A 288,358-nucleotide genomic window follows, 5' to 3' on the forward strand; every position below is an offset into this window, starting at 1 on the left:
CAAGGATACGCCACCAGGGGCAGGAAGAAATAACTTCACAATGAAGAAAAAGGCTTGTTTTCACTGTGGAACACCTGGACACATTGCCTGAAACTGTCCAAATCACGCATACGTTCCCTACTACGCACAAGGATGGCAGAACGCGTCAAGAGGGAGATACTCCAAAAGAAACCCCTCAAGGTCACGTTTAGACAATGGTGAATGGAATGCGCAGAAGGCCAAGAATCAATCTTCCAAGGCCAAGAATCTGAATCCCAAAGGCAAGAAGGGAGTGTCGGCCAAGAAGCCCAATCCAAGAGATGCTCTAGTGAAACAAAGACCGATTAGGTCAAAGTCATCTCAACGGCCGACATCAAGATCAAAAGGAAGTGCCGAGGCGCCCATCCGATCCAATAAGAAATTGGTTAAACCCGACTACAAATGGGTACCAAAGGTTCAATCTCCCAAATCAATTAATGATTCTAATATTTCTACATCTTATGTTTGTGATAAGCAGGACATGTCATGGGAGAAAGTATCGTGTGATGATGACAAAGGTCGACCCACTTTCAAAATGGACTGGGTTCCAAAGACCAACTGATGCCGCTCTGTGCTAGAGCAGCTATGGAGGAATATCATCAGACTTCAGTTTGTTGGTAGTGGCTGCTCCAGGCACATAATAGGGGACATCTCTCAACTGTGCAATATTTTGACCTTTGCTTGAGAGTATGTGTCCTTTTGCAGGAAGGAAAGAAAGGAAGGGTCACTCATGGGGTTAGTGCTTAACGATGTGAAGAATTTTTTGGATCTGTTCTGAGATTACGCGTGCTGTTCTCAGACCTTCTGGATGCAAATTCAATCAGTGACTTACGGTTTGAATTTTCTTCTCTATACTCCTGAGTTTTTCTTAAGTTGATTCGCTTTAAAGACTAATTTTTATTTTAGGATAGTTTAAATTTTCGCATTTACTTTCGTTTCTCTCCTATGCACAAATTTATGGGGAGAAATAAAAACAAAACAAATATTAGAAAATTTTAATTTAAAAAAATAAAAAAAATAATAAATCCAAAAACATTAGAAAATCAGAAAATCAAAAATATGGTGTTAATGGAATGTGCTTGCAGGAGATGTTTTGGGAAATGAAATTAGCAAGTGATAACGGGCAATCTGAATCGGCGTAACGTACCTAAGTTGAATCGTCTACGCTCTGTGTTTGATGCGCTGGTAGGCACGAAAGTTTTCAAAATAGACTTGACTAGGGAAAGTTGAACCTAATGAATTTAGGGACGTGACAAACTTTGACCTAGTTAGATCCGTTTAACCTGATTTCACGACGCTCAGATAGGTTGAGCAGGGAGATATACATGGGAATCTACCGGTCACATTAAATAACCCGTATCTAGAACTGTGGTTTCACTTTTCCTCGATGTGCGAATTCTGTCCTTAATTCCGGTTGGATGAGGCAACTGGTAAATTCCGATAAATTAGGTCTGTAGAAAATCGTTTTCTGTCTTTCTGTCTGTTAGTCATATGTTGTCTCCTTTGCGTGACTTCCAATCCGACCTGGTACACAACATATGAAATCTATTTCTCTTCAAACTATATATATGAAATTTCTCTCATCTGTTAGCCATATGCTGTCTCATTTGCATGACTTCTAATCCGACCTGGTACATAGCATATGCAACCTTCTACTTCTAATCCCCTCCTAAACAATAAGTGATAGAATTCTGAATCTATCCTCTCTCTGAATGATTGTCTGCTCATCCGGTGTAAGGAGTACTCTGGAAGTTCTTGATGGCTGGGGCATATCAGGAAGCGAGAAACACGTTCTAGTACACCTAAAATTGAACACATACAGATTGTTTGTAGATCTCGCTGCTCGATTTAGGTGGACAACAATATCCTTGGTTGTAGTCAGTTAAATGGTCATAAGAAAAAATCTATTTAAGAATTCGGGCCAATCATGATAATAAAGTTATAATTAGATATACGCATGCATCATGTCATTGGTAAATTGTCCAAATCTTGTCACAAATGTTTTGTGTTTAAGTGAACCACAATACTGGCGATCGACCAGACAAAGACGTGACGATAGAAGGTACCGACAAGCGGATAAAGGCTGTCTAAAAACTTTGATCCCAGATCATTCTTAAAGTTAACTATTATTTTTGTTCTTGTTAAGTTTGTTCATAGTGTTCTTCTAATTTAAATATAAGGGGGAGGATAAAAATAAAAAAATAATTAAAAAAAACAAACAAACAAACAAAAATCAGAAATTTCAAAATAAAAAATAGTGTTATTTCTGTTTTATATCTTGTTCAGAAAAGTATAAAAAAATCCAAAAATATTTTTGTTTCTGTTTTAATTTTTGTGCTAAGTTTTCTTTTAGTTTTGTTTTGTCCTGAAAAGTGAATTCAGGTGAAGATGAAACTCATGGAGTTTGTGTCGAAGATTTCTGAGCCAAGGCTTCGTCCGTGTGCATCGAAGAATTGTCATTCGAAGGAGCAAGAAATAAAGATTATTCTTTCAAATTCAATCTTTCAACCCCAGAAGCAAGGTGAAGCTGAAATTGAAGATTATGTGACGGATTGCATTGAAGCCTCCTCAATCAGTCTGCTGCTATCTTAAACCTGCTGAAGTGATCTAGAAGATTTGTTCTCTCTGATGTTCTCTCTGAAGATTCTCAAGCTGAAAGCGCTATCTTTCAAGAATCAGTATGTCAAGCCTCCTCACCCAATGTGCGTTAAGAGTCAAATCTTGAAGAAAGGTTCAAGTGCTAAAGATGAAGTCATTCATTGAAGATTCATCAAGTTCGTCTTGAAGTTGTGAAGAATTTGAAGATAAATGTTGAAGCCAATCTCCCAATGAAGATTAACAAGAAGAACCAGCTTCTTTTTAAGGGGAGCTTGTTGGGTCAATTAAGAAAAGAAAGCTATAAACCAAGGGGCAGATTGTTTGGTCAAAATATGGTTTATACTTTGCTTTTATGGGCAATTATATTCTTATGTAGTATTTTAGAAGCTTTCAATTTAGTTTACAGTGAAGTGGGGTTTACGGTTGAGTTTACGGCTGTAAACCCATTTACGGCCCTTTTCCACCAAGCCCATGTTCCCCTTGTATAAATATAGGTGTTAGGGTGTGAGGAACGGATTGATGAACAAAAGAGAGTGCACGGTCTAGAGAGAAGAGTGTGTGTAAGTGTGTGTGAATCTCTTGTATCCGGATCATAATTCATATCAATACATACAAGATTCATATTATTCTTCTTCTCCTTGTCTTCTATTTGATTTGACATCATCCATTTGATTGGGATTCTGCACCATCAAACGGATCTGATTGATACACAAGCAAATTAGGGACTTACAATTGGTATCAGAGCTTGGTTGCATCAGTCAATTTTTTCAGATTTGGAGCATAATTTGATCTTATTTTTGAAATATTCTTGTGTTTGTGGATAGATGTCTGAAAAATAAGGGGGGTTTGTTCTTCGCGTTTTTCATAAAAACAGGTTTTTGATCGAGTTTTGGAGCAAAAAGGGGCAAAAATTAGTGTGTTGGTTCAAACCTGCGAGGGTGTGGCGGAGTTTGCGGCCGGCGGCTAGGGTTTTGGAGTTCACGGCCCGGAGTTTGCGGCCCAAGGTTCACGGTCTGAGTTTGCGGCCTCGAAGTTTACGGCTCACGAGAGTTTGCGGCCCAACAACACATTAGCCAACAGAGTGTGGCCTATACTTATAAAAAGGGGGAGGAATTTTCGAGGCTCCAAGGATTCGAACTTGCGTCTCCTCCAAACACAGCCACACGCTTTACCAATTCCTCTAGCACCCCTGATGTTCTATTACTCCCGGATTCAATTCTTAAACACTCCCTGTCGCACCTTCTTTCGCATTTTTTACACTTTTAACCCAAAATTCAATTTCTTTTAGTTTTAAATTCTATTTTCATCCAAAATTTAAATATATATATATATATATATATATATATATATATATATATATATATATATATATATATATATATATATATATATATATATATAATCCAAAAACATTTTTTTTTGTCTTTTAATTTGTGTGCTAAGTTTTCTTTTAGTTTTGTTTTTTCTTGAAAAGTGAATTCAGGTGAAGATGAAACTCATGGAGTTTGTGTCGAAGATTTTTGAGCCAAGGCTTCGTCCGTGAGCATCGAAGAATTCTCATTCGAAGGAGCAAGAAATGAAGATTATTCTTTCAAATTCAATCTTTCAACCCCAGAAGCAAGGTGAAGCTGAAATTGAAGATTATGTGACGGATTGCATTGAAGCCTCCTCAATCAGTCTGCTGCTATCTTAAACCTGCTGAAGTGATCTAGAAGATTTGTTCTCTCTGATGTTCTCTCTGAAGATTCTCAAGCTGAAAGCGCTATCTTTCAAGAATCAGTATGTCAAGCCTCCTCACCCAATGTGCGTTAAGAGTCAAATCTTGAAGAAAGGTTCAAGTGCTCAAGATGAAGTCATTCATTGAAGATTCATCAAGTTCATCTTGAAGTTGTGAAGAAATTTGAAGATAAATGCTGAAGCCAATCTCCCAACGAAGATTAACAAGAAGAGCCAGCTACTTTTTAGGGGGAGCTTGTTGGGTCAATTAAGAAAAGAAAGCTATAAACCAAGGGGGAGATTGTTGGGTCAAAATATGGTTTATACTTTGCTTTTCTGGGCAATTATATTCTTATGTAATATTTTATGATCTTTCCATTTAGTTTACGGTCAAGTGGGGTTTATGGTTGAGTTTAGGGCCGTAAACAGGTTTACGGCCGTAAACCCATTTACCGCCCTTGTCCACCAAACCCATGTTCGCCTTGTATAAATATAGGTGTTAGGGTGTGAGGAGCGGATTAATGAACAAAAGAGAGTGCATGGTCTAGAGAGAAGAGTGTGTGTTAATGTGTGTGAATCTCTTGTATCCGGATCATAATTCATATCAATACATACAAGATTAAATTTATTCTTCTTCTCCTTCTCTTCTATTTAATCTGACATCATCCGTTTGATTGGGATTCCGCACCATCAAACGGGTCTGATTGATACACAGGCAAATTAGGGACTTACATTTGACTTCTTTAACCTACTAAATTCTTACATTTGTTCAAAAGCATCAATACATTTAAGAAAATTTATAGTAATCATTTTTATTGCATATCCTTGCGTACCTAATATCACACTCTTTGATAAGACATCTATTGAGCTAGAAATCCTTGTTATAAAGTGGCCTCTTATAATAAGATTTCTGTACCACACTTATCCTTTATGTATTCCTACAGAATATGCGATGTAAAAGGATGTCTTTACATCTCCTTCAAATTTTTTAAAGTTGGTGCAATAGATAGAGGTTACTAGTAGAAACAACTTGTTGAATAACTCTATACACAATACTTTTAATTCCTCTATATGGGATGTTTAAATCTAAATTTCCATACCCGATGAAATGTTTTAAACATACCAAGCTTTAAATTGATAACCCTACCCAATTTTACCACCTGTAATACAATAAGTAATGTACCTAGTCACATAATAGTATAATAGAGTAAGTAAGAGACCCATCACACGGAACAGTGATTTTTAAACAAGAAACAAAATGCTAATAGTTAAACTAAAGGAAATAACTTTAAATGGGGGGTTTTTATCTTATTTTTGAAGTTTAGAAAAACTTAAATTAAACACTTAACTAAGGATACTTTAATCAAAATCAAACAACTAGAAAACCAATTTTAACGGAGAATAATAGATACTTTTGTTTAGCTTCGAATTCCCCCCCCCCCCCCCCCCCTCCTCTCCCCCCACCCCTCCCCAATTTGTTATGGTTAATTGCAAGATAATAAATTTATTCCGTTTACCAGTTTATAATTTACTTGTTATCATGACCTGAATACCAAGAATATACAAATTTATGAACTTTAATTATAATGGTCAAGCAACTTAAGAACACCAAATTGATTTTAAGATATATATATATATATTGGATTATTAATGATAAGATCTAAGAATTACATATCTATGATCAAGACAAGTAAATCAAGCACATGTTATTTACAATAAAGCTCTCTGGTACAATTAAAGCAACTAACTTTTACCTCCTAACTCTAGGATTTTTCAATCACTATATTTAGCAATTCAATGTTCATAAACAAGTAGATAACAAGCTCATGCAATCAAATTGATCATCTAACTACACAAAAATCGAAGGAAAAACATAAACATTTGGAACTTTAATATACTAAGATGATGATCTATCAAGTAAAAACTAATTTCATAAATCCATATAATTTGAAATGAACACATATTATTAGGCTTCATCAAATCTAAACGAAAGTAAAGGGTTATTAGCCAAAGATCAAAGCAGAAAAACATAGAAACAGGAAGTAAACTAGATTAAACATAGTCAAAACTAGCAAACCAAATGATTGATGATGTTATTCACTCCAATATCTCTATTCCTTGTCCTTCATTTGAAATCTAGCCTCCCAAGGGTTCCTCATAAGTGTTTTGTCGCTCGTAATCATAGGTTTCTGAAGCACACATTTTAAATTCGACCTAATGATCATATAAATACTTTCCAGAATTAGGCGCCAAGCCATGTAAAGCAGACATTCATGCAATGGGAGACACTTTATACGCATGGGCCTCAAGTCTAAAAAGATTCAACGGAAAGCTTCTACGTCTCCACGTCGTGGACTAGAGCTAGCCATGCTGTGGAATCTTCTTTATGAATGCTTCAACCTCCAAGTTTCCATCTTTGTTCATTTTTTACTCATTTTCCTTGAGAATGTCCTTCTTTGGCTACAAAGTAGATATTATACTTATTAAGTATCAAATATCTTTATAATTAACCAAAATAAAGCTAAAATATACTTAAATAATGCATAAATATATGTATAAACATAACAATATCAAAATACGCACACTTGTCTTTTTCTTGTCCACAAGTAAACTTATTATTTTCAATACATCACATCAAAATTTTGCTCACCAATATCATAAAAAAGATCTAACTTGAACTCACCAATTACATTTCACCTCAATGCATATATTTGTGTCTAAAGAAACCATAAGTACTTCGTAAATCCCAAATACTAACGATCCTCATAAACGTTCCCCACTTATTTTGATGAACATTCATTTCTACATCCCTCCAAATACATCCTAAGAAATTTTTCTTGAACTCGAAGTATTTTTGTTAAGTTCCCAAGCATACATATGATCAAATTACCTAGAAAGACAAATTACAACTTGACTACTAATCTTTTGGCTTTTGCCTAATTCTTCACTTCTTCAAGATCTTCATACTATGATTGCTTTTATTCACTCAACAACTTTCGAAAAATTTCTTTTGTTTTCAATCTTTTTTTTCTTTTTGACAAATTTTTGTTTAACTTTTATCTTTTTTCATAACTCACTTTTTTTTTCTCTCAAACTAAAAACCTAAAAGAAAACATATTCTTAAGTTTAACACCAATTCAAATTAAGTCAAAGATAATCCCGTAAATATAAAAAAAACATATTATAATTAATGTACGTTAATATTTAATGAAATTGTCATTCAACACTACAAGTCTATACGATTCCAAAAATATATAGAACGTCTAAGTCTGACTTCGTATGAAGAAGTTATGATAAATTCTATCACTACATCCTTTGTAACAAGAGAAATTAAAAATAGACTTAGAATTAGCTATTGGAGTCTAAAAGAAAGTCGTATTATTCGAAAATACCTACGTGTGGCTATAAAGAACGTCAAACACGGAGCTTATGTGCAAAAGTTATGATCTTCCGAAGATGTAGTTGTCTTAGAGCATGACACGTGGCAGAAACCCTAGTTGCCTTAGTTCCTAATGTGAACATGTATGTTCACGATGTGAAAGTAGTCCAGGACTATAATCAAGGCTAGAAAACAACTGGTAAGGCTACGAGATGACTCATGAAACCTCATGACATGACCATATATGTGTTGACATGAATGGGGCTGAACAACCTATAAATAACAATTGAGGCTCATTCAATCGTTACACCTACTTTCATTCTCTCTCATTTTATGAAGGTTGTTTACCATCACGAGCCTGACAACAACGGGCCTCTTATTGTTTTTCAATTAGATTCTATAGATCATGCTACTAGGGTGAGTTTCACGGCCCAACTTTTTAGTGTTTTCAGGAGAAAAAGCATGTTAAATATTATATAAAAGATAATATTATGTTTATCTGATAGTATATTCGTATCAACATAAATAGTTATATTAACCGAGATATATTTATTTTTTATCATAGATACCTAAAATATATCTAATATTTTGAAATCATGCAACTATCTTAAACTTGTTAGCATGTTTTTATCATAGATTTTACTAATATCGATTCGAAGTTATACTTGGGACTTCAATATACTATGTGTATTATAGATCTGAAGATATAATCGGGAGTTCTATATACTATGTTGTGTTATAGCCCTAGAGTTATACTCGGGAGTCTATATATTATTTGTTAAGTATGTTATTAATATTGGTTTTATGTTAGTTAAAACCTTGTTTTACTTCAAGTTATAGCTGTTGTACTGCCTAAATATTATTTAGGAGTAATGTTTAAAGCACAGTCTAGTAACTTATGGTTTTAGACACGAATATGCATTCACTGTTAGAACTATAGGAACTCGACAAAGTGTACATGAGAAATTTTATTAATCAACTAAGATTGAGAATATTAGGGGAAATCCTGTGACCTATAAACACTAATCCTGTGTGAGCGATGAAGTTGTGTATGAAACTATACAGATTGACCACCCCACCCGTGGTTGTTAGCTACAACCCAACATTTGGCAAGTGAAGAACTATCCTTTTATTTGTTTTATTGTGATCCGAGTTCGATGAAGTGCATGGTGTATTTATATTAGTGGAATCCTTCGTGGTACCCCGAGCAAAATCTTTTATGACATCAATGGTAGAATCCTTCGTGGTGCCATTGGTGGGATCCTTTAGTCAGAGGTCGTATATGTCATGTAGAAGCGGTTATGGACTCATGGTACAAATTTTTTTAGAAACATGATACTTCCTCGATATACAAGTATTAATTTTAAGTATAAGTTTTTGAAACACTTATACTCTAGGTATAAGGAAATTGTAGGTATTCTACTTATTCATTAAGTAAACAAATTATACCTAGCATATATACTCGTATGGAATTGAAATTAGATTTATACGTATTAACCTTCCTTGATTTAAATATATGGAGATTTTAGATATATCACTTATTTAATAAGTAAACGACTATACCTATCATATACACTATATGTTGGAGACAAGTATGAGTCACAATGTCACTTTTAAACTATGTTTTATACTTTTTGAACTTGGAAAAAGCACTATTTTACTCGGAGTCAAAACATGTGGACTCACCAACTTTATGTTGATATATTTTCAAAACGCATGTGTTTCAGGAATTTGATAAGTTGGAATGTTTCTCAAATAGGAGAAGTTTTACTATTATCCTTTCTGTTCATATGGAACATATTATTGTTAAGACATTTGCGATAGTTTGGATACTGTGTAACAATTACTAGGAAACAAAAATAATGTATCTTTCCATCATCAATAAAGGTAAGTAGTTTATAATAAAAATTCCTTTGTACTATTCAATGTATTTTAAATAATTGTGACACAAGGATTGAAGTTACACTGTGCGGTACTTCCGCCGCCGGCCGGGGTGTGGCATTGAGCAAGGTAACTTAACCTCAACCTTTATTGGTTATAGAAATTAGTCCAAATTTTAATGACTACATAAACTTGTCTAGATATATTTCAATACACAATGCAAAACTTTTTATGTTCCTCAACCTTCACAAGTTCACATTTTTGTGTCATGATTTTACTAGAATTGGGAAGCCAAAAATATATTGTCACAAACTAGTTTACCTAATCTTAGAGTTCTCATCAAATCATCTCATATAATACTATGAAACTAGCTCTAATGCTTGTTATCCTTATTTTCTTCCCCATCCCCAAACATAAATTATACAATTCCCTCATTTTATATGTAAAAAAGAAATTAAAGAACATAAAATAAAAGAGGGAGTAAAAGAACAAACTCCCCATGATTTGCATCGCAATATTGCAGTGACAGATTGTAGTTGGTAATCGTCGACATATCGAATGTTGTTGGAAACTGGACTTTCTGCGTCTGAATGTACAGGAAAAATAAAATCATAGACACCGACTTTGAAAATGTGGTGCAAAAAATATGAATCTTCAATATGAACAGTAACCATGATGTAGGAAAATGTCGAGCACGTCTTGGCATCAAGTGTGAGGACTTACTAGGCGCGATCAATACTGGCTCTATGATGTGGGAATGAAAGTAATGTATCAAAATCACGAACAAGTGTTTATCCAAGGAGCAACAATAGTGCTTCCATTTTGTGGACACTAGCATGTCAGAACTGGAATATCTTCAAAATTTGATCATGTATACTTGATACTCCTCATATAATAATGTCATAAAGCTCATAATAAGCTCAATGAACTCTCCAAATACATAAAAGTCTCACACGAACTCGACACGCACCCCACACTTATCAAAATTTATGGCTCTCGATCAATATTTTAAAATTCTCTCTTCATAACTTTTTCTCTCTAACACACAAGTCATTTTAGGTTTATGAAATTATGCGATGACACGAATAAAATAATATACTAGAGTAATACTAAGGAAAAAAAATCATTCAGGTATAAATGTAAATTTAAATACACCAAAAAAAAATTAAAATAAAATAAAAAGGATAAACTTTCATTCAACCATGGGCTGCCTCTCAGAAACGCTTTTTTTAGGGATCCATGAGTCAGACTCCATCCCGCTCTATGTTGTTGCCGGTGGTAGCGGAATCTCCTTCTGATACTTCATATCCATTCTCTTTCTCTTGTAAGCATCCACACGCCTTTTATACGTCCTTTTCGAGTTTTCTTTCTTCTTTTTGTTGGTGTGTACTTCATGTTTGCGCTTGACTCCATTGCTTTTTCCCCCAACTGTGTTTACTTTCTTCACTTCTTTCTTGGGTTCCTTTATGTCATTATCCATTATCATGTGTAAGTTCCTTGCTTTCATGTACCTCTTCTTCATTGTCAATTTCTTTACACTCACTATTCCCCTTCACTAGCTTTTGAGGCATTGTATATGAAAACACTTCAAAAATCAATCAAATCGATGCTCTAGGTTTGGTACGTGTCACTGCTTCTTTTGGAAAAGGTTTTACCCATACTCGTAATTCATCTTCCATCATCCTTTCTAACTCATCTAGCTCCTTACCTTATTCCTCTTACACCATTTCATCCTTAAATGATACTTCATCCTTATTAACTCTTGAAAGCTTGGATTTTGGATGAAGCTCACAAGTAATATGTTCTGACCCCACTTGTAGTATAAGTTTGTACTAATGGATGTCTTCCAAATCATGAGAGGTACATAGTAAAGGTCTCCCTAATATAATTGACAAGTCTTCATCTTCTTTCATGTCTAGAACTACAAAATCAAACGTAAATGCAAACTTTCCGACCGTAACCAACAAATCTTCAACAACGCCACGAGGGTAGGTGATTGATTGATCCACCATGTGGATAGCCATCCTAGTAGTCTTCAACTTTGGTAGTTCGAGCATTTTGTAAAACGAAAAGGGCATTATATTTGTATTAGCCCCTAAATCCGCCAATGCATTTGTCTTTGCCGAATTCCCAGATTAACGAGGCAAGGTTAAATGCATGGATCTCTATTATTTATTGGAAGACCTTCCAGCACTACAAATGAACATTGTTCATTAAGCACAAATTTTGAGAGTTTCTCTCATTCTTCCCGATTGTTTATAAGATCTTTGAGAAACCGCGTGTATTTGGGTACTTTACCGATCAAATAAATGAACAATGTGTTAATAGAGAGTCCCTTCACTTGATCCTTCAATTTCGTATGCTCTTGTTCAAGTAGGTGCGGCTTGGCTCGAGATGGATATTTAAGAGGTGGTTGAAAGTTTTTAATAGGGTATTTTTAGAAATTTCCTATAGTTTCTACGACGTGCAAATGTGTCCTCTACGTCGTGGATGTTGAACATAATTGATTTTTCGTTTCTTTCCTTCTCCTTTGGTTTTTTGATTAGGATTCTCTTTAGTTGTTTCAAGGAGCACCAGAGGATGAAATTTTCCTTATTCCTCAGTTGATATAGCTAACACATGCACCTTTGGGTTTGTCTTGGCATTACATGGCAATGTCCCTATTAATATTTCTTATAAAAGCCTTGATAATTGATTGACTTGCATTTCGGTGTTCAATATGGATGCTTGCTGATTATGGAGAGTAGCTTGTTGTTCTCTAAGATTTAGATCAATTGTGTTGTGTATTCTCTCGCTAGATTCCATAAATCGAGCTAACACACCTTCGAGATCGGGTTTCTTCTCGGGTTGAGCTTGATCTTTTTGATAAAACCCCCTTCCTTATTGTCGATACTTCTCTTCTTTTTCCTTGTTTTACTCGTCATATGACTTCCATTCATTCTTTGGTTTTCTCAAATTAATCACCACTTGAATAACACACTTGATCTTTCTTATTTCCATTCTCATCCAAATCACAATCTTTGGTTAAATGGGCTCCGCTGCAATTGTTATATCGAACGTGTATAGCATGAATTGATTGCCCCGCCTTGGAAATCCTTCGATCCATAGTGTCTAGTTTAGTAATTATGGACGCAAAATTTCCTTGAGCTTCATCTGCATTTGACTTTCCTCTCTTGACATCCTCTCGTAGGTTGTGGTACTCTCTCGAATGTTTTGCAAACTCCTTGATCAATGATTTGTTAGTCGTTGGATCCTTCTTTATCATTGGCCCTAGAGAATCGAGTAGTTTTCAAGTGCACATATTGATTCCATTAAAGAATGTTGAGATCTATTGTTGAACATTTAAAAAATGTTGAGGTCAATTCCTAAGCATCCTTTTGTAGCGCTCCCAGACTTCCTATAGTGACTCCTCATCGAGTTGCTGGGAATTTTGTATATTCTTATTTAGTTTAGCAATCTTAGAGGGTGGGCTAAATTGTTTGATAAATTCTCTTTTCAAGTTGTCACAAGTTGTAATCGCCCCTGATTGTAGTAATTCTAGACAAGTCTTTTCTGCATCTTTGAGAGTAACTGGAAGAAGTAATCCGCATTGTCAAGAACCTCGTTGATATACTTTTCCATGTCCTTATGGTCCTTACTGAAGAATGGAATGTCTTTAAGCATATTTAGGATATGTCCCTTGAGCGCAAAGGTCTTCGTGGTTGGAATTTCGGGTCACACTAGACCAGGCCCATTTTCATCACACATTCGCCTATTGTACTCCTTCATCGTCATGGTAATAATGTCTGCCATTTAATAATTGGGTTCGCTTCCTTCTTCTTTGTCATTTTCACTTTCGGTTTCTAGTTCATACCCGCTTCCCTTCTTGTTTGCATTTCTCTCAAAAGATGATATTACCTCGGATTTGAAACATTTACTTGATCTGTCTCCTTCTACTTTCTTTTTATCTTTTAGCTTGTGGAATTTGGATTCTGGATCATCAAAACGTAGGATAATTTTCGAGGAATATCCCTTATTCATGAACTACTACAACAAAACAAGAAAACAAATATAAAATAAACAAAAATAATATAAATAAAGACGACACAACCAAATTTCGACGTTGTGGGTAATCGACGTTTATGTCGTGGAACTTGTTTAAACAGAAAAATAGAAAATCAACTAAAAGTAATATTTTGGAGATTTTATCCCACAAAAGGATTGATTAACTAATAGCCACAATTTTCTAATAAAAATAAAATGTTCCCTGACAACGACACCAAAAACCGGATGTGTTTTCAATTCACTAAGCTTAAAATTGATAACCCTAACCAATTTTACCAGCTAAAACACAATAGGCAGTGTACGTAGTTGTGTAGTAGTATAGTAGAGTAAGTAAGGGGTTGATCACGAGGAATGGGGATTTTTAAACAATAAACTAAATCCTTGTAATTAAACTAAAATAGATCAGTTTAAATGGGGTTTTTCATCTGATTTTTCAAGTTCAAAAAAACTTAAATTAATCACTTAAGAATACTTTAAACAAAAGCGAACAGCTAGAAAATAGTTTTTAATCATGAATAAAGATACTTACGTTTAGCTTCAACCCCCCCACCCCCACCCCCCTCATTTCCTATGGTTAATTTCAAGATAACAAATTTATTTCCTTGGTTGTGAATTTATAATTTGCTAGTTATAATGATTTGAATACGTAGCATATAGCATTTTATGAACTTTAATTACAATGTTCAGCCAACTCAAGAAGTCCAAATTGAGTTCAAGATATATAGTGGCCTTTGAAGGATAAGATCAAAGAATTACATATCTATGATCAAGACAAGTAAATGAAGCACATATTATATATCAATAAAGCTCTATAGCACAATTAAATCAACTAACTTTTACCACCTAGGTCTAAGATTTTTCAATCACTATATATAGCAATTCAATGCTCATAAAAAAAACTAGATAACAGGTTCATGCAATCAAAATGTTCATCTAACTATACAAAACTTGAAGGAAAAGCATAAAAATTTAGAACTTTAATATACTAGGATGATGATGTATAAAGCACAACTTAAAACCAAATTCATAAATCAATATAATAAGAAATAAACACATAGTAGTACGTTCATCTAATCTAAATGAAAGTAAATGGTTATTATCCCATGATCAATGCAAAAAAACACAAAAACACTAAGTAAACTAGATTAAACATAGTGAAAATAATGAAACCAAATGAATGATGTTCTTCACTCAAATCTTTCTATTCCTTATTCTTCAATTGAAATCTAGCCTCCCAAGGGTTCCTCAAAAGTGTTTTGTCGTTCAAACTCGTAGGTTTCTGAAGCACGCCTTTAAACTTCAACCTAATGATCATATAAATACTTTCCAAATATTAGGCGCCACGCCATGGAAAACAAACATCTGTGTCGTGGGAGACAATTTATACACATGGATTTAAATCTTCGAAGATTCAAAAGGAATCTTTTATGTTTCCACATCGTGGACTAGATTTATCCACGCTGTGAAATCTTCTTTATACTTGCTTTAACCTCGAAGTTTCCAGTTTTGTCCATTTTTAGTCATTTTCCATGAGAATGTCCTTATTTGGCTACAAAATAGATTTTATACTTATTAAGTACAAAATCTCTTTACTATTAACCAAAATAAAGCTAAAATCTACTTAAATAATGCATAAATATTGCAATATCACCCAACATGTTCCCAAGCAGTTTAATGATCAAAATCTTTTGGAATTTTTCTTGGTAACATGGATATGAACTTGTTGCATTCTTCACCTATAGCGTCTTCTGTTGGGTAAATTTCACACCTCAATGCTAATTCTAAAACTCTACACTCTCTAGTTTTTCGCCTAGTCGAAAACTTATAGCTCCTTTTTTATAATAGTTGGTGACTTCCAATTTGAAGTTGACCGTGCCATAGAATGCTAACATTACTTCCTTGTAAATCACCTACTTCCTTGTAAATCACCTTTTTTTAATAGTAAACATGTTGTTAGAGATATAAATAACAACTCTTGGCCATCCAATACCACCGATTTTGTATGATATAAAACTATATCTCGATCAATTCCTATTGAGGTTAGTGTTCCCCAATCAATCGACTTTGGAAAGGAGATTTCTCCTTATAATAGGTTTTCTAAGCGAGAGTTAAAGAAATTCCATTGGTTCAAAGGAACATCCTTGAACTTCAGAAAATTGTGCGTTGATGTTTGTAGATTAAATTAAATTACCAATGAAATCATATAGAAAAACAATTAAAATTTGTTTCTAATCAGGTTGTTTTTCTCGACACGATCCCTATTCGCATGCGATAATCCACTTAATCTTTTTTTCAAAAGTTTTCTGATTTTAAAAGTGCTAATCTTTTCAAAACAATAATCTTTTATGATCTAACAATTCTAGTAATAATAATAATCTTTTGCATTAAGAAAAATAAAAAATTTATCGTTCAAAGGTTTTATTTAAAACTAGTAGGGAGATATTCTTAGAACTATTCTTGTAGAGAAAAGTGGATTATATAAACATTCGTCAAGAACATATTTAGAAAATGAGCAATCATTCAAATCATTGTGCAATACGTTTTTCACGGCACGAGTCGGTTACAACTACATGTGACGAAAACCATATTTTTCTCTGGAATTTTCCTTCTTCAAGATTCCTTATTCAAGACCAATACTAACTGCTATCAAATGGTTACTAAAATACATTAACCAATCATAATGATTATGGTTCGATTTTGATCAATGGTTATGGTTCGATTTTGTGAGGAATGTGTTTATTTTAAATTGTTTTTTGTTTGTAAGACAATTGGAAAGAATTATCACTAAAATGTAGGCGTTAGCATTTGGATCGAATGGGATCGATTTGAGAGAAATTGGTGGATCTTGGACCGGACCTGTTGAGTCTGGTCTAGGTCCGGATTTTCTGGTTCTTTAACATGTTGGACCGATACGACTTTAGTTGTATATGGCATAAACTATCAAGATATATGTTGGGATTATAGTGTTGCATCATGGGCTCAGTCCTTAGCCGAGTTTTGTAGCCGGTTTGGGCCTATCAAACCGTGCATGTTTTTGTTCTAGGGTTTTAGTATTTAAGGTGCATGCATGCATCTTTTGTGATGACGCTTGATTTTATTTTTCTGATCTAGTTTTTTAAACCCTAGCTCGCCTCTACAGCAGAAGTTCTTCATCGAGCTCTGCTGAGGCGTGACTGCATTTGAATCATAAGCGTTACGTTGATTCCATATTGTTTTCTTAATCATATTTTGTTTGTTTTGTTTGTTTATCATCTTTTTACCTGTGAAAGATCTAATCGATCTGAGATTCATTCTCATCAATTAGTATCAGAGCAGGAGGCCGTGTAATTCATACACATCTCTTCTATTGAAGAAGTAATTAGGGGTTTTCCGCATTGATTGATATTAATTGAGCCGTCATTCCATATTGGCGATCTCATTAATTGTCGATCTTACTCTAACGATAAATTACAAGTCTGATCTTAAACAGCTAATCGATCAAACGTCATCACAATGTCCATGGATGATTCTCAAACCAATCCAATTAACATCTCCAACAGCATTGGTTCAACGACAAGGATTCCAATCTTGTATACTCAGGATTATGAAGTTTGGACGCATCACTTTGAAGATTTTGTGATCGACTTAGAAGATAATGGAAACTTGATCTGGGAAGCTATCACAGTTGGCCCGTTTTCTCACTCAAGCACCTCAAAGATTGTCAAAACTCAAAAAGAGTACAATCAGGTTGTGAATGATGTGAAAGACATTCCTCAAGACAAGAAGGAGAAGTTCCAATGCAACATCAAGGCCTTAAGAATGATTAGGTTTGCTTTGTAGTCAGATACGTTCCGTTTGGTGAGTTCTTGCGCTACAGCTAAAGAGATATAGGACAAGCTGAAAGAATTGTATTCCACTGATGAAGATCTGGAACATTCAATAAAAACTCTGTTGCTTTCTGAATTTGGTGATTTCAAATAGAAGCCCGAAGAAAAACTTGTTCAGGCTTTTGATCGCTTTAATCATCTTTTAAGTAAGATGATAATGCATGTGATCGAAAGGAAGGTTATTGAACAGAAGGTCACATTCATGAACGGTCTAAGATCTGAATGGGTGGCAGTTGTGTCCACAGTTAAGGCACATGAACAGTTTAAATCATATTCTCTGGCAAAACTGGTGGGAATTCTGAAGACCCATGAAAGTGCACTGTCTAAGGAAACGAACGTGGTTTCCAGTTTGGGTTCGTCAGCCCTTGTTTCTAAAGGGAAAAGTTCTGTTGAAGAAGAAGAAGAATTGGATCTTGGTGACTATGATCTAACCGGTGAAGAGTATGCCTTGATGGTATCCAACCCTAGAAAATTCATCAAAAGAAAGTTCCTAGCCAACAAGAACCGAAACAAGAACCAAAACTGGCAGGGAAGTTATAGTTCTGAAAAAGTGAAGGAGGAACCGAAGATAGGTTCGAAGTCAGAAGAATCCAAGACATAGGCAAAAATTGGTGGAGACTCAGGATTTGATTGCCATTATTGTGGAGGCAAGTATCACTTCGCCAAAGACTGTATGTTGAAGAAGAAGGAAAAAAAGATAGATAAGGATGATGAGGAAACGAGCCTCCTGAGACGACTGGAGGAGATCAAGAAAAGAAAATCAGCTTCTAACAATAAAAGCATGAATTCTTTGATCGTACAAGATACATGTAACAATGATGAATTCGGTGGAGTGGAAGTGTGGTCCATGGATTCAGAGGACGAAGAAGTAAGAAAACCCACTCATGGCAAGGCGATGCTGGTGAAAGAAGAACATGCAGCAGGAAAGTGTTTGATGGTGACCGAAGGAGTGTCTCAGATGAGAGGATATACCACTGATGGTGGGCTAGAAGATGAGAAGGAGCGAGAGGACAGGTGTTTTGCTGCGAAACCTGTCAGTGCACAGATGAACAAATGTGATGAGTTGATCAAGAAGGTACAAAATATTCTTGCTTCTCTAAAAATACTTCTTACTAACTATGAAAAGGAACTGAATAGCTTAAAATCTAAATTTTCTAGTATAAGTAGAAGTCTAACCCAAACCCGTGTCACAAACTCTAACCTGACTGATCAAATTAGCAAGATATCATCGAAGAGTGAGGAAAGGAGGATGTGGATTGAGCAGAAGGAGAAAGAGTTGATTAGATCTAAGGATGAATCAATTTATTTGCAACGAGACAATCTGAAGCTTTTAAAATAGCGAAATGTTTTTGTTTAATTGCTAAAAGACTTTATTTTAATATCACCCAGTTGCATCTCGATTGTGAAATAGGAAAGAAGATGCATCGCATGATTTTACAGTTCCTTGAGTTAAAGGAGGAGGAAGTCGATGCCGAAGCTTACAATTGTGAAAACGTTGTATCTTCTGATGAAGTCTCTCCTACATACAAAATTGTTCTTGACAAAATTGAGTCCTACATAAAGTACAGAGACCATAAGGACATGCTCAAAAATCTATTAGATGAAAATGATAGATTGAAATTAAGAACCAAAACTGTACAGAAATTTGACTCATTAAATGCCAAATTATGTTCGGAAAATAAAATTGATGTTGAAAATGCATCTGAACTTAATGAGGACGATGATCTGAGTGAAATCTCTATAGAGGATGTGGTGGACTGCTCAGAATTTGTCAAAAGCGAACCTGAAACTCACAAAAATCTCATTTTTGAAAATTCCGTTAAGCTCGCTCGCTCGTCGACAGACAAGACCAAAATTCTCAAGGAAAAGTCCATGGTGTATCAAAGAGTTCAGACCACTCCCAATCAGGTCTACACAGTTCAAGGAGTCACTCCTCAACAAACAACAGAACTGACTGCTATGGTAGAAGAAGATAATGCAGCTGGATGTGAAGAGTTCTTATGGTCAGCACCGATAGACAACGCTGATGAGACAGAAGGCCTATCTTAGAAAAGCTCATGGAGAGTGAAGGGTAGGTACGTGCCCGAACCACTTAATGAGCCTACAAGATATGATGTGCCAAGCATTAGTGGCACCAAAACATCTTTGGGCAAACCAGCACTCACTACCAGTGAAACATCTTCGTCTAAGAGCGAAAGCAATGCTCGTGTTTCGAAGAAAAAGGCTAACATCCACAAAAATCCAAAACAGGTGGCAAATCGAAAACACCAACGGAATCTGAGATACAAGAAGAATAAATGTCGCGAAGAATCAAGAAGCAACCGAAAGTATAGTTTCGGTCCCTCGAATACAAGGAACCGAAAGGATAGTTTCGTTCCATAGCAAGATAGCAACTGAAAGGATAGTTTCGGTCCCTCGAATACAAGGAACCAAAAGGATAGTCTCGGTCCCTCGAATACAAAGAACCAAAAGGACAGTTTTGGTCCGCAACAAGATAGCAACCGAAAGGAGCGCTTCGGTCCTCAGAACTTCAGCAACTGAAAGAGCGGTTTCGGTCCTCAGCACAATATAAACCGAACGAATGAGTTCGGTCCTAAGTTCAATTAGAAGAACAAAAAGGAAGAGTGTTCCCGTTCTCGACCAAGGAAGAGTAATAATCAACGATCCAAAATCTTCTCTAAACCCTAGTCTTCTCACTCCAATTCGTATCCTTCAAAAGATTTAAAGGGAAAATGAAAGCTCTTTCCTGAAGACAACACATGCCCAAAAGAGATTCAAAAGATTGCAGACGTCAAATTTTCAAACCCTACGTCTAGTGAAACTAAGCCAAACAAAATTAAAGTTTCCACAATAAAAAGAAAAGATGAAACTACTTTAGTTAAAAGAGCTTTTTTGGTTAATGTTTCTCTTACTATTCCCTATCCTGTAAAAGGCTCACGAGGACCCAAGAAACTTTGGGTTCCTTAATTTGCTTAATATTTTACAGGTTATACGTGACAAGCAGTTTGACGAAGAATGGTATATTGATAGTGGCTACTTGTGTCACATGACAGGAAGGAAGGAAGAACTTAGGGAGTTTAGGTCTCTCAAGGATGGTGGAATTGTGAAGTACGGCAACAACTCATATGGAACTATCAAAGGCTATGGAATGATTACGAATGGTGATTTCTTAATAAGAAAGGTTGGATACGTTGAAGGATTGCAGCACAACCTTATCAGTGTATCACAGCTGGTAGTTGGGACAGGATTGAAGGTATCGTTTGATAATGAACGCTCAAAGATAGTCCAGAAGAAGTCCAGTAACATTCTGTTGAAATCGAAGTGAAAGGGGGAAATGTACCCTTTAAACCTCAATCCAATTCGAGGGAAACCAGTAGTCTGCTTAATAACGAAGGCTCACTCAGATGAAAGCTGGTTATGGCATCGAAGACTCTCTCATCTTAATTTCAAGGATATCAACAAGCTGGTTTTAGGAGATCATGTTTGACTTCTTCCAGTTCTCAAATTTGACAAAGAACACAAATGTGCAGCTTGTGAAATGGGAAAGCAAAGTCGACAAAGTCATCCTTCTATTATCAACACAAAGATGAAAGAACTATTGGAGCTGTTACATATCGATCTATGTAGGCCCTCTTCCATTGAAAGTATTGGTGGGAACAAGTATATTTTGTTCATTGTCGATGACTTCTCTCGCTTTACATGGGTGTTTTCTTGAAGCATAAATCAGAGGCTACTCCTACGCTCAAGCTCTTCATAAATCAAGTAGAAGTTCAACTGAGGAAAGTAGTTCGTAATGTCAGGAGTGACAATGGCTTGGAATTCAAGAACAAGGATTTCGAAGATTTTTTGGCTGACAAGGGAACGACTCATAATTTCTCTTCCCCATATACTCCACAGCAAAATGGAATCGTTGAAAGGCGAAACAGATCTCTGTGCGAAGCAGCTCGTACCATGCTAAGCTTCGCTTCCTTGCCTCTATATTTCTGGTCTGATGCAGTTGCTGCTGTTTGTTACACTCAGAACAAGTCATATCTAAACAAGCGATTCTCCATTAATCCTTATGAAATCTTGAACAATTGCAAACCGAATGTGAAATTCTTTCATGTGTTGGGTTCAAGATGCTCCGTCTTCAACTCCAAAGAGAATGGAAACAAGTTTGAAGCTAAGGCTGATGAAGGAATATTTATGGGCTACTCCTTGCACTCAAAGACCTATAGAGTTCTGAACAAGAGCTCTAAGAAGATTGAAGAGACATACTATGTCACTTTTGATGATAGCTATGTCAAGAAAACGAAGACTACTCAAGATGCACTGCAGGAAATCTTTCCAAAGACCAGTCAAGTTACAGCTTCTATCTCAAATCTTTTTAAGCAATATATGCTTCTTTTTGATGAACCTGAAAAGGCTACCGATTCTGAATCCAAGGCGAAAGATAACAAAGTTGATAGTCTAAAGCAAGTCATTGACGATGCTGCACGAAAGATGGCGGACGATCAACCGAAAGCAACTGAAAAAACAGTCTTAAGAGAACCTTCTGGTGACCGTCCCTCTATCTAGGGGGAGGGTCCGTCTCTACAAAAAAGATCAAGATTCTTCATTCCAGGGGGAGAATTCATCGTCACAATCATCCAGATCTACCGAAAAACTAAACGAAGGGAACATTCTGATCCAGATATTGAACTCGTTTCATCATTCGAAGGGGAGAATTTTCATATCAATGATGATGATACACTATCTGAGTTGGAAGAAGAGATCAATGCAGAACTGGATCCCTCTTGTGATCCAAACTACCCACCACTTGTTAAATAGACCAAAGACCATCCTCAAAGTCAAATTATTGGGGAATCTTCAGAAAAGGTTTTTAACTCGATCACAAATCAAAGTGAAACAAGCTACACTATTTTCTCAAGTGGAATTTTGCATGTTCAATTCTTTTGTTTCCAAAGTTAAGCCGAAGACTGTTAATTCAGCTCTTGATCATTCTGACTGGGTCCAAGCCATGCAAGACGAGTTAAGTGAGCTTGAAAGAAACAAAGTATGATGTTTAATTCCAAATCCAAAAGATACTTCGGTTAACGGTCTCAAGTGGGTTTCCAGAAATAAGATGGATAAGGAAGGGAATATGATTCATAACAAAGCTCGGTTGGTTGTGAAAGGCAACTGCCAGGAGGAAGGTATTGATTACGAAGAGCCCTTCGCTCCATTTGCAAGATTAGAGTCAGTTCAAATCTTTCTTGCCTATGTTGCACACGAAAACTTTGAAGTCTATCAAATGGACGTCAAGTGTGCCTTTCTCAACGGAAAAATTGAAGAAACTGTGTACGTTGAGCGACCACCAGGTTTCATGAACAAAAAGCATCCAGATTACTGTTACATCCTAGACAAAGCGGTATATGGTCTGAAGTAGGCTTCCAGAGCATGGTATGAAACTCTCACTCGATTCTTAAAAATGTCTAAGTTCAAACAAGGTTCGGTTGAACCAACCTTCTTTCGTAAGAGAGAGGGTAACCACCTTATGATAGTCCAAATTTATGTTGATGACATCATATTCGGCTCCACGTATCCCATCTTAACAATTGAATTCAGGAAGTTGATGGAAACCAAATTTGAGATGAGCTCAATGGGTCCAATTAACTTTTTCCTTGGCTTAAACTTTAGACAGGGACCCAAAGGCATTTTTATCAATCTGGAGGCAAACATAAAGACATTACTTGCTAAGTTTGGCATGATGGGTGACTCCAAAGTTAAAGTTCCAATGGCTTTTGGGACAAAGCTTACACCTTTGTTAGAGAAGCCATCTGCTGACCTGACGCTTTATCACTAAATGATTGGGTCACTAATGTATCTAACAGCCAGCAGACCTGCCATCATGTTCTCTGTTTGCTATAATGCCAGATTCCAAGTGAACCCACACGAACCTCACATGCTTGCCGTGAAAAACATCTTTCGCTATTTAAAGCGAACCTCCTCTCTTAGTCTGTGGTATCCAGCTAACTCAAGATCGTAAAAGTACCACTGGAGGATGCCAATTTCTCGACGGTAAGTTGGTTAGCTGGCAATCAAAGAAACAAACCTGTGTTTCTCTATCCACTGCAGAAGCTGAATACATCGCTGCTGCATCATGCACATCTGAAGTTGTATGGATACAAAGTCAGCTTAGAGATTACGGGCTAAACATGAAGAAAATCCCAATATATTCTGACTCTGAAAGTGCAATTAGAATTTGTCACAATCAAGTGCAACACTCGAAGACTAAACACATAGCACTAAGGTATCACTTCATCAAAGATCACGTGGAAGATGGCAACGTGGAAATTCACTTCGTAAGGACAACTAATCAACTAACAGATATATTCACTAAGACCTTACCTGAAGCAAGTTTCCACAAAATTTTGCAAGGCGTAGGAATGATGGAAGCAAAATCTGTACCAAAATCGCCTTCGCTTCAATACAGGTAAAAATCGAAATAGAGCGAACCGAAATGAACCGAACGTTCGGTCTATTTCGGGTTTGGTTCGACTATGAACCGAAATGCACCGAACGCTCGGTCTATTTCAAGTTCGGTCGTCCTTAACTCGTTCGCTTCTTTTTCATCACAAGGCATTTTGGGTGTATTCTTTTGTACACTTTTTTAAATACTCATTTTTATGTTTCTTTTATTTTTTTTATTTTTTTTATTATTATTTTATTTTCATAAAATCCAAAAATAGTTTTCTTTTCCGTTTCATTAAAATTTTCACAAAATACAAAAATATTTTTTTTACTGTTTTTTTTATTTGTCTACGTCTTACTATCGATGGTGAAGCTCCAAAAGGTATACCATATTTTCTATTAAATAGTTAAGTGGCCCTAGAAGCATGCTGTTGCATGTTGTCTAAAGCCTCTACAGATTTTGAGTGAAGCCTTAATAACATGATATATACAAATCATGTTTTCCCAAACTAGGTTGTTACATTCACTCTAATCATGAGCTACCTTACCCTTCTCGTATTGAGCTTAGAGTTTTCTGCTTGGTTCTTCTTTTATAGCAGAGGTACATTCGCTTCTTATACCACCTATATCATTTTTCTTCATTACACTTCATCACACCAAAGTAACCCTTGAGACTCTCATCATTTACCACTGAGCTAGGTTTATGGTTATACAAAAATCTGTGTTAATGATCTCAGTTTCGTGTCACTATGTACTAAGTGAAACCCACTATTCAACACCATTAATGAATTGATGGTACAACATCACTATGTTAGAAGTCCTATATGAAATCTCTTTTTATTTTGAGTGATTCTTTTGAAAATTTCTATTACCAAGATTTTTTCTTCCCCAAGGATCCAGTTAAGTTTTTTTTTTGAGATTTCTCATTTGTCCACAAGTCAATAAATATTGTGACAACCCGGAATTTTCATTCGGTCAAACCCTAAAAGTCAACCACTTCTTATAATAAGTTAATATCATTATTTCTTATTTTTAACAAATTTAAAGTTTGTTTGATTATTTTAATATTATTTTTAAACGAACGGGTGAAAGAAAGTGCCGTCTCGGGTTTTGAATTTTAAAAACCGCTAACACGTCGTGTCTTAGAAGTTCGCGGCCAAACTTTTATGTTCGGGTCGAAAAATCACCCAAAAACCGTGAACTCATGCATATGCATGATCTTACTCCCCAAAAGCTAGTCATTTTGTGTTTACTCCCCAAACACCAAAAGAGTAAACTCCAAAATATCCTCTCAAGTATCATCCTAAAATTGATTCAAGAGTTTCAAGTTGGTATAACACTTTATCTAGTGTTTGTGCATCTATTCATCCATTCATTTTTGTGTTTTGATTAGATTTCCAAAAACACAAAGAACACCAAGAACACACACTAAGTGTTCTTGGAATTTTAGCTCAAATCAAGCTTCCTTATAGTAAGTACTTCCATCCCTGAGTCTTACTAAGCTAGTATTACATGTTAGCATCATGAAAATATGTCCAGAACACAAGGATCAAGGTGTTCACGGTCCAAGAATATTCTTGGGCCGTAAACACCAAGAAAGGCACCAAAGTGTGCCTAAGTCCTTATCTAAGCCCTAGTTTGATGTTTAAGCCTTACCTTGACATGTTTAAACCTTCCCTTTATATTTTCAAGCCTTGAAAAACACCAAAGACCAACATTTTTAGGTTTTTACGGTTTGGGGATCTCCCAAAACCGTAAACACACTAAAGTGTGTTTAAATGGGCCATATTCCTTCCTTAGGCCTAAAAACTAACCTAGACAATTACCTGGTTGTGTTAAGGACTTGAAAACATGGCAATACCCTTTTCCATAAGGGTTTATAGTAGTAATCCAAAAGGGAAATGACCATGAGGCCGTAAAGTCCTCCAAGGAGTGTTTTTGTTGCCCTAGTCCCTTCCAAAGGCCATACCACCAAGTAGAAGTGCTTCAAAAGACTTGTAAAACCTCAAAACAACAAATGGTTACAAGGAGTAGAGTTTATGACAGTAAACCCTAGAGTTTACTGCCGTAAACTCCTTGGGTAATGGTCAATAAACCCGTAAACTCCAAAAGAGTTTACCCTTGAACTCCATACACCCTAACTTTGCCCTACAAACACTTGGATGCAACCCTTGTCATCTTTAACACTTGAAACAAAGTGTTTTCATGTTCTAGAGTGTCCTAAATTAATTTATTAGTTATAAATTGGCTAATTAGTTAGTTATATATATATATATATATATATATATATATATATATATATATATATGTTCATTATATGATAACTAGGCTCGTGCGTGTGTACACGTCTTCATTTGTCACCTAGCACCGTATCCGACACTTCAATCCAATCCACTCACTACAAGTAAGTTCATACCCCCTTTAACTAACCTTTGAAATACTTTTAAATGTTTTAAATTCTTTTATGGGGGGGGGGAATACAAGTTGAATACTTATAGTTATTACATCAATCACATGTGATTAATAACTACAAAACCAATGATTTGATTACTGTTCAAACTGTTTATCAAACTATTTTACTTCAAACTGTTTTACAAATTCTTTTACTTATCAAATACTTTACTTAAACTCTTTTATACTTATAATAAATTGCATGCTCATATATGTATAGTTATATAAGCAATGTTTAAAAGGCTTAGGAAGGCCGTCCGCCCTATTTCCTTTTCGCGCTTGAGATGTCGTCTGGTGGGGTATCGTGTAGCCGTCCGTAGTTCGTTTCAATATTAATTATATATCACGTGTACATATATAGTCATAAAAGTTCTTCCATATTCATACGTACCAGTTTCATCATTAGTAAGTTACCATCGGGGTAGCACAGGATAATACTTATACTATTGGTAGAACAATGAGATATTCAATGAGTCAGTTCATTCATGAGTCAGTACTTATTACTATGAGAACATATACAACCATACTAGAAGAAGAACATATATAACTATACTAGAAGAAGAACATATACAACCATACTAGAAAAAGAACATATACAACTATACTAGAAAGAGAACATTTACAACTATACTAGAAAGAGAACATATACAACGATACTAGAACGAGTAAAAATACATTACATATACATGAATACGTTAACATAATTGTGATCCACTGTATCGGAGCATGCCTTCAGTGTCATGGCCCGAGTTGTAGCTAGAGTCTCTTGGAGGGAGAGCGTGAGTTTGCGTATAGATCTATACTAGATTGACTATCCTACACCTTGCTGCTAGCTATAGCTAGACCTGCAGGTCTGCGGGTGCCAAACGCCATACCTTATTAGGACCTACATTGTCATGTTACCTAGTCGATCGTATGGTACAATTAATCACATAATACCTTAATATAAATCCGGTTGAAGGTACTTAGTACAACAGTAGTTCTTATAATACAACACTACAACACGACATTAATTTACCCTTTAAATATATTTAGGGATCATTTCATATAAACATTAATGTACAAACTATATTTTTTCAATGATAGTTACACTTGGGAAAATTACACACTTTTACAATAACGAACGTACAAAACAGTTATGCCTTGGTAGAAGGCTACCTTTAATAGAAAATATAGGTTTTTCTGAGAGATTCAAAGTTTTACAAACACTTACAAACATTCGCATACTTTTATCACCAATGTTTACAAACTCATACTTAAAACCACATTCAAACATTTTGATACAAACACCGACACTAAATTACTTATGAACTCACCAGCTTAATCCTGATAAACTCTTTCAAAATAACTTGTATTCTTGGGTCATCAGTAGACAGCTACCGAGGCCAGCTTTTGAGAAGATGGAGCGCATTCAAGACTCATCTTATTATTTTGATTTACTTTTTGGTGTCTATAACTGTACGGAACACACTTGTATTAAAATTATATATTTATTGCAATGGATGATGTTGTTTGCTTGTTTACTGTTATACTGTGTTGTGATACTTTACATGACGTCCTGCGCCCCAGAACGTTTCCGCCGTTCTCAGTTTTGGGGTGTGACAGATTGGTATCAGAGCATTGTTTATAGTGAATTGAGTATAATAAACCATAAAGATAACTAACTATAAACCCATTTGGGATTAAAACACTCTGACCAAGAGTCTATACTTTAAATATTAAAATATTTAATTAAGTATACAAGTCTGCATTCATACTAAAATCAGTGTCACAATGACAAGAACAAAAGTATTACGATTGTTAAATATCACAAGTAAGCTCGGGGATGTATGGTTAGTCCTGGGAATGGCATAGCCTGATCAACTATGCTGGTCCGAGGAGTGATTAGTATATGCCCTAGAATAGTTGTGATATGTTAACAAGTCTAAAAACTTACCAACAATACCACATGGAGAACAGTAGAACCTAAACTTAAAATACTATAGGGTTATTTTGTGCTACTACAAGTTACTTATATACTAGATTCTTATACCTCTCTTCTCGCGTAGATTTAAATGGCTGGATTCCATCATGGCGACCCGTACTTCCCAAATGAAGGCAATGTTGGATGACTTGAAGAAGAGCCCGAAGATGAGCATCCAATCCCTTTGGATGATCACCTCGCACAAGGCTTTTCGATGGATCTGACTCTGAGCCTGAAGTCAACAACCTACCACCAGTAGATCAAGCCCCAAACATCAATCCCCGACCAGCTTTCCCAGGTCCCACACCCTTGTGGGCAACCAACTTGAATCACTGGAGTGACGAACATAGTCAACCCTTACCTTACTTTGGGGACCGAAGCTTTTACAATCTCAGTGAAGGTGGCTCTGCGGATCGAGATCTGCCCGTCATTGTCCGCAGAATAGCTCGTAATGTTGAACAAGGTCGAGCCGCCATCGACCGAGTCAAGGAAATTGATGCCAACTCTGGTGTCAACACAGTCCGCATCCGCCGTCTTGAAGAAGAAATGGAAAGGACTAGGAGAACCAATGAAACCCTGTAGCAATAGCTGACTTCCTCCCGAGCCGAAGTCATAGAACTTCGAGTTCGCAAGAGGGCTCAGGAATGACACCCTCAAGAGGTGGTTCGTCAAGTGGCAGACCTCAGGGTTCACCCGAGGAATTCCCATCGTCGTTAGAAGATGTCTAGTACATCTTTATCTTTTGGTTAAGGAATAGCCTTTAGTATCTGTGCTCTAAGTAGCACTTGTCTGTAAAATATTCCTAACTTTCAGTACTCTAATTAGGAATCTAGGAACTGTCAAACTTTTCCGTATGGTATGATGTAAGACCTACTGTTAGGTCTATTTTCCCTGAATTTATTACATCAGTAATACCAGTAAAATGGACAACTATCTAATCCGTGGGAAAAATCTTTACACTTGTGTTTTCCTACTAATCGTCTATGTTGTGATCTCAAACACTCATTCAACTGTTGGGCTATGGTTAGTTAGTCCATGTGTCACTCTCACCCCATTTATAATCGATTCTTACCATTGTGTTCATCTTTATAAACTTATAGCTGAAAGATGCCTCCTCGCAAATCTCCCAGGCATAATCCTCCACCTCTTCTTCCTCAGGTTATCGATACTGCAACCTTGAATGCTGCAGTAGCTGCGGCAGTGGCAACTGCCATGGCTCAGTATCACTCTACTGATGCCAGCAGAGGCAGAACCCCTGTTGACTCTATTCCTGCTGAAATCCTTGTGCGCTCGAGAGAGTGCTCCTACAAGGATATCACTAACTGCAAGCCGAAGCCCTTCAAGGGAACCGGCAGAGTCATTGCCCTCTCGCAATGGTTCGAGAAGACTGAATCCGTCTTCGAATTTTGTTCGTGCCCTGTTGCGAGCAAAGTCAAATATGTTGCGTGCACCTTTAAAGAAAAAGCCCTGACGTCGTGGAACGACCATGTTAAAGCACTAACTCTCGTAGTGTCCAATGACATGGGTTGGGAAACCATGAAGGACCTCATGATTGAGGAATACTGCCCGAGGGGCGAGATCTAGAAATTGGAGCAGCAGCTGTGGAGCCTAACCATGAAGGGCTCCAACGTAGTTGCATATACCGCCAGATTCAGCAAACTGGTGGCCCTCTGCCCCAGTATGGTTCCCACTGAAGGGAAAAAAGATCGAGAGGTACATATGGGGGCTAGTGCCTCCGTATCAGGGAAGTGTCCTATCATCAAAACCTGCTACCTTCGACAGTGCCACGCGACTGGCACAGCGACTCATTGACCATGGAGTCAAACCCCATCAGCAACAACAACCCTAGCCGTCTCAGAACCCTCCAAAGCCGCTGACACTAAGCGGAAGTTCTGGGATGGGAAGAAGAAATAGCGAGCTGCCAATAAGCAACAAATTGTGGCTGTGCATGCCGCAATAACCCCTGCTGCTGCTACTACTCTGGTGGGGCAGTATGCTGGAAGTTTGCCTAAATGCAACAAATGCAACTTCCACCACAATGACCCCTGCCGTGAAATGCAGTGCTCTAACTGCAACAAGAAAGGACACACAGTCCATTTCTATAAATCTCCGGCGAGGCCGATCACCCAAGTCCCCGATACTGGCGTGAGCCAGGCTTGCTATAGATGTGGCGATGTGGGCCACTATAAGAGGGACTGCCCCAAAGCAAAGAATGTTAGCGGAGCAGGGAGAGTACTAGCGATAGGCCATGGGGAAGCAGTTGCTGACCCGACGGTAGTGATTGGTACGTTCCTCCTCGATAACTCCTATGCATGAATTATGTTCAATAGTGGAGCGGAGCGAAGCTTCGTGAACTATAAATTTGCTCGGATGCTTAAACAACAACCACACACACTTAAAGAACAATTCACAGTAGAAATGGCTAATGGAAAAACAGAAAGCACAAATAGCACATACTTAGGATGTATCCTAACTCTAGATAACCATTCATTTCCAATCGACCTTATGCCGGTCTCGATTAAAAGTTTCGACGTTATCGTCGGCCTGGATTGGTTGAGTCTTCATCGCGCCGACATCATGTGCTATGAGAAAGCAGTCCGTCTAAACCTCCCATTTAACGAAACTCTTGTCGTCTACGGTGACAAACCCGGTGCGAGTCTTCGTATTATATCAAGTATTCAAGCACAGAAGTATCTACATAAAGAATACCATGTATTCCTTGCTCACGTTGTCGATATGAGCCTCGAAACGAAAGAACTAAACAACATTCTAGTAGTGAGTGGCTTTCCCGACATCTTCCCAGAAGAGCTACCAGGGTTACCTCCGCAATGATAGGTCGAGTTCAGAATCGACTTAGTCCCAGAAGCTACCCCAGTAGCCAAGCCGCCCTACCGATTAGCACCAACAGAGATGCAGGAAGTATCCGGTCAACTTAACGAACTGCTCAGCAAGGGCTTTATAAGACCAAGTTTCTCGCCTTGGGGAGCACCGGTCTTGTTCGTTAAGAAGAAAGACGGATCATTCCATATGTTTATCGACTACAGAGAAATCAACAAACTGACGGTCAAGAATCGTTACCCTCTGCCTCGCATAGACGATCTATTTGACCAACTGCAAGGGGCGAACTACTTTTCCAAAATTGATCTAAGATCCGGATATCACCAGTTACGAGTGCTAGAGGAGGATGTTCGAAGACAGCCTTCCGAACTCGTTACGGACACTACGAGTTCGTGGTGATGCCATTTGGATTGACCAATGCACCCACATTTTTCATGGATCTGATGAATAGAGTATGCTGACCTTACTTGGATCAATTCGTCATTGTCTTCATTGATGACATCCTGATCTACTCCCGAAGTAAGGAAGAGCATGGCGATCACCTGCGACATGTTCTAGGAACTTTACGAAAGGATAAGCTCTATGCGAAGTTCTCTAAATGTGAATTTTGGATCCAAAGACTCGAATTCTTAGGACACGTGGTAAGCGAAGAAGGAATCCACGTGGACCCATCCAAAATTAATGCCATTGAGAACTGGTCAGCACCGAAGACGCCTACAGAAATTCGTCAATTTCTAGGTCTCACTGGCTACTACCGCAGGTTCATACAGAACTTCTCCCGACTTGCGAAACCTCTTACATCACTGACCCAGAAAGGCGTGGCCTTTGACTGGGAAGAGAAACAGGAGAGAGCGTTTCAAACGCTCAAGCGAGACTTGTGCACCGCACCAATACTATCCTTCCCCGAAGGGATAGAAGACTTCATTGTCTATTGCGACGCATCAAATCAAGGGCTCGGTTGTGTTCTGATGCAACGGTGTAAGGTCATCGCCTACACCTCGAGATAGCTGAAGACACACGAAGTTAACTACACGAACCACGATCATGAACTAGGAGCAGTTGTGTTTGCTCTGAAGATCTGGAGACATTACTTGTACGGAACAAAAAGCACTATCTTTACCGACCACAAGAGTTTACAACACATATTCGATCAGAAGGAGCTCAACATGCGACAATGACGGTGGGTCGAACTACTCAATGACTACGAATGCGATATTCGTTATCATCCGGGTAAAGCCAATGTAGTAGCAGACGCCCTAAGTCGGAAGGAATATTATGGTGGAAGAGTCAAGTCGTTGACGACGACTATCCATTCACACTTGTCTAAGCAAATTCAGGCGGCCCAGCTTGAAGCCATGAAACCTGAAAACGTGACGAGTGAATCCCTTAGAGGAATGGATAAAAATTTAGAAGCCAAGGGTGGCGGAGCCTTATATTTCATGAACCGGATCTGGACACCAAAGCACGGTGGTTTCCGAGACTTGGTCATGACCGAGGCGCACAACACTCGGTATTCCTTCCACACAGGTTCAGATAAGATGTATCTGGATCTTAAAAAGTTATACTGGTGGCCTAATATGAAAGCAGAGATTGCTACCTTTGTAAGTAAATGTCTTACTTGCGCAAAGGTTAAGGTCGAGTACCAGAAGCCCTCCGGTTTACTACAACAACCAGATATTCAAGAATGGAAGTGGGAGCGGATCACTATGGATTTCATAACCAAGTTGGCCAAGACATTGGGTGGACTTGATACCATATGGGTCATCGTCGATAGATTGACCAAGTCTGCACACTTCCTGCTTATCAAAGAAACTGACAAGATGGAGAAGCTTATGAGAATGTACATTAGGGAAATCGTACAACTGTATGGTGTACCTATATCTATTATCTCCGATAGAGATAGTAGGTTCACCTCAAGATTCTGGCAATTGCTACAACATTCCCTGGGAACAAGGCTGGACATGAGCACAGCCTACCATACTCAGACCGACGGACAAAGTGAGAGGACCATCCAAACATTGGAAGATATGTTGAGAGCCTGTGTGATTGACTTTGGAAAGTCATGGGATACTCATTTACCTCTTGTCGAATTTTACTACAATAACAGTTATCACACAAGCTAGTATTACACGTTAGCATCCTTGAGTCTTATTAAGCTAGTATTACATGTTAGTATCAAGAGAATATGGAAAGAAGACAAGGATCAAGGTGTTCACGGTCCAAGAATGTTCTTGGGCTGTAAACACCAAGAAAGGCACCAAAGTGTGCCTAAGTCCTTATCTAAGCCCTAGTTTGATGTTTAATCCTTACTTTGACATGTTTAAACCTTCCCTTTATGTGTTTAAGCCTTGAAAAACACCAAAGACCAACATTTTTAGGTGTTTACGGTTTGGGGATCTCCCAAAACCGTAAACACCCTAAAGTGTGTTTAAATGGGCCATATTCCTTCCTTAGGCCTAAAAACTAACCTAGACAATTACCTTGTTGTGTTAAGGACTTGAAAACATGGAAATACCCTTTTCCATAAGGGTTTACGGTAGTAATCCCAAAGGGAAATGACCATGAGGCCGTAAACTCCTCCAAGGAGTGTTTTTGTTTCCCTAGTCCCTTCCAAAGGCCAAACCACCAAGTCGAAGTGCTTCAATAGACTTGTAAAACCTCAAAACAACACATGGTTACAAGGAGAAGAGTTTACCCTTGAACTCTAAACACCCTAACTTTGCCCTACAAACACTTGGATGCAATCCTTGTCATCTTTAACACTTGAAACACAGTGTTTTCATGTTCTAGAGTGTCCAACTTAATTTATTAGTTATAAACTGGCTAATTAGTTATATGTATGTTCATTATATGATAACTAGGCTCGTGCATGTGTACAAGTCTTCATTTGTCACCTAGCACCGTATCCGACACTTCAATCCAATCCACTCACTACAAGTGAGTTCATACCACTTTAACTAACCTTTCAAATACTTTTAAATGGTTTAAATGCTTTTATGGTGCGGAATACAAGTTGAATACTTATTGTTATTACATCAATCACATGTGATTAATAAGTACAAAACCAATGATTTGATTACTGTTCAAACTGTTTATCAAACTATTTTACTTCAAACTGTTTTACAAATTCTTTTACTTATCAAATTCTTTTACTTAAACTCTGTTATACTTATTATAAATTGCATGCCCATATATGTATAGTTATATAAGGAATGTTTAAAAGGCTTAGGAAGGGCGTCCGCCCTATTTCCTCTTCGCGCTTGAGATGTCGTCTGGTGGGGTATCGGGTAGCTATCCGAAGGTCGTTTCAATATTAATTATATATCATGTGTACATATATAGTCATAAAAGTTCTTCCATATTCATACGTACCGGTTACATCATTAGTAAGTTACCATCGGGGTAGCATAGGATAATACTTATACTATTGCTAGAACAATGAGATATTCAATGTGTCACTTCATTCATGAGTCAGTACTTATTACTATGAGTACATGTACAACCATACTAGAAGAAGAACATATACAACTATACTAGAAGAAGAACATATACAACCATACTAGAAGAAGAACATATACAACCATACTAGAAAGAGAACATATACAACTATACTAGAAAGAGAACATTTACAACTATACTAGAAAGAGAACATATACAACGATACTAGAACGAGTAACAATACATTACATATACATGAATACGTTAACATAATAGTGATCCACTGTATCGGAGCATGCCTTCAATGTCATGGCCCGAGTTGTAGCCAGAGTCTCTTGGAGGGAGAGCGTGAGTTTGCGTATAGATCTATACTGGATTGACTATCCTACACCTTGTTGCTAGCTACAGTCGCACCTGTAGGTCTGCGGGTGCCAAATGTCATACCTTATTACGACCTACATTGTCGTGTTACCTAGTCGATAGTATGGTACAATTAATCACATAAAACCTTAATATAAATACGGTTTAAGGTAGTTAGTACATCAGTGGTTCCTATAATACAAAACTACAGTACTACATTAATTTACCCTTTACATATATTTAGTGATCATTTCACTTAAACATTAATGTAAAAACTATATTTTGTCAATGATAGGCACAGTTGGGAAAATTACACACTTTTACAATAACGAACGTACAAAACAGTTACGCCTTGGTAGAAGGCTACCTTTAATAGAAAATATAGGTTTTTCTGAGAGATTCAAACTTTTACCAACACTTACATACATTCACATACTTTTATCACCAATGTTTACAAACTCGTACTTAAAACCACGTTCAAACGTTTTGATACAAACACTGACACTAAAATACTTATGAACTCACCAGCTTAATGCTGATAAACTCTTTCAAAATAACTTGTATTCTCAGGTCATCAGTAGACAGGTACCGAGGCCAGCTATTGAGTAGATGGAGCGCATTCAAGACTCATCTTATTATTTTGATTTACTTTTTGGTGTCTATAACTGTACGGAACACACTTGTATTAAAATTATATATTTAATGCAATGGATGATGTTGTTTTCTTGTTTACTGTTATACTGTGTTGTGATACGTTACACGACGTCCTCCGCCCCGGAACGTTTCCGCCATTCTCAGTTTTGGGGTGTGACAAATATCTTCCCTTCCTACTTGTTCAACAGATCACATTGATCTCACAAGTACTTCGTTCAGTTCCGGTCTTATATCAAGTATCGATATCATGAATTGAAGCGAAAGCCACCCTTTATAGCCTTAATTAAAAAGATGCCTTTCAATACTTCATAACAAGTACTTGATCGTTATTTAATGGGAATCCACACAAAAACTTTAAAGTCTCTCTTGACTTTGAAGGAAGAGATTCGTGCCCAGAATCAGTTGGTTTATGTCTCAACAAGACATCACTTAAACACTCAAAAAGTTTGTTTTATTTCTTTATCTTTCACACTCTATGCACAAAAATCCTTGATTTTCCAAATTTTGGTTCTATTAATGATGTCTTACTTGTTATAGCTTCATTTCTACAAGTACTCCAATGTCCGATCAAGTTAAACAGAGATGACAGTTCATGTAAAATATGTGGGTGGCGTTTGGGATAAAGTTAAGGTTGAGTCCGCAGTTATCCAATTGTATCGACGATTTGAAAAAGTGTTTTTTATGGAATGTCGTGTAAAAAGGAAACGTCCTTTCTCTTTCCTGCGTCATCATCAGGTATGAAAACTGTTCACTCCGTCCCATCAGGCACGGTTTCTAATTAATCCAAGATCTCAACCGGATATTTCTCTCTCATACTTACGTATAAAAGGATTTGGCACGCTCCTCTTTACCTTTTTATCACATACAAACTCTCTCAAAGCATAAGGGCGATTTCTCTCACTGTTCATCTTCTTCCTCTCAACCTTCATCAATGACAGACTCCTCTTCTGTTCACGATACCTCTATTCACTCCAACCTTCTCACAATAAAACCTCAAAAAAACCACATTATTAAACTAACACCCTTCATCTATGATCCTTATATGATGTACGTCGTCGAGTGTCTCAAATACTCACCTCTTGTCAACGCTCTTTCGAAGCTTGAAGTTGTTCCCATGACCTACCTTTCATAGATTTATTCAACAACTTACTATGACAAGGCTGATGAGCGGATTCACTTTGACATTCATAATGAGAAGCCCTCCATCTCCAAGTCTTGCTTCTGTGCCCTAATTGGTCTTTCTCAAGAACCAACTCTGGTAAACCCCGACTCGATCACCACTGGTCAACTGTTCTCCATGTTCTATCAAATGGGGTACTCTGAAACCCTAACCACAGTTACCAAGTTTAAGAAGTCTTGCCTTCCTCCTCAGTGGAATGGCCTTTTCACTCTTCTTTTCAAGGGTCTCTCAGAACGAAGCGCCGGTTCAGTTGGAGCAAGCAAGTCATTTATGACTGTGCTTTATGGGCTGTATCATGGGATTAATTTGGACTATGTGACCGTCATCTGGCAACAACTAGTTCAAAGCTTGTATTCATCATCAAGACATTCAGAGGTCTCATGTGTAAGGTACTGGTCCATCATTACAAAGTGGGCAATGGATCGTCTCCATGTTCCAATCATGGCAGACTATCTTCTCTCCTCCATCGCCACCTTTCATACCATAAAAATTATTTTCACAGCTCCAACCAACTATTACTTCATTGGATCGATCCCTGAAGCCATGCTTGCATGTGTGTCTGACGCCAAAAATGTTCTTCAAGAATACAAGAAGCATCCTTCTTCGGGTCCATGGGGACTCACACCGGCCATGTTTCGCTCCATTGAAGAGGCTGACAAGCCAGCCAAGAGAGGAAAGAAAACAGAGACATAGAAGGAGGTGAAAGTCACAAAACCAACCAAGGGTCAAACACCTCAGAAGCGAAAAGTCATACAAGGCTGCTCCCTCACAGCCTAAGCTGAAGAAACTGAAGAAGCCTGCTCGGAGACTCATACTTCAATCCTCCAGCGATTCGGACTCAGAGTATGTTCCTCCTAAACACAAATCTACCACTCCCTCAGAATGAAAAAGCGAAAGTTATGATGAGGAGCCTTCGTGTCGTGGTAATACCCCGTGTCGCTCGCCTACCCCAGAGATACCAGTTCGCTCCCAATCCTCATCTCCTCCACCCGTTTCTGTACCTGTCTCTATCCCTCCAATCACTACATCTCAACCATCAACTACTATTCCCATCCCTGATCCAATCTTCACTGCATCAACAACAACCACCAATACTGGCGTTCGAACCAACGTATCTGATATGGGGGCTCATTCTTTAGCAACCAAACCTCCTGTTACAACCGAACCCCCAGTCACAATCGAACCTCCGGTTACCACCAAACCACTATCTCCAACCCAATCCACCGAGACCAACACGGGTTCTGGGCGCAGAGGAGTTGGAAAGTGATGAAGACGAAGATGCTCTTGTATACCCTGTACAAAGTGATGAAGACGAAGATGCTCTTGTATACCAAGCGCCATATCAAAGCAGTCAATGACAAACTTGATCAACTGCTTTCCTCCTCCTCCACCGGTGCTTACTCTGATGCTGCTTTAAAAGCCTTGTTCTCTTCTGTTTTCAAAGAACATGATGCTTCCATATCTGCCGCAGCAAAGGCCATTGATGCCTCTACTTCCCAGTGCCAAAAGGCCTCTCTTGCTGTTGAGGTCTCCACGAAGGAATGCAAAGATGCGACTACAAAAGTCGATAAACTAATTTCTGAGGCTCGTCTCTTTTTAGATTCCTTGCAAACAGCTTCTCAGAAGAACTCTTAGACCGTGAACGCTTCAGTTGATAACCTTCAGCGCTCTCTTCAAGCTGAAAGGTCCATTCTTGAAGCTGCTCGTCAAGCCATTGAAGCTACCAATGCCACTCTACATGATAATGTCAATGACCGTTTGACTCAACTGGAAGCAGAGTTGGCTGTGGAAAATCGTATCATGGATGAGTTGGACAAACAAACCTCTCAACTAAAGATGCAGAACCTCAAGCTTCGCACTGCAAAAACTGAGCTTAATGATTTGAATTTTGAACAGGATGTTATTCGAAGCTTTGTTGGCGGTGTTCATTCCATTTTGCTTCACCTCCTTGACGCCCATGATCTAATCATGACCATTACCATCCAACGACATTTGGCTGAGAAACTTTGATCTGCACTGGCCATCCTTAGTCGTATTGAGGGTGTTTTGGTGACTAGTGTCCAACCGAAAAAAGGGGGAGAGAAGGTGAAAAGTCAACCTTCTCCTGAACTAAAGCCAACAGCTGAATCGAAGGTTAATGAAGCTTCGGTTAGTAAAAGGAAAAAGATGATTGGTGAAGATGACACTGATGATGAAGATGATCTTTTCGAAGAAAATCCCGCTAAGCCTTTTCAAAAAACAAAATCTTCTGATATAGAGCTTGAAGAAAATATCAAGAAACAAACGGACGAGCTGGAGAAGAGGCAAAAAGAAAAGGACCTCTTGGAAAAAAAGATGTCTATTTTTCCAGAAGGGACCCTTGATTCGCTCAGCCCAAATACTTGACCTGGAATTTGCAGAAGATCACAACTGTCAAGGTACTGAAGCCTTATTCAGCATGGAAGTTCATAAACGTGAAATTTAAAGTGACTCAAGGCTCTGAAGGCTTAGTTCACAATTTCTCCTTAGCTGATCTGCCGAACCTCAACCCCCATGACTGGATACTCCTCAACAATATCTTACTGTTAAATCCTTAGGAGTATCAGCCGATCATTGACCATATCAAGCGAATGCTTGTCTGCTACATTCACGAAGTAGCGAAGATGGATCAAGAAATCGCATCAGCAATTCACAAGCGAACAACGATCAAACCAATGGGAAGAGCTTGCGATATTAACTTAATGATCAAAGGGAAGATTGACACAGAGTACCAAACTATTACGTTTATCAGGGGCGAATGTTAGAAATGTCTGTTCGCTCTTGTTGACAAGCACCTCTTTTCAACCTCTTGCTTGGAGCATATTCTAGAAATTATCTAGAGGTGTAATCAGAACTCAGTGGCCGACAAGAAGATGTTTACTGATATGCTGAGATGGTACATTCAATTTCGACAGACTCTTCTTGCGATCATCCCTAGGCTGTTCAAGGTTGTGAAGACAGTGAAGCCAACTCAGAAGAAATAATCTCTCGCCTCATTTGACACAAAGGGGGAGATTTTTGGGCTTATATTGTTGCGTCATGGGCTCAGACCTTAGCGCAGTTTTGTAGCCGGTTTGGGCCTGTCCAACCATGCATGCTTTTTTTCTAGGGTTTTTGTATTTAAGGTGCATGCATGCATCTTTTGTGATCACGCTTGATTTTATTTTTCTGATCTAGTTCTTTTTAAACCCTAGCTGTCCTCTACAGCAGAAGTTCATCATCGAGCTCTGCTGAGGCGTGACTACATTTGAATCATAAGCATTACGTTTATTCCATAATGTTTTCTTAATCATATTGTATTTTTTTTGTTTGTTTATCATCGTTTTACCTGTGAAAGATCTAATCGATCTGAGATTCATTCTCACCGATATATAATAGATAGCATTTTATGTTATTATCAAATGAGAAGTATAGGATACAATGAAAGGAAAAGACAAAATATATAGATTAGCTAATTATAGTTTTCTAGCTAATGGGCCGACATAAGACCGAATACAAAATAAAGCGCAAAATCTTATTAGGCTAACATCCGACCTCAAACTCACAATGCAACAACAATAAGTATTGAGAGTTTTTTAGAGAGAAAATGAAGCCGAGGAGCAGTCAATGGCTTCATAAGAATATCAACAATCGGCGAAGTGGAAGGCATATAAAGAAAGGAGATAATACCCTTATGGAGATGATGTCATGTGAAACGATAATCAATCTCAATGTACTTTGTGCACTCATGAAACAATGAATTCTTGGCAATCATTATTGTACTCTCGTTTTTACAATTCAAAGAGGTGGGTTGAGAGATGTGAACAACCATATCGACAAGAACCCATCTCAACCAATCACTCTCACAAGTGGCTATTGCCATGGCTTGATAATTAGGTTCTGTAGAAGATCGAGAGACGACATATGGTTTCTTTCTTCTCCATGATATCAATGAATCACCAATAGAAACACAATTCCTAGTAGTGAACTTACGATCATAAATATCACTATCCCAATTTGCATCACTATAGGCACGCAACTCCACAGAGGAAGTTGATGGAAACACAAGGCACCTGAACTCGGTACCATGAAGATATCTCAAAATACGGAGAATAGCCTCCCGAATGAACAGTAGTAGGGCCGTGAAAAACTAGCTAACCACATGAACTACATGAGCAATATCCAGTCTAGTGACAGTCAGGTAAACCAAATCCCTACAATGGTACTAGAAAGGCTTGGATCTCATAAGGAGACACCATCAGTTCGAGGATAATTTGAATTCCTCTATATAAGCATTTCAACTGTCCAATTATCAAGAGTCATGTATCTTGAAACATATTTGAAATATACTTCGTTTGAGATAAAAAAATAACCCTTTGGAGACCGAGCAAGTTCAGTCCCCAAAAAACAATGTAGCAAACCCAAGTCTTTATTAGAATCATGGTGTGCCAAATCACGCTTTAAAGACTTTATATCATCATGATCATCACTAGCAATAAGCATGTCATCGAAAACTAAATAAAGAATAATCCGACCTACACTCATATATCGAAAAAATGGAGGGTTTTGTTGCTTATTCAAGAAGAAGGAGCTTCTTCAAGGAGTTTTGGATTGCTTGAAGCTTCTGGATCCCGACTTTATGCATCTTTATCTGTCTTCTGGAGGTATAAAGTCCTACTCTTGGTAGCTTATTTGTACAGATCTACTTTTAGATGGTACTTTATCGTGCTTTTAATGGGTTTTGAGCACTACAACATTCCTATGGTGCACATGCAACCCCAATGCTTTGGATATAGGTTTTTTCTCAAGGTATACATGCAATTTTAATTATCCAAAGCATAAACCCTAATCTAGCATACAATTTCGTTATTTATAACTGAAACAAAGTTAGATGAATACCTTTTCCTGGTAGCTTGTAGATCTTGACCTTCAAGACCTTACTGCCTCAATTGTTGCACCTTTAATGAGTCACAAACACCAAGCAGCAACTGGAAGATTATGAGAAAAAGGGCGAGTCTCTAAAATCAGCTAGGGTTCCTTCTTAAGTGCATTAGTCGATTTCAAGGAGCCAATGAGTGTATTTATAGCTGAGCTGCAAGGGTTTCAGGTAGAACCCTAATCTGGTTGCTTATGCCTTAAGCAATCCAGTAGATCCTTCCAGAAGGTCCCCTTTGGATAAAATCTATGTGGGCTACACATAGAATTTCGTCCATCCATTCCTAGGGATAATTGCATTATTGATCCTCGTAATTTAATCAATCTCTTTTGAACACCAAATTAGTTACAAAATAATTTCTGATCAATACTAATAAAATAATATGATTTCTCATTTAATATATTATTCTTATAATATAATTAATAAATCATAATTAACCTCTTTCTCCATAATTCATCCTATCAAACTACTATAGTGAAGGCAACCCAAAAGGACCATGCTACTATCAGGTCACGTATATACCAACTATAGTTATGGGTTTGGACACCTAATCCAACAGTCTTCCACTTGGATAAGTCTAATAACTATAACTACAAGTACGACTTCAAAATCTGATTAGCAATTGTAGCTATCAAAAGCCGCTGTCGAACACTGACCTAGTCAACACAAAATGATCGAGGTTCCCAAGATATCACTTCTACCCTCCTAGGATAAAAGGAATAGATAAACTTTGACTTATATGCATGTACTATTTACTCGTTAAAATCATGCCCAAAAATGTGTTTTGTGACGTCTAGTTACTGATGCGTTTATGCATTATCAATGCACAATCTACTCATAAAAAAACAACTCATATATCTTGGTTTATAGATTATACGATATTATCATCTCACAATCACTCGTGATAAATTCCATGAAGTGATTCACATGAGTGTGGGTTTAATCCAATACTCAAATCTTGTTTCCAGAGCACTCATGAACGTTGCAACAAACGTTTACTATGTCTAAACACTTAGAAAATCTAGAAACTAATCCGTGATTGTCTAACCTAATAACTTACTCCCAAAGTATGATGGACTGTGGATAATTTAAACATTGTAATTATTATGGAAGTAAAACATGCAAAAGTGAAACAATAGTAAACAATTGGCACAAGATAGTAAACTTTAATCATAAATAAAATTCCTTTATTTAATCATCAAATGGCAATTACATTTATCTATTACAAGTTTCTAAACACCTATCTAATCAATAAAACTAATATCGTCCTTCATACCAATGCTCATCGCATGCTATAAGTGCTTAAACCTGCTCAGACCCTTTGTGAGGGGATCTGTTGGGTTCTCCTATGATAATACCTTCTTAACTACGAGGAGTCTCACTTCTACATGATGTTTGACGAAGTGATATTTTTGTCGATGAGTCAAGATCTACCATGATCCCTCGGTTCCTTGGTTAAGGCAACCGCTCCTTCGTTATCACAGAAAATCTCCATAGGCCCCTTTATAGCTTGTACAAATCCAAGTTCTCCAATGAAGTTCTTCAACCATATTGCCTCTTTCGATGCTTCGCTCGCTGCTATGTTCTCTGATTCGCACGTTGAATCAGCCACATACTCTGATTAGCACCTTGTCACACGCAAGTCATCACTCCCATGAAGGGTAAGGACCCAGTCCTTATTCCTTCACATGTACATAATAATGTTCTACACCAAGGTCCAATGAGCTCTATTGGGGTTCCCTTGATATCGGCTAACCATGCTCAACGCAAAAGAAACATCAGGGCGAGTAGATGTCATAGTGTACATGATCGATCCAACTGTAGAAGCATATGGCAGTCGACTCATTTCTGCTATGTCGACATCGGTACTCGGGCTCTCAGACTTACTCAGCTTGGTATTGCTTTAGATTGGTAGCTCCCCTATCATGGAATTCTCCATGCTAAACATTTCAGCACCTTGTCTAAGTAAGTACTTTTACTAAGTCCTATTAGTCTCCTACTTTTATTTGTCAATATCCTTATCTCTAGAACATAAGTAGCTTCCCCTATATCCTTGATAGCAAAACATTTCCCAAGCTAGGACTTAACCACCTGCAACGTCGGGATGTTGTTGCCTATGAGTAGTATGTCATCAACATATAAAACTAGAAAGCTAACTATACTCCTACTAGCTTTGACATACAAACAAGACTCATCCTCGCTTCTCGAAACTCCAAACTCTTTGAATTTCTCATCGAAACAAAGATTCCATCTACGAGACACTTGTTTTAGTCCATAAATGGATTTCTCAACCTTGCATACTATATTGGGATATTTGGCATCCAAAAAACCTTTTGGCTGACACATGTAAACTATTGGATCAGATGTCTAAGCCCATAACTTTTATTGGTATGTACCTGACCCAAGAGTAGCATGGACCATTTGTGTTTCATAACACAAGAATAATTTGTTAGGATTGCCTCGTGAGAAAAGGTTATATTAATATGAAATTATATGTTTTAATTAGTATTGATCAAGAATTAATTTGGAATTAATTTAGTGATCAAAAGAGACTAATTAAATCTATGGGGACTAATTGTGGTAATTAGTTATATTTATATGTGTTGGGCTCATGATCCATGTTAGACCAAGTTTATGCATGGATACCTTAAGAGTTGGGCCACATGAACCATGAATCATAACACCCATGGGTATGGATTTGGGTTATACCATGACCCTTGAAATCGAACATATAAATACTTTCTCCATGACCTAAAAACACCTACATGAAGTTCTTAGAGAATTATGGAGGTTTTTGGGTGCATGAAATTCTCTCTCAAGAGTCACCTTTGTTCTAGCTGAGTTGAGATTCCATTTGAGGTGCAACACTTGGGGCACTAAGTTCTTAAAGGTCAAAGGCTATCTAGCAACATCAAATTCATCAAGATGTTAACCCACATAAAAGGTATGTTACCCTAACTAGTATCTTGTATTGTTTATGTTAAATTCATGCTAGTTATAGGCTCAAAGATTTGGAAACCATTTGCATGTATAATTAGTGAAAACATAGATCCTAATATTTTAGGGTTGCATGTGCACCATAGGATGTTGTAGTATATAAAACCCATCAGTGGTATCAGAGCCAGATTGTTTTCAAATTATACTTGATGCTACTAATTGATTGAAAAATCGAATTTTTTTACTGTCTGGACAGGGGACTCGACGATTCCATTGAGGGAATCGATGATTCCAAGTGTAAACTCATCCAACTCATCGATTTGGTTCATGCAGTCGGCGAGTTGGAGCCCCTGACAGCGTATATTCAAGTTTTTTTTTTGGCCTGTTTTGGTCTAGAATTATTACCATAAAGTGTTTTTGTTCATAAAATTTGATTTTGTTGTTATGGTAATGTTGATCATCTTCTAATTATGAGAGAATTGTAATAATTTCAAGTTTTGTGTTAGTTTATGTGAATATGCTAATTTCTTGAAGATTAATTATATGAATTATCTTGTTCTTATGAGTTTTTTTAGATTAATAGAAAAATTATCTAATAATTGTTTTCGATCCAAATTGATGTAAAAGTTGTTCATAATATGTGTTTTTGTAAGTTGCCCTCAAGTTATAAGAAAATTCTTATTTATGAATTTTAAAACTCATAAAATTTCCATAAGTTATGAAAATGAAGAGTCTCAGTTTTAAATGTTTTAAAGTCTTCCATAACTTGTCCTCAAGTTATTCAACTTGACGAGTTTTTCCATTAAACCACTTTCAACTCAAAAGTTATGGAAATCAAAAGTTTTATAACTATTTAGAACTTGCCCTAATGTTTTGGAATTTGTAATGTTACCGCCCCCCCCCCCTCCCCCATGTATACTTGAATTCCAATCCTAGAAATATAAAAGTTTAAAATTCAACTCTTATACAATTATAATATTATAGGTTTAATATATATATATATATATATATATATATATATATATATATATATATATATATATATATATGTATGTATAAGAGTAACTCAGTCTTACTGTTAGTACGCCTCATTCACGAAGCCGGTCTATAAGGGGGTATAAGGTTACTGCCTATAAAATGATAGTTTAATGGGTGTCCACTCTCACCCACCGCTTCCTTGACTGGTGGAGGGTCGTTGGCCAAACGGGTAGGACAGGACATTAATTCTCCCTTCATTTAAATTATAATGATAAATACTAAGTAACTAAACACTTATAAATTCCCAATCTTAGTTACTCAGGAAAATGTGAATTTGGTGCTAACCCATAAAATTACACTTTTTACCTTACCAAGTCGTTGGTGGAGCGTGTGTGGCTAACCGACACACTAACATGGACTAGTAAGAGTGGAAAATGGTAACTTAGTGTTTATAATAGGTTGGTGGAGCGTATGTGGGTAACCAAAACATCGATTAGGTTATAAAAATTAACGGTACCAAGTTAATTTGCATGGTTATTCACACCTTGTTTATGATCCTCGACATCCTAGTCACAAACTTGAGAGGGCACAATCGAGATTTAAACATGCCATTGAAAAGTTCAATGAATCTCAAAAGATCTAGGAGTTTCAATCCAATTAAAACCCTATTAGGTTTTCATGGTGGAAATTGGTGAATCGTCATTCGCCTACCTTCAAATATTTCATATTGGGTGTTATATTAAGGACTTAAATCAACTAACTTGAATTTCTCCCGTTATATATGTCTAGTTCACACAACTATGATCTTCCCAAATCCCTTGGAACAAGCTTTCCTAATGAAGATGATGTCCCATGATTGGATCATGGAAATCATACTTCTCTTCCTCCACCTCATCCAATAATTCTCCCTAACCCACAATTTTAAATACTTGAATAGTTCAAGGTCATTCAAGCCCTATTGTCAAGTCTATGTGCACTCATATTATGGAGATGAAGTCACATACTGACAGGCTGGGAGAGTTGGGTGTCAAAGTCTCAAGGAAGTTGGCTGTTGACTGAGTTCTTCAGTCACTTCCTATGTCACATAGTGAGTTCTTTAAGGACTACTATGTAACAGACTATGACATGAAACTTAAAGATCTTACATATTTGCTTGTTGCTGCTGAATCAATAATGATTTGTAGCACTAGTAAACCAAATTTGATTTGAAGATCTGCTTCCCAAACATACTTGGACATTGACAATTGTAACATTGGAAGTCTGGAAAAGCTTTCTTTTCCCAATGGAAAGGGATCGGCCATAGTTAACCTAGTTAATCAAATGGTAAAGAGAAAGGCTAAGTCTGAGATAATCCCATGTACCATTACAAAAGACTCTAGATGTTTCTATTGCCAAGAGAAGGGGCATTGGTTGCGAAACTGCCCTAATTACCTGAAAGATGATAAGGATGGTAAAGTCAAAAAGTTTGAATTTACTTCGGGTAAAGTCCACTATCTAACTCTATTAAGCTCCTGTTGGAGATTCTTATTACATGCTGTGACTAGGTCGCATTTTGATGTTTAGTAGAATCAAAGGAGGCTTAAAAGAAGAGTAAGTTGATTTTGATCGCGAAGATGGAATTCGATGCCATAATTCGAAGATCATAATTTTTAGTTGGTACTTAAGAGTTATGATATATTGCTTAGGAATAGATAACAACAAGTTTTTCATATGCATTTGCATTGTAAGGATAAGTTTTTCCGCATGTTTTAAATAAAAGAAAAGTTTTGATTTTATTTATTTTAAATTTCCCTACAATGGCGTTTCTAAAAACAAATTGTTGTTTATATGATTCCAATGATAGCAATATTGGAAAATGGATTTGATTCTTTCGTTTGTGGTTGTGTCATAATTTACCAAATAAGGAAAGATTCTCATCACCTAAGTTTCAGTTGGATTGAAACTTGGAATCATGCAACTTGTATTGTATGTTGAATAATAATTTTCATCTTTGTGAAATTTATACTAATTCATTGTTCACATGTATATGTGAGTCAGGTGAAGGACTTGGAGATCAGGTACACTTGGCTGTGCGTTGATCAGGTCCACCAAGAAGATATATAAGACTATTCGTCATGATTTACTAAAGTTTAGTAAGTATGGTTATACTTACAAGTTTAAGTATAATTTTGAAACATTGGAAAAGTTTCAATGTATGACAGAACGAATGAGAAGAATCAAATTAGGCATAAAGATAAAAGTTTCTCAAATCTGAAAATATGGGAGAGTACTTTTGTGTCATGTTTTATGATTATCTTTGTGATTAAGATACCATATCACAATTGATCCTCTAAGGACATCATAGTGCATTTGTTTGACTAAGAAGAGGAATCGTGAATTGTTGAAATGGTTGAATCAAAAGGTCAATCATACTTCATTCCAAAAAAAAGTCTTAGAGTCATACTCCAAGATTATAACTTGAGTGACATAATCCTTAGAAGGTTTATAACACTTGTCAAATGTAGAGTAAACTGTTTTCTTATTCTTGTACATTTGAAAATTTTAAGTTCTGATGTTTTGGATAAAAGAAGACCAACTAAGGCCAATTATGTGAAGTGTTTGTCTTGATAAGAATTCGCACTAATTCTTGAATATTTGCTTTGTAAAAGAATGGTTCTTGACAAGAGAGTCTTATATTTCAAGATGTCAATAGAAGTCTTAAAGATCTTGAAAAGTTTCAAGAACTAATAAAACCTGTTGTGTATCACTAGCACACGGCGTGAGGTTTATAGCCTATCATGTTGACATATTCTTTATTATGTGCTCATTCCAGTTAAATTTGACTATGCAGGTGAGTTATATGAGTTCTCAGTTGTTTGCAAAACTACTTGGAAGCAATGGTAGGCACTTGAGTTGCCAGGTGGTAAGAAGTTAAGATTAAACAAGTTCAGTCCATATGAGTTTGGATTTGTCACTAACCTCTTCTTGAGGTTATGACAAATTCACATGGATAGGAAGACACACACCATAAAATCTAAGTGCCATAAGGTTTCTCTCAGATTCATGAAAATGATGGTGAGGAAACGCTTTTGCAAAATAGACTTTAAGTAGATAGCAATTGTGACATTTGCATTCTCAAAGTCATTAGTGGAGCGTGTGTGGTTAACCTACACACTAACATGGACTTGTGAGAAATGGCAAAGGTTTAAACAATTGAGACTATGATTACGACATCCCTTTTCATAGTTCTAAAAATTGTTTAGACACACAAATGAGCTATCTAAGGAAATATGTGTGATTTTGATAAAGTCTTTTCAAAGCATCTCGTATCAAAAATCTGACCTTTGGTAGGAAAGCCAATAAATTATTGATTTCTAAATGTCCAACTGATATATATATATATATATATATATATATATATATATATATATATATATATATCTCCAAGCTAGTGGGAGCATCGTTGTTATGCTAATAATTATCATGTTAGTGGTAGCGTGATAATTATGATAAGTGTTGCAAGTTAGCAATGTTAATTATAGAAAACAAAAGTTTCAATTAGGAAAAGTTGTATTGCTATATTTAAGGGAGAGAAAACTATACTTCATTTCAATTCTAAAAGCATAGATGGAGATTTTAATCAACTTTAGTCAAGGAGATATATATATATATATATATATATATATATATATATATATATATATATATATATATATATGAATTTTATGTTGGAATGGTTCAACATAAGGAAATTCTATATATATTGGTTCAACATAAGGAAATTTTATGACATCCCTCTTCATAGTCGAGTTTTGAAAACATGGCAAAAAAAATATGGTAGCAAAAGACTAGTCTAGGATCATGTCTTTATGTAAGACATCATGAATCGTGTCCGATATGCTTCGGATATAGGATGGATTACATGTGCTATAATATTTATCCTTTTCTAAATTTTCCAATTGCCTAGGGCGTTAAAAGGGGGAAAGGCCTAGAATTGGATATGACTAAAATGATTAAGGAATTGTCGAGGACAATCTGAGGTTTACCAAAGATTGGTTGCTCATGGACAGTTGGAAGTATGGTCTATATATTTGGAAATGACCATATTGCCATATTTTGAAAGGAGGCAAGTCTTGTTAAGAAGTGCTAGTCAGAATGGGAGCGTGGAAATGTTTCCATAGGTGGAAGTTATCCATTAAATCTCTATAAGATTAGAAAACTTAATGTAAGAAGGATGTTCAAAGGAATGTACTTTGAATTTGAGACTTCATTTCCATGGAATTTCTCTCCATTGGAATACTTTGTAATGTCTGTTGACAAGTCTTTGTGATTTTTTGCATAGTCATTACAAGAGGATCAATGCATATAAGTTTAGAATCTAACAGATTTCGGTAAATGGCTGGAATTTGGAATTCTTATATTTATGATAAGGATGTGGAATTGTGAAATGAGCATCATTGAAATGTTGTCAATTGATCTATTCCAGAAAGAAACGACCATATGTATACATAGTGTGCATGCTTGGAGCATGGCATAAATATTGTTTTAATTCAATTATTAAGTTGATTATCCAAAACACTATACAATGAATAATGAGTGATCAATATGACTCAAAGGTGTTTGGGCCATATAGGATTAGTATTATTATTGTGTTTCACTTTGCATGTTTTGACTTCCCGAATAACTAGGTTATTCAAACCATCCACAGTTAATCATACTTTGGAAGTAGATATTGAGGCAAGACTATCATGAATGGGTCTGTAGTTTGTCTAGGTGGCCTAGACATAGCTGCCGTGTTGATGATTCCTCCTCGAATGAGATTCGAGATTGGATTAAACCCATGCTCATTTGACTCACTTCATGGATTTTAGCACTAGTGATCATGAGACGATAATATCTTATATTGTTCAAACCAAGAGATATGAGTTGCAGTCTACAAGTCGGTTACACAATGATTATGTGAAAACGCACCAGTAACTTGGTGTTATGAAATGAATTTTTGTGTGTGATTTGATAAGTATATAGAGCAAGCATATGAGTTGAATTTTATCCATTCCTTTTACCCTTAGAGGGATAAAAGCAATATTTGTGGGCCCCTTGATGATTTAGTGATGACAAATGTAAGTGCTCGGTCGGGCCTGGACTGATTTGATTTGTTCAGTTAGGCAGTCATCATAAATCGGAAATTGGGATACAACAGTTGGTCAGAGATAATGACTATAATTAATGTCTCAATCCATATAATATCTAGAATGGAGAAATATATGATCCCTTACCTAATGGACATGTCATTGACTATGTCATAGTTAGACATTGGCTTTTAAGAGCTACGATTGCTAGTCAGGATCTTGGAGTCATATTTGCAGTAATAGTTTTAGACTTATCCAAGTGGGAGAATGTTGGATTACATGTATAAGCCCATAACTATTATTAGTATGTACTCGACCCGAGAGTAGCATTTTCCATTTGGGTTGCATAACACCAGGACAATTTGTTAGGATGGACTCTTGAGAAAATGTTATATTAATATTAAATAAAATATTTTAATTATTATTGATCAATAATTAATTTGGAATTAATTTAGTGATCAAAAGAGACTAATTAAATCTATGGGGACTAATTGTGGTAATTTGTTATATTTATATGTGTAAGACTCATAATCCATGTTGGATCAAGTTTATGAATGGATACCTAAAGAGTTGGGCCACCAGAACCATAAATCATAACACCCATGGGTATGGGTTTGGGTTATACCCATGAACCTTGAAATCCAACATATAAATACATTCTCCATGACCTAAAAACGCCTACATGAAGTTCTTAGAGAATTATGGAGGTTTTTGGGTGCATGGAATTCTCTCTCAAGAGTCACCTTTGTTCTAGTTGAGTTGTGATTCCAATGAAGTACAACACTTGGGGCAGTAAGTTATTAAAGGCCAAAGTCTAGCAACATCAAATTCATCAAGACTTGAAGTCATATAAAAGGTATGTTACCCTAACAAGTATCTTGTATTGTTTAAGTTAATTACATGCTAGTTATAGGCTCAAAGCTTTGGAAACCATTTGCATGTATCATTAGTGAAAACATAGACCCAAAGCTTTTAGGTTTGTATGTGCACCATAGGATGTTGTAGTATACAATACCCATCAAAAACATCTTCGGCCAACTTCCCATTAAGGAAAACAGTTTTGTCATCCATCTGCCAAATTTCATAATCATGAAATCCAACACTAGTCAGCATAATCCTAATAGACTTGATCGTGGCCACTAGTAAGAAGGTCTCATCATAGTCAACCCTCGGGGTTTGAGTAAATCCCCTCAAAACCAAATGTGCCTTGAACGTATTTACTTTCCCATCCATGTCGGTCTTATTCTTGAAGATCCACTTGCACCCGACTATCTTACGACTCGACACATTGTCAACCAAATTCCAAAGTTGATTGTTATACATGGATTGAATCTCATTGTCCATAGCCTCCTTCCATTTTGCAGACTCTGGGTCTGCCATGGCTTCCATGTAGTTGTTAGGCTCACCCAAAATTATGAGTGTACTATTACTAATAAATGTATCACCTTCAGCTGTTATTTGAAACCATACAACACAGGCAGAACACAAACTCTACTGGAACGTCTTAGATGTAAGGACTCGTCAACTGGTTCAACAGGAACCTTTTCCTCAAGTTTAGCGCTAGTGTTACAGGTTCCTTCATTGCTTGACTCTTGAAGATCTTCAAGATCAATTTTCCTTCTATTGTCCTCTCTTCATATGAGTTCTCTCTCTCGGAAAACCCCTCTCCTCGCTACGAAGACCACGTTGTCACTTGGTCTGTTGAAAAGATATTGATGGGATTAAAATAACTTTTAATCTATGAAGATCGATTAGATCTTGAACAAGTATATGAATATGAAACAGTAAAAACGCAATAATAAGAACAAAACAGCTTGAATCAAACGTGTCGAATGATTAAATAAAATCCTTAGAAGAGCTCGATTAAGAACATCAACTGCAAAGGATTAGAAGATTACAAGAACGATTAAAGAAAAATATTGTACTCTTGATGAATCGCTATCTCGATAATCTCAGCAATCTTAACCTAATATGCATGCAAGCATTAAACTTATATACAATACATAAAGGCTCTCGGTTGGACAGGCCCAAACCGGAGAATACAAGGCTAAACTAACGAGCCCAAAAGACGTAACATCAAAACTATCTTCAGCCCAACAATCTCCCCCTTTGCGTCAATTTGGAGCGAGACCTTCACTTCTTACTTGGGCCGGCAGCTGAAGCTGGTACCTTCTTCTTCACGGTGCTAAACAGACACTTGGTTATGGAGAGGATGGTCTGTCTAAACCAGATGTACCAATTGATCATATCATTGAAGTACTTGATGTCATCAGCCGAATTCTCCTTACACCGCTTGATAATTGATAAGGTGTGCTCCAAGCAAGCTGTAGTGTAAAGGTGCTTGTCAGCTAAAGCGAACAGACATTTATGTCCTTCGGCTCTAGTGAACATGACTGAGTTACGCCTCGGATCTATCTTGCCCATTTGCATTTGATTTAGATCACTGGCCGATCCCACAGGTGCGACTTTCGGTTTCTTCTTAAAAGCTGTGGCGACCTCCTGATCCATTAGGGCAACCTCCATGATATAGCAGGCCAACATCCTTTTGACATGGTCTATGATGGGACCATATTCGGTTTCATTTGTCAGCAGGATATTGTACAAAACTATCCAGTCATGAGGATTCAGATTCGGCAGATCCGCCAGGGAGATGATGTGGGCAGTTCTTGCAGATCCTCGGATGAGCTTGAACTTAACGTTTGTGAATCTCCCCACGGCATAAGGCTTCAGCACCCGAACATTAAAAATCTTCTGGGCGCTCCATGTAAGGTATTGAGGGCGAGCGGCCTCCAGGTAGAAGTCAATGAGCTCCCTGTCAAGCTCATCGTTCGGATGCGGGACTTCAAAAATGTTAGAGAAGACGTGGAAGATGAACGCCTTTCGAGTCAGTGGCATATCAAACTGCGAATCGATAGAGTTGTTGCAGTCGAATGATATCACCGGCTCGAGCCATAGTATGCTTGGAGTCTCTATGGCCTCTTTTATCATACGATCCCTGGTCCAGGCAGGGAAGAGCAACTTTCGGCTCTCAAGGAGATCGTGGGCTTCTTTTTGCTTTCGTTCGGCTTGTTCAGCCTCACGCGCCACACGACTGGCATCGTCTTCAGCATTGCGACTGTTCTTTCTTTTTAACATGTCCGCAATGGTCTCCTTGTCTTCATCTTCATCTTCATCTCCTCCCTCAGCTATGTTTTTGCCCTTGTTCTTCACACCCGAACCCGAGGCATGACCAGTTGAGGGTGGTTCGGTTGTGTGAGTAGCTTTGGAGGAAGGAGGTGGTTTCGATCCTTTCTTCTCATCTCCCCCTTGTTTCGGAATGGACACGAAACTCGGTAGGCCTTCAATTTTGCTTAAAAGGTCCATGGCCGAAGAGAGTTTTTCAGCGAGGGTACGCCTCACTGAGTGATTAAGGATGGGGTCGTGTGCTTCCAGGATGTTTGAGAGAGCTGCGTGGACATCCGAAACACTCGTCTTTATGACCTCCCTCTCGGATCGAAGAGCTTCCAATTGTTTTTCGGAGTTGGAAAGCTGCGTGCTCTTGACCTTTAGGGCAGTAGTCTTGCTCGCCAAGACGTCCATCAGAGAATTTTCAGCTGCAAGATCCTCTTGTAGCTTTGCGAGGCAGGCATCGATGGAGGCACGAAGTGCCGAGTTGTCATCGCTAAGATGTTTTCTGAGAGTAGCGAACGAAGACAGCTCCGTCGAGACAAACTGGGCCAATTGTTGAACAACTGGTTCCAGAGTTGTCTTAGTGGCTTCGGCGCTCTCCTTCAAGGACTTCAGCAGGATGGAAGCGTCGTTAAATAGTTTATCGACTTTTTCGGTCGCTGCCTCACAGGCTCGGATGGAGGCGTCGATAGCAGCAGTTGCTGAGGCCACGGAATCATGTTGAGCCCTGGAGAAGGCATCAACGATCTTCTGAAGGGCAACTTCAGACAAAGATGACTGCTGGTTGGAAGAGGAGGCGAGAAGTTGATCAACCTTCTCGTTAAGCTCGCGAAGATGCTTCTGTGTTACTGGAGCATCATCCTCCTCATCACTCTGAACTTGAAACGGACTATAGTAGACCGAATCGAAGTTCATGTGATCACCACCAAGGTATTGATCACCGCCATCGGAGGCGTCTTCTGGAGATTGAGGTGGTGGTGAAGCTGGGGGTGTTATTGGTTTGGTAGGTTCAGGTTGAGTGGGTGGGGGGTTAGTGTCGGGTGGTGGTTGTGTATGGGTAGGGTCGGTTGTATGTGTTTGAGTTTGTGGTGGTTCGGTTACAGGAGGGGTTTCGGTAACTGGTGGTGTTTCGGTTGATGTGGTGAATATGGGTGGAGGTATAGGGATAGAGGTTGGGGGAATAGTGGGGTTTATGGTGGGAATGGAAATAGGAATTGTTGGTGGAGGTGAAGGAACTGGGGATTGATGAAGTTCCATCTCTGGGGTTGGGGATCGAGGTGGTGTGTTGCCTCGTTGAGGAGATTCGTCTCCTTGTAATCCTTCAGAGTCCGAACTCCCACCTTCGGATTCGCTTGAAGAGGAGGGAATAACGAGCTTTCACTTCGGTTGGGTCTTCCTCCTTTTCGGTTGTGGGGATGAAGCAGCCTTTGGTTGTTTTCGCTTCTTGGGAGAAGGTCCCTTTGGTGCTTTGGACACTTGCTTCCCCTTCTCTGCCTTTTTGCCCCTGGCCACCGGTTTATCGGCATCATGAATCGATCGCAGCATGTCCGGTGTCAGTTCCCTCGGACCAGTTGGCCTAAACTCCTTGATCGTCCTGATCAGTCTGCTATCGGCGGGCACATCGGCATACATCGACTCCGGGATAGAGCCAATGAATGAGAATTTTGATGCATCGGATACGATGATCTTCTTGGTATGAAACGTACCAATAGAAGACATCGATGCACCATCGGCTGTTGGAACATTGAACTTGTCCATGGCCCATCTTGTGATCAAGATCCAGAACCGAGCCAGCGACACCTCAGAGTGTCGGGATGAGGAAGAGAGGCTTTGAATCAGCTGTTGCCATAGGACAAACCCATAGTCTAGGTTTATCCTGTTGTACACCCCATACATTATCGAAAGGAATAGATGACTTGCACCGTCAGATCCTGAGCTCCTCTCAGACAGTCCCTTGAAGAGAACTGTAAATAACCCATTCCAATGGGGCGGTAGGCAGGACTTCTTAAACTTGGCGACGGAGGTGAGAACCTCTGTGTATCCCATGTTGTAAAACATGTTGTACAACATCCCAACCGGAATCGTCTCCGGGTGAACTCGCGATGGGTCAGCAACAAACCCTAACATAGTGCAGAAACGGGGGCGAGAAATTGAAGTCTTGTGTTCTCCCACTTCAAAGAATACCCGGTCGACGGCCTTGTCGTAGTAAGCCGTCGCATAGACCTGAGATAAGGCCACCATTGGCACCGTTTCAATTCTTGACAGTGCAGGAGCAAGCTGGGAATACTTGAGGCATTCTATGACCGGCGACATGTAGGAATCATACGCCAGTGGGTTCAGATCAATGACTAGGCATTGTTGGGGCCGGATGGGAAGAATCTGGGAAGTTGCATGAACAGAAGAGGATTCAGCCATTGTTGCAGGTTTGGAGAAGAAGATGAACGGGAGAGAGTTTGGGAGAATTTTTGCTTTGGAGATTATGGAGGCAGTAAAGAGGTAAAAGGTGGTGTTGATGGTTTTTTATAGTGGGTGATAGGAGAGAGAAAAATTGTTTCAAATCTCTTATGGAAATACGAAACGGGTTTTTGAGTGACTGATTGGTGACAGTTGGGGCGTGCGATGATCACGTAGGAGAGAGAGTGTCAGGTTCCTAGGATTACGCCGCCCAATAAACGCCGGTTCAGAGAGAGGAACCGTTTCCATTTCCACACGCGCCTCTAATGGCAGATTGATGACGCTTCAATATCGCACACGCGTCCTTTAAGTGTCAGAAAAAGCGCGACCGTTTCAAATTCACGCGCCCTTCTTTTTACCGCCGTTTGAATTTCTATCCTTTTAACTCCCGCCGAGTCAGCAACTTTTTGTCTTTTCCCCTTTTAAACGGCTGTTTTCAATTAATGACCCACGTGGCTAATTTTTGACCACCACTTCATTAGTAACCATCCAGTAATAATCCAGCCTGTAAAATAATTAGTAACGGAGTTTTTGAAAATCTAGGATTTTCGTGCAAAGAGTGTAAAAGAAAAAGAAATAAAGCAACTCTTTTTAGGATAATCTGTGATGTCCATAATGACATGAAACTGATGATCCCGGGCACGAATCTCTTCCTTCAAGGTCAAGAAAGACCTCAAAGTGTTAGTGTGGAATCCCGTTGAATTACGATCAAACATTTATAAATAAATGTTGAAAGGCTTCTTTTAATTAGGTTAATTAAGGGTGGTTTCGCTTTGATGCATCAATTCAATTCTTGATATAAGAACGAAAGTGAACAAAGTACTTGTGAGACCGGTGTAGTCTGTTGAACAAGTAGGTAGGAGTTGATTTTATAGTGGCTTGGATTAATATGAAATCTCAGATAAAAAATGTAAAACTGGATCCCTTGGGAAGAAATGTTATGGTGTGTAACAATTTCATTGGAATCACGCAAAAGAAAATTTGAGATTCCATGAAGGTACATTCGTCAATTCATTGGTGAAAACTTGATCAAATTAATTGGTCACCGTCAATTCGTTGGTGTTGAATTTTGGGTTTCACTCAGCTCGTAGTGACACGAAACTAAGATCATAAACACAGATGTTGTGTAACCATAAACCTCAGTGGTAGTTTCTGAGAGTCTCAAGGGTTACAGTGATGAAACGAATGTAATGGAGAAATGTAATGGGGAAGGTGTAAGAAAACATAGTACCTCTGCTGCGAAAACAAGGACCAAGCAGAAGACTCTTAACTCATGTGAGAAGAGAGTGAGGTAGCTCACGATTAGAATAAATGAGTTAGCCTTATTGGGAAGACAAGGTTTGTGTATACCAGGTCATGAAGGCTATTATTCAAAATCTTATGAGGCTTGGGACACATACAGCAGCATGCTTCTAGGGACACTTAAGTAAGTCATCAAATATATCCCCATAAACGAAGGAGCACACAAAGAAAAATAAATAAAATATTTTTGGAGTTTTTGAAATTTATAAAAAAAAAAAATAAATAAAAAATAGATAAAAAAATAAAAAAAAATAAGATTTAAAATAAAAATAAGACCTGAAAAAAAAAACTTTGGAAAAATAAAAAACCGAACCCGAACGTTCGGTTGGTTTCGGTTGGGAAAAAGTTGAAAAACCGTACCCGAGCGTTCGGTTGGTTTCGGTTCTAGAAAATTTTGAAAAACCGAACCCGAACCTTCGGTTGGTTTTGGTTCCACAAAATGTTGAAAAACCGAACCCGAACCTTCAATTGGTTTCGGTTCCACAAAATTTTGAAAAACCGAACCCGAACCTTCGGTTTTGGAAAATTTTGAGAAACTAAGGAATTTAGATATACAAGAAATATACAACACAGAAAAACTACCTTTGAAGTAATGAGCGAGTCAGATGGTTGAACCGAACCCGAACGTTCGGTTGGTTTCGCTTCTTACGTTTGAGGTTGAGAGGTAGTGAGAGGTACTGACTCTGATTCCATCATTCCTAGCCCTTGCAATATTTTATTGAATGATGCTTCTGGAAGAGCTTTGGTAAAGACGTCAGCCAGTTGATCAGTGGTTCTTACGAAGTGAACTTCGACATTTCCATCTTCCACATGATCTTTGATGAAGTGATACCTCAATGCTATGTGTTTGGTTTTAGAATGTTGCACTGGGTTATGACAGATCCTAATTGCACTTTCAGAGTCACAATATAGTGGGATCTTCTTCATATTGAGTCCATAGTCTCGAAGTTGACTCTGGATCCAAATCACTTGGGATGTACAGGATGCAGCGGCAATGTATTCCGCTTCGGCAGTAGACAGCGACACACATGTTTGTTTCTTGGATTGCCAGCTGACCAATTTCCCATCAAGAAATTGACAGCCACCAGTTGTGCTTTTACGGTCGAGTCCACATCCTCCAAGGTCAGCATCAGAATAGGCTTGAACGAAGAAGCCTGAATTGGATGGATACCATAGACCTAAGGAGGTGGTTCGCTTGAGATAGCGTAGGATGTTCTTTACTGCCAGCATGTGAGGTTCGCGTGGGTTAGCCTGAAATCGAGCACAATAACACACAGAAAACATGATATCAGGTCTGCTAGCAGTTAGATACATCAGTGAGCCTATCATTTGACGATAGAGCGTGATATCGACAGCCGGTTTATCTAGTGAAGGGGTAAGTTCGGTGCCAAATGCCATTGGGACTTTGACTTTTGAGTCGCCCATCATTCCAAATTTCGCTAGGAGAGTCTTCGTGTAAGCTTCCTAGTTGATAAAGATGCCTTCGGGTCCCTGTCTTATATTTAAACCAAGGAAAAATTAATAGGACCCATTAAGCTCATTTCAAACTTAGTCTCCATCAACTTTCTGAATTCAGCTGTTAAGCTGGGATTCGTGGAGCCAAAGATGATGTCATCGACATAAATTTGAACTATCATAAGGTGGTTACCTTCCTTTTTACAAAAGAAGGTTGGGTCAACCGAACCTTGTTTGAATTTAGACATCTTTAAAAATTTTGTAAGCGTTTCATACCAGGCTCTCGGAGCTTGTTTGAGGCCGTACACAGCTTTATCTAGAATATAGCAATGATTTGGATATTTTTCGTTCACGAACCCAGGAGGTTGCTCCACATACACAGTTTCTTCGAGTTCTCCATTGAGAAATGCACACTTGACATCCATTTGGAAAACCTCAAAGTTTTTGTGAGCAGCATAGGCCAGAAATATTCTAACAGATTCTAGCCTAGCTACTGGAGCGAACGTCTCTTCGTAATCTATTCCTTCCTCCTGACAGTATCCCTTGACCACCAGACGAGCCTTGTTCCTTATGACATTACCTTCCTTGTCCATTTTGTTTCTAAAAACCCATTTAAGACCAACAACCGAAGCATCTGGAGGAGTTGGAATGAGGCGCCAGACTTTGTTCCTTTCAAACTCGTTCAGTTCGTCTTGCATTGCTTGAACCCAATCAGAGTGATCGAGGGTAGTGTTCACTGTCTTCGGTTCAACTTTTGATACGAATGAGTTAAACATACAAAACTCAACCTTTGAAAATAAGGATGTCTGTTTTGCCTTCAGTTGAGATCGGGTCAGAACCTTTTCAGATACATCACCAACTACATGAGAGATAGGATGATCTCTGGTCCATTTGGTAAGAGGAGGGTAATTCGGATCAAAGGTTGGGTCCAGTTCGGCATTGATCATTTCTTCTGGCTCAGATTGGCTATTGTAATCAGGCGTCATATCATCGTGCTCCCCCTCAATTGATGAGTCTTGAGAAACATGAGGTTCAGGGGTTTCTTGTGGTGCTATACTTTCAGGCGTTGAAGTACCTTCGTTTGGAGGGGCATCTTTGGTTGGAGAGGCACCTTCGGTTGATGAAGGACCTTCGGTTGAAGTAGTAAAGCTTGGCTCCCCCTGGACTTGAGAGCTTGGCTCCCCCTCGACATGAGAACTAGGCTCCCCCTCGACAGAAGCATTGCTGGATGGAGATTAATCAGTGGGCGATTCTCTTTCATGCATTCTTCTTGCAGCATCTTCGACAATTTGCTTCATATGATCAACTTTGTTGTCAGCTGCACCCGCTTCTGAGAGAGAAGTTTTTTCCGGTTCGTCAAAGAGTTCCATAAACTTCTCGTATAAATTGGCGATTGAGACTGTGACTTGGCCAGTTTGAGGAAAGATTTCCCTGGCCGTGTCTTCTATGGTTTGTAGCTTCTTGACATAACTATCGTCGAAGGTCACATAGTATGTCTCTTCAATCCTTCTTGAACGTTTGTTTAGGACCCTGTACGCCTTAGATGTGAGTGAGTAACCCAGAAAGATTCCCTCGTCAGCTTTGACATCAAACTTGTTGCGGTGTTCTTTAGAGTTAAAGATGAAACACCTTGAGCCAAACACATGGAAAAATTTCACATTGGGTTTTATGTTATTTATTATCTCATATGGTGTGAGCGTGAATCGCTTGTTGAGATAGGACCTGTTCTGTGTATAACAAGCAGCAGAAATAGCGTCAGCCCAAAAATAAAGAGGTAAGGAAGCGAAACTTAGCATAGTTCGGGCAGCTTCACACAAGGATCGGTTTCGTCTTTCGACTATTCCATTCTGTTGTGGTGTGTAGGGAGCTGAGAAATTATGACTAATTCCCTTTTCTGCAAGAAACTCTTCAAACTCCCTGTTCTTGAATTCGAGACCATTGTCGCTCCTGATGTTTCGAACGACCTTCTTGAGCTGGACTTCAATTTGCTTGATAAACACTTTCAGCTTTTGAGTCGCTTCAGATTTGAGCTTTAGAAAGAACACCCATGTAAATCGTGAAAAGTCATCAACGATAACAAGAATATACTTGCTACCACCGATGCTTTCGATAGATGAAGGACCACACAAATCGATATGAAGCAATTCGAGTGGTTCAACAACTTTTGTGTTGATTACAGATGGGTGACTTTGACGACTCTGCTTTCCTATTTCGCATGCAGCACACAGATGCTCTCTGTCGAACTTGAGCAATGGAAGACCCCTGACATGACCTCCAGTGACAAGTCGGTTGATATCTTTGAAATTGAGATGAGAGAGTCTTCTGTGCCACAACCAGCTTTCGTCGGATTGAGCCTTTGATAACAGACATATGACTGGGTTTCCTTTGATGGGTTTCATGTTTAGAGGAAACATTTCACCCTTTCGTTCTGACTTCAGAATCACTTTCTTTGTCTTTTTCTCTATGATTTCAGAACCTTCATCATCGAATGAGACTTTGAGATCTGTACCTCCAACAAGCTGAGATACACTGATGAGGTTGTGTTGGAGTCCTTCCACATAAGCAACCTTCCTTATAGTGAAGTCTCCATTTGTTATCATTCCATATCCCTTTATGGTGCCGAAAGAGTTATTTCCAAACTTAACGTTGCCACCATTTGCAAGAGATCTGTATTCCCTGAGCTCCTCTTTCCTCCCTGTCATGTGACGCGAGCAGCCACTGTCGATATACCATTCTTCGTCAAACTGCTCGTCACTTATAACCTGCAAAAATTAAGCAGATTTAGGAACCCAAAGTTTCTTGGGTCCATGTGAGCTTTTCATGGAAACGGGAATAGTAAGAGAGATGTCAACTAGATATGTTCGTTTTATTAGAGTTGTTTCATCTTTCTTTTTAATGGTAAAGACTTTTGTTTTGTTAGGATTGGGTGTGTTCGCTTTGGACTCTGGTTTGGATTCATCGACCTTCTGCTTTCCTTTCTGTTCAGCTGATGAATGAGGCTTTTGAGAGCAAGCGGGATTAGCTTTAGAGCAAGATGGTGATGAATTGGTGGAAGTAGAAGAATTAGAAGAACGAGAAGAGTTAGAATGAGAGGTTTTAGATGGAGAGGATTTCCTGGCTGGTGACTTTAGGTGACTCTTTTGCTTTTGATCATTGGAGGAACTGACCTTAGAGTCTTGTTCTTCTTTGACTTCAGAACTGAACCTCTGCGTTTGGTTGGAGTTGTTCTTGGAACCGAACCTTTGGTTTCGGTTGAAGTCCTTTTCAGAACCGAACCTTTGCTTTCGGTTGGTATCTTCTTGTGAACCGAACCTTGGCTTTCGGTTGATGTTTTCTTGTGAACCGAACCATGGCCTTCGGTTGATGGAACTTTCAGGCTTTCTTATAGGATTGTTTTCATACTTCAGATTCTTGTCTTGGTGTGAGTAGTATGCATTCTGGGAGTGCCAGAATTGTTTCCTTTTAGAAAGGTATTTCCTGTATCTTTGGTTCCTTTCTATCTTCTTATCCCTCATCTGCTTAGGTTGATGATGAACGTTCGCTTTCGTTTTTGTTGTCACCTTGGCTGGTTCCTTTTGAACTTCAGGAGTTTTACTTTGAGCCAAGGGAGCAGAAGGAGTATCGGAAGAGGATTCAGTTTGCACTGAGGGAGTAGAAGGAATGTCCGAAGAGGTTTCACTTTGAGCTGAGGGATTGGAAGGAATGTCTTCTTTTGCTGATCTCCCATCCTCCTGACGAATATCTTTCATACCACTGGTGCTTGGCTCACTGAAATTATCGGGCTTATTCAATGGTTCAGGTATGTATCTCCCTTTTCTCATCCAGGAGGTTCTTTCAGATAGCCCAACGGTTTCGTTTCCATTATCTATTGGAGCTTCCCAGAAGTACTCATCACAGCCATCAGCATTGTCTTCGTTTACAATATCTGTGAGCTCAGCTGTTTGATGTTCGGTTACTCCTGTCACTTTATATACTTGATTCGGAGTGGTCCTGACTTTTTGATACACAACAGCTTTTTCTACCAATTTCGGGGACTTTTGTTTGGACAATCTAGCGAACTCCACAGAATTTTCAGAAATTAGATTTTTGTGGTTTTCAGTTTCACTTTTAACAAATTCTGAGCAGTCAACCGTATCCTCTACAGAAATTTCACTCATGTTTTCGTCTTCGTTAAGCTCAGATGCATTTTCAACATCGATTTTGTTTTCTGAGCTTACGTTGGCGTTCAGAGAGTCAAATTTTTGCATGGTTTCGGTTCTTAGTTTGAGTCTATCATTTTCGTCCAAAAGATTTTTGAGCATGTCCTTGTGGTCTTTGGATTTAATGAAGGACTCAATTTTGTCCAGTCCATACATGTAGGTCGGATTGACATCATCAGACGATATCACACTCTCACAGTTGTAGGCTTCAGCATCGATTTCATCCTCCTTAAATTCTAGGAAGGGCAAAATCATGCGATGAATCTTTTGGCCTATCTCACAATCCAAGTGAAGTTGAGTAATATTGGAATATAAACGTTTAGCTATTAAACAAAAAACATTTCGTTGTTTTAACAATTTCAAATTGTCTCTCTGTAAATAAATGTTTTCGTCTTTAACTTTAACTAATTCCGACTCTTTTAACTCAATCCACATTCGCCGCTCCTCACTCTTCGACGCCACCCTACTTAATTGATCAGTCAGGTTAGAATTGGTGACTCGAGTTTGAGTTAAGCTACTATCTAAATGAGAAATTCTTGTATTAACATTTTTTAGTTCTTTCTTATATGAGGATGATGGTACTTTAGATGAAATAAAAAAAGATTGTACCTTCTTTATCAGTTCATCGAGCTCATTGAACTGCTGTCTGAGTGGTTTGGCCATAAAGCACATATCCTCCTGCACCTTCGGTCCATCGCTTCCTCCATCGGTATTGTATCCCCTCATTTGAGATATGTCAGTCACCATGAAGCATTTTCCACCACTGCTTTCCTCCTTAGCCATATAAGCCTTTCCATGAGTAGGCTTCCTCACTTCTTCGTCTTCTGAGTCAGTAGACCAAACTTCGGTGCTACCGAACTCATCGTCATTGACCGAACCCTGCACAATAAGAGCATTAATAGAAGGGTTAGCGGTAGACTTCTTCTTTCTCAACTCATCCAATCTCTTCTGCAGCATGGCTTCCTCATCATTTCCATCGTCCTTTTCAGCCATCTTCATAAGAACACAGTCCTTAGCATAGTGGTTCTTGCCACCACAGTAGAAACAGCTTACTCCGGAATCGCCATCTGCCTTCAGTTCCTTCTTGGGCTCCTCAGCCTTCGGTTCATTGTTCGCTTTTTCAGAGCTGTAACTCCCCTGCCAGTTTCGGTTTTTGTTGCTGGGGAATCTCTTCTTTATGAATCTCTTAGGATTTGATACCATCATGGCATAATCCTCAGTTGTGAGGTCATATTCTTCCAAGTTGAGCTCTTCATCCTCCATCACAGCTTTACTTTTAGATAGGAGGGCCAACGAACCAAGACTAGAAACAACGTTCTTTTCTTGAACCACAATCTTCTCTTGGGACTTAAGAATACCCACCAGTTTCGCCAAAGACTATGATTTAAACTGTTCATGGGCTTTGACTGTGGAAACTACTGCTCTCCATTCAGATCTCAGTCCGTTCAAGAAAGTAACCTTTTGTTCGATGAGCTTCCTTTCAATGTCGTGTTTGATCATCTTGCTGAGAAGATGATTGAAGCGATCAAACGTCTGGGTCACCGTTTCTTCGGCCCCTTGCCTGAATTCTCCAAACTCAGATAGAAGCAAGGTTTGGATAGAATGTTCAAGATCTTCGTCTGTGGAATACAGTTCGCGAAGTCTATCCTATACTTCCTTTGCCGTAGTACATGAGCTGACCAGTCTGAATGTGTCTGACTGAAGGGCGAATCTGATCAACCTTAACGCCTTAATATTACACTGGAATTTGTCTTTCTCGTCTTGTGCAATATCCTTCACGTCCTTAAGCAGATCGTTGTACTCTTTTTGTGTCTTGATGATTCTGGATGTCGCAGAATGAGAAAACGGTCCATTGATGATGGCTTCCCATATGAGATAACCATTGTCCTCCATCCAATCACATAATCTTCAAAATGATGCGCCCATACTTCATAGTCATGGGTGTATAAGATTGGAATCTTTGTCGTCGAACCGACGCTGTTGGAAATATTAATAGGGTTTGATTGCGTTGCGTCCATTATGATCGTAAAAACCTGTTCAAAGATCAGACTTGTAATAAAGCAGATTAGGGCAAAATAATAAATATTAAGATACGTCAATTAAGATGACGGCTCAATAAATATCAATGATTGCGGAAAACCCTAATGGAAATCTTTTTCAAAGAAAAGATGTGTATCGATTACACAGCCTCCTGCTCTGATACCAATTGATGGGATTAAAATAACTTTTAATCTGTAACAGCCCGGAATTCCAAATATTGATATAATTATGATTTTGGGGGTGTTTTAAGAAGGGACTCGGCGAGTTGGAGCCAGACTCGCCGAGTAGGACCGCAGACTTGGTCACGGGTTCGCGACTGGACTCGACGAGTCCAGATATGGACTCGGCGAGTCGACGCTGTTCAGCAGAAACCCTAGCCGTTTGGTTTTGGATCGTATATAACGCCTCTTAGGCCGTCATTGTCCGTCTTTTGGCCGATTGAGAAGAACCCTAGTCGTTGTGGACGTCTAGAGCAGGAGAGAAAGCTATTGGAACTTGGAGGAACTTGTTAGGCAAGAAGAAGAAGAGTTTGGCCAAAGAAATATCAAGGAGGATCGAGTCCTGAGGTTTGGGGACACAGAGAGTGCGTTTCCAGGTAATACTCGGACCATTTCTGTTATTTTGATGTGTATACGAATCTAGGGTTTATGAAACCCATTTAGTGATTAGATGGGTTATTATGTTATTACCTAGACGATTATACCCCAGTAATAAGATGTTTAGAAGTCCAGAAAGTCCCATGATTGTATATCTCGGGACCATACGTATTTCAGGAAGCAGTTTGATCGACTGCATGGCATGGACTCGACGAGTCTGATGAACAGACTCGGCGAGTAGCTTGAAGAATAACTGGGACTCGTCGAGTTGTTCTTCAGACTCGGCGAGTTGAGTCGGGGTGGCCCCGCGATTCTTCCAGGAGGAACTCGTCGAGTAAAAAGGGGATACTCGACGTGTAGAAAAGGAATCTTAAGGAATCGGTGAGTCAAGGGCGAGTGGACTCAGAGTCGTTGGACTCGGCGAGTCTTGGGGTGACTCGGCGAGTTAGGTCGCGGGTTAAGTGAAGTTCTGAGTATGGGGACTCGGCGAGTCATAGGGTGGACTCGGCGAGTAGGGTCAGTCAGGGGATGACTTTGACCTTGTCTTTGATCAAGGGTTGACTAGTGGTTTCAGGGGTATTTTGGTAATTGTTGTTTATTGTTTGAGTTCAGTGCATTGGTGGCTATCCAGAGGTGGAGATCGTATCAGTGATCAGAGCAGCTTGAGCTATCCGTTCAGTTGGCAGTTTCGAGGTGAGTTATCCTCACTATATCGCTAGGGTTTATGGCACCAATGCCAACCCGTTTATCGGATGGAAATCCGGGTAGTTGTCAGTTGTTATATGTTATGGGCCGGAAGGCAATACATGTTATGGGCCGGAAGGCATTACTATGTGGACCGGAAGGTCATGGCCTGGAAAGGCGTATGTATGCAATTAGTATGTTGACTGATTCATAGGGTAATGTTATGCTAGTGACCGGCCAGATCGGTATCTTGTTTAGAGTAATGCTATGATATGTGATCTGTTGATCGATTGTTGTCTATGAACTACTATATGATTATTTTTTTATGTTATATATGCATTTTATGCTTATGGGCCGGAAGGCGATATGTTATGGGCCGGAAGGCAATATGTTGTGTGATGGACCGGAAGGTCGGCGTGGGTAGGACCGGAAGGTTTACCCAGCAGGGACGGAAGTCCCCTGAGACACATGGACCGGAAGGTCAGGGCCTGGAAAGGCGTATATGTGGTTGGTATTCTGGGGGTATCTCACTAAGCTTTCGGGCTTACAGTTGTGGTTTTATGTTTCAGGTTCTCAAGAGCCTGTGGCAAGGCAAAGGCGTGATCGTACCGTTCCTCGCGTTGGTGTTTTATGATATGAACCTGGGAAAATATTCTGTTAAATGATGTATTGAAAACCTTTTTGTAACAACGTTATTAAAATGAGTGGTTTTGAAAAGTTTTAATTGTTTTGAAATTTTGGATGTTACAAATTGGTATCACAGCCTTGGTTTGAGTGAATTGGGGAAACATTCGTGTGACCCCAGTCTCAAATCGAGGAGGATTTTAAAAAGAGAAATTAAAATGGTTTTCAAATTAAGTAAAAGGAGGACGCGGAGGTACGATCAGCCAGAGCCAGTAAGTGACCCCAAGATACCATACACGATATTTGTTTATTTGAGCTTGATAGAACAGCATGCTAGAGTTAGGCTAGGGATCTTCAGGAATTCATGATAATGTTGCCTGATATGTGATGCCTGTAGCCTAGGGTCCCTTATGGGATGTTCTCAGTGTTCCTCTAGTGGTGAGGGTTGATAGTTGTTATGCATGTTCCCTAGGGTATTGTGGTAGTACTTCATACAAATATGGGTAAGTGTGGAAGGTAGTATGGGCCCGTACTACTGAAAGCACAGGACCCATACGCGTATCAGGGAAACCATGGTCCCTAGGGTAGGGTTGCGAGAGTTGGATCCCAGAATTTTGGGAAGTGTCTGAGATTGGTAGGGTGTCTTCTTTATGGAGATCTCGGGGCATGACGATAGTGGATCCGGATCAGGATCGGGAGCTGGAGAGCGAGTTCCGGGTGGATCGGTGCCGTCGGAGGTTATCGATCGGACGAGCACGAGCGACCGGGATGCGAGGATTCGCGAGATCCTGCGTGATGAGGTTGCTGCATTGTTGCGGGCTGAGTTGCCAGAATTGTTTGGGTCGATCAGGACCGCTATGATTGAGTATTTCGACGAGCGATATGCGGCTCTCGCAGAGACGGTTGTCGCGACGGCTACAACGGCTGTAGCAGCGGCAAGGGGAGGAGCTAGTCGGGGTTTTCAGTATCGGGACTTCTATTATACGAAGCCCCCCACATGCGATAGGGTTCAGGACCCGATTGTTGCTAGGAGATGGTTATCAGACATGGAGGGGTATTTCTCCACGAGTTTACGCCCTGCTGATCAGAGGGCGAGGTGTGCTCTGGACCTATTGGTGGAGATTGACCATGGGGTCATATTCTGACGTGCAGAGGGCTGCGGTTTCAGGGAGATCAGTTAGAGAGATGTTCAGTACTCGCCATGTTTCGCGAGATGAGAAGGAGAGATTTGCTCGGGAGTTCCTTGAGCTGAAGCAGGATTCGGAGTCGGTGACTGAAATCACCAGGATGTTTGTTGAGAGGGAGATGTTTTGCCCTGCGTTCGCTTCGGAGCGGACTCAGATCTGAGCATGCTCAAGAGGGATATCAGACAGTTCATGTCTGCACAGAAGTGTGAGACCTTGTTGGAGTTGCAGGAGGCCGCCATGTGGCGTGAGTTAGAGGTTGAGTTGCAGTTGCGAGAGCTAAGGCATGCCCCGATGCAGTCGCAGTCGGCGCCCAAACGGTCTAGGACCGTAGACGTTAGAATGGGGGGATCGGAGCGGTCACACTTGTGGGAAGTGTGGGAGGGATGGCACCGGAGCTTGTTGGTCCGGTGGTGCATACCGCAAGTACGGAAAGGAGGGGCACGGTGCACGGAATTGTCGGCAGTCAGTGCCAATTCGGGATTTGAGGATTTGTTATCAGTGTCGACAGGTTGAACATTTGAGGGTCAACTGTCCACAGCTTTCTGCAGGACCGGTGCAGGCTCTAGCACCGGCCACCTCGAGGAGTTCAGGAGGAGGACAGGACGGAGCAGAGCCCCAAGGGCTTGCGGCAGAGGGAGACGGAGCAGTGCCGGAGGCAGCTGCGGGTATGAGGCTTTCTTGATGTGTTGATTTCCTTGCGTTGATTGTGGCGTATTGTTTGTTCTGGTATCTTGTGTGGATTTCGATGCGGTATTCGTTGTTTTGCGGGTTTGGCATGGTTATGGATTGGTGCTTCAGGTTTTCGCTTTGGCATTCGTTGTTCCCTGATGGTTTGGTATGGTTATAGTTTGGTGTTTTGGTGCCGGTAGCCTTGTGCGGTTTTCGATGCGGTATTCATCCTTTGGCAGGTTGTGGGTTTGGTTACGGGTTATTGTTGGGAATTCCGTTGGTTATCGTTCGTGAGGGTTGTTAGTGGAGATGCGGCACTAGGTTGAATGTCGGGTAACATCTACAGTCGTGGAGTGGATAATTGAAAGATCGGATTCTTTTGAGTGGACTGATCAGGGAAGAGATATGTTTTGTTGAGGGTTGCCTATGCTGGTGAGAAACAGTCAGTGTGTAAATGTTCTCTTTGTGCAGGATTGTTCTGAAAGGTCATTAATGACGATCGATGGCAGTTAGTCAGTGCTTTAGTGGGGGAGAATTGGAGAATTCTCCAGGAGACCGATGAGTATGTGAGGGTGCGTAGCTGTTGGGATTCAGCAGTGTTTGTCAGCTCAGAGTATAGGCCGACGAGAGCGGGTGTCGGGTATGCGGGGCGGGATACAGACCTAGGGCATTTGATTGTGGAGGCCTGAGAGGAGGCCGGGATCAAGCTTGAGTAAGTAATCGGAATTTTGCGATCAGAGTATTGGTACGTTTGAGGTACGTGATGGGTTGTACTGCATTAATCCCACGGGATTATGTTGTGCATGTTCTAGAGCTGGAACCGGAAGGTTCCCAGAGTTAGAACCTGAGGGTTCGCAGAGTTTGGGTGTACGGACCCACAGAGATATAGCCTCGAGTGGCTAGAATGTGTTATGAGAGTCGGTCCAGCCATGCTGGAGACTCTTTGGTATTGCTGGATCAGTTTGAGATTGCGGATCATGTATGTTGCAGTATGATTGCATTGGAAGGTCTGGCCCCGGGTTAGTGATCTTGTTTAGCTGAGGCAGTGATTTTGATGAATGGAGAGAGTGCATGGGATTGAGAGCCCCTGCAATGAGAACCAGAGTATGTGAATAGTGGTTACGCAAAAAGGGTGGTGTCGCTTAGGGCAAGCACCGTGGCACCGGTTGGAGTGGCATTATGGCCAAGAGGGTCCCTTGGAAGGAAAAGGGGAAAGGTGTGTAACTCCGAAGGGGAGTACAAGTTCACAAGAATGAAAGCTGCAAAGCAGAGTTATGATTAGAGTATTTCAAGTATGGCCTTGAGCATCGTGTTCGCGGCAACGAAGTAGGAACCCATCTGGGTTGGAGATGTTTGTTGAGGCTCAGAAGGGATGCAGGGGGATAGAGAATCTTAAATTCTCTGTGTGATTCTGATCAGAGTGTAGGATGGATGTAATGGTTCATCTTGGGAGATGTTCGAGAATATCATCAGTGTATTGGGTCTCCCAACCTGCGGGTGTTGGGACTAGTTCAGTAGGTGTATGTGATGGCAATAGAAGGACTTGTGAGAGTTGCTCTGAGAGTGAGAATGGATCTCTCAGTTGGTCCGGGATGGACAAAGTGGGCTTTGGATCGGGGATCCGGTGGTTCATGGTTTCCTAACCCTTATTGGTCGAGTGATTGTTGGGATTTAGAGCAGAGTTGCATTTTGGGTAATTCTTGGGTTACAGAGAGTGATGTGCAGTACAGAGATCGGGCTTCAGTCGACAGAGCAGATTCAGCAGATGAGACAGAGGTTATTGACTGCCCAGAGCCGACAGGAAAAGTTATGCAGACAGCCACCGATCCGAGCTTGATTTTCAGGTCGGCGACTTTGTACTCCCGAAGGCCTCTCTTTGGAGAGGAGTGATTCGATTCAAGAAAAAGGGCAAGTTGGGCCCCCGGTACATTGGGCCATTTCGGGTGATTGCAAGGATAGGCCGGGTAACCTATCGATTGGAGTTGCCAGCGGAGTGAGGACAGATCCACGACACCTTTCATATGTCGCAATTGAGGAAGTGCTTAGCTGACGAGTCGGCAGTAGTCCCATTAGAAGATATTCAGGTGGATGCGGGCCTGAATTATGCTGAGAGACCAGTGGTCATCAGAAATCAGAAGATCCAGACTATGAGGTATAAGGAGATACCTCTAGTATTAGTTCGGTGGCAGCACCAGATGGGCCGGAAATGACCGGTGAGCTGGAACGTGAGATGCGGGAGCAGCATCCGGAGCTATTTTCAGAGTGAGACTTCGAGGGCGAAGTCTAGTTCTAGTGGGGGAGAGTTGTAACAGCCCGGAATTCCAAATATTTATATAATTATGATTTTGGGGGTGTTTTAAGAAGGGACTCGGCGAGTTGGAGCCAGACTCGCCGAGTAGGACCGCAGACTTGGTCGCGGGTTCGCGACTGGACTCGACGAGTCCAGATATGGACTCGGCGAGTCGACGCTGTTCAGCAGAAACCCTAGCCGTTTGGTTTTGGATCGTATATAACGCCTCTTAGGCCGTCATTGTCCGTCTTTTGGCCGATTGAGAAGAACCCTAGTCGTTGTGGACGTCTAGAGCAGGAGAGAAAGCTATTGGAACTTGGAGGAACTTGTTAGGCAAGAAGAAGAAGAGTTTGGCCATAGAAATATCAAGGAGGATCGAGTCCTGAGGTTTGGGGACACAGAGAGTGCGTTTCCAGGTAATACTCGGACCATTTCTGTTATTTTGATGTGTATACGAATCTAGGGTTTATGAAACCCATTTAGTGATTAGATTGGTTATTATGTTATTACCCAGACGATTATACCCCAGTAATAAGATGTTTAGAAGTCCAGAAAGTCCCATGATTGTATATCTCGGGACCATACGTATTTCAAGAAGCAGTTTGATCGACTGCATGGCATGGACTCGACGAGTCTGATGAACAGACTCGGCGAGTAGCTTGAAGAATAACTGGGACTCGTCGAGTTGTTCTTCAGACTCGGCGAGTTGAGTCGGGGTGGCCCCGCGATTCTTCCAGGAGGAACTCGTCGAGTAAAAAGGGGATACTCGATGTGTAGAAAAGGAATCTTAAGGAATCGGTGAGTCAAGGGCGAGTGGACTCAGAGTCGTTGGACTCGGCGAGTCTTGGGGTGACTCGGCGAGTTAGGTCGCGGGTTAAGTGAAGTTCTGAGTATGGGGACTCGGCGAGTCATAGGGTGGACTCGGCGAGTAGGGTCAGTCAGGGGATGACTTTGACCTTGTCTTTGATCAAGGGTTGACCAGTGGTTTCAGGGGTATTTTGGTAATTGTTGTTTATTGTTTTAGTTCAGTGCATTGGTGGCTATCCAGAGGTGGAGATCGTATCAGTGATCGGAGCAGCTTGAGCTATCCGTTTAGTTGGCAGTTTCGAGGTGAGTTATCCTCACTATATCGCTAGGGTTTATGGCACCAATGCCAACCCGTTTATCGGATGGAAATCCGGGTAGTTGTCAGTTGTTATATGTTATGGGCCGGAAGGCAATACATGTTATGGGCCGGAAGGCATTACTATGTGGACCGGAAGGTCATGGCCTGGAAAGGCGTATGTATGCATTTAGTATGTTGACTGATTCATAGGGTAATGTTATGCTAGTGACCGGCCAGACCGGTATCTTGTTTAGAGTAATGCTATGATATGTGATCTGTTGATCGATTGTTGTCTATGAACTGCTATATGATTATTTTTTTATGTTATATATGCATTTTATGCTTATGGGCCGGAAGGCGATATGTTATGGGCCGGAAGGCAATATGTTGTGTGATGGACCGGAAGGTCGGCGTGGGTAGGACCGGAAGGTTTACCCAGCAGGGACGGAAGTCCCCTGAGACACATGGACCGGAAGGTCAGGGCCTGGAAAGGCGTATATGTGGTTGGTATTCTGGGGGTATCTCACTAAGCTTTCGGGCTTACAGTTGTGGTTTTATGTTTCAGGTTCTCAAGAGCCTGTGGCAAGGCAAAGGCGTGATCGTACCGTTCCTCGCGTTGGTGTTTTATGATATGAACCTGGGGAAAATATTCTGTTAAATGATGTATTGAAAACCTTTTTGTAACAACGTTATTAAAATGAGTGGTTTTGAAAAGTTTTAATTGTTTTGAAATTTTGGATGTTACATAATCTATGAAGATCGATTAGATCTTGAACAAGTATATGAATATGAAACAGTAAAAACGCAATAATAAGAACAAAACAGCTTGAATCAAACGTGTCGAATGATTAAATAAAATCCTTAGAAGAGCTCGATTAAGAACATCAACTACAAAGGATTAGAAGATTACAAGAACGATTAAAGAAAAATATTGTACTCTTGATGAATCGCTATCTCGATAATCTCAGCAATCTTAACCTAATATGCATGCAAGCATTAAACTTATATACAATACATAAAGGCTCTCGGTTGGACAAGCCCAAACCGGAGAATACAAGGCTAAACTAACGAGCCCAAAAGACGCAACATCAAAACTATCTTCAGCCCAACAGATATTCAAAAGATTTTTGTGGTAGCCGATGAAAATACACCGCTCACTACGAGGTTTGAGCTTGTCGTGAGTCTCTCTTCTTACGAAAGCTTCGCAACCCCAAACCTTGATATGTGCCAACGAGGGAACCTTTCATGTCCATATGTCGTGAGGTGTTTTGGCAACCTTCTTAGTTGGGACTAGATTAAGGATATGGGCGGCAGCCTATAAGTCATAACCCCAGAATGAGATAGATAATGAAGCTTGATTCATCATGGAATGAACCATGTCCAACAAGGTTCGCTTACGCCTTTTCGCTAAACCATTGAGCTGTGGTGTCCTAGGCGACATCAACTATGAAACAAATCAACATTCCTTAAGATAGTCATGCAACTCGATAATAAGATACTCACCACCCCTATCGGATGTGAGCATCTTTATCTTCCCGCCCAATTGATACTTTACTTCTTGTTTAAACTCTGTGAACTTTTCATAGGTTTCCGACTTGTGCCTGATTAAGTAGATATACCCATATCTGCTATAATCATCAGTAAACATAATACAGAAGCAGTTATCATCCCTTGTGTTGGATTTGAAGGGCCCACACACATCGTTGTGTATGAGATCCAACAATCCTTCACCTCTGTCACAAGTATGAGTGAAAGGTGATTTAGTCATCTTTCCAAGAAAACAAGATTCAAACGTGTCATCCGACTTTGGGTCAAATGAGTCCAACACTCCGTCATTTTAGAGTTGGGCTATGCGCTTCTTGTTGACATGTCCACGATGACAATCCCACAAGCATGCCTTGTCCAAACCATTGGACGAATCAATATGCAATACATTATTTCTTAAGTTGTCTACAACCATCACAGTTTCATATATACCATTACAAGGCAATGATTCAAAGTAATACACACCGTTATTTCTTAAGTTGTCTACAACCATCACTGATGTGTGTGGATTTGAAGGGCCCACACACATCGATGTGTATGAGATCCAACAATCCCTCACCTCTTTCACAAGTACGAGTGAAAGGTGATTTAGTCATCTTTCCAAGAAAGCAAGATTCAAACGTGTCATCCGACTTTGGGTCAAATGAGTCAAACACTCCATCCCTTTAGAGTTGGGCTATGCACTTCTTGTTGACATGTCCACGATGACAATGCCACAAGCATGCCTTGTCCAAACCATTGGACGAATAAATATGCAATACATTATTTCTTAAGTTGTCTACAACCATCACAATTTCATATATACCATTACAAGGCAATGATTCAATGTAAAAAATACCATTATAGAAAGCATTAATAGAACCAACTTCATTATTAAATGAAAATCTAAAACCTTGTCTATACAAACTATGAAAGGAAATAATATTCCTTGTCATTTCTGACGAGTAGCAACAATTGTTGAAATCTAATCCTAACCCACTACTAAGCACTAAAGAATAAACTCCACTCTTGGTGATAGGCGACAATCTCCTATTCCCCATGATCAAGTTAATCTTCCCATGCTCCACATCCCTACTTCTTCTTAGACCCTACAAATCAGAACAAATGTGAAAACCACATCCTGTATCAAGGACCCAAGAACTAGCATGTGATGAGTTATTAGATTGAATAGTGTAAATACCTACGAAGTTGGGCTTTATCTTCCCATCCTTGATGTCCTGAAGATACTTAGAGCAGTTTCATTTCCAATACCCTTTATTGTGATAGTAGAAGCACTCTACTTCTTTCAGATCAGATGAAGGAGCAACAGAACAACCTTTTCCTTTAGATTCATTTGAAGAAGATCCATCATGAGAGTTTCCCTTGTGATTCTTAGAGTTAGCTTTCCTCTTCTTTCCATTTCCTTGTCTAATAGCCAAGACTGGAGCAGCAGCAGTAGGTGTGGTTGCGACAGCTTTGCCTTTTAACCCACTTTCAACAGTTTTTAACAGACCTTGAAGTTTGCTCAAGGTGACCTCCTCCTTGTTCATATGATAAGTCATCTTGTACTGATCATAACAAGGAGCGAAAGAGTGGAGAATGATATCAATCGGCACCTCTTCTTCAAATTTGACATTCAACTTGAGCAAATGATCCACATACCTCTTTGCAAGTGGCACGTGATGAACTCTCCATCTTTCATCTTGGTTGTGATCAATGAGGCTAAAATGTTGTACCTTTCTTGATGCACACTTTAAGGGTACTTTTCCATCAAATCTTGGAACATCTCATAAGGCCAGTGGGCCTCGTAGAACCGCTGGAGCCGTGGAGTCATAGTGGCTACCATTATACATGACACCTTGTTGTGTCTTTTTCATGAGCCCTATACTCAGCTATCTCTTTAGCAGAAGCATTTGTTTCATCTATCTCTTTGAGCTTTTCGTTGAGGGCATATTCTTTCTCCTCATATCGGAGGTAAATGCGGATGTTGCAGATCCAATCATTAAAATTGGACCCATCGAAGGTGACCCTCGCATAATTTTCATAAGAGAAAAGGAGCTTGAGGGGTTCGAGCATGAAGCGTTGTTTGAGCCAGACATCTGAAAAAGAAAAGAGAAAAAGTTTAGATTGGATAAGAATCCTTAATATAGCACCTAAATGAAATATTAAAGCTAGGACCCAACACTATAATTCACATTTCGGAAGACGGATGTCGTAATCCAATTGCAAATTATATCTGGGTAGGTAAATGATGATTCACCAATTTCCCCATGAAAAACGAAATGAGGAATTAGGTTTTAAATGAAATGAAATTCCTATTTTGAGATTCATTGAACTTTTCAATGACATGTTTAATCTCGATTATGCCCTTCAAGTTTGTGACTTAGATACCAAGGATCACAAACAAGGTGTGAATAAGCATGTAAATGATCTCGGTACTCTCGAGTCATTTACCACCTAATCAATGTGCCGGTTAACCACACACGCTCCATCGATCTATGATGATTTTCGAGCTACCCTTTTCCACCCTTGTTAGTCCAAGTTAGTGTGCTGGTTAACGACACATGCTCCACTAATGACTTTGACAAGGTGCAAAGTGCAATTTAATGGAATAGCATCATTTTCACATTTTTCCTAAAGTAACAAAGATAAGGAATATATAAAAACATTTATTTACTTTATAACTTTTATTATAATTATTAATGAGGAATTAATGTTCTATCCTACCTATTCGGCTAACGACCATCCACTAGTAAACAGTGTGGTGGGTAAGAGTGGATACCTAATGGCGATCTTTTTATTGGCTGCTTCCTTAAAGGCCCCTTCTAGACCAACTTCATGAATAAGGCCTACTAACGGTAAGACTGACTCATCTTATACACATATAAAAGTATTAAGCTTTTAGTATGATAATAGTATAGGGGTTGTATTTTAAACTACCACACAAAACATAGCATAAAACATACCGTCGGACATTTCTGGGGTGCCCGACCTACCCTTCGGTCCTAATAACCGAACTTGGGGACTGTTCCCCTCCTACCACCACTATCAGATACTATGTATCATACTGGCACATAAAACTATCAGGTACTACCAAACCAGAAAATTATCACAAAGTCAATCATCTCACTATAATCAACTACTACTAGTGGGCCGATATTGGTGCCTTCGACCCACTTCTACTGGAAGGTAACTTACCTTGTAAAGCGAAGTATCTGAACTGTCCGTGCTGTCGATATCAACTTGTCTCAAACCCTACAGATAATCATCTTCCTTAGTTACCATTTCATGGTCAAATTAGGTCAAGGACAAAGTCAAAGTCAACATTATGGTGAAAGTCACTTTTGGTCAACTCGTCGAGTTGGTCCACCAACTCATCGAGTTCCATGATACAACGTCGGGACCCATTGCATGTGACTCAACAAGTTCATCCTTCACTTGCTGAGCCCATCTTCATGATAGCTGGGATGTTTGGTCGTTGACTCGTCGAGTTCCTCATGAACTCGTCGAGATCATCTTCATGCAAGGTGGTGCTCTTAGTACTGGACTCACTGAGTTGTTCCTTGACTCGCCAAGTCCATCTTCATATTCTTTGGACATAGCCTTGAACTTTTTGATTTAGTTCATACATTCGACAAGTCCTATGATTTCCACGTCCTCAATAAGTCCAACTGACTGTGTATTCTTCTAACTCAACTCATGGTCCATTATCAGAAGGGATTTGATAGGAAATTCGACCTGACTCGCCTAGTCGCATGAGTGACTCGTCGATTCCCTCTATGTCCAAAACTATACACTCGATTTTAGTGGGTCTTGATGCATTCAAATCGTATATCTGACCTCCTAGGGTCCATAATATACGTAAAGCTCCAAACTTGACGTCCATGCATGGGGTTTTTTTGGCTACAAAGACCCTAAAATGAAGTCTACATGATGCATGGATGCTTATGGCTATAAAGTAGGCACCTTTACACCATAAGAACCCTTAATGGTTCCAAATCTGAAGCCATACCTTCATTGAACCACAAAATCCCGAGTATGACTCTATAAAAGCTTAGAAAAGGTGGAAATGAACCCTAACTAGACATCTAAGAGATAGATGGTCAAGGTTGAAGCTTTTTACGTTGAATGAGCTGGAAATGAAGCAAAACCTCTGCATCCACTTGCTTCTTCTGGAACCCCCAAGTTCCTACTTCCTTCTTTAAGCTTAAAACAACCAAAAACACACAAACATGGCTTAAGAACACTCCAAATGCTTTAGAGTTTCGAGTTAGGGATTTTCTGGATAAAGAGGGACGATGGAGGCTGGGTTAGGACAATATAAGGCGTTTAAATAGGGTGCAAACCCTAAATATTAGGGTTTCATCCAGACAGGCCTACTCGTCGAGTCATGGCATCCGACTCGACGAGTAGGTTCTCCTTCCCGCATCCAAATTTAACCTCTACTCGACGTGTTGGCGCCTCTAACTCACTGAGTCCCAAAAGAAAAGTGCGGAATTTTATAATTAAGTTACATACCAGGAACCACGTGTTACAACTCTCCCCCACTTATTTTAGACTTCGTCCTCGAAGTCTGCTACTACACCCGGGAAAAGTTCGGGGTAGTGCTCTCTCATCTCATGCTCTGGCTTACAATTCCATTTTGAGACCTTACGGTGTTGCCATTGCACCTTCACCAGCTCGACCCTCTTGTTCCTCAGATTCTACGACTTCCTCTCGAGGATAGCCAGTGGTCCTTCAATGTAGTTCAGGTTGTCATCCACCTGAATGTCCTCTAGTGCTACTACCGCTGAGTCGTCTACCAGACACGTCTATAGCTGAGAGACGTGAAAAGTGCTATGAATCTTGCTAAGATTGACTTGCAGATCCAGCCTATACGCCACCTTGCCCACCCAAGCTGCAATCCTGAAAGGTCCAATATAGTTGGGGCCCAACTTGCCCCGCTTCCTAAATTGGATGACACCATTCCATGGTGACACCTTCAGGAGGCCCATATCCCCGACCTGGAACTCCAGGTCCGAACGACGCTTGTCGGCATAACTTTTCTGCCGACTATGAGAATTCTAAAGCCTACTTCGAACCTGTTGGATCCTCTCTGTCGTCTTGAGTACCACTTCGGTACTCCCCATGTGTTGGATCCTCTCTGTCTTCTTGATTACCATTTCAGTACTCCCCACGACCCTCTACCGAACCTCACCCTAGCATATCGGGGTCCTGCACTTCCTCCCATACAACATCTCAAAGGGTGGATGGTCAATACTCGTGTGATATCTATTATTATAGGAAATCTCTACCAAGAGAAGTTAGGTATCCGAACTACCACCGAAGTCTAATACACACGCCCACAACATATCCTCCAATGGCTGGATGGTTCGCTTTCTCTGACCATCCGTCCGCGGGTGGAAAGCAGTGCTAAAGTGCAAACGAGTACCCAATTTGTCATGAAATTTCTTCCAAAATCTAGAAGTAAACTACACGTCTCTGGCACTCCGTGTCAGGCTACAACCTCTCGAATATAGATATCCTCCAGTTTCTCGGCCGAAATTCTCTCCTGGATCAATATGAAATGGGTACTCTTGGTCAACCGATCCACGATGACCCATATGGAATCCACCCCCCGTGCTGTCCTGGGAAGCTTGGTGATGAAATCCATGGTAATATCTTCCCATTTCCACATGGGGATGTCCAAAGGTTGTATCTTGTCGTGAGGCTGCTGATGCTCCCCATTGACCTTCCTGCAGGTCAAGCACCTCTCAACATACCAGGCTACATCCCGCTTCATGCAGGGCCACCAGTAGTTAGGATGAAGATCTCTGTTCATCTTCATCGCTCAAGAATGGATAGTGAACCAGGATTTATGGGCCTCATCCATCAAAACATGTCATACTCCTCCCCAGTACGGAACCCAAACCTTCCTATGCAGGGTTAGCAACCCACGACTATCATAATCAAACTAGGCCACCTGGCCTATGATCCACTCGCATGTCCGACGCTCTTCCTTCAAACCATCAATCTGCGCCTCATGGATGTGCTCCAATAGTGGAGTCACTACCGTCATCCTTAATCAAATATCTCTGAATGGGGCTACCTTGTGACTGAGTGCGTCAGCCACAACGTTGGCCTTCCCCGGGTGATAAAGGATCTCACAAACGTAATCCTTTACAACATCTAGCCACTGACGCTTCCTCATGTTCAGATTCGGCTAATCCATGAGGTACCTCAAACTCTTGTGGTCCGTGTAAATAGTACACCAGACCCCATAGAGGTAGTGTCGCCAAATCTTATGGGCGAAGACAACCGCCCCCAACTCCAAATCTTGCATCGGGTAATTCTCCTCGTGAGTCTTCGGCTGCCCTGAGGTGTAGGCAATGACATGCCCTCTCTGCATCAATATTGCGCCCAAACCCAAAGTAGACACATCATAGTATACTACAAAATCCACAATGCCCTTTGGAAGTGCTAGAATCGGTGCCTAGCATAACCTCCGCCTCAAAGTCTCAAACATTGCCTGTTGCTCAGGCCCCCAGTGAAATACGACTTTCTTCGTCAGTCGGGTCAAGGCCACGACTATCTTGGAGAAGTCCTGAATAAACCTCTGGTAATAGCCTTCCAATCCCATGAAACACCGAATATCAGATGGAGACTTCGAAACCTCATATCTCATCAAGGCCTCTACCTTGGCCGGGTCAACCAAAATCTCATTCGGGTTGACAAGGTGCCTAAGAAACTGCACCTCGCGCAACCAGAACTCGAACTTAGAGAACTTGGTGTGACATCCCGAAATTTCCATTTGTACGAACAATATCTATTCAATAGAAGCCAGTTCAGTTTCAGTGATTTTCAAACTTTTCCGATCAAGTTTGTGTACACTAGGGTTATGTTTCAGGAGATATCAGGAGAGTGGATGCTCCTGGATTGGTGAAAATTGAACATTCCAAGTTTCATAATGTCATAGTCCAATCTCCGGAATAAAAATATTTTCTGCCAAAATATTTCAGGACTATAAATAGATTTCTGAATTAATTAATTCATTATTCACAATTCCAACTAGAGAAAAGCCATTTTCTCTCTGACGGATCTTCGGGTTTTCATCCCAGATTGTGAGTCTACTTTCCTAGATGTGTTTTATTACTTGTTATATGCTTTATAACATAGATTACATGTCTAAAATGCAAGATCCGGGAGTTTACCGCCCAAGAACGTTCTTGGGGAGTAAACTCCAAAATGGCGCTTTAAGGCTACCTAGTCCCGTTTCCTTGTTAGACAGCTAGTTAAGGACTTAATGAATAAACATTAGAGGCTTGAAATCATCCAAGAACACAAAGCAATTGGAGTTTACGGCCCAAGAGTTCTTGGACCGTAAACACCATTTCCAAGAGCCAAAAGTGAGCCCTAAATTCCCCTTAAGGCTTAGGACATTTACCCTCTAATGCTTGTAGCTAATTTGGACACCAAAACACTTCAAAATCATAAAGTTCTAGGAGTTTACGGCCAATATATGCTCTTGGGCCGTAAACCCCTTTTTCAAGGGCTAAGGATGCCCTAAACACCCCTAAGGCTTTGAGACTATTACCCTTTGATACTTGTAACTTGAATGGGGAGTAAATGACACAAAAATCATCCCTAAAAGGGAGTTTACGGCCAAGGAACATCTCTTGGGCCGTAAGCTCCAAGTAAAGGCTCGAATGTGTGCCTAATGTCCCTTTTAGCCTTAGACAAAAACATAGAAGCTATCCTACATGTGCAAGTGACCAAAAAGAATTAAAACCAACACCCCATAGGAGTTTACGGCCGTAAACTCTAGGGGATATGGTCTTTAGGCCGTAAACTCCTCTATGGAGCATTCTAGGGCCTTAAACTACTTCAAGGATTATTCCAACAAAGCTAGGCTTATTCTAGGATCAATATAGCACCTTAAAACACCCAAAACCACCAAGTGAGGAGTTCACGGCCGTAAACTCATGGGTTCACGGCCGTAAACTCCAAAGGTGCGGTTTGTGGGGTGTTTAGCTCATATACAAGGTCATTGGTGCATTAAACCCTTTTTGCCTTCTCCCGTATCGACTTAGATGCAACCCTTAGGACCTATAACATTTATACAAAGTGTTTTCATGTTCCTAAGTGTCCCAACTTATTTTATTAAGTTATTATTTGGCTAATTAGTTATATATATGTTTATTATATGATAACTAAGCTCGTGCGTGTAAACAAGTCTCCGTTTGCCACCTAGCACGGTATCCGACACTACAATTCAAACAGCTCACCACAAGTGAGTTCATTCCCCTTTAATCAACCTTTGAAATGATTTTAAATGTTTTAAATGCTTTATGGGGGGGGGGGGGTAATACAAGTCAAACACTTATAGTTATTGCTTCAATCACATGTGATTGCAATTAATCACATGTGATTAATAACTAGGAAACCATTGATTTTATCACTATTCAAACTGTTTATCAAACTGTTTTACTTCAAAATGTTTTACAAACTATTTTACTTTTCAAACTTATTTACAATTGTGATTCAAACAAATGTTCCTTATACTTAAACTATTTTATTAAACTTATGCCTTTAAACTGTTTTATAGATTGAGATCAAGTCGATCTTTTCTTGAAATAATATTTATGTTCCAAATGTCTTATAAAAACTTATTTATGCTTTTACTTCTTATAAATTGCATGCCCATATATGTATAGATGTATAAATAATGTTTCAAGGGCTTAGGAATGCCATCCGCCCTATTTCCTTTTTCTCGATTTGGATGTGGTCTGGTGGGATTTCGGGCGACCATCCGAAGGTCGTTTCAATATTAATTATATATCAAATATACATATATAGACATAAAAGTACTTCCATATTCATACGTACTAGACACATCATTAGTTAGTTACCATCGGGGTAACACAGGATCATACATATACAACTATACTACGAGAACATATACAACTATACTACAAGAACATATACAACTATACTACGAGAACATATACAACTATACTATGAGAACGTATACAACTATACTAGAACTAGAAACATTACTCTACATATACGAGAATACATTAACAATTGTGATCCACTGTATCGGAGCATGCCTTAAATGTCATGTTCCGAGTTGTAGCCAGAATTCTCTTGGAGGGAGAGCGTGAGTTTGCGTATAGATCTATACTGGATTGACTATCCTACACCTTGCTGCTAGCTACAGCCAGACCTGCAGGTCTGTGGGTGCCAAACGTCATTCTGTTACTACGACCATTCGTATGTCGTTGTTACCAGTCGATAGCGTGGTGCAATTATCACATTTTACCTTAATATAAATCCGGTTTAAGGTAGTTAGTACAACAGTAGTTCCTATAAAACAAAACTACAGTACTACATTGATTTACCCATTACATATTTTTAGTGAATACCTCACTTAAACATTAATGTACAAACTATATTTTGTTAAATGATAGTTACACTTGGTAAATTACACACTTTTACAACAAACGAGCGTACAAAACTGTTAAGCCTTGGTAGAAGGGTACTTTAATAGAAAATATAGGATTTTCTGAGAGATTCAAACTTTTACAAACATTTACATACATTTTACAACTTATACTTGTGACAGGTTCAAACGTTTTGGTAACAAACACTGACACTAAAATACTTATGAACTCACCAGCTTAAAGTTGATAAACTCTTTCAAAATAACTTGTATTCTCAGGTCATCAGTAGACAGGTACCGAGGCCAGCTTTTGAGAAGATGGAGCGCATTCAAGACTCATCATATTATTATTTTGATTTACCTTATATTTTTGGTGTCTAAAACTGTACCGAACACTCTTGTATTAAAATTATATATTTAATGCAATGGATGATGTTGTTTGCTTGTTTACATTTACTGTGTTGTGATGCTTTACATGACGTCCTCCGCCCCAGAACGTTTCCGCCGTTCTTGGTTTTGGGGTGTGACAGATTGGTATCAGAGCATTGTTTATAGTGAATCAAGTATATCAACCCATAAAAGATATACTAAAATATAAACCCATTAGGGATTAAAACACTCTGACCAAGAGTCTATAGTTTAAATATTAAAATATTTAATTAAGTATACTAGTCTGCATTCATACTAAAATCAGTGTCACAATGACAAGAACAAAAGTATTGCGATTGTTAAATATCACAAGTAAGCTCGGGGATGTATGGTCAGTCCTGGAAATGGCATAGCCTGATCAACTATGCTGGTCCTAGGAGTGATTAGCATATGCCCTAGAATGGTTGTGATATGTTAACAAGTCTAAAAACTTACCAACAATACCACAAGAAGATCAGTGGAACTTAAACTTAAAATACTATAGGTGTATTTGGTACTACTAGTTACACGTATACTATATTCTTATACCTCTCTTCTCGCGTAGATTTAAATGGCTGGATTCCATCACGGCGACCCGTACTTTCCAAATGAAGGCAATGTCGGGTGGATCGATGAAGAGGCTGAAGATGAGCATCCAATCCCTTTGGATGATCACCTCGCAGAAGGCTTTTCTGATGGATCCGACTCCGAGCCTGAAGTCAACAACCTACCACTTGTAGGTCAAGCCCCGAACAACAACCCCCGACCAGCTTTTCCAGGCCCTACTCCCATGTGGGCAAACAACTTGAATCGCTGGAGTGATGAACAGGGTCAACCCTTACCATACCTTAGGGACCGAAGCTTCTACAACGTCAACGATGGTGGTTCTGCTGACCGAGCCCTGCCTATCATTATCCGCAGGATAGCTCGAAATGTCGAGAAAGGTCCAGCAGCCATCGACCGGGTCATGGAGATTGATGCCAACTCAGGTGTCAACACAGTCCGCATCCGCCGTCTTGATGAAGACATGGAACGGACCCGGAGAACCAATGAAACCCTGCAGCAACAGCTGGCTGCCTCACGAGCTGAAATCTTGGAACTTCGAGCTCGTCAGAGGGCTCAGGATTGACACCTTCAAGAGGTGTTTCGTCAAGTTTCCGACCTCAGGGCTCACCCGGGGAATTCCCATCGCCGTTAGATGATGTCTAGTACCTCTCTGTCTTTTGGTTAAGGAATAGCCTTTAACATCTGTGTTCTAAGTAACACTTGTCTGTAAAATATTCCTAACTTTCAATACTCTAATTAGGAATCTAAGAACTATAAGTCTTATCTGTTTGGTATGATGTAAGACCTACTGTTAGGTCAATTTTTCCCTGAACTTGTTACATCAGTAATGCCAGTTGTGCTTTCCTACTAATATTCCTTGTTGTGATTTCAAACACTCATTCAACTGTTGGGCTATGGTTAGTTAGTCCATGTATCACTCTCACGTTGCTTACAAATTGATTCTTACCATCTTTCTTATCTTTATAAACTTATAGCTGAAAGATGCCTCCTCGCAAATCCACCAGGAATAACCCCGCACCACCACCTCCTCTACCTCCGGTCATCAATACTGTAGCCCTGAATGCTGCCGTAGCTGCAGCAGTGGCAACTGCCATGGCTCAGAATCATTCAACTGATGCCAGCAGAGGTGGAACCCCTGTGGAATCAACCCCGGTTGAAACCCTTGTGCGCTCGAGAGAGTGCTCATCCAAGGATTTCACAAATTGCAAACCGAAGCCTTTCTATGGCACCGGTGGAGTCATTGCCCTCTCGCAATGGTTCGAGAAGACTGAACCAGTCTTCGAAATATGTTCATGCCCTGCTGCGAGCAAAGTCAAATATGCCGCATGCACCTTTGATGGAAAGGCCCTAACGTGGTGGAACGGCCACGTTAAAGCTCTAACACTCGTCGTGGCTAACGACATGGGCTGGGAAACAATGAAAGACCTCATGATTGAGGAATACTGCCCGAGGGGCGAAGTCCAGAAATTGGAACACAAACTCTGGAACCTGACCATGAAGGGCACCAATGTGATCGCTTACACTGCCCGATTTAGCGAACTGGTGGCCCTCTGCCCCAATATGGTTCCCACTGAAGGGAAAAAGATCGAAGGGTACATATGGGGACTAGTGCCTCCGTATCAAGGGAATGTCTTTGCATCGAACCCCGCTACCTTCGACAGTGCCAAGCGATTGGCACAAAGACTCATTGACTATGGAGTCAAAACCCCTGCAACCACAACCACCCTAGCCATCCCGGAACCCTCCAAACCCGCTGATACTAAGCGGAAATTCTGGGGTGAAAAGAAGAAGCAACAGGCTGCCAAAAAGCAGCAAATTGTGGCAATGCATGCCGCAATAACCCCTGCTGCTGCTACTACTGCCCCGGTGAGTTGGTATGTTGGAAGTTTGCCCAAGTGCAACAAATGCAACTACCACCACAACGGCCCCTGCCGTGAAATGCAGTGCTCAAACTGCAACAGAAAAGGACACACCGTCCGTTTCTGTAAGTTTCCGGCACAACCTATCAACCAAGTCCCTGGCTCTGGCGCGAGCCCAACTTGCTATGGATGTGGCGAATCAGGCCACTATAAGAAGGACTGCCCCAAAGCGAGGAATGCGGGAGGAGCAGGGAGGGTACTAGCTATAGGCCACGGGGAAGCAGTTGCTGACCCGACCGTGGTGACTGGTACGTTCCTCCTCGATAACTCCTATGCATGCATTCTGTTCGATAGTGGAGCGGAGCGAAGCTTCGTATACCATATATTTACTCGCATGCTTAATCAACCACCGCACGCACTCAAAGAACTATTCACAGTAGAAATGGCTAATGGAAAAACTGAAAGTACGAGTAGCATATACTTAGGTTGTACCCTAACTCTAGATAACCATTCATTCCCAATCGACCTCATGCCAGTCTCAATAAAAAGTTTCGACATTATCATTGGCATGGACTGGTTAAGCCTTCATCGTGCCGACATCATGTGCTTCGAGAAAGCAGTCCATCTACACCTTCCGTCTAACGAAACTCTTATAGTCTACGACGACAAACCCGGCGCAAGTCTTCGTATTATATCAAGTATTCAAGCACAGAAGTATTTGCGTAAGGAATACAGTGCATTCCTTGCTCACGTCGTCGACACGAGCCTCGAAACGAAAGAACTAAAGAACATCCCAGTAGTGAGCAACTTCCCCTACATTTTCCCAGAAGAACTACCCGGGTTACCTCCGCAACGACAGGTCGAGTTCAGAATTGACTTAGTCCCGGGAGCTACCCCAGTAGCCAAGTCGCCCTACCGTTTAGCACCAGCTGAGATGCAGGAACTCTCTGGTCAACTTAACGAACTGCTCAGCAAGGGCTTTATAAGACCGAGTTTCTCACCTTGGGGAGCACCGGTCTTGTTCGTTAAGAAGAAAGACGGATCATTCCGTATGTGTATTGACTACAGAGAACTCAACAAACTGACGGTCAAAAATCGTTACCCTCTGCCTCGCATAGACGATTTATTTGACCAACTGCAAGGGGTGAACTATTTCTCTAAAATTGATCTGAGATCCGGATATCACCAGTTACGAGTGCTAGAGGAGGATGTGCCGAAGATAGCCTTCAAAACTCGTTACGGACATTACGAATTCATGGTGATGCCATTCGGATTGACCAATGCGCCTGCAGTCTTCATGGATCTGATGAATAGAGTATGCCGACCTTACTTGGATCAGTTCGTCATCGTTTTCATTGACGACATCCTGATCTACTCCCGAAGTAAGAAAGAGCACGGCGATCACCTGCGACAAGTTCTAGAGACATTACGAAAAGAGAAACTTTATGCGAAGTTCTCGAAATGTGAATTTTGGATCCGAAGAGTCGAATTCTTAGGACACGTGGTAAGCGAAGAGGGAATCCACATGGACCCATCCAAAATAAAAGCCATTGAGAACTGGTCAGCGCCAAAGACGCCTACTGAAATTCGCCAATTTCTAGGTCTCGATGGCTACTACTGCAGGTTCATTCAGAACTTCTCTCGAATAGCGAAACCTCTTACAACCCTAACCCAAAAAGGCGTGGCCTTTGACTGGGAAGAGAAACAAGAAAGAGCGTTCCAAACGCTCAAACTAGCCTTGTGCACCATGCTAATACTATCCCTTCCCGAAGGAATAGAAGACTTCGTAGTCTATTGCGATGCATCAAATCGAGGACTCGGATGTGTTCTGATGCAGCGAGGTAAGGTCATCGCCTATGCCTCGAGACAGTTGAAGACACACGAAGTTAACTACACGACCCACGATCTTGAACTAGGAGCAGTAGTGTTTGCTCTGAAGATCTGGAGGCATTACTTGTACGGAACGAAGAGCACTATCTTTACCGACCACAAAAGTTTACAACACATTTTCGATCAAAAGGAGCTCAACATGAGACAACGACGGTGGGTCGAGCTACTCAGTGACTATGAATGCGATATTCGTTATCATCCGGGTAAAGCCAACGTAGTAGCAGACGCCCTAAGTCGGAAGGAATATTCTGGTCGCAAAGTCAAGTCAATGTCAATAACCATCCATTCACACTTGTCTAAGCAAATTCAGGCGGCTCAACTTGAAGCCATGAAACTTGAAAATGTGACGAATGAATCCCTTAGAGGAATGGACAAGAATTTAGAAGCCAAGGGTGACGGGGCCTTATATTTCATGAACCGGATCTGGACACCGAAACACGGTGGTTTCCGAGACTTGGTCATGACCGAGGCGCACAACACTCGGTATTCCGTCCACCCAGGTTCAGATAAGATGTATCTGGATCTTAAAAAGCTATACCGGTGGCCTAACATGAAAGCAGAGATTGCTACCTTTGTAAGTAAATGCCTTACTTGCGCAAAGGTTAAGGTCGAGTACCAGAAGCCCTCTGGTTTATTCCAACAACCAGAGATCCCGGAATGGAAGTGGGAGTGGATCACTATGGATTTCATAACCAAGTTGCCCAAGACAACAAGTGGACTTGATACCATATGGGTCATCGTCGATAGATTGACCAAGTCTGCACACTTCCTGCCTATCAAAGAAACTGACAAGATGGAGAAACTTACGAGAACATACATTAGGGAAATCGTACGGCTTCATGGTGTACCTATGTCCATTATCTCCAATAGAGATAGTAGGTTCACCTCAAGATTTTGGCAATCACTACAACATTCCCTACGAACCAGGCTGGACATGAGTACAACCTACCATCCTCAAACCAACGGACAGAGTGAGAGGACCATCCAAACACTGGAAGATATGTTGCAAGCCTGCGTGATTGACTTTGGGAAGGCATGGGATACTCATTTACCCCTTGTCGAGTTTTCCTATAATAACAGTTATCACACGAGCATCAAGGCTGCTCCATTTGAAGCCCTCTACGGCCGAAAGTGCAGATCCCCTTTGTGTTGGGCTGAGGTGGGTGATACCCAATTAGCCAGGGGGCAAGCTTCCGACAGTACTCTCACCGGTCCGGAGATAATTCGGGAAACGACAGAGAAAATCGTTCAGATCTGTGAACGATTGAAAACCTCTAGAGACCGACAGAAGAGCTACGCTGATAAACGAAGAAAACCTTTAGAATTTCAGGTGGGAGACCGAGTCCTTCTCAAAGTCTCACCCTGGAAGGGCTTGATACGCTTCGGCAAGCGTGGGAAGCTTAATCCGAGGTACATAGGGCCATTCGAGATTCTTGCAAGAGCCGGCCCCGTAGCTTACAAACTCGACCTACCCGACACACTTCGTAAAGTACATTCTACATTCCACGTATCTAACTTGAAAAAGTGTCTGTCCGACGAGACTCTTGTAATCCCACTCGACAAGATTAAGATCAACGAGAGCCTCAACTTCGTGGAAGAACCTATAGAGATCATCGACCGTGAGGTCAAGCAGACAAAGCAAAGCCGTATCCCTGTCGTGAAGGTTCGCTGGAACGCCAAGCGAGGACCGGAATTCACTTGGGAACGCGAGGATCAGATGAAACAGAAATACCCTCATCTTTTCGCTTAATTTATTTGTAACCTCTTATTTGCTTAAATTCTAATTTCGGGACGAAATTCCTTCTAACGGGGGGATGATGTGACAACCCGAAATTTCCATTTGTACGAACAATATCTATTCAATAGAAGCCAGTTCAGTTTCAGTGATTTTCAGACTTTTCCGATCAAGTTTGTGTACACTAGGGTTATGTTTCAGGAGATATTAGGAGAGTGGATGCTCCTGGATTGGTGAAACTTGAACATTCCAAGTTTCATAATGTCATAGTCCAATCTCCGGAATAAAAATATTTTCTACCAAAATATTTTAGGACTATAAATAGATTTCTGAATTAATTAATTCATTATTCACAATTCCAACTAGAGAAAAGCCATTTTCTCTCTGATGGATCTTTGGGTTTTCATCCCAGATTGTGAGTCTACTTTCCTAGATGTGTTTTATTACTTGTTATATGCTTTATAACATAGATTACATGTCTAAAATGCATGATCCGAGAGTTTACCGCCCAAGAACATTCTTGGGGAGTAAACTCCAAAATGGCGCTTTAAGGCTACCTAGTCCCGTTTCCTTGTTAGACAGCTAGTTAAGGACTTAATGAATAAACAATAGAGGCTTGAAATCATCCAAGAACACAAAGCAATTGGAGTTTACGGCCCAAGAGTTCTTGGACCGTAAACACCATTTCCAAGAGCCAAAAGTGAGCCCTAAATCCCCCTTAAGGCTTAGAACATTTACCCTCTAATTATTGTAGCTAATTTGGACACCAAAACACTTCAAAATCATAAAGTTGTAGGAGTTTACGGCCAAGATATGCTCTTGGGCCGTAAACCCCTTTTCAAGGGCTAAGGATGCCCTAAACACCCCAAAGGCTTTGAAACTATTACCCTTTGATACTTGTAACTTGAATGGGGAGTAAATGACACAAAAATCATCCCTAAAAGGGAGTTTACGGCCAAGGAACATCTCTTGGGCCGTAAGCTCCAAGTAAAGGCTCGAATGTGTGCCTAATGTCCCTTTTAGCCTTAGACAAAAACATAGAAGCTATCCTACATGTGCAAGTGACCAAAAAGAATTAAAACCAACACCCCATAGGAGTTTACGGCCGTAAACTCTAGGGGATATGGTCTTTAGGCCGTAAACTCCTCTATGGAGCATTCTAGGGCCTTAAAATACTTCAAGGATCATTCCAACAAAGCTATGCTTATTCTAGGATCAGTATAACACCTTAAAACACCCAAAACCACCAAGTGAGGAGTTCACGGCCGTAAACTCATGGGTTCACGGCCGTAAACTCCAAAGGTGGGGTTTGTGGGGTGTTTAGCTCATATACAAGGTCATTGGTGCATTAAACCCTTTTTGCCTTGTCCCGTATCGACTTAGATGCAACCCTTAGGACCTATAACATTTATACAAAGTGTTTTCATGTTCCTAAGTGTCCCAGCTTAGTTTATTAAGTTATTATTTGGCTAATTAGTTATATATATGTTTATTATATGATAACTAGGCTCGTGCGTGTAAACAAGTCTCCGTTTGCCACCTAGCACGGTATCTGACACTACAATTCAAACAGCTCACGACAAGTGAGTTCATACCCCTTTAATCAACCTATGAAATGATTTTAAATTTTTTAAATACTTTATGTTGGGGAATACAAGTCAAACACTTATAGTTATTGCTTCAATCACATGTGATTGCAATTAATCACATGTGATTAATAACTAGGAAACCAATGATTTTATCACTGTTCAAACTGTTTATCAAACTGTTTTACTTCAAAATGTTTTACAAACTATTTTACTTTTCAAACTTATTTACAATTGTGATTCAAACAAATGTTCCTTATACTTAAACTGTTTTATTAAACTTATGCCGTTAAATTGTTTTATAGATTGACATGAAGTCGATCTTTTCTTGAAATAATATTTATGTTCCAAGTGTCTTATAAAAACTTATTTATGCTTTTACTTCTTATAAATTGCATGCCCATATATGTATAGATGTATAAATAATGTTTAAAGGGCTTAGGAATGCCATCCGCCCTATTTCCTTTTTCTCGATTTGGATGTGGTCTGGTGGGATTTCGGGTGACCATCCGAAGGTCGTTTCAATATTAATTATATATCAAATATACATATATAGACATAAAAGTACTTCCATATTCATATGTACTAGACACATCATTAGTTAGTTACCATCGGGGTAACACAGGATCATAAATATACAACTATACTACGAGAACATATACAACTATACTACGAGAACATATACAACTATACTACGAGAACATATAAAACTATACTACGAGAACGTATACAACTATACTAGAGCTAGAAACATTACTTTACATATACGAGAATACGTTAACAATTGTGATCCACTGTATCGGAGCATGCCTTAAATGTCATGTTCCGAGTTGTAGCCAGAATTCTCTTGGAGGGAGAGCGTGAGTTTGCGTATAGATCTATACTGGATTGACTATCCTACACCTTGCTGCTAGCTACAGCCGAACCTGCAGGTCTGCAGGTGCTAAACGTCATTCCGTTATTACGACCATTCGTATGTCGTTGTTACCAGTCGATAGCATGGTGCAATTATCACATTTTACCTTAATATAAATCCGGTTTAAGGTAGTTAGTACAACAGTAGTTCCTATATAACAAAACTACAATACTACATTGATTTACCCATTACATATTTTTAGTGAATACCTCACTTAAACATTAATGTACGAACTATATTTTGTTAAATGATAGTTACACTTGGTAAATTACACACTTTTACAACAAACGAGCGTAAAAAACTGTTAAGCCTTGGTAGAAGGCTACTTTAATAGAAAATATAGGATTTTCTGAGAGATTCAAACTTTTACAAACATTTACATACATTTTACAACTTATACTTGTGACAGGTTCAAACGTTTTGTTAACAAACACCGACACTAAAATACTTATGAACTCACCAGCTTAAAGCTGATAAACTCTTTCAAAATAACTTGTATTCTCAGGTCATTAGTAGACAGGTACCGAGGCCAACTTTTGAGAAGATGGAGCGCATTCAAGACTCATCATATTATTATTTTGATTTACCTTATATTTTTGGTGTCTAAAACTGTACCGAACACACTTGTATTAAAATTATATATTTAATGCAATGGATGATGTTGTTTGCTTGTTTACATTTACTGTGTTGTGATGCTTTACATGACATCCTCCGCCCCAAAACGTTTCCGCCGTTCTTGGTTTTGGGGTGTGACACTTGGCATATGAGCTCTCCCTCCACATGGTTTCCAACACCTCCCACAAGTGATCCTCATGCTGCTCCTACATCCTGGAGTAAACCAAGATATCATCAATGAAAACTATCATAGATCGATCCAGCATCGGTCTACATATGCGGTTCATGAGGTCCATGTACACGGCAGGACTATTGGTGAACTCGGAGAGTAGCACCACGAACTCGTAGTGGCCATACCGAGTCTAGAAAGCAGTCTTCTGCACATCCTCGTCTCTAACCCTTATCTGATAGTAGCCTGACCGTAAATCTGTCTTGGGAAAACAAGATGCCCCCCTGAAGCTGGTCGAAAAGATCATTAATCCTCGGGAGTGGGTAACGGTTCTTCACCGTTACATTGTTCGGCTCCTGGTATTCTATAGACATCCGATACGACCCATCCTACTTCTTCAAAAACAGCATCAGGTCTCCCCAGGGTGAACTGCTCGACATGATGAATCCTTTGTCTAACAGCTCCTGCAGCTGTGTAGACAACTCCTGCATCTCAGCAGGAGCCAACCGATATGGTGCCTTGGCTATCGGAGCCGCACTAGGGACCAAGTCGATCCTAAACTCTTCCTGTCTCTCTGGTGGTATCCCAGTTAGATCCTCTGGGAATACATCCGCATACTCACACACCATTGGCACATTACTCACAGTCTTCTTTCCCGTCTCCTAGGTATCCATCACGTAGGCGGCATACCCTACGCACCCCTGCTGTAGGTAGCATCTAGCCCTAGCTGTTGAGCAACTGACTGGTCCTCGCTGTGCTCTCTCACCCTGAATCGCCAGCTCTACCCCACTTGGGTCCTGACTCGGACCAACTGTTGTGCAGCCGATCACTTCCCCATTAGGATTCAACCAATCCATGTCTATAATGACCTTATTCCCACACAACGGAATGGGAACCCGGTTTACCAGGTAGCGCTCCTCATACAGCGTCAGAACACAATCTCTAAAAACCTCTAATGCTCGTACTTATCGGTCATCTGCAATCTAGACCTCTAGAGGGAAATCCAGCATGCCCGAAGACTTGGGGAACCTCTTGCTAAGGGAAAGAGAGACAAATGACCGCGCAGCCTCCGAATCAAACAACACTTGTACTGGGATACCGTTCAAATGGAACGATCCTAAACGACACATAAAACACATATATAAATATCGTAAGCAACATAAAATTAGAGCTACGGAGAAGAAATCATACCCGTTACTACATCGGGTATCATGAGTGCCTCATCGGTAGTCAATTGGAAGGCTCCGCTCCTTACCACTGGAGCCTTTGTCTTGCCTTGCCATCTATCAGTAATCCGCAGGGCCGGTGGGGCTAGTGTCGCCAGTGACGTTGCTGCTACTATCAATCTCGGGTAACCGGCCTTTTTATGGCCCTTCTGATTGCAATGGAAGAAAATCAAGTCTGATGTCTGGAATGTGGGGCTGGGGGCAGTACAATCCTTGCTAAGGTACCCAGCCTTGCCTCACTTATAGTAGCTCGATGACCCCAACCTAGAAGTCCCCTCATGTGGCCTGCCACATTTCCTATAGCAGATCCCTTGGGTTTCTTCCTCGTGTCGGATCTCTTGGGTTTCTTCCCCCAAACCCCAGTCACCTGCCCCTCTTCCGCCTTCCTCTTTCTGATGTGCTCCAAACCAATCTCCCTCTCCTTCTCCTTGGCAATCATAAAATCCAGAGTCGGGCATGCCGAGTAGCTGACATGCACCCGAATATCAGATATCAACATGTCGTGATAGTGGTTCCCCCACATCTCCTCATCTCTTGCATACTGAGGCACCAATAAGGCCCTTTCCCATAACATAGAGGTAATATCCGCCACCGTCTCTATCGTCTGCCTCATATCAAGAAACTCCCTGGCTAGCTGCTGAAGCTCCACAGCTGGTGCAAACTCAGCCCTAAACTAGGCCACAAAGTCTGACCAAGTCATAGCCTCAATGGCTGAGGCTCCCAAGGAATCACCAACTGACTCCCACCAATCTCTAGCCCTGTCCCTCAAACATCCAGCCATATATCGAACCTTCGACCCATCATAGTAGATGCTAGTCAACTGAGCAGACTCTATTTATGCAATCCATCTCCTGGCAATGATGGATTCCTTCTCCCTATGAAAATCCGGTGCACCACACCCCCTGAAGTCCTTGAAGGATAGTGCGTGCAATCCTAACAGGAAGCATGCCATGTCGCTCCTAAACGCCCTGAGTTGATCCTCCAACAGCTCTACAATCCCTTCCTTGATTGACCCAAAGATAACCAGAGTCGCCTCAAGGATACCTCTCGTGATCTCTGGCGTAATCAACTTGCGTAGTCTCTCATCCACTGGTTCAGAACCCAAACCCGAACCTGATCCTGATCTTGACCCTGATCCCGATCCTCTTGCTCCATGACGCGTAATCATCACCATTCTTAAAAAAATACATAGATGTCAAGGTCATACATAATCTCGAGAGATATTATACATTATACAAGTTCCCTGGTTCTGTCTTGGGCCTCCTTGACTCGAGTACGGATCCTCTGCTTTCAGTAGTACGGGCCCATACTACCTTCCACAACTATCCGTACTTTCCTTAAGGATTGCTCTGACTTCCCTAAGTCCCTTCTACTAATGATGAACCCTTTGCTAATCTTATCCTACGCTTACCCTAGGGTAACTTTCCAACCCACTATCCGCCATCAGCTGCATAAGAAGTTCCTACCAGCTTTATCTAACTTTCTTGCAAATACCATTACATATCACTAAGACCAAATAATTCTTCAAATGAGAGGTTCTTCCCTACAATGGTTGGACTCTAACAAGAGTTGCGAAATAGGGCTAAACCTTACCTTCTGAAATTATTCAGTCCTCGCAATATGTAATGTGATGTATTCGTTTATTAGTTTGCTAAAGATAGCTAGAACTCCTATTAGCATGAATCAAGCAGCATTTGGGATTTGAGCAACCCAAATCAAACATATCCTATTCAGGCTATCATATCACTGTTGAATCACCACTATCATGCAGCTCAATAAGCACATACAACAAGCATATCAGGCATCTTCATAGATCCTTAGCCCTATTATAGCATGCAGTTTTTCATATACATACAATAGGCATAAATGGCATCCTTCCTAGACCCTTAGCCCTAATCTCGCATGCAGTTCTCATAATCATATCATAACATAAAACGTATGGGTATCTTGGGGAAAACTTACTTGAGCTCGGTCGGTCGCACACATCACACACCTTGTTCTTTCGCAAAACTTTTTACTTTAACTTTAGAAAAACCATTTTATTGTGAAAAATATTTCAAACCCTCGATTTGAGTCCAGACTCCCCAGAAGGTGTCTCCGAATCCCTCAAACCAAGGCTTTGATACCAACTTGTAACACCCCAAAAATCATGGCTAAAAATTTGTTTTTAATTATATTTCTTATAAAATTGTTTACTGAAATACATCATCGATAGCATATAAGCTCGTAAACCCATAATCAAAAGTCATAAAAACGTGCCATGGAATAATAATATATCATAGTACAATCCTAGAACATCGTTGTGTGGAAATCGTGTGTGTGTGATATTCTGCTACCGTGTTGGCTTCTTCCCCTTCGACGAAGAGATACCTGAAAACAAAACTAGAAATTGTAAGCACAAGGCTTAGTGAATTCCTCCACCATACCACATACCATACAACAAATGTACTGCCGAGAAATTTTGGAGTGCCCGACCTATCGATGTCAAGCGTTCTGTGTTGCTGACCTGCCCTGCCAGTCGTTTCTAGGATGTCCGACCTACCCATGTCAAAGAGTTCTAGGGTGCTGACCTACACTTTGGTTTATTCCAACTGACTCCAGGGACTATTTCACCCCTACTACTACCACACAAAACATAGCATAAACATATCGTCAGGCTTATCTGGGGTGCCCGACCTACCCTTCGGTCCTAACAACCGAACTTGCGGATTATTCACCTCCTACCACCACTATCACATATTATGTATCATACTGGCACATAAACCTATCAGGTAGTAGCAAACCAGAAAACTATCACAAAGATAATCATCTCACTATAATCAACTACTACTAGTGGTCTGGAATTGGTGGCTTCGACTCACTTCTACTAGAAGGTAACTCACCTCATAAAGCGACGCGTCTAAACTGTCCTTGTTGTCGGGATCAACTCATGTTAAATCCTACACATAATCATCTTCCTTAGTGACCACTTCATGGTCAACTTAGGTCAAGGTCAAAGTTAATGTCAACATTATGGTTAAAGTCGCTTTTGGTCAACACGCCGAGTTGGTCCACCAACTCGTCAAGTTCCATGATACAATGTTGGGACCCTTTGGATGTGACTCAGCAAGTTCATCCTTGACTTGCTGATTCCATCTTCATGCTAGCTGGGATGTTCGGTCGTTGACTCATTGAGTTCCTCATGAACTCCTCGAGTTCATCTTCATGTAAGGTGGTGCTCTTAGTACTGGACTCGCCGAGCTCTTCCTTGACTCACCGAGTCCATCTTCATATTCTTGGGACATAGCCTTGAACTTGTAGATTTAGTTCATACAGTCGACAGGTACCATGATTTCCAGGTCCTCAATAAGTCCAACTGACTGCGTATTCTTCTAACTCAACTCATGGTCCATTATTAGAAGGGATTTGATGGGAAATTCGACCTAACTCACCGAGTCGCTTGAGTGACTCGTTGAGTCCCTCTATGTCCAAAACTATACACTTGATTTTAGTGGGTCTTGATGTATTAAAAACATAGATCTGGCCTCCTAGGGTCCATAATAAATGTAAAGTTCCAAACTAGACATCCATGCATGGGGTTTTTGTCTCAAAAGGCCCTAAAATAAAGTCTACATGATGCATGGGGTGCTTATGGCAATAACTTTGGCACCTTTACGCCATAAGAAACCTTAATGGTTCCATATCTGAAGCCATACCTTCATAGAACCAAAAAATCCTGAGTATGACTCTATAAAAGCTTAGAAAAGGTGGAAGTGAACCCTAACTAGACATCTAAGAGATATATGGTAAGGGTTGAAGCTTTTTACCTTGAATGAGCTGGAAATGAAGCAAAACCTCTGCATTTACTTGCTTCTTCTGGAACCCCCAAGTTTCTACTTCCTTCTTTAAGCTTAAAACAACCAAAAACACACAAACATGGCTCAAGAACACTCCAAATGCTTTAAGGTTTTGAGTTAGGGCTTTTCTGGACTTAGAGGGACAATGGATGTTGGGTTGGGACAAGATAAGGCATTTAAATAGGGTGAAAACCCTAAATATTATAGTTTCATCCAAACAGGCCTACTCATCGAGTGAGGGCATCCAACTCGATGAGTAGGTTCTCCTTCCGACGTCCAAAATTTACCTCTACTCGACGACATGGGGCCTCCAACTCGCCGAGTCCCAGAACAAAATTGCAAAATTTCATAAATAAATTACATACCGGGAACCGGCTGTTATAGATTATGAGAGAGGGGGTGAGGCTCTAAAATCGGCTAGGGTTCCTTCTTAAGTGCATTATCCGATTTCAAGGAGCCAATCGGTGTATTTATAGCTGAGTTGCTAGGGTTTCGGGTAAAACCCTATTCTGATTGCTTCAACCTTAAGCAGTCCAGTTGATCCTTCCAGAAGGCCCCCTTTGGACAAAATATATGTGGGCTATACATAGAATTTCGTCCATCCCTTCCTAGGGATCCGTAAGCCCAAGTTGCAACTATCGGATAGTTGCAATATCAGTCCCCGTAATTTAATAAGTCTCATTTTATCACCAAATTAATTCCAAATTCATTTCTGATCAATACTAATTAAATAATATGATTTATCTACTAATCTATTATTCTTATAATAGAATTAATAAATCATAATTAACCTCTTTCTCGATAATTCATCCTATCAAATTACTATTGTGAAGGAAACCCAAAAGGACCATGCTACTATTGTCGGGTTATGAGAAAACCATCAATCCTATGTGTAACATCCGAAATTCCAGGAATCTTATTTTAACTAATTATTTTGTTTCAAGGAGAGGAACTCGACGAGTTAGCGCTTAAACTCGTCGTGTAGGATCACGATTGCTGACTGGATTTAATGAATGGACTCGAAGTGTCGGCAGGCTGACTCGACGAGTCCGCGTTGTAAACAGAAACCCTAAATCCCTGAGCTTGTGCACTATTTAATGTACCTTATAGCCCTCATTTGCAGCCACCTTCACCCTTGAGAGATCCCTATGAACCAGAGAGCATAGAGAGTAAGAAAAGAGCCATCTTGAGCTTGATTGGTGTGATTTTTGCAAAGGAAAAGAAGGGTTTCAAGAAGAAGGACTAAAGGAGGTTGTCTTTCTTTGATTTTGAAGCAAGGCTCTTCAATTTGTGATACCTTAGCCTAAGAGATTACTGCTACTATGAGATGCCTTCAGAGTGAGTAGGTAGCAGTGAGGAGCTTATGAGAGGTCTACTGAAGATTAGCCTATGTATATCGAGATTAAAGTACTTGTGATCTGGGATCCTAGGAGTACTCGAGGTGAATACTAATGCGGTGTGGATGGTAGTATTTGGCCCGTACTAAGGAAGACACCGAATTAGTGCGAAGTCCAAGTAAGAATCCTTAGGGTACTAAGGAGCAAGTAGGGTTGAGTTATCGAGTGTGAGTACACTCGAGCGAGTCTTTGATATTTTTATGTTTTATTTCAGAGACATCATGGTTGTGAAACACTACATACCAGAGACCAGCGGCGTGAGTGACGAGGAGCTTCGTCAGAGGATCCACGATGAGGTGGCTGCTGCTATCCACGCATAGACACCGGAGATTTTTCGGTGTATCAAGACCATCCTAATTGAGACATTCGACGTGAGATACGTAGCAGTTACTGAGGCTGCGGCTGCTGCAGCTACTGTAGCTGTGGCTACTGCTAGACCTTAGGGGGTGACTCGTTGCTGTTCCGGGATTTCAGCAACACGAAGCCACTAGAGTTTGATGGGACACAAGACCTGATTTCTACGATGAGATGGATTTATGATATTGAGGGATGCTTCTACACCTGTTCTTCTCCGGAGCATCTGAGGGTTCGGTTTGCATTGAACCAGCTTCGCTTGGGAGCGAAGGACTGGTGGAAGTTGACAACGGATTTCACCACTGTTGAGATTTCGGCGGTGACCTGGGAGAGGTTCACCACCTTGTACAGGGATGCGTATGTTCCCCCAGTGGAGAGGGAACGGTTGGCACAGGAGTTCTTGTCCCTAAAGTAGGGGGCGTAGTCCATGACGGTGATCACATGAATGTTTCACGAGATGGCGTTGTTCTGCCCTGAGCATGTGTCGTCTGAGTAGGCACGCATGAGCCGATCCTTGAGCATAGAGAGAAGGGACATTCATGAGTTCATGGTGAACTCGTCATACCGGACGTTTGCTGAACTCCAGGAAAATGCCCGGAAGAGGGACATTCATGAGTTCATGGTGAACTCGTCAGGGAAGAGGCCGAGTCTTAGAGGAGGGACAGACGACTAGCACATGCTCAACCGTCCACCAAGCAGGCAAAGCCCACTGATTCGATATGTGGAGGTCCGAAGGGCCGCACTTGTGGGAAGTGCGGCAAGAGTCACGAAGGGGTGTGCGGAGCTGGGGTGTGTTACAAGTGTGGGAAGGAGGGGCATTATGCGAGGGATTGCTCCAAGGGATTCTCGGTTTGCATTCATTGCAACCAGACCGGCAATCGGAAGGCCGAGTGCCCACAGCTGCTGCTGGGATCGGCATAGGGATCTGCACCTGCTGCCCGAGCTACTGAGATCCGGCCAACGAAGGCCGAGGCACCAAAGGCTCGCAGGAGAGCCTTCCAGTTGACAGCAGAGGAGGTTCGCGTAGCGCCCGACATCATGGCTGGTATGCATCCTTTTATTTCTTATTGCTAAGTTTGAGATTTTGTGCTTATATTGTGGTATGCTTAGGTACTTTTCTTGTGAATTTTGTACCTACTTTGGTGTTATTTGACTCGGGTGCGAGCCCATCTTCCATATCATTAGCGTTTAGTCAGCACATCGGTATCCGACGAGAGGCGTTGAGTCGACCGCTATGAGTTTCTATAGCCGACGAGCGAGCGGTATATGCGTCTGATGTGATTCGAGGATGTGTACTCGACATCTTCAGTGTTGAGTTCCCGATAGATCTAGTCCCGATTGCGATGGGGGGTGTGTGTGTCATCGTGGGCATGGATTGGTTGAGACGATTTGGAGTTGTTATAGATTGTGAGTGCCAGCTGGTGACGATACGAGACCCTAGTGGGGGATTACTAACGGTATACGACCAGTGTACCAGATCCCGGTCAACATTTTGTTCCGCTGCCAGAGCGAGACAGAGTTTACAGCAGGGCTGTGAAGGGTTCATAGCCTATGTGATGGACACGCGAGTTGCCGCTGAGAGGCAGAGTTCTGTCCAGGAGGTCCCGATAGTATGCGATTTCCCAGATGTTTTCCCAAGGAGTTGCCAGGTGTGCCTCCGCAGAGGCAGGTGGAGTTTCACATTGATTTGATTTCGGGAGGAGCGCCTATCGCCAAGGTGCCTTATCACCTTGCACTGCCCGAGATGTAGGAGTTATCCTCGCAGCTTCAGGAGCTACTGGGGAACGGGTTCATCCAACCAAGTAGCTCACCGTGGGGAGCGCCGATCCTTTATGTTAAGAAAAAGGATGGTTCACACCGAATGTGCATTGATTACCAGGAGTTGAACAAATTGACGGTCAAGAACCGTTATCCACTATTGCAGATCGATGATCTGTTCGATCACTTGCAGGGTGCATCTTGGTTCTCCAAGATTGACTTGAGGTCGGGATATCATCAAATGTGGGTGAAGGATGAGGATATCCCAAAGATGGCGTTCAAGACTTGTTACGGGCATTATGAGTTTGTGGTGATGCCTTTTGGGCTCACCATCGCACCCTCTGCATTCATGGATCTCATGAACAGGGTGTGCAAGCCGATGTTGGATCGTTCGGTGATCGTGTTCAGTGACAATATTTTGGTATATTCGAAATCTAGAGGGCAGCATGAGGAGCATCTGAGAGAGATTCTTCGGGTATTGAGATCGGAGAGGCTATACGCCAAATTCTCCAAATGTGATTTCTGGTTACGAGAGGTCCAGTTCTTGGGGCACCTTGTTAAATAGAATGGGATATTGGTCGATCTGGCCAAGACTGGGGTCAGCTGGGGGTGCCGAGATCCCCCACCGAGATCAGGAGTTTCCTAGGGTTGGCCGGATATTACCAGAGGTTTATCAGGGATTTCTCCAAGATTGTTGTTCCTCTCACTAGGTTGACGCGGAAGGGCGTTGCTTTTAGTTGGGGTCCTGAGCAGCAGACCTCGTTCGAGACTCTTCGCCAGAGTATGTGCGAAGCCCCGGCGTTAAGCCCTTCCGGAGGGAATGGAGGATTTTCTGTTGTACTGTGACGCGTCTATATCAGGATTAGGTGCGATGCTTATGCAGAGAGGGCATGTGATAGCATATGCATCGAGGCAACTGAAGCCCCATCAGACGAGGTATCCCACCCACGAATTAGAGTTGGGGTAGTGGTGTTCGCCCTCAAGATATGTCGTCATTATTTGTATGGGGTTCGGTGTACCATATACATAGACCATAAGTGTTTGAAGTACTTGATGGTTCAACCCAACCTGAACATGCGCCAGAAGAGATGGTTGGATGTGGTAAAATATTATGACTATGAGATCCTGTACCACCCGGGCAAGGCTAACGTTATAGCCAATGCCCTAAGCCGCAGGACGAAGAGTGCCCCGATATGAGACATTTGTATGAGGATGACGGTGATGACTCAGGTGTTGGATACCACACGAGAGGCCCAGGCAGACTCTGTGAGATAGGAGAACCGCAAGAGAGAGCGGGTGATGGGGCAGGTATCTGAGTTCATTACCGATATCCGAGGGCTTTTGAGCCTTTAGGGTCGGATTTGGGTGACCTTTGCGGGCGTGGCATGGTGGTTGTCGAGGCCAACACAAATAATAACCCTAAATATTACACACTAAAATAGTGTATAGTGGTAAAGGGATCGAATCCACGGAGATTGGTTCAATTTATAACTCTATGAAAAATCTCTTTGTAAAAATACTTGTAAAATGACAATAAAAATAAAATGGGGGGTTTTGGTGTTTTGAAATACTTGAAACAAACTAGAATTAACTATGATTTAAATAGACAAATGCAACAAAAATAAGAGTTTGATGTAAAATCAATAAGGGAGAGATGGTTGACTAAAAGTTTCCTCACTTTGACTTTTGATGAACATATCATTAGAATCCAATGGTGCAATACTTTGATTTAAATCCTTAATTTGGCTATAGTAATCCAAGGAGCTTGAGATTACCTAGACTTTTCTTAATTGTTGAAATGGCTAGAGAAGCTCATAACAATTTCCTTAGTCAAAGTCACAAATTCCAAATAGCATGTAATTAGTGAAAGTCAACTAGCATTAAGAACCAAAAAGTCACCAAATCCAAGAGGGGTCAAATGCTTTCACCACCATGTTGGAGGAAATGTTTTTATGATTGTGTGAAGCAAAAACAACACAAAAATCATTTGTTGCTTGCTAATTTGAGGATCCTTTACTTAATCAAGAAATTAGATAACTAATCACCACAAACACATTTAAACTCATGAACTAAAACATACAAGTAGTGATAAGATGTTAAAACACAAAACATTCCCATAAAGATTTAAGAACATGTTCATGGATTCTTCAACATTCAACAAAAGTTCAAAGGATTAACCAAAAGTCAACCAAGATTAGTTTAGCCAAGCATGGCTAAACCCAAAGAAACAAAGTTAAAGAAAATTGTACCAAACATTAAGCAAGAATCAAGAGGTAAAAATATGATGTTCTTCAAATGTTCTTGGCCTTCAAAAGTCTTCAAAACTCTAGAGAGAATCTCCAAAAATCGGATGTCCAAGAGTCTCCAAAAGATGGGCACCAACCTTCCTCAAATAGCTCAAAAGAAGAATTTCCGAAACTGCCCCTGCAGAGCCTTGCGCGACCCGCGTGCTGTTGCGCGGGTGGGTTGCGCGGGTGGTCCCTGGATGTAACATCTTTGAGGTTTTGGGCCTCCATAGCTTAGCCCACTTAGCCCAGATCGAATCTAATCACCTCCTAGCCCATTTTCTTCAAGTTTTTCTTCATTTTAAGCCCAATTTGACCTCTCCAAATCCTCCAAAGGTCGTGCACTCTCCCGATTAACAATCTATGCAAGCTTGAATAAACTCCCGCATCTTGCAAATTTAAAGTCTATTTCTCTCCAAGCCTTCAAATAACCATCAAGCTCGCTCCATGCATCATCTCCACAATCACCAAGCCTAACATCATTTTTGTCTACCAAATCTCATCGCTTCCCATACGTCCCGAACACTCCAGCTTCGCTAGACCCGAAAACCTGCAATTATCCTCACAAGATTCGAAAGTACCTGAAATAGTCATAAAATAACAAAAGGGAAAATATGCATGGAAATTATCTAAATTATGAGTGAAATATGCTAAAATAAACTATAAAAAGAAGTAAACAAAACTAACTATCATGGCACGTGCCATACTGATGAAGGAGGCACATAGATATAGGTTCTCGATCCATCCCATGGCCACTAAGATGTATTCGGACCTGAAGATAAAGTATTGGTGGCCCTGTATGAAGAGGGATGTTGCATGGTTTGTAGAGAGGTGCTTGACCTGTCGTAGGGTTAAGGTCGGGCACCAGCGCCCGCATGGCTAGTTACAACCTATTGAGGTTCCCCAGTGGAAGTGGGAAAAGATTTCCATGGATTTCATCACCAAATTGCCAAGGACCGTGAGGGGTGTCAATGCAATTTGGGTGATTGTTGATCGGCTAACGAAGAGCATTCATTTCCTTGCTATCAGTGAGAGCTCTTCTGCGGAGAGTTTAGCAGATATATATGTGAGGGAGGTGGTATCGCGACATGAAGTACCGATCTAGATTGCGTCAGATCGAGATGTACGTTTCACTTCTAGATTCTAGAAGACATTCCATGAGGAGTTGTGTACGAGGTTGCATTTCAGCATTGCATACCACCCACAGTCGGAGGGGCAGAGTGAGCGGATAATTCAGATGCTGGAGGACATGCTTCGAGCATGTGTGTTGGACTTTGGAGGAAGTTGGGACACGTACCTACCATTGGTTGACTTTTCCTATAACAACAACCACCATTCGAGTATTGGTATGCCTCCCTTCGAGTTGTTGTATAGACGGAGGTGTCGAACTCCCATTTGCTGGGGAAACGAGAAACGGGAAGCACTGAGATAGTGCTTCAGAAGACTGAGAAGATACAACAGGTCAGGCAGAGGTTGCTGACAGCTTAGAGTCCCCAAAAGAGTTATGCGGATAGGAGACGATCCAAGCTTGTGTTTCAGGCTGGAGACTTCGTACTCTTGAAGGTATCTCCTCTTAAAGGAGTGATTCGATTCAGGAAGAGGGCAAAGTCGGGGCCCCGGTACATCGATCCTTTCAAAGTGACCGCGAGGGTGGGCAGGGTAGCATTTCATTTAGAGCTACCTTTGGTGTTGAGCCAGATACATGATACCTTCCACATGTCTCAGTTGAGGAAGTGTATAGCCGACGAGTCGGCGGTAGTGCCACTAGAGGATATTCAGGTGAATGCGAGGATCAATGTTTTGAGGAACAAGGAGGATCAATGTTCTGAGGAACAAGGAGGATCAATGTTCTGAGGAACAAGGAGGTGTCCCTTGTTCAGGTCCAATGGCAACATCGGAAAGGGTCCGAGCTGACTTGGGAGCTAGAGTTGGAGATGCAGGAGCAGCATCCAGATTTGTTTGCAGAGCAAGACTTCGAGGGTGAAGTCTGATTCTAGTCGGGGAGAATTGTAACATTCGGAATTCCAGGTATCCTATTTTAACTAATTATTTTATGACAAGGAGAGGAACTCGACGCGTTAGCGCTTAAAATCGTTGAGTAGGATCACAATTGCTGACTGGATTAAATGAATGGACTCGACGAGTCGGCATGCTGACACGACAAGTCCACGTTGTAGACAGAAACCCTAAATCCCCAAGCTTGTGCCCTATTTAAGGGACCTTATGGCCTTCATTTGCTGCCACTTTCACCCTTGAGAGATCCCTACGAACTAGAGAGCATAGAGAGTAAGAGAAGAGCCATCTTGAGCTTTATTGGTGTGATTTTTGCAAAGGAAAAGAAGGGTTTCAGCAAGAACGACTAAAGGAGGTTGTCATTCTGAGATTTTGGAGCAAGGAGCTTTAGTTTGAAGCAACAAATCGATCCCCTCTTTTTGTATGGTGTAGAATTCTTGAATCTAGGGTTTCTTGACCCTTGTCTTCAAAGGATTATGGAGTATATGAAGTCCCAATCTGGAATAAATATTAGATCTCGACCTTGAGCCGTCCAGAGAGTCCCAACCTTCTAGCTTTATGCATTCCCTTTGGAGTTTTGGACCTTTGTTGCCATTTTAGGAGCTTATTCATCAGATAAGGACATATGAGTGTTACATGAGCTTAAAGATCGAACCTTTACGTGATTTTTGGGTGTCAGGAGGCCAGATCTATAAGTTAGAGAAGCAGATTTGACCTCAGAAGATCATTTGAGTATTGCCATGGAGGGAACTTGCCGAGTTCATAAGGAGACTCGACGAGTCGAGTTGGGTTACCCCGCGATTCATGACCTGTGGTAACCCGTCGAGTGAAAGGATAACTCGACGAGTCGAGTGAGGATTTATGAGGATTAATAGGACACGCATGGACTCGCCGAGTCACAATAGTGCACTCGACGAGTTTGGTCAAAGTTTGACCATTGACTAGAGTTGACTTTAGTTGACCTTAGGGTTTTGGTCGAGCTGATTCAAGAGAGGTCAGGAGGGGTAGAATGGTCTCCTACCCATTATTCGAGATGAGAACATGAGAGGGTTTTGATTAGATATGTTATCCTATTGATAGGAGGAGGCTAGGTCGGTATATTCGAGCATGAGAGTTTATGTGGCTTCATACGATGTGAGTCTTCTCACTATACATTACCTAGAGTGATATCTATGTGCAGACCGGAGGGTCTTATGTGTTATGTGTATGTTTAAGATTATATGCCTTGTGATAAATGTATGCTATATGTTATATAGACTGGACTGGAAAGTCCGATGATATAGACCGGACCGAAGGGTCCGACGATTCAGGCCGGACCAAAGGGTTCAACGAGCTATGACCAGACCAGAGGGTCCAACGAGCTACGGGACTGGAGGGTCCCGCTGAGACACCTACACTGGAGGTCCGTACTATGTTATAGCCTTGATTGGCTTATGTGCTGTATGTGGTATTTTGGGAAACTCACTAAGCATTTATGCTTACAGTGTTATGTGTTATGTGTTTCAGGTACTAGCGAAGATCGCGGGAAGGCGCCAACATGACTCGTACACATTGACAGAGGATTGTATTTTGTGATCTTGGGATATGTTTTTTTATGGTGATATTTGACGAACATGAGATTTGGAAATATTGTATGGTTTTTATATTGTTTTGAAAAATGAAAAATTGCTGTAAATTTTCATGTCGTTTCACTATGGTGCACATGTATATCCTAAAGCTTTGGATCTAGCTTTTTCTAATTGTACATGCAATATTCATCCAAAGCTTGTAAACCCTAGATATAAGATACCAAAATCGAAATTAGATCTAATAAACAACTTACAGTGTTACCTTTGATAATAGTTTGAAGATCTTGAGCTTATGAGAACCTAGCAGCTGAAATGCGACTCCTCTAATGAATCACAAACACCAAAGCAATTGGAGAATCTTAGAGAGAGAGGGAGGAGACTCAAAATTCAGCTAACAATCCTCTAGCTAGGGTTCAAGTTGCCGAATTTTAGATGCCCAAGGGGTCTTTATATATGTGAGGAATTAAGGTTTCAGTCAAAGACCAAATCTGGTTGCTTAGGCTCTAAGCAGCCCATGAGAATGTTCCAGAACCTTAGCCCTTGGACAAAATCCTTATGGGCTCCCATAAGATTTTGTCTAATCCTTTCTAAAGGATTTCTCAACCCATTATGCAATTATCTTATAATTACAACTGCGGTCCCCTTAATTCAATTAACCTCTTTTGACCACAAAATTAATTCTAAATTAATTCTTGACCAATGTTAATTAAAACAATAGGATTTCTCTTTTAATATATTATTCATATAATATATTAATAAACCATAATAACCTCTTTCTCCATTATTCTTCCAATCAAGTTGGTTTGGTGAAGGCAACTCAAATAGAACATGCTACCATCTTGTCAAGTTCATACTAAATATAGGTATGGGCTTAGACACCTAATCCAACAGTCTCCCACTTGGATAAGTCTAATAACTATAAATGAAAGTACGACTTCAAAATCTGATTAGCAATCGTGGCTCTCAATAGATATTGTCGAACTCTGGCACGTCCTTTAGATAAGGGATCGTATAGTCCTCCGTTCTCAAGATATCGTGTGGAAATTTACATGGAACATAGTCATACTTATTGTCTAACAGTTTGTTTCTCGATTTCTAATCTGTCTGACATAGAACTTAATTGAACACATCAATTTAGTCCTAACCGGGCCCGACACATAAGTCAAACTAAATCATCGAGGGGCCAAAGATATCGATTTTAACCTTGTGGGATAAAAGTAATAGATAAACTTCGACTTAAATGCTTGTTCTATTTACTCATTAAATCGCACACAACAATGCGTTTTATGACACCAAGTTACTGATGCGTTTACACATTATCAATGCACAACCAACTCGTAAACAAAAACTCATATATCTAGGTTTAAAGACAATAGGATATTATCGTCTCACAATCACTCATGATTAAATTCCATGAATTGATTCATGTGAGCGCGGATTTAATCCAATAGTCAAATCTTATTTCATGAGTACTCATGAACGTTGCAGCGGACCTTTCCTATGTTTAAACATTTAGACAATCTACAACCCAATTCATGACTATCTTCTTTCATACCTACTTCCAACGTATGATCGACTGTGGATAGTTTATATAATCTTATTATTTAGGAAGTTAAAACATACAAAGTAAAACAATAGTAAATAATTAACACAAGACAATACCTTTACTCATAAATAATACTCCTTTGTTTAATCATCAAATGTTAATTACAATTTATCTATTATAAGTTTGCAAAAGTTATCTAATCACTAAAACTAATATCGTCCTTCATCCCAATGCTCCTAGCTACTGCAAATGCTTAACCCTACTCAGTCCCTTCGTAAGGGGATCTGCTGGGTTATCCTCTGACGATACCCAATTCACTACGAGGAGTCGCTCTTCTACCCGATGTCTAATGAAATGATATTTTCTATCGATATGCCTAGACCTACCATGATCTCTCAATTCCGTGGTCAAGACAACCGTACCTTCGTTACCACAGCAAATCTCCATAGGCTCCTTTATGACCGGTACAACTCCAAGGTCTCCGGTGATGTTATTTAACCATAATGCCTCCTTTGAATCTTTGCTTGCTGCTATGTACTCTAATTTGCATGTTGAATCAACTATGGTATCCTCCTTGGAACTTTTCCAAGTCACTGCTCATCCATTCAAGGTAAAAACCAAGCCCGACTGAGAGCGGAAATATCTCGGTGGGTCTGAAAATTGGCGTCACTATACCCTTGCACTCTCAAGTCCTCGCTCACACCGAGGATAAGGAACCATTCCTTAGTCCTTCGTAGGTACTTGAGAATATTCTTTACTGCAGTCCATGTGTTCAACCAGGGTTCCCTTGATATCTACTCATGTAAACATCTTCAGTGAACTTAAGATTAAGGAAAGCGGTTTTGACATCCATCTTGTTGGATTAATGTCTAAGTCCATAACTATAATTGGTAAGACTTGACCCGACCCGGCATGGTCCATTTGGGTTGCATACCATCATGCACTTGGATAGACTAAATGAGAGAAATAAGACACTTATGGTTATTAATATATTATAAGTTCTAGTATATTAATAATAAGAATAATGAGATTATTTAATTAGTATTGATCAAGAATTAATCTAGGATTAATTAAGTGATCAAAAGAAGACTAATTAAATATATGGGTTGATTGTGTAAATCATCCATACTTGTATAGTGGGCTAATGCTCCATGGATAATCAAGTTGGGCTAAAACCCATAGGATGGTCCATGGATGCTCCATGGTGTATTTGTACCCATGGATCCAAGGAAATGGAAAGCCATGACAATTAAGAGTTTACCCTAATTGTAACACTATATAAAGATATTATTCTTGGCAAAATCGGCCACTAGTATTATTCTAGAGAGGGCTAGCCGATTTCATGAAGTGTAGAATTCTCTCAAGCTATTCTAAGTGTTTTGATGATTGTGATTCCATTTGAGGTGTCACACTTGGGGCACTAGGCACTCAAGCTTCATGAAGACTTTCTACACCAAAGAGGTATGTATTCTATCTTGCTATAGTTATTGTTTTGTATGCTAGATTAGGATAATACCTTGGATATTCTTATTTGCATGTATAATAGAGAAAACATAGATCCAAGGTATTTAGGGTTGCATGTACACTTAGGAGTGTTAGAATGCTCAAAACCCAACAGTGGTATCAGAGCCTAGGCTTGTTTTCTTGTTATACCTGCAATAGAAGCTGAAAAAAAAATCTGGTGCTGTCTAGCCATCAGACTCGGCGAGTCCATCAGGAGACTCGGCGAGTCCATGCCTAAAAAGTGATGAATTCGATCCAACTCGACGAGTTTGTTCATGCACTCGACGAGTTGGACCCCCAGACAACATATTTTCGAGTTTTTTGGCTAGAAATGGACTAGGAACATTACCCTAAGTTGTTTTTGAACTTATAAACTTGTTTTTGATGTGGTAATGTTCATGCTAATCCATTTTCAAAGATAATTGTCAATAGATTCATGTTTTGTATTAGTTTAAGGTTTAGACTAATTACATGAAAAAGTTTGATTTGAATTATCTTGTTCTTATGAGTTGCTTAGATTAATAGAAATGTTGAGTGAAATAGTTGTTTTCAATCCATTTTAATCTAAGAGTTGAGTATAAAATGTGTTTGTGTAACTTGTCCTCAAGTTACATGAAGAGTCACATTAAAGACTCATAAAATTCATAAGAGTTGGCAATGGTTACAAAATGAAGAGTCTTGTGTCATTGAATAACTTTTTATGACTCCATAACTTGTCCTGAAGTTATGGAAGTTCAAGAGTCACTTCATTAAAGAAAAAATATGTAACCATAATTAAATCCATAAGTTATAAAATAAAGAAAAAGTTAGTTCTTTTATTAGTTTAAAGTCTTCCATAACTTGCCCTCAAGTTATGGAACTTGAAGAGTTTTTGGATTAAAACTACTTTAAACACATAAGTTATGGAATTAATTAGTTTTGAATAGTTTCAAAACTTGCCCTCAAGTTTTGGAATTTGAAAAGTTTTCAAGTATGAATACTTTAATTCCAAGTTAGCCCTTAGAATTTTAAAAGTTAAAATTCAACCCTTATACTTTATAATATTATAAGTTAATAATATATATATGTATAAGAGTAAAGTCAGTCTTACCGCTAGTACGCCTCATTCACGAAGCCGGTCTATAAGGTGGGTATAAGGTTGTCGCCTATAAAATGGCAACTTAATGGGTGTCCACTCTCACCCACCGCTTGCTTGACTGGTGGAGGGTCGTTAGCCGAACGGGTTTGACAGGACTAGAATTCTCCCTTCATTAAAAGTATTAATGAAAAATACTAAGTAACTAAACTCTTAATAATACCCAATCTTAGTTACTTAGGAAAAATGTGAATAAGGTGCTAATCCATGAAATTACACTTTACACTTTGTCTAAGTCGTTAGTGGAGCGTGTGTGGTTAACCGGCACACTAACTTGGACTTAACAAGGTAGGTAAAGGGTGACTTAATATTTATCATAGTATCGATGGAGCGTGTGTGGTTAACCGGCACATCGATTGAGGGGTAATTTATTAAGGGTACCAAGTGATTTGCATGGTTACTTCACACCTTGTTTTGTGATCCTCGGCATCCCAGTCACAAAACCTGAAGGGCACACTCGAGATTGAAACATGCCATTGAAAAGTTCAATGAATCTCAAAGATCTAGGAGTTTCAAAACCAATTAAAACCTAATAATACATTTCGTTTATCTTGGTGGAAATTGGTGAATCGTCATTCACCTACCTTCAAATATTTTATAGCTTGGATTACGGCATACCTCTTCTAAGTTATAAAATAGTTTGTTGGGTCCTAGCCTTAATATTTCATATTGGGTGTCATATTAAGGACTTAAAGTCAACTATCTTGAATATCTCCCAAAAGATGTCTGGTTTAGACATTTATGATCTTCCCAAATCTCTTGAAACAAGCTTTCCTAATGAAGATGATGTCCCAGGGATATCATACTTCTTTCTCCTCCTCCAATTATTCTCCCCAACCCACAAGTTCTTGAAAAGTTTAAGGTCACTCAGGCCCTATTGGCAAGGCAAGGTCTAGGTGTGGTCACATCTTGGAGATGTAGTCACATATTGACAAGCCGGGAGAGTTGGGTGTCAAAGTCTTGAGAAAGTTGGTGGTTCAATCACTTTCTAAGTCACATAGTGAGTTCCTATGGGACACCTATGAAACCGACTATGACAAGACCCTTAATGATCTTATCTATTTTCTAAGATCAACTTCCTAAAACTTTATGGACATTGACAATGATGACATTGGATATCCAGTAAAGCATTCTCTTCCCAATGGAAAGGGATCGGCCATAGTCAACTCGGTTGACCAAATGGTAAAGAGAAAAGCTAAGTCTGTGATAGTCTCGTGTACCACTATCAAAGGGTCCATATGTTTATATTGCCAAGGGAAGGGGCATTGGTTGCGAAGCTGCCAAATTTACCTAGGGATGTTAAAGTCAATAAGTTTGACTCTACTTCAGGTAAAGTCCACTATCTAACTCTGTTAAGTTTCTATTCTGAGATTCTTGATACATGATGTGACTGGGTCACATGGTAATGTTTTAAGAATCAAAGAAAAGTTAAGTTTCTATTCTGAGATTCTTGATACATGATCTGATGGCGTAGATGGATTTCTATCGCATAGTTTGAAGATCGGATTCTTGAGCTACTTCTTAGGAGTTATGAGATATTGCTTAGGAATAGGTAACAACAAGTTTTCATATGGATTGTAAGGATAAGTTTTTCTGCAAAGTTTTAAAATAAAAGAAAAAATTTTTGATTTTATTTATTTTAAAAATATCCTTACAATGGCATTTGAGGAAAAATTGTTGCTTATATAATTCCGTTAAGAGCAAGAGTGGAAATATGAAATTGATTCTTTCATTTGTGGTAATGTCTAGATTTACCAAATAAGGAAAGATTCTCATCACCCAAGTTTCAATTGGACCGGAACTTGGAATCATGCAAGTTGTATAGCATGATGAATGAGAACTTTCAAGTTTTGGAAAATTAAGACTAATTACTTGTTCACATGGATGTGTGAGTCAAGTAAAGGACTAAGGGATCGAGTACACATTCTTGTGCACTGGTCAAGTCCACCACAAAAAGATTGATAAAACTATTCGTCATAGTTTACTAAAGCACAGTAAATATGATTATACTTACAAGCTTAAGTGTAATTCTGAGACATTGGAAAAAGGTTCCAATGTATGGCAGAGCGAATAAGAAGAATCAATTTAGGCAGAAGGATAAAAGTTTCTCAAATCTGAAAAGATGGGAGAGTACTTTAGTATCAGCTTTTGTGATCATCTTAATGATTAAGAAACCATAGCACAATTAGTTCTCTAAGGAAATCTTAGTGCATTCTTATGACTAAGAAGAGGGATCTTGAATTGTTGAAATGGTTAAATCAAGAAGATGAGTCATACTTCGTTCCAATACAAGTCTTAGAGTCATACTCCAAGATTGTAACTTGAGTGACATGTCTCAAAAGAAGGTTTAAAACACTTGTCAAATGTAAGAGTAAAAGTTGTCTACTCTTGTACATTTGAAATTGGTAAGTTGTGATGTTTTGGATAAAACAAAGACCAACTAAGGCCAATTGTGTGAAGTGTTTGTCTTGATTAGAATCCACACTATCTCTTGGATATTTGACAAGGGAGACTTATAGGTCAAGAGGACAGTGGGAGTCTTAAAGGTCTTGAAAGTCTCAAGAACTAATCAAGAATAAAACCTGAAGTTCTTCACTAGCACACGACTTGAGGTTTATAACCTATCGTGTTGACTTATTCTGTGCCCATTCCAGTTGAAGTTGGCTTTGCATATGAGTTCTTAGAGTTCTCAATGTGTTGCATAACAACTTGGAAGCAATGGCAGGCCCTTGAGCTGCCAAGTGGCAAGAAATTAAGATTGAGTTCAGTCCATATGAGTTTGGATTTGTCATTATCCTTGTCTTGTGACTATGATTTTGACAATTCACATGGATAAGAACACATACACCAGTAAATCTAAGTGTCATAAGGTTTCTCTCCGATTCATGAAAATGATGGTTAGGAAACACTTTCACTAAGTAGATTTTAGCTAGATAGCAATTGTGATATTTGCATTCTCAAAGTCGTTAGTGGAGCGCGTGTGGTTAACCGGCACACTAACATGGACTTGTGAGAAGTGGCAAAAAGGTCTAAACATTATGATTACGGCATCCCTCTTCATAATTGTTTAGATACACAAGTGTGCTATCTAAGGGAAGGTGTATGATTTTGATAAAGTCTTATCAAAACAATCTAGTATTAGAAATCTGAACTTTGGTAAGAAAGTCAGCTGATTTCTGAGTACATGTCAAAGCTAGTGGGAGCATAAGTGTTATGCTAATAATCATCATGTTAGTGGGAGCATGATAACTATGTTAAGTATTGCAAGCTAGCAATGTTAATTATAGAAAAACAAAAGTTTCAATTGGGAAAAAGTTGTTTTGCTATAATTAAGGGAGAGGAAATTATGCTTCATCTCAAATCTATAAGCTTAGATCGTGAGGTTTTAATCATTTAGTCAAGCATATATATATGAATTTCATGTTGGAATGGCTCAACATAAGGAAATTCTGTATATGGGTCCATTATTTGCGTTCTAAAATTCGATTATGATTACGGCATCCCTTTTTATAATCTGAATTATGAGAACTTGGCAAATTGAAATGGAAATGTTATAGCAAAAGACTGGTTTAGTCTTTATGTGAGACATCATGAATCGTGTCCCATATGCTACGGATATAGGATCGATTACATGTGCTATAATCATCCGTTCTAAAATTTTCCAAATGCCTGGGGCATTAAGAAGGGAAAAGGTTTAGAACTGGATATGACTAAAAGGATTAAACAATTGTCGAGGACAATCTAAGGTTTACCAAAGATTGCTTGCTCAAGGACAGTTGGAAGTATAGTGATAATTCTGGAAGGACCATATTGACATAGTCTGTAAGGAGGCAACTCTTGTTCAGAAGTGATGGTCAAAATGGAATCTGGAAATGTTTCAAAGTTAGATTTTTTAAATCTGTGTAAGATTAAGGAAACTTAATGCAAGAAGGATGTTTCCAAGAAGTTGATCTCCTTTGGAATGCTCTGTAATGTTTGGTGTCAAGTCTTTATGACTTTGTGCATAATCATTACAAGAGGATCAATGCATATAAGTTTAGAATCTGACAGATTCCAGTAAATGGCATGAATTTGGAATTCTTGAAATTTGCAGTAAGGATTTGGGAGTGTGAAAAAGGAATCATTGAAGTTATGTTCAATTGATCTAGTTCACAAAGTAAAGATCATAGACAAACATAGTATGCATACTTGGTGTATGGCATGACTAGTGTTTGAGAAAAACATAGTGTACATGCTTGGAGCATGGGACAACTATTGTTTTAAATTCAAGATTAAAGTTGATAGCTGAAACAGTATACAATGAATAATGTGTAATCATATGGTGATAAATAAAAGGTGTATTATTTATATTCATAAGTTCTGAGACCATATTGGATTCAATTATTATTGTGTTTCACTTTGCATGTTTTGACTTCCCGAATAAACTGGGTTATTCTTCCGGAATGACTAAGTTATTCAAACCATCCACAGTCGGTCATATGTTGGAAGTAGATATGAATTAAGACTGTCATGATGGGTTGTAGAGGTCTAAGGTGTTGGACAAGGCTACAACAATCATGAGTGCTCATAAGTTCTGAGTATTGGATTCAACCCGTGCTCATTGGAATCACTTCATGGATTTTATCACGAGTGATCATGAGACGATAATATCTTATATTCTTCAAACCTAGATATATGAGTTGTTACTATGAGTTGATAGTACATTGATTGCACGAAACCGCATTTGGTAACTCTGTGCTATAAAACGTGCCTTTGTGTATGATTCAACAAGTAGTAGAACAAGCCATATGAGTCGAAGTTTATCCATTCCTTTTACCTTCGGGATAAAAGTGATATCTGTGGGCCCCTCGATGATTTGATGATGACAAATGGAAGTGCTTGGCCGGGCCAGGACTGATTTGATTTGTTCAATTAGTCAGTCGTCATAAATCGGAAATCGGGAAACAACAAATGGACAGAGAGAATGATTATAATCCATGTCTCAGTCCATATGATATCTAGAATGGAGGAATATATGATCCCTTATCTAATGGACAAGTCACTGACAAAGGTCAGAGTTCATCTACAAGGTCAGAGTTCGACAGAAGCTTTTGAGAGCTACGATTGCCGGTTGGTTCCTAAAGTCATACGCAATAATAGTTTTAGACTTATCCAAGTGGAGACTGTTGGATTAATGTCTAAGTCCATAACTATAATTGGTAAGACTTGATCCGACCCGGCATGGTCCATTTGGGTTGCATACCATCATGCACTTGGATAGACTAAATGAGAGAAATAAGACACTTATGGTTATTAATATATTATAAGTTCTAGTATATTAATAATAAGAATAATGAGATTATTTAATTAGTATTGATCAAGAATTAATCTAGGATTAATTAAGTGATCCAAAGAAGACTAATTAAATATATGGGTTGATTGTGTAAATCATCCATACTTGTATAGTGGGCTAATGCTCCATGGATAATCAAGTTGGGCTAAAACCCATAGGATGGTCCATGGATGCTCCATGGTGTATTTGTACCCATGGATCCAAGGAAATGGAAAGCCATGACAATTAAGAGTTTACCCTAATTGTAACACTATATAAAGATATTATTCTTGGCAAAATCGGCCACTAGTATTATTCTAGAGAGGGCTAGCCGATTTCATGAAGTGTAGAATTCTCTCAAGCTATTCTAACTGTTTTGATGATTGTGATTCCATTTGAGGTGTCACACTTGGGGCACTAGGCACTCAAGCTTCATGAAGACTTTCTACACCAAAGATGTATGTATTCTATCTTGCTATAGTTATTGTTTTGTATGCTAGATTAGGATAATACCTTGGATATTCTTATTTGCATGTATAATAGAGAAAACATAGATCCAAGGTATCTAGGGTTGCATGTACACTTAGGAGTGTTAGAATGCTCAAAACCCAACACATCTCACATATTTCATAATTATGAAATGCAGTTATGGCTAGCATAACCCTTATAGATTTAATCTTCGCTACTCGTGAGAAGGTTTCATCGTAGTCAACACCGGGAGTTTGAGTAAAGCTCTTTGCAACCAATCGCGCCTTATACATGTCTACTTTCCATCCATGTCGGTCTTCTTCTTGAAGACCCACTTGCACCAGACTGTCTTACGGCCTGGTACATTGTCAACCATGTTCCAAACTTGATTGTTATACATGGACTAAAGCTTGCTGTCCATAGCTTCTTTCCACTTTGAAGACTCCGAGCCTGCCATGGCTTCTGTGTAGTTGTTAGGTTCATCCAAATTTATTATTGTACTATCACTAATAAACGTATCACCTTCACTTGTTATATGAAAACCATACAACACAAGTAGAACACTAACTCTACTGCAACATCTAAGAGGTAATGACTCGTCAATCAGTTCAATAGGAGTTTCCTCTTCGGGTTGAGTGCCAGTGCTAGAGGTTCCTTCATCGCTTGATTCTTAAAGCTCTTCAAGATCATTTTGCCTCCCACTGTCCTCTTCACATATGATTTCTCGCTCTCGGAAAACCCATATCCTTGCAACAAGGAAAACATTGTTAGTCGGTTTATAGAAGAGATATCCAAAGGAATTATGTGGATAGCCGATGAAAAGACACCTCTCACTACGAGGTGTGATATTGTCTTAAGTCTCTCGTGTTACAAAAGCCTCGCAACCCCAAACCTTGATATTTGCCAATGAGGGAGCTTTCCATGTCCACATCTCGTGAGGTGTTTTGGCAACCTTCTTAGTTGGGACAATATTAAGGATATGACCGATAGTCTTTAAGGAATACCCCTTGAATGAGATAGGTAACGAAGCTCGGCTCATTATGGAACAAACCATGTCCAACAAGGTTTAATTGTGCCTCTCAGCCGCATCATTCAGCTGCAGTATCCTAGGTGGCGTCAATTGCAAAACAATTCTGCATTCCTTGAGGTAGTCGTGGAGCTCGATACTAAGATACTCACCACATCGATCTGATCAGAGCATCTTTATCTTCCTATCCAGCTGATTTTCAACTTCTTGCTTAAACTCTTTCAACTTTTCAAAGGTTTCTGACTTTTGCTTGATTAAGTAGATATACCCATATTTGCTATAATCATCGGTAAAAGTCACGTAGAATTGGTTCACATCCCTTGTGGTGGATCTAAAGAGCCCACAAACATCAGTATGTATGAGATCCAATATACCCTCACCCCTTTCACAAGTTCCAATAAAGGGTGACTTGGTCATCTTTCCAGGTAAGGAAGACTCACACGTGTCGTCGTCCCTAAGGTCGAATGACTCCAACACTTCATCCTTTTGGAGTTAGGTTATGCGCTTCTTGTTGACATGTCCAAGATGATAATGCCGCAAACATGATTTATCCAAACCATTGGAAGAATTGATACGCAACACATCATTTCCTAAGTTGTCTACAACCATCACAATTTCATATATACCATTATAAGGCAATGCTTCAAAATAGAAAGTACCATTTAAGTAAGCATTAATAGAAACGTTTCATGATCAAATGAAAATGTAAAACCTTGTTTATACAAACCATGAAAAGAAATAATGTTACTTGTCATTTCTGACGAATAGCAACAATTATTCAAATCTAAACCTAACCCACTACTAAGCACTAAAGAGTAAACACCAATCTTGGTGACAGGACGACGCTTTCCTATTCCACATGATCAAGTTTTAACTCCCATGCTCCACATCCCTACTTCTTATTTGACCCTACAAATTAGAACAAATATGAAAACCACATCCGGTATCAAGGACCCAAGACATAGCATGTGATGAGTTATTAGAATGAATAGTATAAATACCTGCGAAGGTGGGCTTTACCTTCCCATCCTTGATATCTTGCAGATACTTGGGGCAGCTTCATTTCTAATGCCCTTTGTCATGGCAGTAGAAGCACTCTGCATCCTTAGGGTTGGAAGAGGGAGCATCAGGACCAGCCTTGGTTCCGCTAGAAGAGGTACCATCATGGGACTTTCCCTTGTGGCTCTTAAAAGGAGCCTTCCTATTCTTTCCCTTTCCTTTCCTAATAGCCAAAACAGGGGTAGTGGAAGTAGGCGAAGACGCAACAGATTTGTCTTTTAGACTACTCTCAGCAATCCTTAGCAAGCCTTGAAGCATTCTTAGAGTGACCCCCTCCTTGTTCATGTGGTAGGTCATACGAGACTGGGCGTAGCAAGGATGGAAGGAGTGTAGAATGATATCTATATCCAACTCCTCATCAAATTTGATATTTAAATTTAGCGAGCGGTCAATGTACCTTTTCATTTTCTATAGGTGGGCCGTGATGGACTCTCCATCCTTCATTTTGGTAGTGTTCATCATAGCAATGATCTCGTACCTTTCCTGCCTAGCGCTTTGATGGTACCTATCCATCAAATCTTGGTGCATCTCGTACGGATAGTAGTCCTCGTAGGATTTTTTGGAGTTCAGCAGTCATTGTTGTGAGCATGATGCAATGAACCTTCATAGTATCTCGTTCATGAGCCTCGTAGGCATCAATCTCTTCGGGAGTAGCTGTGTTGGTGTCAATCTCCTTCAGCTCCTTGTGGAGAACATACTCTTTGTCCTCGTAACGAGTGACCATGCAAATGTTACAGATCCAATTGCTAAAGTTGGTCCCGTCAAAGATCACCTTCACACACAAGTTCATGAGTGAGAATGAGCCGGAAGGGGTTAAGCTAAAAGTTTTGTTGTTTAGAGTAGACATCTGAAAAAGAAAACAGACAAGGTTTAGGTTAGATAAGAATCCCCAATTAAACACCCAAATGAAAAAACTAGGGCTAGGACCCAATACAATTATTTACAATTCAGAAAAGAGATGCTGTAATCTAATAACAAATAATTTGAAGGTAGGTAAATGATGATTTACCAATTTTCACCATGAAAAATCAAAAGATAATTAAGTTCTAAATGAATTGAAATTCCTAGATTCTTTTGAGATTCATTAAACTTTTCAATGGCATGTTTAAATCTCGACATGCTCTTCAAGTTTGTGATTGGGATACCGAGGTGTTGGAATAGTGTCTAAGCCCGTAACTATATTTGGTATGTACTTGACCCGGTTATGCATGGTCCCTTTGGGTTGCCTTATCCAAAGCAACTTGACAAGGTAATTTAAGGAGAAAGAGAGAGTATTATGAGTTAATAATATATTATAAGAATAATATATTAAAGGAGAAATCATAATTATTTAATTTGTATTGATCATAAATTAATTAGGAATTAATTTGGTGGTCAAAAGAGACTAATTGAATAAAGGGGGTATAAACTGTCAAATGTATGATAGTTGAGTTTTAGGTTAAGGAAACTTAATGGGCTTAAGGGGGAACGAAATTATGATGGGTATCCATCATATTTTCGTCCAAGGTTCTTATTCCAGAAGGTTCCATGGGCTGCTTGGTGGCTAAGCTGTCCATTAGGGTTTAGTGTGAAACCCTAGTAACCTATAAGTATAAATATGACCCCTAGGGCATGAATTCGGCTACCACTTGATTCAAAGAGCACCCTAGGCCGATTTCTAGCCTTTCTCTCCCTCTCTCATATTGCCTTCTTGCTTGTGGGGTTTGTGAACCATTAGAGGAGTTGCATTTGTGACTCTAGGCTCAAAAGAAGAAGATATACAAGATCTAAGCCAACTATTGAAGAGGTAAACATCTAGATCTGATTCTATATGTTATTTTTGTTGTTAATATGCTAGATTAGGGTTTGTAAGTCTTGGAATCAAAGCATGTTCAATAGTGAAACCTAGATCCAAGCATTAGGGTTTGTATGAGCACATAGGAATGTTTCTTATGCATAAAACCCATCAGTGGTATCAGAGCTTTGATTGGCTTCAGTTGTATGTGATGCTTAACTGCTTTAATTGCTGAAAAAATGATTTTTGGTCCCTTCCCGACGCAACTCGGCGAGTCAGTACCTGGACTCGGCAAGTTGGCCCCTACTCGGCGAGTCCAGGCCTGACTCGGCGAGTCAGTTCGTCAGAATTAGGGTTTTTCGGGTTTTGGCTGCTGTTTTGACTTGGACTTCATGCTTAATTTGTTTTATGAAGTTAAATTCCGAATTTTATCTTAATTAAGTGTTTATCCTTGCCAAAAGAATAGATAATTTCAAATCCTTTTAAATATTAGTTGTTTATGTGATAAATATGGATTATTTAAAATTGTTTGGTAATTATCTAATGACTAAAATCAAGATTAGGTCAAATATCGATAATTATGAAATTAATTGGTCAATTTGAATTATTTGTTATTTGATCCCTTGTGTTTTGAAAAAGTTCAATTCTTACCCTCAAGTTTTGAAATTTGAATTCATGATTAAAAGTTTAATTTTGAATAATCTTAATTTCAAACCCTTAGAATTTTACAAGTTTAAAATTCAACCCTATACTATTATATATTATTACAAGCTTAATTAATATATATGTATAACTTAAAATGCTAGTCTTACCGTTAGTAGGCCTCATTCACGAAGCCGGTCTATAAGGTGGGTATACGGTTGTTGCCTATAAAATGGCGCTTAATGGTTGTACACTCACACCTACCGCTTGCTTGACTGGTGGAGGGTCGTTAGCCAAACGGGTAGGATAGGGCAACCCTCTCCTCATTAAAAGTATAATGTTGATCATAAAGTAACTACATGTTTTACAAATTCCCATTCCTAGTTACTTTAGGGTAAATTGTGAAAATGATGCTAATCCATGGAATTACACTTCGTACCCTTGTCAAACGTTGATGGAGCGTGTGTGGTTAACCGGCACATCAATTTGGGGATGACATTCGTGGCTAAGGGTGACTCGATGTTTGTCATAGATCAATGGAGCGTGTGTGGTTTACCGGCACATTGATTAGGTGATAGAGACATTGAGTGCACCACGTTGATTCGCATGGTTATTCACAAATTTGTTTGCGATCCTCGGCATCCCAGTCGCAAATTTGAAATGCATATCGAGATTTAAACATGCCATTGAAAAGTTCGATGAATCTCAAAGATCTAGGAGTTTTCAATACATTTAAAACCTAAATTGCCTTTTTCGTTTTTCATGGTGAGAATTAGTGAATCGTCATTCACTTACCTTCAAATTATTTACTTTTAGAGTACGGCATCCCTTTCTAAGTTGTAAATAATGTTGTTGGATCCTAGCCCTAATTTCTCATTTGGGTGTTTAATTAGGGATTCATTTCTAATCAAACTTTGTTCCCTTCTTTTTCAGATGTAAGCAAACAACAACAACAACCATGCTTCTGGGTCATTCTCGTTGATGAACTTGTGTCAGAAAGTGACATTTGATGGTTCAAACTTCAACGAGTGGATGAGGTATACCCGCATGATCACACGCTACGAGGACAAAGAGAATGTCCTCGATGAAAAGCATGATCACACGCTACGAGGACAAAGAAAATGCCCATGAGCGTGATGCCACGAAAGTTCACTGCATCATGCTGGCCACCATGAACCTCGAACTCCAAAAGTCCTATGAGGACATGTATCCATATGAAATGCATCAGGATTTGCTGGACAGGTATCACCAGAGCGCGAGGCAAGAGCGCTATGAGATCATTACTAACATGATCACCGCTAAGATGGGGAGTGGAGAATCCCTAACCTCTCATTTGCAAAGAATGCAGAGGTATGTTGATCGTCTTCTCAAACTTAATGTTAAGTTTGATGAGGATTTGGCCATCGACATAATCCTCCACTCCTTGCCCTCCTGCTACAATCAGTTCAAGATGACCTACCATATGAACAAAGAGGAGGTCTCCTTGAGCAAGCTCCAAGGGCTCTTGAGGACTGCTGAGAGCAACCTCAAAGACAATCTGTTGCACCGTCCCCTGCTGTGGCCGCTCCTGTGATGGCAATAGGTCAAGGAAAGGGCAAAAAGAGGAAGGCTCCATGTAAGAGCCACCATAAGGGGAAACCCCGTGATGGTTCATCCTCAAGTGGGACCAAAGCTGGCTCTGTTAAACCCTCTTCCGATCCTAAAGAAGCAGAGTGCTTCTATTGCCACCAAAAGGGCCACTGGAAGCGAAGCTGCCCTCAATATCTGCAGGACATAAGAGATAGGAAGATCAAGCCCACATTTGCAGGTATGTATTCTATTAAATCTAATAACTCATCATTTGCTACTTCATGCGTTCTTGATACAGGATGTGGTTACCACATTTGTTCTGATTTGCAGGGCGTAAAAAGAAGTAGGGAGATGGCGCATGGGAAGATGAACCTGATTATCGGAAACAGAAGATCGTCGCCTGTGACCAAAGTCGGTGTTTATTCTTTAGTGTTGAGTAATGGGTTAGGAATAGATTTAGAGAATTGCTGTTATTCGCCAGATATGGCAAGAAACATTATTTCTTTTCACGGGTTGTTTAGACAAGGTTTCAGATATTCTTTTGATAATAGTAATGGTTCTATTAATGTTTATTTGAATGGTGTCTTTTATTTCAGTGTATTACCTTGTAATGGGATTTATGAATCTGTGATGATTGTTGATAATTTTGGAAATAATGTTTTGAATATTGATTCGTCTGCTAGTCTAGACAAAGCATGCTTGTGGCATTGTCGCCTTGGCCATGTCAACAAGAAACGCATAGCCCAACTCCAAAAGGATGGAGTGTTGGAGTCATTCGACCTTAGGGACGATGACACGTGTGAGTCTTGTTTACTTGGGAAGATGACCAAGTCACCCTTTACTGGCACTTGTGAAAGGGGTGAGGGTTTATTGGATCTCATACACACCGATGTGTGTGGGCCCTTTAGATCCACCACAAGGGATGCTTGCCGCTTCTACGTGACTTTTACAGATGATTATAGCAGATATGGATATATCTACTTAATCAAGCAAAAGTCGGAAACCTTTGAAAAGTTCAAAGAGTTTAAGAATTAAGTGGAGAATCAGCTGGGCAGGAAAATCAAGATGCTTCGGTCAGACCGAGGAGGAGAGTACCTAATTCTTGAGTTTCACGACTATCTAAAAGAATGCGGAATCGTTTCACAATTGACGCCTCCGAGGACGCCACAATTGAATGGTGTGGCTGAGAGACGTAATCGGACCTTGTTGGACATGGTTCGTTCTATGATGAGTCGGACTTCGTTACCAATAGCTTTCTGGGGGTATGCCTTAGAGACTGCCGCCCACATACTTAACTTAGTTCCCACCAAGAAGGTTTCCAAGACTCCTCACAAGATGTGGACAGGGAAGGCTCTCTCGTTGGCACATATCTAGGTCTGGGGTTGCGAGGCTTTCGTAAGACGAGAGACTCACGACAAACTAGAACCTCGTAGTGAGAAGTGTTATTTCATCGGCTATCCGCAGAAGTCTTTTGGCTACCTTTTCTATAGACCGAGTGACAATGTTGTCTTCGTTGCTAGAAGAGGAGTTTTCCGAGAAATGGAATTGATAGGCGAAGAAGACAGTGGGAGGCAAATTGAACTTGAAGAAATTCAAGATCAAAGCGATGAAGGAACCTCTGACACTGGCACTCAACTTGAGGAGGAAACGCCTGTTGAACCTGTTGACGAGTGCCTACCTCTTCAACGTTCCACTAGGGCTAGTATTCCACCCCAGTTTTATGGTTTTCATATTACTACTGAAGGGGATACATTTATTAGTGATAGTACACTAGTAAATTTGGATGAACCTAGCAGCTATAAGGAAGCCATGGCAGGCCCGAAGTCTGCGAAATGGAAAGAGGCAATGGACAGCGAGATTCAGTCCATGTATGACAACCAAGTTTGGAATTTGGTTGATAATGTACCGGGTCGTAAGACAGTCGGATGCAAGTGGATCTTTAAGAAGAAGACGGACATGGATGGGAAAGTGCATACTTATAAAGCGCGATTGGTTGCGAAGGGCTTTACTCAAACTCCCGGAGTTGACTATGATGAGACCTTCTCACCAGTTGCGAAGATAAAGTCTATTAGGGTGATGCTTGCCATAGCTGCGTTTCATGATTATGAAATATGGCAAATGGACGTGAAAACCGCTTTCCTTAACGGAAAGTTGGCTGAGGATGTCTACATGAATCAGCCAGAGGGTTTTGTCGATGCGAAGCATCCAAATAGAGTATGCAAGCTTGAGAAATCCATTTATGGATTGAAACAAGCATCTCGCAGATGGAATCTTTGTTTTGACGAGAAGGTTAAAGAGTTTGGATTTCTACGAAGCGAAGATGAATTTTGTGTGTATTTCAAAGCCAGTGGGAGTATAGTAAGCTTCCTCATATTGTATGTCGACGACATACTACTCATAGGAAACGATGTCCTAACCTTGCAGGAGGTCAAGTCCTGGCTTGGGAAATGTTTCTCTATGAAGGACCTCGGAGAGGCTGCTTATATTGTGGGAATAAGAATAGTAAGGAACAGGGAAAAGAGACTGATAGGACTCAGTCAGGATACATACTTGGAAAACATACTAAAGCGTTTTAGTATGGAAAATTCCAAGAAAGGGGAGTTGCCAATCCAAAGCAATACCAAGCTGAGTAAGACTCAGAGCCCGAGTACAGAGGCAGAGATAGCCGATATGAGCCGAGTACCTTCCGCTTCCGCAGTAGGCTCGATCATGTACGCTATGACTTGTACTCGCCCTGATGTGGCCTTCGCTTTGAGCATGGTCAGTAGATATCAAGGGAATCCTGGTAGAGCTCATTGGTTTGCAGTTAAGAATATTCTTAAGTACCTTCGGAGGACAAAGGAATGGTTTCTAGTCCTCGGTGGGAGTGATGACTTAAGGGTATGAGGGTATAGTGTCGCTAGTTTTCAGACAGATCGGGATAACTTACGATCGAAGTTGGGCTGGGTCTTTACCCTAAATGGAGGAGCAGTGACTTGGAAAAGTTCCAAGCAAGAGACCGTAGCTGATTCAACGTGCGAATCAGAGTATCTTGCGGCGAGCGAAGCGTCAAAGGAGGCTATATGGTTGAAGAACTTCATTGGAGACCTTGGAGTTGTACCATCCATAAAGCAGCCGATGGAAATTTTCTGTGATAATGAAGGAGCGGTTGCCTTGACCAAGGAACCGAGAGATCATGGTAGATCTCGACATATTGACAGAAAATACCATTTCATAAGACATCGGGTAGAAGAGGGCCTCCTCGTTGTGAAGAGGGTATCATCAGAAGAGAACCCAACAGATCCCCTTACGAAGGGACTGAGTAGGGTTAAACACTTGCAGCACGCTAGGAGCATTGGGCTGAAGGATGATATAAGTTTGGATTAGATAGGAAACGTGTAATAGATAGTTTGTACTTGACATTCGATGAATAAATAAAATGTATTATTTATGAGTAAAGCTACTATCTTGTGTTGGTTATTTATCTATTGTTTCCATTTTGCATGTTTTGACTTCCTGAATGATATGATTATTCAAAAGGTCCACAGTCGGTCAAATTTTGGAAGTAGATATGAATGAAGACTGTCATGAATTGTTTGTAGACTGTCTGAAAGGTTTTAGACATAGCAAAGGTTTGCTACAAAGTTCATGAGTGCTTATGAATATGAATTGAGCATTGGATTAAACCCAAGGTTGCTTTATCACTTAGTGGTGTTTTATCTTAAGTGATCGCAAAACGATAACATCATATAGTCTTAAAAATTAGAGATATGGTTGTTGTTTGCTGGTTGGTTGTACATTGATAATGTGTAAACGCATCAGTAACTTGATGTTATAAAACACATTATTGTGTATGATCCATTAGTAAATAATAGATGCATATGAGTCGAAGTTGATATGTTCCTTTTATTCTATGAGAATAAAAGTGATACATTGGCCACTTGATGATTTGGTTTGACTTATGTGCCGGGCCCGGTCAGAATGAAGTTGATGTGTTCAACTAAATTCTATGTCAACAAATTGGAAATCAAAGAATTTTTTGCTGGACAATAAGCATTGTCAACATGATATCCAGAATAGAGGATTATACGATCCATTATCTAAAGGACAAGTTGATCAGAGTTGACAGCGAAGTATAAGAGCTACGATTGCTAATCGGATTCTGAAGTCATATGTGAGATATAGTTACTAGACTTATCCAAGTGGGAGACTGTTGGAATAGTGTCTAAGCCCGTAACTATATTTGGTATGTACTTGACCCGGTTATGCATGGTCCTTTTGGGTTTCCTTCTCCAAAGCAACTTGACAAGGTAATTTAAGGAGAAAGAGAGAGTATTATGATTTAATAATATATTATAAGAATAATATATTAAAGGAGAAATCATAATTATTTAATTAGTATTGATCATAAATTAATTAGGAATTAATTTGGTGGTCAAAAGAGACTAATTGAATAAAGGGGGTATAAACTGTCAAATGTATGATAGTTGAGTTTTAGGTTAAGGAAACTTAATGGGCTTAAGGGGGAACGAAATTATGATGGGTATCCATCATATTTTCGTCCAAGGGCCTTATTCCAGAAGGTTCCATGGGCTGCTTGGTGGCTAAGCTGTCCATTAGGGTTTAGAGTGAAACCCTAGTAACCTGTAAGTATAAATATGACCCCTGGGGCATGAATTCGGCTACCACTTGATTCTAAGAGCACCCTAGGCCGATTTCTAGCCTTTCTATCCCTCTCTCATATTGCCTTCGTGCTTGTGGGGTATTGTGAACCATTAGAGGAGTTGCATTTGTGACTCTAGGCTCAAAAGAAGAAGATATACAAGATCTAAGCCAACTATTGAAGAGGTAAACATCTAGATCTGATTCTATATGTTATTTTTGTTGTTTATATGCTAGATTAGGGTTTGTAAGTCTTGGAATCAAAGCATGTTCAATACTGAAACCTAGATCCAAGCATTAGGGTTTGTATGAGCACATAGGAATGTTTCTTATGCATAAAACCCATCACGAGGATCACAAATAAGATGTGAATAACCATGTAAATGTACTCGGTAATCTCAATATCATTTACCACTTAATTAATATGTCGGTTAACCTAACACGCTCCATTGATCTATGGTAAACATCAAGCTACCCTTTGCCACCTTTGCTAGTCCAAAATTAGTGTGCCAGTTAATGACACACGCAACAGTAGACTTGGCAGGGAGCATAGTGTAATTTCATGGAATAGCATCATTTTCACATTTTTCCTAAAGTAACTAAGTTTGGGAGTTTTATAAAAGCATTTTATTACTTTCATATATTATTAAACATATAATGAGTAATTAGTTGCCCTAACCTACCCGTTCGCCTAACCACCCTCCACTAGTGAACAGTGTGGTGGGTAAGAGTGGATACCCGATGGTGGTCATTTTATAGGCCGATTCCTTAAACACCCCTTATAGACTAGCTTCCTGAATGAGGCCTACTAAAGGTAAGACTAGCTTATCTCATACATATGTACAATTATTAATCTTATAATAGTATAATAGTATAAGGGTTGAATTCTAAACATGAAAAATTCTAGAGCTTGGAATTTAAATATTTTAAAATTAAAACTTTTTATTAAAAATTTAAAATCCCAAAACTCGAAGGCAAGTTTTGAAACTTTTCAAAACATATTTTAGATCAAATTTGAAAAATAATTATACAATCATATTATTAATCTTTATATTTGACCTAATATATTATCCTTACAAGATAATTCAAATCAAAATAAAAATAATTAATCTTTATCATATAAAACAAGTAATTATCTTATTTATGACAATTATCTTTCAGTTGTATTAGGATAATTAATACCATATTGAAAATATCGAATTTTATCAGTCAAAAACATTTTTGGTAATTATCCTAATTCAATTTCAGTCAAAATCCCGAAAAATCAGCCATTTGACCACCCGAATCGCTGAGTCACTAACTGGACTCGTCGAGTTCATCAGGTGACTCCAAGAGTTAATCAGTCAGATGCACAATATTTCGACTTTTCAGCTTTGAAAAAATTAGCAATGCATCAAATACAATAGAAAAATGACCTAGGCTTTGATACCACTGTTGGGTTATGAGCAGATCATCAATCCTATGGTGCACATGCAAACCCTAAAGCTTTGGATCTAGGTTTTTCTAATTGTACATGCACTATTCATCCAAATCTTGTAACCCTAGATCTAGCATACCAATATCGAAATTACATCTAATAAACAATTCAGAGTGTTACCTTTGATTGTAGCTTGATGATATTTAGTTTATGAGAACCTAGCACCTCAAATGCGATGCCTCTAATGAATCACAAACACCAAATCAATTGGAGAATCTTAGAGAGAGAGAGAGGGGGGGAGGAGTCTCAAAATTTGGCTAGCAATCCTTCTAAGTTTCAAGTGGCCGAAAATTAGATGTCCAAGGGGTCTTTATATATGTGAGGAATTAGAGTTTCAGTCAAACACCTAATCTGATTGCTTAAGCTCTAAGCAGCCCATGAGAATCTTCCAGAACCTTAGCCCTTGGAATAAATCCTTATGGGCTCCCATAAGATTTCGTCCAACCCTTTACAAAGGGTTCCTCAGCCAATTATGCAATTATCTTATAACTACAACTTCTATCCCCTTAATTCAATTAAACTCTTTTCACCACAAAATTAATTCTTGACCAATGTTAATTAAACAATATGATTTCCCTTTTAATATATTAGTCATATAATATATTAACAAACCATAATAACCTCTTTCTCCATTATTCTTCCAGTCAAGTTGTTTTGGTGAAGGCAACCCAAAAGGAACATGTTACCATCGGGTCAAGTACATACAAATATAGTTATGGGCTTAGACACCTAATCCAACAACTATTGGGTCAAGTACATACCTACTAAAGTCATGGGCTTAGATACCTAATCAAATAGTTTTGGTCCTAAGGTTATGGTTCTTGTGAATAGACGTTACTCCACAACCTTTGAGCCCCATATTTGGTCTTTTTTGAGGTTTATAGGTCATAAAAATGTCATATTAATGGTTTTTGTTGAAGAATGCTAGAGTTGGTGTTTTTTGTTTCGATAAAAACAAGTATTGGGTTCAATTAACGTATGCATAGGAGTAAAGTTGCCAAATTTATGTGTTAAGACTGTAATTAGGATCAGATCTGAGAGGTGGGCTTAGTGGGTTGACCATTTAAGCACTTAATAAGGAGAATGGGTTGTTTAGGAGTAAGTTGGGCATACCCATGTTGTACGTGATGCATTTTAAGCATAACTACATCTTATGTGATGATGAAACCCTAATTGCTTTGGATCTAAGTTTTTCACTATTTGAACATGCACCTGAATACCAAAGCAATTAACCCTAGTTCTAGCATACAATTTCGAAAATCATATAACAAAAGGGTTTTGATGATTACCTTACTTGTTATGTAGTAATAACAAGGAATCCTTGTAGATCCTTGACTCTTGAAAGCTTAGTGCCCCAATGTTGCACCTCTAATGGTTCACAAACACCAGTAGCAAAAGGATGAGACGAGAAAGGAGGGAATGCTTCATAATTTCGGCTAGGATTTTTAGCAAGAAAGTAGTGGCCGAAATCCCTGAGTAATGAGGTCGTTATATAGTTGTGGCTTGCTAGTGTTTGCTAGAGGAAACCCTAATTTCCTGCTTAAGGCTTAAGCAACCCATGGACCTCCCATCAATAGGCCTTGGACGAAATCGATAGGGCATCCCTATAGAATTTCATCCACTCCTAACTAACGAGTCCATCAGTACAGTTTCATAATTATCATTGATTTGCAAAACAATCCCTATTCCTTTAATCGGTTCCCTAAATCGCAAAATTAATTCCAAATTAAAATTTAATTTTATACTAATTGAATAATATGATTTCTAATTAATATATTGTTTTCATATTACATTAATAAATCAATTTGTTATTCCAAATAATAAATTCAACCTCTCTCTCTCTCTCCAAAAGTTATCCTCTCAGGTTGCTAAGGTGAACGCAACTCAAAAGGACCATGCTACTATGAAATCAAGTACACACCATTTATAGTTATGGGCATAGACACCTAATCTAATAGTACGCAATGCGTACTGTTCAATGGTGGCATACATTAGGCATACATTGAATATGCACGGTGTACTCGGCCTTTTGACGTTAGGGCATTATGTAACGCTCGTAGATCCAGGCTAGTCAATTTAGAAATAATAGGGGTCGAAAACGACTTTTCGACAAAAGATTATTTAGAATAAATAATCTTAACCAAGTTGTAGAATATGTCTCAAGGGTTCTGTACATATAAAGAGCGCCGAAATCCGAGTTATCACGAAGAAGTTATGACTCGTTGAAATTTAGCGACGGAACCAGCACGACACCGCGAAGGCATAAATAGTGAATTTATTATACAATGACTATTAGCCTTAGTAATCTAAATTAAAGTCGTAGAATATGTTAACCCGAGAATGTCCATAAAAAGAACGCCTAAATCAGACTTCGTATGAGGAAGTTATGATTTTTCGAAGTTTCGACTTAACGGTGTACAGCCCGAAGTTCGAGTATTAGATGGAGCATCGGACGAATAAGACAGACGAAAATGGACATCGGATGAAGAAGTTATTATTAGCGTTACGATAAAAAGACAGACGAAAATGGACATCGGATGAAAAAGTTATGAGATTTTAATGGACCAATCCTGTCCCAGTCTGTTAAAAATATAACTTTAAAAATAAATTCAAAATTAGCCGACGGAGTCTAAACGAAAGTTATAGATTACGTGTCCACCTACGTGTGGCTATAAATAACGTCAAAAACGGAGTTTGTATGAACGAGTTACAAATTATAATAGCATATTTACGTATTAAAATAAAGTATAAATCATATATACGTACACATATATATACATAGTATAAATCATATATACGTACACATATATATACATATGTATATATCATTAGAAAGGTATCGACGATGCAGTCATTATAAGACTAATGTTGAGTTCTTTCGACATTATTTTAGTACAAATATCATTAAATCAATTTAAAATATTATTATAGAGGGGTGTTTAGTTGTTTATATAACTAAAAGGACATTAAGTAATTATGGAGGGTAGTTTTTGAAAATTCAATTAGTACAAATAAGAGCCTTGGGCTCTCATATTTCTTGCACCATTCTCTTGATTCAAGAGTCTCTCTATCCTTATCCCCCGAGCATTTCGATCCCTCGTGATTCGACTTCTCTTTCTGTAGTTTTTAGTATAGTAAGGTGAGCACTGAAGCAATGCACGAATCTTTCTTGGAAATATTCAGCGACGAAGTTCTGCCCGGACAGAGCCCGACTCCTAGCTAAAATCCCCTTGTAAGTAAGTTATGCTTACCCTATTTTAATATAACTTATACTTAAAATTAATATTGTTATTATGAACTTATAATAAATATTTGAGCTATTATTATGACTTATATAAGTGTTGTTATAATATCTTTTTAACTACTCATGGTACGGGGAATCTGGTTTAAATGGTCGCATAGGGTTGTGGATTTCAGAAGTGTTATACGCCAAAATGGTCCTGCCCTCCAGTGTTTTATGTTTGGCCCCTGTCAGTACATAGTGGTTGGAAAGTATTGTTTAAACGCTTATATAATAATAATAATAATAAGACTAATAATTAGTCAAGGTAATATTAGACTAAAATCTATTGGTAATAATACTAGGTTTCGTCGAAGGAAATTATTTTAAAGTAAACGAAGCGTTGTCCGAGTACCGACTCACCACCTTCTCAGGTGAGTGCATAGTTACTTTCATCTTACACATAAATATGAAGTATTTTATATAAATTCATGCTATGTGTGCATATTATCTGAATACATGTTGTCTATGCGGGGTGAACGATTTTATACATGTTTTAAATGATTTAAACTGTATATGTATTTTATACCTATGATAATGTTGGGGTAAAACATGGGTAGATGTAATAGATGGAATATGAGTTTGATGATGAGTTAAGAGGTGTTATAAACCACGAGGTGAGGATGAGAGGTGGACGATGTGAGAAGCCTTTTCCCAAACGATGGTCGCGCCATTCAGCAGAGTATGGATGACAACTACGGACCATTCTAGACAGTCCAGTGGAACACTAGGAGGCTCGCAACCTATAGGTGTTGTGAACGATGTGTTCACCCGGTGTACTCTAAACCTTGGCGACCATGCAGACTTGGTGCCTAAACCTTGGCCACCATGCAGACTTGATGCCTAAACCCTAGCGACTATATAGACTTAGTGCCTGTTGTGTAAAACTTGGTGATCATGCAGACTTGATGCCTAACCCCTGGCGACTATGCAGACTTAGTGCCCCTTGTGTAAACCGTGGCAACGATGGACTTAGTGTCGATTCCTTAGCATGATCCTTAGCAATGAATGAACGAAGAATAGTTGATTCTTAGGGTAGATCCTTAAGACTAAAGAAGATAATGAGGAGGGGTAATTGGGTTGATTGTTTGATTGTTTAAACATAATAATTATATTATTGTGGGTTGAAAACCCTATGTACTCACCACGTTTCCCAACCTGACCCACTCAGTTTATTTATATCACAGGTGTCGATATGAACTGACATTATACTGAGAGATTAAGGAGACATAGATCACTAGTGTAAATGAATGTAAGTTCTATTTATGCTTATGTTTCAGTATTGACGATGACATCCCAAATGTTTTAAAATGAATAAAAATACTTTTCTTCATAAATGCTTTGATAACGTATTTATCATGTTTTACTGGGAAAAAATTCCGCAACATTTTTATTAATTGAGGTACTCTGATTTTCATAAAGCATAAACAAAATCGGTCATTTCTGGTCGTGAAAATGGGGATGTCATAGTTGGAATCAGAGCATTAGTTTAAGCGAACTAGGAATAAGGATTTATTTCTAGACTTAAACTTAGAATGCTAAGCGGTGATTGTGAGATGAGTGTCTGCTATAATTTAGACACGAGCATTAGTTTATTTTAGGAAAATGCCTAAAATGTTTTATGTGCTAAATGATTTACGTTATAGCTATAAAAATGTCTTATATGTTGTTATTTGTTCGGATCTATGCTCTATTGCCGACCGGATCTGGAAACCTTATGTGTTCAGGATTCTAAGCGTAGGATTACGATATTTGAACTAGCATGTAACGTTTCAGAGTAATAAGGAGATTTATACATCTATCGTAAATAAGATCTTTCCTATCTTAAATTCTCATCTTGGTACACCGAACGTCTGCTTGGGTGTACAGAACAAGAGGAAGATGACAACCTGAGCCTAAGAATGTGATGGGTTATGCATCGGTCGTTGTGACAACCGTCAATTTCCAGTCAAGTCAAAGTCAACAAGTCAAACCGGTCGACTCAATTAGCCCGTGGGTACTAGGGCTTAAGTTATGTAATTACTAAACAACTTGCTATTCTAATGAGAGATCATAAATCGAAAAGTACGTACATCTAGATCTCTATAACCTAAAATGGTAGTAAGTGACAAACCAAACCAATAAAACAATGTTGCATACTCATCGGGAGTGTGGAAGATCCTTAAACAACGCTTAACGGGGTTTTCGGACCTTGTTTTGCGAAGCCGGACACTCACATATGCCACACACGAAACCTCTATCAATCGTTACTCTATCTCACTTTAGTCGAGAATCTCTCCCAAATCTCTCTAAGTAGGTGAAATCTCTCCCAAATCTCTCTTTGTATGAGAAATCTCTCCAAGAATGTGAAATCTCTACTAAATCTCTCTAAGTATGTGAAATCTCTCCTAAATCTCTCTTTGTATGAGAAATCTCTCCAAGAATGTGAAATCTCTCCCAAATCTCTCTCCATATGAGAAATCTCTCCAAGATTGTGAAATCTCTCCCAAATCGCTCTCCATATGAGAAATCTCTCCAAGAATGTGAAATCTCTCCCAAAATCTCTCTCAAAACCCCTTTCGATTTATTTTTATCATTTGAAGGCATCCCGGTACTTAGTTTGATGAGAAACCACTCAAAGAGGGGAGATAGTTTGGAAAATAGTTCCTTTGGGCCGAAGCCTCTCTATAGGGGCCAAGTCCTCTTGGATCCGAGGCCACTTAAGCCAAGTCCGCGGTCACCTAGCCGCAGCCAGCAGCCACCGACCGCAGCCACATGGAGTAGCCCGCATCCGAGGTTCGCTTCTGTTCCCCTGGCTTCGGACCGCAGCGACTCTTCTTCATCCGCGGCTAAGCTTCCCGCCTCCTCGGACCGCACCCAGGCGACTAAGCCGCTTTGGTTCTTGACTGCTGAGCCGAGACCTCGCCCAGAACTTCGGATTTTCACACATTTCACCCGGTTTTCAATATTTTTAACATTTTTAGTCCGTTTTTAATCATTTTAACGTGGGATTTTCTACAGAAATCATATTTTAACATATAAGACCCTAAATAGTCATAATTTGGGCATATTTTCATGAAAATATTTATTTAAGAATAAAATCTTTTAAGAGAGATGTTGAGGTGGACTGTAAATCTTGCCATAATATTTGGCACAAACCACCACCCCATGCCCATTCCTTTGACCAATCTTTGTACTCCTCTCTACTCCTAGTCACCTCAAGGCCTTACCCCTCTCTTTTCCCAGCCACCCATGTCCAAAAAGAGCTGGAGAACACTCTTATCCCTCTTCATTTCCCTCACTTCACTCATATTTCCTCATTTTCACCAAGAAGATCAAACACATTTTCTCTCCAACTTCCTCCCACAATTTCGAGATTTCCAAGTCATCTTTCAAGCTTTACATCTTCATTTAGTAAGTATCATCACTCTCCTTATGATTATTACATTCCTTTATTTCAAATCATTGATTTCTCACACAAACTCCATCATTATTGTGTTAGATTCTTGAATCTTCAAAGCAATTCTTCAAGTGTTCTTGAGTTGAACACTTCACTTCTTCAACATTTACTCACTGAAATCACATAAGGTCAGTTCATACCCCTACATTTTCATGTTTTCTGAAGTTTTAAGGGGGGGAATACAAGTTAAAACGCCAAGAACATAACTAAACTTTTCTAACAGCCTTCATCAAAAAAGTTCTACTCCATTCACGGAATGTTTTGGGCAACATAAACATCTTATTTTTCAAAACTGTTTTAGGTGTAAGTCGTTCCAGTTCTTAGCTTTAAAATGACTACTTTCACATCTCCATACGATTTTTCTACAATTTATGGTGATTTTTACAAAACAGCCTATCTTTTCAAACACAAATCCGGACCAGTCTGTGAATATGAGCATTTTAATACAAGTTAAATACTTCCACAAATTATGATAAAAATTATGAGTAAACTAGACTCATTTTAGGAACTATCAGAATTTACGGATTTAGTTTTCAACTTCGTATGATTTTTCTATGATCTTTCTAAAACAGTGCAAAAAGGTTAAGAATTTGTTAACAGCTTATAACTTTCAAAACACTTTGTAACATGTTGAGCAAAGTGTTGAATCTTTGATGAATTCATATACTATATGTATTTCTTGTAGTGGTATAATTATATAATAGGAAAATACTTACTGAATTTATAAGAATCCTCCATCATAACCATTAGTACAAAACAAAGCAAGATAAACATAGCTATATTGTACTATACATTTGACTTACATAGAAAGGGTTCTTAAACACCACAAATAAACATACTAAACTATAATAAGTATATTTAGGTGGCATATACATTTCAAACATTTTGATAAACTATAATAGGTATAGTTTATGATCATTTACATTACAAAAGGTTTTCACACGAAAAGGGGTACATTACAAAGTACCGGGTTTTCATATAAGTGGGGTACATTACAAAGTATCGGGTTTTCATATAAGTGGGGTACATTACAAAGTACCGGGTTCTCATATTAATGGGGTACATTAGAAAGTACCGGGTTTTCATATAAATGGGGTACATTACAAAGTACCGGGTTTTCATATAAATAGGGTACGAATACAAAGTACCGGGTTTTTATACAAAAAAGTGTACAGATACAAAGTACCGGGTTTTTATACATAAAGGGGTATATATATAAAGTACCAGGTTCACATAAAATAGTTATTATGATATTAAAACTATATTTCATCTAGAATTGTTAGACTTCAACTATAATCGCTGAGCGTATATGCTAGAGTCGTATAAGAATTTAGTCTCAATCGGCTTAGAATTGGTGGGCCCGCCTCATCTCCTGTTCCTCGTTGCGTTGCGGACCTAGGGCAAACCCACTATATTCAACATTTTATCTAACTTAAATCTTATATAACTTATATACGCTGGACGATTATAGGAGAAATCTACGGGTCATTCTAGGGTTCATTAACACATCATATAGGAATATTCTGTTCACATTTAACTAAGAAAATTTTGGATTTTCTGGAAATCAAACTCTATCGATTTTACAAGGAAAACGATTTCTTCCTCAAACAAAACTCTTATGAACTCACCAACTTAATTGTTGACACTTTTTCAAAGCTACTTGTATTCTCAGTAAATCAGTGAAACAGGAAAACTCCAGCGCTTTGAGGATGGGACGTTAAGTCGTCAACAATTTATTTTGTCATCATAATGTAATTGATTTTGAAACATGTAAACATATACTTTTCTGTAACGTTTTCAATTATATTTATGATGGTTGTATTTACTTTGAGCACTATTATTCACGTTGTTGTGATACTGTACATGAAGTCCTCCACCCCCGGACATTTCCGCCATCCTTGGTTTGGGGGTGTGACAGATTGGTATCAGAGCATTGTTTATAGTGAACTAAGTATATGAACCACATAAGATTTACAAACTATAAATGCATTGGGACTAAAGTCTCTGATTTAAAGTTTTCAAAACAACTATACTTTTAGAAATAAATAGTTTCTTATTAAAAGTATTCATGCATGCATACATACTAAGGTTAGCATCATTCTAGAACAAAACAAAAGTAATGATTGTTGGATATCACAGGTAAGCTCGGGGATGTATCGTCAGTCTTGGGAGTGGCATAGCCTGATCAACTATTCAGGTCCGAGGAATGATTAGCACATGCCCAAGAATGGCTGTGATATGGCAACAAGTCTAAAAACTTACCAATACTACCACAATGAAATACCATAGGGGTATTTGGTGTTATTATAATTACTTATATGAGAACTAAATAGACTTTTATCAATAGGTCAATAATTGCTTAGTGGATACATTAAAATTATATGTATCCAGGACGTCATAGACTTAGAATCTGTGGATCTTTGCTTTACTTCCTGTTCTCGTTGGATTGGGGATTTAGAGTTAGGGTTGCTTATTCGAAGGTCTATCCTGTCCCAAATACATATGACTGGTATGCACTAAACAATGTATTGAAGTACCTGATAAAGATCATCTTATAATTATCTAATTAGTACGTCTACTTAGTTATTTCTTATATCCCCATTTCTCACAAAGATATCATGGCTGGATTCCATCCCCACGGCGACCCGTACTACCCTAACCACGACAATACTGAATGGCTCGGAGAGGAGCCAAAGCATGATTACCCAATCCCTGTGGATGGTCACCAAGCCGAAGGCTTTGCTGATGGTTCTGACTCCGACCCTGAAGTGGAGGACCTACCCCGATGGCTCTTGTTCCGAATCCTAAACCTCGTCCGGATTTTCAAGGACCGACGCCTCCTTGGGTAGAATGCTTGGAAACCTGGAGCAAAGAGCAAGACCAACCTAAGCCGTTTAGAGGAGACCGAAGTTTCTACAACATAAGCGAAGGAAGCTCAACAGATAGAATTCTTCCAATACTGGTCCGTAGACTTGCCCGAAACGAGATTCAGGGCAGAAAAACTCCACATCATATCGCAGAGGTCGATGCAAATGCAAGAATGCATACAATCCGCACCAAACGCCTTGAGCACACTCGTGAAAAATTTGAGAGAGACCATGAAACCCTGCTGCAAGCACTGGCTGAAACACGAAACAAAGTCATAGAACTCCAAGTACGCCAGAGGGTGTACGAAAGGCACATGCTTGATATGGAGCGGCAACTAGTTGAACTGAGGGATCACCAGAGGGATGACCGACGCCAGTAGTAGATGCCTTACTTTCTTTCCCTGTTAAAAAAAAGGAATCGTTTTTCCTATCTATGTCTTATGTGGCATTCTCTATGAAACTATCTTGTATTGTAGGTACTTTTGGTTAGGCCTTTAGGCGGCCAAAACTCTCCTGCTCCGGATGTGATATAAGACCCTCTACAAGGTCAATTTTCCCCAATTTGTTACATCTTAAACATCAATGATATTGTCAGTTGGCTAAATTTTGTGACACTCTTAGTTCAAATACTTCCATCATACTACCATAGGAGTCTATCTGAAACCCACTCTAGTCAAGTTGTTGGACTAGAGTAATTTAGCTTCGGGATCGTTCCCAATTCTCTTTCAAAGGTTGGATCAAATTTCAAGGTTTCACTTGGATACAAAACCTACTAAACTCATGAAATTCATTCATATGGAATTCCGTTATGAATTACATATAAGACATTCTTAAATCGGAGCATAATGCAGAAAAATCTAATTCAATAACAATTGACTTGTCTTTGCTAGTAGGAACTTACCATCTGATCATTCTTTTGCAAACTTATGACAGAACTATGCCACCAAGGAAAAAACCCAGACCTTCCGGCAGCACAACCCCACCATCTCCAACGCCACCTCCTCAATTTGATCCCGCAATGTTCCAAGCTGCAGTAACAGCAATCGTGGCAGCTGCAATGTCACAAATTGGTACAAATGGTGCTGGATATGGAGCCACAATCTCTAACCACGGGGACAGTACAGGACGCAAAAAGGAATGCACTTACAAGGACATCACAAATGGCAAACCCGATTCTTTTGATGGAAGTGGGGGCGTCATCGCACTAATTCAATGGTTTAAGAGAACCGAAGCAGTCTTTGAAATTTGTGCTTTCCCCGAAGCGAGCAAAGTCAAGTACGCGGCATTCACCTTCATCGGAAGAGCTCTCACTTGGTGGAACGGCAGAGTTAAGTCGCTTACGCTTGCAGTGGTTAACTCGTTAAGTTGGGAGGACTTAAAGAAGATGATGCTGAAAGAATATTGCTCAAGAGGCGAAGTGCAAAAGCTGGAGCAAGAACTGTGGAATCTCATAATGGCAGGCTCCGACCTTACAACTTACACCAACCGATTCTGTGATCTAGCACTCCTTTGTCCCGCTATGGTCACCCCGGAAGACAAAAAGTTGGAGTGATACCTCTGGGGATTGTCCCCCGAAATTCAAGATAGCGTGCTGGCCTCAAGACCAACTACCTTCGACAGCGCCAAGGAGTTGGCACAACAACTCATCGACCATCGTGCCAGCCATGACACTACGACAACCACGCCAATTTTTGTTGTTCATGCTGCCACAACCCTCACCATGCCAACCCCCATGAAACTATATGTCGGAACCCTTTCGAAATGCAACAAGTGTAACTTCCATCACACTGGGGCTTGCCGGAAGATGCATTGCAAAAATTGCAACAGAGAGGGGCACACTGTTCATTTCTGTAAGGCACCAGCACGACCCATCAACCAGGTCCCTGGCTTTGGAGTAAGCCCAGCCTATTACAAGTGTGGAGAAACGGGACACTTTAAAAGGGACTGCCCAAGAACAAGAGATGCCAGTGGTGGTGGAAGGGTGCTTGCGATCACCGAAGGAGAGACCACCCTGGAACTTCCCGCAAATATCAGTACATGTTTCTAACATCGTCGTTTAAATTCTAAATTTCTTTATATGCTAAATCTAGCATCGATTAAAGTATATCGACCATGAATCCCGAGAACACGGCAAAACTCAGGTAAGTCTTATCATATATATAAAAACACAGGGTTTTTACTAGTAAGTCTATGATGTCTAGTGTAAACATTATGTTCATATATCATTAAGATTCTATGGACTTAGAATGCGTGATTCCGCCTCATTCCCAGTTCCTTGTTTGGTTGTGGGCTTAAGGCGGGGTCACCCATCCGAATGCCCTTGCAATCTTAATGATATGCGACTAGTATACAACAGGCAGTTATAAAGGAACTGGTAGGATTCATAATACAAATTTCGTCACGATTTGTGAAACATTCGTAATGACTAAACTTGCTAACTACGTTATAAAGTATTCCAAGTAGTAATGCCAAGGGTTAAATAGAGGGCATAAACAATAAGAAATTCCAAGGTCGTCATGTGACATCCGACGGGTTGTTCCTCAATATAATCAATTTTTTGTACTACGAAAAGTTTCCCCCATCTTTCCTCCGAATTCTTGGATCCCCAATCAAAATGCAAATTTTGGGACGAAATTCCCTCTAACGGGGGGATGATGTGACAACCGTTAATTTCCGGTCAAGTCAAAGTCAACTAAAGTCAACAAGTCAAAGCGGTCGACTCAATTAGCCTGTGGGTACTAGGGCTTACGTTATGTAATTACTAAACAACTTGCTATTCTAATGAGAGATCATAAATCGAAAAGTACGTACATCTAGATCTCCATAACCTAAAACGGTAGTAAGTGACGAACCAAACCGATAAAACAATGTTGCATAGTCATCGGGAGTGTGTAAGATCCTTAAACAAGGCTTAACTGGGTTTACGGACCTTGTTTTGCGAAGCCAGACACTCACATATGCCACACACGAAACCTCTCTCAATCGTTTTCACTCTATCTCACTTTAATCGAGAATCTCTCCCAAATCTCTCTAAGTAGGTGAAATCTCTCCCAAATCTCTCTTTGTATGAGAAATCTCTCCAAGAATGTGAAATCTCTCCCAAATCTCTCCAAGTATGTGAAATCTCTCCCAAATCTCTCTTTGTATGAGAAATCTCTCCAAGAATGTGAAATCTCTCCCAAATCTCTCTCCATATGAGAAATCTCTCTAAGATTGTGAAATCTCTCCCAAATCTCTCTCCATATGATAAATCTCTCCAAGAATGTGAAATCTCTCCCAAAATCTCTCTCAAAACCCCTTTCGATTTCTTATTATCATTTGAGGGCATCCCGGTACATAGTTTGATGAGAAACCACTCAAAGAGGGGAGATAGTTTGGAAAATAGTTCCTTTGGGCCGAAGCCTCTCTATAGGGGCCAAGTCCCCTTGGATCCGAGGCCACTTAAGCCGAGTCCGCGGTCACCTAGCCCCAGCCGCAACCACCGACCGCAACCGCATGGAGCAGCCCGCATCCGAGGTTCGCTTTTGGTTCCCCTGGCATCGGACCGCAACAACTCTTCTTCATCCGCGGCTAAGCTTCCCGCTTCCTCGGACCGCACCCAGGCGACTAAGCCACTGCGGTTCTTGACTGCTGAGCCGAGACCTCACCTACAACTTTGGATTTTCACACATTTCACCCGGTTTTCAATATTTTTAACATTTTAAGTCCGTTTTTAATCATTTTAACATGGGATTTTCTCCAGAAATCATATTTTAACATATAAGACCCTAAATAATCATAATTTGGGCATATTTTCATGAAAATATTTATTTAAGAATAAAATCTTTTAAGAGAGATGTTGAGGTGGACTGTAAATCATGTCATAATATTTGGCACAAACCACCACCCCATGCCCATTCCTTTGACCAATCCTTGTACTCCTCTCTACTCCTAGTCACCTCAAGGCCTTACCCCTCTCTTTTCCCAGCCACCCACGTCCAAAAAGAGAGCTGGAGAACACTCTTATCCCTCTCCATTTCCCTCACTTCACTCATATTTCCTCATTTTCACCAAGAAGATCAAACACTTTTTCTCTCCAACTTCCTCTCACAATTTCGAGATTTCCAAGTCATCTTTCAAGCTTTCCATCTTCATTTAGTAAGTAACATCACTCTCCTTATGATTATTACATTCCATCATTATTGTGTTAGATTCTTGAATCTTCAAAGCAATTCTTCAAGTGTTCTTGAGTTGAACACTTCACTTCTTCAACATTCACTCACTGAAATCACATAAGGTGAGTTCATACCCCTACATTTTCATGTTTTCTCAAGTTTTTCGGGGGGGGGGGGGGGGGAGTACAATTTATGGTGATTTTTACAAAACAGCCTATCTTTTCAAAACAGCCTTCATCAGAAAAGTTCTACTCCATTCACGGACTGTTTTGGGCAACCTAAAAATTTTATTTTTCAAAACTGTTTTAGGTGTATGTAGTTACAGTTCTTAGCTTTAAAATGAATACTTGCACATCTCCATACGATTTTTCTACAATTTATGGTGATTTTTACAAAACAGCCTATCTTTTCAAACACAAATCCGGACCAGTCTGTGAATATGAGCATTTTAATACAAGTTAAAGACTTCCAAAAATTATGATACAAATTATGAGTGAACTAGACTCATTTTAGGAACTCCAAGAATTTACAGATTTAGTTTTCGACTTCGTATGATTTTTCTATGATCTTTCTAAAACAGTGCAGAAAGGTTAAGAATTTTTTAACATCTTATAACTTTCAAAACACTTTGTAACATGTTGAGCAAAGTGTTGAATCTTTGATGACTTCACATACTACATGTATTTCTTGTAGTTGTATAATTATATAATAGGAAAATACTTACTGAATTTATAAGAATCCTCCATCATAACCAATAGTACAAAACAAAGCAAGATAAACATAGCTATATTGTACTATACATTTGACTTACATAGAAAGGGTTCTTAAACACCACAAATAAACATACTAAACTATAATAAGTATAGTTAGGTGGCATACACATTTAAAACATTTTGATAAACTATAATAGGTATAGTTTATGATCATTTACATTACAAAAGGTTTTCACACGAAAAGGGGTACATTACAAAGTAGCGGGTTTTCATATAATTGGGGTACATTACAAAGTACTGAGTTTTCATATAAGTGGGGTACATTACAAAGTACCAGGTTCTTATATAAATGGGGTACATTAGAAAGTACCGGGTTTTTCATATAAATGTGCTACATTACAAAGTACCGGGTTTTCATATAAATAGGGTACGAATACCAAGTACCGGGTTTTTATACAAAAAGGGGTACAAATACAAAGTACCGGATTTTTATACATAAAGGGGTACATATATAAAGTACCAGGTTCACATAAAATAGTTATTATGATATTAAAACTATATTTCATCTAGATTTGTTAGACTTCAACTATAATCACTGAGCGTATATGCTAGAGTCGCATAAGAATTTAGTCTCGATCGGCTTAGAATTGGTGGGCCCGCCTCATCTCCTATTCCTCGTTGGGTTGTGGACCTAGGGCAAACCCACTATATTCAACGTTTTATCTAACTTCAATCTTATATAACTTATATACGCTGGACGATTATAGGAGAAATCTACGGGTCATTCTAGGGTTCATTAACACATCATATAGGAATATTTTGTTCACATTTAACTAAGAAAATATTGGATTTTCTGGAAATCAAACTCTATCGATTTTCCAAGGAAAACGATTTCTTCCTCAAACAAAACTCTTATGAACTCACCAACTTAATTGTTGACACCTTTTTAAAACTACTTGTTGATGAGATTAAAACTAACTTTAATCTATGAAGATCGATTAGATCTTGAACAAGTATATGAATATAAAACAGTAAGAACACAATAAAAAGAACAAGACAAGATTGAATCAAACGAGTCGAATGATTAAAACAAAATCCTCAGAAGAGCTCGATTAAGAACATCAACTGTAGAGGATTGGTAGGTTACAAGAACGATTAAAGAAACCTGAAATTACTATCGTTAAGCTCTCTGTGTTATTCTCTAAAATCGTTAACCTCTATCTCGTTAACCTAATATGCATGCAAGCATTAACTTATATACAATACATAAAAGGCTCTCGGTTGGACAGCCCCAAACCGGAGTGTAAATGGCTAAACTAACGAGCCCAAAAGACGCAACATCAAAACAATCTTCAGCCCAACAATCTCCCCCTTTGCGTCAATTTGGAGCGAGACCTTCACTTGTTACTTGGGCCGGCAGCTGAAGCTGGTACCTTCTTCTTCACAGTGCTAAACAGACACTTGGTTATGGAGAGGATGGTTTGTCTAAACCGAATGTACCAATTGATCATGTCGCTGAAGTACTTGACATCATCAGCCGAATTCTCTTTACACCGCTTGATAATTGATAAAACATGTTCCAAGCAAGCTGTGGTGTAAAGGTGTTTGTTAGCTAAAGCGAAGAGACATTTCTGTCATTCGGCTCTAGTGAACATCACCGAGTTTCGCCTCGGATCAACCTTGCCCATTTGCATTTTGTTAAGATCACTGGCCGATCCCACAGGAGCTATCTTCGGTTTCTTCTTGAAGACTGTGGCGACCTCCTGATCCATCAGGGCAACCTCCATGATGTAGCATTCTAACATCCTCTTGACATGGTCTATGATGGGACCATATTCGGATTCATTGGTCAAAAGGATATTGTACAGGACAATCCAGTCATGAGGATTTAGATTCGGCATATCCGCCAGTGAGATAATGTGAGCAGTTCTTGCAGATCCTCGAATGAGCTTGAACCTAACGTTTGTGAATCTCCCCACGGCATAAGGCTTCAGTACCCGAACGTTCACAATCTTCTGGGCGCTCCAGGTAAGGTATTGAGGGCGAGCGGCCTCCAGATAGAAGTCAATAAGCTCCCTGTCAAGCTCATCGTTCGGATGCGGGACTTCAAAAATGTTAGAGAAGGCGTGGAAGATGAACGCCTTTCGAGTCAGCGGCATATCAAATTGCGAATCGACAGTGTTGTTGCAGTCGAATGATATAACCGGCTCGAGCCATAATATGCTTGGAGTTTCTATGGCCTCTTTTATCATACGATCCCTGGTCCAGGCAGGGAAGAGCAACTTTCGGCTCTCAAGGAGATTGTGGGCTTCTTTTTCCTTGCGTTCGGCTTCTTCAGCCTCTCGCGCCACACGACTGGCATCATCATCAGCATTGCGACTGTTCTTTCGTTTCAACATGTCGGCAATGGTCTCCCTGTCTTCATCTTCATCTTCATCTTCCTCAGCTATGTTTTTACCCTTGTTCTTCACACCCGAACCCGAGACATGACCAGTCTGAGGTGGTTCGGTTGTGTGAGTAGCTTTGGAGGAAGGAGGTGGTTTCGATCCCTTCTTCTCATCTCCCCCTTGTTTCGGAATGGACACGAAAGTCGGTAGGCCTTCAATCTTGATTAAAAGGTCCATGGCCAGAGAGAGTTTTTCAGCGAGGGTACGCCTCACCGAATAGTTTAGGATGGGGTCGTGTGCTTCCAGGATGTTGGATAGTGCTGCGTGGACATCCGAAACACAAGATCTGATCACCTCCCTTTTGGATCGAAGAGCGTCCAATTGTTGTTGCGAGTTGGAAAGCTCCGTGCTCTTGACCTTGAGGGCAGTTGTTTTGCTCGCCAAAACGTCCATCAGAGAATTCTCAGCTGCAAGATCCTCTTGTAGCTTAGCCAGGTGGGCATCGATGGAGGCACGAAGTGCCGAGTTGTCGTCGCTTATATTCTGGCGTAGGGTGGCGAACGAAGTCAACTCCGTTGAGACAAACTTGGCCAATTGTTGAATGATTGGTTCCACAGTCGTCTTCATGGCGTTGGCGCTTTCCTGCAAAGACTTCAGCAGGACAGAAGCGTCGGAGAATAGTTTATCGACTTTTTCTGTCGCAGCCTCACAGGCTCGGGTGGAGGAATCGATAGCAGCAGTTGCTGAGGCCACCGAATCATGTTGAGCCCTTGAGACAGCGTCAACAATCTTTTGAAGGGCAGCTTCAGAAATAGATGACTACTGGTTGGAAGAGGAGGCGAGAAGTAGATCAACCTTCTCGTTAAGCTCTCGGAGATGCTTCTTTGTCACTGGAGCATCATCCTCCTCGTCACTCTGAACTTGAAACAGACTATAGTAGACCGAATCAAAGTTCATATGTTCCCCGCCAAGATAAGTATCGTCTCCATCAGAGGCATTTGCTGGAGATGGAGGGGGTGGTGAAGCTGGGGGTGTTGTGGTTGGTGTATGTTGAGTTTGAGTGTGGGGTGGGGTAGTTTCGGGTGGTGGTTGAGTTTGGGTTTCGGTTTGTGGTGGTTCGGTTACAGGAGGGGTTTCGGTAACTGGTGGTGTTTCGGTTGATGTGGTGAAAATGGGTGGTGGTATAGGGAAAGAGGTTGGGGGAATGGTGGGGTTTATGGTGGGAATGGAAATAGGAATAGTTGGTGGAGGTGAAGGAGCTGGGGATTGATGTAGTTCCATCTCTGGGGTTGGGGACCGAGGTGGTGTGTTGCCTCGTTGAGGAGATTCGTCTCCTTGAGATCCTTCAGAGTCCGAACTTCCACCCTCAGATTCGCTTGGAGAGGAGGGAATAACTAGCTTTCGCTTTGGTTGGGTCTTCCTCCTCTTTGGCTGTGGGGACTGTGCAGCCTTCGGTTGATTCCTCTTTTTGGGAGAAGGTCCCTTTGGAGCTTTGGACACTTGCTTCCCTTTCTCCGCCTTTTTGCCCCTGCCCACCGGTTTTTCGGCATCATGAATCGATCTTAGCATGTCCGGTGTCAGTTCCCTTGGACCAGTTGGCCTAAACTCCTTGATCGTTCTTATCAGTCTGCTGTCGGAGGGCACATCTGCATACATTGTCTCCGGGATGGATCCAATGAAGGAAAATTTTGATGCATCGGATACGATGATCTTCTTGGTATGGAACATACCAATACAAGACATCGATGCACCATCAGCAGTTGGAATGTTGAACTTGTCCATAGCCCATCTTGTTATCAAGATCCAGAACCGGGCCAACGACACCTCCGAGTGTCGGGATGAGGAAGAGAGGCTCTAAATGAGCTGTTGCCATAGGACAAACCCATAGTCCAGGTTTATCCCGTTGTATACCCCATACATTATCGATAGGAAGAGACGACTTGCACCGTCAGATCCTGAGCTCCTCTCTGACAGACCCTTGAAAAGGACTGTAAATAAGTCATTCCACTGTGGCGGCAGGCAAGACTTTTTAAACTTGGGGACGGAGGTGAGAACTTCTGTATATCCCATGTTGTAAAACATGCTAAACAGCATCCCAACCGGAATAGTCTCCGGATGAACTCGTGAAGGGTCAACGGCAAACCCTAGCATAGTGTAGAACCTTTGTCGTGAAACGGAGGTCTTGTGTTCTGCAAGCTCGAAAAATATCCGGTCGACAGCCTTGTCGTAGTAAGCAGTCGCGTAGACCTGCGATAGAGCCACCATTGGCACAGTTTCAATTCTGGAAAGTGCAGGTGCAAGCTGGGAGTATTTCAGGCATTCAATGACCGGCGACATGTAGGAATCGTACACCAGTGGGTTGAGATCAATGACCAGACATTATTGAGGACGGATGGGGAGGATCTGAGAAGTAGCATGGACGGAAGAAGATTCAGCCATTGTTGCAGGTTTGGAGAAGAAGATGAACAGTGAAGCGCTTTGGAGGTTTTTGCTCTTTAGAAAATCCGGAAGCAGTAAAAAGGTAAATGGTGTTGTAGACTGCCTTTTATAGTGAGGAATTGGAGAGAGAAAAATCGTTGCATATCTTTTATGCGATGATCACGTAGGAGAGAGAGTGTCAGATTCCTAGGATCACGCTACCCAACAAGCGCCGTTTCAGAGAGAGAAACCGTTTCCATTTCCACACGCGCCTTTAATGCCAGAGTGATGACGCTTGGTAATCGCACACGCGTCCATAAGTGTCAGTAAAAGCGCGACCGTTTCACATTCACACGCGCCCACTTTTTACTGTCGTTTGAAATTCAATCCTTTTAATCTTCCGCCGAGTCAGCAACCTTTCGTCTTATCCCTATTAAACGCCATTTATGAATTAAATTGCCACGTGGATTGTTTTTGACCACAGCTCCATAATTAACCACGAAAGTAGAATCCAGCCTGTAAATAATTAGCAACGGAATTTGGGAAAATCAAAGATTTTCGTGCAAAGAGTGTAAAAGAAAAAGAAATAAAGCAACTCTTTTAAGGATATTTTGTGATGCCAATAATGACACGAAACTGATGATCCCGGGCACGAATCTCTTCCTTCAAGGTCAAGAGAGACCTCAAAGTGTTAGTGTGGAATCCCGTTGAATTACGATCAGACACTTATTAATAAATGTTGAAAGGCTTCTTTTAATTAGGCTAAATAAGGGTGGTTTCGCTTTGAGTCATCAAGTCTATTCTTGATATAAGAAAGAAAGTGAACAAAGTACTTGTGAGACCGGTGTAGCCTGTTGAACAAGTAGGTAGGAATTTATTTAGTATTGGCTTGGATTAGTATAAAATCTCAGAAAAAGAATTCAAAAACTAAATCCCAAGGGAAGAAATGTTATGGTATTTAACGATTTCATAGGGTACATTCGTCAATCCTTTAGTGAATGCTTGAGCAATTTGATTGTTTACCGTCAATTCATTGGGTGTTGAATTTTGGGTTTCACTCAGTTCGTAGTGACACGAAACTAAGATCATAAACACAGATGTTGTGTAACCATAAACCTCAGTGGTAATTTCTGAGAGTCTCAAGGGTTACGTTGATGAAATGAATGTAGTGGAGAAGAGTTATGGAGATGGTTTAAGAAGTTATAGTACCTCTACTGCGAAAATAAGGACCAAGCAGAAAACGCTTAACTCATGTGAGAAAAGAGTGAGGTAGCTCACAATTAGAATAAATGGGTTAGCCTTATTGGGAAGACAAGGTTTGTGTATACCAGGTCATGAAGGCTATTATTCAAAATCTTATGAGGCTTGGGACACATACAACAGCTTGCTTCTAGGGACACTAAGTAGTTTAGCAAATATATTCCCACAAACGAACGAACACAGAAAAAAAAATATAAGAATAAATTAAAAAAAAATATTTTTGGAGTTTTGAGATTAAAAAAAATTACAAAATAAGTAAGAAGGAAAAAAAAAATTTTGGAAAGAATATGAAAAACCGAACCCCAACGTTCGGTTGGTTTCGGTTGGAACAAGTTGAAAAACCGAACCCGAGCGTTCGGTTGGTTTCGGTTCTAGAAAATTTTGGAAAACCAAACCCGAACCTTCGGTTGGTTTCGGTTCCACACAATTTTGAAAAACCGAACCCGAACCTTCGGTTGGTTTCGGTTCCACAGAATTTTGAAAAACCGAACCCGAACCTTCGGTAGGTTTCGGTTTTGTAAACTTTTGAGAAACCAAGGAATTTAGGCAAACAAGATAAAATACTTTTAACACAAAGAAAAACAAAATTGTACATGAAACATATAACATAGAAAAACTACCTTCGAAGAGATGAGCGAGACACATGGTTTCAACCGAACCCGAACGTTCGGTTGGTTTCGCTTCTTACGTTTGAGGTTGAGAGGTAGTATGAGGTACTGACTCTGATTCCATCATACCTAGCCCTTGTAATATTCTGTTGAATGATGCCTCAGGAAGAGCTTTGGTAAAGACATCAGCCAGTTGATCAGTGGTTCTTACGAAGTGAACTTCAACATTTCCATCTTCCACATGATCTTTGATGAAGTGATACTGCAGTGCTATGTGTTTGGTTTTAGAGTGTTGCACTGGGTTATGACAGATCCTAATTGCACTTTCAGAGTCACAATATAGTGGGATCTTCTTCATATTGAGTCCATAGTCTCGAAGTTGACTCTGGATCCAAATCACTTGTGATGTGCAGGATGCAGCGACAATGTATTCCGCTTCGGCAGTAGACAACGACACACACGTTTGTTTCTTGGATTGCCAGCTGACCAACTTCCCATCAAGAAATTGACAGCCACCAGTTGTGCTTTTACGGTCGAGTCCACATCCTCCAAGGTCAGCATCAGAATAGGCTTGAACGAAGAAGCCTGAGTTGGAAGGATACCATAGACCTAAGGAGGCAGTTCGCTTTAGATAGCGTAAGACGTTCTTCACTGCAAGCATGTGAGGTTCGTGTGGGTTTGCCTGAAATCGAGCACAATAACATACAGAAAACATGATGTCAGGTCTGCTAGCAGTTAGATACATCAGTGAGCCTATCATTTGACGATAAAGCGTGATATCGACAGCCGGTTTGTCTAGAGATGGGGTAAGCCTGGTGCCGAATGCCATTGGGACTTTGACTTTTGAGTCTCCCATCATGCCAAACTTCGCTAGGAGAGTCTTCGTGTAAGCTTCCTGATTAATAAAGATGCCTTCGGGTCCCTGTCTTATGTTTAAACCAAGGAAAAAGTTAATAGGACCCATTGAGCTCATTTCAAACTTAGTCTCCATCAGCTTTCTGAATTCAGCTGTTAAGATGGGATTCGTGGAGCCAAAGATGATGTCATCGACATAAATTTGAACTATCATAAGGTGGTTACCTTCCTTTTTGCGAAAGAAGGTTGGGTCAACCGAACCTTGTTTAAATTTAGACATCTTTAAAAATTTTGTAAGCGTTTCATACCAGGCTCTCGGAGCTTGTTTGAGGTCGTACACAGCTTTATCCAGAATATAACAATGATTTGGATACTTTTCGTTCACGAACCCAGGAGGTTGCTCCACATACACAGTTTCTTCGAGTTCTCCATTGAGAAATGCACACTTGACGTCCATTTGGAAAACCTCAAAGTTTTTGTGAGCGGCATAAGTCATAAATATTCTAACGGATTCTAGCCTAGCTACTGGAGCGAAAGTCTCTTCATAGTCTATCCCTTCCTCCTGACAGTATCCCTTTACCACCAGACGAGCCTTGTTCCTTATGACATTACCTTCCTTGTCCATTTTGTTCCTAAAAACCCATTTGAGACCAACAACCGAAGCATCTGGAGGAGTTGGAATGAGGCGCCAGACTTTGTTCCTTTCGAATTCGTTCAGTTCGTCTTGCATTGCCTGAACCCAATCAGAGTGATCGAGGGCAGTGTTAACTGTCTTCGGTTCAACTTTTGATACGAATGAGTTAAACATACAAAACTCAACCTTTGAAAATAAGGATGTCTGTTTTGCCTTCAGTTGAGATCGGGTCAGAACCTTTTCAGATACATCACCAACTACTTGAGAGATAGGATGATCTCTGGTCCATTTGGTAAGAGGAGAGTAATTCGGATCAAAGGTTGGGTCCAGTTCGGCATTGATCATTTCTTTTGGCTCAGATTGGCTATCGTAATCAGGCGTCATATCATCGTGCTCCCCATGGCGAGTAGCTAGGTCGGATAAATCCCTTGTCCAGAAGCTCACTGAGTTGGCTGGACAATTCCTGCATTTCAGCAGGAGCCAACCGATATGGCGATTTAGCGAGAGGAGTTGCTCCTGGAACGAGGTCGATTCGAAACTCAACCTGTCTCTCTGGGGGTACTCCTGGAAGATCTTCAGGAAACACGTCCGAAAATTCACACGCTACCGGAATATCTTGGATGTTAGTTTCTTCTTTGGTCTTGTCCACTATGTGAGCCAAGAACGCCAAATTGTTCTTTCGCAGATGTTTTTGTGCTTTGATGCACGAGATAAGACGAAGATTCGTGTTAGGTTTGTCTCCGTAAATTACTAGGGTTTCGTGATTCGGGAGACGAAGGCGAACGGCCTTCTCGTGGCACATAATCTCAGCATGGTGGGGGCTTAACCAATCCATGCCGATAATCACATCGAAACTCCTAATTGACACTGGCATTAGGTCTATTCGAAAAACGTGTTGGTTGAGGGTTAGGGTACATCCGATGTAGATCTCCCCAGTGGATTCGGTTTTCCCATTGGCCATTTCCACCGTATAGGTTTCATTTAGCTTCTGGGGTTGTTGTTTTAATAAATGTTTAAACTTCTCGCTTACGAAACTTCGCTCCGCTCCGGTATCAACTAAGATGCATGCATAAGTGTGGTTTAGGAGAAACGTACCGGTCACAACTGCGGGGTCCTGAACTGCATCACTCTGACCCATAGTCAGCATTCTTCCTGCTCCTCTGTTTCCTGAGTTGTGGTTAGGGCAATCTCGGCGGAGATGCCCCGTCCTTCCACACCCGAAACAGGTGTGGCTAGGCCCTGCGTTGTTGTCGCCGACGTTGGTGTTGTTGTTATTGCGGTGGTTGTTGTTGTTGTTGTGGTTGTTTCCCTGACTTGGGTTCTGAGGAGGGTAAGCCCTGCAGAACCTTGCAGTATGTCCCCTTCGGTTGCAACTGGTGCAATGGAATTCCCTGCATTCGCCAAGATGGTGGAAACCGCACTTATTGCATTTGGGAAGATTACCGGAATAGGGTCTTGAAGCATTTGAAGCAGCTGAGGCTGGAGCATGTGGTGTGGTTGGAACCGGTGCGGTGACAGCGTTAACTGCCACTGTCTGCTGCTTTTTAGAGGCCTCGGGGCCCTGACGCCCCTTTCACTTGTTGTTCCATCCTTTCTTACCATCACCCTCCTTTTTCTTCTCAGTCTCCACTGGCTTCTCGCCCTTCTTGTTGTTATGATCATATAGCCTCTTTGCCAATCTCTTCGCACTGTCAAACATTTCAGGGTTCGCAGCTATCACATTCCCCTGAATGGGAGGTGTCAGTCCCCAGATGAATCGTTCAACCTTCTTTCCTTCTGATGTGATCATACCCGGACACAACAGAGATAGTTCGCTAAATCTCGATATGTAGGCATCGATGTTCGCATTCTACACAGTGAGGTTCCATAGTTCCTGCTCCATCTTTTGTATTTCGCCTCGGGGGCAGTACTCAGCCATTAACATTTCTTTCATTTCTGCCCAGGGGATAGAGTTGGCGACAGGGAGCGTCATAGCTTCCACGTGTCCATTCCACTAAGTGAGTGCTTGGTCCACAAAAGTACAGGCCGCGAACTTCACCTTCATCTGCTCGGGGCAATCGCATATCTCGAACACCGACTCTACCTTCTCGATCCATCGCTTCAGGGTAATCACTCCTCCAGTGCCGTTGAAAGTTCGGGGTTTAGCGTCCGCAAAGTCCTTGTAGGTGCACGTTTTAGTGGGTCCTTGATTCGTCCCGTTGTTCGAACTTCCGGATCCTTGTCCGTTACCTCCTCCGTTGTTCCCTCGGTGAAGTTGTGCCATAGCTGTTGTGACCGCAGCAGACACGGCTGCCTGGAAAGCAGTGGTGTCAACTTCGGGCGGGGTTGGTTCGGGATTTGTGCGAGTAGCTCAGCGAGGCATCTTTCTGTCATGAAACGGAAAGATGTTGAGTGTACGTGGTTTCTGTGAAGTTGTGATCCTACTAACTAGGTATATGGTACGAACCTAAACATTCCTAATATCGGGCATACAATCATAACGTCTCAACACATAACAACTGGTAATATCATAGCAAAACGCAAAGAGCATACATAAGTGACACTAATCCGACAGCATAACGGCTCCATGAGTAGTGTAGTCACTTAAACATAGAGCCGGAGTACATAGCATAGTTCCTAATGACCTACTATGATAAGTCTATCCCTAACCGCGATGAGCTGCGTCAGGAGGTGGTGCCGAAGTCATATGCCGAAATGTTGCGCCAGTAGCTGTGCCATATCTGCCATGTCTCCAATAACCTCATCCCTCTCATGCTCTGCTCGCACTGCCCGGGCTTCCATAGCATACAGCTATTGTCGCAGTGCGGCGATCTCAGCTTCGAGGGAATGGTTCTCTCTTGGGGGTTCGCTGGTGGAGCGGGGTGATCTGGTTGTGCCTCGTTCTCGCGTGGCGAGACGGGGTCCTGGTCCCCGACCTGACCTTCCTCGTCGTCATCGTCGATCTCTCCAAATTCGTAGTCAGTGTCTACGTATTCGTCGGGTCCAACGTCGTGTGCTTCCCCTGGATTCTCTCCCGGCTCATCCACAAGCATCCCATGAGCTACTAGGACCTGATGAAACTGGATACCCTGCTGCTCCTTCTCAGGCTCCTCCTCCTCTAGCCACCCGTTGTTTCTCTGATTAGGGAAGTAGGGGTCTCCAGGGTGATGAAAACCAGCCATGCTGTCTGCACGAGTACGTAAATATGCTAACATTATTCCTAGGGTACTATGACTATTATACAGGCTAAGCGAACGTTCTCTTTTTGGTGATAAGGGTATAGTTTTAGGTTCCCTAGCTATCCCGATCTCATCAAGACGTGTGTTAGTTTTACTTTGGAGGGAATGTAGTTGATCAGGCTACATTCACTCCTTGGTATCACTAAGAACAGTCCCGAATTAACCGAGATACCAGCATTATTGTGTTTGATTCGGCGTTAGGTTCTTATCCCTAATGCAAGCAAGCGTGTTTTATTTACTTGTTTTGTTCAGAGTTCTGTTAGTCCCTCTTTTTGGTTTATAGTTGCATATCAATGTGTGGCTCGACATGCTAGTTCACTATAAACAAAGCTCTGATACCACCCTGTCACACCCCCGAACCAGACGGCGGAAACGTCCGGGGGCTGTAGTGACTCAATTGAATACCATAACATTGAATATATATGAAACATAACAACATTCGTCACCAAGCATTAATATAGTACAACCAGTAGCGTTTACATGAAATACATTGTTTAAACATTACATCCCCAAAAAAAAAGTTGTTCGGTTCGTACATCAATAAACTGCAAGCCACCACTGAATATTATTTCCTTTGTATCACTGGTTCCCTGAGAATACAAGTATTTTGAAAAACGTCAACATATGAAATGTTGGTGAGTTCATAAGTAGTGTTTTAAAATCCAATGTTTTGTATTGTTTGAAAAACCACCAGAAAATCCGATATTTTCTGAAAATAGTATAGTCAAAAAGACGTGAAGATCCATAGGTATGCTTGTTTGTTTCTATACTTATAAAAATTGTTCATTAAAATTTTATGCATTTCGAATCCGATATGTATTGAAAAACCTAGGAAAACCCGATGTTTTCCTAATCCTTTGAATTCCATGAAGTCACATTGAAACCACTGCATAGCGTATAGTGTCAGTCCCAGGCGACGTTGGATTATTTTTGAGCATGATTATTTGCTACAAACACGCATTACACAAACGACCAGTTTATAGCTATACTAACGATCCCGTAGGCGTCGTCCGTACTAATCACGTTATCCAATCGCCCTGACTATGTGTAGTCCCACATCCGAAGAGAAAGAGGGCACGAAGACCTCGATGACTCCATTAACCGGTTGGGGATAAAAAAAATGTACGAGGGGTCCCAGACCCGCCTCGCATGAAATGTAGACTTTACTAGCAATACTAAAGGACCCTTGGGGACCAGTAGTATACAAGCCATTGAAAGTCCCTCTACGTTGTGCCAAGTCGGTGAAACCCAACACTTCGTAGAATAAATGTCTTCGGGCCTTAAGATCAGGTCATTGGGCTAGCTAGGCCCAACAAACAAGATTTTACACTTTTGGGGCCCAAAGATGGTGCGTAGACGTCTGTGCACACTCGCGTGTATATTGAATTCCCAAACGTTACTTGTATGAATCGTAGTGTCGTAGTGTCATAGCGTCATAGTGTCGTAGTGTCATAGTGTCGTAGTGTTAGTAGTTTCGGATTTTATTGGTTCGAGACCGAACCAATTCGTTTAACAACGACTTTTGGTATTGTAGTGTATTGTATTTCGTCGATAGTCGTGGTGCCATTATTTGATCAAATTGCGTATATTGAATTAGCCTTGAAATTTTTCAGTTTTCAGCCCCTCATTGTTTGTAAAATTTACATTTTCAACCCTTTTATTGAATACTTCCCGGTTTGGTCCCTAAATTAATTTTCTTGACATTTTAACACCAAAAATTATTGAAATTAATATTTTTCAGCATATTTTTCATAGAAAACAGTTTAAGTCCCTGAAAATGCAGTTTTCTCGGTTATAACCCTTCTTTTTCGCAACTTTGACAATTATGGCCCAAATTGTAAAATTTTTGCAACTTTGATCCTTTTTAAATTTAAAAAGCATTTTAAACCTTTGGAAAGGACTTGGGACACTTATAGTCCACTGTTTTACAGAAAAATACAGTTTTGGCCCTCCAAAACAGAAAATCTCGCATAATGGGCCTCATTGGGCCGAAAATGTCATTTTTAGCCCATTAAGCTTGAAATTTATGTTTTTAATCCTCTAAATGAGTATATTTCCAGAAATTGTTTTATTGAAACTGTTTTGACACACTTCATCCATCAGAATTCGTGATATGTCAATTTGGGCCCTTAATTTTGTATTTTTCACATTTTAAGTCCAAAAATTTGTGTTTTTAGCCCAAAGAAATTGTTACTAAGCCATTTAGCCATTTTTCTAGAAACACTTTGTATGTAGAAATATATTCGATGCTAGAATCATTTAACATGAAGTATATCTCGGTTTTGAGGGGTTTTATGGCTAGATCCAACATTATAACACGCAAAAGCACACAAATAAGCATGGAAATCATACAAGCATATAAAACACATATGGATCTACACTTTCACTTGTATTCCCCCCCCCCCCACAAAACTCATAAAAACAGAAAATAGGGGGTATGAAGCTCACCTTGGGTGTGGTTTCGGTTTTGGAGAGAAGATGGAAGAAAAATGAAGTGATTTTTGGCCTTAGCACCCTTTGATGAAGATTTCGACCTCTAGGATGCAAGATCACAAGAGTGAATGAATTTAGAAGAGATTTTAATGAAGTAGAGGGAGTTAGAGCATAAGTTAAACATTAACTTACCTTAGATGGTGAATTTCTTTAGGATGATTCTTAGGCTTCAAGCCAAATTTTCGAGACTTTTGAATGGAGAGAGGGGATGATTTCTTGAGTAATTTAGAGAGAGTTTGTGAGGTGTGTGTGTGTGGGTTACTCTCGGCCGAAACAAGAAGGGAGAGGGAGAGAGAGAAGAAAAGACCTTGAGGTGATGTTTGCATGGAAGAATGAGAATGCATGGATGTTTGATGGGTAATGCTTAGATATCCTCCATACAAAGATGATGTGTCATGCAAGAAGTCAACTCCTCCCTTTTATTTGGGCTTGGGCCGAGAGTGGTGGGGGAAAAGAGAATGTTTGGGCCTTAAATGCTTAAGCCCAATTTTCATGGTTAAGTTGAGTGATTTTTGGTCCAAATAAATATGAAGGTGATTTTTATGGCTTGTTGGGGCCAATTTAGGTTACTTATGGTTCCTAGTTATTAATTTATTTCATTCTAAGTCCAACATGGCCCAAAGTGTTGAAATAAATTAGTGTGGGTCCAATTAGAGCCCAATTAGGGTTCTAAGCCCATGATAGTCTAATTGGAAGCTTATTGATCCATTTGGATCCAATAAGGGAGTCCTAGTCCAAGATGGACATTAAACAAGGACTTCTAGGGTTTCCAATTGTTTGATGACTATTTGTAGTACTTGTATAATGTATTTGATTGAAGTTTTTGAAGTCATAATCATAGGTGTCAATCATGTTCTTAAGTTTTTGATTCACATTAGCTTGAATGTATAGATTACATGACACAAAATTTCCCGTTTTGACATCATCCCCCCGTTAGAGGGAATTTCGTCCCGAAATTCTGTTTGAAAGCTAGATTTGAGAATGCTAGAATAGGTGAGGGTACTTTTGCTTCATTTGATCTTCACGTTCCCACGTGAATTCTGGCCCACGCTTTGCGTTCCACCGTACCTTCACGATCGGGATGCGACTCTGCTTAGTACTCTTCACCTCCCTGTCCATGATTTCGATTGGTTCTTCGACGAACAGGAGATTCTCATTGATTTCGATTTCGTCAAGAGGAATGACAAGGGTTTCATCTGATAGGCACTTCTTCAGATTAGAGACATGAAACACGGGGTGTACACCGTTTAGCTCCACGGGTAGTTGTAGTCTGTATGCTATTGGGCCTACTCGGGCGACGATTTCGAAAGGTCCAATGTATCGCGGGTTCAGCTTTCCCCGTTTTCCGAAACGTATAACCCCTTTCCAGGGTGAGACTTTCAACAGTACTCGATCACCGACCTGGAATTCTAAGGGCTTTCGCCGTTTATCGGCGTAGCTCTTTTGTCGGTCACGCGATGCTTGTAATCGGGCTCTGATCTGAACGATCTTTTCTGTGGTTTCGCGAATGATCTCCGGTCCTGTTAGTGCCCTGTTTGACGTATGCGTTCTTGCTAGCTGGGTGTCACCTACTTCAGCCCAACATAACGGTGACCTACATTTACGCCCGTACAGTGCTTCGAAAGGGGCCACCTTGATGCTCGAATGGTAACTATTGTTATATGAGAATTCGATCAACGGTAGGTGGGTATCCCAAGACTTTCCAAAGTCTATCACACAAGCACGAAGCATGTCTTCAAGCGTTTGAATGGTCCGTTCACTTTGACCGTCCGTTTGTGGGTGATATGCGGTACTCATATCGAGATGAGTTCCCATTGCCTTGTGGAGTGATTGCCAAAAGCGCGATGTGAACCTACTGTCTCTATCCGAGATGATAGATTTTGGCACTCCATGGAGTCTTACGATTTCTCGTAGGTACAACCGCGTCAGTCTCTCCATCTTGTAGGATTCTTTGATTGGCAGGAAATGGGCAGATTTCGTCAGTCGGTCGATTATTACCCATATGGTGTCCAATCCGTCCGACGTCTTGGGCAACTTGGTCACGAAATCCATAGAAATCCCCTCCCATTTCCATTCAGGGATTGCCGGTTGCTGTAACAATCCGGAAGGTTTCTGGTATTCCACCTTTACTTTGGCGCACGTAAGGCACTTACTAACATAGGTTGCGATTTCGCCTTCATGTTAGGCCACCAATAGTGTTGTTTAATGTCCAAATACATCTTGTCCGAACCGGGATGAATGGAGTATCGTGTCTTGTGGGCTTCCTTCATAACGGTCTCCCTAAATCCTCCGATTTTTGGGACCCAAATACGGTTCATGAAGTAGTATACTCCATTCTCTTTTGCTTCTAGGTTCTTCTCCATCCCGCGCAATGCCTCGCTAGTTCTATTTTCCGCTTTCATAGCCTCTGACTGGGCTAATGCAATTTGAGTGGCCAGATGAGATTGAATGGTTATCGAGTGTGTTTTCGTACGACGATTAGAGTACTCCTTCCGACTTAATGCATCAGCTACCACGTTGGCCTTGCCTGGATGGTACTTGATCTCGCATTCATAGTCGTTGAGCAATTCCACCCATCTTCGTTGTCTCATGTTCAGCTCTTTCTGATTCAAGATGTGCTGGAGGCTCTTGTGGTCCGTGAAGATGGTGCACTTTGTACCGTACAGGTAGTGCCTCCAAATTTTCAGAGCGAAGACCACGGCTCCCAGTTCTAGGTCATGGGTTGTGTAATTTACTTCGTGCGTCTTTAGTTGGCGGGACGCATATGCTATCACCCTTCCACGTTGCATGAGAACGCAACCTAAGCCCTGATTCGACGCGTCACAGTAGACCACAAAATCTTCCGTTCCTTCAGGTAGAGATAGCACAGGAGCGCTGCAGAGAGCTTGCTTCAAGGTTCGAAACGCAATCTCTTGTCGGTCTGTCCACTTGAATGGCACGCCCTTTTGTGTAAGCAAGGTAAGCGGCTTGGCGATCTTAGAGAAGTTTTGGATGAATCTCCTATAGTAGCCTGCTTGGCCTAAGAACTGACGAATTTCTGTGGGCGTAGTCGGAGTTGCCCATCCCTCCACAGCTTTGACCTTAGAGGGATCCACATGAATTCCGTCTTGGCTAACTACGTGGCCTAGGAAATTCACACTCCGGAGCCAGAACTCACACTTAGAGAGTTTGGCTTAAAGCTTTTCCGATCGCAGAGTGTCTAAGACTTGTCGGAGATGTTGGCCATGCTCCTCTTTGCTTCGAGAATAGACGAGGATGTCATCGATGAACACAATGACGAAATTGTCAAGGAACGGTCGACAGATTCGATTCATTAGGTCCATAAATGCGGCAGGTGCATTTGTTAGACCGAAGGGCATTACGACAAACTCATAATGTCCGTAGCGGGTTCGGAATGCGGTTTTAGGAATATCCTCTTCTCGGACTTTGAGTTGATGGTATCCGGACCGCAGATCTATTTTAGAAAAATAACTAGCTCCTTGGAGCTGGTCGAATAGATCATCGATTCGTGGGAGTGGGTAGCGGTTTTTAACAGTGAGTTTATTTAACTCTCTGTAATCAATGCACATTCTGAAAGATCCGTCCTTCTTTTTGACAAAGAGAACCGGAGCTCCCCATGGCGAGTAGCTAGGTCGGATAAATCCCTTGTCCAGAAGCTCACTGAGTTGGCTGGACAATTCCTGCATTTCAGCAGGAGCCAACCGATATGGCGATTTAGCGAGAGGAGTTGCTCCTGGAACGAGGTCGATTCGAAACTCAACCTGTCTCTCTGGGGGTACTCCTGGAAGATCTTCAGGAAACACGTCCGGAAATTCACACGCTACCGGAATATCTTGGATGTTAGTTTCTTCTTTGGTCTTGTCCACTATGTGAGCCAAGAACGCCAAATTGTTCTTTCGCAGATGTTTTTGTGCTTTGATGCACGAGATAAGACGAAGATTCGTGTTAGGTTTGTCTTTGTAAATTACTAGGGTTTCGTGATTCGGGAGACGAAGGAGAACGGCCTTCTCGTGGCACATAATCTCAGCATGGTGGGGGCTTAACCAATCCATGCCGATAATCACATCGAAACTCCTAATTGACACTGGCATTAGGTCTATTCGAAAAACGTGTTGGTTGAGGGTTAGGGTACATCCGATGTAGATCTCCCCAGTGGATTCGGTTTTCCCATTGGCCATTTCCACCGTATAGGTTTCATTTAGCTTCTGGGGTTGTTGTTTTAATAAATGTTTAAACTTCTCGCTTACGAAACTTCGCTCCGCTCCGGTATCAACTAAGATGCATGCATAAGTGTGGTTTAGGAGAAACGTACCGGTCACAACTGCGGGGTCCTGAACTGCATCACTCTGACCCATAGTCAGCATTCTTCCTGCTCCTCTGTTTCCTGAGTTGTGGTTAGGGCAATCTCGGCGGAGATGCCCCGTCCTTCCACACCCGAAACAGGTGTGGCTAGGCCCTGCGTTGTTGTCGCCGACGTTGGTGTTATTGTTATTGCGGTGGTTGTTGTTGTTGTTGTGGTTGTTTCCCTGACTTGGGTTCTGAGGAGGGTAAGCCCTGCAGAACCTTGCAGTATGTCCCCTTCGGTTGCAACTGGTGCAATGGAATTCCCTGCATTCGCCAAGATGGTGGAAACCGCACTTATTGCATTTGGGAAGATTACCGGAATAGGGTCTTGAAGCATTTGAAGCAGCTGAGGCTGGAGCATGTGGTGTGGTTGGAACCGGTGCGGTGACAGCGTTAACTGCCACTGTCTGCTGCTTTTTAGAGGCCTCGGGGCCCTGACGCCCCTTTCACTTGTTGTTCCATCCTTTCTTACCATCACCCTCCTTTTTCTTCTCAGTCTCCACTGGCTTCTCGCCCTTCTTGTTGTTATGATCATATAGCCTCTTTGCCAATCTCTTCGCACTGTCAAACGTTTCAGGGTTCGCAGCTATCACATTCCCCTGAATGGGAGGTGTCAGTCCCCAGATGAATCGTTCAACCTTCTTTCCTTCTGATGTGATCATACCTGGACACAACAGAGATAGTTCGCTAAATCTCGATATGTAGGCATCGATGTTCGCATTCTACACAGTGAGGTTCCATAGTTCCTGCTCCATCTTTTGTATTTCGCCTCGGGGGCAGTACTCAGCCATTAACATTTCTTTCATTTCTGCCCAGGGGATAGAGTTGGCGACAGGGAGCGTCATAGCTGCCACGTGTCCATTCCACTAAGTGAGTGCTTGGTCCACAAAAGTACAGGCCGCGAACTTCACCTTCATCTGCTCGGGGCAATCGCATATCTCGAACACCGACTCTACCTTCTCGATCCATCGCTTCAGGGTAATCACTCCTCCAGTGCCGTTGAAAGTTCGGGGTTTAGCGTTCGCAAAGTCCTTGTAGGTGCACGTTTTAGTGGGTCCTTGATTCGTCCCGTTGTTCGAACTTCCGGATCCTTGTCCGTTACCTCCTCCGTTGTTCCCTCGGTGAAGTTGTGCCATAGCTGTTGTGACCGCAGCAGACACGACTGCCTGGAAAGCAGTGGTGTCAACTTCGGGCGGGGTTGGTTCGGGATTTGTGCGAGTAGCTCGGCGAGGCATCTTTCTGTCATGAAACGGAAAGATGTTGAGTGTACGTGGTTTCTGTGAAGTTGTGATCCTACTAACTAGGTATATAGTACGAACCTAAACATTCCTAATATCGGGCATACAATCATAACGTCTCAACACATAACAACTGGTAATATCATAGCAAAACGCAAAGAGCATACATAAGTGACACTAATCCGACAGCATAACGGCTCCATGAGTAGTGTAGTCACTTAAACATAGAGCCGGAGTACATAGCATAGTTCCTAATGACCTACTATGATAAGTCTATCCCTAACCGCGATGAGCTGCGTCAGGAGGTGGTGCCGAAGTCATATGCCGAAATGTTGCGCCAGTAGCTGTGCCATATCTTCCTTGTCTCCAATAACCTCATCCCTCTCATGCTCTGCTCGCACTGCCCGGGCTTCCATAGCATACAGCTATTGTCGCAGTGCGGCGATCTCAGCTTCGAGGGAACGGTTCTCTCTTGGGGGGTTCGCTGGTGGAGCGGGGTGATCTGGTTGTGCCTCGTTCTCGCGTGGCGAGACGGGGTCCTGGTCCCCGACCTGACCTTCCTCGTCGTCATCGTCGATCTCTCCAAATTCGTAGTCAGTGTCTACGTATTCGTCGGGTCCAACGTCGTGTGCTTCCCCTGGATTCTCTCCCGGCTCATCCACAAGCATCCCATGAGCTACTAGGACCTGATGAAACTGGATACCCTGCTGCTCCTTCTCAGGCTCCTCCTCCTCTAGCCACCCGTTGTTTCTCTGATTAGGGAAGTAGGGGTCTCCAGGGTGATGAAAACCAGCCATGCTGTCTGCACGAGTACGTAAATATGCTAACATTATTCCTAGGGTACTATGACTATTATACAGGCTAAGCGAACGTTCTCTTTTTGGTGATAAGGGTATAGTTTTAGGTTCCCTAGCTATCCCGATCTCATCAAGACGTGTGTTAGTTTTACTTTGGAGGGAATGTAGTTGATCAGGCTACATTCACTCCTTGGTATCACTAAGAACAGTCCCGAATTAACCGAGATACCAGCATTATTGTGTTTGATTCGGCGTTAGGTTCTTATCCCTAATGCAAGCAAGCGTGTTTTATTTACTTGTTTTGTTCAGAGTTCTGTTAGTCCCTCTTTTTGGTTTATAGTTGCATATCAATGTGTGGCTCGACATGCTAGTTCACTATAAACAAAGCTCTGATACCACCCTGTCACACCCCCGAACCAGACGGCGGAAACGTCCGGGGGCTGTAGTGACTCAATTGAATACCATAACATTGAATATATATGAAACATAACAACATTCGTCACCAAGCATTAATATAGTACAACCAGTAGCGTTTACATGAAATACATTGTTTAAACATTACATCCCCAAAAAAAAAGTTGTTCGGTTCGTACATCAATAAACTGCAAGCCACCACTGAATATTATTTCCTTTGTATCACTGGTTCCCTGAGAATACAAGTATTTTGAAAAACGTCAACATATGAAATGTTGGTGAGTTCATAAGTAGTGTTTTAAAATCCAATGTTTTGTATTGTTTGAAAAACCACCAGAAAATCCGATATTTTCTGAAAATAGTATAGTCAAAAAGACGTGAAGATCCATAGGTATGCTTGTTTGTTTCTATACTTATAAAAATTGTTCATTAAAATTTTATGCATTTCGAATCCGATATGTATTGAAAAACCTAGGAAAACCCGATGTTTTCCTAATCCTTTGAATTCCATGAAGTCACATTGAAACCACTGCATAGCGTATAGTGTCAGTCCAAGGCGACGTTGGATTATTTTTGAGCATGATTATTTGCTACAAACACGCATTACACAAACGACCAGTTTATAGCTATACTAACGATCCCGTAGGCGTCGTCCGTACTAATCACGTTATCCAATCGCCCTGACTATGTGTAGTCCCACATCCGAAGAGAAAGAGGGCACGAAGACCTCGATGACTCCATTAACCGGTTGGGGATAAAAAAAATGTACGAGGGGTCCCAGACCCGCCTCGCATGAAATGTAGACTTTACTAGCAATACTAAAGGACCCTTGGGGACCAGTAGTATACAAGCCATTGAAAGTCCCTCTACGTTGTGCCAAGTCGGTGAAACCCAACACTTCGTAGAATAAATGTCTTCGGGCCTTAAGATCAGGTCATTGGGCTAGCTAGGCCCAACAAACAAGATTTTACACTTTTGGGGCCCAAAGATGGTGCGTAGACGTCTGTGCACACTCGCGTGTATATTGAATTCCCAAACGTTACTTGTATGAATCGTAGTGTCGTAGTGTCATAGCGTCATAGTGTCGTAGTGTCATAGTGTCGTAGTGTTAGTAGTTTCGGATTTTATTGGTTCGAGACCGAACCAATTCGTTTAACAACGACTTTTGGTATTGTAGTGTATTGTATTTCGTCGATAGTCGTGGTGCCATTATTTGATCAAATTGCGTATATTGAATTAGCCTTGAAATTTTTCAGTTTTCAGCCCCTCATTGTTTGTAAAATTTACATTTTCAACCCTTTTATTGAATACTTCCCGGTTTGGTCCCTAAATTAATTTTCTTGACATTTTAACACCAAAAATTATTGAAATTAATATTTTTCAGCATATTTTTCATAGAAAACAGTTTAAGTCCCTGAAAATGCAGTTTTCTCGGTTATAACCCTTCTTTTTCGCAACTTTGACAATTATGGCCCAAATTGTAAAATTTTTGCAACTTTGATCCTTTTTAAATTTAAAAAGCATTTTAAACCTTTGGAAAGGACTTGGGACACTTATAGTCCACTGTTTTACAGAAAAATACAGTTTTGGCCCTCCAAAACAGAAAATCTCGCATAATGGGCCTCATTGGGCCGAAAATGTCATTTTTAGCCCATTAAGCTTGAAATTTATGTTTTTAATCCTCTAAATGAGTATATTTCCAGAAATTGTTTTATTGAAACTGTTTTGACACACTTCATCCATCAGAATTCGTGATATGTCAATTTGGGCCCTTAATTTTGTATTTTTCACATTTTAAGTCCAAAAATTTGTGTTTTTAGCCCAAAGAAATTGTTACTAAGCCATTTAGCCATTTTTCTAGAAACACTTTGTATGTAGAAATATATTCGATGCTAGAATCATTTAACATGAAGTATATCTCGGTTTTGAGGGGTTTTATGGCTAGATCCAACATTATAACACGCAAAAGCACACAAATAAGCATGGAAATCATACAAGCATATAAAACACATATGGATCTACACTTTCACTTGTATTCCCCCCCCCCCCCCACAAAACTCATAAAAACAGAAAATAGGGGGTATGAAGCTCACCTTGGGTGTGGTTTCGGTTTTGGAGAGAAGATGGAAGAAAAATGAAGTGATTTTTGGCCTTAGCACCCTTTGATGAAGATTTCGACCTCTAGGATGCAAGATCACAAGAGTGAATGAATTTAGAAGAGATTTTAATGAAGTAGAGGGAGTTAGAGCATAAGTTAAACATTAACTTACCTTAGATGGTGAATTTCTTTAGGATGATTCTTAGGCTTCAAGCCAAATTTTCGAGACTTTTGAATGGAGAGAGGGGATGATTTCTTGAGTAATTTAGAGAGAGTTTGTGAGGTGTGTGTGTGTGGGTTACTCTCGGCCGAAACAAGAAGGGAGAGGGAGAGAGAGAAGAAAAGACCTTGAGGTGATGTTTGCATGGAAGAATGAGAATGCATGGATGTTTGATGGGTAATGCTTAGATATCCTCCATACAAAGATGATGTGTCATGCAAGAAGTCAACTCCTCCCTTTTATTTGAGCTTGGGCCGAGAGTGGTGGGGGAAAAGAGAATGTTTGGGCCTTAAATGCTTAAGCCCAATTTTCATGGTTAAGTTGAGTGATTTTTGGTCCAAATAAATATGAAGGTGATTTTTATGGCTTGTTGGGGCCAATTTAGGTTACTTATGGTTCCTAGTTATTAATTTATTTCATTCTAAGTCCAACATGGCCCAAAGTGTTGAAATAAATTAGTGTGGGTCCAATTAGAGCCCAATTAGGGTTCTAAGCCCATGATAGTCTAATTGGAAGCTTATTGATCCATTTGGATCCAATAAGGGAGTCCTAGTCCAAGATGGACATTAAACAAGGACTTCTAGGGTTTCCAATTGTTTGATGACTATTTGTAGTACTTGTATAATGTATTTGATTGAAGTTTTTGAAGTCATAATCATAGGTGTCAATCATGTTCTTAAGTTTTTGATTCACATTAGCTTGAATGTATAGATTACATGACACAAAATTTCCAGTTGTGACATCATCCCCCCGTTAGAGGGAATTTCGTCCCGAAATTCTGTTTGAAAGCTAGATTTGAGAATGCTAGAATAGGTGAGGGTACTTTTGCTTCATTTGATCTTCACGTTCCCACGTGAATTCTGGCCCACGCTTTGCGTTCCACCGTACCTTCACGATCGGGATGCGACTCTGCTTAGTACTCTTCACCTCCCTGTCCATGATTTCGATTGGTTCTTCGACGAACAGGAGATTCTCATTGATTTCGATTTCGTCAAGAGGAATGACAAGGGTTTCATCTGATAGGCACTTCTTCATATTAGAGACATGAAACACGGGGTGTACACCGTTTAGCTCCACGGGTAGTTGTAGTCTGTATGCTACTGGGCCTACTCGGGCATCGATTTCGAAAGGTCCAATGTATCGCGGGTTCAGCTTTCCCCGTTTTCCGAAACGTATAACCCCTTTCCAGGGTGAGACTTTCAACAGTACTCGATCACCGACCTGGAATTCTAAGGGCTTTCGCCGTTTATCGGCGTAGCTCTTTTGTCGGTCACGCGATGCTTGTAATCGGGCTCTGATCTGAACGATCTTTTCTGTGGTTTCGCGAATGATCTCCGGTCCTATTAGTGCCCTGTCTGACGTATGCGTTCTTGCTAGCTGGGTGTCACCTACTTCAGCCCAACATAACGGTGACCTACATTTACGCCCGTACAGTGCTTCGAAAGGGGCCACCTTGATGCTCGAATGGTAACTATTGTTATATGAGAATTCGATCAACGGTAGGTGGGTATCCCAAGACTTTCCAAAGTCTATCACACAAGCACGAAGCATGTCTTCAAGCGTTTGAATGGTCCGTTCACTTTGACCGTCCGTTTGTGGGTGATATGCGGTACTCATATCGAGATGAGTTCCCATTGCCTTGTGGAGTGATTGCCAAAAGCGCGATGTGAACCTACTGTCTCTATCCGAGATGATAGATTTTGGCACTCCATGGAGTCTTACGATTTCTCGTAGGTACAACCGCGTCAGTCTCTCCATCTTGTAGGATTCTTTGATTGGCAGGAAATGGGCAGATTTCGTCAGTCGGTCGATTATTAACCATATGGTGTCCAGTCCGTCCGACGTCTTGGGCAACTTGGTCACGAAATCCATAGAAATCCCCTCCCATTTCCATTCAGGGATTGCCGGTTGCTGTAACAATCCGGAAGGTTTCTGGTATTCCACCTTTACTTTGGCGCACGTAAGGCACTTACTAACATAGGTTGTGATTTCGCCTTCATGTTAGGCCACCAATAGTGTTGTTTAATGTCCAAATACATCTTGTCCGAACCGGGATGAATGGAGTATCGTGTCTTGTGGGCTTTTTTCATAACGGTCTCCCTAAATCCTCCGATTTTTGGGACCCAAATACGGTTCATGAAGTAGTATACTCCATTCTCTTTTGCTTCTAGGTTCTTCTCCATCCCGCGCAATGCCTCGCTAGTTCTATTTTCCGCTTTCATAGCCTCTGACTGGGCTAATGCAATTTGAGTGGCCAGATGAGATTGAATGGTTATCGAGTGTGTTTTCGTACGACGATTAGAGTACTCCTTCCGACTTAATGCATCAGCTACCACGTTGGCCTTGCTTGGATGGTACTTGATCTCGCATTCATAGTCGTTGAGCAATTCCACCCATCTTCGTTGTCTCATGTTCAGCTCTTTCTGATTCAAGATGTGCTGGAGGCTCTTGTGGTCCGTGAAGATGGTGCACTTTGTACCGTACAGGTAGTGCCTCCAAATTTTCAGAGCGAAGACCACGGCTCCCAGTTCTAGGTCATGGGTTGTGTAATTTACTTCGTGCGTCTTTAGTTGGCGGGACACATATGCTATCACCCTTCCACGTTGCATGAGAACGCAACCTAAGCCCTGATTCGACGCGTCACAGTAGACCACAAAATCTTCCGTTCCTTCAGGTAGAGATAGCACAGGAGCGCTGCAGAGAGCTTGCTTCAAGGTTCGAAACGCAATCTCTTGTCGGTCTGTCCACTTGAATGGCACGCCCTTTTGTGTAAGCAAGGTAAGCGGCTTGGCGATCTTAGAGAAGTTTTGGATGAATCTCCTATAGTAGCCTGCTTGGCCTAAGAACTGACGAATTTCTGTGGGCGTAGTCGGAGTTGCCCATCCCTCCACAGCTTTGACCTTAGAGGGATCCACATGAATTCCGTCTTGGCTAACTACGTGGCCTAGGAAATTCACACTCCGGAGCTAGAACTCACACTTAGAGAGTTTGGCTTAAAGCTTTTCCGATCGCAGAGTGTCTAAGACTTGTCGGAGATGTTGGCCATGCTCCTCTTTGCTTCGAGAATAGACGAGGATGTCATCGATGAACACAATGACGAAATTGTCAAGGAACGGTCGACAGATTCGATTCATTAGGTCCATAAATGCAGCAGGTGCATTTGTTAGACCGAAGGGCATTACGACAAACTCATAATGTCCGTAGCGGGTTCGGAATGCGGTTTTAGGAATATCCTCTTCTCGGACTTTGAGTTGATGGTATCCGGACCGCAGATCTATTTTAGAAAAATAACTAGCTCCTTGGAGCTGGTCGAATAGATCATCGATTCGTGGGAGTGGGTAGCGGTTTTTAACAGTGAGTTTATTTAACTCTCTGTAATCAATGCACATTCTGAAAGATCCGTCCTTCTTTTTGACAAAGAGAACCGGAGCTCCCCATGGCGAGTAGCTAGGTCGGATAAATCCCTTGTCCAGAAGCTCACTGAGTTGGCTGGACAATTCCTGCATTTCAGCAGGAGCCAACCGATATGGCGATTTAGCGAGAGGAGTTGCTCCTGGAACGAGGTCGATTCGAAACTCAACCTGTCTCTCTGGGGGTACTCCTGGAAGATCTTCAGGAAACACGTCCGGAAATTCACACGCTACCGGAATATCTTGGATGTTAGTTTCTTCTTTGGTCTTGTCCACTATGTGAGCCAAGAACGCCAAATTGTTCTTTCGCAGATGTTTTTGTGCTTTGATGCACGAGATAAGACGAAGATTCGTGTTAGGTTTTTCTCCGTAAATTACTAGGGTTTCGTGATTCGGGAGACGAAGGAGAACGGCCTTCTCGTGGCACATAATCTCAGCATGGTGGGGGCTTAACCAATCCATGCCGATAATCACATCGAAACTCCTAATTGACACTGGCATTAGGTCTATTCGAAAAACGTGTTGGTTGAGGGTTAGGGTACATCCGATGTAGATCTCCCCAGTGGATTCGGTTTTCCCATTGGCCATTTCCACCGTATAGGTTTCATTTAGCTTCTGGGGTTGTTGTTTTAATAAATGTTTAAACTTCTCGCTTACGAAACTTCGCTCCGCTCCGGTATCAACTAAGATGCATGCATAAGTGTGGTTTAGGAGAAACGTACCGGTCACAACTGCGGGGTCCTGAACTGCATCACTCTGACCCATAGTCAGCATTCTTCCTGCTCCTCTGTTTCCTGAGTTGTGGTTAGGGCAATCTCGGCGGAGATGCCCCGTCCTTCCACACCCGAAACAGGTGTGGCTAGGCCATGCGTTGTTGTCGCCGACGTTGGTGTTATTGTTATTGCGGTGGTTGTTGTTGTTGTTGTGGTTGTTTCCCTGACTTGGGTTCTGAGGAGGGTAAGCCCTGCAGAACCTTGCAGTATGTCCCCTTCGGTTGCAACTGGTGCAATGGAATTCCCTGCATTCGCCAAGATGGTGGAAACCGCACTTATTGCATTTGGGAAGATTACCGGAATAGGGTCTTGAAGCATTTGAAGCAGCTGAGGCTGGAGCATGTGGTGTGGTTGGAACCGGTGCGGTGACAGCGGTAACTGCCACTGTCTGCTGCTTTTTAGAGGCCTCGGGGCCCTGACGCGCCTTTCACTTGTTGTTCCATCCTTTCTTACCATCACCCTCCTTTTTCTTCTCAGTCTCCACTGGCTTCTCGCCCTTCTTGTTGTTATGATCATATAGCCTCTTTGCCAATCTCTTCGCACTGTCAAACGTTTCAGGGTTCGCAGCTATCACATTCCCCTGAATGGGAGGTGTCAGTCCCCAGATGAATCGTTCAACCTTCTTTCCTTCTGATGTGATCATACCTGGACACAACAGAGATAGTTCGCTAAATCTCGATATGTAGGCATCGATGTTCGCATTCTACACAGTGAGGTTCCATAGTTCCTGCTCCATCTTTTGTATTTCGCCTCGGGGGCAGTACTCAGCCATTAACATTTCTTTCATTTCTGCCCAGGGGATAGAGTTGGCGACAGGGAGCGTCATAGCTGCCACGTGTCCATTCCACTAAGTGAGTGCTTGGTCCACAAAAGTACAGGCCGCGAACTTCACCTTCATCTGCTCGGGGCAATCGCATATCTCGAACACCGACTCTACCTTCTCGATCCATCGCTTCAGGGTAATCACTCCTCCAGTGCCGTTGAAAGTTCGGGGTTTAGCGTTCGCAAAGTCCTTGTAGGTGCACGTTTTAGTGGGTCCTTGATTCGTCCCCTTGTTCGAACTTCCGGATCCTTGTCCGTTACCTCCTCCGTTGTTCCCTCGGTGAAGTTGTGCCATAGCTGTTGTGACCGCAGCAGACACGGCTGCCTGGAAAGCAGTGGTGTCAACTTCGGGCGGGGTTGGTTCGGGATTTGTGCGAGTAGCTCGGCGAGGCATCTTTCTGTCATGAAACGGAAAGATGTTGAGTGTACGTGGTTTCTGTGAAGTTGTGATCCTACTAACTAGGTATATGGTACGAACCTAAACATTCCTAATATCGGGCATACAATCATAACGTCTCAACACATAACAACTGGTAATATCATAGCAAAACGCAAAGAGCATACATAAGTGACACTAATCCGACAGCATAACGGCTCCATGAGTAGTGTAGTCACTTAAACATAGAGCCGGAGTACATAGCATAGTTCCTAATGACCTACTATGATAAGTCTATCCCTAACCGCGATGAGCTGCGTCAGGAGGTGGTGCCGAAGTCATATGTCGAAATGTTGCGCCAGTAGCTGTGCCATATCTGCCATGTCTCCAATAACCTCATCCCTCTCATGCTCTGCTCGCACTGCCCGGGCTTCCATAGCATACAGCTATTGTCGCAGTGCGGCGATCTCAGCTTCGAGGGAACGGTTCTCTCTTGGGGGTTCGCTGGTGGAGCGGGGTGATCTGGTTGTGCCTCGTACTCGCGTGGCGAGACGGGGTCCTGGTCCCCGACCTGACCTTCCTCGTCGTCATCGTCGATCTCTCCAAATTCGTAGTCAGTGTCTACGTATTCGTCGGGTCCAACGTCGTGTGCTTCCCCTGGATTCTCTCCCGGCTCATCCACAAGCATCCCATGAGCTACTAGGACCTGATGAAACTGGATACCCTGCTGCTCCTTCTCAGGCTCCTCCTCCTCTAGCCACCCGTTGTTTCTCTGATTAGGGAAGTAGGGGTCTCCAGGGTGATGAAAACCAGCCATGCTGTCTGCACGAGTACGTAAATATGCTAACATTATTCCTAGGGTACTATGACTATTATACAGGCTAAGCGAACGTTCTCTTTTTGGTGATAAGGGTATAGTTTTAGGTTCCCTAGCTATCCCGATCTCATCAAGACGTGTGTTAGTTTTACTTTGGAGGGAATGTAGTTGATCAGGCTACATTCACTCCTTGGTATCACTAAGAACAGTCCCGAATTAACCGAGATACCAGCATTATTGTGTTTGATTCGGCGTTAGGTTCTTATCCCTAATGCAAGCAAGCGTGTTTTATTTACTTGTTTTGTTCAGAGTTCTGTTAGTCCCTCTTTTTGGTTTATAGTTGCATATCAATGTGTGGCTCGACATGCTAGTTCACTATAAACAAAGCTCTGATACCACCCTGTCACACCCCCGAACCAGACGGCGGAAACGTCCGGGGGCTGTAGTGACTCAATTGAATACCATAACATTGAATATATATGAAACATAACAACATTCGTCACCAAGCATTAATATAGTACAACCAGTAGCGTTTACATGAAATACATTGTTTAAACATTACATCCCCAAAAAAAAAGTTGTTCGGTTCGTACATCAATAAACTGCAAGCCACCACTGAATATTATTTCCTTTGTATCACTGGTTCCCTGAGAATACAAGTATTTTGAAAAACGTCAACATATGAAATGTTGGTGAGTTCATAAGTAGTGTTTTAAAATCCAATGTTTTGTATTGTTTGAAAAACCACCAGAAAATCCGATATTTTCTGAAAATAGTATAGTCAAAAAGACGTGAAGATCCATAGGTATGCTTGTTTGTTTCTATACTTATAAAAATTGTTCATTAAAATTTTATGCATTTCGAATCCGATATGTATTGAAAAACCTAGGAAAACCCGATGTTTTCCTAATCCTTTGAATTCCATGAAGTCACATTGAAACCACTGCATAGCGTATAGTGTCAGTCCCAGGCGACGTTGGATTATTTTTGAGCATGATTATTTGCTACAAACACGCATTACACAAACGACCAGTTTATAGCTATACTAACGATCCCGTAGGCGTCGTCCGTACTAATCACATTATCCAATCGCCCTGACTATGTGTAGTCCCACATCCGAAGAGAAAGAGGGCACGAAGACCTCGATGACTCTATTAACCGGTTGGGGATAAAAAAAATGTACGAGGGGTCCCAGACCCGCCTCGCATGAAATGTAGACTTTACTAGCAATACTAAAGGACCCTTGGGGACCAGTAGTATACAAGCCATTGAAAGTCCCTCTACGTTGTGCCAAGTCGGTGAAACCCAACACTTCGTAGAATAAATGTCTTCGGGCCTTAAGATCAGGTCATTGGGCTAGCTAGGCCCAACAAACAAGATTTTACACTTTTGGGGCCCAAAGATGGTGCGTAGACGTCTGTGCACACTCGCATGTATATTGAATTCCCAAACGTTACTTGTATGAATCGTAGTGTCGTAGTGTCATAGCGTCATTGTGTCGTAGTGTCATAGTGTCGTAGTGTTAGTAGTTTCGGATTTTATTGGTTCGAGACCGAACCAATTCGTTTAACAACGACTTTTGGTATTGTAGTGTATTGTATTTCGTCGATAGTCGTGGTGCTATTATTTGATCAAATTGCGTATATTGAATTAGCCTTGAAATTTTTCTGTTTTCAGTCCCTCATTGTTTGTAAAATTTACATTTTCAACCCTTTTATTGAATACTTCCCGGTTTGGTCCCTAAATTAATTTTCTTGACATTTTAACACCAAAAATTATTGAAATTAATATTTTTCAGCATATTTTTCATAGAAAATAGTTTAAGTCCCTGAAAATGCAGTTTTCTCGGTTATAACCCTTCTTTTTCGCAACTTTGACAATTATGGCCCAAATTGTAAAATTTTTGCAACTTTGATCCTTTTTAAATTTAAAAAGCATTTTAAACCTTTGGAAAGGACTTGGGACACTTATAGTCCACTGTTTTACAGAAAAATACAGTTTTGGCCCTCCAAAACAGAAAATCTCGCATAATGGGCCTCATTGGGCCGAAAATGTCATTTTTAGCCCATTAAGCTTGAAATTTATGTTTTTAATCCTCTAAATGTGTATATTTCCAGAAATTGTTTTATTGAAACTGTTTTGACACACTTCATCCATCAGAATTCGTGATATGTCAATTTGGGCCCTTAATTTTGTATTTTTCACATTTTAAGTCCAAAAATTTGTGTTTTTAGCCCAAAGAAATTGTTACTAAGCCATTTAGCCATTTTTCTAGAAACACTTTGTATGTAGAAATATATTCGATGCTAGAATCATTTAACATGAAGTATATCTCGGTTTTGAGGGGTTTTATGGCTAGAATCATTTAACATGAGGGAATATCCGAAGAAGATTCAGTTTGCACTGAGGGATTAGAAGGAATGTCAGAAGAAGTTCCACTTAGAGCTGAGGGAGTAGAGAGTATGTCTTCTTTTGCCGAACGATTATTCTCCTGAGGAATGTCTTTCGTACCACTGGTGCTTGGCTCATTGAAATTATCCGGCTTATTCAAGGGTTCAGGTATGTATCTCCCTTTTCTCATCCAGGAGGTTCTTTCAGATAGGCCAACTGTTTCGTTTCCATTATCTATTGGAGCTTCCCAGAAGTACTCATCACAGCCATCAGCATTGTCTTTGTTTACAATATCTGTGAGCTCAGCTATTTGATGTTCGGTTACTCCAGTCACCTTGTATACTTGATTTGGAGTGGTCCTGACCTTTTGATACACAACTGCTTTTTCTACTAATTTCGGGGACTTTTGTTGGGACAATCGAGCGAACTCCACTGAATTTTCAGAAATAAGATTCTTGTGGTTTTCAGGTTCGCTTTTAACAAATTCTGAGCAGTCAACCGTGTCCTCTACAGAAATTTCACTCAAGTTATCGTCCTCGTTAAGCTCGGTTGCATTTTCAACATCAATTTTGTTTTCTGAGCTAACGTTGGCGTTTAAAGAGTCAAATTTTTGTATAGTTTCGGTTCTCAGTTTAAGTCTATCATTTTCATCCAAAAGATTTTTGAGCATGTCCTTGTGGTCTTTGGATTTAATGAAGGACTCAATTTTTTCCAGTCCATACATGTAGGTCGGATTGACATCATCAGACGATATCACACTCTCACAATTATAGGCTTCGGCATCGATTTCATCCTCCTTAAACTCTAGGAAGGGTAAAATCATGCGATGGATCTTTTGGCCTATTTCACAATCTAAGTGAAGCTGAGTAATATTGGAATATAAACGTTTATCAATTAAACAAAAAACATTTCATTGTTTTAACAATTTTAAACTGTCTCTCTGCAAATAAATGTTTTCGTCTTTAACTTTAACTAATTCCGACTCTTTTAACTCAATCCACATTCGCCGCTCCTCACTCTTCGACGCCACCCTGCTTAATTGATCAGTCAGGTTAGAATTGGTGACTCGAGTTTGAGTTAAGCTACTGTCTAAATGAGATATTCTTGTATTAACATTTTTTAGTTCTTTCTCATATGAGGATAGTGGTACTTTAGATGAGATAAAAACAGATTGTACCTTCTTTATCAGTTCATCGAGCTCATTGAACTGCTGGTTGAGTGGTTTGGCCGTAAAGCACATATCCTCCTGTACCTTCGGTCCATCGCTTCCTCCATCGGTATTGTATCCCCTCATTTGAGATACGTCAGTCACCATGAAGCATTTTCCACCACTGCTTTCCTCCTTAGCCACATAAGCCTTTCCATGGGTAGGCTTCCTCACTTCTTCGTCTTCTGAGTCAGTAGACCAAACTTCAGTGCTACCGAACTCATCGTCATTAACCGAACCCTGCACAATAAGAGTGTTAATAGAAGGGTTAGCGGTAGACTTCTTCTTTCTCAACTCATCCAGTCTCTTCTGCAGCACGGCTTCCTCATCATTTCCATCGTCCTTTTCAGCCATCTTCTTAAGAACACAGTCCTTAGCATAGTGGTTTTTGCCACCACAGTAGAAACAGATTACTCCGGAGTCACCATCTGCCTTCGGTTCCTTCTTGGGCTCCTCAGCCTTCGGTTCATTGCTCACCTTTTCAGAGTTGTAACTCCCCTGCCAGTTTCGGTTTTTGTTGCTGGGGAATCTCTTCATTATGAACCTTTTAGGATTGGATACCATCATGGCATAATCCTCAGACGTGAGGTCATATTCCTCCAAGTTGAGCTCTTCATCCTCCATCATAGCTTTACTTTTAGATAGGAGGGCCAACGAACCAAGACTAGAAACAACGTTCTTCTCTTGCACCACAATCTTCTCTTGGGACTTTAGAATACCCACCAGTTTCGCCAATGAATATGATTTAAACTGCTCATGGGCTTTGACTGTGGAAACCACTGCTCTCCATTCAGACCTCAATTCGTTCAGGAAAGTAACCTTTTGTTCGATAAGCTTCCTTTCAATATCGTGTTTGATCATCTTGCTGAGAAGATGATTGAAGCGATCAAATGTCTGGGTCACCGTTTCTTCGGCCCCTTGCCTGAATTCTCCAAACTTAGATAGAAGCAAGGTTTGGATAGAATGTTCAAGATCTTCGTCTGTGGAATATAGTTCGCGAAGTCTATCCCATACTTCCTTCGCCGTAGTGCATGAGCTGACCAGTCTGAATGTGTCGGACTGAAGGGCGAATCTGATCAACCTTAACGCCTTAATATTGCACTGGAATTTGTCTTTTTCATCTTGTGCAATATCCGTTACGTCCTTAAGCGGATCGTTGTACTCTTTTTGTGTCTTAATGATTCTGGATGCGGCAGAATGAGAAAACGGTCCATTGATGATGGCTTCCCATATGAGGTAACCATTATCCTCCGATCCAATCACGTAGTCTTCAAAATGATGCGCCCATACTTCATAGTCATGGGTGTATAAGATTGGAATCTTTGTCGTCGAACCGATACTGTTGGAAATATTAATAGGGTTTGATTGTGTCGCGTCCATTATGATCATAAAAACCTGTTCAAAGATCAGACTTGTAATAAAGCAGATTAGGGCAAAACAATAAATATCAAGATACGTCAATTAATATGACGGCTCAATAAATATCGATGAATGCGGAAAACCCTAATGGAAATCTTTTTCACAGAAAAGATGTGTATCGATTACACAGCCTCCTGCTCTGATACCAATTGATGAGATTAAAACTAACTTTAATCTATGAAGATCGATTAGATCTTGAACAAGTATATGAATATAAAACAGTAAGAACACAATAAAAAGAACAAGACAAGATTGAATCAAACGAGTCGAATGATTAAAACAAAATCCTCAGAAGAGCTCGATTAAGAACATCAACTGTAGAGGATTGGTAGGTTACAAGAACGATTAAAGAAACCTGAAATTACTATCGTTAAGCTCTCTGTGTTATTCTCTAAAATCGTTAACCTCTATCTCGTTAACCTAATATGCATGCAAGCATTAACTTATATACAATACATAAAAGGCTCTCGGTTGGACAGGCCCAAACTGGAGTGTAAATGGCTAAACTAACGAGCCCAAAAGACGCAACATCAAAACAATCTTCAGCCCAACACTTGTATTCAAAGGAAATCAGTGAAACATGACAACTTTAGTGCTTTGAGGATGGGACGTTAAGTCGTCAACAATTTATTTTGTCATCATACTGTAATTGATTTTGATACATGTAAACATATACTTTGGTGTAACTTTTTCAATTATATTTATGATGGTTGTATTTACTTTGAGCACTATTATACACGTTTTTGTGATACTGTACATGAAGTCCTCCTCCCCCGGACGTTTCCACCATCCTTGGTTTTGGGGTGTGACAGTCGTTGCGCCTGCACCCAAACCTATCACAATGGCAGAAGTTCAGGAAGTGATGCAAACCTTGATAAACTGAGAAAATAGAGGAAAAGAGACGGCTTACGATACTGAATAATACCTATCAGAATATGTAATAAGAGAGGTATATTGCCTTTAGAATACATTTGATAAAATAGCAGTACGTCTATAGAAGTAGGGTACATTTGAATGTACACTTTTGATTAGGGGATGATTGAACGATTGATGTAATTCCTAAAGTTTTCCTATCATCTGGAATGTCCATCACCAACCGAGTTAAAGCATAATTGATGATTGAAGATAAGCATGGAAGAAGTCCTAGTAGAGTCTAGGGAAATTTTTATGATTATTTGGACACACTCGTATGTGATAAATTGTTTCGTGATTTTAGGACTTGGGGACTGCGAGACAATACTTGGGACGAGTATGAGTAGGTGTGAAAGGTAGTAGATGCCTATACTACCGGAAGTACAGGACTCACACTTGGATCAGAGAAAGTCACAAGGTTACCAAATAGCTAGTAACTGATTTCGTTTTATTCAAGTATGTCATTACCATCGTTTCGGTAATGACTATGAAGATTATTGTTATTCCGACCCTAGTGGTCATATCAAATTGAGTCCGATTACGTTGAGTATGTTATGTGGTTTAGAGAATCAAGTTCGATGTAGCATCTGACTGAAGACGAAAGATTGAAATAAAAAGTGATCAGTAGAGGTATCACGAAAGGTTGCTTGTAGATAGAAATACTGCCTTTTAAGATGTTGTTAGAACATGAAGGAAGGTACAGTCTGTTCTGGAATTTTACTCTAAAAGACTTGAGTCCAACCGATGCATCATGCGATAGGAGGTCATTAGAACATGAGCCATCGGTCTATTATGATAATCGAAGGAAGAAACTTATCTCAAGTTTGTTAAAGAATGAGTCTCCAATAAAGATTGAGATCGCCCCATGAAGATAATGATTTGGAAGTCTAACATGAGATAGAGAGCGGGTCCAAGATTGGGCACCGCCTGCAGTCAGAAAGTCTTAGAGTTAGATACTTATTCGAAGAAACATCAAAGTTACGGTTATTACTTAGGATGAAGAGATAAAGTATGGAGTCATCATGTGAGTCCTGTTTCGTTGATGATTTCGGGACGTAATCATCCTAAATGGGAGATAATTGTAACGCCCATAGATCCGGGCTAGTCAAATTAGAGATAATAGGGGTCGAAAATGACTTTTCGACAAAATATTACTTAGAATAAATAATATTAAACAAGTTGTAGAATATGCCTCAAGGGTTTCGTACATATAAAGAGCGCCGAAATCCGAGTTATAATGAAGAAGTTATGACCTGTCAAAGTTTAGCGACGGAACCAGCACGGCACCGTGAAGACGTAAATAGTGAATTTATGATAGAGTGACTTTTAGCCTTAGTAATCTAAATGAAATTCGTAGAATATGTTAACCTAAGAACGTCCATAAAAAAACGCCCAAATTAGACTTCGTTTGAGGAAGTTATGATTTTTCGAAGTTTCGGCTTAGCGGTGTACAGCCCGAAGTTCGAGTATTAGATCGAACGGTTTTTATCCGACACAACCTAAACAAGAATTGTAGATCTTGTTATTAGTAGCATAATGATAAAAAGACAGAAGAAAATGGACATCGGATGAAGAAGTTATGAGATTTTAACACACCAATCCTGTCCCGGCCTGTTAAAAATATAACTTTAAAAATAACTTCTAAATTAGCCGACGGAGTCTAAACGAAAGTTGTAGATTACGTCTCCACCGACGCGTGGATATAAAGAACTTTAAAAACGGAATTCGTCTGAACGAGTTACTAATTATAATAGCATATTTACGTCTTAAAATAAAGTATAAATCATATATACGTACATATATATATATATATATATATATATATATATATATATATATATATATACATATGTATATGTCATTAGAAAGGTATCGACGATGCGGTCATTATAAGACTAATGTTGAGTTCTTTCGACATTAGTTTAGTACAAATATCATTAAATCCATTTAAAATAGTATTATAGAGGAGTGTTTAGTTATTTATATAACTAAAAGGTCATTAAGTAATTATGGAGGGTAGTTTTTGAAAATTCAATTAGTACAAATAAGAGCCTTGGGCTCTCATATTTCTTGCACCATTCTCTTGATTCAACAGTCTCTCTATCCTTATCCCCCGAGCATTTCGATCCCTCATGATTCGACTTCTCTTTCTGTAGTTTTAAGTATAGTAAGGTGAGCGCTGAAGCGATGCACGAATCTTTCTTGGAAAGATTCAGCGACGAAGTTCTGCCCCTACAGAGCCCGACTCATAGCTAAAATCCCCTTGTAAGTAAGTTATGCTTAACTTATTTTAATATAGCTTATACTTAAAATTAATATTGTTATTATGAACTTATAATAAATATTTGAGCTATTATTATGACTTATATAAGTGTTGTTATAATATCTTTTTAACTACTAACGGTACGGGGAATCTGGTTTAAAGGGCCGCATAGGGTTGTTGGATTTCAGAAGTGTTATACGCCAAAATGGTCCTGCCCTCCAGTGTTTTATGTCTGGCCCCTGTCAGTACATAGTGGTTGGATAGTATTTTTTAAACGCTTATATAATAATAATAATAAGACTAATAATTAGTCACGGTAAATATTAGATTAAAATCTTGTGGTAATAATATTATGTTTTGTCGAAGGAAATTATTTTAAAGTAAACGAAGCGCTGTCTGAGTACCGACTCACCGCCTTCTCAGGTGAGTGCATAGTTACTTTCATGTTACACATAGATATGAAGTATTTTATATAAATTACGTGCTATGTGTGCATATTATCTGAATACTTGTTGTCTATGCGAGATGAACGATTTTATACATGTTTTAAATGATTTAAACTGTATATGTATTTTATATCTACGATAATGTTGGGGTAAAACATGGGTAGATGTAATAGATGGAATATGATTTTGATGATAAGTTGAGAGGGGTTATAAACCACGAGGTGAGGATGAGAGGTGGACGATGTGAGAAGCCTTTTCCCAAACGATGGTCGCGTCATTCAGCAAAGTATGGATGACAGCCACGGACTATTCTAGACAGTCCAGTGGAACACTAGGAGGCTCGCAACCTGTAGGTGTTGTGAACGATGTGTTCACCAGATGTACTCTAAACCTTGGCGACCATGCAGACTTGGTGCCTAAACCTTGGCGACCATGCAGACTTGATGCCTAAAACCTGGCGAGTATGTAGACTTAGTGCCCGTTGTGTAAACCTTGGCGATCATGCAAACTTGATGCCTAACCCCTGGCGACTATGCAGACTTAGTGCCCCTTGTGTAAACCGTGGCAACGATGGACTTAGTGCTGATTCCTTAGGATGATCCTTAGGAATGAATGAACGAGGAATAGATGATTCTTAGGGTAGATCCTTAAGACTAAAGAAGATAATGAGGAGGGGTAATTGGGTTGATTGTTTGATTGTTTAAACATAATAATTATATTATTGTGGGTTGAAAACCCTATGTACTCACCAAGTTTCCCAACCTGACCCACTGAGTTTATTTATATCACAGGTGTCGATATGAACTGACATTACACTGAGAGATTAAGGAGATATAGATCACTAGTGTAAATGAATGTAAGTTATGTTTATGCTTATGTATGTTGGGCTAGGCCCTTAGGTCAGGAAGGGCTAGGTCTATTATATGTTATGTAGGATGCTAGCTATCTCTGTGACTCTTGCATTTGTATACTGGGTTGGGCCCATTGGTTTGGTAGGTCTAGGCCCATTATGGTGGGTTGGGCCCAATATGCGGACTAGGCTTAATGATATGTATAGTATGTGGCATTTTAGGGAACTCACTAAGCTTTGTGCTTACGGTTGTCAATTATGTTTCTGGTAGTTCTAGATCCAAGGGGAAGAGCTCGGGGTGGTCGCATCGCACACACCATATCATAACTCTGATGTATTTGGATGTTTGTATCATACTTTGATTTTATCAAGGTTTTATGAATATATTCTGAATGATGTCTTTATTATTATAAAAATTGAGATTTTTGGTCTTAATTTTTTGGATGTTTCAAGTTGGTAACAGAGCCTTAAATTGAGGGATTCGGCCACACTCTTGGGTTTTTCTAAACTCAAACTAAGGGTTTGGTAGAATTTTTCATAAACAAGATATTCTATTAAAGGGTTTTCTAATAAAAGGAAAGGGTGTGGTGCGTGCAATCGCCTAGCCCAAGTAAGTTATTCCCAAGATACCCATAGATGTTTATATTTTATATGGTGTGAATGTTTTCATCCTAGGATAAGGCTAGGGATACTTTCATGAATTGTATGATATGTTAGCCTAATATGTGATACCTTGTAGCTTAGGAAGCATTGGATGATATGATTAGGAATATATATTGATATAAATAATTTCTAAGTGTTTTCTTTAAAAATTGTATACGATAAGGAGCATATAGCCTTAGAAGGACTGATTTGGCCTTATTTCCTGTTCCTTGTTTGGTTATGGTCCTAGGGTAGAGTCTTTTATTGGATTGTCTATTTGATCTTATATTGTGTATAATTTGCATGTATATTGTGTATAATTTGAATTTATTTATGAAGTGGTTAGCTAACATTACGGGGAGTTCTTCAGCAGTTGATGACCGGATGAGATCAGGAACCTAGGAAAGCCTAGGAAGTGCTTCAATGGGTTTAGTTGCGTTACTCAGCGAGTACATGGAGTACCAGATTGAGAAGGTGACATGGAGAATTTGGGATAATTCTTGAGGAAATTATGGATAGGTGTGGAAGGTAGTATTGGGCCCGTACTACTGAAAGCAAAGGATCCATAATCGAATAAAGGAGATTCTTGGAGAATCTAGGAAGCCTGTGGGAAAAGGATTTTTGAGTATGTTCAGACCATTTGTATGGTTGTTTTTTAGAATGGTAATGACCACGTGTTTAGGAGGTTTGGGTTCTAGTTTAGGCTCATATGTACGTATTGAACCACTTTATGAGTGGATGCAAGAGTTCACCTCATTGGATATTACCTGCGGTATTTTGGAGCACACTCTGGTGATTTTCGGCACGGTTAAGGAGGGGTTATAAAGATTTTAGATGAGCGCCTGGGCGCATTCTGTACTGAGATTATGGCTATTGTTAGAGCTCTCACTCATTCCTGTTGTGCGTTTCGTGCTTGTGGAGCTGTCGAGTTCTTTGGGGACAAGGACCCCATTTTCAATAGGAGATTGTTAGCGGATATGGTGAACGCTTTTCGGATGAGTTTCAGCCCTGAGGGGTCTAAGGTCATATTTGCTTCCTGTCTTCTAAAAGACGGAGCTCGAGATTAGTGGGAGGAGGTAGACTTCGCTTCAGTAGGCAAGGATCTAGAGAAGATTACATGGGATGAGTTATTGACTCGATTTAGGGTGGAGTTTGCATCGGCTATTGAGGTGTAATAGTTGGCGATGGAGTTTCACGACCTTTTCTAGATGACTGCGACTATTGTAGAGATCACTACCAAATTTTGGTAGAGGGATTTGTTGGTTCCACAATAGGCAGCGGATGAGGAGATGAAGAAGGTAAGGTATCATAACATGTTGAGGGATGACATCAGGGAGTTTGTAAGCTTGTCAAGGTGTGAGACCATGAATGATATGATCACTAGAGCCTGAGAGTGAGAGATTGATTTGGAGAACCTTGGGAAGAAGATGTCAGAGTAGACTCAGATTGCAGTAGGCCAGGCGAAGAGGCCCAAGACTCAGGATTCACGTTTGGGAGGCCATCACGGTCAGGGAAATTGTGCAAAGTATGGGAGGACCCACGAGGAAGGATATTGGGAGACAGTACGAGCACGTATCAGTTGTGGTCAGATGGAACATTTTAGTAGGTATTACCCCCATGGATCAGTTCTGGTTTGTTTTCATTGCAACCAGGTGGGTCAGAAGAATGTCGATTTTCTAATATTGTGGAGTGGGGGCAGTGAGTGCACCTTCTCCAATTACTTTGAGGATCACTGACATTCATGAGGGCAAGGCAGAATCCCTAGCAACGAGGAATCAAGAAGTGCAGTGTAGGTCAGGAGAGGCTAGAGTTTCATCAAATGCTATCGTGGTATATTATATTTTGTTTTCTTCATGCCTTTTAGCCGTATATATATATATATATATATATATATATATATATATATATACATATATGTGTGTGTATGTGTGTGTGTTTTTGGAATCATGTGCTCATAAGTGTAAACACTACCTTTTGTTTACTTTTCTATTATTTTTTCTGGTTTATATTACCGAGGATTGTTATATTCCCTTTTTTCATGCCGAGAGTTATGAGTAAGGCATATCTTGTTGAGCTGGATTTAGTTTTTCCGATTGTTGTTTTTAGTCATTGGTCGAAACAATTCAGGGGTATCGCTTAGAAGATCAATAGATGGATTAGTATGATTGGTTCTTCAATAATGTCATGGTTCCTAAATGTTACGTCTTTCAGTGCGGATGGAGATTGTTTATAGAAGGACTCTTAGGTGGTTGGATTGGTGATTCGCCCGTTCCGGACTAGAGCTATAGTTCTTCGTCAAGAAGAAAGGACGTAGAAATTTGGTGTTGTATTTTGGAAAGTGCTTAGGTTTATCGGACTTGTAGTGATTTCTGGGAGTGTTCATTTGGATTTTGAATATTTGTGCGATAATTTAGATCGATTAATAGTGGAACACTGGTTGTTGTAAACTTAGGTTATCGACAGTTCAAATTGTAAGGATGTGAGATGGGATGGAAATCCATCAATTTTTTTTCATTGGAAGAACACATTCGAATCCAAGTGGGCAAGAATCATTCAGATTTCTGAGGATTGGATCAGGTGCAAACCAGGAAAAGTACCCCACCCAGTCGGGAGGAAGAACTACACAAGTAGAAGTCTATTTAGATGGTGTGTAAGGTTGGGAGTGCATGAAATCTCCAACATCAGGTTGACGCATTCATTGGAATGAATGGTATGCACGTGGATGGATTCAAGTTGAGGGCTTTGTTACTACCTCTCTACTTGTTCTTTCCTGATTAAGGATTTTGGGGGGTTCAAAGCATGACCTGAATACTTGATTGAGATATAGACAACATGGTTTGACTCGTGATTAATTGTAGGTTGGTTATGTAGATGGAGAGCAATACCAAGGCGATATGGAAGTGTTATAAGACTACGAGCAGCTATAGCATACAAAAGGATGACAAGTTATCATGGAAGTGTTGTAAGTCTGGGATGTAGTCGTAGCATTCACCATATTGAGGTAGGCCATTTTAGAAGTGGACGTCAGACTGAAATGAGATCAGTGCATGCATGGGCAAGGCGGACAATATTGTCGGAGGATTTCTCATTGTTGTGGTAAGAGGACCATTGGGTCCGAGGTGAGGTTAGGCATGTATAACACTCGATTAGAGACCCATGGGCATTACTTGTTCGATTGTGCAGATTGGATGCAACCCATGGGTGATTTTCTTATGGCGATGATATTACGACTGAGACTTGGTTTAGATTGTTTCAGGAAATGTTTTGGATTACGTTTTGAGTGGGATGACTTTGTGGTCAGTGATTGGCATTCGTGTGATGCATAGGATAGGGTAACCATTACCAGTTAGACTCCTAGCAGGACCCTGGTGGGTAGGCCAGGTGTGAGGTTGTCGGACTCTGTGGTGGATTAGGGATTTTATACCTTAACTTGGTGGAAGGTCGCATTGGAATCATAATATTTTGGGTGAAATGCAAGAATAAAACCTTGGATCTCGGGATATGGGTTATCTAACGAATTGGCAATCGGGTCGAGACTCGCTTTGGTAGTCATTATATATATATATATATATATATATATATATATATATATATATATATATATAACTAACTAACTTCCGTTGGCAAGTTATGGTTAAGGAATCAGTCTACCAAGGAAATTAGTTGGATGGTTCAAGATCAAGACGATGTTTCTGAGTTCAAATTGCGGAAGGAGGTCTTTGTGATTTTGCTTCAAAATGTTTCTACCTACATAGAGGTCGGGCAAGTTATGGGGCTTTTGAATTCTAGCGGTAAGTTTTGGGTTTGTTAGATACAGGATCAGTGATTTGCTCTTCATTAACATCCTATTCTGAATCGTTTCCAAATTCAGGATCGTGACCCGAAGATCGGTTAAGATAAGTCTTAGGGCCAATGGAAATGATAGTATTAGACCCTTTTGGGTGTGGAAACTGTATATATGATGACCCGGAAGTTCGGTTTGTGTTTCGGAGCCCAAGGGTATATCGGTAAATTAACAGTTCGGAGCTTTTTTAAATTTTGGGTTTATGTTCGGAAAGTTATAAGGCAAGGGGATTTGGTAGAAGTGTAAAGCTTCTCGTTACCTTTCCGGGGTGTACGAGGAAGAAGTTACATCCTTTAGATTCATGGTGGTTTAAGGCTAAGCCTAGTACGATGGGCGTACATAGAGTACGGGGTGTACGAGGCAAAAGGATCACGAATTCCCTCCTGAATACACTGGGTGTACCAGGAGTATGCAGGGTGTACTCTTGTTAGATCCAAACCCAAATTTAGGGTCCTAGACCCTATTTAACGGGCATAACTCAAGTCCAAACATCACTACCTTAAGCCTCCAACCTATTAAACCCTATATACGAAACCCAATCCCCCATTTGAGTGGTTCTTGAGTTCTTATGGTGATTTCTTGTGTTTTGTGCTTACTCAAGATAGGGGTCTTGATCGGTTAAAATTTCCGGGTTTCGGGTAGTTCGGGTTTTTCCTTAAAAAAATAATACCTGATACCCAACCTATATTTTAAGTCGGGTTCTCTGGTTTTGGGTATTCAGGTTTTAGGTCAGGTTAGGTATTTTTAGGTATATCTAAAAATTTCTTAAGTGTAACTTGATTCTTTTTACATGTTTGTTGGTTTAATAAAAAATTGGGTAAGAAAATACTCCATACAATTAACAAGTACATATATGATAACAATACAAGTCATTAAAATATATTATGTAATTTTTGAATTCCATTCCAATTTTTGATAATAAAAAAAGAGAAAAGAATAAGCCATGAATACGATTAGCATTGAATAATAAGTCTAAACATAACAAAAAAGTCTAAGTAATAAACCTAAACACAACAAAAAACGTCTAAACACAACCCAACTAAACAATCAAAGTCAAAACATAGCAAAAGTGTAAAATTCATAAGTCATAACCAATTCAAAACACAACCAAGTTTCAAATCACCTTCAAATGATTCTTAGTTTCACAAAAATATTCATCAATCTTGCATCTTCACATTGCCACATTCATTTTCATATCCAATCCGAGCTCTAATTAGACGTACCAACTTCTCCTAATTCTATTCAAATAGTATAAGAATTAAGAGGACAAAACATAAAATGTCAAAATATTAAACATAAACAACTGTCTTTATCAATTTCTTATAGGTTTTCCCAATCTTGCTCAAAATCGATGTTGTCACTTATACCACCCCGAAGCCAATCTTGGGTACAAATTATTCTTTCAACAATCTTAGGAGTCAATGAACTCCTATACGGATCCAAAACCCACCCTCTAGAGCTAAAAATAGATTTTGAAGCGACAGTCGACACAAGAATGGCAAACTATTCACTTTCTTTCAAAAACTTTTCTAACTAGTCAATTGATTCAACTATGTTTGTTTTCATCTTTTCTCTTAGTTTATTTCTCAATGGTGGTTTTGGTGTCGTAGCATCCATACTTTGGCGTTTCCCTAAAATCAACAATGAATTACTAGATTTTGGTGTTTCCCTAAAATCGACGATGAATTACTAGACTCGGTAGTACTAGAAGTAGTACATGGAAAATGAATTCTAATGTAATCATTATATAATTTATACACTGAATCCATAATATATTTCTTTTTCTCCTCCATCTTTTCTTTTCCATAACAATCTTCAAGTAGTATAACAAAATACTTTACTTTGTTCCTTTGATCAAGAATCAAACCAAAGTAGAGCAATAAATTCATTTTTCTACATCGCCAAAATAATTATCAAACTTTACTCTCATTGCCAATGCAATATCATAAAGGCTAGGATCGTAAATAGCATCATCCAAGAGCGTACGAATGGAATAAATATTCTCAATGCACGTGTTTCATGTCACGTATAGGGTCCCGGAAATCCTTTCAGTAACATCAAAAAATGGTTTTAAAAAATGACACAAATGTCAAACATTTTGCCAATCGCTCGGTGAAGGAATCGATAAACCCGCCTTTTCAATGTCAGAACGAACTCATATTCCTTTAGATCGTATCTCTCAAAAGTTTTTTCATAAGCTTGGGTAATATTCAACATACGATAGGTAGAGTTCCATCTTCTTAGAACATCTCTTACCAAGTGTTTCGTTGTACCCGGATTAACAAGTTTAGCAAACCTGGTGAATTTGTCAATTCTGAAAAGTGATTGTCTAATCCACTTTACCGCCCATCTAATTATCTTAAGTGGCCTATCAACCTTTTTAATACCATGTTGCACCATTAAGTTTAAAATGTGGGCAATACCATGTGTGTCCATTTCCCATTTAAGAGACACTTGTTGGAATTTTGAAATATTTTTCTAAAAAAACTCAATTACCACGTCATTAGCACTTTCGTTGTCAAAGGAAATTGTGAAAACATTTTTTATTCCCTAACCTATTAAACATTTCTAAACCACTAACCCAATATCAACCCCACGACGACTCTCTTGAGGACAGAAACTCAACACTTTTTTTTTCAATTTCCATTCATTGTCTTTGTAGAAGTCCACGTATCAATGGTCAAACAAATCCTACCAACATTTTTTTAATAAAACCTCGAATTTTTTCTTTTTCTTCATGAAAAAATTGGTTAGTATCGGTTGTTCTTGTACTTCTACATGGAATTTTAAACATTGGCTGAGTAACACTATTGTAATATTTAAAGCTCGCACCTTCCACAAAACTAAATGGAAGTTCATCAACTACTAACATGTGTTCCAAAGCCTTCCTACTCTCTTTTGGATTAAATTTCCAAGATGTTAATTTGTTTTCATCACCAAAAGCTATTTGTGTTTGACCGACATTTACTTTATCCAAGTAAGGCGCAAATTTGTTTAAATGAATTAAAAGACTTTTAGTACCATACCCTTTCCCTTCACACTTGTATCGCCCGACACCACAATGCGTACATTTTGATCTTTCAACGCCCTCTTTGTATGTAAACCTTTCAAATTTGTACCAAACTTTGGATGTTGGTTTGTACTTTTTTGGTTGTGTCTTATTTACTACCGGAACTGAATCATTGGTTGGGCTTTCAAGGTTAACCGTCTCATTTTCAATATACGCATTCGTTTTAGACATATAAAATTATATAAAAAAAATTTAAGAAAAAATAAACCAAAATCAATTAACAAAAAAACAGACAACAGAAAACAACAAAAAAATATAAAAAAAAAAACAAACATGTAATATGTCAAATTCTAAACCTTTTCATGGACAAGAAAACAATAAATAACACTTCTATCATTGTCAATATCTGAATTTTAAATCATTTGATTATAAAAAAGGAATTCAATTCCATTCCATTTCTTGTAACACAAAAAATAACAGATTCCAACTTCTCTCAAAGCATTCAACAAACTAGACACTCAAAAAACTTCACACTAAATTCCAAAACATATACTTCTCTGCAACAATTAAATGTTATGTTGCCCTTATACTTTTATGCAGAGTTATGTCCTTATTTATATGTGGTTTCTGCAACAAATCAGTTCCAGAACATATACATAATAGATTCCAACTTCTTTCAAGCACGTATTTTTCTTAGTAAAAGTGTAGCCAAAAAAACCAACATATTAGAATTTTTAACCTATCGTAAAGCGTGAATCAAAGCCAACATATTCTACATTTTCCATTATACATTAACAAAAGTGCAACAAAGAAATCGAAAAGGATGCATAATTTTTAACCTATGATTGTGATTGCATACTCGAACCATCAAACTTAGGGACTACAGATTCTGATCGTTATTTGAATCTAAGAATTTTCACTGTTTCAGCGTATAATGAAGATGGAGAAAATGGATGATGCGATTGTGAGGTTCTGGAATGGAGTCATTGAGGGCTTAACAAAAGCAAGGTGCTATGTGTGTGTGTGTGTGTTTGTGTCTTGTATCGATCATAAGAAGAAAGTGAAGGGTTTTTTTTAAGCGTTCCTACCTCCTGTTACCTTATAAAGTATAAATTTGGTATACTAATATTTTAATATATTAGGTATAATTTTAAAAAAATGAATTCGGGTATTTGGGTATACCTGGAAATTAATATTTATACCTTATACATGACCTATACTAAAATGAGGTTAACCTATTACCCGAATGCTCATGCCCGATACCCAATCTACCTGACCTATTCTACCCGAATTCGAAACGGGTCGGGTGCGTTGTTTGGTTTTCGGTTTTTTCGACAGGCCTGCTTCAAGAAGAAAGAGCCTCTTCAAGGAGTGTTGGATTTCTTGAAACTTTTGGATACTGACTTTGTGCATCATGATCTATCTTCAGGAGGTATAAAGTCTCAATCTTCGTAGCTTATTTGTATAGATCGAGTTTAGGTGGTTCTTTATCATATTTTGGTCCCAAGGTTGTGGTTCGTGTGAGTAGAAGTTATTCCAGAACGTTTGAGCCCCATATTTGGTCTTTTTTGAGGTTATTAAGTTATCAAAATTTCATCTTGAGGGTTTTTGTTGAAGCATGTTGGAGTTGGTGTTTGTAGTTTGGATAAAAACTAGTATTGGGTCCCATTAAGGCATCCAAAGGAGTAAAGTTGCCAACTTTACGTACTAAGACTTTGATTAGGATCAGATCTGAGAAGTGGACTTAGTGGCTTAACCATTTAAGCACTTAATAAGGAGAATAGCTTGCTGAGGAGTACATTGGAAATACCTAGCTTGTCCAAAGTGCATACTGGTCAAGGATGGCATGTATTGGGCTTAGATTAAGTATGCATGGTATAATCATTGACTTTTGTTGATTTTCGCGTATTGGTCCATATTTTGGACTTTTGGGGTTTGGCCCTTGTTGGGCCAAAAGTCTTTTGCAATTGGGGCATTATAAGGTTTTCGTCCATCTTGGATTAGGCCCATGATGGATTTTGGGGCCCAATTAGGAAGTTAGGCCTTATTAGGCTTTTTAGGGCTATTAGATTGGCCCTCGGATTTTGGTCAGAGTGAGGAGAGGGTAAAATGGATATTTTCCCTAAGGGTTGGACATCAGACCAGAATTTGAGTTTTGGGTTGTGGACCAATTATTAATTCGATATTGTATAACGGTGTTAACGCGGAATTTTTTTCAGGTCAACGGATCAAGATTATATCTGAGAGATTCAGCAGCTTGAGGTGAGTCTCCTCATTGTACCCGTGGGTCGAAAGCACCAATACCGGCCCAATAGGATATGTTACGCTCATTGTATTTATGACTCTTGCAGGGTATGTTAGGCTAGACCCATTTGTATGTGGGGCTAGGTCCACTATATGATGGGCTAGACCAATTTGTATATTGGGCTAGGCACTTGCGCTTCATAAAATAAACCCATTTATAACAAGTGTAATCATCAATAAATGAAACATAATAGTTAGATACGGACTTAGAGGTGATCATAAATGGACCCTACACATCATAATGCACAATATCAAAGGGAGCAAACATATGAGTAAAACTTTTATTAAACGGTTATGCCGAAATTTTTCCCAGTTTACTACCACAACAATATAAAATATCATAAGTTTTCAAAGAACCTAACACCCCAGTGATAACTAAAATTTGTAAACGAGATGCTGACACATGTCGCAAATGAGAATGTCAAAGATAAAAAATAGACGATGAATTGCTTAAAAGAAAAGACAACAAATCGACACTAGATGTAGCAACATGAGCACCATGTAGCTGCTCCAAAACATAAAGCTCCTCAAGTATATGGTCTATCCCAATCACCTTTCGAGATCAAATGTCTTGTACATAGCAAAACAAATCAGAAAAGAAGACCCAATGAAATGCACAAATTATACCTATCTAGCTTTGAAATTATATCCTAACTTGTTATCTACTATTGCACCTATAGGCAGTGTACCTAGTCATATTATAGTATGGTAAGTAAGTTGGGGTCGAACTCAGAGAATGGATTTAATTCACTAAAATAATTACTAAAAATTAACCTAAAAGTAGCAACAGTTTTAAATGGTTTTTTATCTTATTTTAGAAGTTCAGACAAACTTAATCACTCACGAATATGGTTGTTATAAATATATCAAAAATACTTTCATTTACTTCGTATCCACCTTTTTCCTATGGTTAGTTACTAATTATGGATTATTAAAGTTGGTTACCAATTATTTCGTAATTAGAAATTCAAGTACAAATTTACTAATATTTCACCAATTCATGAACTACTTTGTATGGTCATACACAAGCGAAACACAGACTGAGTTATTTATTGTGGATAGGCTATGCAAATTATATCCAAGCATACACAATTATGCTCACAATTTTGTTCTCCAGCATAGCTAAATTTGTTACTTTTATTACTTATCTAAGATTTGGTCAATCCTAGCTCTAGTAATTTAATGGTTACTATATCACTAGGTAATCTATATCATGTAATTTAACGATAACTAATTTACACTTAACTTGAATTTAAGCAACAAAATCACAACTTTAACATGCTACGTAATGATTATCAAATACATGCACAAATCCAACTTATAAAATCCATAAATTAATAAACTAAGCCAAAGAGTCAAAGTAGCATCTAACTAGATGAAAGCAAATAAGTTCAGCTACTCATGGATAAAAACGAAAACCTAAGCTCAATATAAATCAACATGGTTAAAGTAAATCAAACCAGTATGATGACTTATTCTTCATTTCTTTAATCTTTAAGAAATATCTCTTTCAAAGGATTGTTTTTTTCACTTCTCTAAACTCTAAAATCAGATATGTCATAATAGCTTTCCTTCCAAAAGCTCTCAAAAATCGTAAGAGTGAAGGAATATTTATAGTTTACCAAAAGACGTGGTTCACGGCGTGACATTAGGGTGTCACGTCGCGAATTGGGTGTTTATCCTCATCAGGTAAGGATTCTAACTTCCCGCGTAGTAATCTTCTCGAATACCCTCTTCACATCGTCTTCTTGACTTGCCATGTCGTGATCTTAGTTTTTTGCTAGAATTTTCTTCTTCTAAACTTCAATCCTCTAAAGTTCCAATCCTTGTCAATTCTGCTCCATATTCTTCAATAGTGTTCCATCTGGCTGCAAAATCAAATTTAATTCAATAAATATCATATATCTTTAAAAATAACCAAAATATTACTCAAAATGTATTAAAATATTGCCTTAAAATATGTATAAATATGGCAATATCAAAATACCCCACACTTATCTTTTGTTTCCCTCAAGCAAAACTAATTAATTTTAAGTTAAACTTTCATCACCAATATCACGTAAGACAATCAATTTTGAACTCGACCATTATACCAAGACCTCAATGCGTATATTTGTGCCTAAGTTTCCTAAAAGCTTCCCAATCCAAAATTACTAACAATCCTTATAAACCTTCACCCCCTTAGTTTATACGAAACTCATTTATGCAACCCTCCGGATCCATCCTCAGAAATCTAGAAAAATTACAACTTTGATACCACAATGGATCATTTTGGAATTCTTCACTTCTTTGATATTTACTCTTTGGTTACTTTGAATTCATCACCTTTTTGTATCATTTTTGGTATCTTCAACTTTTTGATTCTTTAGAATTTTGTTCTTCATACTATAATAGCTCCAAAATTCTTACAACTTTTTTTTTTGTAATTTCCTTCTTTTTTTATATAAGTCACTTTTTTCGCTCAATTCCTACATGATTAAGCAAGGGAGCTTAACATCAACCTTTATTAGTTAGAGGTATTAGTCTAAGTGTGATGACTACATAAGCTCTCCTAGATAGATTTCAAGTGACGGCTGCAAAACTTATTATACCATATAAACTACCAGATTACCTATCATATCTCATGACTTTTCACTAAAAATTAGGAAGTCACAAATATATTATAGCATATGTTGGCTCAAATAAACATTTGAGCTCGCGCTGGATCATCCCACGCAACACTAGCAACTTAAAGTTTTAATTATCACTAGATCTAATTTTTAGATTATTATTTCAAATCAGTTTTAAAATTCTAAATTTTCTAGCAATTTTAATTTTCCCTTTTCGACCCCCTACGCCACACTTATTTCATACAATGCCCTCATTGTATGTATAAAACTATAAAAACAATAAAAAGGGAGAAAAAGGAACAGACTCCCCTAGGGTAGTAGTGGCGAGATCAAATTTTGCACGCATATGGAAAACTTGAACATGTTGAGTATGTAATTGGAATTTGGACTTCATTTATATGTGTGAATGTTTCGGCAAGATGTGAATCAACAAATTTCATCTTTAAAAAGTGTGGTCCATAAGATCTTCAAAGCAAAGCATCTTCATTTGGGAAAGCATATGCCACATTGTAAGGTTGAAAGAGTAGAATTAAAAAAGCTATTTGTATGCGACCACAATGTGGTTAGAGAAGTCACAACGTTGTGTCGATGTAAATTGAATTCTGAATCGTGATGGCATCAAGGTCATGATGTGGTGAGTAAAAGTCACATCATGAAAACTGGGTGCACCAGAAAGCAGTTTTTCAAGAGTTCTTCCATGCAAGTTATGTGCAACTAACCTTCTGAATGGATTAAGACTCTTCTAAAAACTCTTATGTTCCTACGTTCTTTGTTTAATCTCTTTTGTCACACGAAATTCACCCCACGCTTATTAAAAATTATGGGCTTCGACCGGTAACTCCAAATCACATGGCTTTTCTCATACACTCTTGTCTCTTTATTTTTTTCATTTCTCTCAAGATATTCTAATAAATATGCAACAAAACAACCATTTATGGAGAAAGTAAAAAACAACAATCACACAATTCAGTTACAAGTTCATAAAAATAAAAACTCACAAACTAAAACACACCAAAAATAACGAAGAAAATAAAAATGACTAAAAATAAAATGGTAGATATTAATGATCATCTTCATCATCTCACTCTCCACTTGTCCCGGCTCCATCTCCCAGGCTCAGCCATAACTCCTCCCATGTTAGAATATAAGAATAATGAGGCTAAGTAGTAGGCGGTCGCTCAACGTTAAGGTGGGAAAATAAAACATCGATTGCTTGACTATGATAATTGACACCTCTATTGAGATTATCCAAATAAGTACCAACATGACTTTGAAATGGTTCGGTTGGTACCCCGCCCTTGAATTGTTGATGTGGTTGTTGTTGTTCACCCTGTTGGCAATTAGAGTTGCATCATTGTGTCTTGTTTAATTATTCATTTATCTACACGGGCTTGGGCTTGTCCACTTGTCGTTTATTAAAGTTTTAGTATTTAAGGTGCATGCATGAATCATGTTTTGAGAGCTATGGCAATATTCTTGTAACCCTAATCATGCCTCTACAGTATCAATTCTTAATTGAGTTCTTCTTAAGTTGTAGCTTATAATCATTAAGCATATTTTGAATCATTGTTTTGTTCTTGTTCTTGTTCTTGTTTCAATCTGTTTTGAATCTGGTTTAGCAGTCATCACAGTTTCCTTGAAGCTATTATGTGATCTCAATATTACCCTAAAACTACATCAGTTTACACATCTGATTCTTAATAGGTCTAAAAAACTATATCATCATGCAGCATGATGATTCTCACATCAAATCCATTAACCTTTCAAGCAATATCGGATCGACAACTAGGATCTCAATTCTTTTCCCTAATAAATATGAAGTATGGGCGCTTCATTTTGAAGATTATGTTCTTGGCCTTGAGGACAACGGATATTTGATATGGGAAGCCATCACTATTAGGGCATTTGTTCACACTGGAACCAAAAGAGTTATTAAAACTCAGTCTGACTACAACAGACTTCTTCTTGAAGTTAAAGATGTCCCTCAGGATGAGAAAGACAAACTGATTAGCAATGTTAAGGCAATGAGAATCATTCAATTTTCTTTGTTGGCCAACACTTTTCGTCTGGTTAGTTTGTGTGACACATCCAAAGCCATTTGGGATAGGCTTAAGGAACTCTACTCTACATATGCAAATCTTGAGCACTCTACACAAACACTCTTACAATCATCTTCTAAGTAGGATAATGAAACACGACATTAGACATGAAGTTATTGAACAAAAGGTCACGTTCATGAATGGGCTTAGATCAGAGTGGATGGCAGTGGTGTCAACAATCAAGGCACATGAGCAGTTCAATAATTATATTATGGCAAACCTAGTTGGAATACAAAAGTCACATGAGAATGAGGTGACAAAAGAAGAAAAAGTTGTATCTGGGATGGGATCTTTAGCTCTCGTTGCGAATGGCAAGAAAGTAGCAGAGGATGATTCAGAATCTGATCTTTCTGATTGTGAGCTTACAAATGAAGAGTTTGCATTGATGGTGTCAAATCTGAAGCGATTCGCAAAGAAAAAGTTTCCTTCCAACAAGAACAAAAAATGGTAGGGAAACTAAAACTCTGAGAAGGTAAAAGAAGAAAATGCGAACAACTCTCATAAAGAAGAGGAAAAGAAGGAAAAGAAGCCTACTGGTGACTTTGGCTATAAATGTAACTACTGTCATGGCAAAAAAACACTTGGCCAAAGAGTGCATACTGCGAAGTTTGAATGAAAAGAAGGAATGAGAATACGACGAGACTTACCCTCTTTGAAAGCTCGGGGAGATAAAGAAGAAAAAGAACTCTAATAATTCAGTGCCTGCTTTAATTGTGTAGGAAAAAGAAGTTGATGATGAATTTGGCAGGGTGGAAGTCTGGTCCATGGATTGGAAGATTAGGAGGTTCACAAGCCAACTTATGGGAGAAGTTTCGTTGCAAAAGAAGAGAATTCGCAAATTGGAGGAAGATGTTTGATGGTGACAAATGATGTGTCACAGATGCGAGGATATGCCACTAGTAGTGAACGTGGGAGTGATAGTTGTATCACTGCAAAACCTGTTTTTGAGCAAATCAGCGAATGCGATCAGATGATTAACAAGGTAAACTCTATTCTTGAATCGCTCAATATACCTGTGTCAAGATACAAGAATGAACTAAATGAATTAAAATTCACATTTTTCTATTATCAGTAACAGTTTGAAACAAACTCTCTTGACAAATTCTAACCTAACCAAACAAATCAACAGGTTTTCGTCAAAGAGTGAAGAGAGATGCATATGGATAGAGAAGATTGAGTCTGATTTAGCTAAGTCTAGGGATGAGTTAATTTACTTACAAATGTACAATTTAATGCTTTTGAAACAAAGTAATATTTTCCGTTTGATTATGAAAAGGCTTTATCTTAATATTACTCAATTGCATCGTGATTGTGAGATTGGTCAAAAACTCCATAAGATGATATTTCTATTCCTTGAATTAAAGGAAGATGAAACGACGTTAACTGTTACAAGTGTGAATCCAATGTCTCATCTGACAAAACTTCAGAAGCTTACAAGATTGGTGTGGACAAAATTGAATCATTTACTAAGTCCAAAGACCACAAGAACATGCTAAAACAACTCTTACAAGAGAATGACAAAAGGCAAATTAAATCTAACACCGTGCAGACTTAATGTTGATATCACATCTGAATTTCACGATGACAATGATATTAGTGAAATATATGTAGAGGATGAGGTTGATAGCTCATAGTTTGTTAAAAACAAATCTGATGTTGCGAAAGTCCCATTTCTGAAAATTCTGTTTTATTCACACATCTTTGTGAATATAATGCAAACATATTAAAAGAAATTGCGATTGTTTTTCCAAAAGTCCAAACTATCCCTAACCAGGTTTTCAAAATCAATGGGTTATATAACAATCAAACAGTGGAATTAACGTCCTTAGTTGAAGAAGACAATGCAGATCGATGTGATGAGTACTTTTAGTCAACTCCTATCAATAATGTTGATGAAATAGTTGGTCTCTTAGAAAGGACCTCATGGAGAGTAAAATGAAGATATGTAGCAGAACCTTTAATCAAGGTCAATTCCAGCTACGAGAAAAGGAGTCCAAGTGGAACTAAGAATGTTCCTAAAAACACATCTTCAGTACAAAACGAAACTCCAACAAGAAAGCCAAGAGGGAAGGTTAACATTCACAAATACTCGGAATAGTTCGCAGCCCAGAAACGTCAAAGGAACGTGAGATACAACAAAAATCTCAAGGAAAGAAAAAAATTTGGCAATCCAAAAATCCCAACTTCGTTCGCATTGAAAACCTCTTAATCAAAATGCGAAAGTAACATTGAATGCGAATCCAAAGAACTCTTTGCAAAGTCTGTTTTGCAGTCCACACGATATTAAACAAAAGGTTTTCCAAAGCCTATTCTTTCAAAGCCAAAACGCCCTATGGAGAATCCAAAACCTCACAACTCACAAACCAAGTATACTCCATATCCTTTCAAGACATCAACAGATGTTAACGGAAAAGGAAAACTGATTTCGGATCACCAAGCTCATTTCAAAAAGCCTGAAACTAACACAAAATATACTAACCTAAAAGATAAGAGGATCAAGGTTTTCAAAATTACAAGGAAAGATAACACCACCCACTATAAGAAAAACGACGTGCAAACCACGACACTCATTGATTTATGTTACGCAAAAGAGAGTGACATTAAAAAAAGTCTCTTCTCTTCAAAGAATTTAAGAATTTAGGTCACGCATTATTACATGCCCTTAAATTAGTGTCTCATGTAAATAAATTAAAAACACGGAGGGAACTTTATCTAAAATGTGCGTCCTCTGTGAATGTCGTTTTACATTTTTTTAAGAAACGTGTGTCTCCTTACAGGGAAGATGAAATCACCAAAATTTTTAAGCCCCCGCCTTCTTCTACCTCGTCTCCGCCCCTCTGTGAATGTCGATTGTGGTGCCCATCGACAACTATGACTCGTCAACCGCCAATTGAAGCTACCGGTTGAACAACCCCTAATCGACACCTCCACCTTCTCGTCTCTCCTTTTCCACCAGGTTTTCTCTCATCTCTATCCACCACCTTCTTGAATTTAGAGTCGTCGTTTTATAATTTTTTTACTAAATGCGCATCCACTATCCTCAATTACAGAAGGCGTCCAAAACTAGGGCTTTTTTTCCATAAAATCTCATTCCAACTCACCTCTACACAATTGACTTTCACCACCATTTGTAACATCCGTCGCCGCCTTACCATCTCTTCCATCACCACCACTTTCATATGGAAAAAACTTTCAAGAAGCCTCGTCGTCCATATGAAAAGGAACGACTAGATGCGGAGCTGAAATTGGTCGTAGAATACGGTCGGCGATGGAAGAGAGAGCTCTGGAGGGTGCAATATGCACTCGGGAGAATCTGTAATGCTGCGAGAATGCTTATAGCTCTTGAGGAGAAAGATCCACGAAGAATCTTCAAAGGTGAAGCTCTCATGAGGAAGATGAACATGTATGGTTTGCTAGATGAGAGCCAAAACAAGCTCGACTACGTTCTTGCTCTCACTGTTGAAAACTTCCTTGAATGTTGTCTTCAAACCTTTATCTTCAAAACTATTATGGCCAAAAGCATACATCTTGCTAGAGTCCTCATCAAACAAAGGCACATCAGGTAACAACTTTGACCTCATTCCTCTCTTCAATGGCTTCCAAACATCTTCTCTAAGTTCCTTCTCTTGATATCATCAGTACTCCTTTTTTCTTTTTCTTTATGTTTCCCTTTCCCTTTCCCTTTCCCTATTCCTTCAAAACAAGAGCAAAGAATATGCATAAAACTTGATAAACCTTTTGATTCAGTAGTAGTAACATCATTTATTTTCATCAGGTAGTAAGTGCAATAAACTTTGCAAGGAGAGGTAGGGTTAATGTAGATATGGACGTTATAGCCTGTGAATCCTATGACGTCTGTCTCTTTTTTTCTACTGCATCATCAAGGGCACAAAAACTGATGAATGAAAATAAACAACTGAAGTCTCTCCTCGAGGATCAAATGGTAGGTGTAAGTTTATACAATTTGTTAAACTAAGATTCTTTTTTGTAACTCTTATTTTCTTCACACTATTAAACAATTTTAAAACTATTTAACAGAGTAACTCAAATGAAGCTGAAATCTAGTCTCTAAAAGAAGAATGTCATCAAAAGGTCTCCACTCTTGAAAAAAAGGTAATCTGTTCTATTCATATATTTTAAATTGTACGTTTTTTTTTTCACAACATTGAAAGGAATATTTAAGGAGAAAGATGGAATATTTAAAATATCACTTGTTGATGGATAAAAACTCCTTATATCGGCAGGTTTATGCGCTCACAAGGGAAAGAGATACCCTACGTAGAGAGCAAAATAAAAAGAGTGATGATGCTGCTCTTCTCAAGGAAAAATATAAAATCATCACTCAAGTTATGGCAGAAGGTAATAATTAGCAGTTTTAGTACATAATCAATATGATAAAACATATATCTTTGTTCATTTAGGCGAAGAACTCTGAAAGAAACAAACAGCTCAAGAATCTCAAATCAGGAAACTACGTGCAAAGGTAAAAAATCAAATACGCCAAAACTGTCACTTCACAACAGTTTCTACATATTCTTATTTTAAAGGTTTTTTTATTATGTTTTTATGATCACTACTAGATCAGAGAATTTAAAGAAGTGAAAAAAGGGATTGACAAAAAAGCTACAGGTAATTACATTCTTTACCCCTATGAGTAATCTAAATAGTTCCCTCAAATTATTATTGATTATATAATTTTTTTGTAGGTTGAAGAGAACGAGGTGGAGAGTCTAAAAAGAGACAAGTTAGCAAGAGAGAATCTCCTCCAAGAAAAATAACGTTTTTCATGATTTCATCATACAATCATTGTTACTTTCAAGAACTATTACTAAAGCAGAAATTGAATTAAGGATATAGTTTTCTTTTATATGAAATGTAGTTAAGAATAAAGCTTCGGTTTTCAGCTTAAAGCTGAATAATGGACATAAATTACTCTATCCATGGGTTGACAATAGGGAATATGTATTGAGCCGATAATGGTTCTACAATTGGGGAAGAAGTTTTTCCTGTCTTGTACTATCAGGTATGATCACTTTATTATTCTTATAAGGGAATCTTTCATATGTGGAATTGGAGGAATGGAATTGTTCATTCCATTGGAAATGAAAAAAAAAGATGTATGTTTTGACTAATGGAATGGAATGACAAATTGCATTATAAGTTATACATCACAAGGACCCAAACAACTGTGGGTTCCTAAATCTGCTTAATTTTTGCATGTAATTCGTGACAAACAGTTTGACACTAAATGGTATATCGACAGTGGTTGTTCATGTCACATGATAGGAAGAAAGGAGGAACTGCGAGAGTATAGAGAACTGAAAAATGGTGGAATAGTGAATTTTGGGAATAACTCACTTGGAGAGATTAAAGGTTACGGGATGATAACAAATGGCGAATTCTCAATTCGTAAAGTTGTGTATGTTGAGGGTTTGCAACACAATCTTATAAGTGTTTCGTAGTTGGTCGTTGGCATAGGATTAAATATCTCATTTGACGACGAAGGTTCTGAGATCATTGAAAAGAAAACCAAAGTAGTCCTTCTAAAGTCTAAACGCAAAGGAGAGATATATCCATTGAACTTAAATTTGATACGAGGGAAGCCAACCATTTTCCTTCTAAAGAAAGCTCCTGCAGACAATAGTTTTCTATGGCATAGTAAACCTTCACATCTTAACTTCAAAGATATCAAGAAGCTTGTTCTTGGTGATCAGGTGCGAGGGATTCCTCTCTTAAAATATGACAAGGATCACCTTTGAGCGGCATGCGAAATGGGGAAGCAAAGAATGAAAAGTCATCCAACTATAGTGAATACGAAAGTCATTGAGCCACTCGAACTTTTGCACATCGATCTCTGTGGTCCTTCTGCAATCGAAAGTGTTGGTGGTAATAAGTATATTCTTGTTATTGTGGATGATTTTTCTTGTTTCACTTGGGTTTATTTTCTTAAGCAGCAATATGAAGCCATTCCCAAGAAATATGAAGCCACTCCCAAGCTCAAAGACTTCATAAAGCAGATTGAATTACAACTGTGAAAACTAGTTCACAATATTCGCAGTGACAATGGGTTGGAATTCAAAAACCAGGAGTTTGAAGAATTTCTAACAGCGAAAGGAGTTTCGCTTAACTTTTCGACTCCATACACTCCATAATAATACGGAGTCGTTGAAAGGCGAAATCGATCATTGTGTGAGGCTGAAAGAACCATGCTCTCATTTGCGAATCTGCCACTATATTTCTGGGCTGATGCGATTGCGACAGCTTGTTTCACCCAAAATCGTTCAATTCTCAATAAACAATTTTCTGTCACTCCCTATGAAATCATAAACAAATGAAAACCTAACGTAAAGTTTTTCAATGTTTTTGGTTCCAGGTGCTTCATCATTAATTCTAAAGAACAAAGGAACAAATTTGATGTGAAAGCTAATGAAGGTATCATTTTTGGGTATTCCCTGACCTCTACGGCATATAGGGTTCTCAACAAACGATCAAAACATATAGAAGAAACCTATTATGTCACGTTCGACGACAACTATTTAAAGAGGACGCAAGCGAATAACAGTCAATCAAAAGAGATCTTTCCTAAACCAAGCCAGCTACGATTCCACCATCCAATATCTACGAAGAATTCATGCTAGTATTCGATGAGCCATAGAAGGCTATCTCTTCCAAATCCCAAAGCTCCTAACAACAAGATCGATGAATTGAAGAAGATAATCAACGATGTTGTGAATGATATGCACAAAGAGCCACCATGTGCGATTGTCCCACATGACACGAACGCTACATTCGAGGGGGAGAGTTCTAAATCACCTTTCAATGCAACTTTTCAGGGGGGGCACTATACTCCACAAGAGACTCATGGAAGTCCACCCAGGGGGAGAATTCAACACTTGAAGAAGATGCATTCACATCATTCGAGGGGGAGAAAGATAATATGAATTATGATTCAGATGTATATAAAGATGATTCGGATATACAGTCAGAATTTAAGGACATAAACACAGAGTTGGATCCTTCTTATGATCCTAATTATCCTCCTCTGACTAAATGGACTAGAGATCATCAAAAAATGCAGGTTATAGGTGAATCCTCTTTAGGAGTTATTAGAAGAGCACAACAAAAGGCGAAACGAACTCCTTTATTCTCCAAAGTAGAATATTGCATGTTTAATTTGTTCATCTCCAAAGTTGAACCCAAAAATGTTCAGATTGCTGCGGATCATTCGGATTGGGTATAAGAGATGCAGGAGGAGCTCAATGAATTCGAACAAAACAAATTATGCATACTGATTCCTACTCCAAAGGACGCATCAGTTGTAGGGTTAAAGTGTGTGTTTCACAACAAGCTTGATAAAGAGGGAAACGTTATACGACACAAAACGCGACTGGTTGTAAAGGGGTATTTTCAAAAAGATGGTATTGACAATGAAGAGACCGTCGCACCTGTTGCTAGGCTAGAATCTATTTGTATCTTTTTGGCTTATGCAGCACATAAGAATTTTGAAGTATATCAAATGGACATCAAATGTGCATTCCTGAATGGGGAACTTGAAGAGACAGTATATGTGGAGCAACCATGTGGCTTCAAAAGCAAGAAGTATCCTAATCACTGTTACATTCTAGACAAAGCAGTTTATGGTCTGAAACAAGCTCCAAGGGCCTGGTATGAAACTCTCACTCGTTTCTTAAAACTGTCCAAATTTAATCAAGGTTCGATTGAACCAACCTTCTTTCGCAAGATAGAGGGTGGCCACTTAACGATTGTCAAAATTAACATTGATGACATTATCTTCGGATCAACTAACCCCATCTTAACAACTGAATTTCGAAAGCTAATGGAAACGAAATTTAAGATGAGTTCAATGGGTCCAATTAACTTTTCCATAGATTAAACATAAGACAAAGCCACGAAGGTATATTTATGAATCACGAGGTAGACACGAAGACCATGCACGCTAATTTTAGAATGGTGGGTAACTCAAAAACGAAGGTTCCAATGGCATTCGTAACGAATCTAACGCCGTCTCTGGAACAACCAACTGCTGATATGACCCTTTATCTTCAGATGAAAAGTAAATTGATATATTTAATAGGTAGTCGACCATACATTATGTTTTCCGTTTGTTATTGTGCTACGTTCCAAGCGAATCATCGAAAATGCCACAAGGTAGCTGTCAAGAACATTTTCAGGTACCTAAAACGAACCTCCTCACTTGGTTTATGGTATCCATCAAGCTCAAGTTTCTTCGTACAAGCATTTCCGTATGTTGACATGGGAGGGTGTGACCTAGATAGAAAGAGTACAACGGGAGGATGGCAACTCTTGGATGGCAATCTCGTAAGTTGGCAGTCGAAAAAGATAACTTGTGTATCCCTCTCAACTGCTGAAGCAGAGTACATAGTTGCAGCCTCATGCACTTCACAAGTAATTTGGATTTAAATCCAACTTCGTGACAATGGTCTGAATTAGAAACGAATCCCCTTATATTGTGACTCCGAAAGTGCCATTCTCATTTGTCACAATCAAGTGCAACACTAAAAAACGAAGCACATAGCATTGAGGTATCATTTTATCAATGATCATATGCATGAAGGTAATGTTGAAATACACTTCTTAAGATCTGTTGATCAGTTAGCTGATATATTCACAAAAGCCTTGCCTAAAACAACCTTCAATAGAATTCTTTAAGGCTTGGGAATGATAGAAGTTGAATCTGTTCGAAAACCACTTTCACTTTAATAATGACACTTTCACTTTTGGTTTTAATTTCACACTCGCAGTCTAGAGCATGTCATGCGAATTGGTGCGAACGCTCGTAATAATTTGCAGTCATCTTTTGTTCTGCGAATCGATGTGAACGCTCGCAATAATTCGCAACCCTTGTTTATTTTGTAACTTCATGCAAAAGCTCTACATATCTCATGATCAATTGTCTGTTCGTGGTTTGGAGCATTTTATATCCTTTTGTGCATTATGTATATTTATTATTATATATTTTTTAATTATTATTTTTTTTATTTTTTTTATTTATTTAGTGGTTTTGTTTTATTTTGATTTTATTATATATTTTCAAGAATATCAAATACAAAAACATTTTACTTATTTTTATTTTTATTTCTTGTTCAGCAAAACTCAAAATTCAAAAATATTTATTTTATATTTCTTTCGTTAAATATTTGTGTAGATTTGAAGGCAAAATCTTTACTTTTCAAACAAGAATGACAGGACAACTATAAAACTCTTTATGTATGTACTAGCTAAGTGTCCCTAGAAGTATGTTGTTGCATGTTGTCTGAAGCCTCGACGACTTTATGTTGAAGCCTTAATGAATCGATAATACCTATCGTTTCTTCCTAATTAGGCTACGAATTCACATAAGTCATGAGCTACCTTACTCTTCTCAAATTGAATAAAGAGTTAGTTGCTTGGTCATTTTTGCAAAGCAGTGGTACACTATCTTCTTTAGAACCACCTCATACTTTTCTCCATCACTTTCAGTTTCATAATCATAACCCTTGAGACTCTCAGAAATTACCACTGAGGTTAATGGTTACACAACATCTGTGCTAATGATCTTAGTTTCGTACAACCAAGAACTGAGTGAAACCCAAAATTCATCACCCATTTATGAATTGATAGTGTTTTGGAGTCTCTTCTCCTTCCAAAACAAGGGGGATCATCATCAAAAGAACCTCAGCAACCTTCGAAGACCAATACTAGTACATCTGGTAATGATGAGCAAAAACCGAAAGTCTCCAATGAACCGAAGGATAATGTAGCTTCGTGTTCCGAAGGTAAAGAAAAACTTTTAAGTGATGAGCCCATTGTCGATAACAGTGAAGAAGAAGATCCTGATGAAAATGAGGTCAAAAGAAGAAAGGCTCGAGAGGCTGAAATGGATTAACATCAAAGAATCATCTGGGAAGCTGAAGCGAAAGAGCGAGCAGAGCACGAAGCTCAGGTCACTTTGGAAAGTTGAAAGACTTTGTTTCCACCATGGACCTTGGAGCGCATGATTAATGAAGGCTGTTGAAAATCAAAGCATGAATTAGTTAGAAACTATAACTCTAAAGTCGAAAGACTTTGGAGAATTCGCAAGATTCTCAATTTGACATGCTTATCACTCCGCGAGCATTCCTCTTTCGCAGTTTTGACGTAATTGCAAATGCTCCCGCAACATATGAGAATGTTGATAATTCTTTAATGGAGTTTTACATATCCCATGCCAAGCCTTAGTACCTCACTTGGAGTGCACAAAAGATTACAGCCGTAAAGGTCATATGGCCAATTGAAACAGGGAGCTTCGCGAATATCAAATTCAAAACAACAAGAGGATCCGAAAGTGTTGTTCATCATGAGTTTTCCTTGGATGATCTGCCATGTATTAATCCCTATGATTGGATCATTTTATTGCATTTCCTTTTCATAGAAAAGAAATATGAACCCGTTTTGGAGCATATACAACGACATTTGATTTCGTACATTTATGAAGTGGCGAAGTTTGATATTGAGATTACCACCATTTTGAAGAGGAAACCCACTGCTCCCCTTACTAGAAAAATGAAAGAGATTAATCAGATGCAGATGTGTAAGATTGAAAAGGAAAACTAGAACGTAAAGTTTCATTGTGGTCCACTCGATAATGTACAAAATTGCCTCTTCGCATTGCTTAATAAGCATTTATTCTCTACAACATGCTTGGAGTTCATTTTGGAGATCATAGGTTAATGTCAAATGAATGACAAAGTTGCGAAGAACGTCTACTCTAATATGATAAGATGGTACATTACATTTCGCATGCACCTTCTCGTAGTCATTCCCAAGCTCTTCAAGACTACAAAGAAGACACAACAATGAAGAGCCTCTCGCCTCAATGGGCGCAAAAAGGGAAATTGCTGGGAATTAGAGTTGCGTCATTATGTCTTGTTTAATAGTTCATTTATGTAAACGGGCTTGGTCTTGTCTACCCATAAATTATTAGGGTTTTAGTATTTAAGGTGCATGCACACACCGAGTTTTGAGAACTTTGGCAATATTCATGTAACCCTAATCACGCCTCTATAATAGCAATTCTTAATCGAGTTCTTCTGAGGCTATGGCTTATAATCATTAAGAATATTTTGAATCATTGGCTTGTTCTTGTTCTTGTTCTTTTTTTCAATCTGTTTTGAATCTAATCGATCTTTCAATAATGAAGGTAATCAAGCGATGTAAGAACTGATAGATGGATGGCCGAATCTGTCCTTCACAAGCATTACACGAAATATACTCGTAATTGGAAATGGATGTCCAAAACTATACATCAAGGAATCCCATGTTGAAGTCTCGAACACAACGGTGCAAATATAAGATAAAATGTGGTGATTGTGTTTCCGCATCTATATATAACCCCATTTGCCAAGAAAACTCCCGCAAGCTACATTCTAGATAAACACCTCCCAATCTAAATGCAAGGCCCCAGTTTAAAGTCGGGTCGGTTGTCCGTTCTTCAAAACTTAATATGGCAAAAAAAACTCAATGGACAAATCTCGATAAACCGGTTCTTGAGTGAAAAATAAATTAAGCCACCCATTGCATTCGAAAGTGAAACCGTCTTCTACGAATAGCCTTGTCCAATATCTCTCCACTTCTGTTATCATGCCAACCCCACTCAGCCAAGACCAATCGATCATTGGTGCTAATGTGAACTCCCTATTACATAACCAACCCAATTTATTTGATTAATTATTGAGCATGGATTGTGAAATATCTTGTGGAAATCGATTTATCAGATGCACACCATGAGCATCAATATGCCCTTGTTACTTAGGAATTGCACGCCTTGGCCTCATGGGACCTGAAAGATTAACAGCGAGAAAACCAAACAAAATCACCAACCACTTAAGAAATTAAAACAAAATAGAAAAAATGACAGCCCAGTTTTTACGTCGTGGTCACGAAGACCACGTCGTGAAGTCGGTTTGAGATCAATTTATTCGTCGGTAATTTTTAGAGTCATTTGATGTAATGCCCCGATTCTCAGGTATGGTTAATATGAGTTTTTGGATTAGGCCCTACTCGACGAGTTGGTTTACCTACTCGTCGAGTAGGAGTGAGAAGGATCGCGGGTTAAGTGACCTACTCGGCGAGTCCATAATGGAACTCGACGAGTAGGAGCTGGCAAGTGAAACCCTAATTTCCAGGGTTTACACCCCTATTTAAAGGGACCTTAGCCTCCCTTGGACCTCCTTATAGTTCCAAAGAACCCTTGAGCGCCTTATTCGTGTGTGTGTGTGTGTCTTGTGTGTGTGTTTGAAGCTTGAAAGAGAGTTCTTGGAGGAAGAAGACTTGGAGGAGAAGGAGATTGAAGCAATTGGAATGTGGGAATCAACACTCATCTCAAATATCAACTTCAAAAGGTCCCCAAACTGTCATTCTCCTTGTAGATCCCCTTTATTGGGTGAGTTTTAGGGTTTTAATGGAATATCAAGTTGGTATGATGAGTTATTGGTTAGATCTGAAGTTGTAACTTCAGATCTGGACACTCTTTGGATTCTAGAAGCATAAATTTATAGCTTTAGTCGTGATTGAGGTCCCCTTTATGCATAAAGACCCATCAATAGCTTAGATTTGCCATTTTGAACTTTTAAAGTCATGCATGCACGTAAAGTTTACCACTTTACATGATAAGCAGGCCCTAGAAGCTTGGATCTGTGATTTGGAGCCGTTTCATGGCTCAAAAGGGATTGGTATGGAAAGAGGACTGAATGAACTCGGCGAGTTGCAAGGTCGACTCGGCGAGTCGCATGAAGATGGCCATTGAACTCGACGAGTTAGATGAACAACTCGGCGAGTCCGATGAAGATTGTCATGAGACTCGGCGAGTCGGAGGAGTTTTAACCGAGAATATGTTCGCGAGTATATCCGTCGAGTCGCAGGGAGGGAACTCGATGGGTGACCTTATGTCTGATCAGGAACTCAGCGAGTCACCTCGATGACTCGGCGTGTTGGATAGTACTTCAAGGGACTCAGCGAGTAGCTGGGTGTACTCGGCGAGTTGAGGTCAACATGGACTGTTGACCTCGACTAAGGACTTTGACCTTGATCAGGGGTTGGTTATTGGGTTATGGAGTACCTTAAAAGGTTAAAGACTTATGCGTATATTGAACTATGGTTGTAGGTTGTGGGGCCTGTGTCGAGTGATCGAGAGTTGGAGTTGCCTTTCGAGTCGACGTCTGCAAGGTGAGTTATCCTCACTATATCGATAGGGTCTACGGCACTAAGGTCAGACCTTTAGTTGTTATTGTTAAGGTATGCGATATGTGATTATGATCTGTTAGATCGAAATCAAGGTAGACTGTATGTTATGCTCTTATGATCCATAGGGATTGGTATGTAGTGCCCTGCTAGGTCGGCATTCTAGTTACAGGAGAATTCTATGATTTATGATCAGTGTGAAAGGTATGTTTGATATTTATATATGCCTGTATATGATAGTATGCGCACATGGTTATTTACATGTGGCTGGGTTGAGGCGGTCCTACTTTGTGCTGAAGGCAAATATACCCTGTGAGCGGTCCGAGGAAATTGTAGGCCCACATGGCAGACCAGTCATGCCGAAGGCTCGGGTTAGATTCAGACAGACTGTAGGCCCGGTAGGGCGGTACAGTCAGGCCGATGGCCCAGTATGCATGTTGATTGATTGATTATTACTGATATGGTATTGTTAGTGTGGTATTGGTATTTTGGAGGTAGCTCACTAAGCCCTCGGGCTTACAGTTTTCAGTTTATTGTTTCAGGTACTTCAGGAGATCATGGAAAGGCGAAGGTGTGACCGTACCGCTCCTCATCCATATGTTATGATTTTGGGACACTCTGATGCAAAATGATTTGAAAACATTTTGTAAACAATGATATCTAGTTTTTAATTCTGATTGGAAAAAGATTAAATTTGGTGTAAATTTGATGGTTGTTACATTTAAACTCAAATCCGAGTTTGAGGTTTCTTTAAATAGAGATTCTATGTACTTTCAAGTAACATGCAGCATCTAAAATGCATAACATTGAGTTAATTTCGTCATTTAGGCTTCAACACAAACCCTAACTCTAAATGCCTAAACATAGAAGAAATTAACACAATTAGAGGATGGAGATCTTACCAAAATAGGAGATTAAACACAAAATAATGAAATACTTGAAGAAACACGAGAAAAAACCAAAGTGTTGGGCTGAGTTCTTCCGTTCGTGCAAGGGTTGAAAAGGATAATCAAAAGTTGAAGTTAGCTAACTTTAACTAGTCCCCCCCCCCTCTCATGTGTTTTTATAGTCCACGCCTTGAGGACTAACCTTATGTCGTGGATTTTAAAACATGGTAAAAAAACAGGACAAATTATTTGACCACATCGTAGGCCTATTCCCACGTCGTTGTGTCGAGGTTTTTTCCCCAAAAATACCATTTTTCTAAAAACAATTCAACCACTCCTAAAATTTAACCCCTCACTTTATTTTTTTCATATTTCTAAAAATTAAGATGACTATGATGATGATTTACCCCTAAAACTCAAATACAAATGCAAAAATTAAATATGCAAAAACCAAAAGAAAAATGAAAAGAAACACGCAAATGGAGCTCGGGTTTCCTCCCGAGAAGCACTTTTTTTATGGAGTCATGATTCGACTCCGTGCAGCCCTACGGTGTATTGTTTGGATATTCAATCACCATTTTCACCTTTTGTTCCCTCCATCATTTCTTTTACATTTACACCCTTCTTAAATAAGCTTTTTTAGAATTCTCCTTTTTTTTGGAATTGCCTTCCTCGAGCTTTCGTTTCACCCCTTTATTCTTCACAAAAAGTCCAGGTCCTCCTTTTTCTTTTTGTATCTTCTTAGTTTCGATATCCTCCTTATCCAAAGTTGGCTTGCTCAAGTCTTGTGTAATTTCTTCGTCTTGATCACTTAACACCAAAATTTCTTCACTTTCCTCACTAATTAAAGACTTTGGAGTTTTATAAGAAAATACCTCAAAAACCATTGGAATTGAAGCTCTAGGATTAGTATGCTTGACTTGTTCAATTATTTGAATTTCTTCTTCCATCAATTTCTCTAACTCCTCAAGCTCGTTTTCTTCATCCATTTAAAATACTTCATTTTGAGCACAATCTGTCTTGAATCCGTCTTCCACTCCAAAAGTCATTTCATCATTCCCTTCTCATAAGGTAAGCTTTGACTTGCATCCACCAAGGCCCGTGCAGTATTAGGTAAAGGGCGTCCAAGGATAATTGGGACATCTTTATCCTCCATCATGTCTAGCACCACAAAATCTATTGGAAAGATAAAATTTTCCAATTTTTACCAAATGTCACCAACTATACCTCGAGGATGAATCGGTGAACGGTTGGCCATATGAATTGTCATTCTAATAACCTTCAATTCTAGAAGGTTGAGCTTTTTTTAAAATGAATAAGGCATTAAGTGTAGACTCGCTCCAGAATCGGCTAAAGCATATGTCTTCATGTTGTTTCCGAATTCATGTGGAAGTGTAAGGCGTCTAGGATATCCCATCTTCCTTGGTATCCCCTCCACAATAACCATATAACTTTTTTCACTAAGGACTTCCTTGGAGGTATTTTCCAGTTGTTGGCGAGTGCCAAGTAAGTCTTGAAGAAATTTGGCATATTCGGGAATTTTTGCCAAGGATTCGATAAAAGCAGTATTGATAGGATTACCCTTTACTTGCTTCCTAAATTTGATATGCTCTTGCTTCAGTGTGAGAACTTCAGCTCCAGAAGGAAATGGTAAAGGAGGTTGATAAAATTGAGCTCCAGAAAAAAAAAATTCTGCACAGAATGAGCCCACGTCATAAGGATTAAATCCACATGTTGTGAGGTCGGTAATTTAGCAACATTATTTTTTTCAAATTTCATTCGTTTGGGTTATGATTCGGGCTGCTTTGTCTCATCTTCCAACGCCTTTAAGAACTCAAAAATAGTGTCTTCTTTAGTAGTGATGGCCATGACATGTGGTTGTGGTTTGTTATCGGGTATTCGTGGAGGTAACCACTCGTTAACCAATGTAATTAATTGCCTGAGTTGGGCTTCAATATTCTGGACGAATGCTTGATGATTTCTCATGGTATCACCAGCTGCATTGTGATGTTTTTCAGAAGCCTCCATAAATATATGAAGCATTAACTCCATGTCCACTTTTTTTCTCAGGTTGTTCCTCTTGGAAAAAGTTCCGACCTATTTGCCTATACTTCTCTTATTTTTTGCTTTTTATATTCATTATAAGTCAACCATTCCTTTTTCCGACTTCCTCCAATCTTCATCGTAGCGGTCTCCACTTGAGTAGTAAACTTGAGCTTTCCTATTCCCATTTTCACCTAGATGGCAATCTTTCATCAAGTATGGACCATTACTATTTTCGCAACCCACACATAACGCCTGTATGGATTGGTCCATCTTTGTCATTCTTCTATCCATGCTACTTAATATTGCTAATATTGCTGCCATGCCTTCCGAGGCACTATTCCCGATCCCCCTAGCACCATAATTATGAGGGTTGTGATATATCCATGAACGCTTTGAAAACTCTGCAATTAATTCTTTAATTTTGGCAGGATTTTTCTTTGTTAAAGGCCCTTGAGAATCAAGGAGTTACCTTGTCGTGACATTCACCCCATCGTAGAAGATCGAGACCTCTTGTTGCTTGTATAGATCGTTTTGGGGGAAATTTTTATATTAACCCTTTGTATCGCTCACAAGCCTCGTATAATGATTCCCCCACTTGTTTCTCAAGGTTAGCTATGACCTTCTTGAGTTTAGAAACTTTTCATGGTAGGCAAAATTGTTATAGGAATTTGTAACACCGTAAATTTTCAAACAAATTTTTCATTTTAAAATCACATAAATCTCATTAACACAAACACAAAAATCCCATTATATCAAGTTATCAAAACACATGCTCAAAACTTATTTATAACACAATCCAGGATCCTCTAAAAACATATCTCCAACTCGTATATGTGTACAATCAAGCCAGTGCCTTCCCGTGATCCTAAGGGTACCTGAAACACATAACACATAACACGGTAAGAACTAAGCTTAGTGAGTTACCCAAAATACCACACATATCTTATTAGGCTCCCATGGATATGCTCGAAAAAGACCCTCCGGTCAATGTGTCTCAGTGGGACCCTCCATTCATACAACTCGGGTGGACACTCCGGTCCTAACTCAGTAACCTCAGTATAATACACAACATAAATCACAAAGACATAATGCAGGATATCACAATACTCAATATAAGCACACAAGACCCTCTGGTCACACAAAGATTACCACTCGAGGTAAAGTATAGTGATAAGACTCACCACGAATGACAAACAGCTCCTATGGATGTTGCTGCTACACAACGGTCTCTAACACTAAACCATAACCCGCAATTACCTAATTAAGATCTAAGACCAAACCTCACTCCTTAGGTATTACCCGGTCCACAATTAACTCAAGCCCATTGGGCCCACCAAGGCCTAATACTAAATGGGCTCTCCCAAGGCCCAACTCTTAAAATCAAGTCTAAATGGCAAGTCTAACACAAAGGCCCAATACATACAAAATATTCCTCTGATCAAAATCTCCAGCCCAATCGGCCCAAAAGTCCTATGTTCTTGGGAGGAATATTTTGTATGTTTTAGCCCAAAAAGCACACAGCAAGGTAACGCGGGGAATACCTCTCTTGGTACACTCAGCGTACGCACGAATCTAGATCGGGCAATCGGGGACACTTGACCAGTACACGGGGCGTACTAGATTTATTAAAGGAGATTTAGGCTTAAGAAGCTAAAGACTTGGATGAAGTGGGCTTGTGAAGATGGGTCATGGATTATTATTTTAGGCTTGGAGCATCCATATTTGAAGCTAAAAGATGGTTGGTTAATTTGAATCATCTGGGATATGGAGGGAACCAAGGGAATATTGGGTAGTGGAATGGTGTAGTGGAGGAAAAATTAGCAAATAGTATTCCAACACTATTTGTGCGGGTGGATTCTCACGTGCGCAGGTACCCGCGCAACTGCCCAGTTTTGGGCTTTTTGGTCATTTGATTTACCATTTACCTTGGGAGTTGGATCTTTTAGCTATCACTTCGATTTTCCACCATTAGAGACCAGAGGAGGCGATTTTTGGAGCTTGGATACACATTCTTCTTATCTTCCAAAGTAATTGTTAGTTTCTTGATGTAATTAGACTTTGTGATTGTTATTTTATTTCCATGAGTGGCTAATTTCTCTATTTTGGTTAGCTTTGGCTAAAACTTTTGAATGTTAGTGGGTTTTTGAAGGATTCATGCTTATATATCATTTATCTTATGTCTATGATTCTACTTCATATTTCCTATGCTTGTTTAATACTTTAATCATGAGCTTGGTACTTGAATAAGCAAATATTGGTTTATTTCTTTGGTTTAGCATTGATTCATTGAATTTACTTAGAACAAGGGCTTTATGATTGTAGAAATCATCTCTGGTTTATGAATCATAACTCCTTCATGGATGTGTAAGCATTGACATCCTCTAGGAATTGGGGATTCCTTCATTCTTCAGGCTAATCAACTTCTTGGGTTCAATTGCTTCAATTCGATCCTTGATTTTGATTAAGAAGGTGTGTTGTGGGCTTCCCCAACCTCCATACAACTTATGACGAATCTTGGAATATCATGCTTCATGATTGCTATAACCAATTTGGGATGAATGAAAAGCTTCATATTGAATCCCAATGATAAACACACAAATGTTCATTGTGTTCAATTGCCTTGGTTAACAAATTATTTCCAACATTTGAGCGTCTCACCATTTTGCTTAATTGCAAGCTTTTCAGTTATTCAAGTCGTTTAGTTTTCAATCAATCTCAACAACCCCCCCCCCCCCTTTTGTTTGATTGTAGTTAGTTAGTTATTTACACTAGTTCTATTAGATTGCATCGGTGATTGAATACAACCATTTCCCCGAGGATCGATACCCCTTTTTACCATTATATTACATTTTATTTGCAAACAAATGGTGTAATTTTCTTGGTGGACTTGACATCCCACCAACACACGTACGCCCATCGTACTCAACTGCCACCATTCTTAATTAAAGGACCTTTCTTGCCAAAACTTAAAACTATCATAAATCCCTTGTTATAAGTTTGTTTCCAATGAGCCTCATATCCATGTAAAGGTGACGAGAAGCCCTACGCTTGTAGCAACTCACAGCCCCGAGACTTTCTCATGCCCGGGTTGCATCCCATGAACCCTAAATCACGGACTATCCGAAACAGGATGTTACAGAATTCATCACACATCTGTGCCCATGTGGTTATTGAACATGATGAAAGTGCCTTCAACCAATCTTTTTTTTGCTCCTTTAAAAGTAACCAGAAGCATTCTTAACAAAACAATCTCTCAAGGTACATTAGAAATGTAGAAATAGTCAACTGTCATTAACCTCATCGAGGTGCTTGTATGCATCTTCATGGTCTTTTCTAGAAAATGGAATATCCTTTAGCGCGGTAAGGATATGTCCATTCAGCTCTAAGGTAGCAGTAGTGGGAATTACAGGTTGCACAAGTCGTCGACTGGTGTCCTCTTGTATTCTTTTCTTGTATGCCTCGATCATCATGTCAGCAATGTCCGTCGTGATGCTTTTTTGTTCGCTTTCAGGTTTACTACTTTTGTCGGTTTCTGATTTGGGCTCATAACCGGATTCCTTCTTGGTAGGACTTTTCTCAAAGCTTTCGAATGTGCTCTAGTTTTATGGAATTTTGCTTGATCTTCCTATGTTCTTGTCCTTTTTTTTATGAAAAGCTGACTTTGGATCTTCAAGTGGTGGTGTCAATGGTGTGTTTGATCCGCGGGTCATATAATACTGCAACAAAAACAAAAATTAAAATGTAATAACAAACAAAAACTAATTCAAATTTTCTATTGAACGATTACCATGACGTGGTGATGATTCCACCTTGTGGTATAGTAAACAGACGAAACTAAAAGCAAAAATGAAAGAAACTCTGAAATAACTAAGCTCACGTTGACAGTTCAATAATTCAGAAAAAAAATACTAATGCTAAAAATTAACTTTTTGCAAGTTTTTCCCCACTAAAAGGATCGATTAATCTAAAGTAATTAAATTGAAAACTAAAACAGTCATTCCTAGGCAATGGCGCCAAAAACTTGATGTGCACAAATTATACCTATCCGGTTTTAAATTTATATCCTAACTTCTTATCTACTATTGCACCTATAGACAGTTTACCTAGTCAGATTATAATATAGTAAGTAATTTGGGGTTGAACTTAGGGAACAGATTTAATTAACTAGAAAAATTACTAAAAATTAACCTAGAACAAGCAATAATTTTAAAGGATTTTCATCTGATTTTATAAGTTCAGACAAACTTAAACACTCAATAATATGGTTGTTGTCAATATATCAAAAACACTTTCATTTAGCTCGAATCCACGTTTTCCCGATGGTTAGTTACTAACTATGGATTATTAAAGTTGGTAACCGATTATTTCGTAATTAGCAATTCAATTACAAATTTACTAATATTTTCACCAATTCATGAACTACTTAGTATGGTCATACACAAGCAAAACACAAAATAAGTTATTTATTGTGGATAGGCTATGTAAGATTTATCTAAGCAAACACAATTATGGTCACAATTATGCTCTCCACCATAGATGAATTTGTTACTTTTATTACTTATCTAAGATTTGGTCCATCCTAACTCAAGTAATTTAATGGTCACTAAATCACTAGGTAATCTATATCATGTAATTTAACGATAACTAGTTTACACTTAACTTGAATTTAAGCAACAAAATCACAACTTTAACATGATACGTAATGATTATCAAATACATGCACAAATCCAACTTATAAAATCCATAAATTAATAAACTAAGCCAAAGAGTCAAAGTAGCATCTAACTAGATGAAAGCAAATAAGTTCAGCTACTCATGGATGAAAACGAAAACATAAGTTCAATATAAATCAACATGATTAAAGTAAATCAAACCAATGTGATGACTTATTCTTCAAATCCTTAATATTCAAGCAATTTCTCCTTCAAAGTATTGTTTTGTTCACTTCTCTAAACTCTAAAATCGGATATGTCATAATACCATTTCTCCCAAAAGCTCTCAAAACCGTAAGAGTGTAAGAATATTTATATTTTACGAAAAGATGTGGTTCACGACGTGAAAGTAGCGGTGTCACGTCGTGAATTGGGTGTTTATCCATATCATGCAAGGATTCTGACTTCCTGCATAGTAATCTTCCATAATACCCTCCTCTCATCGTGGCCTTGATTTGCCATGTCTTGATCTTAGTTTTTTCACTCGAATTTTCTTCTTCTAAACTTTAATCCTCCTAACTTCCAATCCTTGTCAACTCTGGTCCATAATCTTCAAGAGTGTTCCATTTGGCTAGAAAATACAATATTTAATTAAGTAAGTATCACATATCTTTGAAAATAATCAAAATATTACTAACAATGTATTAAAATATTGCCTAAAAATATGTATAAATATGGCAATATCACCCAACAATCAACTTACATAATTGACTTATCAATGCAAGAATTAAACCAAGTGTAGGAAGGTAATACACATTTATTAAAGATATATAAGGAGTGACAATAGAACCAACACACTCTACTAGGATTGGTGTTGCACTATCAGACAAAACAAAGACAGGTGTACGAGATGATAAGGAAGCAAAAGATGATAAATATGGTGTCATGTGATAAGATGCACTAGAATCCAACATCCACAAGGATGAAGGAATACATGAAGTGTTAGATGAAGACAAAACTGAATGAAACATGGAAGTTGACATGAGAGTTGCATATACAGAAATGATCTATCTGAACTGCTCAATAATTTAGGGATCCAAGGCTGATGATGGTGTAAAATCTGTTTTAGTCTAAACTGAAGGTGCAACAGCAACGTACAGTGGTGGCCTAAAAGATGGAAATTAGGGATGTGACTGAGACTGTCCAGAAGACATATTCTACTATGAAGGTTGAGACTGTGCAGGTGATCTTGTTTATTATTGTTGTTGATTTCCCTTGCTTGTCAAGAAAGGACAATTTGTCTTCCAATTGTTCTTTTTCGTAGAGAAATCACATTTTTCAAATACAACTTGGGGATGATGTAACACGTGTTTCAAGTATCACTTAATTTACTTAAGATCTAGGGATTTGGTGTGTGGACTCAACGAATTGGGAGTCCAACTCATCGAGTAGAGGGAATTTTAAGGACACGGGATCTACACCCTACTCAACGAGTTGGAAGGCCGACTCGACGAGTAGGCACTATAATGATAAAACTCTAATTTTAGGGTTTGCACCCTATATAACCTCCTTAAGAGCCTTGAGGCTGACCTCCCATCAGCCTCCAAACCCTAAGAACGTTTGTGCTAACCCTAATCCCCATTCTCTTCCATTTTGTGAGCTATAGTGACCTTTGAAGCTTAAGAAGAAGGAGATAGTGAGAAGATCAACAAACCAAGCACCCATCCTTGAGCTTAGTCATCTTGTGGACTGCTGTAAGTCTTCAAGACTTGATTTTTATCAAAGAATATGGCTAAATCTTGAGTTTACCCTTCATTTCCTACCCTTCTTGTTGAATTCATGCATGTGATTCATAAAGTTTGCAACTTTATGAATCTCCAGAGCAAAATGGTCCCAAGGTGGGCTAGATCTGGCCTTTGGTTGGGAAACGACAACATGCAAGGGTTTTAGGGCATATTTCCCTCTTTTTGGCCATTTTGACCTAGGGACATGCATTGGACATTCACGCCCATAAAGCCTCCATATTTGGAACACTTAAGGGACTAGGTACCTTTCGGGAAAGGGGGATTTTAGATCCCTGGAGTTTTGTATCATATGGAATTCACTAAGCATTAGCTTACAGGTTGTGGATTAGTTTCAGGTACATCGGATCCCAAGGGCAAGGGTAATGCGTGATGGCGTGGCGTGCACTTTCACATAGACGTTTTATGTACACTCTGATATTTTAAATAAAAGTTGTAATTGACATGAGTTTGAAAACAATTATATATGGGATTTTGTAACTCTTGGAAACGTGTTTTGCTTAATCAAAAATGAAAGTTTTCCTTTGAAAAATCGGGTCGTTACAAGTTGGTATCAGAGCCATGGTTTGAGGGATTCGGGCACATTCTTGGGTGTGTCAGGACTCAAACTAAGGAAATGGTAAAATTGTTTTTAAATAAAATTAAAAAGCTTTTAAAGAAAGGAAAAGATTAGAGTAAAACGCGCGTGATTAGCCGAGCCAAGTAAGTAGTTCGCCAATGTATTATCCATGTTATACTGATGTTTGAGCTTTGATAATCATATGGAACTTGCTATGTGTATGCCTTTAAAATTATATACGGTTAGGAGCTTATAGCCTCAGAATGATTAATTTGGCCTTATTTCCTGTTCCTTGTCTGGTTGTGTTCCAAGGGTTGAATCTCTTATTCGAAAGTCTATTTGATATGTTTCTGTGTATAATTTGCATGCATAAAGGCAATCGGTTATGATAGGTATAGGTAGAGCAAATCTTAGGACAACCTAGGATTTGAGAGCTGTGGTAGTCTGTGGAATGTGATTTATTTTGGGACGAATTGAACTTTTTAGGTAGTAATTTAAGAAACGTACAACTGTGTGTCGAAGGTAGAATTGGGCATGTACTACTGAAAGCACAGGACTTGTACCCAAACCAATGTTAGATTTGTCAACTCCAAGGAGTACCAATGTGGGAAGATCCCTTTTATGAGTATCTTGATCGTTATGATTTATGACATTTAAATTCATCATGGTGGTGGCACTATTTGGAGCAGGGGGATTAGGATCGGGATCTGGATCTATGGTTGGATCAAGCGACACTATCGATGTAATTGATGAGAGGTTTCATCAGCTTATTGCAGTCGAGGTTACGAGGGGCATCCTTGACGCTACCCCATTCATCTTTGTGACGGTCAAGGAGAGTATGATAGAGATTATGGATGAGAGGCTCATGTAATTCAGAGCCGAGATTGCTGCAGGCCAGGTTGGGGCCCAAACTCCCTCAATTCGGGAGTTCAAGGCGTGCGGAGCATCAGAGTTTTTTAGGGTCATGGACACCATTGTTAGCCGATGATGGGTGGCGGATATCGAGAACGGCCATCGCACGATTTCTTGCTCGGATGCGGCAAAGGTGGGATTTGCTTGTTGCATGTTGAGAGACAAGGCCCGAGATTGGTGGGCTGAGGTTCCAAGCCAGGTGGGAGCAGCCTGTGTGGCTAAGATGACATGGGTTGAGTTTATCTGATGGTTTGATTTGGAGTTTGCACCAGCCTTTGAGGTGCAGAGGATGGTGAGGAAGTTCCAGGAACTCCAGCAGACCACCGAGACTATGGCGGAGATCTCCGCCAAGTTTAGTGAGCGAGCATTGTTAATTCCACAGTATGCTACCAATGAGGATATGTGGAGGACGAGATATCATTATTCCATGCTGAGGGATGATATCCTAGAGTTTTTGAGTTTTACAGGGTTCAAAACCCTGAACGAGATGGTAGAGAAGGCCCAGGAAAGGGAGGTGGAGTTAGACTTCCGCACCAAGCGGAAGCCGGAGCAGGCACAGGCAGCGGCGGGTTAGGCTAAGAAGCCTAAGACCTCAGACACTTCCAACAGGGGCCAGCAGGGCTGGGGACAGTGTGCCAGGTGCTATAAATTGTACAGTGGTGCTTGTCGGACAACAGGGATATCAGGATGTTACTCTTGTGGTCAGCAGGGCCATTTGAGCAGGAATTGCCCCAAGAAGGGCTTGATATGTTTCCACTCCAACTAGACTGACCATAAAAAGGCCGACTGTCCGTGGTTGCAGGAAGGGGGAGGAGCAGTGGCGGTGCTTGCACCTGCCACACCGAGGATCATTGATGGCCGCGCTGCTAAAGTGGATGCCCCATCGGTGAAGAGCCGTACATTTCAGATGACTACCGAGGAGGATCGGGCAGCGTCAGACGTTGTGGATGATACGTGTCGATTATTCTCTATTCTAATTATTTGTATGACTTATGTGTACTTTATGCTTGTATAAGGACCTTTTTGTTCAATGGTATGTTTGCTCATATCTTGTTTGATTCGAGTGCTACCCGATCGTTCGTGTCCCTTACGCTTGGCAAGAAGTTCCGCTACGTGTCGGGAGCTTTGGATTCCCCACTCGAGGTAGAGATTGCAGACGACCACACTGTGAGTGATGCAAGGGTGAATATAGATTGCGTCCAGAATGTGTTTGGCGAGAGGTTTTGTGTGGATCTAGTCCTGATACCGTTGCGAGGGCTAAAGGTGATTGTCAAGATGGATGGTTGGTGCCAATGGGGCCATGATTGATTGCGATTGCCATTTGGTTAGGGTTTGAACCCCAAGTGAGGGACAACTACTTATATATACATGATGAGAGAGCCTCGTAGGGTCCAACTCTCTGCTTGGTAACGATGGCTAGGAGATTTCTATAGCATGGATGTATGGGATTTATGGCTTATATTTTAGATATAACGGTTGAGGCCACGACGGATGTGGGCAGTGTGTACATGAATTTTGGGATGTTTTCCCCGAAGAGTTACTAGGAGTGCCTCTGGAGAGACAGGTGGAGTTTCGAATTGATTTGGTGTTGGATGCCACTCCAATAGTGAAGGCACCATACCGGTTGGCACCGCTCGAGATGCAGGAGTTATCGACGCAGCTTCAAGACCTGCTAGACCGAGGATTCATACGTCCGAGCAGTTCCTAGTGGGGAGCACCAATCCTGTTCGTGAAAAAGAAGGATGGATCACATAGCATGTGCAGTGATTACAGAGAGCTGAACAAACTAAAAGTGAAGAACCGTTATCTGTTGCCAAGGATCGATGATTTGTTCGATCAGCTGCAGGGTGCGCCTTGGTTTTCCAAGATTGATCTTTGGTCAGGGTACCATCAGATGAGGATTCGGGATGAGGATATACCAAAGACGACTTTCATGGTATGGGCATTATGAGTTTGTGGTGATTCCATTTGGGCTCACCAATGCCCCAGCAGCGTTCATGGATCTCATGAACAGGGTGTAGACCAATGTTGGATCAGCCGGTGATCATTTTGTTGATGATATTGTGGTCAATTCTAAGACCAAGGAGCAGCATTTGAGGGAAGTACTGAAGACCCTGAGGGCAGAGAAGCTTTATGCAAAGTTCTCCTAGTGTGATGTATGGATGCGAGAGGTACAATTTTTGGGGTATATCATCAATCAGGAGGGAATTTTGGTTGATCCAGCCAAGGTTAAGGTTGTGATGCAGTGGGAAGTATCGAAGAACGCATCAGATATTCGTAGCTTCTTGGGTTTAGTGGGCTATTATCGGAGATTTATTCATGATTTATCCAAGATTGTTGTGCCATTGACCCGCTTGACCAAGAAGAATGTGACATTTCGGTGGGGTACGAATCAGCAGTTGGCTTTTGAGACCTTGAGACTGAGGTTATGCGAGGCTCCAATCCTAGTACTACCTGAGGGGTTAAACGATTTGGTGGTGTACTATGATGCATCGATTTCAGGGCTACACACGGTACTGATGCAGACGGTGCGTGTGATAGCTTACGCCTCGAGGTAGTTGAAGCCTCATGAGGCGAATTACCCTACTCACGATTTGGAATTGGGGGCAATGATGTTCTCCCTCAAGATCTAGAGACACTACTTGTATGGGGTATTGTGCACCATCTATACTGATCATAAGAGTTTGAAGTATTTGATGGATCAACAGAACCTCAATATATGATAGAGGAGGTGGATGGATGTTCTGAAGGATTATGATTGCAAGATCCTATACCATCCAAGGAAGGCCAATGTGGTGGCCGATGCTTTGAGCCGTGAGACGGTGGGGTCCCCAATTGGGAACATTTGTATGAGGATGAAGATAATCTCTGCATTGTCAGACATGATCAAGGAGGCCCAGGTTGAGGGTGTGAAAAGAGAGAATTGGAAGATAGAGCGGATTTGGGGACAATATCCTTTGTTCACTAAGGATAGCCTTGGTCTTTTGACATAGTGTGGCCGAGTTTGGGTACTAGTGTCTAGAGGAGTGAAACAGAGGATATTAGAGGAGGCACACAAGTCGAAGTTCTCTATATATCCAGGGGCTACAAAAATGTATAGAGACTTGAGACTGAGTTATTGGTGGCCATGCATGAAGCGGGAGATCGCCTGGTTTGTAGAGCTGTGCTTGACTTGCAGGAAGGTCAAAGCTGAGCATCAGTGGCCTCAAGGCAAGGTACAGCTATACCCATTACCATGTGGAAATGGGAAGAGATCACTATAGACTTCATCATGAAGTTACCAAGGACGGCAAGGGGCATGGACGCCATATTGGTGATCGTGGACGGACTGACGAAGAGTGCCCACTTCATTCTGATTTCTTAGAGTATATTTGCGGAGAAGTTGGCAGATATTTATGTACGAGAGGAGGTGGCTAGACACGGGGTGCCTGTGTCGGTAGTCTCTTACAGAGATGTTTGGTTTACATCTAGGTTCTGGAAGAAGTTCCACAAGGAATTGGGCACTCAACTACATTTTAGTATGGCGTACCACCCCAGACCGACGACCCGATCGAGAGGGTGATCCAGACATTGGAGGACATGCTTATAGCATGCATGTTGGATTTTGGAGGAATTTGGGACACTTTCCTCCCATTGGCAAAATTTTCATAAAACAACAGTTAGCATGCCAGTATCGACCGACTGCCATTCAAGATGTTGTATGGTCGAAAGTGCAGGAGCCCAGTTTGTTAGGGCAAGGTTGGGCACCTGGTCATCGGGAGCACTAAGGTAATGCTCAATACTACTGGGTTGATTAAGCAGGTGCACGACTGGTTGCGAGTCGCGCAGAGCCATCAGAAAAGTTATGCTGACTGGCGGAGATCGGATCTTGAGTTCCAGGTGGGGGACTTTGTGTTACCGAAAGTGTCGCCATGGAAGGGGGTTATCATGTTTCGAAAGAGGGGCAAGCTAGGACCGTGATATATCAGCCTATTCAGGATTTCAGCCCGGGTGGGAAAGGTAGCATATCAACTAGACTTTTAGGATGAGCTTAGCCAGATTCACAACACCTTCCATGTGTCACAGCTTCAGAAGTATGTCACTGATGAGTCCACATTCGTTTCGTTGGACAACATCCAGGTGGATGAGAGCCTGAACTACATCGAGAGGCATGTTGCCATCTTAGACAGGAAGACTAAGGTTCTTCAGAACATAAAAGTGAAGTTGGTAAAGGTATAATGATAGCACCGTAGGGACTCCGAATGGACGTGGAAGCCGGAGGACTAGATGCGGGATCACTACCCGAACTTGTTTGGACCAGCAGACTTTGAGGAAGAAGTCTAGTTCAAGTGGGGGAGACTTGTAACACTTGTTCTAGGTATTACTTAATTTAATTAAGATCTAGGGTTTTGGTGTGTGGACTCGGAGAGTTGGGAGTCCAACTCGTCGAGTAGACGGCATTTCAAGGACGCGAAATCTACACCCTACTTGACGAGTTGTAAGGCCGACTCGACAAGTAGGTGCTATAATGATAAAAACCTAATTTTAGGGTGTGCACCCTATATAATCTCCATAAGAGCTTTGAGGCTGTCCTCCCATCAGCCTCCAAACCCTAAGAACGTTTGTGCTAACCCTAATCCCCCTTCTCTTCCATTTTGTGAGCTAGAGTGACTTTTGAAGCTTAAAAAGAAGGAGATAGTGAGAAGATCCAACAAACCAAGAACCCATCCTTGAGCTTAGTTATCTTGTGGACTGTTGTAAGTCATCAAGACTCGATTTTCATCAAAGAATATGGCTAGATCTTTAGTTTACCCTTCATTTCCTACCCTTCTTGTTGAATGCATGCATGGGATTCATAAAGTTTGCAACTTTATGAATCTCCAGAGCAAAATGGTACCAAGGTGGGCTAGATCTGGCCTTTAGTTGGGCAAGGACACCATGCAATGGTTTAAGGCATATTTCCCTCTTTTGGACCATTTTGACCTAGGGACATGCATTGGGCATGCATGTCCATAAAGCCTCTATCTTTAGAACATTTTAAGGACTATGAAACTTTCTGGAAATAGGGGATGTCAGATCCCTAAACTTTTGCTTTGGAGCTTTCCAACCTTTGAAAAAGGCCTTAAAGCATTTGGAATGGTTCTAGAAGGTAGAGTTGGAAACTTTATCCTCATATACACCTTAGGGTTTTAGATCTAACCCCTTGAATCCCTAGATTTGGTGAATCATCACAAAAAGCACACAAGAAGGGGAACTCGGCGAGTTGCTCTAGGAACTCGACAAGACGGATAGGGTTTCCCCGCCTTCTAAACATCAAGTGAACTTGTCGATGTTGATGAAACAACCCGGCGAATTGGCTAAGGTTTGATCAAGCTGTCTGGACTCGGTAGGAACTCGATGTGTCGCTAGCTGCACTCGATGAGTTAAGGTCAACGTGGACTATTGACTTTGACTGTTGACTTTAACTTTGACCAAGGTTGACTAGGGTTGACCTTGAGGTTCATTTTGGGATTTTGACAAGTCTATCTTATGATGCTTATAGGCAGTTTAGTCGCAACAACATGTTGGACATATATGGTTCTAGCATTGTCAGTTTAAGAATTCTAGAGAGGTGAGTCTTCTCACCATACCAATGAGTCTAAGGCACAAAGGCCGGCCTGTTTTATGTTATGTGGTACACTAGCGTTTGTAGAGATATGTGGTACGATAGTTATCTTTGTGCTAAGTAGCATGCTAGTGATTGTATGTTATTTCATGGAAGACCCCGGGGGAGCCCGTGACAGTTGGATATAAGACCATGTGGGGTAGCCCATGGAATTCCTAGGTAAAGACCATGTGGGGTAGCCCATGGGACGATGGTATAAGAACATGGGGGAGCACACACCATTCTTACAGTTTTATGTATATGTATGTAGTATGTTAGACACTTCTGTGATATGATATGCTAGGTTGATTATATATGTTATTGCATGAAAGTCCCCATAGGGAGCTGTTGGATATAAGACCATGTGGGGTAGCCCATGGTATTCCCAGGTAAAGACCATGTGGGGTAGCCTATGACACGAAGGTGTAAGACCCTGGAGGGATCGAGCCCACAACATCCTTAAAGGTTTATGTATGCATGGCTAATGTGGTACGTGTAGCTTTATAGCTAATATGATATGTGTTATGTGGATTATGTGTGAGGTATGCTCTGGGGAACTCACTAAACATTATCTTATAGGTTGTGGATTTGTTTCAGGTACATCGGATCCCTAGGGCAAGGGTAAGGTGTGATGACGCGGTGTGCACTCTCACACAGGCGTTTTATGGACACTCTGATATTTTAAATAAAAGTTGTAATTGATATGATTTTGAAAACAATTATATATGGGATTGTGTAATTCATGGAAACGTGTTTTGGTTAATCAAAAATGAAAATTTCCCTTTGAAAAATCGGGTCGTTACAGATGATTCTATTTTGAAGACCGAGGTCGTTGTTGAACAACAAAGACAGCAGGAGTGGCTGTCTTGGGACTTTTGTTAGCACAAGACTTGATACGAGTTTCTTTAGCAATCAACTCGTCAACAACCGAATCAATAGTATTATGAGGTGTGCGATGCAAGATTATCCACGCAAGCCTTCAAAATCTAAATGTAATGCTATCAAGTACTGAACCAAACGTTGATCTTCCATTCTATCAATATAAGGTTTAAAAGCCTTCAACACATTAGGTTTTGTAAGAGCCAACCCTACAAATCCGACATAGTTGCATAAAATTCCTGAATAGTGAGATTGTTCTGTTGGAGCGCTCAACTATCTAACTCTAATTGATACTGCTTTGCAAAGTTAAAGTGAGTATACAGCCTAGCCAAGCGATCCTAAACCTCCTTTCTTGTGTCATACATCGCCAACTGAGTACCACTAGACTGTATAACATAATTATTAATCCAAGTAATGATCTTGGAGTTACCAGTCTCTCACAAATCTAGTAAGGTTGCATAATTAGCATCCTTTTGTTCTGTTGGTTTCTTCGTGTCACCTATAACAATCTCCCACATAGTCTTTCCTCGCAATAAATTTTCCATAACATAACTCCAATAGACATAATTCTTGCCACCGAGTTGGATACTAATGAACTGAAGAAACTCATCTCTCAAGGCCACATTTCCAATATCAGTCAAACGAGAATAACCAAAACAATAGTAAATACGAGTAGCAGCAGCAACAATCAAGATATCTAAATCAAGAAAACGAACAGATGAAACGAAACCTTTGAAATCGACAAAACGAATAAATCAAGTCAAATGGACTACATAAACAAGCAAGAAAATCATTCCCAAAATTGCGAAAATTTTCAAAAATCCGTGCAACGTCGTGTTTGTTATAACTCACCCCCAAAAACGAAAATACATATAATCAAACCGAGCTCTCATACAATGTAAAATATCAAGACATAAAACGGATAGTGTTTTATATTATTATCAAATTAGAAGTACAAGATACAATGAAAGGAAAAGAGATAATATATAGACTAGCTAATGGACCAACTTAAGACTCAATATTAGTAAAAGCCCAAAATCTTAATAATCTAACATATGGTAAGGCTCATTGAAGCCTACCGGAAGTTAGTTTATCTATTACGGTTGTAGGTTGGGCATTTGGACCGAATCGGATTGAAACTAGATTGGGCCGACTATTAGACTAAATCGGTTTTGTAGAAATTAGTGGACCTTTGACTAGACCAGTTGAGACTGGTCCAGTCTGATCCAAAAGTCCTACGATCTACCTTTTTGCTTAATATTTTGACACTTATTATATTTAATATATATAATATATTTTCACTTAATATTTTTACATTTATTATATTTAATATAAATAATAAATTTTTATTAAGATTGTTATCCTCTAAAAATGATAGAATAATATTTATAAAGAATAAATAAAACAATATTTAGTTTCTCAAATTTAAAATCTAAAATATAAATTATAATAGTTATTTAAAAACACGACACCGAAAAGACCATGATCCCGTCTAAAATATTTCACAAAACAAAAACATATTTATTAATTAAAAACTAAAGTTTAGAAGCGATCAATATTTAATTAATATTTACTACATTATTGATATTTAAAAAGAAATCGTTATTAAAAGTGGGAAAAATGACTTATCATGTTAATCGATTTTTTATTTTGTTCATATTTAGACAATTTTTTTTTTTTTACATATTTAACCATTTAATCTGTTAAATATATTCAAATATTATTATTGTCACCTATTACAGTCGGTGACAATAGCATTATGTGAACATATATAAAACGGAACACAACGATAACAGTGAACATATTCAAATTATATAATAAAAAAAATCAACAAAAATTAACCTCATAAATCGTTCTCCCTACAAAATTAGTGTAAACAGCATTAATATTCCACGGTTTCCAATTCTCTTTCGGAAAACTGCTCTGGCCGACGATGACGATGGCTACCGCTTATTACCCGGGAGAGCATACGTTGAGTATTTTGGAGTTTAGTGCATGTTTAGGAAACTAATGACTATCTAAATAACGTTTTTAAATTAATGACACGTGTAATTTGCAGTCTTATGGAGTTGACACGTAGCTTTGCACTCATACACATATTTCATCATCGTTTTGCTCCTTATCACCTTGTTTGTTACAACTAAATTTTGTCACCAAACAGAGTTTATCACGAATCAAGTACATATGTATTCTTATATATAGCAATTGGATTTTGATAAAATCAAGTTTTGATTGTTTATAAAATATTGGTTACTTTTTTATTGAATATACAAGAAAAGCTTTATAATAAGAAAAATATAGACAGTATATAAATATTTATTTTGGTGATATATATTTACGGTTAAATATAATTTAAAAATTAAGATTATAATTAAATTATTTACATCATCTATTAATTTTGCGTTTAGATATATAGATATGAAAATAGATTATTATCTTAGTGTAATAATAATAATAATAATAATAATAATAATAATAATAATAATAATCCATCCGTCCGTCCATATACTTTAATAAATTTGATCATTTTTATCGGATGGCATCTCCTTCGTCTATTTTTCTATGAGTATCTTAACTCTCATCCATATTAATTAAAATCCTATTCAATAAATCATATAAAATATATTCACCTAATTTTTGACATATTATTTCTGAAAACCAATTAAATGAATCAAGAACAAAATTAAACCGATTAAATGGAAGGATTACATTGACATCAAAATTTCGAATTTCAAACCATATTTATCTTCGTCTTAATCACGTAATTCCAGCAAATCATATTTATAACAAAGATATCTATATATAATAAACATTAATTACATACATAGATAATAACTTAAAAGGTTGAGTGTGATACATCAAGTGTCTACTCAATATCCATGTACGAGTCCACAATCACTACTACACGAGGGATAATATATTTTTTGATTTGTCATTTGGTCATTGATTTTTTTTTCGGTCATATTTATCCCTTTAACTTCTTAAACTGTACATAGTGAGTCATTATGACTGTTTACTCCAGATTAGTTGGGAAAAATGACTTAGGGTAATATATTTATCATTTTTTACACATTTAGTCTTTAATATTTTTATACACATTTAGTCCTTAATATTTTTTTTTGTTTCAAAATAAGTCATTTTTGTTTTTGTACTCATACAGTACTTATGAATGATTGCTTTAGGTTTTTCTCACGACATCTTACGTGAGACAATCATTGATGAAGTGTTTGGAGTTGTTCATGCTTATATCCATCGTGATCTTAACTGCTTGGTTATGTAAGTCTTGTGGTTTGGCTTAACTCTTGTATTCTAAACGTCGTAACTTTTTCATATGATATCAAATTTTAATGATTTTTATATCAACATGTTCCTTTTTTAAGTCTACTACAACTTTTGTTGAGATTACTTACATTGTAATATACATTTACTTACCATTTTATTAGAAAAAAAAATCATACATGCATTCATAAAAAACATATAGATATAAAGATCATAAGTAAAAATATTACTTTTTAATGAGAGTAATCTAAACGAAAGATGCAATAGACTAAAATACGAACGCATAGATATAAAGATCATTAAAATCCGAGATCGTATGATGAAGTTATGACGTTCAGAAGACATGACCTAAGCAACTAAATAGACAATATCACGATGGACATAAACATCAAAAGCCCCAAACACCTCATTAATGATTGCCCAATATAAGATGTCGTGAGAAAAAAATAAAGAAATCATTCATAAGTAATGCATGAGTATAAAAACAAAAATGACTTATTTTGCAACAATAAAAATATAAATGACTAAATGTATACAAAATAATTCAGGCCTAAATGTATACAAAGTGAGAAATATATTACCCTCTTAAGTCATTTTTAGTTGCTAATCTGGAGTAGCCGGTCATAAGGACTGAATGTGTACAGTTTAACAAGTTGAAGGGGTAAATGTGACAACCCAAAATTCCTATCTTGTACTTCCATTCGATTCAATCAAAGTCAGACTTGCTTTTGGCTATCTTTTAGTGCTGTTAGAGGTCTGTTTGAGTGTGTTAAGCCTAGTACCTTAAAGGATATAACATTAGGATGTATTGTACGAGTTCAAGGTGCAACTCACAAGCCGGAAACTCCAACATAAGGAGTTTACATCCGTAAACCCCTCCTTGGCTGTGAACTCATCCCTATAAGTATGAGATGCCTTCTTCCTTCACTTCTTTTTCCACATCTAACTCAAGAAATCAGATTTGCTCTCAGCCTTCATCAAGTTTTCACCTTGATCCTCCAAAATGTAAGCATTTCTTCCATTTTATTAAGTGTTATCCTTCTTAATCTTGTATCACCCATTGATTCCATCCATGAAAATCATGTTTTTGGGTAGATCTTCAAGTGTTCATCATTCTCACCAAGAACACTCACTAGTACTTGGGTCGTGAGCCCCCCCCCCCCCCCCCCAAAGCCTCCAAAGTGTAAGTATTTCATCCATCTCCTAGTTAGGCTTGGTAAACATCCAATTTCTGGCCCTAAAACATCATTTGGAGCATGAACACCAAGATTTTACGGCCGTAAGGATTTCGTACATATAAAAAACGCAGAAATCCGAGTTATAACGAAGAAGTTATGACCTGTCGAAGTTTCGCGACGGAACCGGCACGACACAGCGCGACATAAATAGTGAATTTACGTTAGAGTGTATTTGGCCTTAGCGATAGAATACGTTAAACTGAGAGTGTGCATAAAAAGAACGTCTAAATCTGACTTCGTATGAGGAAGTTATGATTTTTCGAAGTTTCAGCATTAGCAGTATGCAGCCCGAAACTTGAGATTGAGGTCGAGTGATATTTAGCCAAAACTTTCTAAATGAGAATTGAAGATCTCATCAATAGTAGTCCAACGATAAAAAGACAGACGAAAACGGAGTTCAGATGAAGGAGTTATGAATTTCGAACGGAGTTTTCCTGTTTCGGGCTACTAAAAATAATATATTAATAATATATTAAAATTAACATCATAATTAGCCGACGAAGTTTAAATGGAAGTCGTAGATCTTGTTTTTACCTACGTGTGGATATAAAGAACGTCGAAAACGGAGTTTGTATGCGAAAGTTATGAATTTCTAAAGTTCAGGCCACGAAACCCCAAAATTGTCAGAGTTCACGACGTGAATACAGTGTTCACGCCGTGAACTCAGTATTTATGACTTCTGGAGCCTGACAGATGCAACTTGCGATGACGCATGCAGTGACGACTGAATTCATGATGTAAATATTTGAGATTCACGACGTGAATCAATAAAATCAACCCTACACATAAAATTCAAGGGGCAGCTGAGTTTGGTTGCTCAATCTCTTCTCTCCCACTCCTGATACTCTCTCTAAGCCCTATTTTAACCCCTCGAAGCCCCGGTATCATCCCGAGACACGAAGCAAGTACCGAAGCCCGAAGATCCCGAGAAGAAAAGAGTTTCTGAGCCGAAGCTCTGCCTACGAGAAGCCCGGTGTGTGAAGATCTTCTAGTTTCACCGAAGAAGTACTACTCTTAGAGTCGTAGTGCTGTCCGATCATCTTCTGATCAAGTGAGTGTATAGTCCCTTTCATAAACACGATTTTAATACAAGTATTGTTTGAATGTATTAAGTATATGTTTGGTATGAGTGTATAGGTACTTACTTCTAACACATAAATATTAAGTATTTGCTATGAAATACGTGGTATGTGTTAATAAGTTGTTTGTTTATCTGAGATGAGTGTTGAATACAAAGTATTGACTATAAAATACGTGATATGTGTTAATAAGTTGTTTGTTTATTTGAGATTGGTGTTGAATGCAATGTTTGGTACAGGTTTTAAATAAGTTAAACTGTATATATGTTTTATATCTACTATTATGTTGGGGAAAACATGGGTAGATAAATGACGAGGTGCGAAAGATGATTAAGAATAATATTGGCAGATGCACCAATAGTGAATGTAATAATACTAGCAGATGCGCTTAGGAATAATTTTGGCAGATGCACCAAATAGAGAGTATCATAATACTAGCAGATGCGCTTAAGAATAATGTCAGCAGATACGCCTAATAGTGAATGTCGTAATCCTGGCAGATGCGCTTAAAGGATAATGTCGACAAATGTTCCTAAAATAGAATTTCATAATGTCGACAGATGCGCCTAATAGTGTATGTTGTAATCCGGGAAGAGGCGCTTAAAGGATAACCTTGGCAGATGCCCCTTATGTAGCGATGGATTTTGTGCCAATTCCTTGGGTCAATCCTTAGGAATGAATAATTGAAGGATAGTTGATTCTTAGGGCAAAACATTAAGAATTAAAGATGATAATGGGGATTGGTAATTGGGTTGATTGTTTGATGATTAAATATAATAATTATATTATTGTGGGTTGAAAACCCTATATGCTCACCAGGCTCCCAAGCCTGACCCACTCAGTTTTCTTTGCATTACAGGTAATGGCACAAGTGTATAAGTTGGTGGACTTGACGGGAGATTTTGGATTATAGATCAGTAGTTATAAATAATTGTTGTAAGGTCTATTTTATATTGTTTATGCTTTTGGTCTGTATCGGAACATGACATCCCGAGATTTTGTTATTTAATGAAAATACATTTCTTTAAGAAATGCTTTGATAAATTTTATTTTATCATATTTTATTTTGGGAACAAATTCTGTAACTGTTTTAATCAAAGGATTACTCTGATTTTATAAAACAAAGCGTAAACAAATTGGTCTTTTTATGGCCGTAAAGTTGGGGACGTCACATAAATGCTCTTAGGGGGGATACAAGTGAACACAATTGAAATTGTGTTATTATAAACATCTTGTTCAAACTCATTTTGAAACTACTTTATACATTGTTAGACTTCATTATAAAACTTTTTTTAAACTGCTTTTAAACTCTTGTAAAACTCTTTTACTTTCAAAACCATATTCATTTATGTATTAGTGTATAAGTATGCTTTAATGGACTTAGGACTATTGAGGATAACCTTGACTCCTGTTCCTTGTTTGGTTGTGGGCTTAGGGTAGGATACACTAATCCGACTATCGATTAATTCATAGTTGGTGAGTTAAAAACTCTTAGATCGATTAGATCTTCAACAGGTTAATCAGTAAAACAAACAAACAAACAAACATTGAGAACAATGGATAGAATCAAAATATAGCTTAATGATTCAAGAATAGTCACGCCTCAGAAGAGCTCAATGAATAATTTCCACTATATAGGCGAGCTAGGGTTTGTAGTACAATTCTGAGAACAATAAATGAAAACGATAATTACAAAGGATGCATGCATGCACGTTAAATACTAAAACCCTAATCAAAATAAACACGGTTGGACAGGCCCAAACGGGATAATCAAAACTATAACAATAATCCCATATGATGCAACTCCTCAATCCCAACAATCTCCCCTTTTGCGTCAATATAGGCGAGACCTTAGTTTGGCTAAGATGGAGCAGACTTCTTTACCATCTTAAACACCTTCGGTATGATGGCCAGAAGAGTTCGGCGAAAGTGTATGTACCACCGAAGCATGTCAGAAAAATTCTTTTTTTTTCTGAATCACTGTTGTGTTTGCATCGGTGAGTGATATCGAGAACATGCTCCAGGCAAGAAGTAGAGAATAGATGCTTGTCAGCAAGAGCGAAAAGGAATTTTTCAGCTTCGCCTCTGGTGAACATAATGGTGAGATGTTTTGGATCAATCTTTCCCATATTCATCTTGTTAGCTTTCCGATAGGCTTCACTATTGGCTTTTTTCTCAGAACAGCAGCCACTTCCTGATCCATCTTTGCAACTTCATGGATATAGGAAGCCAACATTCTCTTTATATGATCAAGGATCGGCTCATAATGTTCTTGGCTAGTGGGCAGAATGTTGAACAGCAAAATCCAGTCATGTGGATTTAGATTTGGAAGATCAGCCAAAGAAATCATATGCACTTAGTCATCAGATCCCCGGGTTACCCTGAACTTCACGTTTATGAATTTCCCAGCAACAGTTGGTTTAAAAATCTTGACAAATGTTATCTTTTGAGCACTCCATTTTAGATACTGAGGTTGAGCAAGTTCCAGATATTAATCAACCAAATCTTTATCTACCTTTAGGTGTGGAGAAGGGACTTGGGCTGTAGGATCAAAGCAGTGAAACACAAATGCCCGATAAGTAATTGGCATATCAAACTGATAGTCCCTTGTGTATCGCAATCAAACGAAGCTACCAGCTCCAACCAATGGAGATTAGGACACTCAATTGCTTCTTTTATCAGTCTCTCCCTAGTTCAGGTGGGAAAAAGAGCCTGTTTGCAGATCATAGCATCATGAGCTTCTTTTAATTTTCTCTCTTTTTCTTCTTCGGCTCTAGCTATCTTTAGGTTTTCATCAAGTTCAGTATCTCTTTTCTTTCGCTTTAACGCCTCAGCTATTGTCTCTCCCTCCTCCTCCTCCTCATCATCATTAACAATAATACCTTTCAAATTTTCATGCCCAGAACCCGAAGCTATATTAACCTTCAGTTCGGTTTGAGTAATAATTTTGGATAGAGTTAAAGTATATTCAGTTTCTCCCCCTTGTTTCGGAGCAACCATCGGTTCCAGAACACCCTGAATTTGACTTAACATTTGAATTGCAGGAAGCAGTTTGGTAGTTAAGTGATTCCTGATTGTAAGGGTAAGGGCAGGATCATTAGCATTCACAAGATTACTCAGAATGGATAGAACATCCCCAGCACAGCTTTTGAGAACCGCTCGCTCAGTTTTTAGTGATGTAATTTCCGTTTGAGCATGAGCAAGATTTGCAGTTTGAACTTCCAGTTATGCAGACTTTTGGGCAAGGTCCTCCTTAAGCTTGTTGTCGATGACAAGATCAGCCTTTAGATTTTTGAACTGAGAGTTGACTAAAGAGAGAAGAGAACTGTGATCATATTTAAGCGCAGAACGAACAACATCAAACTTGAGTTTCTCTTCTTGGAGTGATTTGGAGAGGTTATCGACAAAAGCATTAATTTTTGCTGCATTAGAATCGACATGACCTTTGAATGAATCTAGAAAGATTTTCGATTCTTGAACAACTTTAGTCACTTCTGATGTGGCTTTCTTGCAAGACAATGTGGATGCCTTGACTGCATTAGTAGATTTGCCAAATGAAGAAGTATATTGCTGCAAGGCTGTATCAAGAAAGGCCTTCAGCACCACTTCAGAATAAGAAGATGGAGAAGCGAGCAACTTATCAAGATTTTCATGAACACTCTGTAGTTGTTGCTTCATCACTCGAGCTTCATCTTCATCTTCGCTGGGAAGGCGATAGGGACTATAATATGTTGAGTCAAAGTCAAAGTTGGATCCTCCCAAAATAGGTTCTGATTCCGTCGAAGAAGATGGTGAAAATGGTTTGGTTGTGACAGGGGTTGAAACACCAATGGTATGTGCCCCCATATCAGATACATTGACATCTACCGAAGGTCCAATAGTAGTGGTTGTTGTTGTTGTTGCTTGAGAGAGAACTGGAGGTGAAAGTGGAGTAGTTGAAATTGGTTGAGAACAAATAGGTGGTTGAATGGGTGCAATAGAGATTGGTACAGTGGTTTCCTTTAGAGAAGGAGGAGGAGTAGGTATATGATCTTGTACCTGAGGAGTTGGAGACTGAGGAGGAGTATTTCCCCTTGGTGAGTCTTCTTGATGAACATCCCTATCTTCCTCAGCAGATTGTTCGTCGTTATTAGAATCTGCAGGCGAAGGTGCCTTCGGTCTTTTAGCCATTTTATTCACTTTTTTCCATTTGGGAGCCAAAGGGGCAGCTTTATCTGACTTTTCCTTTTTCGGTGAGGAGGGACCTTTGGTTTCAGGTTTCTTGGTTTCTTGCTTCTTCCCTCTGTTAACTGGTTTATTAGCTGCATCCAGAACACTATGCATCTATGGAGTTAGTTGGCGAGGACCTGGAAGAGTTAACTTTTTGTAGTCAGCCATCACTTTGCTTTCGCCGGAGACACAATGGCTCATCGACTCTGGAATAGAATCGACAAATAGAAACTTGGTGCGATCAGAAACAATAATATTTGTTTTGTGGAACGTTGCAATTGAAGACAGAAGAGCATCCGTCATAATTGTAATCTGAAACTTCTCAATGGCCCGACGGGTGATGATCGTCCAAAAACGACCACAAGATATCTCTGAATACTTGGAAGAAGAATTGAGGCTTTGCACCAGCTGCGACCAAATCAACGATCCATAATCCAGATGGATGCCGTTGCAGAGACCATAGAAAATGGTCATGAAACCCTTACTTGCCCCGTCTGACCCAGCAACCTGTTCATCCAACCCCTTGTAGATCAAAGTACGCAAACCATTCCACTATGGAGGCAAACACGACTTCTTAAATTTTGTTACAGTGGTAAGAACATCGGTGTACCCCATCTCATAAAACATTGAAAACAACTGAGATGTGGTTATAAAATATGGAGAGATTACAGATGCATCAGTAGCAAGCCCTAGAAGGGTACAAAACTGTGTCTTTGATACAGAGGTTTTATGACTGAAGATATCAAAGTAGATCCTCCCTTTTTGTTTCTCGTAGGATGCTATCGAATATACTTGAGAAAGAAGGGACATTGACACTGATTCGACCTGTGTAAGTGCAATCACCAATGGTGAATATTTGAGACATTCTACCATGTGAAGCATATATGAATCATAGACAAATGGATTTAGTTGAATGATGAGGTTCTGATTGGGTTTGATTGAAAGTAAAGTACATGAAGTAGTTTGTTCTTGAACAGACGAGGATTCCGCCATTCTTGCTATGAAGAAGAAGATGAATAGCTGTAATCGGGAGAGTGGTAGAAGAAAGTGAGAAGGTACAGTACGTGTGAGACCCCCTTTTTTACCATTGTTTGGAGCGAGAAAGAATCTTCTGTGATGATGATACGATCTCTGAAACGGCGCCTGAAAAAGCGTGATTTGACAGCTTGGAATTCCTAGATTTATGCCAGCAAGCGTGGGTATAGGAAACGTTTCAAATTCACGCGCCCAAATCCTATCCCATGTGGAATTCTTATCCGATTACCATCTCCTTAATTTCTAGTGTAGAGTCAGCTATAAACAAGATGCGGTCATTCGCTTTATAGTAAACAATCTTCGTTCCTTCATAATAAAATAAAGCTCTTGAGCCTTTAGAACCGAAAGTGCCAAACTGAAAATTGTCATTAGTACCACCAACAAGATTTTGGGAAATCATAAAGAACTTCATGCAAGAGTGTGCCAAAGAAAAGGAAATAAATCAAGATGTGTGTGGGATAAATGTGATGTCTGGAAGACATAAACTGAGCGATCCTGGGCACAAATCTCTTCCTTCAAAGTCAAGAGAGACTGAGAAGTGTCGGTGTGGTTTCCCTTAAAATACGATCAAATGTTTGTTAAGAAACATTGAAAGGCATCTTTTCAAGTATAGGCTTTAATGGGTGGTTTATCATCAACCGAACTTCGATACTTAAAATAAGACTGAAAGTAGAATTAAGTACATGTGAGAATGATTTGGCCTGTTAAACAAGTAGGTGGGATAATTTTAAAGTGACTAGGTGATTATTAGGAATCCCAAAAAATTGAAACTGGATCTTATAGGAAGAAACGTCTTTGTAGAAGACAATTTCATAAATCTCACTCAAAAATAAAAAGAGATTATGTCTGGGTAACAAGTAACAACTTGAACATTGTAGTGTTCACCATCAATTCATTCAACGTATTTGATTTTGGGTTTCACTCAGCACGTGGTAAACGTATCTAAGATCATGAACACAGAAGTTGTGCAACCATAAACCTCAGTGGTAATTGCTGAGAGTATCAAGGGTTACAATTGTGAGACGAAACGTGATGGAGAAAAATGAAGTTGTTAAAGAGTCGAAAGTTGTCACACCCCAAAAGCAAGAACGGCGGAAACGTTCTGGGGCGGAGGACGTGATGTACAGTATCACAACAATGAAAAGTAGTAAACAAGCAACAACATCATCCATTGCATTAATAATATAATTTTAATACAAGTGTTCTGTCAAATTATAATAGACACTAAAGTATAAACAAAACGAAAGATGAGTCTGAACGAGCTCCATCTTCTCTAAACCTTGCATCGGTACCTATCTACTGTTGACCTGAGAATACAAGTTATTTTGAAAAAGAGTATCAACTTTTAAAGCTGGTGAGATTATAAGTATTAATGTGTCTTAATTTGTATGTAAGTATTTGTATGACATGTAATGAAAGACTTGAAAATGCTTTGAAAGAAAGTTCGTGTAAGTATGAAAATTTTTGTAAAACAACTGTAAACGTTTGAAAAACCCTAGAAATCCCTATGATTCCTACTATTATAAAAGGGAGTCTTTTACCAAGACTTAACTGTTCTAAATGTATCCTTCTACCAAGGCATCTAGTGTCTGTGTGTGTGTCTCTTGTAAGAGTGTGTATTTTCCCAAATCTGACTATCATTAACCAAAAATATAGTTTCTACATTACCGTGCGTCGTGTGAATGTTCACGAAGTGAATGTGATGGGAAAAATGAAATAGTACTATGGTGTAGTGTCGAACTACAACCGTACAAAGTACCTTAAGTCTAGGGTAATTCTTATAAGTACTGTAGTATTTGTAATAAATGACTCCTTCTGTACTCCTATTGCCTTATTTGAGGGATAAGGCATAATATGATGGCTAGATCCCAGGCTAGACGCTCCCCTGTCAAAGGGATTTTGGTACGCTTACACGCCCCTGCATATTTGCATGCCGTGAACATCCACATTACTATGATCATGTATACCCAATATAACTATCACGTTGCGTTGCGATTCATTCGTATAGTTAGATCCTAAACTCGTTCCATGCTATAGCACCTAGTGATGTGTGTCCTATTATCGTATATGTAAGCGCACTCATGTAAACGTATCCATGTAAATGTACTCATGTAGATGTAATCATGTAAACGTAATCATGTAAACATATCTAAGTAATAGTATAGTAATGTACTGTGTGTACTAACTGTGACGTGTGTTCTCTCTCTATCTAGCAAGTATTGACTCATGAATGAACTTACTCATTGTATGATATCGCATTCTAGTAATGGATCTAATATCTTCCTAAACTACCCATGTGGTAGCTTACTAGCAATGTAACTGGTACGTATGAAGATGGATGTATACCCTTGCTACCCAAGGGTATTCAATGAACTGGAAGAACCTTTATGACTATATATGTACACATGATATATAACTAATATTTAAACGACCTTCGGATGGGTACCCGATATCCCACCAGACCACATCTCAAGCGCGAAAAGGAAATAGGGTGTATAGCCTTCCTAAGTCTTTTAAACATTTCTCATATAACTATACATATATAGGCATGCAATTGATAATGTAAAAGCATAAAATAAGTTTTGTAAAACCTTTGAACATAATTATTATCTAAGAAAAGATCGACTTGATGTCAATCTATAAAACGGGTTGAAAGCATGGGTTTGATAAAACAGTTTAAGTATAAGGAAACATTTGTTTGAAACACAATTGTAAATGAGTTTGAAATGAAATATACATAATAAAATGTACAGTTTAATAAGGAGTTTTAAACATATAAAGTGTTTCTGAAAAACATTTGAAGGAAACTGTTTGGTAAAACGGCTAATGAGTACTAAATCATTTGAATGCTGCTTATTAATCACATATGATTGATATACTAACTAGCATAATTCTACTTGTATCCCCCCATAAAGCGTTTAAAAAAATTTAAAACATTGATTAAGGGGTATGAACTCACTTGTTGCGAGTGGATCGGAAGGAAGTGTCAGATAAGTGCTTGGTGTCAAGTGAAGACTTAGACACGCACAAAGATCCTAATTACACAGAGGACATATGTATATAAACAATTAGTCTTTAAACAACTAATAAACAAGTAAAGACACTCTAGGACATGACAAACACTTTGTATAAGTGTTATAAGTGCTAAGGAGTGCATCTAAGTGTTGTAGGGAAAGGCTAGTGTGTTTGGGGTTCAAGGAACACTCCTAAAATGAGTTTACTCCCTAAAGACTAGCACCCCTTGAGTTTACGGTTGTAAAATCCTAACCTTTTGACCATTTGTTGTTTTGATGTCTTCTAAGCTATTCCAAACATTCCTACTTCATGTTTAAGCCTTAGGAAGTGTTGTGTGGCATCAAAACACACCTAAAATGGAGTTTGCGGTCTAAGGACCATTTCTCCATGAGTTTACTACCTTAAACTCATGAGTTTAATATCTTAAACTCATTATTTTACTACCTTAAACCCATAAGTTTGGTATTTGGGGGTTTTCAAGTCCTTAGCTCAATCATGGCAATAGTCTAGGTTAGATTTAGACATAAGGAACAACCATGGTACTTTTATACACCTTTTGGGGTGTTTATGTCACACCCCCAAACCTGAACGACGGAAATGTTCGGGGGCAGATGACTTCATGTGGTAACGTAACAAATGAATACATAGTAAAGAAAGCAATACAACCATCACATATATAATTGAAAGTTTACATTTGTCAAAAGTTATATGTTCAAAACCAATTACAATATGATGTCAAAATATGAGATTAAACTGGCGCCGCAGCATCCCTTCATCAAAAGCATAATGATACCTGAAATTACTGATTCCCTGGGACATACAAGTAATTTTGAAAGAGTAGATCAGCATTTAAGCTGGTGAGTTTCATAAGTATTTAAATGACAATGTTTGTATGAAATGAAATGTTTTGTCCTTGGTTGTGTTGTGTTTAGAAAATCCTATATTTTCTACTAGTATAAAAGTAGCCTTCTCTCAAGACCCATGTTTGTTTCTAAAATGTATGTAAGTGTAAAATAACCAATGTGTTTGAAAACCTTGTAAATCAATGCATTTTTAATACCCCATGTGAGTTTTATAACCATACTATTGACTCGGAATGCCTATACACAACGTTCTTCAGGCGTTGGAATGTTATGACGTTTGTTACCCCAAATGGTGGACTGTAGCTAACAGTCAGGGCGCGGGTTGTCAAGCCCGTATAGATCTATACACAAACACCATGCTCCCCCTCCAAGGGATTTTGGTATATAATACAGAACTTGAAATGTGTACTCGAACGTACGTGAAGTTTATGTCTCACAAAACCGTGGTATAAAAACAGATTTACGTGTTAAAATGTTCGTTTGTTCTTGTATATGAAAGTGACTTCTTGAAAATCATGTTTCTAGTATGTAAAAGTTAGCAATATCCTCGTAAAACTATACCTATTATAGTTTTCTAAAAGTGTGTCTCTTTTGTTTAGAAATACCTAGAAAAGGAATCACTTGTTATGAAAGTATAGATTTTTGTAGAGCCTAAGATAGACAAGTATACATAAAATCTAAGTAAATGTTTAGTTTATACATGCATTACAACAATTTATATTTCAAAAGATAGAATTCTATTGTAACATATTTTATATAGGAAAGTTTCCTATAAAGTTTATAAATCACATGTGATTTGGATATATAAAAGCATATAAAATAATTCTTTATGTAACACACGATAATACTCGTGTGTTTTACATGTATTCCCCCCCCCCCCCTTGAAAGCATATAAAAGCATTTAGAATATCTTAAAAAGGTTAATTAAGGGGTATGAACTCACTTGAAAGTTTGAAGATAGCGAGATGGAAAACCGGGCAGAGTTTCGTCTTGGGAAACGGATTTTTCTCGGGATTCTCGGGAATCTCGAGAGTAAAATCGACCCTCGGGACTTGAGCAAAAAGACCAGAGCTTCGGCTTTGAACGGGCATGGAAATCGAGGAAAGATTGTGAGAGAAAGGAAAGAAATGGGGTGAATTTCCGGGAACCCTCACATTTCTATTTATAGGGGGTCTGAGAAGCCTCGGTACGCGGGGCGTACGCTCGTACGCAGCGCGTACACGTATATCATGCATGACCGAGTCCTCGACTGCCTCGGCTTCGGATGGGACGGATCGGGTCGGATGGGACGGATCGGGTAGCTTCGCATAGGGGCGACGTGGACGGAACGAGACCAAGGCCCTCGGGTACGCGAGGCGTACGGGGTTACGCAGCGCGTAACTCGGATGAGGACGCTGACTCCTTCTTCGGATATTACCGGATTTTTGAATTAAATTTATATATAATTTATTTAATAAACTTCAAAAAATCATATCTTCTTCATACGAACTCCGTTTTTGATGGTCTTTATATCCACGCGTAGGTGACACTACGCTCTACAACTTTCGTTTAGATTCCTTTGGCAAATTCCGAAATTATTTTTATTATTTATTTATAAAATGACGTGATTAAGGAATTTCTTTAAAAATTCATAACTTCTTTATCTGACGTCGGTTTTTGCCAGACTTTTTACCGTTGAAATACCATTGTCGAGACCTTCGATTCTCGTTTAGGTCATTTCGGCCAAAAGTCGCTCGATCTCCGATTCGAGTTTTTAGTTGTCTGTTGCTAAGCCGAACTTGGAAAAATCTTAACTTCAATATACGAAGCCGGATTTGGGCATTCTTTTTACGTACGATCCCGATTTAATGATATTAAACATAGTAGGTAGTTAAATAGAAACTTTTTGGACATTTTATTATCAAAGTTAATTTCTTTAACTCAAAAGTGGTTACAATACTTGACTTTTTAGGTCATTACAAAGAGTTGAAATATCGGGTTGTCACATCATCCCCCCGTTAGAGGGAATTTCGTCCCGAAATTTAAAGTAGTAAAGATACTAGTGAACATGAAAGAGATGAGGGTACTTTTGTTTCATCTGATCTTCGCGTTCCCATGTGAATTCAAGTCCCCGCTTGGCGTTCCAGCGAACCTTCACGATGGGTATGCGACTTTGTTTTGTTTGTTTGACCTCTCGGTCCATGATTTCTACTGGTTCTTCCACAAAGTTGAGGCTCTCGTTGATCTCGATCTCGTTGAGTGGAATAACAAGAGTCTCATCGGACAGACACTTTTTCAAGTTTTAGACGTGGAATGTTGGATGTATGTTACTAAGTTCACGCGGTAGGTTAAGCTTGTAAGCCACAGGGCCGATTCTGGCAATAATCTCGAAAGGCCCTATGTATCTTGGATTTAGTTTCCCACACTTTCCAAAGCGTATTAAACCCTTCCACGGTGAGACCTTTAATAAAACGTGGTCTCCTACCTGGAATTCCAAAGGTTTCCTCCTTTGGTCAGCGTAGCTTTTCTGTCGGTCTCTAGAGGCTTTCAATCGCTCACGAATCTGAACGATCTTCTCTGTCGTTTCTCGTATGATTTCCGGACCGGTGAGAGTGCTTTCAGGAACTCTTCCTTTAGCTAACTGGGTATCGCCAACTTCAGTCCAGCACAGAGGGGATCTGCACTTTCGACCATAGAGGGCTTCGAACGGTGCAACCTTTATGCTTGTATGATAACTATTGTTGTATGAAAATTTGACAAGGGGTAAATGGATATCCCATGCCTTTCCAAAGTCAATCACACAGGCTCTTAGCATATCTTCTAAAGTTTGTATCGTTGTCTCACTTTGCCCGTCTATTTGTGGGTGGTAGGCTGTACTCATGTCTAGCCTAGTCCCCAGGGAACTTTTTAGTGACTACCAGAATCTTGAAGTGAATCTACTATCTCTATCGGAGATAATGGATATCGGAATACCATGCAGTCGCACTACTTCCCTTAAGTAAGTCTTTGTAAGCTTTTCCATTTTGTCAGTCTCCTTGATGGGTAGGAAATGTGCAGATTTGGTTAATCTGTCGACGATGACCGATATGGTGTCGAGTCCACTCGTCGTCTTGGGTAACTTGCTTATGAAGTCCATAGTAATCCGCTCCCATTTCCATTCTAGTATCTCCGGTTGTTGTAGTAATCCTGACGGTTTCTGATACTCGACCTTAACCTTAGCGCAAGTAATGCATTTACAAACGAAGTTAGCAATTTCTGCTTTCATGTTAGGCAACCAGTACAGTTTCTTAAGATCCAAATACATTTTATCTGAACCTGGGTGAACGGAATATCTGGAGTTGTGTGCTTCGGTCATGACTACGTTTCTGAAACCACCATGTTTCGGGGTCCAGATTCGGTCCATGAGATAGTAGGCTCCGCCACCCTTGACTTCTAGATTCTTTTCCATTCCTCGCAGGGATTCACCCGCCACATTTTCAGGTTGCAAAGCTTCCATTTATGCCGCCTTAATTTGTGTGGATAAGTGGGAATAGATAGTCATAGTCAGAGATTTGACCCTCCGACCAGTGTATTCCTTTCGACTGAGGGCGTCAGCTACCACGTTGGCCTTGCTAGGATGATAACGAATTTCGCATTCGTACTCATTTAGTAACTCAACCCATTGTCGTTGTCGCATGTTGAGTTCCTTCTGATCGAAAATGTGTTGAAGGCTCTTGTGATCGGTGAAAATAGTACTCTTTGTTCCGTATAAGTAGTGTCTCCAGATCTTCAAAGCAAATACCACTGCTCCTAACTCAAGATCGTGTGTTGTATAGTTCACTTCGTGTGTCTTAAGCTGTCGGGAGGCATAAGCAATAACCTTCCCTCTCTGCATAAGAACACAACCTAGTCCTTGATTTGACGCATCGCAATACACTACGAAGTCTTCTATCCCCTCGGGGAAGGATAGTATCGGTGCGTTGCACAAGGCCTGTTTTAGCGTCTGGAATGCCTTCTCTTGTTTCGCTTCCCAGCCAAAGGCCACGCCTTTCTGGGTTAATGTAGTAAGAGGTTTCACAATGCTAGAGAAGTTCTTTATGAATCTGCGATAGTAGCCAGCGAGACCTAGAAATTGACGAATTTCTGTAGGTGTCTTTGGTGCCGACCAGTTCTCAATGGCCTTAATTTTGGAGGGGTCCACGTGTATACCTTTCTCGCTAACAACGTGGCCTAAGAATTCGACTCTTCGAATCCAAAATTCGCATTTTGAGAACTTCGCATAGAGTTTCTCTGTTCGCAGTGTTTCTAGGACTTTTCGTAGGTGCTGACTATGCTCTTCCTCACTTCGGGAGTAGACAAGTATATCATCGATAAAGACGATGACGAACTGATCCAAGTAAGGACGACATACCCTATTCATTAGGTCCATAAATACTGCTGGTGCATTGGTTAATCCGAACGGCATCACTACAAATTCGTAGTGTCCATAACGAGTTCGGAAAGCTGTCTTTGGAATATCCCCCTCTAGAACTCGTAATTGGTGATATCCGGATCGTAGATCTATCTTTGAGAAGTAGTTTGCTCCTTGAAGTTGATCGAATAGGTCGTCAATACGGGGTAGAGGATAACGGTTCTTTACAGTAAGTTTGTTCAGCTCTCTGTAGTCGATGCACATACGGAACGATCCGTCTTTCTTCTTTACAAACAGGACCGGTGCTCCCCATGGTGAGAAACTTGGTCTTATGAATCCTTTTTGAAGGAGTTCATTAAGTTGACTGGAAAGTTCCTGCATCTCTGCTGGTGCGAGACGATAAGGTGACTTCGCTACTGGAGTAGCCCCTGGAACTAAGTCGATTCTGAATTCGACTTGGCGTTGTGGTGGTAATCTTGGTAGTTCTTCTGGAAAGATATCGGGAAAATCGCGTACTACTGAAATGTTCTTGATGTCCTTCAGTTCTTGACTTGTATCAACGATGTGTGCTAGGAATGCTCGACAATCCTTCCGCAAGCACTTTCGAGCTTGGATGCACGAAATGATGCGAAGGTTTGTACTTGATTTGTCGCCGTAGATAACTAATGTTTCGTTGTTAGGGAGATTAAGATGGACTGCTTTCTCAAAGCACATGATGTCGGCGCGAAGAAGACTCAACCAATCCATGCCGACTATGACATCGAAACTTTTAATTTGGACCGGCATGAGATTGATTGGAAAAGAGTGGCCGTCTAAAGTTAACGTACAGCCTATGTATATGCAGTTAGTGTTTTCGGTTTTTCCATTGGCCATCTCTACAGTGAATGATTTTTCTAACTTGCTAGGTTTAGGTTTAAGTAAAGGAATAAAGTTTTGACTCATGAAGCCTCTCTCCGCTCCACTATCAAATAATATGCATGCATATGAATTATCGAGAAGGAACGTACCAGCAACTACATTTGGGTCAGCTACAGCTTCGTCGTGGCCTATCGCCAAAACTCGTCCCACACCGCCGGTGCCTACTGCCTTAGGGCAGTTCCTCTTGTAGTGACCCACCTCGCCACAACCGTAGCAAGTCTGGCCTACACCCGCACTGGGAACTTGAGTGATTGGTTTTGCGGGGTCCTTGCAGAAACGGGCTGTGTGTCCCTTCCAGTTGCAGTTGGCGCACTGCATTTCCCGACGAGGTCCATGGTGGTGGTAAGTGCATTTGGTGCACTTTGGAAGGTTACCCACATAAGGCTTTGTGGGGGTAGGGATTTGTAGGGACTGTAGTAGGTACATTGGCAGCATTCACTGAAACTAGTTGTTTCTTTGCGGATTCTTGGGAAGACCCACCCTTCCCTTTATTCCATACTCTCTTCCTGTTGTTGTTGTTGTTGTTGTTGTTGTTGTTGTTTCCTTTCTGTGGTTCTGGTGCAGAAACGGTTGAGTTCTGATGACCTCCGTAGTCAATCAGATATTGTGACAGTTCCTTAGCACTTTCAAAGGTGTCAGGTTTGGAAGCTAACACGCTTGATCGTATTTGGGGAGTCAGTCCCCAGATGTACCTTTCTATTTTCTTGCTCTCGGGAGCAATCATATCTGGGCAAAGGATTACCAGATCGTAGAATCTGTTGGTATAAGTTGCGATGTCGGTACCAACCATTCCGAGAGTCCATAGTTCGTGTTCGAGCTTTTGAATCTCTCCCCGTGGGCAGTATTCTCTCATCATCATGGCTTTTAGGCTCTCCCAGCTTACGGAGTTTGCCACAATCAGAGTAAGTACTTTAACGTGGCCATTCCACCAAGTTAAAGCTCTATCAATATGGGTGAAAGTTGCAAATTTGACCTTTCTGTGCTCGGGACAGGAGCAGATTTCAAAGACTGACTCTGTCCTTTCAATCCACTGTCTCAGGGCTAACACACCACCAGATCCATAAAACATCCAGGGCTTGGCATTAGTAAAGTCCTTATAGGTGCATTCTCGGGGTGGTCCATGACTCTCGCCATGGTTGGATGGGTGTGTGCCAGATCCCGAGCCATTAGTACTCGAGTTATTGATCTGTGACATGGCAGCTGCTACCGCTGCGGTGACTGCTGCTTGGAACATAACAGCATCAAATTGAGGTGGTGGAGGTGGTGGTGGTACAGGTGCTTCCCCACCGTTGCTTCGCCTTGGATTCCTACGCGGAGGCATCCTTCAACTATAGGTTGAAAAGGTAAAGATAAGAATTCCATAGAATAGAGAATTAATGTGTCTCATGAACTAAACTGCTATAGTTCAAGGACAGATGCTAGTATGAGTCTTAAAATAGAAGAATGAAAGTTATTTGTAAGACTGAAAGTATGAAACAAGTATTTGGTTTCTCAAAGACTTTTCAAGGTTTGAACGAAATACTCAACGTAGTAATAATAGTGTCACTTATATTAATATAAAAGTTGATACAACGATCATGAAAATTTGACCCCTATCAGGGTCTCCGATTACAAAGTTCGAGAAATTTAAAGACTTTTAGCCGAGGTCCTAAGCTATAACAAAATTTGATTCTTTGACAAGCACTACTTGCGACGTAGGTTGCGCTTGGAGCTTCACTCTGCATCTGATTGCTTCGACTCCCTTAGACGCCTATCAAAAGCGGCTTGTTGTTCCCTCAGTTCAGCGAGGGTTGCAATCATTTGCGCTTGGAATGCCTCGGTTTGGAATTGAGCATTGTCTTGTATCTTGTCCAGCCTACGGATGTCAGAAGTGTGAACCTGCACTTCCACGTTGACATCCCGAAGTCAGCTAGCTTGAACTCCGGACTGATAGGACTGATTGGCTAGCTTACCCACCACTACCGGGAGTGCCCGATCAGCCGAACCTCCGCCGCGGACATCATAGAAGTCCCGGAACATGCCGTAGGGAGGGCATAAGTTCTGTTGTTGGCTCCAATGATGGAGGTGACTTCCCCAGACGGGAGTCGGTCCTTGAAAGTTCCTTACGAAGACGGGAGGTTGAACGGGTGGTGGATCGATCACTTCCGGTTCTGAGTCGGTACCGGAGTCATCATCCACTTCTATGGGTTCCTCGTCCTTTTCGGGATCATCTTCGACCCATCCTCCGTTGCCTTGGTTGGGAAAGTAGGGGTCGCCGGGGTGGTGAAATCCAGCCATTTGACTGTACGAGAAATAGGGTTATAGGATTTGAATAAAGTTGAAACTTGCAAAACATGTAAGTTAAACTAGTTTAGGTAGCAAATAAACCTATAGTATTTAAATTCGTGTGTTTGATTCTAGTAACGGTTTGGTAAGTTTTGACTTGTTGCTTACTACGATCATTCCTCGATACACGTTGGTCCAATCTTGGGCAAATATAGTTGATCACGCTATATTTGTCCAAAATCTGATTACATATATCGAGGCTTAATCGTAGTGTCAACTTGTCTAAATACTTGTTGTATAGTTAGATATCATGAAAATAATTTGTTGTATGCATGTAATTGTACTTAAATGAACTATCAATTTAAGTTAAACGTAACGCTGCTTAAGTGTAAAACGAAAAATGTTTTGTCAGAGAGTGTTAGTCCCTTAAGCATTTATAGTTTGTATATCTTATGTGGTTCGATATACTTAGTTCACTATAAACATTGCTCTGATACCAATCTGTCACACCCCCAAACCTGAACGGCGGAAACGTTTGGGGGCGGATGACTTCATGTGGTAACGTAACAAATGAATACATAGTAAAGAAAGCAATACAACCATCACATATATAATTGAAAGTTTACATTTGTCAAAAGTTATATGTTCAAAACCAATTACAATATGATGTCAAAATATGAGATTAAACTGGCGCCGCAGCATCCCTTCATCAAAAGCATAATGATACCTGAAATTACTGATTCCATGGGACATACAAGTAATTTTGAAAGAGTAGATCAGCATTTAAGCTGGTGAGTTTCATAAGTATTTAAATGACAATGTTTGTATGAAATGAAATGTTTTGTCCTTGGTTGTGTTGTGTTTAGAAAATCCTATATTTTCTACTAGTATAAAAGTAGCCTTCTCTCAAGACCCATGTTTGTTTCTAAAATGTATGTAAGTGTAAAATAACCAATGTGTTTGAAAACCTTGTAAATCAATGCATTTTTAATACCCCATGTGAGTTTTATAACCATACTATTGACTCGGAATGCCTATACACAACGTTCTTCAGGCGTTGGAATGTTATGACGTTTGTTACCCCAAATGGTGGACTGTAGCTAACAGTCAGGGCGCGGGTTGTCAAGCCCGTATAGATCTATACACAAACACCATGCTCCCCCTCCAAGGGATTTTGGTATATAATACAGAACTTGAAATGTGTACTCGAACGTACGTGAAGTTTATGTCTCACAAAACCGTGGTATAAAAACAGATTTACGTGTTAAAATGTTCGTTTGTTCTTGTATATGAAAGTGACTTCTTGAAAATCATGTTTCTAGTATGTAAAAGTTAGCAATATCCTCGTAAAACTATACCTATTATAGTTTTCTAAAAGTGTGTCTCTTTTGTTTAGAAATACCTAGAAAAGGAATCACTTGTTATGAAAGTATAGATTTTTGTAGAGCCTAAGATAGACAAGTATACATAAAATCTAAGTAAATGTTTAGTTTATACATGCATTACAACAATTTATATTTCAAAAGATAGAATTCTATTGTAACATATTTTATATAGGAAAGTTTCCTATAAAGTTTATAAATCACATGTGATTTGGATATATAAAAGCATATAAAATAATTCTTTATGTAACACACGATAATACTCGTGTGTTTTACATGTATTCCCCCCCCCCCCCCCCCCTTGAAAGCATATAAAAGCATTTAGAATATCTTAAAAAGGTTAATTAAGGGGTATGAACTCACTTGAAAGTTTGAAGATAGCGAGATGGAAAACCGGGCAGAGTTTCGTCTTGGGAAACGGATTTTTCTCGGGATTCTCGGGAATCTCGGGAGTAAAATCGACCCTCGGGACTTGAGCAAAAAGACCAGAGCTTCGGGATTGAACGGGCACGGAAATCGAGGCAAGATCGTGAGAGAAAGGAGAGAAATGGGGTGAATTTCCGGGAACCCTCGCATTTCTATTTATAGGGGGTCTGAGAAGCCTCGGTACGCGTGGCGTACGCTCGTACGCAGCGCGTACGCGTACGTCATGCATGACCGAGTCCTCGACTGCCTCGGCTTCGGATGGGACGGATCGGGTCGGATGGGACGGATCGGGTAGCTTCGCATAGGGGCGACGTGGACGGACCGAGACCAAGGCCCTCGGGTACGCGAGGCGTACGGGGTTACGCAGCGCGTAACTCGGATGAGGACGCTGACTCCTTCTTCGGATATTACCGGATTTTTGAATTAAATTTATATATAATTTATTTAATAAACTTCAAAAAATCATATCTTCTTCATACGAACTCCGTTTTTGATGGTCTTTATATCCACGCGTAGGTGAGACTACGCTCTACAACTTTCGTTTAGATTCCTTTGGCAAATTCCGAAATTATTTTTATTATTTATTTATAAAATGACGTGATTAAGGAATTTCTTTAAAAATTCATAACTTCTTTATCTGACGTCGGTTTTTGCCAGACTTTTTACCGTTGAAATACCATTGTCGAGACCTTCGATTCTCGTTTAGGTCATTTCGGCCAAAAGTCGCTCGATCTCCGATTCGAGTTTTTAGTTGTCTGTTGCTAAGCCGAACTTGGAAAAATCTTAACTTCAATATACGAAGCCGGATTTGGGCATTCTTTTTACGTACGATCCCGGTTTAATGATATTAAACATAGTAGGTAGTTAAATAGAAACTTTTTGGACATTTTATTATCAAAGTTAATTTCTTTAACTCAAAAGTGGTTACAATACTTGACTTTTTAGGTCATTACAAAGAGTTGAAATATCAGGTTGTCACATCATCCCCCCGTTAGAGGGAATTTCGTCCCGAAATTTAAAGTAGTAAAGATACTAATGAACATGAAAGAGATGAGGGTACTTTTGTTTCATCTGATCTTCGCGTTCCCATGTGAATTCAAGTCCCCGCTTGGCGTTCCAGCGAACCTTCACGATGGGTATGCGACTTTGTTTTGTTTGTTTGACCTCTCGGTCCATGATTTCTACTGGTTCTTCCACAAAGTTGAGGCTCTCGTTGATCTCGATCTCGTCGAGTGGAATAACAAGAGTCTCATCGGACAGACACTTTTTCAAGTTTGAGACGTGGAATGTTGGATGTATGTTACTAAGTTCACGCGGTAGGTTAAGCTTGTATGCCACAGGGCCGATTCTGGCAATAATCTCGAAAGGCCCTATGTATCTTGAATTTAGTTTCCCACGCTTTCCAAAGCGTATTAAACCCTTCCACGGTGAGACCTTTAATAAAACGTGGTCTCCTACCTGGAATTCCAAAGGTTTCCTCCTTTGGTCAGCGTAGCTTTTCTGTCGGTCTCTAGAGGCTTTCAATCGCTCACGAATCTGAACGATCTTCTCTGTCGTTTCTCGTATGATTTCCGGACCGGTGAGAGTGCTTTCAGGAACTCTTCCTTTAGCTAACTGGGTATCGCCAACTTCAGTCCAGCACAGAGGGGATCTGCACTTTCGACCATAGAGGGCTTCAAACGGTGCAGCCTTTATGCTTGTATGATAACTATTGTTGTATGAAAATTCGACAAGGGGTAAATGGATATCCCATGCCTTTCCAAAGTCAATCACACAGGCTCTTCGCATATCTTCTAAAGTTTGTATCGTTCTCTCACTTTGCCCGTCTGTTTGTGGGTGGTAGGCTGTACTCATGTCTAGCCTAGTCCCCAGGGAACTTTGTAGTAACTACCAGAATCTTGAAGTGAATCTACTATCTCTATCAGAGATAATGGATATCGGAACACCATGCAGTCGCACTACTTCCCTTAAGTAAGTCCTTGTAAGCATAAAATAAATTATGAGAAAAGAAAGAGAAATAAAAACAGAAATAAAAACAGAAAGAAAAATATTTTTGGATTTTATGAAAATAAAAGGAAAAACATAAAATAAATTATGAGAAAAGAGAGTGTACATACTATACAACTGAAAACCACCACTTGAAGATGAAAAGCAAACTGAGCGCAGTAAAATCGAACCCAAAATGGACTGAGCGGTGTGTTCATTTCGGTTCCCAAAAGAACCAAACCCGAAATGGGCCGAGCGTTCACTCTATTTCGCTTCCAACTTTTATTGAGGCGAAAGTGAGTTCGGTACAGATTCAGCTTCCATCATGCCTAAGCCTTGTAGGATTTTATTAAAACTTGCTTCAAGTAAGGCCTTAGTAAAGATGTTAGCTAATTGATCAGTGGTTCTTACGAAATGAATTTCTACATTGCCATCTTCCATATGATCCTTGATAAAGTGATACCTCAGTGCTATGTGTTTGGTCTTTGAGTGTTCCACTGGGTTATGATAAATCCTAATTGCACTCTCTGAGTCACAATATAGAGGGATTTTCTTCATATTCAGGCCATAGTCTTGAAGTTGACTTTGTATCCAAATGACCTGAGATGTGCACGATGTTGCGGCTATATATTCTGCTTCAGCAGTGGAGAGTGAGACACAAGTTTGTTTCTTTGACTGCCAGCTAACAAGTTTTCCATCCAGAAATTGGCATCCTCCAGTGGTACTCTTTCGGTCCGGTCCACATCCTCCGAGATCAGCATCTGAGAAAGCTTGGACAAAGAACCCTGACTTGACTGGGTACCACAGACCGAGAGAGGAGGTTCACTTTAGGTATCGAAAGATATTTTTCACAGCCAGCAAGTGAGGTTTGCATGGATTAGCTTGAAACCTAGCACAATTGTAAACAAAGAACATTATGTCTGGTCGACTTGCTGTTAGATACATTAGGGACCCTATCATCTGACGATAAATGGTCATTTCAACAGCCGGTTTGTCCAAAGTAGGTGTTAACTTCATGCCAAACGCCATAGGAACCTTTACTTTTGAATCTCCCATCATTCCAAACTTGGCAAGCAAGGTTTTTGTGTAGACCTTTTGATTAATGAAAATGCCTTCGGGTCCCAATCTAACATTCAAGCGAACGAAAAAGTTAATAGGACCCATTGAGCTCATTTCAGATTTATTTTCCATCAACTCCCTAAACTCGGCTGTTAAGCCAGGATTTATGGAACCGGAGATGATGTCATCAACGTAAATTTGAACGATCATAAGGTGGTCACCCTCTTTCTTACGAAAGAGGGTTGGGTCAACCGAATCTTGTTTAAACTTTGACATTTTGAGAAATCTAGTTAGAGTTTCATACCATGCCCTTGGTGCTTGCTTGAGACCATAGATAACCTTGTCCAAAATGTAGCAGTGATACGGATACTTCTCGTTCATGAAACCCGGTGGTTGCTCTACGTACACCGTCTCTTCCAGTTCTCCATTTAAGAAGGCGCACTTCACATCCATTTGGTATACTTCAAAGTTCTTGTGTGCAACATAGGCGAGAAAAATACAAACAGATTCTAGCCTTGCTACTAGAGCGAAGGTCTCTTCGTTGTCTAAGCCTTCTTCTTGACAGTAACCTTTCACAACCAATCTTGCCTTGTTGCAAATCACAGTTCCTTCCTTATCCATCTTGTTCCTGAAAACCCACTTTATTCCGACCACAGAAGCATTCTTTGGTGTTGGAATCAATCTCCAAACTTTGTTTCGCTTGAACTCATTGAGTTCGTCCTGCATCACCTATACCCAATCAGAATGATCGAGTGCAGTGTTGATCGTCTTTGGTTCAACCTTGGAGACGAACGGATTAAACATGCAAAATTCCACTTTAGAGAATAGTGCAGTTTGTTTCGCTTTCAGTTGTGACCGTGTGATAACTTTTTCTGTTGGTTTACCAATAATTTGTGTTTGTGCATGATCTTTGGTCCATTTGGATAGAGGAGGGTAATTAGGATCAAAATAAGGATCCAGTTCAGCAGTCACTTCCTCTTCGAATTCTAACTGAGTTTCATCATCATATGTATTTGTATTCTCCCCCTCGAATGATGATACTTCTTCAGTTTCAGGCTCAGAATTCTCAGTCTAGACTTGACTTTCGGCTGGTATTGATGCTGGAATCTCCCCTGGAATGGTGAATCTTGGTTATTTGGAGGTTCACTTGAGTCAGGCTATTTGGTTGCTGTCGGTTGTTCATCTTGCATTTTCTTTGCAGCATCATCTATTATCTTCTTCAGGTTGTCTACGTTGTTGTCTGTAGCTTTGGATTCAGAGTGAATAGCCTTTTCTGGTTCATCAAATAGCAACATGTATTGCTCAAAGATATTTGAAATTGGTATCGTAGCTTGACCAGATTTTGGAAATATTTCCTTTACAGAACCTTCGGTTGTCTTCAATTTCTTGACGTAGTTATCATCGAAGGTGACATAATAGGTCTCTTCAATTTTCTTTGAATGCTTGTTAAGAATCCTATATGCTTTGGAGTTTAAGGAATATCCTAGGAAAATCCCTTCGTCTTCTTTGACATCAAACTTGTTTCGATTCTCCTTTGAATTGAAGATAAAGCATCTTGAACCGAACACATGGAAAAACTTCACATTAGGCTTTCGGTTTTTCAAGATCTGATAAAGAGTAATGGAGAATCGTTTGTAGAGACAAGATCTATTATGCGTGTAGCAAGAAGCAGCAATGGCATCAGCCCAGAAATATAGAGGTAGAGAAGCGAAGCAAATCATAGTTCGGGCAGCTTCACATAAAGATCGATTTCGCCTTTCGACAATTCTGTTTTGTTGTGGAGTATATGGATCCGAGAAGTTGTGAGTTGTCCCCTTCTCTGCAAGAAAATCTTCAAAGTCTTTGTTCTTAAACTCCAACTCGTTGTCGCTTTTGATGTTTCGAACTACCTTTCGTAGTTGAACATCTACCTGCTTGATAAAGAGTCTAAGCTTGGGAGTGGCCTCTGATTTCTGTTACCACCAATGTTTTCGATTGAAGATGGACCACATAGATCAACATGAAGTAATTCTAGCGGTTCAATAATTTTTGTATTGACTCGAGAAGGATGACTCGGTCGACTTTGTTTTCCTATTTCACATGCAGGATACAAGTGTTCTTTATCGAACTTCAGAATAGGAAGTCCTCGTACATGATCCCCAAGCACTAACTTGTTGATGTCTTTGAAATTGAGATGGGAGAGTCTTCAGTGCCAAAGTCATCTTTCGTTTTAGTGAGCTTTCGTTAGCAAACAAACAACTGGTTTTCCTTGTATGGGATTGAGATTCAAAGGGTACATCTATCCTTTTCACTTCGATTTCAGCAGAATCTTGTTTGTATTCTTTTCAATAATCTCTAAGCCATCGTCATTAAACGAAACTTTTAACCCGATGCCAACCACTAATTGAGAAACAATAATAATGTTGTGTTGTAAACCTTCAACGTACACTACTTTTCGATCGAGAAATCACCATTGGTGATCATACCATAACCTTTGATCGTGCCAAAAGAATTATTACCATACTTGACACTTCCACCATCTTGAAGGGACCGCAATTCCCTCAGCTCTTCCTTTCTTCCTGTCGTGTGACGTGAGCGACCACTGTCTATGTACCATTCATCGTCGAACTGCTCATCACGCATAAGCTGCAAAAATTAAGCAGATTTAGGAACCCAAAGTTTCTTGGGGTCCTTTTGAGCCTTTTACTGTACAGGGAATTGTAAGAGAAACATCAACTAAAAAGGTTCTTTTTATTAATGTTGTTTCATCTTTTCTTTTTATGGTGAAAACTTTGATTTTATTAGATTTAAGTACTTTAGGTTCAGTTTTTGGATTTGTGAATTTGACGTTAGCAGCCTTTTGGTTCTGTACTTTAGGTTTAAACGTTGTCTTCTTTTTGTTCTCTGGAAAGTGCTTTCCTTTTTCCTTTTCTATCATTTTGTGAGTGAGAGTGAAAATGAGAACCGAAACTACTTTCCTTGGTTGAGATCCTAAACTACTTTCCTTTCGGTTCCTCTCATTGGTTGATCTAGGACCGAAACCATCCTTTCGGTTTCGCTCATTTTGAGGATCGAAACTTCTCTTTTGGTTGCTATGCCTTTGTGGACCGAAACTCTGTTTTCGGTTGTCTTAATTTTGGGGACCGAAACTCTTCTTTCGGTTGTTGTCATTGTGTTGAACACGAGAAGCTGAGTTTGCTTTTGCTTCTTCCTTTGACTTAAAAGTCTTTTCATAGCGAACGTAATTAGGGTTTTGAGATCACCAAAACTGTTTCCTTTCAGTGAGATTCTTCTTGTATCTCAAATTACGTTGATGCTTTCTCACTAACACCTGTTTTGGAGTTTTATGGATGTTGACCTTTTGATTCGGTCTTTAAGCATGGTTTTTTCTCTTTAGTCAAGTGTCAAATACAAATATTCCCCAAGATCATAACATAATAGAATCTCCTAGAATATATCTTTGAGGGATGTGTATGGTCATGTATGTGCCTTGCCACAGTCCTCTGAAGTACTTGAAACAATAAACTGAAACTATAAGCCAAAGCTTAGTGAGTTCCCCCAAAGTACCACACAGCACAACCAAATAGATATACATAATACATGTTAGGTCCAAAACCTCCCCGTTGGTTACCCTGGCCCACAACCTTCTTGTTGGATTTCCCTGTATATAACGTATTGGATCCACAACCTTCCGGTTGTATTACCCTTGCACACAACCTTCTGGATGGATTTCCCTGGCCCACAACCTCCCAGTTGGATTTCCTCAGGTTTGTTAACTGACCGTACAAAGCAGTACAGTCTCAACCCACCATACTATGTCTACATATAACATATAACATATAACATATATTCAGCAAAGCAGATAATCATATAGCCAGTCAGCAGACTCACAGGCAGAACCACGGATTACTACTGCATAACAATATCCTATACACCAATAATTAGTTTTAACAGATCAATACAACGTAGCAACATCCTCTAAACCAGGATACATAAATCAGTGGATCGACATTGGTGCCTTCGATCCATAGGTACAGTGAGGAGAACTTACCTCACAGTCTAAAAAAGATTGTTGAATAGAACAAATCTCCGAATATCAACTCAGTCGGTCACTTATTGTAACGCCCATGTTTCTGGGCCAAAGCATAAATGATGATATAATAGTCTAGGTCAACCTTTATGACCCGTTTTAAAGTAATAAAGAGGAATTATGTGAATATTCTATGAATTTGTGCTTGTTTACTTAATTATTAAGATTTAGTAAGTTAAGCATAAAAATAAGCATTGAAAATAAATGTTGGACAAACCCGATATCTATGAAGAAAGTTTTAGTGGTTGAAAAAGGGATTCTGGAGATATAAAGAATATCAAAACCCAAGTTACAATGAAGAAGTTATGACATGTTGAAGTTTCGAGATAGCTGGCACAATGTTGTATGACGTAAAAAGTGTATTTACGATTAAGTGCTTTTTAGCATTATTGATCGAAACGAAAGTCGTAGTATTCGTTACACCGAGATCGTGCATAAAAAAATTTCCAAATTTGACTTCGTATGAGGAAGTATGTAGCCCGAAACTCGAATTTTAGATCGATTTTTTTTTTGCTGAAACAAGCTAAACGAGAATCGAAGATCTTGCTGATTGTAGTTTAACGGTAAAAAGACAGACGAAAACGGACGTCGGATGAAGAAGTTATGAATTTTTAAAGGACTTTTACTGTCCCGACCTGTTAAAAATATAACATTAAAAATAAATTCAAAATTAGCCGATGGAGTCTAAAAAAAAGTCGTAGAGCATAGTCTCACCTACACGTGGATATAAAGAACGTCAAAAACAGAGTTCGTATGTGAAAGTTACAAAATTTTGAAGTTTGGAAATTGGGAGTACGCCCAATGTACTCTTGTAAGTGTTCACGGTCCATAATTGGCCAAGTAGCCTACTCCATTGCATGCATGCCACGTGTTCGTAGCTTAGACGCATCCAGAGTTATCCCCTCATACACCCAGCGTACTAGTGTATGCCCAACAAAGAACCTCGCAAGGCAGTACGCCCCGCGTAGCTGAGCATTACGCCGAACGTACTAAGGAGCTTCAGCCCCTATAAATAGGGGATGATGCCAGCCGAATTAGTGTTACTATTTTCTCCTCTCTCCCCTATACTTTCACATATATTGCAACAATTCCCCCCAAGCCTATTAAATCATCCTAGCATCGTAAGCAATCCCCAGAGAGCTCGAAGATCCCAAGAAAAATAGTTTTCGAGCCGAAACTATGCGCATGTGAAGCCCGGTTTTTGCGAAAACATCCCGGTTTCATCAGAAAAGATTATTTTAACAGACGAGGTGCTGCCCAATTATCGTCTTATCAAGTGAGTGTGTAGTCACCTTCATCTTACAAATAGATATGAAGTAGTTTATATAAAATACGTGCTATATGTGTATTTATTGTTTGTCTATTTGAGATGGGTGTCGAATGAATGTTTTATACAGGTTTTAAAATGATTTAAACTGTATATGTATTTTTATCTACAAATTTGTTGGGTATAACATGGGTACATGTAATAGTTGATGTGTGTTAAAATGATGAGAGGCCTCGATATTGTTGTGTCAGTCATCTAACGGAGTATAGATGACGACCACAGACTTTTCTAGACAGTCCAGTGGAATGCTAGCAGGCTCGCAACCTGTAGGTGTTTGTGAAATTAGTGTTCAATGGTATACTCCATACCCCACTTGGTTGCCTTATTTGACATAAATTGTTGATGAATCCCCTAAAGCAGTATTGTTACCCCGATGAAAATCCTTAGAGTAGGTCCCTTATGATAGGTGTTTAGGGACGTAAAGTGAGGATAACGAGAATGAGTAATCAGGGTTATTGTTGGTTGATAAAGTTCATAAATTTATTTTGCATTGATAAATATAATGTTGGTTGAGGAAATTAATAACTTTATTGTTGGTTGATGAAATTTAATAAATTTATTATTTGTGGGTTGAAAACCCTATATGCTCACCAGGCTCCCAAGCCTGACCCACTCAGTTTTCTGTACTATAGGTAGTGGACCCTGAGTGTAGTTTGGAGGTTGAAGAGGGATTTTTGAATTATAAGCCAGTAGTTGTAAATATCTGTTCTAAGGCTTATAATTTACTGATTATGCTTTTGGTCTGTATCGGAACATGACATCCCGAGGTTTTTATCATATAATGAAAATATATTTCTTTAAGAAATGTATAGATAAAATTTTATTATATTTTGTTTTGGGAACAAATTCCGAAACATCTTTAGGAAGATTACTCTGATTTTATTTTAAAAGCATAAACTAAATTGGTTTTTTCTGGCCGAGAAAATTAGAGATGTCACAGTTGGTATCAGAGCATTAGTTTAAGCAAACTAGGAATTTGTAGGATTTCTAGACTTAAACTTAGAATACTAAGTAATGATTGTGAGACGAGTGTCTACCATATTTTAGACACGAGCACTAATATATTTTAAGAAAGATGCCTAAAATACTTTTATGTGCTAAATGCTATATGTTTGCCATATATGCCATTATTTTTTTGGATCAATTGTCTTTTGTCGACCGGATCTGGGAACCTTATGTGTTAAGGATTCTAAGAATGTGACTACGATATTAGAACTAGCGTGTAATCTTTTGGAGTAATAAAGATCTAAAATCACCTTATTTGGTTTATAGATCATAATGGAGAAAACCCGAAGTGGGGCTGGAAATGCAAACAAAAATCAACAACCTCAACCCCAATTGATGCAACAGGTGCCTATAGCAGAAGCTGCACCAGAATCGATCACAATGGCCGGAGTACAAGAAATGATGCCGATGATGTTGGATCACCAAAATAGAGGAAACAAGGCATTTACTTCAACAAAACCAAGAGGAACTTTCGGTGCCTTTTGAACAACCCAAGTTGAATGATAGACAGTCAGAAGGAGGAAACTACAGTGGAGATAATGGTGAAGCCAGCCCATCGATAGTTAGACAAAACCATCAGAATGAAGGAAATCACGTACGTGGATGCAACTACAAGGATTTTATGGAATCCAAACCACCGTGCCTATTTGGAATCCCGAAAGCGATGGAAGTCATGAATTGGATCTCCGAAATGGAGACAATGTTTAAAAGCATCGAGTGTAGTAACAGGCAGAAAACCGCTCTCGCAATTCCTCTGTTAAAATCTGGAGTATTGAACTGGTGGAAGCTACTAGCTGTTTCGATGCCTAAGGGAGAAGCAAGTAAGAAGTCTTGGGAGGATTTTCTGGTACATCTGAAGATGCAATACTGCTCTGAGCAGGATCTTCTGGAAATCAAAAATGAGTCCAAGAATTTGAAGAAGGGAAAAATGAGCGTGACTGAATACGCTATAAGTTTTACGAAGAAAATGAAGCTTGTTCCATACCTAGTTCCAACCGAACTCTCCAAGGTTAACAAGTTTTCCCTCGGATTATCAGCGGTCTTTGGTCCAATGGTCAAGCTAGCAACCACCCTGATAGCCTCTATCTGGGCTGCTTAGATTGTGGAGACCCAGATCAGGGAGAAGGGCCTGGAGAGGATAGAGGTTGGTGAGAAGAGAAAGTTCAATGGATCTTCAAGGTCCAACAAAAAAAGTAAACTTTCGAAGTTTGGTTCAAAAGGAGGAGGAGGCAAAGCAAAGTGGTGTGAGAAGTGCAAGAAGAACCACTGTGGGAAATGTGACGAGGAGGTCACTTGTTTCAAATGTGGAAAGATAGGGCACTACACCAACAACTGCACAACCAATATAACGGTGTGCTATTGATGCCACGAAGAATGACACATTTTGAAGGATTGCCCAAAGAAGAAAGAGGCAGTGAAGACTAATCTTCCGCCAAAGCCAAAAGGCAGAGCTTTTGAAATGACTTTGGAAGCCGTAAAGGATGCAACGGATGTCGCATCAGGTACATTTCTAGTAAATGGATTGCCTGCCAATTCATTGTTTGATTCCGGAGCGAATCACTCCTTTATATCACATAAATTTGGTAAAAGACTAGCGTTGTGTATAGAAAAGCTTGATGATGCCCTAATTGTAGAAGTTGCTAGTGGCAAATGCCTACCTGTTAGCGATTGTATTAAGAACTTTGTCATTGATTTAAATGGAAATGAATTCCAAGAGAAGATGTTATCCATCGAGTTAAATGGTTTCGATATCGTTTTGGGGATAGATTGGCTTAGCGCCAATGACGCCGAAATATTATGCAAGAAAAAGATAGTAAGGGTAAATCCGCCTGGAAAAGAGACATTTATGGGGTACGGAGATAAGCGCAGAGTAAATTCTGGATTCATTTCCCTAATGAAAGCCATAAAATGTTTGTTTAAAGGATGTACATCATACTTGGCATTCGTGATCGATGCCAAGAAGGAGAAGAAGGAAATGCACAACATACCAGTGGTATATGACTATCCGGAAGTCTTTCCTGAAAATCTTCCTGGATTGCCCTTGATAGACAAGTGAAGTTTAGAATAGACTTGTTACTAGGAACAACACCGATAGCAAAAGCCCCATATGAATTAGCACCGACAGAGATGAAGAAGCTTATGACACAATTCAGGAGTTGTTGGACAACAATTTTATTAGACCTAGTTCATCACCCTGGGGAGCTCCGATGTTATTCATGAAGAAGAAAGATGGGAGCATGAGAATGTGCAAACATTACAGAGAGCTGAATAAGGTAACAATAAAGAACAAGTAAATGTTGCCAAGAATTGATGACCTGTTTGATCAGTTGCAAGGTTCGTGTTATTTCTTGAAGATCGATATTAGGTCAGGATATCATCAGCTAAAGGTGAGAGAGCAAGATATTGAGAAGACTGCATTCAGAACAAGATATGGACACTATTAGTTTTTGGTTATGTCGTTTGGACTAACAAATGCTCCAGCAGCCTTCATGGATTTGATAAACAGGGTTTGTAAACCATTACTTGATAAATCCGTGATAGTGTTCATAGATGACATTCTGGTTTACTCGAAAAGCCAGGAAGAGCATGGCAAACACTTGCGAGAAGTGTTAGAAGTATTAAAGAAGGAGAAGTTGTATGCAAAGTTCTCAAAATGTGATTTTTGGATTCAAGAAGTCCAATTTTTGGGTCATGTAGTTAACCAGGAAGGGATTATAGTGGACCCTACTAATATTGAAGCTATAACGAAATGGGAAGAACCAAAGAGTCCTAAGAAGATCCAAAGCTTTCTAGGATAAGCTGGATACTATCGAAGACTTATCGAAGGCTTTTATTTGATAGCTACTCCATTGAAAGATTTGAACCACAAAGGAGCTACTTATACTTGGAGTGAAAAGCATAAGGAAGCCTATGATAAATTAAAAAATAAATTATGTGAAGCACCAATTCTTTCTTTTCCTGAAGGAGCTAAAGACTTTGTAGTTTATAGCGATGCATCTGGAGATGGGTTGGGATGTTTTCTAACTCAAAGAGAAAAGATGATAGCATATGCATCTCGACAGCTGAAAGAGCATGAAAAGAACTACCACTACTAGAAAAACAGCCTTTTACGACGCTCATTGCGCGTCGTAAAAAGCTCAGACGACGCGCAAATGCGCGTCAAGGAACGCCCTGTCATAAAGAGAGACGACGCGCATTAACGACGCTCATTTACGACGCGCATTTACGACGCGCGTTTACAACACGCAATGCGTATCAAGGGAGGCCCTGTCATAAACGAAGACGACACGCATTCGCGTGTCGTAACCTTATGACGCGCGTGTTAATGACACGCAATGCGTATCAAGAAAGTCTCTGTCAAGAAAGGCCATGTCATAAATGAAGATGACACACATTTTTGCGTATCATAATTTTAAATGTTTAAAAAAATATATTTTTTTATAGATTTACTAATTTTCAAATTAATTTTGCATTTAATGTCTCATAATAGAAAATAAAATATCATATACAAAAAATATAATCCATTTCATAAAATTTAATGTCATACAAAATATCATATACAAAAAATATCCATTGAATAATATTTTATTACAAATTTGACATTTTTGTGTTTCCGTACTTTGACAATTTTCCGGAGCCAATCCGCGACTGCATTCCAGAGCTGATTCAATTTGTGTTGCTGCTGATTCCGGAGCCAATAATGTTCAATAAGAAGCCTAAATAATACTTATAGGAAAATTTTATAACAACCAAAACTTACAATTAACACCATGAGTTGTTATTCGTCTTTTGGGGTCTTTAATAAGCATTTTCCTAACCAAATCTTTAGCACTTTCAGAGATACTAGGTCGTGGATCTTAGGAAAAGTTGAGTTTACCCCTCAAAACCTCTTCAAAGATCTCATTTTCAGATTCTATCATGAAGAAAAAAAGAACATAAATTCAGTCACTAAAAAGAAAGTTTAGAGCATTTGATAAGTTATTAACTTATTAACTTATTAGTCTTTTATTCCTTTAGACTTACCTCCCCAAAAAGGTGGGACCCCACAAAGAAGAATGTAAAGAATCACACCATCACTCCATATAGCTGCTTCAGGACCATAAACCTGAAACATAAAAGTATTTTTAAATATATATGATTAGTTAATATCAATATAGTATATAACATAATATTACAAGCTTAGATATTAGATATGAAATATAACCAAAAATCCTGTCTTAGACTTATTAACTTTTCACATATTTGTCATTCTTCCTAAAAATATTCATTTCATCTGAATAAATATTCAGAAACTTGGTTTATTGAAAGCAAGTATTAAATGGTCATGGTCATGGTCATGGTCATGTAATGTAGTAGTAGTCTTATTCAGTCTGGAAAATTGCAAATTTTGTCCCACTGCCACCCAGGCGAAGAGTAAAGACGTAAATGCCCTTCCTCATAAAGCCTGTGTTATTATGAATATGCTTAAAGTAAAAGACAGAACACAAAGAATGGGAATGGAGGTTGTGTACCTTATGAAGTAATAGTAGAAGAAATCAGCATAAAGAGCTGTTTGTATTAAGCCAGAGAAACAAGTTGAAAACAAACAAACAAACAAACAAGATCATTCATTGAAACGGGGCTGTGTGAGATACCGACAACTCCAGTTGAGAATATACAATGCACGGTATGCCCTAACAATATAATGCAAACAAACAGATTTTCATTCATAGCATCCTATTTTCTAAATGATTATTATACTATTTTTGATCATTTAAAAAGCCATTTTTCATGGTTATCCAGCTTCATAATGATATCATGCCAAAATATAGAAGGGAGAATACCCACGAAAGAAAACATATTGACCGGTCAAATTGTCAACATTTCCCCTTCGCTGCAGCAGAACCAATTGTGGGAGAATAGCAACAACTTCCAAATAGATAAAAAATGCCCAACATATCTGCACATTCCTAATAATATTAAAAATATAATCACAAAATAAAAAGATTTAACTTGAGTGGAAAATCCTAATGCTTACTCATTAAATAGACCATGAACATCAAGATCATTTCCCCCTAGCTTTGGGCCAGTGTTGTACCTTCCAACCACATGCTCCTTAGCTGCAACAACAAACTTCAAATTTTCAAAAACAACTTTATTGCATAAACTAGGAAAAAGATGAATTATAACCATATCAATAATATATGTTTTCTTGGTTATCTTTATCATTTATAATATTGATAATTCTTTACAACTTAGTAATTGAAAAGATCATTATTTATCATTTTCCTCTTAGTTGCTGTAACTTTTGGAGCTTCAATAAATGTGTTGTGAATACATGGTAGTCTCTAATCATATAACCTAAAATACCCTTTGCATAATTTCTAATATTGTTCTTTATTTAGTTTTCAAGGTGCGATTAACAGGGGAGCAATCTCAACAAACCCAATTTACTTTAATCTGAATACAAATTAATCAAACAATGTAACTCTGTCAAGCCATGGAAGTAACTTCATATTCAAGTGGGAGAGGTAAACCAACAATCAGATCGGAAAATGATCGGATTTCTAGACTAAAATCCTTAGGAAAATGTATCAAATATTTTAACAATTTGTATCAAATATTTTAACAATTAAGTTAGAGAAAAGGTTTTAATTATGAAAACTATGGTGAAGAGCGAAACACAGAAGATAACTTGACAAGAGGAAACACTCAAATATAGAAGCCAAGGAGAAAAATATACCTGCAATGGTAAAGACACAGCATTGAAGGTCGATTTCTAGGGGTTGTACTTGAGACAATTGTGATACCAGGAGACAGCATAAATACTAGATATGAGATGGGAATTGAGGACTTACATTAGGGTCCGATTTCGAGGAGAAATTACAATCATACCCCTTAACAAGGTGTGGTGAATGCACGTGACTTCACATGTGATCATCGTGCCTCCACCGGTGAATCAAAGCTGTATCCGAGCATATAATTCCTGGTGTGCATTTGTATAATCAGAAACTTCATATATAGTATTGATGACTTACTCTATATGTCTAGATTATATTCAACTCAGGAGAATAATGGCAAAATGATTATGGAACTCAAGTATATGATTTGCAATAAATTGTAAGACTTCCATATGAAATATATCCATGCCATGATTTCAACTAGAAAATCAGGATTGAAATAATCAGTCGACTACACATGATGACACGATAAAGAAAGTACCTGGTAAATGATGGGATTCACTGCAAGAAACAAATAGCATAAGCTCTGCATTGAAGTAAACATATCATAGAATGCTCACCTCCTACAAGTAAACCAAAGGAAATGTTCATAACAAGATACCTAAACACACACACACACACACACACACACTCAATCACTAAAAGACGAGACAAATAAGAAATGGCAAAAATCGAACACAAAAATTGTATCATAGTTTTTTAGGGGAGGCAAACTAAAAAGAGCGCCCTAGATTTGGAAATTATGTTAACTTTAGAAATAGAAAGTACAATAAAATCCCAATCTTAATAATATAAGTAACAGAAAAATCAAAGGAATCATGGAGATCTAATAAGTAGCTTAACTTTTGATGATGGTTCACCAAGGTGATGAGTCAACTGGTGGCTCGATTTAGGTAGGTTTGAGTTTGCCCAAAAGATTGCCAGGTCAAACCATCTAACAAACATCAGGATGTTCATGCAAAACCTATAAGACTGATTAACAAGAGACATTTTCCCTAGTGACAAATATAGACTCCAAAGTCTTACTTATTATATGTGTATTATGATTGGAGACATATTGAAAATCTTGTTTAGATGGAAATTTGAAGAAAGAGGTATTTATATCCATCACATAATATAACAAGATACAAACCAATAAAATAATTGTAAGGCTGAAAGAACGATGTTTGAATTCTTACAAAAGATGGTCAAACTTACCGGCTACAATCAAAGTCAAACAAATCCCGCCATGTTTCTTTGAGGCATTACAACGAGTTCTTGAATAAGATATTTCTTTGAGGCATTTCTACAAACAGGTTATTGGCAGCTGACAAAATGTCATTTGTATGAACATATGTCACCTCTCGCCCTCCCCAGTTCAACAGTTTGAACCTCCATTATCGGTTTCAGATTATCCTCAGTCACCCCATCCATTTCCATTAAATTTGGATCATGTAAATGAACATAACCTAACCGAACATAAACATGAATATGCAAGAGAAAATCCAGTTCAGGTAAATTAGAACATACTCCGACAAAGAACCCTATTTAACGTTTCAAAAGGGGTTAGTGCCATAAGACATACAATTAAATAGTAATATAATTTCAAACAATGATAGCCAATAACGAGAATCCAACAAACGAAAAAAACATAATTTTATAGCTTCGATTTGAGGTCGAAATGACTCACCCGACGCGTTGTCTAGAGAGAAAAGTAGCAACAAAATCGAAGAGAAAGAAAAGAATTAGACGAACTCGGTATAATAAAAATCAAACCTTGAAAAGCATAAGACATGGCGACTGGAGCTCTTAATAGAGGGTGACTCGACAAAAGGAAGCAGAGGCAGCGAGGCACGTTGCATCGGCGCTTCGAAGCAAGCAGTAGGTGGCAAGAAGTTTTGGGGGAAACGTCGACGCCAAGAAAGAAAACCCACCGAGAAGTCTCTTGCCTCTTCTTGAGGCGACGACTTCTTTTTCTTCTGATTTTCTGGCCAGGCGAAGTAATAGGGCGAAACCAAAATCGTATTAAGAGGTGAGTCGGCTATTTGAGGGAAAAGAGAGATGAGTTGGCTATTTGAGGCGGGAAAGGGGAATCAGGTGGAGAATGGAGCTCTATAGGTGACTCGACAAAGGGAAGCAGAGGCACGTTGATTCCGGATGAACGAAACCATATCAGAGAACGAAACCTGCAAATGAGGTCTACGATTTACATGGAAAGGCAAGTCTACTGTTGCCTTTATCGATGGATGACCGGGAATTGCAAGTAACGATGGTCGAAGTGAGAGGGAAGATGTAGGCGGCGTCCATAATTTAGGCAAGAGGGAAAGGAGAAAAAAAAGGAAGGCGGGGTTTTTAATTTTTTCAGAATTTCATTTCCCCCTACTGTTAAAGGATGGAACGCGCGTTCCATTAAAAATTATAAAGCGACATCCTTAGACGACACGCATTTTATTATAGGTGCCCTCCATGTTTTTTTTCTTTTTTTGTTTAGACACTAATTTAAGGGCACGCAATAATGCGTGTCCTCTATTGTTAAATTTTTTGAAGAGATGACACTTTTTTAATGTCACTCTCTTTTGCATAACATAAATCAACGAGTGTCGTGGTTTGCGCGTCGTAAAAGGCTGTTTTTCTAGTAGTGTACCCCACTCATGATCTACGGTTGGCAGCAGTAGTATTTTGCCTAAAGATATGGGGGCATTATCTTTATGGAACAAAATGAAAAATTTTCACTGATCGTAAGAGTCTTTAGTATCTCTTTAATCAGAAGGAATTGAACATGAGGCAACGATGCTGGCAAAGTTACTCAAGGACTACAACTGTAAGATAATTTACCACCCTGGTAAAGAAAATGTTGTTGCTGATGCTCTCAGTCGGAAGGTAAACCTTGATGCTCTCACCATTTTGATGGGGTTTTGGGTACATCCAAACCCTTTTTCGAGTTATTCTATAGATCTGGACCTTGTGAGGTTTAGAGAACCAAAAAGTAGAAAGCCATGATTAAGTAACCTTTGAGCTTTGAAGCTATGAATCTTTAATGGAGTCATAATGGTATATAGAGCAATATACACCATGCATGAACCCCAAATTCAGACCTTTACGTGATTTTTGGGTGCTAGAAGGCCATATCTATGAGTGATAGTTCTAGATCTGACCTCAGGAGGCCATATGAGTGATGCAATGGAGACGACTAGCCGAGTCTATAAGATTACTTGACGAGCCGGATCGGGTTTAGCCCAGTGCTATGGACCCAGAGATAACTTGTCCAGTTGGGGGTCAACTCGATCATCTGAGTGACTCCCAGTGAGAACAGTGAGAAATACGTTTGGACTCGGCGAGTCAGATCAACATGGTCCGTTGACTTCGTGTGTGGGTCAGTTAGGAACTTTTGGGAAAATCTGGAGGGGTAGACAGGTCTTTTACCCATCCCAAAGATTTGAGAATGAGAAAATAGGTTTATAGTTGGAAAGAGTAAAAATGTGTTATTAATTGAGATGCTCGTTTAAATGTGTTAGGTGAAGGCTAGTCCGGATTGTCATGTGTGTATCTATTTCCTACTAGTCGCGAGGTGAGTCTTCTCACTATACTTACCTTGAGTGGTAACCTATTTGTGACCGGAGGGTCTTATGTGCATACTCTATGTTTAAGATATCATGTTAATTGTATTGTGATATTCTATTATTTCTTGTGATATGTATGCTATGTTTATTTGAGTATTGAGTAGAGGGATCAGAGGATCCAACCGGAGCTTCGGGACCGGAGGGTCCTACTGAGACACATTGACCAGAGGGTCTTATTGAGTTACAGCCACGAGTGGCTAATGAGATGTGTGTGGTATTTTGGGGAACTCACTAAGCATTTATGCTTACCGTGTTATGTGTTATGTGTTTCAGGTACTTCCGAGGACCGCAGAAAGGCACCGACATTATTGTACACCTGCATCGAGAAGGAGTGATGACCTGGGATTTTGAATAAATGTTTTGAAAATTTTTTGGATAATTGTTACTTTAGATTTTTGGAAAAATCTGATATGTGTTTTCCATTAATTTAAAAATGAAAATTTTGGTTGGAAAAATTACGTTGTTACAAGTTGGTATTAGAGCCTTGGTTTGAGGGATTCGGATGCACCTTCGAGTACATTTGAACTCAAACCGAGGATTTGAGAAAAAATTTCAAAAAGAAAAGAGTTTTCTAAAAGAGAAAGAGTTTTAAGAGAAATTGAGATGGAGCAGTGTATACAATCAGCCAGAGCCCGAACAGTGATTCCCCAAAATACCCTCACTTATTTATTTGTGTTATCAGGTGATTTATGAAATAATAGTGATGCATGCTAGAGAATAAGCTAGGTATTCCATATGATAGGGATAGGTTGCCTGACTTGTGATGCCTTAGCTTAGGAATCACGATTATTTGCTATGTGCTCTAAGTATGTGCTAATAAGAGTATGGAACAGGAGCATTTAGAGTAAGAGATCTGAGATGAGAATAATTTGGTATTGAGAGAGGCTGAGTGCTTGGAAATTTGAATCCTAAGAGGAGGACTTACGGTGACTACATGTTGGGTGTGGAAGGTAGTATTTGGCCCGTACTAATGAAAACATTTGATATGTATGCAGCCTAAGTAAGAATCCTTAGGAAGTTAAGGAACAAGTAGAGAGAAATAATCGAGAGTGAGTCCACTCAAGCTAGTCTCCGACATTTTTGTGTTATGTATCAGAGTCATCATGGTGGGGACTCGCCACAATCCTGGAGCCAGCGGGACTAGTGATGACGAGATACAGAGGATCATCCATGAGGAGGTGGCCGCAGCCATCCGAGCAAAGATTCTTGAGATGTTTGGGTCTATTAAGACCACCTTGATCGAGACACTTGATGAGGGATACACTACTGTCACTGACGTTGCTGCTGCTGTCGCCACTGCAACTATCGTTGCTGCTAGACCTCAGAGAGGTGATTCATTGTTGTTCCAAGAGTTTAGCAACAAGAAGCCACCAGAGTTTGACGGGACTCAGGACCCGATCACTGCGATGAGGAGGATCTCCGATATTGAGGGGTGTTTCTATACATGTTCGTGTCCAGATCACTTTAGGGTTTGATTTACGCTGAACCCTCTTCGCTTGGGGGTGAAGGACTGGTGGAAGTTTGTAACATCTAGTTTCACCACTGCAGACTTTGCTGTAGTGACATGGGAGAGATTCATTCAGATGTTCCGAGATGAGTACGTTCCCCCGGTTAAGAGGGAGCTGTTGGCATAGGAGTTTTTTCTCTCAAGCAGAAGACAGAGTCAGTCACTGAGATCTCTTGGAGGTTTCACGAGAGGACGATGTTCTGCCCTGAATATGTGCCCACTGAGTTGGCACGTGTGAGCCAGTACTTGAGCATACTAAGGAGGGATATACGAGAGTTCGTGGCGAACTCATCATACAGGACATTGACCAAAGATTAGGCCAATTCCAGGAGGAAGGAGATCGAACTTAAGTTACAGACCAGAGAGGAGGAGGAGTCCCGGGGTAGGGACCGTAGACAAATGCAGTCGCAATCGGCGGCGAAGCGAGCCAAACTCGCTGATGCTAGAGTTAGGGCCCAGAAGGGCCGCGCTTGTGGCAAGTGCGGTAAGAGCCACGAGGGTGCATGTCGTATGGGGATTTGCTACAAGTATGGCAAAGAGGAGCACATGGCGAACGACTGCCCCAAGGGATTCTCGGTCTGCTTCCATTGCAACCAAACAGGCCACCGTAAGGCCTAGTTCCTTCAGCTCGTGCAGGGGTCAGCACAGGGATCTGCACCAGCTTCAGTGCATGCTACTGATAGTCATCCTGTGAAGGATGAGACACCGAAGGTTCGTTGGAGAGCCTTTCAGCTGACAGCGGAGGAGGTGTGCGCAACATCTGACGTTGTGGCCGGTATGTAACTTATTCTTTTCTATGATTTTAATGAGATAATTATGCTTATTTGATGTTTTGTTTAGGTACTTTTCATGTAAATTCTATACCTTCTTTGGTGTTATTTGACTCAGGTGTGAGTCGCTCTTTCGTGTATCTAGCTTTTAGTCGCCACATCAGCATTAGGCGTGAGGCTCTGAGTCGGCCTCTAAGGGTTTCCATAGCCGACGAGCATGCGGTTTTTTTCACGGATATGATTCGAGGTTGTACTCTGGAGAATTTTGATGTCAATTTTCCGATAGACCTAGAACCGATCGCTATGGGTGATGTCTATGTCATTGTGGGCATGGACTGGTTAAGTCGTTTTGGAGCCATGATAGACTACGAGCGTCAGTTGGTGACTATACAAGACCCTAGTGGGGGAGTACTTACTGTATATGATGAGGGTACTAGGCCCGAGTCGGCTTTCTGCTCTGCTGCCCGAGCGAGACAGAGTTTACAGCAGGGATGCATGGGGTATGTGGCATATGCAATTGATACGTGGGTTACTACTGAGAGATTGAGTTCTATTTACGAGGTGTCGATCGTGTGTGAGTTTGAGGATGTGTTTCCCGAAGAGTTGCCGAGTTTTCCACCTGAGAGATAGGTGGAGTTTAGGATTAATTTGATTCTAGGAGCGACACCTGTAGCCAAGACACCATATCGCCTTGCGCCGCCAGAGATGCAGGAGTTATCCTCTCAGCTCCAGGAGCTGTTAGGGAAAGGGTTCATTAGACCGAGTAGCTCACCGTGGGGAGCTTCGATCCTTTTGTCAAGAAAAAGGATGGTTCACACCGGATGTGTATTGATTACCGGGAGTTGAACAAGTTGACGGTGAAGAACCGTTACCCACTTCCGAGGATCGATGACATGTTCGATCAGTTGCATGGTGCATCTTGGTTTTCCAAGATCGACTTGAGGTTTGGTTACCATCAGATGAGGGTTCGCGATGAGGATATTCAGAAGACGGCCTTTAGGACTCGTTATGGGCATTACGAGTTTGTGGTGATGCCTTTTGGACTCACCAACGCACTGGAAGCGTTCATGGATTTCATGAACTGGGTGTGCAGGACCATGTTGGATCGGTCGGTGATTGTGTTCATCGACGACATTCTAGTATACTCGAGGTCCAGGGAGCAGCATGAGGAGTGCCTCAAAGAGCTTTTGGGCGTTTTGAGATCGGAGAGGTTGTATGCTAAGTTCTCCAAGTGTGATTTCTGGTTACGAGAGGTCCAATTTCTACGGCACCTCGTTAATCTGAATGGGATATTGGTGGACGCGGCCAAGATTGAGGCAGTTATGCAATGGGAGGTACTGAGATCTCCATCCGAGATCAGGAGTTTTCTGGGTCTGGCCAGTTATTATCGGAGATTTATCAAAGAATTCTCCAGGATTGCAGTTCCTCTCACCAAGTAGACCCGGAAATGTGTTGCTTTTGTTTGGGGTCCCGAGCAGCAGACCTCATTTGAGACCCTTCACCAAAATTTTGTGCAAAGCCCCAGTGTTAGCCCTCCCCGAGGGAGTGAAGGACTTCATAGTTTTCTGCGATGCATCTACATCGGGATTGGGTGCAGTGTTGATTCAGAGAGGGAATGTGATAGCATACGCATCGAGGCAACTGAAGCCTCACGAGACGAGATATCCTACCCACGATCTGGAGCTGGAGGTAGTGGTGTTCGCCCTCTATATTTGGCGTCACTATTTGTATGGAGTCCGGTGTACGTTATACACAGACCATAAGAGTCTGAAATATCTTATGGATCAGCCCAACCTGAATATGAGGCAGAGGAGGTGGTTGTATGTGGTGAAAGATTATGACCGCGAGATTTCATATCATTCGGGCAAGGCTAATGTGGTAGCTGACGCCCTGAGCCGTACATCAGAGTGTGCTTCGATTCGAGATATATGTATGAGGATAATGGTGATGAATCATGTCTTGGATACCATTTGGGAGGCCCAGGCGGAGCCCGTGAGACCAGAAAACCACAAGAGGGAACGGGTGATTGGGAAGGTATCGGAGTTTGTAACAGATAGCCGAGGTCTTATAACTTTCTGAGGGCGGATTTGGGTGCCCTATATGGGTGGAGCTCGGAGTGTATTAATGGAGGAGGTGCACAGATCAAGATTCTCGATCCATCCCGGGGCCACTAAGATGTATTTAGACTTGAAGAGGGATTATTGGTGGCCATGTATGAAAAGGGATGTTGCATGGGTAGTTGAGAGGTGCTTGACCTGCCGTCAGGTCACAGCAGAGTACCAGCGTCTTCATGGTCCATTATAGCCTCTCAAGATTCTCCAGTGGAAGTGGGAACAAATCTCCATGAACTTTGTCACCAAGTTACCAAGGACTGCGTGGGGAGTCGACGCGATTTGGGTGATCATGGACTGATTGACGAAGAGTTCTCAATTCCTTGCTATTAGTGAGAGCTCTTCGGCAGAGAAATTATCTGAGATTTACGTGAAAGAGGTGATGTCTCGGCATGGGGTGCCGGTTTCGATAGCGTTAGATCGAGACGTCCATTTCACCTCCGGATTCTTGGGAAAATTTCATGAAGAGTTGGGCATGCGACTGCATTTTAGTACCGCGTACCACCTGCGGACAGATGGATAGAACAAGTAGATGATTCAGACGCTCGAAGACATGTTGCGTGCCTATGTCTTGGACTTTGGAGGAAGTTGGGACACATACTTGCCTTTGGCTGAGTTTTCATACAACAACAACCACCATTTGAGTATAGGTATGCCTCCATTCAAGCTGTTATTTGGGAGGATGTGTCAGACTCCTATTTGTTGGGGAGAGGTGGGTCAGAAGGTGATGGGTTGCACTGAGATAGTGCTCAAGATGACTGAGCAAATTCAACAGGTTAGACAGAGATTACTGATGGCCTAGAGCCGCCAGAAGAGTTATGCGGACAGACGATGTCACACCCCAAAACCGTGAATGGTGGAAACGTTCCGGGGTGGAGGACGTCATGTACAGTATCACAACAGTGTAAAGTAGTAAATAAGCAACAACATCATCCATTGCATTAAAAGTAAAGTTTTAATACATGTGTGTTCTTTCATTGTAATAAGACACCCAAAAATATACAATCAAATAAAAGACGAGACTTGTCTGTGCTCCCTCTTCTCAAAACCTGGCCATCATACCTGTCTACTGGTGACCTGAGAACACAAGTTATTTTGAAAGCGAGTATCAGCTTAAAGCTGGTGAATTCATAAGAATTTAAGTGTCCTTGTCTGTTTTTGAAAATTTGTTATGAATGTCATGTAAACCTTTAAGTAAGACAGTTGATATAAGTATGAAAACCCTAAGAAATCCCTTATTTCCTACTAGTATGAAATGTAGTCTTCTACCAAGACCCGAATGTTTTGTTATGACAATGTAGTCTTCTACCAAGACCCGAATGTTTTGTTATGACAATGTAGTCTTCTACCAAGACCCGAATGTTTTTGTAAGTAAAAATGATAGCTTTTTCCTTTCTATTGACTAGTACTAAAAGTACTTAGTCTAACTCCTCGTTTATGTGAATGTATCACAAAATAAAGTAAATAGGAAAATGTATTAATGTAAGTGTTATCAATGGGTACTAGGATCAACACAACATCGCAATAAGCGAAAGGTATAACCTAATGAACATCCCAAGATTGTCCACTCCTCCTCTGTAGCAGCAGCAGGGTGGAGGGAGGGTTAGTCCCGAAATCGATCTACCTCGTATAAGTATTAACCTTAGACCTCTGTAGATGGTCATCAACCACTGGTGCTAATCAGTTGGGATTCGGAATGGTTAGTCCCGCCTAGATATCCCATTGAACTGGGATAGAAAAGACAATTTACATAGAAAGTACTAATAAATCATCCTGGCAAGCCGAGATACAAGTAGTCATGTAAGCGAGTTCATGTATCATGTAAGCATATGTACACGTACTCATGTATCTGGTAAGTATAGGCATATGTACTCATGTATCAGGTAATGTACTGGTATAGACTCATGAATGAACTGACTCTTGTGTGATTCCTTGTAATAGGAATAATGTTTTGTGTCTTCTTACTATCCCTATGATAATTAACTAAAAGGTAATTGGTTGTTCAAGAAGGTAAACGAAATCGTTTTGCAAGATATCTAGGATTTTTGAACAATAATAAAAGTGACTTGATGTCAATTTTTAAATAATCCATTCCAAAGTAATACATTTGATAACCAAGTATATTTAAGATATAAAACCATTTCATGCATCACATTTTTGTAGTATGTGAAATCTACTGGATGAAAACACAGTTATAAAATACATATGAGTGATTTAATAACATGCTGTTTTCTACTTGTATCCCCCCATTAAAGCATTTAAAAATATTTAAAATATTCACTTAGGGGTATGAACTCACCTGTAGATGGTGGTTTGGATGTACTGAATGATGGAGGATGGCTAGGTGACAAGTGAAGACTTGTTCACACTCAATGATCCTAGTTAACATATAATCACACATATATGTACCCAATTAGACTTTAAATCACTGATTGACATAGTTAAGACATCCTAAGGCATGTAAAACACCTTATATAAGTGCTACAAGCCATAAGGATTGCATCTAAGTGCTAAAGGACCTTGCCATTGTGTTTGGGGCTCAAGGGTAAACTCCCTTGGTGTTTATGGTCTTGATGGACAAGACCTAGGGAGTTTACGGCAGTAAACTCTAGTCCAAATGACTAAGTGTTGTTTTGTGGTTTAGCAAGCCTTTTGAAGTAATTCTACTAAGTGGTTTGGCCTTTGGAATAGACTAGGGCAACAAAACACCTCCTTTGAGGAGTTTAAGGCCTAATGGCATTTTCCTTTGGGTTTACTACCGTAAACCCTTATGGAGAAGTGTATTGCCATGTTTTCAAGTCCCTAACACAATTAGGTAAGTGTATGTGCTAGTTTCTAAGCCTAAGGAAGGAAAATAACTCATTTAGACACACTTTAGGGTGTTGACGGTTTTGGGAGATCCCCAAACCGTAAACACCTATAAATGTTGGATTTTCGTGTTTTTCAAGGCTTAGATACATCAAAGGAAGGTTTAATCAATTCAAGGAAGGCTTAAACATCAAACAAGGGCTTAGATAAGGACTTAGGCACACTTTGGTGCTCTTTATGGTGTTTACGGCCCAAGAACCTTCTTGGACCGTGAACACCTTGTTCCATGTGATCTTGGCATATTTTCTTGATGCTAACTTGTAATACTAACTCAATAAGACTCAAGCAGTGAAGTACTTACTATAAGGAAGCTTGAAGTATGCTAAAAGTCCAAGAACACTTAGTGTGTGTGTTCTTGGTGTTCTTGGAAATCTAATCAAAACACAAAAGTGAATGGATGAAAAGATGCACAAACATTAGATTAAGTGTTTAATCAACTTGAAATGGATAGAACACTTACAACTTAGGAGATCTTAAATTGTTTCTAGTTTGCTACTTGAGAGTGTTTCTTGAGTTTACTCTTTTGGGAGTTTACTCTTTTGGATAAATGAGGAGTAAACTCATATTGACTAGACTTAGAGAGTAAACTCATGGATAAGCACGAGTTTACTGATTTTGGGATGATTTTTCGACCCAAATGAAATAGTTTGGCCGGGAAGTTTTAAGACGCGTGGTGTTTGCGGTTTTTAAAATTCAAAGCCCGAGACGGCACTTTCTTACACCCGTTCATTTAAAGAATAATATTAAAATAATCAAACGAACTCCTAATTTGTTAAAATAAGCAATAATGACATTAACTTATAATAAGAAGTGATTGACTTCTAGGGTTTGACCGAATGAAAATTTCGGGTTGTCACATCATCCCGAAATTAAAGTCTAAGCAAATACGTATTTACAGGTAACTAAGGAAAAATATGGGGATATTTCCGTTTCATCTGATCCTCTCATTCTCAAGTGATTTCCGGTCCACGTTTTGCGTTCCAACGAACCTTCACTATTGGGATACGGCTTTGTTTCGTTTGCTTGACTTCTCGGTCCATGATCTCTACTGGTTCCTCCACGAAGTTGAGGCTCTCGTTGATCTAGATCTCATCGAGTGGAATAACAAGAGTCTCATCGGACAGACACTTATTCAATTTTGATACATGGAAGGTAGAATGTACGTTACTGAGTTCACGCGGTAGATTGAGTTTTGTAAGCTACAGGGCCGATTCTTACGAGAATCTCGAAAGGCCCTATGTATCTTGGATTTAGCTTTCCACGCTTTCCGAAGCGTATCAAGCCCTTCCAGGGTGAGACCTTCAACAGAACACGGTCACCCACCTGGAATTCCAATATTTTCCTTCGCTTGTCAGTGTAGCTTTTCTGTCGGTCTCTAGAGGCTTTCAATTGTTCACGAATTTGAACGATCTTCTCTGTCGTTTCCCGAATGATTTTCGGACCCGTGAGAGCGCTTTCGGGAACTCGTCCCTTAGCTAACTGGGTATCATCCACCTCAGCCCAGCACAGAGGGGATCTGCACTTTCGGCCATAGAGGGCCTCGAATGGCGCTGCCTTTATGCTCGTGTGATAACTGTTGTTGTAGGAAAATTCGACAAGGGGTAAATGGATATCCCAAGCTTTCCCAAAGTCAATCACACAGGCTTGCAACATATCTTCTAAGGTTTGGATAGTTCTCTCACTTTGTCCGTCGGTCTGTGGATGGTAAGTTGTACTCATGTCCAGCCTAGTTCCTAGAGAACTTTGTAACGACTGCCAGAACCTCAAAGTGAATCTACTATCTCTGTCTGAGATAATGGATATAGGAACACCGTGCAGTCTTACAATTTCCCTAATGTATGTTATTGTAAGTTTCTCCATCTTGTCTGTTTCTTTGATCGGTAGGAAGTGTGCAGACTTGGTCAGTCTATCGACGATGACCCATATGGAATCAAGTTCACCCGTCGTCTTGGGCAACTTGGTTATGAAGTCCATAGTGATCCGCTCCCACTTCCATTATGGTATCTCCGATTGTTGTAGAAGACCGGAGGGTTTCTGGTATTCTACCTTCACCTTCGCGTAAGTAAAGCACTTACTTACGATGGTAGCAATATCTGCTTTCATGTTAGGCCACCAGTATAACTTTTTAAGATCCGGATACATCTTATCTGAACCCGGGTGGACGGAATAACGAGTGTTGTGAGCTTCGGTCATTACCAAGTCTGTGAAGCCACTATGTTTCAGTGTCCAGATCCGATCCATGAGGTATAAGGCTCTGCCACCCTTTACTTCCAAGTTCTTATCCATTCCTCTCAGGGATTCGCCTGCCACAGTTTTAGTTTTCAACGCGTCGAGCTGAGCTTCCTTAATTTGCGTGGACAAGTGTGAATGGATAGTTAGAGTCAAAGATTTGACTCTACGACCAGAATATTCTTTCCGACTCAGGGCGTCGGCTACTACATTGGCTTTACCCGGATGATAACGAATTTCACACTCGTAATCACTGAGTAGCTCGACCCACCGTCGTTGTCTCATATTGAGCTCTTTTTGGTCGAAGATGTGTTGTAGCTCTTGTGGTCTGTAAAGATCATGTTTTTTGTACCATATAGGTAGTGTCTCCAGTTCTTCAGAGCAAACACAAATTCTCCTAGCTCAAGATCATGGGTGGTGTAGTTAACCTCATGTATCTTCGGCTGTCTCGAGGCATAGGCTATGACTTTACCTCGCTGCATCAGAACACATCCGAGTCCTTGATTGGATGCATCGCAATAGACAATGAAGTCATCTATCCCTTCGGGGATGGATAGTATCGGTGCAGTGCACAAGGCTCGTTTGAGCGTTTGGAACGCTCTTTCCTGTTTCTCTTCCCAGGCAAAGGCAACGCCTTTCTAGGTCAGGGTTGTAAGAGGTTTCGCTATGCAGGAGAAGTTCTTAATGAACCTGCGATAGTAGCCAGCGAGACCTAGAAATTGACGAATTTATGTAGGTGTCTTCGGTGCTGACCAGTTCTCAATGGCCTTGATTTTGGAAGGGTCCACGTGTATTCCCTCTTCGCTAACAACATGGCCCAAAAATTCAACTAGTCGAATCCAAAATTCGCACTTGGAGAACTTCGCATAGAGCTTCTCCGCTCGCAATGTTTCTAAGACTCTACGGAGATGTTGACTACGCTCCTCCTTACTTCGAGAGTAGATGAGTATTTCATCGATGAAGACAATGACGAATTGATCCAAGTAAGGACGACACACCCTATTCATCAGATCCATGAATATTGTAGGTGCGTTTGTTAATCCGAACGGCATCACCACAAACTCGTAGTGTCCATAACGAGTTCGGAAGGCTGTCTTGGGAACATCCTCCTCTAACACTCGTAGTTGGTGATATCCGGATCGTAGATCTATCTTCGAGAAGTAGTTGGCTCCTTGAAGTTGATCAAATAAATCATCAATGCGGGGCAAAGGATAGTGATTTTTAATGGTAAGTTTGTTGATTTCTCTATAGTCGATGCACATGCGAAACGATCCAACGTCAATGCGGGGCAAAGGAAACGATCCATGGTGAGAAGCTTGGTCTAATGAATCCCTTCTTGAGAAGTTCGTTAAGTTGACTGGAAAGTTCCTGCATCTCGGCCGGTGCCAGACGATAAGGAGATTTGGCTACGGGGGTAGCTCCTGGCACTAAGTCGATTCTGAACTCGACTTGGCGTTGTGGTGGTAAACCGGGAATTCTTCTTGGAAGATGTCGGGAAAGTCGCGTACTTCTGGGATGTTCTGAATGTCTTTCGTTTCTTGACTTGTATCAACGATGTGTGCGAGGAATGCATGGCATTCCTTTCGCAAGAACTTCTGGGCTTGAATGCACGAAATGATGCGAAGGCTCATACTAGGTTTGTCGCCATAGATAATTAAAGTTTCATTGTTAGGAAGGTTAAGACGAACTGCTTTTTCAAAGCACATGATGTCGGCGCGAAGAAGACTCAACCAATCCATGCCAATGATAACGTCGAAACATTTAATTGGGACCGGCATGAGGTCTATCATGAAAGTATGGTCATCTAAAGTTAAAGTACAACCTACGTATATGCAGTTAGTACTCTCCGTTTTCCCGTTAGCCATTTCTACCGTGAATGTATTATCTAATGCGGATGGTTTTTGTTTAAGCAGGTGTGCAAATTTTTGACTTACGAAACTTTTCTCTGCTCCACTGTCAAAAAGTATGCAAGCATATGAGTTATTGAGGAGAAACATACCAGTAACTATCGTAGGATCAGCTACCGCTTCCTCGTGGCCTAGGTCCATAACTCTTCCTACTCCTCCAGCCATCCCTGCTTTAGGGCAGTTCCTCATGTAGTGTCCCACTTCGCCACAACCATAGCAAGCTTGGCCCATATTGGCGTTAGGGACCTGGGCGGCCTGCGCTGTTGGAGTCTTGCAGAAACGGGCTGTATGCCCCTTCCTGTTGCAGTTATTGCATTGCATCTCCCTGCAAGGTCCGTTGTGGTGGAAGCTGCATTTGTTGCACTTCGGAAGAGTTCTAGCATAAGTTTTTGCTGGTAAGGGGTTCGCAGGGACAACAGGAGTTACCGTGGCGGAATTGATTGCCACGAGTTGTTGTCTCTTGGAGGATTCTTGCGAAGCCCCTCTTTTCCTCTTGTTCTACCCCTTCCTGTTGTTGTCAGGGTTGGACTTTTGTGGTACGGGTGTAGGGATTGTTGGGTTCTGAGGTTTCCTATGATCTATGAGAGATTGTGCCAGTTCCTTGGCACTATCAAAAGTGATAGGCCTGGAAGCTAACACACTTGACTGGATCTGGGGCAACAGTCCCCAGATATACCTCTCTATCTTCTTGCTCTCGAGAGCAACCATATCAGGGCATAGGTTTGCCAAATCACAGAACCTATTTGTGTGGGTTGTGATGTCGGATCCAACCATTTGTAAACCCCGGAATTCCTGCTTGAGTTTTTGTATTTGACCTCGAGGACAGTACTCTTTCATCAGCATGCCCTTCAATTTTTCCCAGCTGATGGATTACGCCACCACCAAAGTCAGATACTTAACATGGCCGTTCCACCATGTTAGTGCTCTGTCAGAGAAGTTACAAGCTGCAAACTTGACCTTGTTTCCCTCATGGCAAGCACAGATTTCAAATACGGATTCCATCTTTTCAATCCATTGCCTTAAGACCATAACCCCACCTGTACCATTGAAGCTGTGGGGCTTGGCGTTTGTGAAGTCTTTATAGGTGCATTCCTGAGGGTGTCCATGGCTTTTGCCGTGGTTCAAAGGAGGTGCACCTGTTCCCGATCCACTAGGGACAGGAGCGTTGATTACTGACACAGCAGCTGCAACTGCTGCTGTGAAAGTTGCCTTGAACATAGTGGCATCGAAGGGAGGAGGTGGTTGAGGGGGTTGAGGTGGTGGTGGAGGTGGTGGTATCGGTGCTTCGTTGTTTGGGTTACGCCTAGGATTTCTGCAAGGTGGCATCTTTAATTATACGTTTAAAAGATGACGACATGGATAAGAATAAATGAATAATGAATGCGACTCATGGACTAACTCCCCATAGCCCAACAAAAAAATGAATAGAATGAGTAAATGAAGATGACATCATTTAGATAATAATTTCCATATGATTAGATATCTGTCAATAATACTGGAATTACAGATGTAAAAAGTTCGGGAAAAATGGCCTAGGAGTAGGCCTTACATCAACCAAGATAGGACAATTTTGACAGAACTATGACTAGATCAAGACCTAACAGGTCTAAGATTTATAACGATAGGAAATTAGACTAAAGTTTTACATAAACTAGGTTATATCTAAAAGATGAGTCGTCGAGATTCTATCGGCGACGAGAACTGCTAGCATGAGTTCTTGATCCCAACAGTAGACGTTCTATGTCCCTTATACGCCTGTCAGCTCTCACTTGCTAAGCTCGAAGTTCTCTAATTTCAGCTTGAGTTTTCAGCAAGTTCCCTCTGCAGATTTGCATTGTGGACCAGAGTCCTTTCATGAGCAGACTCCAGTTGGCGAAATGTGGACAGTGTTAATGCCAGATTTTGCTTCAATCTCCACGACTCGGTCAATAATTGCTTGACACAGTATCGTGTTTCTGGAAATTCTACGAACCATGACGGGTAGGACCCTGTCAGCAGGACCTCCTTCAGTGAGGTTGTTGTGACAACCCGAAATTTCCATTATGTACAAACAATATCAATTCAATAGAAGTTATAACAGTCACAGTTAATCTTCAGACTTTTTCGTTTAAGTTTGAATACGTCAGGGTTTACACTTCAGGAAATATCAGGAGAGTGGATGCACTAGGGTTTAGTGCAACTATTTTATTCCATCACTCTATTATATTAGAGATCATTTCGGGAATAAAAATATTTTCTGCCAAAAATATCTCAGGACTATAAATAGAATTCTGAACCAAATTCATTCATTATTCGCATTTCCAACTAGAGAAAAGCCACTTTCTCTCTCACAGATCTTCGGGTTTTTATCCCAAATCATGAGTACCCCTCTCTAGTAGTGTTATATAGCTTTAAATGTTTTCATAACATAGATTACATAACTAAATCACTAGATTTAGGAGTTTACTCCCCAAGGTGTTCTTGGGCGGTAAACTCCCGAAACCGAACCTAGACTGTCCCCCGTGATATAGCACTGCCTTGGACTTGTATAGGAGTGTATTAGGGACATGAAATCAAGCAAGAATCACCCAAGTTTGGGAGTTTACGGCCCAAGAGTATCTTGGACCGTGAACTCCAAATTCATGCTCAAAATGGTGCTTTTAAGACACCTAAAGCCTTAGACTTTTACCTAGACTTGTTCCCATTTAATCTAAGGCCTTAAACACATCAAGAACACATTTCAAAATGAGTTAACGTCCATGACATGGTTCATGGGCCGTAAACATGATTTAAGGACACCAAAGTGTGTCAAGAGTCTTCATATGCTTGGAATAAAAGCCTAGAACCAATACCACTTGTGCATGAGGCTTGAAAACATCAAAACACCCACCCTTAAGAGTTTACGGCCGCAAACTCTTAAGGGAAATGGCCTTAAGGCCGTAAACTCCTTAAAGGGGTGTTTATATGCCTTAAACCCTTCCAAGAATTTCACCACCAAGTTGGAATAATTCTAGGAATCATGTGGAACTAAAAAACAAAATACCCCATGGTTGGGAGTTTACAACCGTAAACTCCATGTGTGATGATATATGGAGAGTAAACTCATATATAGGGTCCTTTGGAACCCTAAACCCAAGTACCTTGTCCCGCAATAGCTTAAATGCAATCCTTAAGGCTTAAAGCACTTATATAAAGTGTTTATTATGTTCTTGGATGTCTTAACATTATCAATTAGTAATTTAAGACTAATTGAGTGCATATATGTGTGATTATATGTTCATTAGGATCGTAGTGTGTGTACAAGTCCTCACTTGACACCTAACAATCCTACACCGTCCAGTACATCTAAACTACCAACTACAGGTGAGTTCATACCCCTTAATCAATGTTTTAAATGATTTTAAACGTTTTAATGGGGGGGGGTGAAATACAAGTAGAAAATAGTATGTTATTAAATCAATCTTATGTATTTTATAACTGTGTTTTCACTCAGTAGATTTCACATATTTCAAAAGGTGACACATGAAGTGGTTTCCTATCTTAAAATACCTTGATAACAAAAGTATTAGTTTTGAAATGTTTATTAAAATGACATCAAGTCATTCTTAATTATTGTTCAAAACTCCTAGATATCTTGCAAAACCATTATTTTACCTTCTTGAATCAAACTATACTTATGCGTATATGTTCATATATATGTTAGAGATTACAGTTTTCACCCTTCATTTAGTTTCCAATACTCTTGGGTAGCAAGAGTGCATAAACCTACGTAAACAACCAATTACCTTTCAGTTAACTATCATAGGGATAGTTAGAAGATATCAAACATTATTACTACTACAAGGAATCACACAAGAGTAAGTTCATTCATGAGTCTATACCAATACCTTACATGATACATGAGTACACTTACTTAAGATTACATGATACATGAATATGTTTACATATACTTACCTGTTACATGAACACACTTACGTGAATACCATACAGGAACACTTTTACATAGGTGCATTATCCTATATTCACTTACCTGGATACTTGTACTTAGAACTACGAGGATGATTTATTAGTATTTTCTGTGTAAATTATCTTTCCTATCCCGGTTCAATGGGATATCTCGGCGGGACTTACCATTCCGAACCCCACTGATTAGCACCAGTGGTCGATGACCATCTACGGAGGTCTAAGGTTACTACTTATACTAGGTAGATCGATAATCGGGGCTAACCCCTCCACCCACCTGTTGCTGCTACAGAGGACAAGGGGACAATCTTCGATTGTTCATAAGGTTATACCTTTCGCTTATTGCGATGTTGTGTTACTCCTAGTACCCAGCGATGACACTTACATTAATACTTTTTCTGGACAATCTTCGGATGTTCATTAGGTTACATATTTCGCTTAATGCGATGTTGTGTCAGTCCTAGTACCCAGTGAAAGCACTTACAGTAGTACATTTACTTGTTTACTTTATTTTGTGATACTTTCACATAAACGATGAGTTACACTAAGTACTTTAGTACTAAAAAATTGAAGGAAAAACTATCATTTTACTTATAAAACATTCGGGTCTTGGTAAAAGACTACATTGCCATAACAAAACAATCGGGTCTTGGTAGAAGACTACATCTCAAACTAATAGAAAATAAGGGATTTTCTAGGGTTTTTCATACTTACATCAACATTTTTGTTTAAAGGTTTACAAGGCCTTCATAATAGATTTTCATAAGCAAGAAAATGACACTTAATTACTTATGAATTCACCAGCTTTAAAGCTGATACTCTCTTTCAAAATAACTTGTATTCTCACGTCATCAGTTAGATAGGTGCGATGGCCAGGTTTTTGAGAAGATGGAGCAAAGACAAGACTCGCCTTATTTTGATTATTCATTTTATTGTTGTACATTATGAAAGAACACACATGTATTAAAAATCTACTTATAATGCAATGGATGATGTTGTTGCTTGTTTATTATATTACACTGTTGTGATAGTGTACATGATGTCCTCCACCCCTGAACGTTTCCGCCGTTCGTGGTTTTGGGGTGTGACAGTTGTAGAAACTTCGGTCTCCATTGTAGGGAATGGGCTGACCTTGTTGCTGGCTCCATGTATTCAAGTTCATGGCCCACAGAGGTGTGGGTCCTTGAAATGCGGAACGGGGGTTCAGGTTTGGGTCTTGAGCAGCCGGGGTAGGTTGTTGACTTCAGGCTCCGAGTCAGAACTATCGCAAAAACCTGCAGCATGGTGATCATCCAAAGGGATTGGGTGATCATTTTCTGGGTCTGCCTCTAGCCAACCATTATTGCCTTGGTTCGGGAAGTACGAATCGCCGTGGTGAAATCCAGCCATTAAAATCTACGCGAAAAAGGGATATAAGAAATAGCTAAATAGACGAACTGACTAAGATAATTATAGTAAGACCAAATACCCATATGGTATTTCTTTAGGGTTTTGTTGGTAAGTTTTTAGACTTGTTGCCATATCACAACCATTCTTGGGCATATGCTAATCACTCCTTGGCCCAGCATAGTTGATCAGGCTATGCCATTCCCAAGACTGACCATATGTCCCCAGGCTTACTTGTGATATTCAAGAATCGTAATACTTTTGTTCTTGTCATTGTGACACTAATTTTAGTATGAATGCACGCACGTATACTTACTTAAATATTTTATTATTTAAAAGTATAACTCATAGACAGAGTGTTTTAATCCCTATGTATTTATAGTTAGTATATCTTTTATGGGTTGATATACTATATTCACTATAAACAATGTTCTGATACCAATCTGTCACACCCCAAAACCGTGAACGGCAGAAACGTTCTGGGGTGGAGGACGTCATGTACAGTATCACAACAGTGTAAAGTAGTAAATAAGCAACAACATCATCCATTGCATTATAAGTAAAGTTTTAATACATGTGTGTTCTTTCATTGTAATAAGACACCCAAAAATATACAATCAAAATAAAAGACGAGACTTGTCTGTGCTCCGTCTTCTCAAAAGTTGGCCATCATACCTGTCTACTGGTGACCTGAGAATACAAGTTATTTTGAAAGCGAGTATCAGCTTAAAGCTGGTGA

The sequence above is a fragment of the Lactuca serriola genome, chromosome 4 (assembly GCF_051521515.1).
Source record: "Lactuca serriola cultivar US96UC23 chromosome 4, Lser_US96UC23_V15, whole genome shotgun sequence".
Classification (NCBI taxonomy): Eukaryota; Viridiplantae; Streptophyta; class Magnoliopsida; order Asterales; family Asteraceae; genus Lactuca; species Lactuca serriola.